General features: G+C 34.5%; 21 protein-coding genes and 1 long non-coding RNA gene across 77 annotated transcripts; 10 read left to right on the forward strand and 12 right to left on the reverse strand.

Annotated features, from left to right (window-relative positions):
- Positions 1 to 7248: 7248 nt before the first annotated feature.
- LOC122622915 (plexin-A2) lies at positions 7249 to 21547 on the reverse strand. Of its 2 annotated transcripts, XM_043801656.1 has the most exons (10): positions 21404 to 21546; positions 17102 to 18563; positions 13690 to 14935; positions 11296 to 13629; positions 9335 to 9530; positions 8875 to 9261; positions 8676 to 8806; positions 8481 to 8626; positions 8214 to 8422; positions 7249 to 7438 (listed from the first exon to the last, which is right to left on the reverse strand). In XM_043801656.1, the coding sequence occupies exons 2-9, from the start codon at positions 18329 to 18331 to the stop codon at positions 8255 to 8257; spliced, it is 5838 nt and encodes a 1945-aa protein (XP_043657591.1). In that variant the 5' UTR covers positions 18332 to 18563; positions 21404 to 21546; the 3' UTR covers positions 7249 to 7438; positions 8214 to 8254. The 2 variants fall into 2 exon arrangements, with proteins under 2 accessions (XP_043657591.1, XP_043657592.1); XM_043801657.1 differs by lacking the exon at positions 7249 to 7438 and having other exon boundaries at positions 7445 to 8422; positions 8875 to 9210; positions 21404 to 21547.
- A 1585-nt stretch (positions 21548 to 23132) lies between these two features.
- LOC122622891 (mpv17-like protein) lies at positions 23133 to 23928 on the reverse strand. Its single transcript, XM_043801539.1, has one exon. It carries the CDS (start codon positions 23722 to 23724, stop codon positions 23218 to 23220), a length of 507 nt encoding a protein of 168 aa, XP_043657474.1. The 5' UTR covers positions 23725 to 23928; the 3' UTR covers positions 23133 to 23217.
- A 1837-nt stretch (positions 23929 to 25765) lies between these two features.
- LOC122622870 lies at positions 25766 to 26918 on the reverse strand. 2 transcript variants are annotated; one of them, XM_043801493.1, is made up of 2 exons: positions 26573 to 26918; positions 25766 to 26296 (listed from the first exon to the last, which is right to left on the reverse strand). In XM_043801493.1, exons 1-2 carry the CDS (start codon positions 26825 to 26827, stop codon positions 25952 to 25954), a joined length of 600 nt encoding a protein of 199 aa, XP_043657428.1. In that variant the 5' UTR covers positions 26828 to 26918; the 3' UTR covers positions 25766 to 25951. The 2 variants fall into 2 exon arrangements, with proteins under 2 accessions (XP_043657428.1, XP_043657427.1); XM_043801492.1 differs by having other exon boundaries at positions 25766 to 26917.
- A 464-nt stretch (positions 26919 to 27382) lies between these two features.
- LOC122622837 (ATP synthase subunit beta, mitochondrial) lies at positions 27383 to 29873 on the forward strand. The gene is made up of 3 exons (XM_043801399.1): positions 27383 to 27527; positions 28222 to 28533; positions 28584 to 29873. The coding sequence occupies exons 1-3, from the start codon at positions 27464 to 27466 to the stop codon at positions 29723 to 29725; spliced, it is 1518 nt and encodes a 505-aa protein (XP_043657334.1). The 5' UTR covers positions 27383 to 27463; the 3' UTR covers positions 29726 to 29873.
- A 3031-nt stretch (positions 29874 to 32904) lies between these two features.
- Positions 32905 to 47747, reverse strand: LOC122622910 (calcium/calmodulin-dependent protein kinase type II alpha chain). 12 transcript variants are annotated; one of them, XM_043801608.1, is made up of 17 exons: positions 47550 to 47709; positions 45832 to 45847; positions 45207 to 45372; positions 45050 to 45144; positions 43941 to 44000; positions 43211 to 43265; positions 42593 to 42918; positions 42401 to 42495; positions 42219 to 42341; positions 42031 to 42157; positions 41342 to 41434; positions 38986 to 39042; positions 36629 to 36694; positions 35086 to 35164; positions 34377 to 34471; positions 34206 to 34320; positions 32905 to 33488 (listed from the first exon to the last, which is right to left on the reverse strand). In XM_043801608.1, exons 3-17 carry the CDS (start codon positions 45269 to 45271, stop codon positions 33344 to 33346), a joined length of 1596 nt encoding a protein of 531 aa, XP_043657543.1. In that variant the 5' UTR covers positions 45272 to 45372; positions 45832 to 45847; positions 47550 to 47709; the 3' UTR covers positions 32905 to 33343. The 12 variants fall into 12 exon arrangements, with proteins under 12 accessions (XP_043657543.1, XP_043657544.1, XP_043657542.1 ...); XM_043801609.1 differs by lacking the exons at positions 45832 to 45847; positions 47550 to 47709 and adding an exon at positions 47732 to 47747; XM_043801607.1 differs by lacking the exon at positions 45832 to 45847.
- A 4876-nt stretch (positions 47748 to 52623) lies between these two features.
- On the reverse strand, positions 52624 to 58545 carry LOC122622893 (LIM domain-containing protein C4F6.12). 4 transcript variants are annotated; one of them, XM_043801549.1, is made up of 8 exons: positions 58433 to 58545; positions 58034 to 58256; positions 55339 to 55753; positions 55018 to 55280; positions 53491 to 53782; positions 53091 to 53439; positions 52915 to 53035; positions 52624 to 52855 (listed from the first exon to the last, which is right to left on the reverse strand). In XM_043801549.1, the coding sequence occupies exons 2-8, from the start codon at positions 58229 to 58231 to the stop codon at positions 52724 to 52726; spliced, it is 1770 nt and encodes a 589-aa protein (XP_043657484.1). In that variant the 5' UTR covers positions 58232 to 58256; positions 58433 to 58545; the 3' UTR covers positions 52624 to 52723. The 4 variants fall into 4 exon arrangements, with proteins under 4 accessions (XP_043657484.1, XP_043657485.1, XP_043657486.1 ...); XM_043801550.1 differs by having other exon boundaries at positions 58417 to 58537; XM_043801551.1 differs by having other exon boundaries at positions 58467 to 58483.
- Positions 58546 to 64504: 5959 nt separating this feature from the next.
- LOC122622894 lies at positions 64505 to 66067 on the reverse strand. 2 transcript variants are annotated; one of them, XR_006326356.1, is made up of 2 exons: positions 65836 to 66067; positions 64505 to 64712 (listed from the first exon to the last, which is right to left on the reverse strand). It is a non-coding gene; the product is annotated as an uncharacterized LOC122622894 (long non-coding RNA). The 2 variants fall into 2 exon arrangements; XR_006326357.1 differs by having other exon boundaries at positions 65824 to 66067.
- Positions 66068 to 67560: 1493 nt separating this feature from the next.
- LOC122622866 (apolipophorins) lies at positions 67561 to 79405 on the forward strand. The gene is made up of 8 exons (XM_043801483.1): positions 67561 to 67695; positions 67777 to 67876; positions 69058 to 69087; positions 69150 to 76318; positions 76373 to 76593; positions 76651 to 78769; positions 78828 to 78948; positions 79005 to 79405. Exons 2-8 carry the CDS (start codon positions 67801 to 67803, stop codon positions 79325 to 79327), a joined length of 10059 nt encoding a protein of 3352 aa, XP_043657418.1. The 5' UTR covers positions 67561 to 67695; positions 67777 to 67800; the 3' UTR covers positions 79328 to 79405.
- Positions 79406 to 79543: 138 nt separating this feature from the next.
- Positions 79544 to 87893, reverse strand: LOC122622867 (inhibin beta chain). 3 transcript variants are annotated; one of them, XM_043801485.1, is made up of 6 exons: positions 87700 to 87893; positions 83810 to 84982; positions 81978 to 82946; positions 81081 to 81337; positions 80392 to 81025; positions 79544 to 80335 (listed from the first exon to the last, which is right to left on the reverse strand). In XM_043801485.1, exons 2-5 carry the CDS (start codon positions 84840 to 84842, stop codon positions 80393 to 80395), a joined length of 2892 nt encoding a protein of 963 aa, XP_043657420.1. In that variant the 5' UTR covers positions 84843 to 84982; positions 87700 to 87893; the 3' UTR covers positions 79544 to 80335; position 80392. The 3 variants fall into 3 exon arrangements, with proteins under 3 accessions (XP_043657420.1, XP_043657419.1, XP_043657421.1); XM_043801484.1 differs by having other exon boundaries at positions 87577 to 87893; XM_043801486.1 differs by lacking the exon at positions 87700 to 87893 and adding an exon at positions 85846 to 85952.
- Positions 87894 to 91697: 3804 nt separating this feature from the next.
- LOC122622868 (paired box protein Pax-5) lies at positions 91698 to 113995 on the forward strand. Of its 3 annotated transcripts, XM_043801489.1 has the most exons (13): positions 91698 to 91717; positions 94466 to 94841; positions 96661 to 96801; positions 96875 to 96913; positions 103762 to 103927; positions 105262 to 105459; positions 107915 to 108360; positions 109243 to 109331; positions 110840 to 111086; positions 111223 to 111321; positions 111867 to 112355; positions 112843 to 112950; positions 113127 to 113995. In XM_043801489.1, exons 2-13 carry the CDS (start codon positions 94493 to 94495, stop codon positions 113288 to 113290), a joined length of 2535 nt encoding a protein of 844 aa, XP_043657424.1. In that variant the 5' UTR covers positions 91698 to 91717; positions 94466 to 94492; the 3' UTR covers positions 113291 to 113995. The 3 variants fall into 3 exon arrangements, with proteins under 3 accessions (XP_043657424.1, XP_043657422.1, XP_043657423.1); XM_043801487.1 differs by lacking the exons at positions 91698 to 91717; positions 94466 to 94841; positions 96661 to 96801; positions 96875 to 96913 and adding an exon at positions 100162 to 100233; XM_043801488.1 differs by lacking the exons at positions 91698 to 91717; positions 94466 to 94841; positions 96661 to 96801; positions 96875 to 96913; positions 111867 to 112355 and adding an exon at positions 100162 to 100233.
- Positions 113996 to 118297: 4302 nt separating this feature from the next.
- On the reverse strand, positions 118298 to 127349 carry LOC122622835 (calsyntenin-1). 2 transcript variants are annotated; one of them, XM_043801395.1, is made up of 12 exons: positions 127229 to 127349; positions 125104 to 125267; positions 124508 to 124650; positions 123955 to 124455; positions 123785 to 123892; positions 121396 to 122445; positions 121282 to 121336; positions 119863 to 120417; positions 119713 to 119796; positions 119520 to 119650; positions 119095 to 119218; positions 118298 to 119036 (listed from the first exon to the last, which is right to left on the reverse strand). In XM_043801395.1, exons 2-12 carry the CDS (start codon positions 125216 to 125218, stop codon positions 118969 to 118971), a joined length of 2934 nt encoding a protein of 977 aa, XP_043657330.1. In that variant the 5' UTR covers positions 125219 to 125267; positions 127229 to 127349; the 3' UTR covers positions 118298 to 118968. The 2 variants fall into 2 exon arrangements, with proteins under 2 accessions (XP_043657330.1, XP_043657331.1); XM_043801396.1 differs by having other exon boundaries at positions 127298 to 127340.
- An 838-nt stretch (positions 127350 to 128187) lies between these two features.
- On the forward strand, positions 128188 to 129147 carry LOC122622863 (ADP-ribosylation factor 2). Its single transcript, XM_043801475.1, has 4 exons — positions 128188 to 128349; positions 128464 to 128726; positions 128793 to 128918; positions 128977 to 129147. Exons 1-4 carry the CDS (start codon positions 128283 to 128285, stop codon positions 129061 to 129063), a joined length of 543 nt encoding a protein of 180 aa, XP_043657410.1. The 5' UTR covers positions 128188 to 128282; the 3' UTR covers positions 129064 to 129147.
- Positions 129148 to 131088: 1941 nt separating this feature from the next.
- On the forward strand, positions 131089 to 144637 carry LOC122622843 (glutamate receptor ionotropic, kainate 2). 6 transcript variants are annotated; one of them, XM_043801409.1, is made up of 16 exons: positions 131089 to 131203; positions 131257 to 131389; positions 131451 to 131723; positions 131799 to 131864; positions 133383 to 133549; positions 134729 to 134782; positions 134858 to 135022; positions 135411 to 135569; positions 137529 to 137732; positions 138510 to 138713; positions 138801 to 138905; positions 139023 to 139280; positions 139418 to 139912; positions 141442 to 141639; positions 143846 to 144236; positions 144289 to 144637. In XM_043801409.1, the coding sequence occupies exons 1-16, from the start codon at positions 131201 to 131203 to the stop codon at positions 144564 to 144566; spliced, it is 3153 nt and encodes a 1050-aa protein (XP_043657344.1). In that variant the 5' UTR covers positions 131089 to 131200; the 3' UTR covers positions 144567 to 144637. The 6 variants fall into 6 exon arrangements, with proteins under 6 accessions (XP_043657344.1, XP_043657343.1, XP_043657347.1 ...); XM_043801408.1 differs by having other exon boundaries at positions 131451 to 131864; XM_043801412.1 differs by lacking the exon at positions 139418 to 139912 and having other exon boundaries at positions 131451 to 131864.
- Positions 144638 to 147172: 2535 nt separating this feature from the next.
- On the reverse strand, positions 147173 to 157229 carry LOC122622862. Of its 7 annotated transcripts, XM_043801472.1 has the most exons (8): positions 157140 to 157229; positions 156254 to 156397; positions 154436 to 154564; positions 153433 to 153674; positions 153260 to 153364; positions 150294 to 150704; positions 149827 to 150235; positions 147173 to 149449 (listed from the first exon to the last, which is right to left on the reverse strand). In XM_043801472.1, exons 3-8 carry the CDS (start codon positions 154454 to 154456, stop codon positions 149177 to 149179), a joined length of 1461 nt encoding a protein of 486 aa, XP_043657407.1. In that variant the 5' UTR covers positions 154457 to 154564; positions 156254 to 156397; positions 157140 to 157229; the 3' UTR covers positions 147173 to 149176. The 7 variants fall into 7 exon arrangements, with proteins under 7 accessions (XP_043657407.1, XP_043657404.1, XP_043657402.1 ...); XM_043801469.1 differs by lacking the exon at positions 156254 to 156397 and having other exon boundaries at positions 153260 to 153376; positions 157140 to 157218; XM_043801467.1 differs by lacking the exon at positions 156254 to 156397 and having other exon boundaries at positions 153260 to 153376; positions 157166 to 157208.
- Positions 157230 to 158844: 1615 nt separating this feature from the next.
- Positions 158845 to 181134, forward strand: LOC122622922 (kinesin-like protein KIF17). Of its 5 annotated transcripts, none has more exons than XM_043801683.1 (6): positions 158845 to 158962; positions 160012 to 160236; positions 161212 to 161820; positions 161890 to 162677; positions 163129 to 163330; positions 180959 to 181134. In XM_043801683.1, exons 1-6 carry the CDS (start codon positions 158891 to 158893, stop codon positions 180965 to 180967), a joined length of 1905 nt encoding a protein of 634 aa, XP_043657618.1. In that variant the 5' UTR covers positions 158845 to 158890; the 3' UTR covers positions 180968 to 181134. The 5 variants fall into 5 exon arrangements, with proteins under 5 accessions (XP_043657618.1, XP_043657617.1, XP_043657621.1 ...); XM_043801682.1 differs by lacking the exon at positions 180959 to 181134 and adding an exon at positions 165581 to 166622; XM_043801685.1 differs by lacking the exons at positions 158845 to 158962; positions 161212 to 161820; positions 180959 to 181134 and adding an exon at positions 165581 to 166624 and having other exon boundaries at positions 160163 to 160236; positions 161945 to 162677.
- LOC122622923 (polycomb protein PHO) lies at positions 167022 to 172233 on the reverse strand. 4 transcript variants are annotated; one of them, XM_043801689.1, is made up of 9 exons: positions 171983 to 172231; positions 171651 to 171895; positions 169713 to 169866; positions 169552 to 169658; positions 169080 to 169494; positions 168898 to 169028; positions 168540 to 168828; positions 167506 to 167625; positions 167022 to 167451 (listed from the first exon to the last, which is right to left on the reverse strand). In XM_043801689.1, exons 2-9 carry the CDS (start codon positions 171775 to 171777, stop codon positions 167304 to 167306), a joined length of 1491 nt encoding a protein of 496 aa, XP_043657624.1. In that variant the 5' UTR covers positions 171778 to 171895; positions 171983 to 172231; the 3' UTR covers positions 167022 to 167303. The 4 variants fall into 4 exon arrangements, with proteins under 4 accessions (XP_043657624.1, XP_043657623.1, XP_043657622.1 ...); XM_043801688.1 differs by having other exon boundaries at positions 168898 to 169494; positions 169552 to 169655; XM_043801687.1 differs by having other exon boundaries at positions 168898 to 169494; positions 171983 to 172230.
- LOC122622920 lies at positions 179202 to 188251 on the forward strand. Of its 7 annotated transcripts, none has more exons than XM_043801678.1 (10): positions 179202 to 179228; positions 182391 to 182483; positions 182606 to 182751; positions 183247 to 183407; positions 184271 to 184915; positions 185115 to 185242; positions 185301 to 185786; positions 187755 to 187897; positions 187956 to 188037; positions 188129 to 188251. In XM_043801678.1, exons 1-10 carry the CDS (start codon positions 179217 to 179219, stop codon positions 188189 to 188191), a joined length of 1959 nt encoding a protein of 652 aa, XP_043657613.1. In that variant the 5' UTR covers positions 179202 to 179216; the 3' UTR covers positions 188192 to 188251. The 7 variants fall into 7 exon arrangements, 6 of the variants coding, with proteins under 6 accessions (XP_043657613.1, XP_043657614.1, XP_043657612.1 ...); XM_043801679.1 differs by having other exon boundaries at positions 182391 to 182441; XR_006326363.1 differs by lacking the exons at positions 179202 to 179228; positions 188129 to 188251 and adding exons at positions 181003 to 181134; positions 185986 to 186038 and having other exon boundaries at positions 187956 to 188035.
- On the reverse strand, positions 188182 to 193130 carry LOC122622924 (phosphatidylinositol 5-phosphate 4-kinase type-2 beta). 2 transcript variants are annotated; one of them, XM_043801692.1, is made up of 10 exons: positions 192982 to 193130; positions 192599 to 192756; positions 192444 to 192541; positions 192117 to 192366; positions 191932 to 192062; positions 191700 to 191868; positions 189826 to 189977; positions 189678 to 189772; positions 188439 to 188503; positions 188182 to 188386 (listed from the first exon to the last, which is right to left on the reverse strand). In XM_043801692.1, the coding sequence occupies exons 2-10, from the start codon at positions 192734 to 192736 to the stop codon at positions 188270 to 188272; spliced, it is 1215 nt and encodes a 404-aa protein (XP_043657627.1). In that variant the 5' UTR covers positions 192737 to 192756; positions 192982 to 193130; the 3' UTR covers positions 188182 to 188269. The 2 variants fall into 2 exon arrangements, with proteins under 2 accessions (XP_043657627.1, XP_043657628.1); XM_043801693.1 differs by having other exon boundaries at positions 193031 to 193048.
- A 1720-nt stretch (positions 193131 to 194850) lies between these two features.
- On the forward strand, positions 194851 to 203521 carry LOC122622836 (microphthalmia-associated transcription factor). Of its 2 annotated transcripts, none has more exons than XM_043801398.1 (9): positions 194851 to 195184; positions 199146 to 199482; positions 199535 to 199654; positions 199718 to 200146; positions 201316 to 201336; positions 201557 to 201716; positions 201774 to 202015; positions 202074 to 202238; positions 202296 to 203521. In XM_043801398.1, exons 1-9 carry the CDS (start codon positions 195009 to 195011, stop codon positions 202860 to 202862), a joined length of 2217 nt encoding a protein of 738 aa, XP_043657333.1. In that variant the 5' UTR covers positions 194851 to 195008; the 3' UTR covers positions 202863 to 203521. The 2 variants fall into 2 exon arrangements, with proteins under 2 accessions (XP_043657333.1, XP_043657332.1); XM_043801397.1 differs by lacking the exon at positions 194851 to 195184 and adding an exon at positions 198539 to 199047.
- Positions 203522 to 205166: 1645 nt separating this feature from the next.
- On the reverse strand, positions 205167 to 211121 carry LOC122622928 (putative dual specificity tyrosine-phosphorylation-regulated kinase 3 homolog). 2 transcript variants are annotated; one of them, XM_043801716.1, is made up of 6 exons: positions 210680 to 211121; positions 210047 to 210621; positions 209123 to 209985; positions 207022 to 207622; positions 206623 to 206970; positions 205167 to 206563 (listed from the first exon to the last, which is right to left on the reverse strand). In XM_043801716.1, the coding sequence occupies exons 2-6, from the start codon at positions 210459 to 210461 to the stop codon at positions 206277 to 206279; spliced, it is 2514 nt and encodes an 837-aa protein (XP_043657651.1). In that variant the 5' UTR covers positions 210462 to 210621; positions 210680 to 211121; the 3' UTR covers positions 205167 to 206276. The 2 variants fall into 2 exon arrangements, with proteins under 2 accessions (XP_043657651.1, XP_043657652.1); XM_043801717.1 differs by having other exon boundaries at positions 209123 to 209982; positions 210680 to 211117.
- Positions 211122 to 212868: 1747 nt separating this feature from the next.
- On the forward strand, positions 212869 to 241037 carry LOC122622927 (calcium-dependent secretion activator). 7 transcript variants are annotated; one of them, XM_043801708.1, is made up of 25 exons: positions 212869 to 213156; positions 214445 to 214826; positions 216243 to 216363; positions 217111 to 217278; positions 220089 to 220264; positions 220331 to 220562; positions 220619 to 220869; positions 220950 to 220964; positions 222423 to 222653; positions 222702 to 222846; positions 222902 to 223008; positions 223077 to 223252; positions 223315 to 223521; positions 224689 to 224825; positions 226386 to 226573; positions 226630 to 226919; positions 228286 to 228398; positions 230690 to 230896; positions 232867 to 233023; positions 234292 to 234433; positions 234747 to 234914; positions 237108 to 237417; positions 237480 to 237860; positions 240590 to 240726; positions 240784 to 241037. In XM_043801708.1, the coding sequence occupies exons 2-25, from the start codon at positions 214486 to 214488 to the stop codon at positions 240986 to 240988; spliced, it is 4605 nt and encodes a 1534-aa protein (XP_043657643.1). In that variant the 5' UTR covers positions 212869 to 213156; positions 214445 to 214485; the 3' UTR covers positions 240989 to 241037. The 7 variants fall into 7 exon arrangements, with proteins under 7 accessions (XP_043657643.1, XP_043657644.1, XP_043657645.1 ...); XM_043801709.1 differs by having other exon boundaries at positions 212869 to 213112; XM_043801710.1 differs by lacking the exons at positions 212869 to 213156; positions 234747 to 234914.
- An 8022-nt stretch (positions 241038 to 249059) lies between these two features.
- On the forward strand, positions 249060 to 253153 carry LOC122622887 (apolipophorins-like). Its single transcript, XM_043801530.1, has 3 exons — positions 249060 to 249080; positions 249313 to 252576; positions 252653 to 253153. Exons 1-3 carry the CDS (start codon positions 249060 to 249062, stop codon positions 253151 to 253153), a joined length of 3786 nt encoding a protein of 1261 aa, XP_043657465.1.
- Positions 253154 to 272456: the final 19303 nt, after the last annotated feature.

Consider the following 272456-nt stretch of genomic DNA (forward strand, 5'->3'; position numbering starts at 1 on the left):
ACACCCAATCGGGATAATAGATTTTAAGTCAGTTGTACTTTTAAGTTGTAACTAACCTTAAATACAAGAATATTTGGTATTACAGTGCAATGACTTTTAAGTTAAAACTATTTGTTTTCCATATTATATCCGTAATATATTTAGGTCAAAACACCCCTTTACTGACTTGTTTACACATTAAGTCATCTATACTGATTTTATCACCTTTGAGCTTTGTGTCTTTTTTTCAGCAGACACCACCGTTACTCAATTTAGGGAAGTGCGTTAAAGACCAAGATGACGAAAAGCGACGTGTTCCCTTTTCAGTTCGATTTAGGAGCGTTCACATTAAATTTTTTAAGGTTTTTAATAAACTTCTATTCAACTTTCACTACCTCTTTAGTATTACGAAGAAAAGCAAAATTACATATACACTAACGAAAGCTGTTAACTGCTCAAAGACTTAATATTTGTATTTTACTTTAACGTAATTTTAATCAAATCTCTCATACTCATTTTCTTTACGAGTAACGGACATAAAAATGATTTGTACTGCCCTTTCGTCATTGCACGTTTTTACATGTTACAAACATATATTTTTTAGTTGATTGAAATATACAGGATGATGCTAATTTAAGGTTTTAATGTATAGTTTAGAGGGAAGAAATTTTCTTTGTCGCCTTATAAACAATTGGACAAATACGAGAACATAAAATATTTATCTACATTGTACATATATATTATAAGATGTACATACATGAAAAAAAAAAATCATTGATTCATTTCCTTTGAAAACCTCCTTATATAGACTACATTTTAGGTTAATAAATAAATATTACTATGCGTTTACTGGTCGATATCGTCTAAAAACTCTATATTTTAAAATAATATTTAATTTATTAATAAATGTTGTGTACATGATTATTTTAAATTTAAGTTAAGAAAAACCTAGTTATTAATTAAAAACTTATAACAACGTAAGATTGAAATGAATTGCAACGAACTTGACTCCAATGAAGGAACTGAGCCAACATCTCATCCAGATAAGCACCTCCCCAAAAAGCCTTCAGGTTTATATAATTAATAATAAAAAGTCGTATATATATAATGTATGGTTCAAATTTATAAATAAAATAAATAATTGTAATATTTCAGAATATACAGAATATTCAGAATCTGTTGTTCTTAAAAGGGACTTAATAAAATCGAACATAAACGTGAATATCTTTTTTAACTCATACATTTATCATGGCGAATTAAAAAGAGAGTGCAACGTACATATATCAATACAAATTGGGATCATTAGAACTTTTAGCTAGGACTTTTTTACGAATCCCCCGTTTTAAAAACAACAAGCAAGTAATGGGATAGCCCCTAAACTTTCATAGCTCAACCTATCGGCGGTCACATTCATTGATGATAGCTTTTTAAAAAATATTTCGATTTTGAACAGCTCGTGTTTATGGATATTGACAAACAACCACTTACAATATTAGGAATTTGGCAAGTTATGCGACTCGACTGCCGAGTTCCAACCTTCTGGCTCTTGTAGTCCCTAAGTCTAATTGCCCTTACATGACTGGACATTGCTCTATTACAAGTCAATGAATACTTATTTTGATTAAGAGTATTGATATTTACTTTATGGGGTCGATAAATATATTTCACCTGTTACATGCTATTCCAAGAAATTCCAGAAAATCTACAATTTAAGGCTATTTATTATTAAAACCCAATTAGTTGATATAAAATAATAATTGCACAAGGGAAATCTAAACAGGGCTGTAAACCACTTTAAGCCAAATTTTGAAAAGCACTAAATATTTAAGTCACCCGCACTAAGCATTATAAATATGTGATCAATAAATATAAAACTTGCTGCCTGTTGTCCTATCGTAACACGTTCTAGCTCGTTTGATAGTACAATTAAATTACTGGATCAGATGTAGGTGTATACATTTTTATTATAATGAAGTATTTCCAGTAATGCTACACTAAACCGAACCAATGACCAAATTACAAGGGGTGCTCCGTAAACACCTTTGGTTTTAAATTCAGACAAAGCAAACTCCACTAAATATAACTTTTTCAAAGTGGTTTCACAAACCATTGATATTAGCTAAATGGTTACCGGATGACCTCACACAACTACGTGATTGGGAAATAATTTTAATTTGACTCAATAATATGGTACCATCGAATGCTTGCATTTTTGCGGCTAATTGAAGCAGCCTGAAACATATTAGGTGTTTGTGCGGAGCATCGCTTAGGGATTTTGACCGGTTTTTGAGGCTGATGAGATTTCATGTTGCCACGCCCAATGTAACGCCCACAAACTGTCACGCCCACATTTTTGGAAAATGTTTTTATATTTTTTAATTTTTGGTTAGCGTTTTAAATATTTATTGATTTGCCAAAAAACCTTCTCCACGCCCCTTTAAAGGCCTACAAACCTCCCAAAACTGTCGAGCCCAAAGTACTGGCTTTTGTATTATATTTTTATATGTCAGAAAAATGGTAAACTTTCTCGTTCGAACTCGACTATAAAGTTATCCTGTGCTTGTGCTTTAATATAATTTCAAAAACCATATAATTCTGCATTGTAGTCGGTAGAATCTGGAAGCATGATATATATGTAATATATATTTTATTGAATTAGGACGAAGGCGGGAGCGCATTTAACTGAATTTCGTACCGCCTGCGTCCTAATTTCACTTTAGTCATTTCTGACTAAATAATGCGAAATATTCAAAAATACAAAACTTTGACCACCGTTCAAAAACGGCCGTAAGTTTCATTTCATATGATTTTTCTTCTTATATTGAGAAAATATCGCTCTCAATAATAAATAAATATTCTAAGTTATCATTGTTTTTTAAAATTTCCTAAATATTGCGAAATATGTGAGCATTGCGAAACAAAACTTTGGAAAAGGTAATTTGGAATTAAAATGACATATTTTGACCACCGTTTAAAAACTGCCGTAACTTTCATTTCATATGATTTTGCTTCTTATATTGAGAAAATCAAATGTCGCTTAGCTCAAATGTAGCTTCAGCTGCCTTGCTGTTGCTTTTAACTGTAGAGGTAAGTCGACACTGCGTCAAGCGAATTTCGGAAGCCGTTGGCTGTTACAGCAGCATAAGTCGGGACACTCGACTTTTTGCTTCTATTGATTTTGGTCACTGGCATTCGATCAGCATTGTAAGTCAAAGGTTTAAAAAGCGTCCAAATCTTGGAGTAGCCGTCGCAATTTGTGTTTAATTACCAATAAATCAAAATAATTATTATTTATAGGGTACTTCTTGTACTTATATTATATTATCATTTATATTATAAATGATCACTAAGAGTAAGTTCAGTACGTTCATTCATTAACTAAAATTATAACTAAAAACAATGAAAATTTATTTATGTATCATTTATAAAACTCTATTTACTGTTAGTATGTTTAAAATCAAATTAATTTTGTTCCAATAAATTTTAATTTTTTTTATTATTTTTGTAAACATTTGAAAAAGAAAAGAACCAAATATAGAAGTACTAGACGGAGACTTATAAGTAATATTCAAAAAATTCTTTTAATTCATTGGTAGTCAAACACAAATCGCGACGGTATGCTCTAAGCCCAGCTCTGTCGCTCTCTCTTGTACTCGAGCTTGCACTTTTAGTTAAGCATTCGGCTGTTCGCTCTGCAATAAAGGGTCTATTTGTATAAATGGTAAACATGTTTTTAAAAATAGCTAATAAAAAGGCTTATTAGCTAACACTTTCTATAGTTATTTAAATAAATGTTTTACGTTTGTAAGCAAGAAATGGGCCTGAGTTCTTAGAAGACAGATTAACACAGTTTACAGTTGTATATTTGTTCAAATATATTACAGACACGTATACATACACAGATTAAAATACCATAATTATAATTATAAATGTTACTTAGATTATACGTGTTGTAAGACTGGTTAACATTTCGTTTCCATAATTAGTCTGACAACTTATATATACTTGTTGGAGATACATACACATTATAGTAGACTCGGATTTTTTGTATATTTATTGTATATTCTTATTTAAACCCTTGCAAAAATGTGGAAATTTATTTTATAACTAACAAGATCATTATCTCATCCTGAGAGTACCGAATATCAATACCATTCCAAAAAATATAAATTGGAAAGACGAATAACAAAATCAAAAATATCAAAACCTTTTTTAGATGTGAGCATAACCGTTTTTTATGGCTTAGACTTAAGTGGTCTAGGTGATAATGTTTTCGCTATATCGGTAGAACATGGCAGGATAAATAATAAACAATGAAACAAAAAAAAGGTCTTACAAAAAATGTTGGAACGTAAAAAGTTTGGCAATTTTCTAAAAGAAACTTGTGCTGCGTAGCTGTCATTGAAATTTCCTACTGACTGACAAAAAGAATAAGAAGCAAAGGTACTTTATAGTGCCGAAAACGCTTCCTTTCTGTTGCAAACCATTTAACAAATCTAGTAAACAGTTTTAACCTATATATAACGGGTGTAAAAATATTGAAGCGTCTGCAAAAGCCAATCAGTTATATTTAAACTAAAACAGACATCAAATTTAGAATTTTAAACCGTTGTGTACACCCAACCACGAATAATTGCTAGTTTTCATGATTGCTCTCCATATATTTTTTTAAAGGTGCTTATTTTAACTTTTTTCTTTAAAGTGTAATTCAAAAAACTAATGTAAAAATAGTTTTTAGTTTTATTACTATGCTTTCGTTTATTCAACACAAAAGAAGTAACGAGTATAAAAAACTCATATAAATCTCATATAAATATGACAAATTAAACGGATAATGAAAGTAAACTATTTATTATAGTATGCACGAATGTTTATACAATACAAACAAATAATGAAACCAAGTTTTGTAAAATCTCGTGAGAGCCCGAACTATACCTCTATGTTACGCTGCAATATAAAAGATCTTAGGTTATGATTCTATTTAAAGAATATTCGTCACTGTTATTATTAAAAATTTCGGACTCTTCTATATTTGCAAGGGTATGTAATCCTCGGCTTTCCGAAGTTCAGTTTTTTTACTTAATTGGGATATCAATTTGGTGGGAATTTTGTTTTGTGCATATCAGAATATTTAATTTGTGTTTGGAACTTGCGGTTGGTAGCAATTTATTTTGGTACATATTAATGTTTTTTCATTATAGCTCCGAATCATCGGTCATCATTCGATCTGCACAATTCCATAAATATTTACAATCCATTCATTATCAATTATTCATTTTTACATACATACACAGATACATGAAAAATATATTATAAAACATTACGTACTACAATAATATTTTCTTATTATCATAAGTAAGTTTGCGTTGTAGCAATAATTTGACCAGATAAAGTACTGAATATAAAAATTAAATTTTTAACTTTTAATCAATTTTTATATATGATCAAAAACCGTTTGAACATTGTTTTGTTGAAATGCCATCGAATTTTTTATGTTATTTTTATTATTTTAAACACAAGTACAATTATTAAAACATTTTGTGTAACATAAGTCATTAAATAATAAATTAAACTTAATATTACAGCATAAAATAATAATACACATTTATCCAAATTTTGAATGACAAACAAATAGTTATACTTAAATAAAGTTAATCAATTTGAATAATTTATATGTAAACGGTAATTTAAGTTGAATTTTTTATTTTATAAGGATTACCGTAAAATGTTTAAATAATATTTGGATACGTTTACAGTTAGGTGGTGGTTACGTGATGGCATTATTTTATATAATTTACTTTCACATTTTGATGGACTGCCGTTGAGCACAAAATTAGTTTTCAATACTAAATCGTTACATAATTATTAGCGTTTCGTTATATTTACTGGACAAAAAATATATCTGTAAAAATTTAATTCGATATTGATTTCATACTATTTTTATTCTAGAAATATAATTTTTCATTGTATCCTTTATATTTCTTCGGGGGCAGTGTTCACAGAATATAAATATAATGGGGCCAGATTTTAACTCACTCCATATAGGTATTGATATCAATGGTAAGGGTATTTCAAATACGTTTAAATTATATTTTACTTTTTTAATGCGAAAATGTTTTTTACAAAGGTTTTTTTGATCGAAACCTGACGATGTGTTTGAGTACAGTCCACTTGTTATACTATATGCGGCCGGTACCATTTAAAAAAATCTTAACTTAATCGGAGTACACGCAACAAAACGGCAGCCACAGCAGAGTACATGAGTGCACGGAGCAAGCTCTTTTATAAAAGATGTAATAGCTTTCCATAATGATAATTGTAAAGTTGATGAACATCCTAGCCCCAAATCCACAAAAGCAATTGTCCTGGAAATTTTTAACATATTTACTAGACCTAATTTAACACTTTGACGAAATGTTTTTTTCAATTTGCATAATCTTTAAAAATGTAATAAATAAATAAAATAAATGTTTTTTGTCTCAAAATCCAATATTTTACTTTGTAGTGCCAAAAAAAAAACATTAATAAAAAATCGAAAAAGGGCATCGTGATTGTCAGGAAAATGCTAGCAGCCCCTACTAAACAATGTTTATTCAAATAACCATATCAGCCAATACCCTTCACCGCAATACACTTGTTTTTGTGTTGCAACAATCATCTACCACGCCCCTTTGTGTATACATTAAAAAAAAGTTTTTTAATGTTTTTTAATCATATATAACTTCCAAAAAAATAAAAAACAAACACTGACGATTTTCAAAATTTCAAAGAAGCATTTTTTTGCCTTTTAAACCAAAAAACACCTGCCACCCACAAAAATTCTTCCTTTTAAACATTCTTAATTTTAGTTTCGAGGCATTTATACTGCTTGCCCAGGAATAAGTAAACTATAAAAACAAATGACATAAATCAGAGTTATTATTTTGTAAAAATATCACAACGCATAAATAATTGGAAGCATTTGACAAACCCGATGTTCAAGAAACTTACTATTTTTGGGTTTACTTCTAGTTAAATTTCCGTATATTTTGATCTTATTTTAAAGATGACCGATTTTGTGTAAAATTAATCTAGCACATATAATAATTTGTTTGACATAATTTAAGCTTTGACATAAATTTCCTGTAAAAAATAAAATTGTTAAAATTTAACAAAATTTGATATCTCTATATCGTAGTATTAAGAATGCGATTTAATATCATCAGCTTCAGATAAGAAAAGAACACGGCAATATTTTTTATCTTCAATATGAATAAGAAACGATATAAATATAAGCCAATTATTTTATTTTTAGTTTAAATAAAAGTCAGTCGATTTTTTAGTTAGATTACTTGTCTTCCATATTAGATCTTACATGAGTTTACTTATATTAAATACATACATACATACATACAGTAACATACTATTAAGCAATTAATGAGCAAATACGACATTTACAAATGATTTTTATAAATTGCATCTGAAAAAAAGAATATATTAGAAATGGTTCAGTATTTGCATTGTTCAGGAAACCTTCGCAATTACATAGAATTAGAATGATGTTCGCTCTACTTTTGATTGTTTCAAATAATTATAAATAAAACAAAAAAATATATAATGGGTGATAGCGCTCTAGAGTTAATCGAAGCGACAACGGTGAAGACTCAGTTAAGACAATTTTGTTCTTCTGCCATTCGTACAAAAAGAAAATAGGAAAAACGCATTGTAAAGCCTAATAGTTGTAACAGATGCACAGCTTTCTACGACTAACGGGTAAGAAAATCAATATTTAAATTGAAAAATAATGTCAAAACAGACAGCATTTCGGGGTCGCAACTATACATAAATCCTTAAAACTGAAGAGTGATTGTTATATATATTATTTTATAAATGTATTCGGAAATAAAATATTTTGCGCAAATGAATGTTTTATATATATTAAAGTATTGCCCTATAAATTTTATATCATATGTATCGTTTTTTAAGGTTTTTTAAACTGATGATCAATACAATTTTGTTGTTTAATTTAAGGAATATTAAAATCCCTTTTTAATTTTGAAGATATACCGAAAAAAGTATGTAGTTACTTTAATAAGATATGTGTATAATTATGTATAAAAAAGGAATGCAAACACGAATTTACCGTATGATGTTGACATTCAGAATAAATAAATAAATTACTTGTGTTGTATATGAAGACAGTCCTGCTTAATAAATAGTGACTCTAAGAACTAGAAGCTTGAAAATAAGCTCACTTTTTGTATTTTGTTGTCATCTTGGTAGGATAGCGCAGTTTTTATTCTGCCGACATTATGTTGTGAACTTGCTCCAATTTAAAGGCCAATCGCTGCTTTTGCGAAAATTCATCTTCTTCTAGGGTAACGGTTAGCTGTTCATTGTACTTCACAGCATATGTGTATAGCTCATGTAAAGCACAATTTGTATTAAATTCTGTTGTGTGCAACTGAAAAAAAAAACTTGAATTCGTACACGGTCGTTTATCTCATGTTGTTTAAACTAACCCTTGACTCTTCTGCAAGCATGGCGTTCATGTCCTGATCTGAAATGGGGGACATATCCCGAATGTCTCTATAATAGCGATCTACCCATTTTCGATACTCTGGTATATCTTTTGCATAAAGAAGTTTCGAACTTGGTGAGTCTTTACCTAAAAAAAAGGTTGTATAATTTGTTAAACCGAAGAGTATAATCCTTACCCAATCGATGATCAGAAGTTGAACAAGAGTCCATAAATGTTTGAGCTACTACTGACAGACAGGAGTCCACTATGTTTGACTTATGGATGTCAAAAACAAAATTAGGATTTTTAATTAAGTTCACCCAAAACCTACAAATACAAAAATATGCTTCTTAATATAAAATCTATCTAGATAAATATCTACTATAAATACTAACCGCAATGGTAAGCTGTTACTTTTCCAAGTGTGCACAACTTCTGGATCAGTTATTCCATGCAACTGAGCTTGATCGTCAAGAAAATCAAACATGTACTTTATAGCTAATGGCAGTGCCGATCCACGATGAGCGGTGCTAAATATTGTTTCAAAGAGATCATCTACAAATTTCTGAAGTGTTCCTTTAGTAGCCAATAGCCTGGTTAAGTAAATCTCTGACACCAATTTGTTAACCCGTTCCCCTTCTTTTTGCATATCACTATCATGGTGTTTCACTAGATGCCAGTATCTCAGACCATTTTCATGCATATCATTGTTAAGAGGACTTCCGGCGCGGCTAAATGTCGGAGAGGAGGAGGTGTATTTCGATATATTAAGAGTTTCATACCTAAGATTGACAATAAAATATTTTAATTTTATATTAAAAATATGTATATTGATTCCAATGAAAACTATCTTACTTGTGCGATTTTTCATTTTTGTCCGACAAAATACTAAAGTTATAAATCGAACTTTGCTTTGGTACTAAGCTCAGCCCAGCTCCATCTGGAACATTATAATGCTGCAAAGTGTTTAGTTTTTTCCATTCGCTCTCTGTTTTTGATGTTACGTCCTCATCGTACAGAATTACTCGCCCAGTAGCTCCTGTTCTCCATTCTAAAACAAAAATATTATGAAAAAGTCACCTAAAAACCCCTATGAATATAAAAACAATACCCCGTGTCCGGGGACTTATGAGGTTTGTAATGAACCGAGCTACCCTATAAAAAACAGTTGGGAGACCCGACCTTCAAATACGTAGTGTGTCTTAAAAACACTTTTATATAAAAACAAGAAAGAACGCTATAGTCAGGTTCCCCGACTATCTGATACCCGTTACTCAGCTATTGAAAGAGCGAAGAGAAATTACAACACAGACTGTTTTTGGCGGTTTGTGGGCGTTACCGTGGGCGTGGCAAAAAGTTTTTCTGCAGATCGATAGAAAACATTTTTCAAAAGTACGGGCGTGGCAGTTTTGGGCAGTTTGTGGGCGTTAGAGTGGGCGTGGCAACATGAATCAACAAACTTGCGCTGCGTCTGTCTCTGCTGTATGCTTACTGTATGTCATACGGACAGACAGACGGCCGGACAGACGGACATGGCCAGATCGACTCGGCTATTGATACTGATCAAGAATATATATACTTCATATGGTCGGAAACGCTTCCTTCTGCCTGTTACATACTTTTCAACGAATCTAGTATACCCTTTTACTCTACGAGTAACGGGTATAAAAATGAACTTTACGTAAAAAATCTAAACATTTTAAAGTGACGCCGCGTAAATTCTTGCAACTCGTTTTGGAAATGATAAAACATTGAATTTTAATTTTATTTAAACACCAATAGGTTGGAACCTCGTAAGGGAAGTTTTTGTATAAAAGTATTAGTATTCAAAATCAGTACACTTAATTGCATAATTTTGAATCCTTGCCTTGGTTGAAATTAAAGCCCTGCTGTAAGCACGGTAAGAAAAATTGTATGGGTAAAAAATAATAGTTACTATAATATTTATATAGACAAGGGCAATACTTAAAAGCTAGATACATTTTTTTAAAGCACGGATCATCCTAATTTTGAAAACTATTACAAAGAAAAAACAAGAGAGAACGCTATAGTCGAGTTCCCCGACTATCTGATACCCGTTACTCAGCTAGTGGAAGTGCGAAGGCGAGTCTTCAACACTGACAGTTTTTTTCGGTTTGAGGGCGTTAGAGTGGGCGTGGCAAAAAGTTTTTTTGGCAAATCGATAGAAATTTACAAGTCTAATACAAAAATGAAAAAATATCAAAACATTTTTCAAAAGTGTGGGCGTGTCAGTTTTATGCGGCGTGGCAACATGAATCAACAAACTTGCGCTGCGTCTGTCTCTGGAGTCCGTATGTTTAATCTCAACTTTCTAGCTTTTGTAGTTCCTGAGATCTCGACGTTCATACGGACGGACAGACGGACATGGCCAGATCGACTCGGCTACTGATCCTGATCAAGAATATATATACTTTATATGGTCGGAAACGCTTCCTTCTGCCTGTTACATACTTTTCAACGAATCTAGTATACCCTTTTACTCTACGAGTAACGGGTATAATTATAAGAATGTTTTAAAAAATTATTTTCTATATTACAATGCTCACATCTAGATCACCGCCTTCAGAAAATGCATTCACTGCTTACAAGGTTATTTTGTATACAATTTAATTTTTATCCGTTTGTGTTGGCTTGCTCAAGAAGTGATACAAATATGATATGAGCATAAATTAGTATGACCTTATTATAACTTATTACCAAGTCTTGACGTTCAGTCGGGCGGACAGACAGTTGGGTAGACAAATCACATTTACACGATTTTTCGATAAAATACTTTTAACATTAACTTTACTTACCTAAATCTAAGTCATCCTTGCGAGGTCTTTGGCTTGATGGAATGTTTCTATAAATTGTTTCCAAACATTTTTCTTTTACTTGTCCAATTGTATCGCAATCCAATACCTTAACCGATACGTTTTCGGTGTGAGAAGGTAACATGTCCAAGTTGTTGCAAAATATTGGCTGCTGTATAATACTTGCGTAAACGTTCATTGGTCGGAAATCAATAGACTGTCGAATAAGTTTTTCTTCACTTAGGGAGTATCTTGCCTCATGTGTGCAAGCATCTACAGGACCCTTGTCTACTTGTCCCTTTACAGCTCGGAAAAGCATATATAAAGGCTCGCCAGCACATTCCTTTAAAAACTTGTAAAGAAGGAAAGTAAACCAAGCACTTAACATTTTTTCTGCCACACTTTCAGTTCGTCGTAGTAAGAGCTTTGGATGACTCTTTCCTTCTATACATTTTTCAATCAAGTCTCCCAATAAAGTTTTTAATATATCTGTACAATATTCTAATTTGGATTGCAGAGTTACCATTATTAAGGAGGCCACATTAACTCGTTCTCGCATTGAGAAATATCGGTTTGACTCTAAGGTTCGAATAAAAAGTAGCAGAAAGGTTTTATTCATGATAAGTTGTCCAAAAATGCGCAAGCCCTTTTCTTTCCGAAGAAGTTCAGGACGTTCCCATTGCAGTACAATGTGATCTTCATGATTGGGAAAAAGAATCTTCATTGCATATGACCGATAATCTAAAAATGGAATACCTCCAGATGTAAGATCGCCTGTAAGATCGGTCATCTCGGTTTGAAGTTCGGCAAACGCCTCTTTACATTCAGCTGCGACGCGTAACTCCAGTATGTCCATCTGCTCTTGCATGTTTCGAAGAACTCTGTTTGATTCCGAACTTTTCTTTTTATATGCAACAAGCAAAGCGACAAAAATTAGCAGTAAGATTACAATTGTGGCTATTACAGCGAAAATTACATTTTCTCCCCAATCCAAAATGATGTTAGACGATTCGTAGCTAAGTATACCTATACGATACTCTAGCGAAGCTCCAATGCGAACAATAACTTCAGGACCATTGATGCTTTTTGTTGCGGTTGCTTCAGAAGGGGGCCTACATGTTAGCTGTTGTCTTGAAAGCGATGTAATATTGCAAAATCCATTTCCTATTTTTACTTCTACATCACTTTCTTTGCAAGCGCGATCCAAATTTCGACCATTAATGGTTAGGTATTCACTCTTAAAGTACTTAACTCTTTCTTCGAATATGAAGTACTCCGGATTTGGATAAAGCTCAAAATGGTTGTTATGAATCTTAGATAAATTTTGAACACGCAATACATTGTCCATTAGGAACCCATATTCAAGAAGAATTGGCCTTTCCGCTTCAATAATATTGCTGTCCACATCAACAACTGGAGATGCACATTCCATTTCCGTATCTGATTGGACCCGACATGGGCTTACATACATCTCTCCATTGTACACCACATAAATGTTAGGAGTTTGTATACTTTGAAATTGGGTACCAGTTACAGAAATTCGAATGCCGCCTGCTGGTATTCCCTTTGGTACTTTTATTTGCCCACTTGGTCCAGAACTAACGTGTTCAATTGTAGGATCCAAAACATATTTAAAATTGTAATCATTAAACTCACGGGGCCCATTATCAAAAGACATTTTGAGTCTTCCTTCAATGATACCAGGGGAAGGAGATGTGCGACATATTGCTTGAGATGAATCTGTGCTCAGTATTTTACAAGATAAGTGATCGTTTATGGATGCCTGTATGCGAGAGCCGGCATTTAAGTGCTTTCCAGTTATATGTATTTCAGTTCCACCTGAAGTTGGACCAAACTTTGGATTAAAATCCAAAATTTTCGGGTCAACGAACTCGTAGTCCTCTTTAGACTCACCACGATAGTCCCCTATTTGTACAACTATTTTGCCATTTCTATACATCTGTTCCCCAGGACTATCCACAGTACATACTATTTGCTTTGTGTCAATATAAAATTGAGGAAATGGCATACAATTTATACCAGCAATTCGAACTCCTGAATAAATATCATTATAGTTTTTGCCTAAATTAATTCCTCGTATTGTTATATTTGTTCCTCCTTCCCAGGGACCTGTTTTTGGTTCGAATGTATGAATTTCAGGGTTTGGGCAAATTTCGCTTCGATTTAGCCAATCTGTTTTCCCCTCTTTGTTTTTGTTACATTGTTCTTCAACTTCGCATGTATTAGTAGACGAACACCATCCGCAATTATACTTTTCAGCTAGGGCCAAACATATTCCACAGCTGTCGGCCATTTCTCGACATCGATATATTACAACTACAAAACATTACATTTAAAAAGTGAAATTTTAAAAATCTTATTTTAAATACAACTTACCATGTATATTATGAGGATTGTCAAGTGGCTTGGATCCACCCCATATAACAGCAAAAGTTGCTGTCAAATTTGGCGATCTAGAAGTGTACTGAAATTCCATGCTATCGCAGTAAATGGTGTCACCTAACAACTGAGCGTTTAAACTCGTTACACGTCCCTCAATATTAAATTGACATACGAATCTCGTTTGAACTATAAATTGGCCAATAATATGAACTTTTACTTTAATAGATTTGCTTGTACCACCAGCGACAAGTACTTCACTTCCATCTCCGGTAGCGTTGATCGTTGGACAAAATCCAGGACCTGATCTGTAACTAGGACCTATACGGCTAACGCCTGTTACTAAAATATCGTTGCGACAATTTTCAGCTGTGTCGTGTGTGCATCTGTGAGCTTCAACACACCAATCACATGGAAACTCCGAGGACACACAACGTGTACATGAAGAGTGTGTACTGCAATCAAAGAAAGTAAAGTCCGTGGACACTAAGTCTGGTCCATTTCTAGTCCGCACAGATAGTTTGGCAGTAAAGTGATGTTTTCCCTGTTCAATTTGTGGTAGCATATCCGTTCGCGGTGTCGTGCAGTTTACCCCATTTCGTTTTTTTGTTGCATTAGTGAAAAGGGCTTTATCCTCTGTAGTAAAAGCACAAATTAAATTCTCTTTTAGCTGAGGCAAATGATCTATGATGAGCTCTAAGGTTCGAGCTGTAGTACGTTGTAGCTGGTGTGGCACAACACTTGTTATTATTGTGCACTTTCCTGTTTTATAGCTGACCCAATACAGAGGATCATTAGCGTCGTCCTGACAATTGGAACGTGGGCTACATTTGTTTTCCAAGGAGCACCAGCCACAATATGGATCTCTAGCACCCAAGCAATCTCCACATGTCTTGTAATCAGAGCAATCAAATACTTTAACCTTTGATACTTTTGTTTTGGACATGACATACATATAAAGGTTTTGGTTGTCAAACTGCATATCCCGATTAATTTCGGACCCTAAGTCCACAGAAAAACTGGCATACTCGTTGGCAACAGATGAAGACTCGATTACAACTTTCTTGAGGAATCCATCGCTGGTCCCTGCGAAGACAACGGTATAACCGCTTGTACTCGTAGCAGCAACTGAAGTTAGCTTGGTGTTAAACATGGCCACCGGTACTGAAGTAATCGGATTTTCTCCTCCTAAAGGTGAGTTGACATCTAGTCCACAAAAGTCCTCTCCAATGGTTTGTAGTTTCTGAAATCAATTGGTCAGCATCCAAAAAATAACCATGAGGCAAATGATATATTATTTTTCTTGCTAACAACAAACTATTCTTGGGAAATGAGATTGCGAATAGCATAATAACTAAAGGAAAGAGGAAAGTCATAATTAATAGGCTCGTTTTACTTTTTAAAGATGTTTTGTTAAAATATATATTCATGGCACATTATTAGCGAGAATTAAATACTTTAATTTGACCTTATTCTTATTTGGATGTAATTAGGCCACAAGAAGGTCTCTAAACCAGAGAAATCACTATAGTCGAGTTCCTCTGTGGGAGTGCGAACGAGAAATTTCCAATTTGTTTTTACATATCGTTAGAAATATAAAATTAAATATAAATATAAATAATTATAAATATAAATATAAAGCGGAACACAATTTTTGAAACAAAAGTACTCGGATAAGATTTGGTTAAAGTATTTGGAGGGCAGTTTTCAAGCGTCCAAAAAATACTAAATACCGAACAAGAAATATATAATTAAACCCGTTACTCGTAGAGTAATAGGGTATAACGATTCGTTGAACAGTATGTAAAGGTAGAAGGAAGCGTTTCTTATAAAGAATATATATTTATAAATAAGGATCAATAGAGAAGTCGATCTGGCCACGTCTGTCCGTCCCTATATCAGTCCGCATAAACGTTGAGATCCCGGAAACTATAAAAGCTAGTAAGAATGTTACCGCAAAAAACTGCCACACCTGTACTTTTTTCCTTTTTTTCCTAATCTTGTAAATAAATACCAAAGTCCTTTTGCATGCATATGGAATACGTTTTATTATTTCTCAATTTTTTATTTTTCCTGTCAGTTTTTATCGACTCCATTAACATATTTTGTTAATAGTCTAGGTGGCTTTCTGATTTTCTTTGTAATTTCCATAATTGAGTTGTGATATATTTTTGTTAGTCTATCGATTTGCCAAAACACTTTTTACCACTCCCACCCTAAGTCTTGTATATTTCTCTCGATATGCCAAAAATCTTTTTTGCCACGCCCATAAACCTCCAAAAACGGTCAGTGTTGAAATTTCTCCTTCACACTTCCACCAGCTAAGTAACGGGTATCAGATAGTCGGGGAAACGACTACAGCATTCTCTCTAGTTTTTTATTATACAAGTTATACTTGTACAGTAAAAGCATAAGCTAGGTGTTTGTTGAAAAGTATGAAACCGGTAGCATGACAATTCTACAGACGTGGACGACGCGCAAGTTTGTTTCAATAGATTTCCTCGCACTTTAACGCTCACAAAACCACAATTTGTTTTAATTTTATAATTTGGCGTAGAAATTTTTTGAAATAAACTTGCGCAGTGTAGATGCCACTAGAATCGGTATGCCTAATCTAAAATATCTGGCTTTTATAGTTCTCAAGATCTCGTCGGGGACACAACTTTTCAATACCAATTATTAATTATTATTAACACTAAACAACAGTAGTAACTTGCTTCGATTGTCAGATCAAATTTTACAACAATTTCCTTTAATTATAGATTTTGTCATAAAACATGCAATGCCTTTCTTACTATTAATCTTAAAATATTTTTGCCATATCGATGGGTATTAAAAAGAACAATATAATTCAATACCACAAAAACAAAAAATTTTAAAATTATAGGTGGTTTGTGTGCGACAGAGTATTGAAAAAGTATTAAAGCTCTGCATGCTTGCTGTATAGTTACCGAGACCTCGACGTTATTATATACGGACGATCGACTAGTAATTTGTTTTGGTTTAAAAATATGTATCATCATTTATGGCCTGTAACTAGGTCCATTTTTTGTATGAACGCCGAGATCTCAGGAGCTAGAAAGTTTGAGATTGAGCGTGCAGATTCCAGACGCAGCAAGTTTGTTTACTCATGTTGCCACACTCATTCTAACGCCCACAAACCGCATAAAAGTGTCAAGCACACACTTTTAGAAAATATGATATTTTTATTTTTTTGGTTAGTCTTGTAAATATCTATCGACTTGCGTATTGCCACGCTCTTTCTAACGACCACAATCTCGATCGCCTTTCACTAGTTGAGTATTGGGTATCTGATGGTCGGGGAACTCGACCATAGTGCTTTCTCATGTTTTAGCTGGATTTAAGTTTAAAGCATCATAGATGACGTAGACAATAAAACTATACTTACCGTAAGCACACATGGCATGCTGGGAGATATAAAGTCCAGGCCTCTCATCCCATTCCCGTTAAAACAGGATTTTATGTTTTGCATAAATTTACGACGAATAGATTTTAATGAGTAAATGCAAAGTGCAGAATTGTTCGTTGGTGTGTTCCCATCTCCTTTTGAAAAAACAGCAAAGAGGACATCATCCTGAATAGATATACCTAGGCTTTGAGCCAGGTCTGAGCTAGGTTTTCCTAAATATCCAGCCTGAACCAAGTTGAATTTAGTACCGCCTTGAACATCACTTATACATTCGACTGGTATTTCAGTATAAGAATAATAGTTTGAGTCTTCCTGACATATTCGTACGAGTTTCGTTATGTACTCTTTAGGAGAAGAGTGGTGACTGTGCTTTAATTGTGTTGTCAGAAAGTAAGAAAATCGCTCAGAACTGAATCCATAAACATAGTTTACAAAATATGTTTCACGTGCGTATGAATTTATAAAAGTTCTCGTTCCAGTTGTAACTGCCGAAGAAGCAATCTGAAACATTTTCGTCTTTTCAAGGGAGCGCGATGCAACTGCTGGTATTTCACTTCGGTACGGTGAATTATTTGTGTAAGTAACTCCGACGTACATCACATTTGTCACCGGGTGTTGGGGAGGTCCCGGCGCTATAAATGCTACGGTTGAGGAGTTGGCATCATTTGCCACAACAGCATCAGGAACTTCATGCTCAATTATGCTGACATTTTGAAGATTACGAACTGTGCATGTACCCTGGAATAGTGATCCGCATGCAATAAGTCTAGAAGTTGCACGATCAATGAGCAAGACCTTATTATAATTGTCCGTTGGACTGCGAACGGCATTTAATGGACAATCAAGGATGCTACACTCAACGGAATCATTTTGAGGCCCCGTTTTTACAGTTTCGGAAAGCTCCAAATCAGGCGACAATTGATACAACCTGTTAACACCACCAACAAAGACTCGTCCAGTAATGGTGTCCACTAACAGGTGATTCAATGTAGTGTCAAACGTAGCTACGTTTGTAATGGTAGAATTTAGATTCTTATCATTTTTTATCGGCGCATTTGCATTAGTAAAATTGATGGGCTCATTTTGCACAGTCGTTTTGTCAGACCATATATTTGCTGCCAGGGTTTGACAACCTGCCCTTGATGGCAGCCAGTGTTCATATTTATCTTTAAGAATTGCTATTAACAACACACTAAGAACAAAATTCATCTCCACAATCGCTCCTTCAACTGGGCGATCAAATCCACCTTATTATTGAAATGGTTAGTTGTAGTCGCTTGTATATCCCTTATTTATTTCCAAATTTAGGTAAATATTAAAATTTTCTTTGAATTGCTGTCATTCCTGCAATTTCTATTATCCGTTCCACTCAAGGTTATTTTACTTGGAGTAGGTAAAAAATTGTTTATAGTTTATTTACTTTTATGACCATCATGTAAACCTGCAAATCGAAGACCATACAAAACTGAATTAATATAATATAATATATATATTATATTATTATTTATTATATTTTATATTATATTATATTATATATATAATTATATATTATATTATATTATATTATATTATATTATATTATATATATAATAATATATTTTATTATATTATATTATTTTTATATTATATTATATTATTTTATATATATAATTATATATTATATTATATATATAATTATATATTATATTATATATATAATTATATATTATATTATATATATAATTATATATTATATTATATATATAATTATATATTATATTATATATAGTTATATATAATTATATATAAAAATTATATTATGTATGTTATATAATTATACATAATAAAATATATAAAAGTGGAATATCAAGTGGAATTTCCTTTAAGGCATATGGAGGCATTCCGTCGTTTAACATTTTGACGTTTTAATAACGATTCGTGCTGGTTGTGATTTAATATACTGTCTCACCTTCATAATACGAAAATCTCACCCAAATCATAACTGATCAACCACCAATTTAAGTGTTTTCTTGAAAACTTTAAGATTTGACTGCATGTTTTTTATGGGTAGCGCCACTTTTATTTGGCTTCTTGAAATTAGGTTATTATCTTAAAGTTTTTTTTTATGATAAGGCAGGCCTGAAGGGATGAATCCTTCTATGTCCTCCTAAGCAGTGACCTAACGTAATAATAAATATGTACTTTTGTAGGAATATGTACTGGCTCATATTTAAATTATAGTAGAAGAACACCCAATCATACTTGCAATTTGGTGCCAAAATGTTATATTTGTGGTTGTTCTATAAAGGAGTGTTTTAAATAACGCTTCTAGTTGTTGTTGTTAAAAAAAAAAATAATGTATTATTGTAGATATAAACGGAGTTTCACCCTATGTACACCACGTTGTAGTTAATTCCATTATTGTTCATATGAATGTAAATCTTAAAAGGCACTTTTGCACACTTTCTTCGTAATTAACCTTTTTGGGTCAGAAATCTAGAGTTCTCAAATAGGGAATTGATTAACATTTCGAGTTCTTCTGCGCCGTTTTTGGGCAAAACTTTTTTTGAAAGTCAGAAGTTTAATATAATATTAAGTGTACGCCTTCGTAATAGATTATTCTTTATTCCAATTCTGCAAAAGGTAGTTTTTTTGGTGTGCTTTGCAATAATTGTTTGTGATTTTCAAGAGCAAAACAAAACAAGTGTTGTACCCGTAATTCAGTTAAAATGTAAGTAAATGTAACAAAAGCAATTTTTTTAAAATGACTTAATTGCATTTGTATTAACTGCATTTTGTATTATTTTTATTGTGGTTAACTGTTGTAAAAAATAATTTAAAATACAAACACTTTTGCCACATCAGTTGTTTTTGCATTGATTAAAACAGGACTCTTATTGAAAACGAAATTTAGTTAATTAAAAATAAAGGGCGGTGCCATGCACTCAATTTTTCAGATTCGCATAGATATGGTTCAGTGTAGACCAATGCAAAAAGCATAAACTACCTATATTTCTCCTTTCTGGAATTATAATGTGCACAAAACATGGGATGTGGTGCCACGCCTAAAACTTTTGGTATTATAAAAAAAAATCGAGTGTTATTAATTTTAGCTATAAAATGGTATCATTCAGCCTATGTAGTCAGATCTATATATGTGAAGAATATAAAAGTTCTAGGAACTTTAAAAACACAGAAGAGTAATGTAAAATACCACAAACCTTGTTTAAAAAAGATGAAATTTGATAATTTTACATTTTTAGGGAGCCTACCTATGAATAGTTACCAAAACAAAAAAAAATTTATTAAGTAAGTGATGACTGGAGCAACTAATGAGAAACTTTTTGATTGACTGGCAATACAAATATTTTAATTGCAACTGTATGTACATATTAAACATGCATCCTTGGAGCCATACGTAAAGAAATTTCTTATGATATTTACGTATGTATTCATGTTTTCAATAATAAATTTCCTCTAAAAATCACATTAATTGTAGATCTTTGACCTTTTAACTTCCAAACGTTACATTATTTTTCCCATTTGTCAGTTTGCGTGCTGATCTTACCAGGAGTCATTAAAGACCTTTTTGAGGTGAGGAATTTTTGAAGTTTTTTTTAGACTTAGTGCAAGCTTGGGGACTAATTGTTCATTTCATTGTACATGCATATTGTCATAATTACTTACATAGGTGGCCAGCGCCCGATTTTAAATATAATAAACCTTTAATATGTTAATGCACTCATAACAAATTAATTTGGGCAAATATTAATGGAAGACTGTATTAGGTATTTTTCGGTAGTACATAGACGTTCTTTGGAATTTGCGTTTTTTAGGATACACTGGTGCGAATACATCAATACATACATATGTATACATATATGTATACAAACATTCTTATTTTGCTGCAATCTTTGACAATGCATACGTATTTAGTTTCCTATATGTGTACCACGCCCCTTATAATTTATTTTGAACAAAAGCCAAACATAGACATTTTTTAATAATAGTAGTCTTTATGCAAATATGAAATACACATATGTACATTGGTAAATGTAACACATTTTTAATGAATTGCTAATTTTTATTTGGTACATACATACAACATTATATATAAGCTATAGAAAATTTGTATTTTCTTTATAATCCTAGAGCAGTGAAATATACAACACCAATGAAATGTTAAATGTTTTTTTTACACTTTACTATATATATTAAGTAAAAGAGCAGACAAATTTGTATGTATATCTGAAATATTGGGTGGCGATAGCTTTTTAGTGAACACTCAGTAGCCCGGCTTACTATTTGTTTTCCAATTTATCACTCATAAAATATTATTTCTTTACATCGTAAGTCACTGGACATAATTTCTTTCTATTTTTGAATTACACTACACTTTAATTTACTCATTATTGTATGTAAATGTTATCGATACTATAAAGCAGATGCGAGATTGAAACAACTAGAAGTGAGTCTGAAGGCCCGTTCTTACCAACAACAATCGATACCTTGGTATGGCGCGATAGTTTTTTTGTGTCTTGTTTAATTAAGCCACGTACAAATTTTTCTCAGTAAAGTGGTTTCTCTAACCAAAACTATCTTGACTATTGAATGACCATTCTTATCAAATTAAAAGTATTCGAATCTTTATTCAAATAAGAACATCATATTCACAATCGTTTTCTATATATACTAAACGAAACTTGTGTAAGTGTAAAGAGTCTATAATGATTTGTTTCCGCTGAAAACACGACTTAGCATATTCGTGAAAAACTAATTCACGTTAAGAATTTTAGACCGATAGCTAATTAATGCATAGCCATCGCAGTGCTCAAAATGCATATATAGTTTGACCAATATTGTTCGCTGATTGTGAATTAAATAATAAATATCGGCAAATTTTGTGTGATCAAATTTTGTAATCAAATCACATCTATTATATGTAATCACATCTATCATTTATCAATTTATTATGAAACCACATTAATCGATCACTTAAGTTGATCTGACGATTGCTTCCCTATTTCAGCGTCTAAAAACTACCATAAGTTTCATTTCCTATGATTTTGCTTACGTTGTCCAGAATTTTTGACTTACAATGCTGATCGAAAACAACAGTGACTACAATCAAAAGTTTGGCTAAGCCAAAATATTAAAATATGAGATGCGTACGCCATACAATTGCTTGCACAAAATTATTTCGTGCAGGCTTTAGGGATGATTATATTCTTCCTTTTGAAGCACTTTTAAAAATTAATTTTTATTCACGTAATTCGTAGAATAAGAAGGTAGTCTGGGAATTGATTCGGAATATTCGGAACATTCGGAAATATATAAAGGTTAGAGAGCATGCAGACGTTTGTTATTTAACTCAAACGCCCACAAGCCGATTAAAACTGTCACAGGAAAAAGATTTACCCGTTTCTCACCTAGTGCGATTGCGAAGTAGCAATTTTAAAATTGGTTTTGGCATATCGCTAGAGATAAGCAACATTTTTTGGCATATTAATAAAAATTGGTAATACATTAATTTACAAAAAAAAAACATATTTCAAAATCTTGGGTGGGACAGCATGTTGCTATTGTGGATTGATACAGTGGGCGTGGCCAAATATTTTTGGCAAATCGATTAAACCGACAAGACATATATTAAAATAATAAAAAAAAAATTTCGAAAAAGCGAGGTCCTGCCAATTTCAATTGGTCAATTTTTTGTTTGACATTAGGAACAAGCATGACATAATAAATATTTTGAAAAACAACCCAGCAAAACAGAGGCAAATATGAGTCAGTGCTAATCTGTTTGAAGTGCCTTTTAAAAGGTCTGGCAAATTCAAGTGTGAATCTTTCGTAAATGGAAACGGGAACACGGTTTATTAGAAATATATATTATGTATATTTTTATATATAAATCCTAGTATGGCAAATATTTTTTGTTTTATCCTTTTTGTAAAGCACGTTTTTTAACACCAGCCAAGTCTTTCCGCCGAAAAATCCTTAAGAAACAATATATCTATTCTGAAATCAGGTGTCGAGCTAATAATCATGTGATAATAATATATTTAATTGGATACATCGGCACGGGATTACTAATGCGGATAAGGACACTTAGTGCCCTAGCTATTAAGAATCAGGGAGAGGTAGCAGTTCCATACGAGGGCGATGAACTGGGCGTAGAGCACCTGGTAAGGCAGCGGCACAAACCTGAAGTTAAACATCTGTGCGGCCGGCCAAAGCATGTAGTTGCGGACCAATATAGAGGGGTAGCTGTCAAGAATGCGCTGCCGGATTCGGTCGATGGGCTCCCCGTTGGCCAGTGGCACCAGGAAGGACATGGCCATGGTAAAAGGGGGCGCAAAGAGGGTCTGGTCAACCAGCATCTTGGTAACGCCGCGCCGCATTGGTGAATAAGTTTCGGGAACCCGGGACTCCAAAAAAAGGTACCACCGCCGCAAAGCTGGGCCAACGAAGACCAGTCCAAGGATGCCAAATCGAAGTGTTCGCCCCGCATCCAATTCGTCAAACGGTTTTTTATCGAAAAGCAACTGGGCTATAGCATCGCCCAGACCCATTACCGCCGCCACATTGAGGCCATCCTTCAGGTACGCTTTTAGTCTTATCATCTTTATCAGAGATCAGTTTCTTTCAAAGCCCGTTCCGAATTGTTTTATATCGAACATTTAATACACTTTACTGAAAAAGCGACTTGCTGTTGCGAGCATTGTTCGTGTAATTTTAAAGGGTTGTCTATTAAAAGCAAAGACGTCGTTTACAGTCAGCAGCTGCCATAAAAATTGGCAACTCTGAATAATTGTTGCGTGCCGAATAAGAAATCTCTAAAATGAATCTTTATAAAGTCGAATTTAAAATGGTTTTCAACTAGGGATGTCGTAATATTAAAAAAATATTGTATCGATGATATTTTTTTTATCAAAACAAAATGATGATAATATTTAAAATATCACAAAAAAATATCGACTTATTTGATATTTTTGATATTTTTTATTTTCAAATAAAATTTATTTTTCTACAATAAATAAAAGTGTCTTATTAACTTTATTTGTATAACTCATAGAGTAAAAGGGTATACTAGATTCGTTGAAAAGTATGTAACAGGCGAAAGGAAGTGTTTCCGACCATATAAAATATATATATTCTTAATCAGGATCAATAGCCGAGTCGATATGGCCATGTCAGTCTGTCCGTCCGTATGAACGTCGAGATCTCAGGAACTACAAAAGCTAGAAAGTTGAGATTAAGCATACAGACTCCAGAAACATAGACGCAACAAGAGTTTATCGATTAGTGTTGCCACGCCCACCATAACGCCCACTATAGCGTTCTCTCTTGTTTTTATTTAAGTTCATGGATTTTATATTTATAATGCAGATAATAATACGTTGTGTTTATATAAGTTTCATATTATAATGCTACCAGTACTTAGAATTAAGTGATTTTAGGAAGACTCGTTGTGTTATATGTGTGTCTGTCATTCGGCTTTTAAGGTGCAAAGACAACTTTGAAGAGTTTCCAGTTGTATTAATAATTCGGTCGCAGAGTTTTCACTTTGCAGTCCCGTTTTTTTATCATTGTAATTGAATTTTATGTTCATTTTACCACGTTCACTTTTACTCGGTATCACTTTGGAAATCAAAGTGAACAAAGGAAAAATATAAAAAAATATCAAAAAAAAAATATCGCAATATCGATATTAAAAAAATATATATATATACAAGAGAGAACGCTATAGTCGAGTTCCCCGACTATCTGATACCCGTTACTCAGCTATTCGAAGTGCGAAGGAGTCTTGGCGGTTTTGTGGGCGTTAGAGTGGGCGTGGCAAAAAGTTTTTTGGAAAATCGATAGAAATTTACAAGACTAATACAAAAATGAAAATATATCAAAACATTTTTTATAAGTGTGGGCGTGGCACCTTTGGGCGGTTTGTGGGCGTTAGAGAGGGCGTGGCAAAAAGTTTTTTTGCAAATCGTTTGAAATTTATAAGACTTATATAAAAATGAAAAAATATCGAAACATTTTTCAAAAGTGTGGACGTGGCCGTTTTGGGCCGTTTGTGGGCGTTAGAGTGGGCGTGGCAAAATGAATCGACAAACTTGCGCTGCGTCTATGCCCCTGGAGTCTGTATGCTTAATCTCAACTTTCTAGCTTTTGTAGTTCCTGAGATCTTGACGTTCATACGGACGGACAGACGGATATGGCCAAATCGACTCGGCTACTGATCCTGATCAAGAATATATATACTTTATATGGTCGGAAACGCTTCCTTCTTCCTGTTACATACTTTTCAACGAATCTAGTATACCCTTTTACTCTACGAGTAACGGGTATAATAACGATATAAATATCATTTTTAGGAAAAAATATCGATTAATTGATATTTTGATATATTATCAACAGCCCTATTTTCAACGTTTAATCATATACATATTTACTAAATATTATTTAGTAACTAAATTTTTTAAAGAGGCAGGTAATCTACCTCTGCTGAACACTAACATCAGTAGTTAGGCGTAGGAAATTAGTTACTTTAGGTTTTTTCCTTGGGGGTTTTTCAAAGTGATACTATAGAACTGTTAAAATAATTTTAGGACACAATAAATCGGTTTCATTGACCCCAAAAGCTTTTTTAGCCTTGACAAAGCGTATTTTTAGTATTTTTTAATTTACTGTATATTTGCTTCCTTTATTCGTTACCTTCACCACCCTTTCTCCGCTACTGATTTATTTTGACGACTTTTTATGCAATTATTACAAAAAAAAACAAATTTGGTTAAAAATGTACGTTTGACACGTTTTTTCATATTCCACTATATTAAACTCAATTCTGCTTTAATGATTTGATTTATGCTTCTTTTTTTTCTTGTTGGCGATAGCATTTTCCTCCAGTATTTCCCCTTTCTCGTGACCGTCTGAATTATATTTTTTTCGCCTTTTGGCGGGACTAGCATCGCCTGCCGGGGTCAGTACTTTTTCTTCGATTTCCTTTTCGGCAAAAAGGTCTGGGATAATGGTTGCCTTCATGAACTGTGGCGTGCGCCCGGTAAGCACCGACTGCCGCACATCGTTCTCTTTTTGTTCTAGCGTTTGAGTGGTGTTAAGCAGCTTGCTACGGATATTGTAGTAGTTAGCAGTGCGCCACATCTTGGCAGTGACTTCCAGGATTTTTTCGTCCGCCTGACAAAGAGACATTGAAATCATCTTCGGTAATTGGATGCTATGTTTGTAGCTGCGCCCGAATAAGGGATGGCGAACTCGTAATAGGTACTTGGGTGGCGTTACGTCAGCGGGAATGAGCTCATCCTTCTGACCTGTTACCGGTTGCTTATTATATAGGCGCTTGCTGACTACTACATAGCCGGCAAGGGGTATTCTCCGGAGTGCATAGATACCCTTGGAGCTCATATAGCCCACTGCCTCGCTCTGCAGCGTCGAGTTTTTGACAGCACGCACCTGGAGATCGCCTATGCTCTTCCTCCCAGGCAGCTTTATGCGCTTGCCGGCTATCAGAAGTGGATCTGTACCCTTGGGACACTGCATCAGCCAAGCGTCGTCGGTGTGACCATCAAAGTCGTAAAAAGCATCGCCGCAGCACTCGCGAGCAGCCACGTCCGAGGTCATCTCCTCGTACTGTTCCTCCTCCAGAAATTGGCGCCGAGGTTCTTTCGCCTGGCGTCGAAAAAGATTTTCCTCCATTTTTTTTTTCATGGGGCGTTCGGAAATCCAAATATTTTTAAAAAATTACCAAAAGCACACGTGCAGTAGAGGTGGAATAAAGAAATAAGAAATATCGATGCATCGATAATTTTAAAATGTATTAAGGAGGCTTACATTGGATTTTCGTTTGTATTAGCACCCCCTAACATAGATAAACCATTGGGTTCTAGTGATGGGTAAAAGGGGATGGATATAGCTGTTTTCCCGCTAAACTAGAGGGTTTTACCAAAAATGGTAAATCTAAAGTTTCCTATATCAACCAGTTTATTAGAATTTTTTTTATTTTTTTAAATATATTTCTGCTGCAAACAAAGAAACCGACAAAATGTTTATTATGAAAAATATTCCACAATCTTGTTTTATTATTATCTTTTAAAGAAAGCATCGGATATTGACAAATGAGGTGCCTATAAATGGTAGCAACAATTTTTTGTTTAATAGTTGCCATTGTACTCTCTCTTTTTCTGGTAAGAACAAAATAGGTCTAGATTATAGTCTGAATACACAAAAATACTAAAACTGCAATAGTATTTTGCAAAGGAAAATACTCAATAGTAGTATCTTTTTCGATTAGCTCATCACTAGGTCTTCTGCTCGCTCCCACACTTCTCAGTTAGTCCGAGAAAAATGTTCGCGTTACGTGCTGCCTCTAAAGCCGATAAGAATTTGCTGCCGTTCTTGGGGCAATTGTGTAAGTAGCAGAAATACTACAAATCTTTGATTAAGAAAAATTGTATTAAATGGAAAGGTTCAGCACAAGAAGAGTATATGCTTTAAATTAAAGAGCAGTTGTCGAACATAACCTATCATTCAATAAAATGTTACGAGCGAGAAAAAATATTACATAACGATAATTTGAATTGATTTAAGGTTACTTTTGTGTTATAACATATATTTGGCTGAATAAGTTGACCAAAACCGTCCTTATATTAAACGACTTTTGAAAACAAATTAAATCGTGCGCTTGTGTGTATGGCTTTTTAAGCTAAGAACAAGTTTCGAACTATATTGTAAGCGACTCTTCATTTTCTTCTTCTTCTTAAAAAAAATTATATGTTACCGATTATTAGCTTTACGAGTTGCGTATTAAAAAAAAAACCCAGCATAGGCATGCAAAAATATATTAAAAATGTTCCGATCCCATAAAGTATATTTGTTGATCCCGATCAACGGCCCATCATATATTATTTATTAATTAAACAAATCGAGCCTAGCATACAATGTTAGACTTAATAATATATTTATTACCAAGCCCTGGCTGCAGTGGCCATGTGGCCAGCCTGATTTAGATTATTTTTCTTTGGAATTGTTTTTCTATTTTTTGGACGCGTATTCTTTGACTAAGTACGATTTTAAACAGATTAAGCAACTGCTCCGTTTTTTAGCTCGTAGCCATGCTGCCAAGGCTGCAAAGGCTGCGGCTGCCGCAAATGGAAAGATAGTGGCCGTAATTGGCGCTGTCGTCGACGTCCAGTTCGATGATAACTTACCGCCCATCTTGAACGCCTTGGAAGTGGACAACCGTTCTCCTCGGCTAGTGCTTGAGGTGGCTCAGCACTTGGGAGAAAATACCGTACGCACTATAGCCATGGATGGTACCGAGGGCTTGGTTCGTGGACAGAAAGTTCTCGATACTGGGTATCCAATCCGTATTCCAGTTGGTGCCGAAACCCTGGGTCGCATTATCAATGTTATTGGTAAGTAAATTAAGTTAAAACATAAAGAGCTTAAGAAATTCTCTGTTCAGGTGAACCCATCGATGAGCGTGGACCAATTGATACTGACAAGACTGCAGCTATTCACGCCGAGGCTCCTGAATTCGTTCAGATGTCTGTTGAGCAAGAGATTCTTGTGACTGGAATCAAAGTCGTCGATCTCCTGGCTCCCTACGCCAAAGGCGGTAAAATTGGTTTGTTCGGAGGTGCCGGTGTGGGCAAAACTGTGTTGATTATGGAGCTTATTAACAACGTGGCTAAAGCTCATGGTGGATACTCGGTTTTCGCGGGAGTTGGTGAACGCACTCGCGAGGGAAACGATTTGTACAATGAGATGATTGAGGGTGGTGTTATATCACTAAAGGACAAGACCTCCAAGGTGGCTTTAGTTTATGGCCAAATGAACGAGCCGCCAGGTGCTCGTGCCCGTGTCGCTCTAACTGGACTGACCGTTGCAGAGTACTTCCGTGATCAAGAAGGACAGGATGTGTTGCTGTTTATCGACAACATTTTCCGATTCACTCAAGCTGGCTCAGAGGTGTCCGCTTTGTTGGGTCGTATTCCATCCGCCGTCGGTTATCAGCCAACCTTGGCTACTGACATGGGATCTATGCAGGAGCGTATTACCACCACTAAAAAGGGATCCATTACTTCTGTTCAAGCCATCTATGTGCCCGCTGATGATTTGACCGATCCTGCTCCTGCTACTACTTTCGCTCATTTGGATGCCACCACTGTATTGTCGCGTGCGATTGCCGAACTGGGTATTTACCCTGCTGTGGATCCACTGGATTCGACTTCTCGAATCATGGACCCGAACATCATTGGACAAGAACACTACAACGTTGCCCGTGGTGTGCAGAAAATCTTGCAAGACTATAAATCCCTTCAGGATATCATAGCTATTCTCGGAATGGATGAACTGTCTGAGGAAGATAAGCTCACAGTCGCTCGCGCTCGCAAGATTCAGCGTTTCTTGTCGCAGCCATTCCAAGTTGCTGAAGTCTTTACCGGGCATGCTGGTAAACTAGTGCCCCTGGAGCAAACCATTAAAGGCTTCTCAGCGATTTTAGCTGGGGACTACGACCATCTACCTGAAGTTGCTTTCTACATGGTCGGCCCAATCGAGGAAGTTGTGGAAAAGGCTGACCGCCTGGCAAAGGAAGCTGCCTAAAAAGGTGTGTTGGACAAATCTTCAAAGTCGTAATACCAACTTATAACCCATTTAGCATTGAATGTTATGCCTTGAATTTAATAAACTTTGTAACATCAAATTAAATTCAATACACGCGAAGAACTCAATAAAACCTATTTAAACATTATGATCAACTCGATTAAAATAAAAACAGGAGGGCCAGCTATGGTCAAGTTCCCCGACTATTTGATACCCGTTACTCAGCTAGGGGAAGTGCGACGGAGAAATTTCCACACTGACAGTTTTTGACGGTTTGTGGGCGTGGCAAAAAGATTTGGCAAATCAAGGGAAATTTACGAGACTTTTGAAAAAATATCAAAACCCTTTTCAAAAGTGTGGGCGTGGCAACATGAATTGGCAAATTTGCGCTGTTCCTGAGATCTCGATGTTCATACGGTCAGACAGACGGACGGACAAGACCAGATCGACTCGGCTATTGATCCTGATCAAGAATATATATGCTTTATATGGTCGGAAACGCTTCCTTCTGCCTGTTACATACTTTTCAACGAATCTAGTAAACACTTTTACTCTACAACTAACGGGTATAACAAGAGAATGTTATAGCCGGGTTTCCCGACTATTAGATACCTGTTTTTCAGCTAGTGTTGGTGCGAAGCACAAATTCGACTGAGGCTGTCGGAAAATTAAACTAACGAAATATTGTTTATACAATAAGAGAGATCGCTATAGTTGATTTAATCAACTATCAGATACCCGTTACCTTGCCAGTGGGAGTGCTAGCTAGACATAGGAATAAAATCGGCATGGAAAATACAGCAAATATCACATTTTAATATATTGTAGGCGTGACAATGTTTTTTGTATAACGAATTTAGTATACCCATTAACTATTCACGTAACGGGTCTAAATATTTAACCTGTAAAATGTTGACGGAAATGTCGGATATTAGTATTACTTTAAAAAGATATTTTAATGTCTATTCGCCTGAATTCCTACCCTTCTTAGGATCTATTGGTGAAACTGGAAACATCACGCTGAGTTTCGCCACTGCAGTCTTCTTTTGTGTGTATACTTATATAGTGGTTACACCATAACACTAATTATGTTGCTGAGATGTTTTGTTTGCTTCAGATTGTCTTCCCGAACTTTCATTGGGAATGCCGAACATTCAGTCTGAGTCTCCGAAACTAAAATCAACATAAATACATATAAAAGCCTTAAACTAGTTTCCTATAGAATTTAAAACCGCACGCGATCAGTGTAAATGATTATTATCATTTTATTTATTTATTTGTATTTAATAAATCATATATATGGAATAATTTTTGTAGTATTTGGAATTATTAAGTTGTATTATGGACTTTGCTTTGTGGGCTTAAAATTGTATTATGCTTTGATTTCCCTTAAAATATAAAGGATATCCACTAACCAAAATAAGTTGTTTAGGCAATTTGCATTCTCTGCCGAATTAATTTAATTATTTAAATATACGTCGAGAAACAAAAATTCTATTCGGTTATTATTATAAAGGTTTTTACCTTAGGAGCGAAAGCTCTTCGATCAATATATTAAATCCAAAGCTTGTTCGTATAATTTTATCGTATAATTATTATGAAAATTGATTTTTGAAGACATTAAGGTCCTAAAATTTGAATTTAAGCAACTGCACTTACTTTTTGATAATGCGAGTATATTGACCAATAGTATTGGGCTAAAAAAAAGAATCATAAATACTTTCAAAGCATTGGTAAGGGAATTGCTGAGTAATTATTAATAGCTGTAGAATGCAACTAAAGTACAACTTTATTTAAATCGTAATTCCAACATTCCCTTTTCCTATAATCTTTTTTACTTTTAAGTAAAGATATATTTGACAAATTTTTTAAAGGTGTTTAAGTCCAACTTTTTCTTTTAACATATACTATCAGGTAAAATTTATAATCATTTTACGATGATAAAGTCTCATACATAGAATTTACTTTCGCAGTTATGCTCATAACAAAAAAATATTCATTAGTAAGAAGGCTTAATCTAATACACGTTTAGAGAATAAGAAAAATTAGAAAACACATCATATAAGACTAGTCGTATCTTTCATGTTAGAAAAAATAAGTTTTGTCTTGTTTATCTTATTGAATGTCATAAACGAGCAAATACATTAGGTTTAAACACAATATAAAGCGAAAACTTAAGAACCTTTGTATGTATCCTCAATGTTGCGACACGTTTCGGTATTTTCCCGCGTCGCAAGAATTCTTTTTACTGTAGCACAACCTAAAATATCTTTACAAATTCTATGCATTTAAACTTATCTCTGTGCCAAGTACACATTTTTTAATTGTTATCAACATTTATTGGAAAAGACCGAGTTATGGTGATACTAACATTATTGATTGTTATGCCTATTAACTTAAAAATGGTCCGATTGGGTGTACTTTTGGTATATGGATATTAACAAATAAAAATATAAAAAAAAGAAAATTAAAATAATAAAAATTAAATGTAAGGATTTGTAGGCATTGCTTTCAAATAAAGTAGCGATGTTTTTATTTTCGAGTTCCCATTCTGCTATAGCATACTTGATAAAAAAAGCTCTAATGGCATGTTTTTTTATAAAGCTGAGCAAACTATTCCTAGAACAAAAGGGAAATTTATCTAATAATCTATAAATAGAAAACAGATTAATTTTTAAAACTTAAACATCTTTTTAAACACAAATTATAATAAATGGTGTTTCTATATAAAGAAAATTGTATATAAAAGGTTTGGCCAACATTAAAAAACAAGTATGGTGAATTAAGAAAGTGTTCTTAAGCTAAGTTTTGAAATTTTTTAAGATGCGGACCAAATGCCGAAGTAGATGTACATACATAGAAGTAATTTAAAGTAGTCGCATAATTTCAATTATTTGGATTTTGTTTTATATTTCTTAGCTAATTTTATTCATCCGTTTAAACGTACTTAATTTTTCCAAATTGTATGTGTTTTATTGTTATAACCTAATTCTTTACAGTTTTATAGATTGATAGTGCTAACTTCAGTAATTTTAAACGCCTGTACTCACGTTTTAATAAACTTTATATGTGTGTATTTATCTTAAGAACGAGAATAAGCGGACTGCGCAAACAAAAAATTTTCGTATCCTAGTAGATGATACAAGTTTTCTAAATTGTTTGCAATTATTTTGAGACGATTAATTAAAGTATTTGGAATTTATTTTACTTGCTCCAATAGATACAAAGTTTTCAATTTTATTTCAACATTAATAATAGTTAAATAATAAACTTGATTCTGCAATTGAGAACGTTTATGCTTACACTTGGTACCACGACACGTACATCAAATATTTTATGTACCAATGTTTCTGTTTTTAATTTGTGTTTGCTTTTTAAATTTCTCAAGTAAATGTGGTTCTATGTGATATCTAAAATGTGATATATGCTTTTAGTGGTATCTTTTATTTTAACATAGAATAATAGGGGCCACACTAGACTCTTCAAAAGGTAAATAAAATATTAAAATTTGCACTAGCATCTTTATTTGCAATAAACCATTGCTTTCTCTAAAAATAAATATAGCACTTTCCTTGACATGTGCATAATGACAGTTTATATTCCATTGATTAATGCCCACTATTTTTGGGGTATGAAATCGAATGTAGTTGCTCCGCTTATTTTGGCAGATGCACTTCGATGAAAGTGAACATTCTGCCATTTATTATCTCGTTTGTGCCAGACTCGCGTCTCCTCGGACTGATGAGTGTGTGCATGTCCTTGCCTGCGTAATAAACAAATTTGTATGGATTTATTATTTTATAAATATATTATATACTATATATATTATTATTATTATTATATTATTATTATTATATTATTATATTATTATATTATTATATTATTATATTATTATATTATTATATTATTATATTATTATATTATTATATTATTATATTATTATATTATTATATTATTATATTATTATATTATTATATTATTATATTATTATATTATTATATTATTATATTATTATATTATTATATTATTATATTATTATATTATTATATTATTATATTATTATATTATTATATTATTATATTATTATATTATTATATTATTATATTATTATATTATTATATTATTATATTATTATATTATTATATTATTATATTATTATATTATTATATTATTATATTATTATATTATTATATTATTATATTATTATATTATTATATTATTATATTATTATATTATTATATTATTATATTATTATATTATTATATTATTATATTATTATATTATTATATTATTATATTATTATATTATTATATTATTATATTATTATATTATTATATTATTATATTATTATATTATTATATTATTATATTATTATATTATTATATTATTATATTATTATATTATTATATTATTATATTTTTTTTTTTATATTATTATATTATTATTATATAATATTTTTATATAGATATTATTTACTTACTTATCAATGTACTGTGTAAGTCTGACATAGGCAATGCAAGCGGCTTCTTCACCAAGTAAGTGCACATGAGGATTTAAAATGGTTGTGTTTATAGCTTTGCAGTTTTTACCAAGAACTGGAATGAGATTTTTATATCCAAGTATTTTGCGAAGAATACCTTATCGAACTTACCATTTTCAAAATAAAATTTGTGAAAATCAATTCCTTCTACAAGGTTACCCAATGCTTCCGGCTCAAAGGCAGTTAGATGCGGATCACATATTTTGCTAAGTTAAGGAAGAAATATAGATTACTTTATAATTTACTAGAGTTTTAAGTTCCGATACTATTAATAGTTCAAGTTTTATTTGGTAGAAATATTTAATTGGATACAAAATAACAAGAAGAGTCTTTATTATATAACAAATATTCATATTTGTAACCCCTAATCGTATTGTTAAAGTATAAATATAGTTTCCAAAAGTATGTAACAGGTAGAACAAAGGGTTTTCAGAATTACTAGCTGGGTCGATCATGTCAGACTTTTGACATATTTATAATCACTTAAGAAGGGCCCAAATCTCTTTAACTTTGTCTTAAACTTTAGACCGAAATATACATATCTACCCTCTGCAAGGATATAAAAAATCTTGTATGTTATTAAAAATTCCATTTCCATTTTATGAATATAATCAATTCGAATGGCGCAGTTTGAGTTTCGCTACAAATTATATCCAAAATAAATTTAGCTTACTTTATAGACTGGTTTTTCAAACAGAATTTTGGTGACGTTTGTAACGTAACTTAATTTTTTATTGTAATTATCAATATAATTTACACTATAATTATCGATTCTTGAGTTCTTATTTTAACACTCTTTTATTATTCAGTTTCGACTTACGTGTATCCATCAAAGTCGCCACTGTTAATTGCCTCAATCAACTGCTCAGTTATCTTTATTATTTCTTGTCGTCTAGCTGCTTTGTTGGTAAAAAAAAATAATTGTTAGTTTTATTTATTTTTTAAAAAGTTGTAAGTTTATCAAAATGTCAGTATTAAAAATGTTTAATAGTATACGCTGTAAATAGTATTTTTAATTAAAAAAAAATTACGTATTTTTATAGTATTTTCCGTTTGTTTCAAAGGGTACCCGTTACTCGTAGAGTAAAGGGATATACTAGATTCGTTGAAAAGTATAAAACAGGTAGAAGCAAGCTTTTCCAACCCTATAAAGTATACATATATTCTTGATCAGGATAACTAGCTAGTCGAACGGTCTGTTCGTATTAACGCCTTGATCTAAGGAACCATAACAGCTAGAAAGGTAAGATAAGCATGCAGATTTCAAAAACAAGCTTATGTAGCAAGCGTATGTTAATATTATCACTCAAATGCCCACAAACCGCCCAAAACTGACACGCACACACATTTACCCATTTTTATTGATACGCAAACAATTTTTCGCCACTCCCAATCTAACGCTGAAAAACCACCCAAGCCGGTCAATACAAACGAACAACTTATAAACAATTAACTTATTCCGTACGATTCATAAAAAGGCATATAAATATTTTAATGATGCGAACCGAATTAGTATCTTTTGCATATTGTATTTATTCAGTTAAATAAAAAAAATGTCCTCACTGAAGTTGATATCAGGACTTTATATATGAACCAAAAAAAGGTGTACACAAAATTTAAATACATTTTTATATGTTTATTCGACATGCCTACTATAACGCCCACAAAACAAGAAAAACTAGCAAGCACAATTTTAAAAAATTTGTTGTAAATGTTTTCATTTATGTTTTCAATAACTCTCCGATAAGGAACTTGACTAACGCTTAATTTCTATCGATTAACAAATATACTTTGGCGCACTACCTCCCTTTAGCTAAGTAACTATCTGGTACTCAAGGAAGCCGACTACAGCAATCTATGATGTTGCTTCTGCTTTTTTTAGTTAACGCTATTAAGGGGAAACAAACAATGTAAAATTAGTTAGGCCAGCAAAAAAACAGCAGTCGGCACACACATAAACCATTCTGTCCAATTACTCAACTATTTGATCACATTGAATGCAATTATATATATACTCGTATTAATGAAAATATAAGGGGGAACTAAACAAACGATTTTTTCACAGATAACGTTATATTTGTGGTATTAATTTCTCATCTTAAATATAAAGGTCTTGCGTATGGTTAAAATATGGTTCGCATGCATTATAAAAGCAATCGATTATAAATTATCCTTTACAAATATATAGTTTTGTGCTTTCTGAATGAAAACCAGCTGTAGAAATACTTTTTTTCCCCTTAGCAGAGGACAGTACAATATTTTAATTTATTTAACTTGACACTACACCAACAACCGTTATAAAATGCGACTTTAAGCGTAAAAGCCTTTGACTTTGAAACTCATATTTTGGTATACATACATACCTGAAGAGCACTGCGAGTTTCCTGTATTTTGCTGACAAGTTTTTGCAGGACACAGTATCCTTATATCTAAAACGCACATTTTTTATTTGTATAAAAATCAATGTTTTATACAAATTATAAATGTTTTAAATACAAATTATTAAATAAAAATACATTTTGTGATGCAATAAGAATGTTTAAGTGGTTAAGAATATGTGATAAATCAAAGTCTACGAACTGTAATAGTGTTTTTGCGAATAGGCATTTAATTTAATCTGTAATTTTTGAATAAGTGTATTTATTGGATAATTGGATTTTGATTGAAAAAATTCTAACCTTGTCAAGAAACCCTTTGGATATACAAGCTTTAGTCTAATTTCCTGGATAAACACATTCTTCACCAAAAAAGACCCGAATTAGCATTTAATATGCAATGGACTAGATGTAAAAAAGCATTTAATTCGCTTTAATTTTTAATATTTTAGAAAGGCTCAAATTAATAGTCATGCCCTCAAGCACCCTTAAAGTAAAGATCTAGCTTGTAAGTAGCCAAACATTGTTCTCTTTTTTTTAGAATATATACTTAAAAGTATAAGCCATATAATAAGTCAACTACTTGTTATACCCTTGCAGAGGTACAGAAGATTGCAATGCAGTAATGTAGACATTTTCCGACCATATAAAATATATATATTCTTTATCAGCAATAATCAGCAGAGTCGATATAATGTCCGTCACAGCTGACTTGGGAACCTTAGGAAAATATAAATGTGTAAATTCTGTAGATATACATACATATGAGTGATAAATAAAATGATACTTTAAACAATATTTATATTAACAGCTATTTGACAAAAAAATTTTCGGTTTTAAATTGATTGAATCGGATTACTATATCATGTAACTGCTTTGGTTAAGGTCACAAAATTACTTGCAAATATTAGAAAAGAAATAATTATTCGTCGTTTTCGATCATAAATTGGTAACTCGGAATTTAATTTGTTTTCCTAAATATATAATTACTGCAAGGGTATATAAGCTTCGACTTGCCGAAGCTAGCTTCCATTCTTGTATTTATGCCATTATTATTTGGAACGAAAAAAAGGTTTATTGCTTTTCATTTTTAAATGTACCTAATGTACCGTGCTGGCCTATTAAAAAAATATTGCAGAAGATATGTATGCACAATTTGATTTTTTTTTAATTTATTAATTTGTATACCAGTTAATTCGTAGATATGTTGAATAGCATTTAATAGGCAGAAGGAAGCGCTTCCGACCATATATGTATGTAAAGTTTAAAAATCCTTGATCAGGATCAATAGCCGAGGCGATCTGGCCATGTCAGTCCGTTTGAACGCCACATCTCATGAACTATAAAAACTAGAAAATTGAGATTAAGCTTACAGATTCTAGAGACATGGACGCAGCGCAAGTTTGTTCCTGGTTTCTGATGTTACCACGCCCACTCTAACGCCCACAAACCGAGCAAAACTGCCAACTTTTGGAAAATGTTTTAATATTTGTATTTTTATTTTTAGTAATTTTGGCCACGCTCTTTCTAACGCCCACAAACCGCTGTTTTTCGTATTTTTATTTTAATAACTTGTGAAATTTTTTCTTTGCAATCCCAATATCTGAGTAACGGATATCTGATAGTTGAGAACCTCGACTATTGCGTTTTCTCTATTTTCAATTAATTTTGCGACCTTTTCTATGGCAGCTATTTATATATAGTCTTCCGCTTTTGATCATATATGTATATACATATATATACGCTTCCTTCTACCTTTATTCTACGAGTAATTAGAAAAGAGAGCATAGTTTTTATGTTTTTGAACAGCGTAACCAAGCCAACTATACTTCATATTTAATAACAAAGACAGTTGGCAGTTGATAGTTATTTTCGTCATCTTAAAAATCAAAAATCCCTTTTAATCGAAGCTATAAAGTTGTAATTTTATTGTAGTAGTAACGATAAAATTAAGTGAATAATATCATATATTGTTGCATTGAAGTCTCAATCCAAATGCAGAAGATTTAAAGCTGAAATAAAAACCAATATAAGACGTGGATAGATACCAACCTCTTAAATATAAACTAGTCTGATTAAAAATAACAAAAAGCGCATAAATTGCGAAATTAATGTCACGCAGGCAGGAATGCATGATACGACTATGCAATGTTTCTACACTAACATATTCATTGGTTAATTATTTTCAGGTAGTATTTTGAACCCAGCGTTTTATACTAACAAAAATACTAAATTACGGATCTCATAAATAATAATTGGATGTTGGCAAAATGAATGTTTCAATTACAAATATGCAAAGAAAAAATTGTTTTACCAAATAATCCAAAATTCATGTTTACATTTACCTTCAGGCTCTTTTGATACGACTGTGGTACTGCGATCAACGGTTCCTTTTTTATCTTCTAGGAAAAAAAATGTACAAAAATTTCATTTTTTGAAAATGCAATCGTTTCAATGTTTCCTTTACGTAGTAATAATGAGTTGTTTTTTATGTGATTTAGTTTAAAACACTCGGTCTGTTATATAGTATATGCAATGAAGTTTAGCTGTTACTTATACCTCAGTAAAGTCTTAAAATTAATTGAAAACACGCATTCGAAAGCCCAAACAGTTGTTAACGGTTTAGATATGTAAATTTAATGACCAAGAATCCAGTTGCGTTGAATGCGTTTTTGGTGTGAAATATGCCGAAAATAGGATGGCTAAACTTTATTACAATCAATCAATTACTTACATATGTTATTGATTTATTGTGTTTTCTAAAAGCCTGTCAACAAAAATGTGAAATGTATCAAAACTGGTATATCGCCAATTGTTTGGTTAATGTGAGTACTAGTTGATTTTATAACTCTATTTTTATAGTACCGAATACAACACGTTCAAAGCACATACATATGTAGCTTGAAGTGGTTTAATAAGTCGGTATTTTTATGAAACTTCGTTGAGTTTTAATATTTTACACTTCACCTAGGTGTTATTACAATCGATTATTCTTTATCTGTAAACTATTTGTAAATATAATTAATTAATTTCTAATTTTATACAAACGATGTCATGGAAAGGCCATTTGGAAACGGTGCGTCTTAGAAGTTTTCACCTTAAGTAGAGGGTTTATCAAAAAGACTTAGAAGAGAACTTTTTTAGCTTCAGCTGTTTTATTAAAAAAATGGCTGTTGAAGTAGGCTCCAAGCCTAACACACTCTGAGATCTCTTTCCACCCATGTGACTTATACTATAGATACCAATAGGCGAGACGATCAAGCTTGAATATTTGTAGCATGAGCATAATATTTTAGAAGAGCAAAAGAAGTGTTCTTTTCATTATACAAATACAAAGCTATATAAAAAACGAGAAAGAAAACTTAATTCGGCAAGCAGAAGCTTATATACCCTTGCAGTAAAAGGATTTTGATCAAATTAAAACCGAAATTACATATAATAAAAAAAAACGTGTGTGAACCGAATTATAATTTATTATGATCAAATACAACAAAGGAAAGCTTCAATGAATTACTTGATTACGATGCATATACTTATAAGGAAGAAATACCTAAAATAAAGATTGAAAGATATAGGACCTCAAAAATGAAACAAAAATTATATTTCTATTTTTAAACGCCAACGAAAATCCAAAAATTTTGCCAATTGCAACTTTTTATTTTTCGAATGCGTATTTACAATCATTTAAATAAAATATATAAAATTTTCCATCAGTGTTTTTTGTCCATTCCCATGACACAGCTATATTATATAGTGTCCAGATACGGCCAGTTTTTACTTATATACTAACTGCAATAGAAAATCATTTCATGCAGATAGCTTTACAACATTTTGAGAGTCTAGTTTTCAGTAGAAACGAACGGACGGACATGGTAATATCGACGCGGCTGTTGATACTGATCAAGAATATATAAACTTTTTATAGAGTAATTTACTGCGTTGCAAATTTTTGCAAACCCTCTGTAAGGGTATAATTAATATCGTGAATAAATTATGTTATTTAAATTCGAGAAAGCTAGATTAATCTTTATGTATATAACAGGATAAAGACTTTACAAATACGACAATATAAATGTGCTTCAGGAAATTAAAAAAAATATTATTTTTATCGTATATTTTTCAGATTGTATTATAATTAAAAGGTGCAAACATTTTTATTGACTTTATTATTCAAGTATAAGCAATGGCGTGCAGAAAATACATTATTAATGACACTTTTAAAAATCGATATAATTATTTTAACAATACGCTTAAGTGTTGAGTAAAGTACAATCAATTAATTAAAACTGGCCATTTTTACCAAATTTTTAGAGAAACTATCGGCTTCTATTAATATTAAGCTAATTTAAGGTAAATAAATGTTGAATAAAGCTTCAATATAAAGAGATTTTTTAAATATATTTTTATATAATACATGCAGCCTAAAGGTTTCATTAAAAGGTAAAGAGTATTAATTGTGTAATTATATGAAATCTGACCACATAACGTCTTCTTTTAAGAAAGTAAACTAGCACACACAAATTTAATTAACAAACGTAAATAAAAATTTTCCGAACGTTAACTGCTCTATTACACTTTAATTAAATACCCAGTTCTGCCTTGGTCTAAAGCTCTAGTGGTTGATAGTGATTTCTGAACTACGTTTTCTTTACCTACTTGGTTACCATAAATAAAAATTGAATACAAATGTTATGTACTTACCTTTTATATCATCGTCTTCAAGAGTAGTGCTAGATGAATCGGTTGACTCTTTGACTTGTGATCCGTCACCTTTTTTAGTTATCATACTTCTGCCTGTAAATTAAATATACAGTTACATTTTTAGTCACAATCCTTTCAAAGATTTATTATGTAATTAAATGTATGTGCAATGAAATGAAGAAGTAGATTTCCTTAACCCAAATTTTCTAAATTTACGTAAACCTAAACCTGGAACGAGACCCCCACTTACCGAATGTATTTTAAAAAATAGTTTTTAATACCGCGCGTGTTTACCTTGCCGGAGTATTTTAGTCAAACTTTTCCTTTATCTTTTATTCGATTTTCAAAGTTGAGTAAGGTAAATTCATATTTTCGGTTTAATATGATCAATATCGGTATATAATATAATACTTCTCATTATAGTTATACAATTACTGCATGGGAATTTACGATTCGTCTTGGCGAAGCTAGCTTTCTTTTTTGTTATCAATTAATGTTCCGACTATTTATATACCGAAATTCAAACCCTCTGAAAGGGTAGAAAATACATGTTTAAGAACTATTTTTTACAAGTTGAATAACGGGTATATGATAATCGATAATATCGACTATACCGTTCTCTGTTGTCTTGTTTGTATTACTTTGGGATAACCATAGTCATGTCATCAAAATTAATTTAAATTACATACTCGAAAAATTTCTGGTAGCCAACATGGTTGTAAGTATGGCTCCCTTTAGTTTGCGCCGCGCATTAAATTTCTTGAGACAGTCTACTGTTTCTTGGCGATGCACAACGGAAGCCACACGTTCTCGTTGCTGTAACAATAAATTTGCATTATTTGTATGTATAATTAAACGTTAATTTGTCTGTACTTACACAAATCCACGGATGTTTTAAAGCCTCAGCTGCGGTTATTCGCTTATTTGGATTAACCGTTAGCATTTGATTGATAAGATTTTTAGCTTCTGGAGTAACCGTATCCCATTCGGGAGACGGATACTAAAATTAAACCATATTTAAAGATATTAAATAGACATAAATTATTCTAGTTTCCTTACATCATACGCTCCTGCTTTTATCTGCGAGTACAGTCGATGCTGATCTTCATCCCAAAACGGTGGATAACCGACAAGAAGTATGTAAAGAATAACCCCTGAACAAAAAATATAAAATAGTTTTAGAATTGTTTAATACGACTGCCGTTTGTTATGCAAGTGCATGCAAGTGTTATAAGAATTATAATTGCTTACCACATGCCCATATGTCTACCGATTTGCCATAAGGCTCCTTTTTCAATACCTCAGGCGAAAGATATCCTGGAGTGCCGGCAAATCCAAACCAAGCCTGATGATCGCCTTGAACTTCAATGGCTAGACCAAAGTCAGCGAGTTTCACTGCTGCACCCTTTGCCTTACTAGCTAATAGTAAATTCTCTGGTTTCAGATCTCGATGCACCACACCATTTTGGTGGCAGTGATTGACTGATTCCAATATTTGTTGAATACAATGTGATGCATCAGCTTCTGAATAAAATTCGCGTGCAACGATATCTTCAAAAAGTTCACCACCGGTTACACTGCAAATGTATGTAGGCATAGTCAAATTTTGCAGTAGAAGCTCTTACTTTAGATTTAGGGTATATTTAAGTAGCGACAGCGGAAGTCATCTCTTTATTATTAATAAAGAAATTATATTTCGCTTACAAAATTTGATTCATATTCATATCCCAGTATGAACGATCGGAGGGAAAAGGATGAAGTACGAATCTCAATAAACAATAGTCAAGTCATTGCAACATTTACAAGTATTTGTTAGAAACTCATATTTTGGGAATGGGCAATGGAAATATTTTGCAGGTTAATGCTTACAGATCAAAAACAAGGTAGTGATAGTTCTCCTCCTGTATGCTGTCATGTAGCCGCACTGAAATTGTACATAGTACAAATTTATTAGTTTTATACATTTTTATTTAAAGTTTTGATTTACTGGTGATTAAAGGCCTATGAGGGTAACAAAATAAATGTATTTTAAATTTGATACATTTTAAAGATATTATATACTTTGTCGGTGACTCTGCAGGAAGTGCTGCTTCTAGTTTCGAACTGTCCGTGTAAGTAAATTTATTGTTAGGATTGGTGAGATCTTCCTTTCAAAGACTATTGTATGGGTTTGGTTTTTGTTATGTTTTACAAGAGCGGTGGTAATTTACATGTATATCGGAAGCGGCTTTAATTACTTAAAGAACATAATTGGTTTTAGGGATCAGGGGATGAAGTGTTGCTTGCAGATGTAGATTACTCTATCAACTATAGTTTCAGACGTCTTTTCCTTATTTGTGTTGTGACCGTTAGTGCAGTCTGTATCAGTATCACAATGCGAGTTTATATAGCCGTTTGAGTCTACACCGTTTAAAAATTACACATGATGCAAACTAACAGGTAAAAGCAATCGTATCCGACCAAAAATGAGAAAACATAGTTTAATTATGTTCCAACATTGGTGTCTTCTTATGAGTAGATCATATATTTTAAGAAAAATCGTACTGTATTTGAAGAATAATATTAAGCAAATTATATTAATATGGGACACGTTGCATACCTATGTTGGGATGGTGTAACTTTCTACAGATCCTTGCTTCACGTTCCAGTTTTTGAAAGTCTATAAGCATATCAAATCATAAATATATGTAAATCAGTACAGGTTAATATATTCTCATTGGGAAACGTACATTTCTAGTAAAATTCAAATTCATCAAATTAATCACATATATAAAACTGAAACGGAATCCCAATATTAAATAGCAAATTTGTAGCTCCTCTGGAAAAATTGAAAATTTATTGAAATATTTGATCGTTCAATACCAAAAAGTATAACGTCGTTTACTATATTTAACACGGACATTCGAAGACGTTCATTAGTGTAGCATAATTGATACGGACGACTAAGAAAATATACGAAAAAAAAGCATTGGACACCTTTAAATGCCTTATTAGTAAAAATAAAGAAATCTTTTTGGTAAAGTAAATTTGACAGGACTTCTTTTTTTTTGAAAGCTCACTGTGTACTATGGACTTTGCCCAATATGCACTATTCAACCGACTCACGTCCACACCATTGTGACGAAACGAAACGTTTTGTTTATTTTATTTCTAATTTTAACGGTATTGAAGATTCCTTAAATGTATGTAATAGGCACTGCGAACTGATAGATAATCTATCTACAAATGTACGCGCTAAAACTCTATTATTAGAATTGGATTTAAAGTTAACTAAAAGCTTTTTGGTAAACCATTTTTCTTACTCATCACTAATTCTGCTTGCTACATCACTCGATTTCTCATGCATGCTAATATTACATCGTGGCGTTAGACTTTAGGACTCTCTCTTATATAATTTGAAGTAGGATCACATGATAATGGACTATTATCAACTACTTAAATCTTATTGTTAGTTTGCTTTAAAGATTTTATGTCTACCTATTTTATTACACATTCCCTTTTTTAAATTTTTGTACAATAGTTGTATGACAATAAATAAAGTATAACTTTATCTTTAACGATTGCAGTGTGAGAGTAGAATCCTGTAATGTTTTATACAGACTGTTCAATAAATTGTTTCATTACACATTATTGAAAATAATTTAGTGTCTGTTCAAAAACTTTGGCATAGCATATGGGATTTTCAGCATAAAACACAGAAAGCCTTACCTCTGGCTGTTAATTTTTTTGTATTTATAATTTTTGCAGCAAATTCGAATCCAGTCGACTTTTGGACACATCTTTTCACAATTGAGAATGCTCCTCTAAAAATATTTAAAGACGGGTTATTAAAATACATTTATTGGCCTTGTTGTGTTAAACTTACTTTCCCAACTCTTCTTTGATGTCGTAATTGTCAGAAAAACGCGTACAGGCTGCTGGTGCAGCCATCGCGATGGCACACTTAAGAAAATCTATTGCGACTTAAAATCTGTAACTTTTCTCCAGATTTGACTTTTCAGGAGTTTCACTTCTTATTTTCTAAATAATTTCTATACATAAGAAAAAGTTTTAGTTTTAGACATACAAAGGTACATGCATACAAACGTAATTCAAATGTACTTAAATATGAACTTTTTAAATATTATTAAGTTCTAATAGTAAACAACAAACTGCTACAAGTGTTTCAGACAGCGCTGGTTCTATGGATTGCAAAGAGGTACGGACATAGAGCTCGTAAAGCACAACACGCCAATGTAATTCAAAAGTATTTAGATCAAGGATTAGGTATCTCCCTTTATTGAAACTCATATCGGTAAAATCAAAAGCATGCCGCGCGATCCCATGCGGTAGTTCCTTGCGATCGATTTCAGACTATAGTTTTCAGTGCAGTCGAAGCAGTACATAGTTATTTTAAATGGTTTGTAACAAGGATTTTGTTATTTTATACTGCAGGGGATTTTTTTTAGTGTTAGTAATTCATGTGATTACTCTTAAGGCACGCTGCTTACAATTGGATAACTCCACCTCCATTTGGAGAGTTTGATGGTGGCGGTATGTTCATGTGACAATACATACGAAAAAACACAAAACGTCTAATTATTATCGCAAGAAACATACATGTGCTGGTTTCGCAAATGCCTGATTATTGATATCTTTACTTGATGTGATAGCTTTGTTGTTGCCTAGAGATGGCACGGCATACGATAGATCAAAAATGTAATGAATACTCGGTTATTTAAAATAAGGGGTCCAATCATTACCAGGACTACATTTAACTTTTGCCCATGTACATCAGTGTGTTATACCAAAATAACGAAGATATCTACATACATATGTATCCTTAGCTCCGCGTTAGTTTAAACGGGCCTTACATCGACATCCATATCACCATATTCGCCTTAAGAAAAATACCTAACTATTTCAGAATTGTAATTATGATAGTCAGCTTATCAATACATCAAACAAGCATTAAGACATTAATATTAACGTTCCTGGTAAATATATCACACATGTATATCATACATATGTTTTTTGTACATGTTTTTTGTTTTACTATTTTTTTTCTATTGGTATACGAAAAACACACCCACTCTGACGCTTACAAAAATTTATATTTTTTAATTTTTTTTAAATTATTTTTTTTTAATTTTTTTGATTTCCAAAAATATATCTGATTGTCGAGCGTTCTCTCTTGTTTTCTGCCTACTCATGAAATGTTGTTCCCTACCGTATTTCCGGTAGAAACGGTCCTGTTGGTATGACCCAAGCAATGTTAAAATAATATACAAATAATATTATGTTGTCAAGGCAAATGTAACAAAAAGTTTAGAATTTGTAATCAAATCATTATTGTCCTGTTTTTAAATAATTTTCATTTGTCATATATAGTATTTACCATTTAAAGACATAATTCAATCAATTAAAAAAAAGCGACAGGTGTTTTTGGATAATGTTGAAAAAAGAGAAAATCCTGATTATGAGAATGTATCTGGGGCGCAGTTATAGGCTTGTACGTACATATGTATGTATATGTATAAGTATGTATCCTTTGCAGGTTTCTTGCAACGGAGCTTTTTTTGATAGAGCTTAATGGTAAAAAGCCCCACCCCTTTAAGCAAGGATATTTCAGGGTCTTGGAAATGACTTGTTGCAAATAATCCACTTTTATTTAGTCATATGTACGAGAAATAGAAATACTATTTGCATGAAACATTAAAAGAAGTATTACTAAAACCATTATTCGCTCTGGGAAGGACCATTTCTAGTAAGTGAAACACTTGCAAAAAACATAAAATAAAACAAAAATCCTAACTTGTAAGTATGTGCCATATTTTCCTATGCAAATCAAAATAATTTTTTTATGTATATAGTGCAACAATAATTATCTACTGCGTAACTGGACAAATGCAAATAATTGTGTACAGATATTTAATACAAATATGTCCTTTTAAGCTATATGGGAGGCGTGTGAATAATTAAATTGTGCGTTATACGCACAAAAAAGTATTTAATATTTGTTGGTATATACACAGTAACAGACCATATATAGATGAAATATATGTAAATTGGTGTATATTTTTGAATCTGTGTTGACCCAAAATTGTATCAGGAGAGTAATACACTGATATAGATATGTATACTTATATAAATATGTATACATATATTATATATATACTTATATATATGTGTCCACATTTGTATATACATTTTTTTATCAATTTAGTACCTATAATTGATGTGTACTTTTGAAGTGCGACAAATATCAATATTTTTTGTACGTCTCTGCAACCGAGAAGATCTGATAAATTTTTGTTCAGAAATTCTTATAAAACTATTTAAGTAGGTGTATATGTATATGTATATGTTTTTTTAGCGAGCTGGGAGAACACGAGAAACACAGCTAGATACCGAAATTTTTAGAACTTCTGTTTGCTTGAAAATCAAATTCAATACTGACTAACAAGATTTTGCGGCCGCGTTTGATTCGATGAAACTTCCAGAGAGAAAAGCTTTTTTTCGTATTTTCTCAAAATGTCGTTTCAGGAGCGCCTGCGCACTAATGTATGTACATAGGTACGTATCCATGTCTTAAACTACCACCGCATTTGACCATTATTAGGTGGGTGGTGCAAGATACTTGCTAACCGTCTTTAAAATGTATTTCTAAAACAATGTATTTCTTATTATCTTAATTTTTCTTTCAGGCCGTTATTCCCTAACCCTGTCCATTACAATGAGGCAACGCTAGGCTAAAACCAATGTTTCACCATATTTTAACATGCGCTAAAATTTAAGCACAAAAACACAGAAATAAAATAAATTAAATTTATTTAATTTATATTTTAATAATAATTTATATTTTTATACCCGTTACTCGTAGAGTAAAAGGGTATACTAGATTCGTTGAAAAGTATGTAACAGGCAGAAGGAAGCGTTTCCGACCATATAAAGTATATATATTCGTGATCAGGATCAGTAGCCGAGTCGATGTGGCCATGTCCGTCTGTCCGTCCGTCTGTCCGTCCGTATGAACGTCGAGATCTCAGGAAATACAAAAGCTAGAAAGTTGAGATTAAGCATACAGACTCCAGGGACAGCGCAAGTTTGTCGATTCATGTTGCCACGCCCACTCTAACGCCCACAAACCGCCCAAAACTGCCACGTCCACACTTTTGAAAAATGTTTCGATATTTTTATCATTTTTGTATTAGTCTGGTAAATTTCTAACGATTTGCCAAAAAACTTTTTGCCACGCCCTCTCTAACTCCCACAAACCGCCCAAAGCTGCCACGCCCACACTTTTGAAAAATGTTTTGATATTTTTTCATTTTTATATTAGTCTTGTAAATTTCTATCGATTTGCTAAAAAGTTTTTGCCACGCCCACTCTAACGCCCACAAAACCGCCAAAAACTGTATGTGCTGAAGAAGAGTCTTCGCACTTGGAATAGCTGACGGGTATCAGATAGTCGGGGAACTCGACTATAGCGTTCTTTCTTGTTTATTTTAATGAAGTTCTTCAATTTAGAAATTAAGTAGACTCTAAAACTTCTGATATCAAAGAAATAAGCGCGCGGTGGAGTTGGATACAACTCCAAACCATTGCGATGATGAGCACGTGCCATCTTGATTCGGATCACTATCCGATTCTATCTCGTCCGCGTGTGCGTCCATCTATCTGTAAGAACGCCTCGATCTGAGAAACTATTTATAAAAAACTAGAAAGTTAAGATTAAGCATTCATGTTCGAGAGACATAGACGCAGTGCAGAGCGTGGCTAACTAGCTCCTAAAAAGCGACAAACTGCCACGTCCACACTTTTAAAAAGAGTTTGGATATTTTTTTGTATATAAATAATTGTAATATAAATAAAAAGCGACCAAAACTGCCACGTCCACACTTTTAAACAGAGTTTGGATATTTTTTTGTATATAAATAATTGTAATATAAATAATTATTTTCCATTTCTACCAAAAACATCTATCTTGTTATTTTTTAACGGAAAACCACGTACAACCGCATTAAAAGATTAATTTGAATGCAATACACAATACACAATAAAGCGATACAGGACCTTTTTAATAAAATCCTGTATGAAACTGAGCAGAATTGCCCAAAGCAATCTAAATCACTATATTCAATGTGGATTATGAGATATGTACCTGTTAACCGGCTAGTAGGAGTGCGGGGAAGGTAGAAGTAAGCAAATTTGTTATTTTCATTGGGTCGGATCATACCACTATATCAAATAGTTGTCATGGGATTAATCGAAAAAAAGATGTATATGCACTTGGTTTTAAATAAAAAAGGACGAGAAAATTATATAGAAACTGCCGGAAAAGTAAAACTCATTACTTCGTTGTTTTAAATAATATGTAATTGTTGGTGTACAGCAACAAAATAGTTTCGTTTTTAGTTTTGATTGAAATCGTAAAATATTTAAAAATATTTCGATGTCTTTGGTCATAAATTGTTGCAGTACACATACGTTTTCTTTTCAAATATATATTTACGGCAGGGGATTAAGATTCGGTTTACCGCAGCTAGCGCTACCATTCTTGTCGTTGTTCGAATGTTAGTTACATATGGTTTCCAAGAAACCAAAACAAAGCCCACTTCGTTGCCAATTGCCAAATTTTCAGTAAAACTTTTTTATCCATTATGCATTTTATATTTAAAAGCGTGAAATCTTTTGAATTTTTTTTTTGTAAACCATCCCTAGATAATTGCACGTGTTTTGAAAGATGAGATTTCGAACTGTATTCCTGTTTTTATTTATGATATATTTCTGTTTTAAGTTATGTTAAATTTAAGTAAAAAAGTATAAAACACTTGTGGTAAAGTTCTGAAGCACATTGCAGTTTCTATCCACCGATTTTTCACCGATGTATCACCAAATAGTCAAAATTACGAGCGCTTAATCACCGCATAATTTGCATGAAAACATTTTATTATTGTCTTGTCCTAGGAAATAATTACTTTAAAAAATATCACATAAACACTGCTAAGGCGCATTTCAACAGGTATTTACCTGTCGCCATATTCTTCGCTTTTTCAACGCTATTTTGAGAACAAATTTCCATGAACTTTTCATCAAATCTTAAGGAATTTTTTCTTGTCCTAATACAATAATACAATTTTTTTTGTTATTTAATTTGACTTTGACTAAATTATGCATAGGATTTAAAAGTACGTCTTGTACGTCTTCTTGTCTTACGGAGTATGGGCCTGCCTTTTCAACGAACCTTAAAATAATAAAATTATGCTTATGAAATGGATCCATTACCGGGAATAATTATTAAATTAAATTCGAATATGAATAAAAATTTAATTTTTAAGAATTTACTTACCATTTTCTTAGAAAATAGTATTCAATAAATCGCGTCTGCTTCTCAAAAAATCTAATCGCAAGTAACTCCGCGAAATAGGCCGCGTGCCTTTAAAAAGAATTCGTTAATTTATTTCGTTCTCTTATTGTTATTTTCCTTTTGCTCGTCCCCGTCCCTCTTACCCACACAATTTTTCTTTGCATGTTACAAATTTGATGTTTCTTTCGATGCTATGCGCTCGCCGACTGAGAACGTCGGCCTCGCACTCGGCATAAATGAAACAATAATGATTTTGTTAATTCATCATTTGATTAAGTGCATTAACATCGCTTTTTCATCTCATTAAATTGCCGGGTTTCTGGATTTTTCTGGACGTTTCTTTAGTATGGTTACATACAGTTTGGTTTTCGAACCTCAATTCATATAACAACGGCATCTAAAATATTCCAGTACATACCCAACGCAATATTCAATTTCCACGCGTAAGTGAAATAAAAATATTAGGTCCTTCAAGAATATAATATAATATAAATGGCAACCGGCATTGCAAATCCTTGGTCAAATGAATATCCCAATATTTGCCCTCATTTGGTGTTCAGTGTTCCTGATGCCAGTACATCTCTCTTACATTTTATGAAATTATTTATACAAAATGAGTCAAAACGCTTTAGGGGGAAATTATATATACAATTAATTTGGCAACACAAATAATACATTCAAGTTAAATTAAAAATAATTTTTTAAAGTGCGGCGTTACAGTGACATATACATAGATCGAAATTTTAAGGAAAAAAATAAAATTTTAAAACATCAAAAATATGTTCAAAAGTGTCAGCGTGACATATTTGGGCGCTTTTATAGTTCCCTACATCTTGACGTTCATAGAAGGAATTGGCTAATGATCCTGACAAGAAATATATTACAGCGAACAAAGCGCACCATATATACACGAAAAATTTAAATGTTCTTTAGTTGTCCGTGCAGTACTAACGAGTAATACACCAATTTAAAGGTAACGCATTGTTTGTTCTGCCACGCCCACACGCCGGGGAACTCGACTATAGCGTTCTCTCTTGTTTTCCTTTAAAAAACACCTCTTAACGAGGTAAAAACAAGATAGTCTTTGATTTTAATGCTATTTTTCGAATACATAAGGTAAAAGGTAGTGGACTAAGGTGGATACTTTGTGGGACCCATAACACGCTGAAAATCTTAAAGTAGGACGTAATCGTTTAAATGCCAAAATATTTTATTTGACTTAGGTGCACCTTAAGAGTTAGGATACTAATAATGAGTTCGAGGTCTCTGGAACTATTAAAGCTAGAAAGTTAAGCATGCGATTCTAACACCCAATTCAAAAAAACTAATCCTTTTTGAACACTTATTTTTGTATGAGGTTACCCTAACACTATTTTAGGGGCATGAAACCATTAAAAATATACAAGAAGTAAAAAAACGAAAACTCCTTTTATTTATTTTAGCGATTGTATGTTTTTTTTTGTTTTAGACAAAACTCGTTTGGCAATCATAGAAAGTATTTTTAGCACAAACCTCTAGCCCCCAAAGTGTACGGTTATTTGGGTATATATATATATATATAAAAAAACTCCTTTTATTTATTTTAGCGATTGTATGTTTTTTTTTTTTTAGACAAAACTCGTTTGGCAATCATAGAAAGTGTTCGGTTATAATCGAACAACTCTACAGCAAATTGTAATTTATTTGTGTATATATATATATATATATATATATGTATATATATACATATGTATATATATATATATGTATATATATATATATATACATATACATATATATATATATACATATACATATATATATATATAGTAGTCGCGCTCCTGTGCCCTTTTCACTAAGTGGACTGTCGACCACAGTAATTAGAACATTTAACGATAAAAATAAAACTGTCTTTTCTATTATTTTCCATTAATTTGCCGAAGGGTATGGCAGCTATAATATATAGTCCTTCGATTATTATTGAATAAACAAATTATATATTGTCACAAAACTGGTTCAGTTATTTTCAGAAATATATAAAATGAGCACTCAATTTAATGTTCTGAAGTCATGCGCTTCGTTAAAGCCTGAACTCGTTGTGCATTGCAGCTTTTACATAGAACGTGATCATCCAGGGGATAACATCCGCGGCCCTCAGCTTCAGATGACAGTAAAAGCCCGCAGTCCTATTACAACAAAAAAAAAAAGGATATTTTTTTGATAATCAAATCTATTTTTTGTTTACCTCACACTTATAACATTCTAGGTGAAAACTGTGATCTAGGGCCACTACCCTGATCGTTTCTTCTTGTCCTGGAAATGGCATAATTGGTTGCTTGCAGACACAACAACGAGGTGCAAATTTTCTATGAATACAAATAAATTAGTCAATCGACTATGCTGATAAGTTACGTAACTTACTTATGAAAATCTGTTATGCAATAGTTTTGATTAGTAGCATCAACTGTAAATAATAGCCCATCTAAGCTTTTTCCGCATACGACACATGTAAAACATTGCGGATGATATGGTTTTCCAGTAGCTCTAAGAATTCTCTCTAAAATAGGTTTCATGCAAACAGAGCATTTTTCCAGTGTTTGTAAATAATCATATTCGCAATAAGGTTTGCCGTCTAGTGCATAGAATGGTTTTCCCTGTAAGTTAATTTGGCAATCCGTACATGTGAAGCAAGATATATGGTATATTTGATCCATTGCTGTACATCCACTACTTTCTCCAAGTACACGTGAATTGCATTTGACACACCTACCTGTATGAAAATACACATTTTAATGGAATTTATTTTATTCAGTTAACTTACCGTAGTTTTCTAATTCTTGAACTGGATCCGTGGGTATTGAAATGTAGTTTTTTAGACCTTCCCTATCATTTCTATGAACAGTGCTCCCTTTATAAAATTTATTTTTAGCATTACCATGTATGTATAGTGTTTTGTTCGCTTCGATCGAATTTAAAACATTTAATTCATTGGAAATGCTTGGAATATTATCATTGACGTATGAATTATACATATTACAACTTTCACGAGGAAACATATCTGCAGAGGGTCGCGGGTTTATAGGTTCATATATTGAATCATATGTTGAAGAGTTCTGTAAATAACAAAAAATATTATGCATTATTTAAATTAATATTATTAAACAATACAAACAAATATATGGATATTATAATCGTTACTTGTGGAGCAAAAGGGGATAATAGATTCTATGAAAAGTATGTAACAGGATGTGTTTTCGAAAGTATAACATATATATTTTTTTGTTAAGAACATCAGCCGAGTCGATCTGCCCTGCCCTTGCCAGCCTGCACGTTTGACCGCTGCAACCTCGGACGCAATTATATTATTTTTTTTTTTCATTATATTTATCTTGCAATTTATCTAATCTACGAGTCCGCCGCCAGAATATGCATGGTGAACCTAAACTTTTATAATTCTCGAGATCGCAAAAAAAGCGAAAAAGTTTTCCTTTTGGTCTACCAGTTTTTAGAAAATTTATATTTTAGAGGTCGAACGGATATCTTCTTGTGAAAAATCTTAGTTTGGAGTTTCAAAATATACATGGTTCTTATCCGACCATTAGATCCATCAGATTTTAAATTGTACGGATCTATGTAGTCTCCTTGCGCACCTTACTCTCGGTGCGTGATGCTCGTTATTCAAGCAGTGAGTGCCGTCAATAGTTTTAGCCTTCTATTATAGGATATACAATTTATTAAATTCAGAATTATGTTTTTTTTTTATAAAAATCGGAAGACTGTCTTATAACGGTGATATAATCTAAAAATCTATAAAACAAATGGGTTGGAATTCATTACTGAGGACGGCGTAGTTCCTAGTGATGAAGGCCGCCAGAAGAGTGTGCTAAGGTGACTACTATATATACACAAAGAAAAGGACAACATTTTTTTTCCAAATAACTGTTCAATACAAGTCATATATCAACTGTTGCATGTAAAAGGTACGATCGTCACTTGTTTTTTACTTTGTTAAGAGGCGATTGTTTCATAATAACACTGAGTTGCAAAATTAGATTTTTATTTAAATACATTGATAGGCCCAAAAAATGTGGTTGATCCTGATGCACGTCAATGCAGGTGTTCAAAAACAAATTTTGTTTGTGCCATCTATTGTTCTTGTTTGTAGCACTAGTTTTACCACTATCCTATCTTGTGCTTTTGAACTGAAGCCATTCGAAAAGAAATCAGAAGTACGTTAATCGATCGAATTTTTGCGGTATTTAGTTTGTTATGCGGAACCGCCTCATACATATAACTAGACACCTAGGCAGAAACATGCTGTAAAATAAAACATTTAAGATATTTATACCTTGCTAATGGCATCATGCTGCAACGCATATTGGTTTGCATATATTTGCAAAGAAGAATTCGATGTCTGGACATTTTGCAAATAATCAATTGGTTTGTTAAATTCCGAAGTGGCGCGCCGAAGCTCGCTGTATGAAGAACTCACAGCGCTCTCTGGACTAGGAGGTGGCGGTAAGTCATCTATTTCGTTGTTTGAAATAAAGTTAGTGCAGACGGATATCATCTTTTGCGTTGAGCTATGAGACGACCCCTTTGCTTTCACATCTAAATTATATTAAAATAAATATTATACATTTTTTATATAAGCTTTACATACACATACCGGCTTCATGAACATTTGCATATGTACTTGCAGTTATCTGAGTTTCCTCTGTTAATAGTTCTGATCTTTTTTCACTTTTGTGTACAGAATCTAAATTACAATATATTAAGCTTTTGCTCAAAGTCTTTGAAAGTGGCTCTGAAAAGCTGTTGAGAGATTGTGTTGGTTTAGCTGGTACTCCCAAAAGACCCTTTTTTTCCATTTGAAGTTTGTGGTAAGCCAGGGCTTCTAATTGCTGTTCCAGTATTGCTGGATTATCCAAAGTTGATTTTCTGTTTATTTCAGTATCAGCAATTCCAAATTCAGAGGTGACCTTTCTAAAAGGCATATGCACACTTATTGTTTTCTCGACTCCGATCAGTGGTTGTGAATAAAGTGGTTCCCGCGAACACGAAACCTGTCGGCTTGATGGAACCTGTAATAAATAAACATTTAATTTACACAGTTCATAAGAAAGAACCTCCTATTTTCAAAGAAGAAAAGATGGAATAGTCAAGTAGAAAGAGTCCTAGTCCTAGTAGAAAGAACAATTTTAACATTTTCAGGAATATTGGGGAAAATAATAATATAATAAACAAAAAAATTTTAATTTTATTTAAAGTGTGGGCGTGGCAGTTTTTGGGCTTTATAGTGGGCGTGGCAAAAAATTGTATGATAAAAGTGTATATATAAAATTGTGCCAGTTTTATGAGACTTGTGGGAATGGCAACATTGTTCATTAATCTCTGGTGTCTGCATGCCAAATATCTTTTTAGTTTTTAAAGTTCCTGAGATCTCGACAAGAGGTATTAGGATTTTCCTGATCCGAATACGCCATACCTTTATGTTTTATAATTTTTTGTATAATACAAGGTCGAAAATGAGGCGAAAAATAAATAGCACCAATATCTATTTTTTCAAATATTCAATACTTGTCGGAGGTTTGTTTTGGTAAAAACACATGGTTATAAAGCTTTAAATTTGTATTCCTATTTCCAACATTATTTTAGAAACGTACCTTAAAAAAATATTAAAATAGGACATGGAGCACATGGCATTGCACTTCAGATTAACGTAACATGATCAAAAAACTAATTTTTGAAGAATAATCATACAGAAATATTGGTCGAATCCTTCAATGTTCGAATAAAATGATACGAAATGCAATCACCTACAACGAGAAGCCCGAAACACGTAAAAGAAAACAATCACTGGGCAGCCATCACTTCAAAAGGCCATTGCGCGAGAGCAAGAAGGATCCATTTAAAGCTGCTACCGAACTGAAAAAGGATCTCAAAATATCCGCAACAGTGCAAACAGTTCACACATGTCTAAGAAAACATGGTTTAAAAAGCTGTAGACCAAAGAAAGTCCCAGCTCATTAAATTCGCCAAGGAACATTTAAATTGGCCATGCGAAAAACAGGAACAGGAGGAAAATTGTATGGTCAGATGAGAGCAAGGTTGTTATTTTTGGTGGCAATGGACCTCGATCGTATGTAAGGAGCCCTAAGAACGCCAAATTACACAGTAGAAAGAATTGACGGTGATGCTACATTGCCGAACACGATATGCCGCTATAATGCGTCTTCTAACAAGACTATGACCCCAAGTACACCAGTAGGAAAGCCAAGGATTGGTTGCAAAATAAATGTGTTCCCATTTTGGAGTAGCCTGCACAGTCCCCAGGCCGTAATCCCATGGAAAATCCCTGGTCGGATATGAGAAAAGCAGTTGTAGCTTCAAAGCAAACTAACAACGAATACCTTCCGGCTGCCATTAAGGAGTCCTGGAGCAAAATATCCCTAAAACAGTGCCAGGTCATGGTTGATACCATGCCAAAACTTTGCGCACCTGTTATTGGTAATAATGGACACACTACCAAATATTATATTAGTGGGATGGGTGTAGTTTTAATACGCAAAAATTTGTTATTAGTGAATTTTTAACAATCGAGTTTAAAATTTAAAATTTATGCATTTCATCATTGTGCTATTATATTTTTCGCCTAATTTTGTCGGTTTTAAGATAAGAATAAATTGAACAAGTGTAGTTATTTTTTTTTTATAATAAGTGAATTGTTTAACCTTTCTAAACAGGTATTTCAGCTACTTTTAAACCCTAAATTGTAGGTAGGGCACTTTTATTGGTGCAAGTGGTGCTATTTTATTTTTCGCAGCTGTGCATACGGACGGACGAATTAACGATCCTAGGATATATAAAAGATTAGGTATGTCGATTCCAAAGACAGATGCACATAACTACTACGCCCGCAGTTTTGAACAATTTTTATTTTATTATTTGTTTTTTCAAATTGTTTTAATACTCTACAATTTTGGAAACGCCTACTCTAGCGCCCAAAAGCTGCCCATAACTCCCACGCCCACACTTCTAAAATTTGTGGTTTTCCCAAAAAGAATGTTGAAATTTTTCGATCGCACTCCCACTAGCTGAGTAACAGGTATCTGATAGTCAAGGAACTCGACTATAGCATTCTCTCCTATTTGATTTCTGTCATGGAAAGGGTAGGCTTATATGGTCGTTCATAGTCCACCAAATTTTTAATAAAAATTTGTACATATGTACATAGATATGCTATTTTACAGGAACAGAAAAATAAAAATACCCTCAAAAACGGTACAATAACGGGCTTTTAAAGTTGAAGACTCAAGGATCAGGAATACCATAATGTAAATTGGGTATACTAAGGTAGGTACCTGAGGCATTTCATTATATTTTATCGGCAGCTTAGGAGGTATATCCGATCTCCTGTATATAGATTCATTTTGCTTTTGACTTATCTTGCCGATCAACTCTGCCACTTTTCCATGTCCAATACATACAGGCGGTGAGTTTTTTAATATTTCGTCTTTTGAAAGCGACATCTCTCTAATTTGCTGGGCCACTGACTCCATCAAATTTTAAAAAAATTAAATTTTCCTAAAACAAAAAGAAAAAACATGGGTTTAAGTTAAACCTAAAACATTGAAATAGTCGTTCAATTTTAAGTAAATATGTTGATTATTTAGTACTAATGAAACTACACAAACATCATACAGGTGTTCGTTTAAAAATTGGTTTGTATTGAACGTGCACTCACGTATTTATCAACGTACGTTTATAAGCAATTATTTTTGTAATATTATTGACCTTTTTATACTAGGTGGCGATAAAACTATCGCTTATCGAATTTATAAAGGGCAGCAATGTGACCTTCACTTATGACGCCCCGGCCTGTATTGAAATTTACTAAATTTGTAATACTCACTTCGCACAGTCGCTATATCTCTAAAGCAAACGAGGGCTTAGACACACTCACGCGAGATATCGAAAATAAAGGAGAAAAGTGTTTAGTTTGCGTTACTGCGTTTCTTATTTACAACCAACAGAATGATTGGGTTGAAGAATTATCAGAAATTAACAACGAAATAACCAATAAGAAAGAAAAAATATATCAAAATGTATCTAAGGAATAGCTGCTTAATGAAAATAACATGCGTTTTGGCAAAACGCAAGACGCAGCCCAAGTGTAAACAGGCCGCAACTTCTACAAAAGCACATGACCTACGAAAAGTTCAATTATTTTAAATATTAAATTTGCTAATGAAAACCAGAACTCCATGATTTATAATTTAGATTAGTTCTCAGGTCGAAAAACAAGTTCCTTTAATGAATTTCATTGGAGTCTATTGTGTTTATTGTGACCCTATTGTTGAGAGTTCACCCATATAGTATGTGGGACGACTATATTGTTTATCGGGTCTCTTATGAATGTACAAAAACAAGACTGTCAATTTAAACATTGTGTCATTGTAAATTTTTCATATTCGCTTATCGCTAAAAGTTGACAATAAATTTGTCTAAGTTCAGAAGCTACACCTTTGACGTCTTGTGTAGTTTTGCAATTACAGAAATATTATTCCAATGCCCCAGTGGGCATGACCGCTTTTCGCAATTTGCGGGCGTTAGAGTATGCGAAATTGGAATTGACCATCATTAAAATGAAGTGGTTATACCGCGGGATGGGTATTGCACCACATTCAAAATTTTTTCTAATACTTAAGTTTGCATGGCTAAAATCTTTGTGATGTATCGATACACATAAGAATTTCTCAAAACAATGGGCGTGGCCGCTTTACGCGGTTTGCGGGCGTTAGAGTGTGCGTCGTCAAAATGTTTTTGGTACAAAAATTTTGGCAAAATGCTAAAATAAAAAAAAATTTTAAAGCGTGGGCGTGCTCAAAAGAAGGCGTTAGTGTGGAAGTGGCAAGTACCGGAAGCCAACTTGCGTTGCGTCTGTCTCTGCAATCTAAATGCTTAATCTCAACTATTCAAAAGTATGGAAGTCTCTGTTTGGGCGTTATATGAGTCGTTTCAATCTGTTGAAAAAAAAATGCAAAATTGCGACCGATATATGCTTGATACCAAAATTCTCTAACGTATTCAAAAGAAAATTTTTTCGTGGAATAATGAAAGTAAGAAGCGTGTCATTTCCGACCTCCAGTTTGGCTTAGGCATCATCATGGGCAAGAGTTGTTCAGCACATCTTGAATGCCTTTAAGCTAGGGTGGTTGATAATATATCAAAATAGGAATATATCGAATTTTTTCCTGAATATGATATATTTACATATATCATGATATTTTTTTTTTACCAATTATCGATATTAAGAAAATTTTTTTTTTGATATTTTCCTTCGTTCACTCTGATTTCCAAAGCGATACCGAGTAAAAGTGCACGGTTTAAAATTAACAAAAAATCCAATTACACTGATATAAAAAACGGGATCGCAAAGTGCAAACTCTGCGACCGAAACAAGTGGAAACTTTTCAAACTTGTCTTCGCAGCTTAAGAATGAGCATTATGATGTTTTCGCAAAATGTGTAGTCTGTGACGCACGAAGCCGAATGACAGACAAACATATAACACACCGAGCCTTTCTAAAATCACCTAATTCTAAGTACTGGTAACATTAATATATGAAATTTATATAAACATAACGTATTTTCATCTGAATTAGAAATAGAATATCCATGAATTTAAATAAGAAATATGAAATTAATAAGAAACTTTTATATTTTTATTGTGGGGAAAAGTTCCGCCACTACACCTTGAGAGTCGCCGAGAACGGCTGTCCTTCTTAGAAAAAGTATCAGACGATTTTTACACATATAACGCACTATTTTAAGATGTACGAAAACATTTAATTATTTTATTAAATTTCTGCACCTTAAGTATACACCTTGAGAATCGCCGAGAACGGCGCTCTTTCTTAAATTAAGTATCAGACGACTTATACACATATAACGCACTATTTTAAGATGTACGAAAACACTTAATTATTTTATAAAATTTCAGCACCTTAAGTATACACCCTGACAATCGCCGAGAACGGCGCACTTTCTTAGATAAAATATCAGACGACTTACACATATAAAGAACTATTTTAAGATGGCGAAATTATTTTATTACCCTTTTCATTATATTCATAATGGAATGCCCGCCGACATATCCCGCAAGTTTTGCTATAAACACAAAGCCAGATATTTCTATTGTTCAAGCGCGGCTTTGTGTGCGGCCCACGGCCGAAACGATTCCCCAATGGGAAATAGCATTGAAAAAGCTGATGGCGAAAGGAAATTTAAGGCATGCACACGCACACACACACACACACACACAGGAGCACACGACTGGGGGAGTGCACTAGCACCCAGTTGGTTCTCATTGAGGATTTCATTGAGTTAATCAAGCATTGGGACAGCATCTGCGGATTATTCTCGCCACTTAAGAAGCGCAGAGGAGAGCCCTGCCCCTAATGGGGAAATTAAATGAGCTGAATATATTAGCCAAGCCTAATCATCTGCTTTGAATATAAGGATAATGGCTTATCACACACTCTCCATCACTTAAGTACACTCATTGAGAATCGCCAAGAGCGAGCCTGTAAAGCCACATAAATCTAATAATTCATTATAATGATGGAAACATTTGAATTGTATTTTATTGTATTCATTGAATTTATTGATTTATTTATTGTATTTATTGAATTCATTTTATTGTATTCCGTCATACTTAGACCTTGAGAAACAAAAAAATCAAAAATATCGATATTTTTTTGTGATGTTATAAATATTATCATTTTGTTTTGATAAAAAAATATCATCGATAAATTTTTTTAATATTACGACATAAAACATAAAGGTCCTTTAAATACAGTGCTGTTTATCTTGATGGTAAGGACGCTTTTGACCGTGGCATGATAGATTACTTTATAAGTTGAAATCCCTACTCCGGACCGGTCCTCAGGGAAGTGTCATGCGTCCCGAGTTATACCCTGTTCACTTTAGATCTGCCGTGTTTTAATGAACTGGGGACACTTCTGTAAACCTCCACTGACGACATTGCCTTCCTCGCGAACTCATCCTGTCGAATCGAAGCGTCAAGAACCTAGAATTTCTGGAGTCGTACAGAAAGTGGCCAAACAGATGGAACATTTCTATAGATGGAGTAAAGTCCCAACACTGCAACTTCACATTGAGAACCCTTGAGACGGAACCTTCCTAAGGTTAAGCTTGACAACGTCACTATCCCAGTAAAAAAAAACATTTGCGACCATATAAGGTATACATCACAGTTCGTAAAGGAATTTAGAGTCTATAGAGGCTGCGCAACATTTCCTAGAAACAACTCATTAGTAAGAGACATCTAATTCTAAGAAACTAACGAATCCCAAGTGAGAAAAACGTATTAAGTCTGGTTTTTATTGTAGGTACAGTGACTTCACCAAATAATCGGACACGTATGTACTTTTAAAGGGGTCTTAAAACTTAACAAAACAGGATACATCAATAAACCCGTTATTCGTAGAGTAAAAGGGTATACTAGATTCGTTGAAAAGTATGTAACACGCAGAAGGAAGCGTTTCCGACCATAAAGTATATATATTCTTGATCAGGATCAATAGCGGAGTCTATCTGGCCATGTCTGTCCGTCTTTCCGCCTGTCTGTCCGTCCGTATGAACGTCCAGATTTAAGGAACTAGATATTTTGATATATTTTTATTTTATATTAGTATTTTAAATATCTTTCGATTTGCCAAATAACTTTTTACACGCCCACTGTAGCGCCCACAAACCGACAAAAACTGTCAGTGTTTGAAGTCTCTCCTTCGCACTTTTACTACATGAGTAACGGGTATCAGATAGTCGGGGAACTCGACTATAGCGTTCCATTTTGTTTATTTTTTTTGGTTTTATTTTTCGTCCGTAATAAATTTGATTCCCACGGAAGAATTGCTTGAAAAAGTCCTTTTACTTTTTAAAGGCGGTTATTTAACAGTAAATGAGGTCTACATGAATCCAAAAGGGAATTTGCTTGTATGACGTAAAATACGATGGCTTCAGCTTAGGATGGAAAAAGAAGGAAGCGTTTTGGAGCTTATAAAAACTATTCAGTTTAAATTTAAAATCGAAACAACTTGATTATTTATTAACGTAAGAAAAAAATTAATGGCACGTTGTGCGACTTGCTGGGCATTTCCTTCCCTGAGATTAAGCATAACCATGTGCATTAGTCTTTTAATAAGTTATGTATATGAGGATGAATTCTGGTCAAGGTATTGATGTATGCTTAAATGAAAACTTCATATGATTATATGCTAATTCTTAAACACGAAAATTAGCAGAGTTGGTGTCCGTCCTCCTTTCCGTATATATACTTAAACATTAAGTGCACATATTTTTAGATCGATTGTATATATATATAAATATTAATAGAATTTAACAATGAAATATGATTTCATACAAGATTTTACAGGATAAGCCAAAATACATAACTATTATGAACTAAACTGTAATAATGGACATAGTAATGTAAAACAAGAGAGAACGCTATAGTCGAGTTCCCCCACTATCTGATACCCGTTACTCAGCTAGTGGAAGTGCGAAGGAGAGACTTCAAACACTGACAGTTTTTGGCGGTTTGTGGGCGCTAGTGCGGTCGTGTAAAAAGTTATTTGGCAAATCGAAAGATATTTATAAGACTAACAAAAATGTGAAAAAATATCAAAACATTTTTCAGAAGTTTTGGGCGTGGAAGTGGAAGTTTTGGGCGGTTTATGGGCGTTAAGGTGGGCGATTCGGCTAATCAATAGAAGCTTACAAGACTAATGAAAAAATATCTAAACCTTTTTAAAAGTGTGGGTGTGGCAGTTTTGGGCGGTTTTTTTACGTTAAAGTGGGCGTGGCAACACGGGCCGACAAACTTTCAACATTCTAGCTTTTATAGTTCCTGAAATTTCGACGTTCACACGGACAGATGGGAAGACGGACATAGCCAGATCGACTCGGCTACTGAAACTGAGAGCTCTAGAGCCAGCAGCTCTCCTGTACGCATACAGCGACAGCTGACCACTGTGTTGGTGCACACGTATGCTCATGCATTGTGAAAACTACAAAATATGCCCTTCATTTTATTAGAATAATTGTCATTAGGGATGTCGTGATATTTATCAAAACAAAATGATGATAATATTTAAAATATCACAACAAAATATCGACATATTTGATAATTTTTTTTTCAAATACAATTTTTTTTACCACAATAAATAAAATAATACACAAATAAAATACCCGTTACTTGTAGAGTAAAGGGGTATACTAGATTCGTTGAAAAATATGTAACAGGCAGAAGGAAGTGTTTCCGACCATAGAAAGTATATATATTCTTAATCAGGATCAATAGCCGAGTCGATATGGCCGTGTCCGTATGAAGTCGAGATCTCAGGAACTACAAAAGCAATAAAATATGTCGCAATATCGATATTTGTTCAAAAAAAATATCACGATATAAATATATCATTTTCAGGAAAAATATCGATATATTGATATTTTGATATATTAACAACCCTAATTGTCATTAGAGTGAATACTCTTGCGGCGTCTGAAAAATATAAAAACACAATGATTTTGCGGTGCTTATGTCCACACTTAGTGCTTCAAGAAATCAATTTTGCAATGAACAGTTTCCTTTTTTTTTGTTTATAAATATTAAGTATGAAATATTTATTTTTTAAATGTAATTTTTTTTGTGACATTCTTTGTTTTAATTGTTACTTTGTGACTTTTGTTATAAAGTCAAATTACTAGTATGAAAATGACCCATATTCAGTATTTAAAATGCAAATAAGATTCAGTTAAATTATTTGGTTATATTTATACCCGTTACTCGTAGAGTAAAAGGGTATACTAGATTCGTTGAAAAGTATGTAACAGGCAGAAGGAAGCATCTCCAAACATATAACGTATATAGTTATATTCTTGATCAGGATCAGTAGCCGAATCGATCTGGCCATGTCCGTCTGGCCGTCTGTCCGTATGAACGTCGAGATCTCAGGAACTACAAAAGCGTGAAAGTTGAGATTAAGCATACAGACTCCAGGGACATAGACGCAGCGCAAGTTTGTCGATTCATTTTGCCACGCCCACTCTAACGCCCACGAACCACCTAAAACTGCCACGCCCACACTTTTGGAAAAAGTTTTGATATTTTTTCAGTTTTGTATTAGACTTGTAAATTTCTATCGATTTGCCAAAAAACATTTTGCCACGCCCACTATAACAAAACTGTCAGTGTTAAAGACTCTCCTTCGCACTTCCACTAGCTGAGTAACGGGTATCAGTTAGTCGGGGAACTCGACTATAGCGTTCTCTCTTGTTTATTTTGATGTTTTTGAAAATATTGGGTGGGAAAAAAAGCGCGCCAAGTTTTTGTTTTACTTTTTAATTTCTCTTAATCCGTTTGTTTATAGTCAGCTACACGCAGATGATCCTATATTTTTTGAAATTTTCGCTATATAACCGAAAACATATTCAATTGAAGTATGTAGTTTTGTAGTAGCTGCTGTTGCATTTTATTTTTTTTTTGCCGCCTGAATACTATGGTCCAAACCCCTCGAACACAGTTTTGCCACCAAAAATGTTCTGCCGTTTTTTTTTTGTGTTGGACGCCCGTTTTGTGGCCTGAAATGAAAAAATGTTTTCTTTTTTGTGGCGATACTTTTGATTTGTTGTATTTATGAAAAAATTCTCATGATCGACTAACTTTATTGTATATAACTTTTCTATATATAACTATGTATAACTTTATATATAGTGTTGTTTTCCGAATTTTTGTAATTATTTTATTAGGCTTGTAAAACTTGTATTGATTTTTTAAAAAACTTCTTGCCATGCCCACCCTAACACACACAAACCCCAAAAACTGCTATGCCCACACTTTTAAAAATGTTTTAAATTTTTTTCGTTTTGTTATATTTTTACGTTTTTTACGCCAAAAAAGCGCCCAAAGCTATCACGACCACACGTTTAAAGCATTTTTTTCTTTTATTTCTCCTGCCAAGTTCTCTCGGTATACCAAAAACATTTCGGCCACGCCCCTTATTCCGCCCAAAACCGTCACGGGGAAATCTATCATGAATTTACCAAAACTTTAAGGGGATTTTATTTACCATATATAATACCTATAATTCAAGAACGTAGAGCATAATTTCGAAACGGATGTTTTTTTTTAGAAACTGTGGGCGCTGTAAATCTAGCTTTTTAGCCGTTTTTCTGCTAAACTAAATGGTTTTCCGAAAAGTTACGAATTAAATGGTTTTTATCACACAATCGTTACTGATTTTACATTCTTCGCTTCTAAACAGTAGTCTTCTTCTTTCGCACCACACTCATAGTCACATCGTCGACTTCCGTTTACGGTGATTTACTAACCTGGAACAATACAGAAGTAACATTCTTTCGAACTGTAATTTTTTCTGTCCGATCACGCAGTGTGTCATTTTGCGTGCTTATCGAGCAGCGTTTTGCTTTCCAGCAACTTTTAATTAAAGATTAAAGTTTCTTATCAGTCGTTAACTGCAATTCATGAACGAACTTTCATATAAACATCTTTTATATGTTCGAAATCAATTGAATATGTACATCTGTATGTATGTAAATATGTGTATGCACATTATAAAAACTTTATTCTTTGCCCATATGTGCAAAAGTACAAACATATGTTCATGCACATTTTCTTGTGTATCGTAATGTTCACTCAACATTTAATTTCTCATTATCTAACTATAATACATTATTTCTTTAATATAACAATTATTGTCCAACATAGTTTGATTTTGTGCATAAATACCAGCTCGCTACTTTTATAATTACAATAAAGCTTTGCAACTCTCCAGATTTTCTGACCGCCGTTAACAGCATAATTTGGAATTTGTTTTTCACTTTATTAATCCATCACTTTTTAGTCTAGGCAAACGATGTTTGTTCATACGTATAAGATTATTTAAACGTTGTCGTCTCCCAATCTTTTAGGCAAATTGCTAGAGAATTGATATTTTTTATTTTGTTATTTATAAAATTCAGGAAATTTATTGTTTAAAAAAGGAGAAACTACTTTATTTGAAAGTGAACTGTGAAAGTGTAAAATTAAATGATTTAAAATTGGGATAATAGGGCTGGTAGGAAAACCAGGAGATTCTGGTTACCCACAATAAAAATGTTTAGAAGCAGGCGTTTTCGACCCTGTAAATTATATATATTCTTGATCAGAATTACTTGCCAAATCCATATGGCTATGCCCGTCTGTCTGTCCGTATAAACGCTATCTTGGGAACAATAAAAGCTATAAAGTTGCGATTAAGCAGTGTGCGCACACTTTTGAAAAATGTTTTGTTTTAAATTTTATTTTTCAAAAAAAGTTCTTGCCACGCCCTCTAACGTTAACTCTAACGCCAATTAACTGTCACGCACACCCTTTTGAAATTTTTTTATTTTACTATTTTTCTGGCCAATTTATAAAGGTATGTCAAAAAATGTATCTGACTGTTAACGAACTGGAGTATAACGTTTTCTTTTTTGTTAAATTTATCAGAATTTGTTTTTCTTTTTTCGGCATGTACATACATATGTACGTATATGTATTAGCTGAAAATAATTGAGAGAAGGTAAAGGTACTAAGCTAGGGTCGGCTATGTCGAAGTCCGATTATAATGCGATAATATTAGGTACTCGGCTTTGGCCTGCGCACCCTTCGCTGGTGATAAAGAATCGTTCTGGCATGCACGTCTCTCACAATGTGTCCTCATCTTTACTTATGCCGCTGTATTTGTATTTATTTACAAGACATACGCTTAAATACTACGTAGCACAATTGCTGATGTGTGGGTTCTTGATTTATACGAGGTATTTAAAGTGAGTGTTTTCACATAATCCGGCTTAATTCGTAGACAGTGCTCATTGTATTCGAATCTGTTTAATTCGCGGACGGCCTGTGTGTTTTCCGATCTAAGAAGTATATACAAAATTAAATAGGACCAGTGCTGGTAAGGGTAAAAATACAAATTTTTACACATTTTATATAAAACTACAAATGTGACACGAATTGTGGCGTTCGCTATTTCCAGGCTATCCACAAGGGGCCAAGCGTAATGGCTAGGATGAAATATATTATCGCTTTGTTTGGAATCCTATCATCTGTGTTTTTAACAATTGCTGTAAATGCTGGTAAGTGCTATAACTTAAACCATAAATGATTAAAATCTCGATTTTTATCAAATAAAATTTGTTTTATAATCTAAAAAAAATATAAAGTGCGGTTAGTGTTTAAAAAATTGTTAAATTACAAAAATGATGATAATGATGATAAAAACATACATTTGGCTTATAAAATTTATTTAAAAAGTTATGTATGTATGTTACTGAGCTTTACAAAATTACACTTTTTTATGGTACATTAATGGGACCCTATAATTAAAATTGATTAGAATGCTGAAATTCCGTATTTGCCTCCAAAAAATCTATGATTTAGGGATTCGAAATATACAAATAAGAACTCAAAAAATAACAAATAGTGCGTTTGTCATTTTGACCGTCAGTAACGGCCAATGGACCCTTTCTTGATCCTGATCATAAATCAGATATACATATGTACATATATGTAGAAAATTATATGTATATATATTTTCAATTCCATGGGTATAAGCCGTTTTTATTGTACAATACAAAATAACATTATATACAAAAACATTATGGCCACGCCGTCACGCCCACACTTTTGAAACATTTTAAAAATTTGTTTCATCTTTTTTCTTAGTTTTCCCTATTTCTATCGATATACCAGAAAAATTAGTAAATTTCTCGTTCGCACCTCCACTAGTTTAGTAACGGCTATCTGATAATCGGGGAACTCGATTATAGCATTCTCTATTCTTTTTTTTTACAACATCAAGAATTACAAGAAAGGTAATTTCAAGGGCTGGTATTTTTTTATAGTTAGACAAAATTCGAATTGAAAAGCTAGATAGCATTCGAAAATGCCGACAAAATTTGACATATAGCACAAGTCTCCCGCACCCGGTGTATTTGCCTGGAAAATTAATCTATTTATAGCGGTTTTCAGGCTTAACTATCGTGTTTTTCCAAATGTGGTCGTATTAAAGTTTCTCACATTGAATTGTTTAAAAATTCATCAAAATCTTCTTTTGAAAATATATTTTGATCGAAACAGATTTAAGCAAATAAGATATCAATCGACGCGTATTTTTAACAATATTTTTCTCTGTTATTTCTGTAATGTTAACTCCCACCAGACCCAATTACTTTAATTATCCATCACGCTTCATACAATTATTTATTGCTGAGATGGTCCTTTATTTATTATACAAAAAAATTTTTTTTATTTTTAGAAATCACTTGCAATCTAGGATGTCCGAAATGTAAGTAACACCAAAAAGTATATATATTTATATTCTATTTTGTATTTTATTTTATTTTCTAGCTGACAATGGACTTTTAAAGTACATACCCGGCAACTCCTATGACTATTCCTTCGACAGTATTTTAACTATTGGACTGAATAGCGACGTTCTTAGTGACTCCGATGATACCAGTCTTAAAGTATCCGGATCTGCAAAAATTTTTGCGAAAGGAAACTGTGGGTATACATTACAGTTAAGTTCCGTTAAGGTATCTAATACAAAAGAGTCTGTGGAGAAAAAAATATTGAATAGCATTCAGAAGCCAGTTCAGTTCACACTGGTCAGTGGAATTTTGGAGCCACAAATTTGCTCAGACTCCAACGACTTGGACTACTCATTGAATATTAAGCGTGCAGTTGCGTCATTGCTCCAATCAGGAACAGAAGCGGAACATGAAGTTGACGTATTCGGAATGTGCCCTACACATACATCAATATCGAAAGTGGGTAACGCAAATATAATTACGAAGGCGCGGAACTTAAACAGCTGTTCGCATCGCGAGCAGATAAACAGTGGTTTGGTGTCCGGCAAAGTCAACGAGAAAGCTGGCATTACATCTAGCCTGCTGCTGCAGGCCAACTATATTAAGGAGTCAAAGATTGTAAACAACCTAATTGAAAATGTTCAGCTGACAGAAACATACAAGTTTATTGGAAATACTAAAGGAAACTCTGATATCAGTGCAACAGTAATCACGACATTGAAACTGAAAAATCCTAGCGGTACCAAGGCCAACTCACCGGCAACTGGTTCTACTGTCAGAAGCGTAATATTCCAGAGACCAGAAACCTATACGTCCAAAAATATTAACGCCCTTAAAACGATTCTAGCTGATCTTGTAGATTCTACTGGCGAGTATGTAAAAAAAGAAAGCGCAAAAAAGTTTGTTGAGTTTATAAGGTTGCTACGTCAATCTGATAGTGAGACTTTATTAGAACTGGCTGCATATCCACATCCCAACAAAGTCTTAGCACGCAAGGTATATTTGGATGGATTATTTCGTACCAGCACAGCAGAATCAGCTAGAGTTATATTAAAACAGCTTTCCAAATTTGATGAGAAGGAGAAATTACTTGCAATATTGTCCTTAAACTTAGTCAAAAGTGTTGACAAAGAGACCCTCAATCAAGCGGCTGCTCAGCTCTTACCAAACGCCCCTAAAGAGCTATATATAGCTGTGGGTAGTTTAGTTGCTAAATATTGTTTAGGAAATAATTGTCAAGGACCGGAAGTTGATGCCATATCTAAAAAGTTTTCTGATGGCCTTAAACACTGTAAGCCAAATACTAAGCGAGAAGAAGAGCGCATTGTGTACATTTTAAAGGGAATAGGAAATGCAAAGAGCTTAAGTGGCAATACGGTTGCTGCTCTAAGTGAGTGCGCTTCCACAGGGCGCTCTAACCGCATACGTGTCGCAGCTGTGCACGCGTTTTCATCAGTTAAATGCGATGGAACCTTGCAATCTAAATCCTTGGAACTTCTTAAGAATCGTAACGAAGATTCAGAGTTACGCATTGAAGCTTATTTGTCCGTTATCTCATGCCCTAACGCTGAGGTTGCTAATCAAATTTCGGAAATAGTGAATTCCGAAACTGTTAACCAGGTTGGAGGCTTTATTTTATCTAATTTAAAAGCAATTCGAGACTCTACCGACGTCAACCGTGAGCAGCAAAAGTATCATTTAGGTAACATTAGGGTGACAAAAAAATTTCCCATTGACTACAGACGATACAGTTTCAACAATGAGGTTTCCTATAAACTTGAATCCCTTGGTATTGGCGCCAGCTATGATTATCAATTAATATATTCGCAACATGGATTCTTGCCGCGATCATCTCGTATTAATGTAACAACGGAACTTTTCGGCACCAACTACAATGTATTTGAGGCAAGCGTACGACAAGAAAATGTTGAAGAGGTATTGGAATACTATTTGGGACCGAAAGGATTGGTGAACAAAGATTTTGACGAAATTGTTAAACTCATTGAAGTTGGAAATAATGGTGGTGCTGCTGCTGGTGGCCGAGCCCGTCGTTCAATTGTTGACGACGTTGGTAAAATTTCGAAAAAGTATAAGACGTATGGCAGCAAAAATGTGCAAGATCTTAATTTAGATGTGTCCTTAAAACTGTTTGGTTCGGAATTGGCGTTCTTGAGCCTTGGCGACAACATACCAAGTTCTCTGGATGACATTATCAACTACTTCTCAACTTCTTTCGAAAAAGCAAAACGGGAACTATCTTCGTTTGAAAAGCAACTTTCCAGTCACCATTTATTCCTTGATACCGACCTTGCATATCCAACTAGCATTGGAGTACCGTTGGAACTTGTAGCCCAAGGCTTTGCAGCTACCAAAATTGATCTTGCCGTTAGCCTTGATATTAATGCTATTCTAGAACAAAACTGGCAAAAGGCTAAGTACAGACTAAAGTTTGTTCCGAGTGTCGATATTAATGCTAACCTTCAGATAGGCTTTAATGCACAAGTACTCTCCACTGGACTTCGTGTGGTATCATCAGCGCATTCAGCGACTGGTAGCGATATTATTGTAGCTGTTATTAAGGATGGAGAAGGCTTTAACGTTGACCTCGAGCTACCACGCGAAAAACTTGAGCTTATTAATTTTAACGTTGATACCGAACTATATGTAGCCGAACAAGACAAACAAAAGGCTATTGCCCTTAAGGGTAACAAAAAAAATAAGAATTCTCAGCCTAGTGAGATTTGCTTCAATCAATTGGAACTTGTTGGATTAAATATTTGTATTGAGAGTTCAACAAGCTTAGGTGAAGTTCAAGCTGGAAACGGTAATGTTCCAGAAAGAGGACTTTCTGTTTCGGAGAAATTTCACTTATCCAAACCATTTAGTTTCGCCGTTTACTTAACGACTGAACGCAAATTTTCGTTCAAAGGAATTCACACACAGGAAGCTTTTTCCCAAAAATGGAAATTAGATTATTCCACTCCTGGATCCAAAGTTTCTCATGATACAACAGTTGTCTATGAGCTCGGAAATAAGCCTAGGGTATATAGTAGATTATCCTTTGATAACTCACAATGCCACTTTGCAGTGGAAGCTGGAATAAACAACGACAAAAGTGAATTGGTTGTATATGGTCAATATGAACAAGATAAGGACATAAAAAAAAGTAAAATTGGCTTTAGCAAAAGCGGAAATGAATACAAACCTTTAATTGAAATCCAAGACAATAATGGAATCTCAAACAGCATAAATGGGTACCGCGCTGACGGAAAAATAGTTGTTAAAAAAAACAGTAATAACATTGAAAGATATTATTTCGAAAACTTTCAAGTGTCAAATGCTAATAACGCCCGCGTAGTACTAAACGGATGGTCGGAAGTTGGATCTAATTCATTAACTTCTGAGCTTCGAATTACATCAGATCAGCGAACATTCTTAATAAAAAAAAATGTCAAATTGGAAAATGGCCTGTATGAGGCAGGTTTCTACATAAATGATGAACGTTCTCCTGAAAATATTTACGGAAGTTCAATACATTTGACAATAGCTGATCAGTCTTATGCCATTAAACTGAACGGTAAAGCAGCAGATTGGTCCATTGGCACCGATGGCGGTTTGGATTTCCAAAAACATGGTGATTCCGATTCTGTGCGTGCAGGCTCACTTGTGCAAAATTTTGAAATTCAATATAAAAACAAGCAGGTTGGAGCATTAAAGATTAAGTCAAATTTTGATATTAATAAATTGGATCTGGATGTGGAAATTTCACGAGAACAAAAAATTGGCTCCATAATCGTTAAATTCGAAAGCAATCAGCGACACGCGCAGGATTATTCCCTGGAGGCTAAAGCAAATATTAACAAGCAGTCTATAGATGTTATATCTAAGCGTGATTTTAATGGAAACGTCTATGTTATTGATAACTCTATAGTAACAAGTTGGGGAACTTTACTGTCTGCAAAGGGAGAAATAGGACAACGTTACTCGGCCCAAGACATTAATATTAATATTCAAGGCAATGTTCAAATAAGCGGCAAGGACAAAGCTACCCAATGGATACTTAAAGTAATCGGCACACCTGACAAAACCAACAGCGAGTTTAGGATTAGTCGAGACACCGCAGAGCTTGTTAAGCTAACCAGTGAGTCGCAGCATCCGCAAGACAAAATATCCTTGGCTAAGCTTAATCTTATTGTCAAAAATCAGTTAACTGCCAAAGGCGAGTTTCGCGTAGCTAAAAATGGCAAGGGGGAATTGACAGCCAGTATTGAGACTTTGAAGACTGAACCGAAGCACAAAATAGAAATGGAATCTAAATTCCACATACAGGCTCCCAAGTACGATATTGATGCTTCGTTAACGCTGGACGGAAACAAGAAATTGCACTTAAAGTCTGAAAACAATATAGAAAAGTTAAAGTTCTCTACTAAAAACATTGGTGAGGCAAACGACAAAAAAGTTGCTTTCGAGGCTAATGGAAGTTTAAAAGGCGAATTGCGAGGAATAGGGGAAATACAAGGTACCTTTATATTTAATGCTCCTGATGGTCGAGTCATCGCTGGCAGTATAAATCGAAAGTTCTCCATAAATGCAAAAACTGGCTTATCCCAAGGCAACATGGACGCACAACTTAGTGATACACCATCTGGCAGTAATAAAAAACGCTCAATTACACTAAAGGGAAAGCTTGATCGGCTTAACACAAAAACTAAAGAATTTTCTGCAAGCAGTAATTTAGTATACACTGCATTTAATGGTGAAAAGTCGGAGATAAGCTTTCAAATTAAGCAGCAACCAACCGGTGAAGCTAAAAACACAGATTTTAACTTTAAGGCCTATGGAAATCCACTATCCCAACCTTTTGAGATCGCACTTGTCTTAGGAAATTACAGTACAGAGCATGCCGTGGTTAGTATCACAAGTAAGTACGGCGAGATTTTTACAGTAAGTGCAAATGGAAACTACAACAATAAGCAAGCAGTTGAATATGAGCTCCAGGCTAATATTGAAATTCCTAAATCCAGCTTGAAGTCTTTAGAAATAAACAGTCATGGAAAGGTCTTAAAATCTTCAATCGGGAATGACGACGGTGCCTACAATATTGAATTCGTCCTCGATTCTAAAACCGGTCTAGGGCAATATGCTCGTGTCAACACAGTTTGGAACGGCACGCCAAATGATGGGACCTATGATTTTGAAGCTCAAACTAACGATATGGAGTCTCCAATGAAGTTCAATGGTAGATATCATCGGAAACAAACTGGTGATATAAAAGATGGTGATCTTACCGGTAAGCAAATGTATGTACTTAACGCACAGTACGGAAAGCAATACGTAAAAATGGATGCTTCATTAAGTTATGGAGCCGAGAAAGTAGACATAGCATATGTTTTAGACTCTAGCTTTGTTTCTGTAAAAGACATCAAAGTTAATATTCGCACCCTTAAATCTATCGATGATTCGACATATGTAGTCAGTGCACAAGTCAAACAGGCAGACAAATCATATGGATTAGACACAACATTTTATCATTCGGCCCACAAAAAAGGTGTTGATATTCGCTTTGATCTGTTAAAAGAAAAGCCTATTATCATAAAGAGCATTGCTGAACTCTTAGGAGACCGAAAAGGAAAGGTGACCTTTGAAATTCTAAACTTGGCCGATTTGGACATTAAAATAAATAGTGAAGCTTCATACGTTAGTATTGATGACTTTTACATAATTGGCAGCTGGAGCTCAAAGAAATTAAAGCTCGATGGTTACGAACTTGAGGGACGAGCTCAAAGTAAGAACATTAAATTACAACTCAAGAATGTAAATGGCGTAATATTCTCAGGCTCAGCATCTTATGCTCTTAAAAAGGAACTAAACAAAACCATTATTGATGGCCAAGGCCAAGTGCATTATCAAGGAAAATTGCACAATGGCAATTTTAAGCTGACCCGACAACATTTTGATTTTGGTACGGATAAGGAAGTTGGCTTTTCGTACACTTTTATGGGTAATTTGGGAACCAAAAACGGCCTAGGCACTTTAAAAATCACGAACAAAGAATTCAACACCAAGTTTTCCGTTTGTGAAGAAAAGAGACAGTGCACAAATATAATAGTACAATCAATTGTGAGCATTGATGAACAAAAAATAGACGCTGTGGAACATACCACCCTTATTATTGTTGACCTGAGAGAACTTGGATATCCATACGAGTTTGAATTGAAGTCCCAGAATACGCGCCAAGGTTTTAAGTATCAGTACCATTTAGATAGCTTTATAATAACAGGAAATAATTTCAAGTACCAATTTACGGCCAATATTCAACCCACGTCGTCCACAATTAAATTAACACTTCCGAAGCGTCAAATATTGTTTGAAACAACTCAGAAAATACCAACAGACGGAAGCCTCTTTGGCCACTACGAGCAAACAGCTTCATTCTTTATTGATAAATTGCAAAGGCCTGACGACGTTGCTCGCTTTACAGCTTTTGTAGATGTAACGGGCACCGAACGCGTTGCTCTTAACGCCAACGGCCAACTTAAATTTGAACATCCAACTATTCGTCCATTAAGTATTTCTGGACGATTGGATGGGGACGTGAATCAACAAATCGCAAACGCTGAAATAATATTTGATATTTTTAAACTGCCGGAACAAAAAGTGGTCGGAAACAGTGAATTGCGCAACTCCCGTTCCCAAAATGGTTTCAATATTGCATCTACTACAACTGTTAAGTCAGCTGGGCTTCAGTTTCAGTACCAAATAAATAGTAACGCTGCAGTGAATATCGAAGCCCATGAGTACAATGTTGGCCTGGAAGTAAATAACGGTGAATTCGATGTTAAGGCGATTTCGTTTTTGAATAAGGAAAAACTAGAAATCTCTTTAAGTGAATCAAATAAACATATCATTCATATAGTCGGAGAATTCTATAAGCAAAAACGTTATGCAAAGTTCAATACAAAAGTCCAAATTCTTGATAAAAATCCAATTGAAATTACATCAGAGGTTCAACCTAATTCAGCTAAAATTGTACTGAAGCGTCAAGATGATATAGATGGCAATGTGGAACTTAAACTGGGGAAGGAATTTAAAATTGATGTTTCTGGAAGTGGTAAACAATTATTTAATGGCCGAGTGGCATTAGATGCAACAAACTTTTTACAAACAAATTACGTTATAAACGAAGATCATCTAAATGTTTTCTGGGTAAGATATTTCAAATTAAATTAATTTCTATTTGTAATTTTATATTTTTTACAGCATAATTTTGAATCGGAAGTAAACAAAGATAGTGGATATATTTCTAAAAACATTAAAGAACGCTTGGAAAAATCTCTTCAAGATTCGGATAAAATTGTTAAATTGGCAAAAGAAGCTTGTCCAGATTTTTCCAAAATGAAGGGAAAATTGCTAGATTATAAAAACGATATTGTTACAGAGCTTAAGGCTGATCAATCAATTGCACCGATTATTGATGGCATGTAAGTATATGATTTAATATAACATTTTCGTTAATAAAAATGTTTTCTCTTTTCTAGACGCATTCTATTTGAAAAAATAGGAGGTATTGTTAATGATATAAGCAAGGCAATATCAGAAACATTTGAAAAGGCTCAAAGATCCGTTAGTGATATTTATGATAAACTGCAAGTTCTTTGGAAGGATTCCCTTCTAAAAGCCTGGGAAGATTTCATTATAACTCTGCGTAAACTAATTGGTACGCTCCATACAGAGTTTGTCAAGCTTTGTACAAAGACATTTAAAGATATTCTTTCTGCGCTTGAGAAATATGGACCAGCTCTGAAGAATTATGGAAAAGCTGTTGCTGAAACTGTAAAACCTATTAACGACGCTGTTCAGGAAATAATCAATATCGTGGTCAAAACTGCTGAAGGTGCGGCCGATGAGTTTAAGCAGTATGTCGCAAGCTTTCCGTCATTTGAAAGTATTCGTAATGAGTTTAATGACAAAGTTAAAATTCTGAATCTTTTTGAAAAGGCAACAGAGTTTATAAATAGTCTATTTGATCAGTTAAACATTTTACCACAAACTCCAGAGACTTCAGAGTTTTTACAAAAACTCCACGATTACTTAGTCGCTAAACTGGAGCAACAACATATTGATGATGAAAAGAAGATCGAAGAACTTGGGAAGCTATTAATAAAGGCCGTTCGTTCCATTTTGGTCTCGATTAGAAACACTTCTCCAGGGTCATCGGATCGTGTGATTGATTTGCAATCTTGGATTGGTTCTCTAACGCATTCTTTTGACTCATTGGCTGTACTTCCAAGCCTACTTTCATTCCGTTTTAGTATCTTAAACTTTATATTAAATGAGAATTGGGATGTCGTTTTCAACAAAAAATTATTATACTCATGGATATTCTTTAATGACTTTGAACTACGAGGCCATGTCGTTGATGGAAAGCATATATTCACTTTCGACGGCCTAAATTTCGCTTATCCTGGAAACTGCAAATATATTCTCGCGCAGGACAGTGTTGACAATAACTTCACAATAATTGGCCAGCTTACAAATGGAAAACTTAAGAGCATTACGCTTATAGATCGGGAGGGTAGCTATTTCGAAGTAGCCGACAACCTTGCCCTAAAGATAAATGGAAACCTAGTTGAATACCCACATGAGTTGTCTGGTCTTCACGCATGGCGCCGATTTTACACTGTTCACCTATATTCTGAATACGGAGTAAGCATAGTATGTACTACAGACCTGAAGGTTTGCCACTTCAACGTAAACGGATTTTACACAAGCAAAACTAGGGGGCTTCTCGGCAACGGCAACGCTGAACCATACGATGACTTCTTGCGAATTGATGGTATCGTAGCAGATAATTCGGCAGCCCTAGGCAACGACTATGGAATAGGAAAATGCACAGCAATTGATTTTAACAATGACCAGTTTAAAGCCTCCCAAAGAGAGGAAATATGTAGTGAACTGTTCGGTATTGAATCAACTTTGGCATTCAATTTTATTACCTTGGATTCGAGACCATACCGCAAGGCGTGTGATATTGCCCTTGCAAAAGTGGCTGAAAAGGATAAGGAGGCAACTGCGTGCACGTTTGCTTTAGCTTACGGTTCGGCAGTTAAGCAGATTCATAAGTGGGTGCTATTACCACCGCGTTGCATTAAGTGCGCTGGACCTGCTGGACAAAACGGCTTTGGAGATGAGTTTACTGTTAAGTTACCAAACAACAAGGCTGACGTTGTATTTGTTGTTGATATCAATGTAACACCCGTAGTGCTGTCGAATCTAATCGCGCCGGCTATCAATGATATTCGTGATTCATTAAGAAGCCGTGGATTTTCAGATGTGCAGGTCGGAGTGGTTGTTTTCGAGGAATCTAAACGGTATCCCGCTCTACTCACAAGTGATAGTGGTAAAATTAACTATAAGGGAAACGTTGCTGATGTCAAGCTGGCTGGAGTAAAGAGCTTCTGCGACAATTGCGTCGAGCAAATTATAACTGAAAAAAGAATTTTAGATATTTATAATTCTTTAAAGGAACTGGTAAAAGGAATTGCACCCCAAGCAGATGAAAAGGCCTTCCAGTTGGCTTTAGATTATCCCTTCCGCGCAGGTGCCGCAAAAAGCATTATTGGTGTGCGAAGTGATGCCTTAGAATATAAAAATTGGGTAAGCCAAGTATTTCTAGTTTCGAAATATTAAAACAAACAATATTTTTTATTTTTAGTGGAAATTTGTTAGAGCTGAGTTAACTGGATCCATCACTAAGTTCGATGGTGCACTTCTTCATCTTATTGCACCTGTAAAGGGGCTCTCATTAGAAGGAGGGTTAAGCGAAAAACTAATTGGTACGAAGTTTTATTTATACTTACATATAAGTCTGTGATAACTTGTATTATTATAGGCTTCAACTCTCGATTGGTGGCTACTGTAGATGGGAAAGATAGCAAAAAAAGAACTAAATTGCAATTTGATAATGACATGGGCATTGACTTTGTCCTCAATAACGGAGGCTGGGTGTTTGCCACACAAAACTTTGAAAAGTTAAAAACTTCGGACCAAAAGAAAATGTTGAACCAGATTACATCATCGGTGGCAGATACTCTTTTTAAGACCGAAATCGTCAGTGAGTGTCGCTGTCTTCCGATACATGGATTGCACGGCCAACATAGGTGCGTTATTAAGTCATCATCATTTGTTGCGACCAAAAAGCCAAAAGCTGCCTAAATAGAGCTTTTATGATTTATTGAATCCCTTCATCTGTCAGAAAGCAACAACTTGAAAATTAATAAAAATTTAATATCACTAAAGTTTTTTATTATACAAAAGGTCATAAAAACGCCAATTTAAAAATCAAACAAACTTAAAAAAATTATCGATGCAAGACAAGGTTTGTATAAAACTTGCCTTGATTAGGACTCATTTGAATTTAAATGCTTCATGCCACCAATATAGCGTATACAATTTTCAAGATCTCGACGCTCCAACGGATGGAGATGGCTAGACTAACTGGTTTAGTGATCCTGACCAAGTAGATACACAATACCTTACAGCATATTTCGTGTATAGGTATGCAACGTTACGGGTCACGAAAAGCAATCGCTGTTCGGCTTGACATAATTAAAATAAAAAAATGTGTTTCCCCAGGACTTTAAATCAATGATATTATTCTGGGATATGCGAGCATCCCAGCCCAGCGATGTTTACATTGTTTAATACCCGGAAAACAAAAATTCATTTAATTTCATATAGTAATCCTTATATTAATACTTTATTAAACTGTAATATTCAATGAGTATTACTAATCTGTGATATTAGCTTTTCAAGTTAGTGAAATTAATGTTTGGACAATATCGAAAGGCGCGGAGCTTTGCTAATATAATAGGCTATTAAAACATTTTGGTTTGTACTTATGTTTTATTTATTTAATGAAGTTATTATTAAAAATAGCGAATTTTATTAGTACAAAGATATTTTTGTGTTATTTGAAAAATTCTTAATATTTATAAATATTTCATTTACGTAATTTAGGCACTTCCTCAATTGTGGTATGTTCGTAAATATACAAATATTGTCATCAGCATATCTAAATATAATATATAATTGAGTCTACACTATGTATAGTATCAACTAAAAATTTCAAGACTTCGTTTGGACTTTAAAGCTAATTTAGGACACTTATGCCTATGTCTACCGGACGGAAAATATAAAATTGAAAGGCAGATACCGAGCAAGCTGTGAAAGAAATTTTGTAAAAGTATTATTTAAAGTTAGTTTGTGGTATTACTTACGCTAAGGGCAACCACACTCATCAACAACCATTTTTGGCAAGTCTCGCTTAATAATACCATCATCACCATAATATATTAAGGACATACTAGAGAATTTTATTGGGGCGCAACACGGACGCATTCCATTTAGAAGACCCATTTTCCGATACTCCTCTATAAAATGAGCATGAAATGTTTGAAAAGTGTCTGGCGTCCTAAACGATCCCGTGCAATCGCCTCTGCAATAGTTCGCGAAATATCCCCTGGGTGCAATAATCCAGTCATCCCAACCCAGTGCTTTGAAAGAAACATAAAATGATTCTTTACAGCACTGCCCATTTAAAGCTCCGCCACAATCTATGGCTCGTCGCCTAACGCGCCTTGTTCTAGATGATTCTGTATGAAGTACCAGAAATGGTCTATTTGGATTCGTACTCAAGTAGTCGGATGAGTTTCCTCTCAGTTTTGAAGTTTGAAAAAGGTGCAACGAGTAGCGACCACCGCATCCAGTGCAATCAATCAGTAGTCGCAGTTTTTCGTGACTGGTATGGCTGTACCACTCACGAATTGTATCTGTTAAATCGAATTTTTGCCATCCTAAATTTTTTGTGTCAACTTCAAAAGAAGCGCGGAAGATAATAGCCTTTTCTATTCCCTAAAAATAAAATTCTTTAAAAATGTGTTAACTTAAAGCATATATTTAATATTACCATCTCCGTAATATTGATTGATGTTGATAACTGAAACACCCATATTTTTATTCTGTGGTGTGGTTTTTTTGCTCCCCATTGTTTTTTAGTATTTAGCCACTGTTCTTCTGGCAAACTTTTTGCTCGTTCTATCCAAAAACTATGCGGCTTGTCTATCCGTATGTGAATCTGCGCACTTCTTATGGATAATTTTTGAGTGGGAACACGTCTGTTTTGAGCCGAAAACTCAAGAATTCGATATTGGCGATATTGGGTTCCTTCAAATAAAATGTATAAAGTCATGCATTATAAGATGATAGACAGTCCTATGAGCGAATTACAAATTATAGATTGGCTTGTTTTTTATTTATTTTAAAAAATGACAAATGATTTTATAATCAAATATAAGTGTACATATATAATTAAAAATCAAAGATGTATATTATATGTATATGAAGTGTGGGTATGGCAGTTTTGGGCGGTTTGTGGGCGATAGAGTGGGCGTGACCAAAATGTTTGAGCCACTTCTGAAAAATGTTTCAAATTTCTGACATTATACTTAAACCGATATGCTAAAAACCGTTTTGGACCACAAACCTCGAAAAGCTCCAACTAGCTTCAAAAAGGTTTAATTTGTTTAATTTTCGACCATATAAAGTATATATATGAACGCCTCGATCCCAGGAACTTTAATAGCGAGAAAGATGAGATTAGGGAGCAGCGCATGTTTGGTTCTTGATGTTGCCACTCTAACGCCCATAACCTGTTACGCCCGAACTTTAAAAAGTTTTGATTTTTTTCTCTGTTTTTTTTTTTGTAGTTTTTTATATTTCAAAATAATTTTGAAATTTCCCCACTGGCTGATTTGAGGAACTTGACGATAGTGTTCAATCTTGCATTGACTGAAAATCTACTTACCCTCTTCTGCAAATGTAATTATTTCTTGAGTATTACCAAAAAAGTCTTCATGGTCAATATTTTCCTGGTCATGAGCAATCGATTCGTGATTTCCCTTCTGATTTTCATCTTCAATGCTGTGGATCGGTGACTGATGTCCAATGCTAGAGCTACCTTCATGGTACCCGTTTTTATTATGATTCTGAATACTGTAATCGTTAAAATATTCATAAGCATTGGGCCTGATCTCACCATTTATGCCAGTATGGGTACTATTTTCACTACTATGATTTATATCTAAAAGATATGTAGATTTTTTTAAGGCATTCTCATTCATTTGTTTGCTGTTGATGCCATTAACTTTTCTGAGCGCTCCACTTTTAAGCTTCTTGGTACTACTGTTATGGTGGCTTTTAAGTTGTTCTGTAGGCTTAGATGCAATACGAGAGTTAATTTTTAATTGACGTTTTTCTGTCCATCCTTTAAAGAATAAGTGTTTTTTATCGATTTTTTTAATATGCCTTCTATCTAAAGAACGATTTCTCAAAACTCTCCCATATAAATTATCATTACTTATATTGAATGTAAAATCGAACTGGGATCTATATTGATGATGACTAGGATCCCGTTTGCTGCTAAGATAAGTCCTTCCAACTCGGCCACTAAAAATATGTGTTCCTGATGAGGCTAACGCCCGTGGCTTGAGAGTCTTCTGATCTAAATCCTTACCACTGCTCTCAAATGCATTGTTTGGTATCATTCGTCCGCCATCGGCACGATATATTGTTTCCCAAATAAATTGCTTAGGTAAAGGATGAGATACATTGGGCCTGTGGCTGAGACCGAGCTTTGTCAAAATTTGCCGTTTTATTGACTCCAAACGAACTTCATCGCTCGGTGCAATGTTGTTATGGGGTTGATTAGTTTTTTTGTTGAAATTATTGTTGTTATGGTATTTGTTGTAGATGTTGTAGTCTGTGTGTGGATTATCTGTGTAAATGTGATAATTGTAAAGTGTTATGTAAGATTCGTTACATTTATTATTACTCTTTTTTGTATGGAGTGTATTTGTGTTTTTAGTATAGTTACATTACTTGACATCACCCGAGTTATTTTCTTTTTTAAAAATCCATTTTTGCCTTAAACTAGGCCATACTTTAAATAGATTTTAAGATATTGGTTTATTTTTAAATGCATAAAATTTATAATTTAAAAAATTTTAATAAAGAAACCGTTTCTAGTTTTTGAAATCGAGCGATATTCACCTCAACCATTTTCGGAATATCTTTAAGTTTGACAAATAATGTGAAGTTTATACAATCTATATTCTACATTTGTACGTCGTAGAAATTTCCTTCTGCCTCTTGTATAAAAAGTATATTTAGTAACCGTGTAACAAGGTCATTTTTTCCCATCCTTGAGCTTAACAAATTGAAATATTAAGATAACTCAGCTAGACTAAATTAGTTATAGTTGTTTGCTATTTTGTATACCCTTTTAATTGATATATAAATATCTCAAGCTTACTGCGACGAGGTCCTTGTATATTTTTTTTACTAGTGGTACAACATTTGTCAGTTTAAAATGATCATTTAATAATTTGAAAATGATTTTTTATTTAAAAATAACACATAAATCTTAGAAATTAAATTTACTTTACAAAGGTTACTGCATTGCAATATTTTGGTACGGTACGAAAGCTATTTACTTACGTTGTCTTACGTTCTGTGTTGTTTTCTGTTACACTTGTCCTCCAATTTATTTAATTTTAAATACCCCAAACTCAATAAAATTTTTCTTTTTCAATAAGAATATTCAAAGCGGTAAGTAAAGAATTTTTCTAAAAAACTGACCTTTATCGGTGTAAATGTTGGGCTTTCCGCTGTCATGGCATAAGGTGCAGCCCTTATGTGTCTCCAAATTCGAAGCATAGTAATTACTACTGCTAATTCCATTGCAATTTATTAGTTTGACTTCAAACCAGACGAGTCCAATGAGAAGCCAAATAAGATTGGCTCTATTGCGTTTAATCTTTGAACAGTTACGCACTGAACCTTGAATCGATGGCCAAGGTGCTTCAATTTCTCTTAAAGGGGACACCAGAAAGCTTCTCTCTGACTGACCAAATGATTTACCTCTGTGTACTAAGTCATAATTAGTTCCGTAATTTGTCTCCAAAGAGAGGCATTTGCCATCGTTAAAGTTAAGCCTTTGCTCAAAGCCGCTCACATTACTTTGCATTAGATGATCAGTTCGAAGGTATTTTTGTTGTTTCCGCTGCATTTGATGATGCTTAGTATAAATATGCCTGCGCCGTCTGTGTCTGCGGCGACGTCGCCTCCTTCGTTGTCGTTTACGATTGCGACTTCTGCAAAGCACTCTACATAGAATATTGGATTTTACCTGTTGGTCGTTATTTATGTCGTACGATGTATATCCATAAAACAACTTAAGTTTTGTCTCCGAAGTGCTGCTGGGAGTTCCGTTAGGTGTGGTAGGAACCGAGACGTGCACTGTTCTGCTGCTGGCTTGGCTTCTATCTGCAACTCCAGACTGGCCAGGCACCGAAAATATATCTAGGAGAATGCAGCTTGTCAGGAGTGTCGCTAGCGCAGTTACCCAACGAGCCAGCACTAAAATAACCGCCACAAGCTTTGATACGCTTAAGACTTCGGGGTCACAAACTTTTTTACGCATTACAGGCTGTGGAAATGACTTCCGGGAGCCCAGGCTGTTGCAACAGTTTAAGCTATAGCAGCAGCAGCACTTTACAACCACAACGCAGCATCCCTGGCGACAGCAGATGCATTGGCAATTAAAGAAGCACCTGTTGCCTTTCATTGGCGCCTCCGATTGCGAATAATTAGAATCAAAGGCAAATCGCATATTTGATATTTGGCAAGCCGTTAGTACTGGCAGTGTCCCTTAAGAAATTGGTACAAGTAATGGCAATTTTACTATCCTGGTAAACATTTTCCGATCCATTGCAAATCCTTTTCGTTGGAGCTGTGTTTCATTTCATCTGCCTGTTCAAAAATCAAATTTTTGAAATGCTTAGAATATCAAAGAACATTTAGTTATATTTCGATTAAATAAGTGGTAAGTCAGTTTTAAGTCCACAAAAATAATAAGTTTATAGACACTTAACAAGAGAGAACGCCATTGCACAGTGGTTGCGCCCATAGGCCAAAAATAAAAAAAAAACGTTTTCCAAATATTCCATTGCACAGTGGTTGCGCCCATAGGCCAAAAATCAAAAAAAAAAATTTTCCAAATATTTACAAAAAGTAACCAGATTGTCTTTGAAATGTCCAAATATGTGTATCCCAAGACCGTTTTGTCTTAACTCTAACGGGACATTCTAAAAATAGAGTGCAAAGTGAGAACAACTGTTCATTTTTGCAGCACAGCGGAGTTTTGATTGCTTTTCGTCGCAACAAAAGTGAATTTCAAAGTGGTCAAACGTGCGATTGATAGGTCCAATTTTAATTATTTCAAATGAATTTTAAAGTTTCAGGTATTTACTTTAAGAAATTCTAATTGTGAAATTGAATTGAATTGATTTATCATATTTGGTGAAGTTTTGATGAATTATACCTTTTTTGTGTATTATGTGAACGTCATTTTCCTAGTTTAGGTAAACTTTTAGATATATTGCCCCCCGATCCCCCCTTAATGAGTGCTACCACTGGATTTGTCAATGTTTTAAGGAAATAAAAATCGTAAGTCTAGCTGCAAATATTTGCAATCTTCAAGGTTAAGTTTTCGCCGTATTTTGCTGATTGTCCTATGTTTTTGTGATGTTTCTTTTGTAATCATTATTTGTGTTTGTCAATTATGTTTGTGTCAACAATTTTGCGTATTATATTTTTCCCCATTCTTTTCTTACCGTTTTCTACAGACGCTTTTTGTAACTGCACTTTTTCCTGTGTCTTTTTGAGCATTAAATGTTAAGTGAACTAATTTTTCAAAAGTTATGGGAACCTTATAGCTCGATGAAATTAATTTTAAAATATTGGTCTATGTTTATAGATAATGTTTTAAAAAATGTCAGCTGCAGAACTTTGCAGACGGCTGAGTTATCTTAAACAAAAGAATGCTGCCGCCCTGTTTTTGTCTTAATATTCTTCATAATATTTTTTCATATTAACAAAATTTAAGCATACTTTTAGGTTTTTTTTTTTTTGGATTTTGCTTTTTGGTGGGCGTAAATACACTTAACTTACAGTACAAATTTCACAACGTTATGTCTGCTAGAAGTATTTTTGGCCGCTCTCCCCATATAAGCCAGACCACTGTGCATTGTTAAGATGTTTTTGAAATATGGACAGAAATTGGCAAAAAAAAATAAACTGAGATATTGGGCGTAAAAGGGTTTTGCGGTTCGTCGAAGTAAGAGTGGCGCGGCGAAAACGGTTTTGGCCTATCGGGTATAATTACTGTCCGTATGAACGTCGAGATTTCAGGAACTATAGAAGCTAGAGAGTTAAGATTAAGCATACAGTTTCCAGAGACATAGATGCAGGGCAAGTTTGTTAATTTATGTTGCCACGCCCACACTTTTAAAAAATGTTGGGATATTTTTTCATTTTTTAATTAGTTTTGTATATTTCTCTCCACGCCCATTCTAACACCCACAAGCCGCCAAAGACTGTCAGTGTTAAAATTTCTCCTTCGCACTTCCACTACCTGAGTAACGGGTATCAGATAGTCGGGGAACTCGACTATAGCGTTCTCTCTGGTTATACCCGTTACTCGTAGAGTAAAAGGGTATACTAGATTCGTTGAAAAGTATGTAACAGGGAGAAGGAAGCGTTTCCGACCATATAAAGTATATATATTCTTGATCAGGATCAATAGCCGAGTCGATCTGGCCATGTCCGTCTGTCCGTCCGTATAAACGTCGAGATCTCAGGAACTACAAAAGCTATAAAGTTAAGATTGAGCATATAGACTCCAGAGACATAGACGCAGAGCAAGTTTGTTGATTAATTTTGCCAGGCCCACTATAACGCCCACAAACCGCCCAAAACTGCCACGCCCACACTTTTAAAAAATGTTTTAATTTTTTTCCATTTTTGTATTAGTCTTGTAAATGTCTATCGATTTGCCCAAAAACTTTTTGCCACGCCCACAAACCGCCAAAAACTTTCAGTGTGGAAATTCTCCTTCGCACTTCCACCAGCTAAGTAACGGGTATCAGATAGTCGGGGATCTCGGCTATAGCGTTCTCTCTTGTTTTATTTTCTACTGTTTTTATGGCTTAATATTTTATATAGGCATATAAATATTCTAAAAAAAATAGTGTATACTTGATAATTAAAACTACGAAGTTATATTTTTGGTTTTTATTTTTTAATTGAGACTAGTTTGAGTAGAAAGTGACGGCTGGACTCAACTCTTAATACCGATAAAGAATGTACATATGTACATATATTCCTAATGTGGTCGTAAATGTCTCCTTTACTGCGGATGGCTCAGCTAGTACTACGCCTGATAGACCCCACAACAAACCAAGCCCCTACAGAAACAAACAGACAGCCTCATCTGCCCCATTTAATGAACGCAAGGCGACACTGAGACAGTGTCCAGACAAAACGACGCCTGAATGGTTACTTACAAGTGTGGTAGTAGAAAGGGATGAAGCCGAATTAAAAGCATGTGTTTTACAGCTAAAGTACATATGTACATATAGGATGGTTATGTGCCCAGGTTGATCTGTGTGTGTTACAAAGTGTATCACCTATTTCTTTTTAGAAGGACTAGTTTTCAACTTAGTGAAAATACTATTTTATTATGATGGATTTATTTAGGAGAAATATTTAAAAACACTTTCTGTAAGAAATATCACATTTTCACGTTATATAAATGTATTCTGCTTTTTCTTTCACCAAGGAAACAATTTATTATATCTCCGTCGGTTGTTAAATGACATTGCATACTTTGTGAGACAGTACTACAATGACACTTAAAGCTTTTAAAAAGCTTTATTGAAGATAACATTTTAGCGTAGCCACCTTTCCTGAGCACTGGAAGACCATAAATGCACCATAAAAAAATATCGATGCTATCGATATTTGCGTTTGTTCACGATGAAAAAACCGGCAGATTCAAATGGCTGGTCACACAGCACATTTCCTATAAGCCGAACCGTTTTATTTAAAAATCGTAAATGATAATTTGTGTATTTAGTTACAGGTAGAAGAAATCGTTTTCGACCCAATATTCTTAATCACCAGTCGGCCTTGCCATGTCCACCAAAAAAAAAACATTTTTTATAGCATATATATTTGCAATTACTGTCAGACATTTCTGAAAAACCATTCATCTGTTTACTGTACATCTAATTAAGATAGATACCTTTCGAATTTTAATGAAAAAAAGTAAATATGATTTAAATTCTGAAAAACCATTCATCTGTTTACTGTACATCTAATTAAGATAGATACCTTTCGAATTTTAATGAAATAAAGTAAATATGATTTAAATTCTGAAAAACCATTCATCTGTTTCCTGTACATCTAATTAAGATAGATACCTTTCGAATTTTAATGAAATAAAGTAAATATGATTTAAATTCTGAAAACCAGTATTTTTTTAAGTTATTTTAAAGGAAGTATCATATTATTCTGCCAATTTGTAATCTCTCTAATTGAAGAGAGGAAAAGGACAACAGGTAATTTTTGTATATTCCTTACTTGTAGAAAAATGGGGTACACGATACCCGCGTCGAAGAATACCAAACAGACATAAATATCCGCAATACCCACAATTATTTTGTACTTCTCTGGAGGCGATTACATCACATTAGAAATAGTAATACTAATATTTAGTTTTCTGTACTCTATACTATTCGTCCAATTTGCTGTAGGTTACTTGCATCATATACATAGATATGTATACGTTTGTGTAACAAAAGAGATAAATGACGTATTTAAAAAAAGCTTGCGGCTTGTAGGAGTTACTAGAATCTTCACGAATAACTTAAACATTCTAAAACCTATAGCTTCCGTGGTTCTTACGTTCATACATACGAACAAACGGACTGACTAACATAAATTAATCGACTATGCTAGTGATCCGGGCTGACATGGTTTTAATTGGAAGAGTATTAAAACTTTAGCTCTCCGTTAAATTAATTCCTGGTTTTCAGTGCTATCGACTGATATGTATGTACATATTTTGTCTCGATCAGGAATAGTAGCGTCTTCTGTCTGTCCGTATGAACTTTCGGATCCTACAGTGATCAATATATTTCTCCCGGAAAGGGTATAGCAAAAAACACAGATAGTAGTATAAATATGCAGTATATAACTTAATAGATACAGCAAAGGCATTTCCAGTACCTAGAGCTAACAGCCAAAAACGACCAAAAGAAACGGCGGAAAAGCTGTCTCGGTTGGCTTGCAGACCGTGAAAAGCCACGAGCCACGATTGAAATACCGAATTTCATACCAAAAACATATGAATACCGATTGTTTATATCAAAAGCTATCAGGCGAATTCTACAAAAAAGTGTTGTGTATACTTATATGCACATAACCATGCGCTCACACACATATGTACATAGAAATGGTTACTCCCAGTTTCTTATGCGCAATGACCAAGCAACTAAAGGAAAAACTTCTAAAAAAAAAAGTGGAGAATATTTTTTAGAGAACTTAGATTGGTCAAAAACGTTTTAATTTGTCTGTTCTCTCTAAAAAATATATGGTAATATAATAATATCTGAGATCATTGAACTTTTGCTAGTTACTTATAGCCAGTTTTGATACTAACGCACTTATTAACCACATAAAATGTACATATATAAGAGAAAAGGAAAATTAACAAAGGCGCGATCGGAGGGTAGGTTTTTTTCCGGTCCGGTCTAACAGGTGTTCCACAAATAAAGCGCGGGCCAAAGTCAGGAAATTTCCTTCGATGGCAAAAGAAGGCAAGGGATGACGGTAAATGAACACCTGAATATTCTGTTGAATACTCTACATAATTCTGTAAGCATTACTTTCTAAATAGATTTGTTGCATAGGAAAAGGCGTTTTGCTGTACTTATGGTTAACGGTAAATAGGGTTGGTATCAAAGACAAATAGCGAACACCTTAGTATCCTATTTTTAAGTTACGCGGCTGCTAATTCTGATAGAGTATTTTTATATACTAATAGTTTTCCTAAATAAAAAAGTTCGTATTTGTTGTAGTTTTTCAAGTGTTATTTTTCTTATACTAGCACCAGCCAGCTCTGGATTTTGAAACGGTTGAGTAATCTCTCTTCTCCCTTTCGTGTAGTTTTCAACGGTAGTCGAAGATTTCATGGCACGCGCCGTCTTCGCTTTAATAGTTTGAGTACCAGCAGCCTGCTTTAAATCGTCGTTCAGGGATACCAATTTAACTTTTTCTGGGGTTTACTAGTTTAACAAATAAGTGGATTTCGTTTGTATACGTGCAAGTATAAAAACTATATATATATGTATATATCTTAAGGTACATAAGGTACCGACTGTACTCCTTTCATCTATATTATATGAGTTATCTACAAACGCACATCACGTTTTTTTGATATATGTATGTACAAGTATTTGGTCGCTTGTCAACCTGTAGAATGCAGGTCACTCAATGTTATAATACAACGCGATCTAGTCAGTATAAAGGGGGTTGCTTATTTATATAAACTGACTACGCTTCCGTTCAACACAATATAGTTACTTGAAATACATAGTCTTGTATGCACTTTTCGAGATCCGGTTGTCAAATGCCAAAAGACAGCAAATATCTGACTGAAAATCGGAAATGAGCAACCAAAACAATAAATATAGCCCTTTAATGAAAAACAATTTAATGGATATTGGTCAGCTAAGCCTTACAAAACCTTGAAGTTGGATAGGGTTAGGGTTATGAGATTGTGGTCTGTAGACATAAGAGCTAACAGACCGAATTGGTTAGTGGTCATGATCACGAATATATCAAACGCTACGAAACGCTTTTTTCTTCCTGTTACATACCTTACAACGAATTTAGAATACCCATTTGCTGTACGAGTAACGGGTATAAACACTCCAACACTCTGATCATGAAGACCGAACTGGGGAAAACAAGATTAACCTCTCATCCCTTCTTTTTCAGTGACTAATTTGTTCTCTTTCTTTCTCTCTATCACTCATTCTGTTAGAAGCCGCGATCGTATTTCAAACCCAGCTTTTGCGTCCGACCAACACGCTATGTCTCCCTATTAGTCGACAGCCAGTTGAGTGCAAATGGAGCCGACCAACCGTAAAGCCGACTTGGGCCAAGTTTTGAGAGCGACTCAAATACATAAGCCATTATGAACACACTCGAAAAAGTGGTCGCTTGAGTTTGAGCGATGTAAACGGCTTCCGTCGTCCATTGCCATTCAACAATTTAGTTTCGCTCGAGATCTCTTGGCGTACGCTTCAAGATCCACCTGAAAATCGTGTTACTTCGTGGATTTATAGCCAACAGGTGGTACGCGCTGTCTTGTTATCTCTCAAGTACCGTATTGGTTTAGATCCGTAGAGTCAGTGATATTAAGAGTGTATAACGAAAACTGACTGTGATTTGAAACAGTGACGTTTAATAACTGACAATTTTATGTTTATCAATCTCTAAAATACAAAAATATTCAGTGAGTAAACTAAATGACTTTTAGTTTTAAATATTATGAAGGTGAAAATAAATTCTTAAATCATCCAAGTTATTTAACATTAAACACGAGAGACGATTGAGTTCGGCTTTTAATAAAAGAGGGTAAGCCGAATTTAAACAACTTATATTTACCCACGCTCCTGACCTTGGAATTCTTGTTTTCTCTGTTTTCATAGACTGTCTTAACTAAGTATTCTGACTCTCCATACCTATTATTCGACTGGAGTGTGTGAAAATACGATTGTTTTTCCCACTTTTAATTTTGTTGAATTGAATGTAGTATGGGTTATTACCCAGTATTCTGCCTGAATATCAGTTTGTGTTGAAAAGAACAAAGTAAATAAGCCCCAATGACCTCGTAGCAGGACAGATGTGCTCGACCGTGACTTTTAACTGTATATTTTAAAACCCCAATGTTTAAATAATTGAAAAATACTCTATTAATAAAATGTTTTTGTTCTATTGTTTATATTTTATGTAAGTGCAACTAAAATTAAAAAAATTCAGAGGGCATACTTTTTATTTATTCATTACCGTATCATACTTCCGTAATATATTTATAAAAGACAACTGATGTCTACCAAAGAAAATTTATATTATATATATTATTAATTTAATTTATATTATATATGTTCCAAAAATGCTGAATTTCGAGTTTTGACACTTAATGATCAATTTTCAATTTATTTTTTGACTTTTTAAAAGGCTACTTTATGATATTGTCCTCATATATTGACCAAAGCTTCAAGCAGCTAGTTAAAATTGTGAGACGAGATGGTCTAGAAACCGACGGACTGACATGGCTATATCGACTTGGCTGGTGATTCTTTATATAAACCTAAAGTATCCTTTACTACGTTGCAAACTAAAAAGGACCGATGATGGTAGTTAAATATGTCAAACTAAGTCAAATCCTCCGTTATGACACAGTGTTTCATTCCGATTTTACGCAGTCACTCACTGCTAACCTGTAATAACTATGATAATAAATTTATTCATAATAATAAGGCATATTTAACTAGTGGTAGTGTATTATATCGTATACTACTATTCTTGATCAGCATCACTAGCCTAGTCGGTCTAGCCATGTCCGTCTGTCTTTCCGTCCGTATAAACCGCGAGAACTATAAAAGCGGTGCTAGCTTGTTTCAGAACTTTGCCCACACACACTTTAAATGTTTTCTGATGTTTAATTTATTAAATTCTATCGATGTGCCGAGAACTTTTTTGGCACTGTTACGGCAAAAAAACGTTTAAATGTTCTTACCGAGAGAATGGATCTAGTTTTTTTAATCATTTATTTCACCTCCGCTGTGCTCCTAGCTGTTAAATGGGTATCTGATAGTCGACTATATCGTTCTCTCTTATTGGGCTATTATTGAAACTATAAATGTAAAAATAAAGCAGATGGTCTAAACGAACACATTTATTCTCATACCCATGTACGTAGCTCGTTCATTTTGCTATATTGACCCTTAGGGGAGTGATGGTCCCAAAAAGGTCAATTAACAACAGGTGAATGAGTGCTAGCAAACACGTTTGCGCGGGTTCAGCCTTTATTTGGCGGGTATAATGTGCACCTTGCTCGAAAAAACAAAGGCAGCAGAGACGTACAGTTACATGAGCGGAAAATGCAATAGTCTTCTGTGTGCCATTAAAGACACAAATGAAAAATGAGTTTTACGGTTAAATTAACTTAAAATTTCATTAATGTGTTAAATTAATTTTTTTTTATTTAATTAAGATAACAAAAGTTCAAGCTATGTAAATAGTCGGAAAATAATTGAAAAGAATAGAATTGTTTATATTTTACTTACTTTTTGCCAATCTATGACAACCAAATTCCTAGTAACGGGTATCTGATAGCGAGAAAATGGACTATAAAATTTATTGTTAGTCATAAAATGTATAAATCGGTATTAACTAGATTTCTGACAACATATAAATTTGGTTCATAGTTCTCTTGCTACTCGTGGAGTAAAAGGGTATTCTAGATTCGTTGAAAAGTATCTAACGGGCAGAAGGAAGCGTTTCCGACCATATAAAGTACGAGTATTCATATGTATGTATGTATATATATTTTTAACCTGGCCATGTCCGTCTGTCCGTCCGTCTGTCCGTCCGTCTGTCTGTATAAACGTCGAGATCTTAGGAATTATAAAAGCTAGAAAGTTGAGATTAAGCATGCAGACTCCAGACGCATGTTCACCCATGTTGCCACGCCCACCCTAACGTCCACAAACCGCCCAAAACTGCCACGCCCATACTTTTGAAAAATGTTTTGATATTTTTTCAAATATTTGTTAGTCTTGTAAATTTCTCTCTTTTTGCCACGCCCACAAACCGCCAAAAACGGTCAGTGTTGAAATTTCTCCTTCGCACTTCCACTAGCTGAGTAAGGGGTATCAGATAGTCGGGGAACTCGACTATAGTGTTCTCTGGGTTTTTTTTTTTACAAATTGCTCCTATTAGAAACATGCCAAACATATGTATGTACTTTGTTTGCTTGCTTCAATTTATTCCAGTCGTTATTCCAGAGTAAAAGGATTCGTTGAAAAGTATCCAAGAGGTAGAAAAAGCGTTTTTAAACATATGAAATAAATATTCATAGCTGCAAATTCTAAAGATGCAGTTCTAGGGTACGTCAATCCTAGAAAATGACTTCGGCCACACAATGCCCACAAGCTGCGCAAAAAAAATATTTTGATTGTTTGTCATTTTATTATCTGTCTTGTTGTTTGCGGACTTATCCATTTTTTTCGTAACTGCATAGGTTAAGTACTTTGGATAAGCTAGTTTCTGTGCTCGTTCCTTTCATAATTAAATAACACACAATTTTCTGTATTTTAGGAACTGAAACTCTCTGTTGAATCCTTGATGCTTATAATGGATGTACAGACATCTTCACATCATAACAACGGGATCGGGACACTATCACATGAGGTCCAACATCGTATTTTACAGCCGCACATTCTACACTCAAGTCAAGAAGAAAGCCCTAATACAAGTACAGCCCAGCTAGAGCACGATGCCCAAAATCTGCAACAACATCACCTTTCTCATCATCAGCCACATGTCGTTTCTCCGACTTTGCACAATTTACAGAACTCCCACACTCGTGATAGTCTGACCACTACTATCAATACTAATCAAAATCGGCATTTTCATCAACACCTTTCCGGATGTAACATGTATACCTCACCCCAAATGGAAGATAAGTCAAAAGGTAAACAAAATACTTTAGAAGAAAACATTTGCGACCAGTATATAAATTCTTTACCAGTAGACAAAACACAGGCGATATAGCAATGTCTGTCTGACCTATCCGTCTGTCCGTTCTTACGCAAACTAGTCTTAGTTTTAAAACTATCTGAATGAAACTTTTTTGTCGAATCCGACCAGATCAGACCACTATTTAATATAGCTGCCAAAGAAAAAATCCGAAAAATTTTACCTTCTTTTTTTTTATTAAAGAGTATCCTAATTCGGTATACAACAGTTTTTTGATAACAAATCATTTGGGTTGTAATTTAACTAGCATCATAAGTCGGAAAATGTCTGTAAAATTAATTGAAATATTTTGCTAGTTTCTGACGACTATTTTGTCAAAGGAAAGCACGAACAAATAATTAAAAATATTAAAAGGAAAGCTATAGTTCCGTTTTTGATCAAAGTGGTTTCTACACCATTATCGGCGTGTCGAAGCTAGCTTCCTTTCATGTTTAGATTTTAATTTTCAAGCGACAGCATACATTTTGAGTTTTGTATTGTAAACTTTTTAAATTAAAATTCTTATAAATAAACGAAAACAAACTTTTAAAGATAATTACAAAAATATTTAGATTGATATATTCTAGTTTACATTAACGATTATACTTAAACAAAAGATTACATTTTCATGTCATTAATATTTGTAGTGGATAAGTGATGACCGGCAAAAGGAAAGGATGGTAATTCAAGTTGCAACCGTCCAAAACTAAAGAACAATAGCGATTGCTGGGGAAAGAGAAGGGGAAAAACGCGATTGAAAACCTTTTATATCCCCTTCCAAGATTTTGCTAGTGGCACCAGTAAACGTAGAAATCGACTCTTCTTGAATTCATATTCCAGTTGTATGAAAGCTTCAGGGACCAGAAATTAAAAGGTGTTTACTTCAAGTCACGGAATTTTTGGTAAGGGGAAATTTCACATGTTTCCATTGGAATGTTTCACGATTTTCCTCCTCGAATTCTTTAACAACAAATAATATACATACATATATTGTCGTTTTGTACACTATAAAAATCAGTAGAAATTTGTTCCTTCCGAAAATGATTTTGCAATTGACTTTAAAAGTACCATTTAGTCAATAAATATTTTCTTGTTCACATACATAGTATTATCATTCTTTTTAAGTATATATTTCGTACCACAGTTTTGAATTTGAAAAAATAGTTCGGGTCGTTTTCAGCCAAAATGGTAAAAAAAACCCTAGATTTTAATTCCATTTTATTTTTTCACAAAACTTGTAGGAAGCAAAGATAGCATTTGATAATGTATTTTTAACGACAGGATGATATGATATGATATACAATCCTTTTACTTCATAAAAGGCCGATGTTAACTTTTTTAAGATTTTTTGCGTTTCCGTATTTAATATTTTTTGCGTATAAAAAATATGCATACCCGTTACTCGTAGACTAAAAGGTTATACTAGATTTGTAGAAAAGTATCTAACTGGTAGAGAGAAGCGTTTTCGACCATATAAAGTATATGTATATAGCATGCAAAATTTAGAGACATAGGCAGAATATTTGCTTCGAAATGTTGCCACGCCCATTTAGACGCTCAGAAACCGTCCAAAACTGCCACACCCGCGTTTTAAAATTTTGTTGTATTTGGTTTGCCAGATCCATCGATATGCTAAAAATACGTTGAAATTTCTCGTTCGCACTCCGGCTAGCTGAGTTGAGTAACGAAGAACTCGACTATAGCGTTCTATCTGGTTTTTAAGTCTTTTTTAGCAAAACAACAATACATTAATGTTTTTAAATTCTAAAATCTAGCGAACAAGCTTGATGAATATTCAAACAGGATACTGATCAACGTATCGGATACGAATTCGACGCCATCTGGTAACAATTTCATGTCACAGGCCCAAGGCGTGGAGTGGATAACAGCCATGAACGATATTCAAAACGGGGCAGGTACCACACTTATATCCGTGCTTATATTTATACCTATATTTAAATGGAAAATATTATTAATATATCTTTTCAGAAGACTCACACAGTTCGCAGGGCAGTATTTCTGGTGATGGTAAGATAACTTTATAGTTTTCCATAAATATACTTAGACAACCATGTGACCGAATAGCACAAATACCCATATCTCACGAATCATTCATACTGATTTTTGCATCAGCAAAGATTTCTCACAAAGCTAAGTGACCACCACCGGATCAATTTTCTGCGGCTTAGTTGGAATTGTCTCAAGTAACTGCGTGCCTAATTGAAAAAAAATACTTTGACCGCAAAGTTGTTTCCTGGCTATGACACAGTTTCTTTTGTTTCTTGTATTTATTTGGTATGGGTAATGGAAATGGTCATTGGAGACTGGACCCTGTTCCCGTCTTCTCACTTAGTTGATGATCGTACAACATCAAGATCTGATTCACATTCAAATTAAAGCACAAATGGTGTATGATTACAACGCCCCTTATTATCAGGATATATACAAGAAATATGATAGTAACTCAGCACCGACTCCGTAACCACAAATGTATGGGAACACAGATTAATCCGTGAGTACAACTTAAATCGACTGAAGGCAGAAACCACAAATCAAGTTGTTTTCCGGTAGCTTAGGTACCAACTTCCGGTGCTAAAGGATTTTTTAATTTAGATGAACCATTTTCATTCCACTAATAGTCCACTACTAAATATAAGTAGTTCGAATAAACTAAGTATTATCATTTATATCTTGATAAATATATATATGGTATGTACATTCTACTGTTTTGTAATATTAAGACAAATAACTTTTCGAAAGCAAAGCATTTGACTAGATCCTTCGAAAGTATAAACAAAAGTGTAAAACTTCAGGTGTTCAAAGACTATGACAATATAAAACAAGAGAGAACGCTATAGTCGATTACCTCAACTATCAAATCCCATTACTCAGCTAGTGGGAGTGCGAACGAGAAATTTCAATATAGAATATTGATAGAAATCAATAAATACATAATAATATGAAATAAATGCCAATAGAGATTGGCAAGACAAATAATAAAACGGAAAAATCGATAAAATAATCAAAAAATTACAAATTGCGGGCGTGGCAGTTTTGAGCGGTTTGTGGGAGTTTGAGTGGGCGTGGCATAAAGTTTTTTAGCAAAGGGAACTGAATGCTTAATCTAACGTTCTCGCTTTTTTGGTTTCTGAGATCTCGACGTTCATACAGACGGACATGGCCAGATCGACTTGGCTAGTGATCAAGAATAGATATACTTTTAATGGTCGGAAATGTTTTCTTCAACCTGTTATACTTACACTATTCCCCGACTACCTAATACCCGTTAGAAGTTTCAACACGGACACTTTTTGGCGGTTTGTTTGCGTTAGAGTGGGCGTGCCAAAAAGATTTTCTGCAAATTAATAGAAATTTACAAGAGTAACAAAACAAAAAAAAAATATCAAAATATTTTTTAAAAGTGTGGGCGTGGCAGTTTGCGGCGGTTTGTGTTAGCGTAGGCGTGGCAACATGGGTCAACAAGCGTGCGCTGAGTCAATGTCTCTCGAGTCTGCATGTCCAATCTCAACTTTCTAGCGGAAACTTCTAGAGGAAAGCCGAACAAGAAATTTCCAAAATCGGTAGAATATCGGTAGAAATTGGGAAAAAAAAAGTAAAAAAAAGTGGCAAAACTATAGAAATTTTCAAGAATAACAAAAAATAGCAAAACATTTTCCAAAAGTTAATATATTTGGTGAGCATTTAAGAATTAAGCTAATTTTATAATTTCAATTAAAAATATTTTTAATGTCTGGAGAAAAATAGCAACAATATTTTGAGGCAGATAACGCTATCAGTAACAGTTATTTTGCGGTAAAGAGAAAATTTTAAAGGTAATACTGCCTACTATAATACTAATACCAATACTATTTATGCTTATCCTGTAGACCATGAGTACACAAGTTTAGGTAGATAGGTAAATAGCAACGAGATTTTTATCCAGATAGTCGAGAAAAATTAAGTTACATTAATACGTTATCTCCTTGAAGTACATTATCATTAAAATGGCCCCGAATACTTTCTTGAAACATATTAGTCCCTATTTATGATTTTACAAAGATGAAATTATTTATAAAATTTAAATGGGTTGGTATCGGAGTGTTGCAAAGAAACGGCTGCGTGTTATTCAAGAGTGAGAAAGAGATGTCGAAATACACAGGGGCTACATGTTAATGGAGTGGGCAGGGAGGTGTGCTGTGATTGGCGCCGTTGCACACGATGCCAGACCTTCTTTGTGGCTATTGGTTGATTTCGTGGCCGCTGGCTTGCTCGTTCCAGTCCCAAATGTGTTTGTGCTCCTGTTAATGTCAGTCAAAGGCGGAGGGATAGCACAATTAAATAAATATTTTTAAAATACTTTGTTTAGTTTTTCCTTGACTTTTGGCATACTCTCTATAAATTAATTGTTGTCAGACTGTGCCAAATTGTGCCATACTGGCACAAGGCGCAAAACCTAAAATTGCCTAAAAATAAACCTTTTTCCATCCACACAAATGTTGCCATGCTCAGAGCGATTTTATTGGCCACTACAGGAACAGCCACCCAGTATCATCGTTTGGCGATGCTACGCCTTAACCGTCCCTGGCTCAGAACCGTCTTCATTGGCTGGCTGCAGTAAGATGAAAACGCCAGACCGAAGTCAACGGCAACCGATACGGGTGGGCGGAGCGGTCGCGTTGTAAGTGTAAAGAGAACGACGTATTACCAAGGACATGCATACGCCCACACCTTTGCACGTGAAGTAGAGATAGGGACAATCAAAAATTGTAGAAGTAGATAAGAATAAGGAAATCGTGCGCAGAATCTCTGCGGCTGGCAGCAAACAGTCCGGAAAAAATGGTTAGCAATATTTTACGGTACACAAAACGAAAGAGAAAACACGCTGTTAAATAAAAGAAAAAATAATGTCAATGGCTGGCCAAAAGAAGACCATATCTATTGAATAAGCCCCAGCAACGAGAGTGCTCGGTCCACTTTACTTATGCAAAGAAGTAGACAAACGAAAATCAAACTTCATCTTCAAAAGCCTGTCGATGGACAGTGCTTTTCCAGAACGTCAATCAGAACATCGTTGCTGCAATCGGAGCACTTCTAGCTGTTCCGGCATCGATTACAAGTTCGGTTTACCGTTACGGTTTGCGGTTGCGGTGCGATACGTGTGTCACGCTTGCAGATAAATCGCACCCTTCAACAAACTTTTAATAAAATGGTGCTCAAAGTGAATACAATAATGTGATTGTGTCTTAATATTTGGTTTGAAAAAGAAAATACAATACTACTTTTCTATTCTGCGATGGACCTATCTACAGCTTATCGCTACAACCAGAACATGATGGAATATTATACATGTAATACAAATATTTTAAACGCAATTGCGTCTTGCAATCTGAAAGTACAGAATATAACTTTGTGAACTTTGAAACTGTTGGGGCCAATGGCGCATAGTGCACCAACTTTGTGCCGAATTCGATGATAATTTAGTTATTTTTTGTTGCTACTAATCGACACAAAATTGGAAAAAATGAACGCCTGCCACAGCTGTTTTTGTTTGATATGCTACTGTATGAGTATACTAGATTAAAGTATCGTCTACATAGCGTATGATTGTTTCAAGCTATGGCCACGCCCACCATTCATTTAATGTTAAATTTGAATTTTATTTTCTTGCCAACATATTTATGTATAGTGTGTCTTAATATTTATATAAATTATATTTATATAATATATATAAATATATATATATTTATTCCAAATCGAATAAAATCTGATTATTATGTAGGAATTGTTATAAATATTTTTATTTATTTATTTAACTACATTGTTTTTATTATTTAATACCTTGATTTCTTACATTTTTTGCATTCTTGTGACATTAAGAACAACAATGCCCATATTACGGACTTATTAAACAGCAGATATCACGCTGAGTAATTCACCATGGGTATAGGTCAAATCTTCAGCTGTTAATTTTTTTTTTATTTAAAATGGTTCTGTTTAAAAGATAAAACAAGAGAGAACGCTATAGTCGAGTTCCCCGACTATCTGATACCCGTTACTCAGCTATTGAAAGTTTGTAAGCGTTAGAGTGGGCGTGGCAAAAAGTTTTTTTGCAAATCGATAGAAATTTACAAGACTAATACAAAAATGAAAAAAATATCAAAACATTTTTCAAAAGTGTGGGCGTGGCAGTTTTGGGCGGTTCTTAACTAATTTCAATTACAGAAAGAATTTTAGAAAGATTCGTTGGGTTAAAGGAAAAAAGGTTTAGAAAATACTACTAAAATACTACTACTAATACTACCTTCAAATCTACCGGCATACCTGTTCTTATACCCGTTACTCGTAGAGTAAAGGGGGATACTAGATTCGTTGAAAAGTATGTAACAGGCAGAAGGAAGCGTTTCCAACCATATAAAGTATATATATTCTTGCCACGCCCACACTTTTGAAAAATGTTTTGATATTTTTTCATTTTTGTATTAGTCTTGTAAATTTCTATCGATTTGCTTTTTGCCACGCCCACTCTAACGCCCACAAACGCCAAAAACTGTCAGTGTTAAAGACTCTCCTTCGCACTTCCACTAGCTGAGTAACGGGTATCAGATAGTCGGGGAACTCTCTTGTTTTTTTTCAGAACGTACCCACGCTTACTTGTGCACACTTTTAAATAATGTGTTCTTTTTTTTCATTCTTCTACTTGTCTTTTCATTTTTTATTGATATCCCAAAAAAGTATCTTCCCCGTTCATTGTGAAACCCCCAATCCGCTCAAGACTACAATGCGATTTTTAATTGGTTTTGACAATTTCTATCGGTATATCAAAAACATTTGGCACCCAATCACACCCACAAACTATCAAAAACTGTAACATCTACACTTTTGTTTTTATTTTTTTTTCTTCAATTTATTATTTTATTTCTATCAATAGGACCAAAATTGTTAAAACTTTTTGTTTGTACTCCCACTAGCTGAGTTAAATGTATCTGATAGTCGATAAACTCAAATATTTAGCTCAATAAACTCATTAAAATCAGGAATAATTAGGCACTGGAAATTCGAATTAGTGAATTAATTAAGAATCCTACAGTCATGTTTTTTAAATTAAGTGTGACAAGCGTTCTTCATTCACTTGCAGTATGTTTGTCATTAATACTTTTGCATTCATTATATATGAGACGTGCGGCATCCTTTGTTTTACATTGGTTGCGAATCGGTTGTATTTTACGAACTAACGAAGATGTATATAAACAGATAAAAACAAGAGTGAATGGTATAGTCGAGTTCCCCCAAAAAACAAATACCTGTTACTCAGCAAATTTCAACATTTTCTCGAATATCGGTAAAAATTGGGAATTCAAATAATAAAATAAAAAAATGTTTTTTTTATTTTAAAGTGTGGTCTTGGCAGTTAGAAGGCGTGACAAAAAGTGTTTAAAAATCGACAAAAAGTTACAAGACCAATAAATAAATTAAAAAATATCAAAACATTTTCCAAAAGTGCGGGCGTGATGGTTTTTGGCGGTTTGTGGGCGTAGGAGTGGACGTGGAAACATTTGGAAACAAACTTGCACTGCGTATATATCTCTGGAATCCTCATTCTTAACCTCAACCTTCTAGATTTTATAGATCCTGAGATCTAGGCGTTCATACGGACGGACATGGTTAAACCGACTTGGCTATTGTTCCTGTATACAAATACAAATCTAATACATATTTATCTTTATAATATAGTGGTCCGATCCAGCACCTCCTAATTATATACTACCTGCAACAGAGATAACTCTACAACTGAGAGACTCGTTTGCGTAGAAACGGACGGATGGCTATATCGACACGAACAATAATATATGTGTCCTTTACAGCGTTCAAACTTCTGTCATTCGAAAGACTATACAAACGAAGTGTTCGGATTGTCGCAAAATTGGATACGGACAGGTGGAGATATGCAAGCATCAAAGCGCGTGGTATAACCAGATAAAATCGAATTTTTTATAGAGTGCTTTTAATAGTTATACCCCTTACTCGGAGAGTAAAAGGGTATATTAGATTCGTTGATAAGTATGTAACAGGTAGAAGGAAGCGTTTTAGACCATACAAAGTATATATATTCTATATATCTATTCCTAAGGATTCTCTCCGTATGAACGTCGAGATCTCAGGAACTATAAAAGATAGAAAGTTGAGAATAATCATGCAGACTCCAGAGACATAGAAGCTGCGCAAGTTTGTTGGCCCATGTTTCCACGCCCACAAACCGCCCAAAACTGCCACGCCGGTATATTTTTTTATTAGTCTTGTAAATTTCTATCGGTATGCCGAAAATTTGTTTGGCACGCCGACTCTTACGCACACAACCCACCCAAAGCTGACACGCAAATGTCTTGAAAATATTTCCTTTTATTATTAGTCTTGAACATTTGTATCGGCACCTAACCCTTTGATACCTTTTTGATATATTTTCAGTTTTTTATTAACCTTGTAAATTTCAAACGATTTGCCAAGCAACTTTTAGCCACGCCCACCCTAATGCCCACAATTTTAAATTTTTTTTCCATTTTATTCTTTCTTTTCCCTATTTCTATCAATCTGCCAGAAAAATGTAAAAATTTCTTCTTCGCGCTTCCACTAGCTGAGTAACGGTATCTGATAGCCGGGGAAGTCGACTATAGCGTTCTCTCTTCTTTTAACTGGATCAGAGGTTACATATCTTGAGCCGATTAAAATATATTTTATTTGAAACTGAATTAATTTCGCAGCGTTACAAACTTCTCAACAAATTTCTTAATATTTTCAGCATATCAAATTTTGTTTTGCAATATTTAATGGCAAATGAATATCAAACTTTACCATAGCTCCATTTAATTTCTCTTAATTAGGTCATGGAGGCGTTAATCAACTTGGTGGCGTATTCGTTAATGGTCGCCCACTTCCCGATGTCGTTCGTCAGCGTATTGTGGAGCTGGCCCACAATGGTGTCCGCCCATGTGACATATCACGTCAATTACGCGTTAGTCATGGTTGTGTGTCTAAAATCCTTTCAAGGTAATACAACACTTATATAAAACGATTTTAAAAAGTATGTACTGCATTACAGGTTTTGTTATTAACCTGTTATGTAATACTCACAAAAACGCTTAAATTTGTTTATTTCCCATTAAAAAGGAAGGTAATAGGAAGGATTTCCCACCATATGAAGTATATATGTATGTATGTATATATGTATGTATATATGTATGTATATATGTATGTATTATTGATATTGGTCTGGTCGTCTATGTGTCTGTCCGTATGTCAGAATGAATTTTGTTGTTTTTTCTTTTAATGTAATTTTTATACCCGTTACTCGTAGACTAAAGGGTATACTAGATTCGTTGAAAAGTGTGTAACAGGCAGAAAGGAAGCGTTTCCGACCATATAAAGTATATATATTCTTGATCAGGATCAATAGCCGAGTCGATCTGGCCATGTCCGTCCGTCTGTCCGTCCGCATGAACATCGAGATCTCAGGAACTACAAAAGCTAGAAAGTTGAGATTAAGCCTACAGACTCCCGAGACATCCCGCAGCGCAAGTTTGTTTATTCATTTTGCCACGCCCACTCTACGCCCACAAACCGCTCAAAACTGCCACGCCCACACTTTTGAAAAATGATTTAAATTTTTTTTATTTTTGCATTGGATTTGTAAATCTTTATCGATTTGTACTTTTCTATCGATTTGCCAAAAAACTTTTTGTCACGCCCACTCTAACGCCCACAAACCACCAAAAACTGTGGAAACAGATAGTCGGGGAACGCGGCTATAGCGTTCTCTCTTGTTTAATTCGCATGCGTGTTTATGCGTAAGAAACATAGCATTTAAAGTTATCTGCAAACCTATCCTATAATGCATACATGATATAGTCGACTGATTTTAATCGAATTAAAACCGAAATTATATATTGTCAAATACCTGTTGTATACACAATTGGATCGCTACATGATCGAAAACGTCAAAGCTAGAATTTCTATTCCATTAATTTGCTAGTTATTTTAAGACTGTTCCTACTGCAGTTATGATATAGTCGTTTGATGCTTTCCAAATTAAGCCCGAAATTTTATATTGTCGAAAAACTAGCCTATTTTCCATTAGAGAACAACTAACATAAGCAAAACTGGTCCGAGTTACTACATGCAATGGAAAAAAGTCTTTTCATGCATTAAACTTTAAAACTAAAAGACTAATTTTCGCGGTTTGGCTGTTAATACTGATAAAATATAAATACACTTTATATGGCCGCACATGTCTGCTTCAATACCTAGCCAGCTTTGGCCAAGGTATAATAGAAATTTTAATGTTGTTATTTTGGTTCCTAAGCTATCCAATCCTTTACTTTCAGATATTATGAGACTGGTAGTTTTAAAGCTGGTGTTATTGGCGGCTCCAAGCCGAAAGTGGCCACTCCTCCTGTTGTAGATGCAATAGCAAACTATAAACGCGAAAATCCCACAATGTTCGCTTGGGAAATACGAGATCGACTTTTGGCTGAAGCTATATGTTCCCAGGATAATGTTCCCAGTGTTTCTTCTATAAACCGGTAAGAAAATATTAGAAAAGACCTTTAGTCCCAATGAAACCCAAAACAGATTACAACGTATATGCGCACATCCGTTATGGGGATGGGATCTAAAGTTTGTTTGCTGTCATGCTGTTAACATCCGTATCCGTTTCCTTAAAAACTAAGCTTGAAAAGAACCCAACTACATGCAGTACTGAGTCTTTATATTCTACCAAAGCGTTCATCTAATAAAAATATCTAAGTAGTTTTTAGCGTTCATAATTGTGGCACAATGCTTGACACACGACCACAACACAAGCCACTTTCCCTTCTGACATCCGGTGTGGCTTTATTGCCAACAACATCATCGTAGAATCTTGGCCGTGCCACGTGGCAGTTCCGAAATCGACACAGCCCCACACTGCTATAATTTACGCGCATCTATTTTGACCATAATTTATGTTGGTGGCATTCAACGATGCCACCGAGAAGCATCTGCAAAAACAGCTGAATATAGTTCTTTAATTTGAAAGTAAATTAACATTTTACAAACGTCAGAGCACCAGGGTTCAACAAAATATGATACAAGAACAACGAAATTGTTTTATTCATTTCATTTTTAATATGATTCCATTCACAGTAATTATAATATTCATATGCTAGCAATGACATCTATAAATTTCATACAAATATTTAAGTTTAAGACAAATTTTTGAAACTTGAATCTAAATTTAACCAAATGATTACAATTCATTATCTGTTGATCGAGTATTTCAAATGGCAAGTCGCACTTGTTTTTATTTTTGCAGGCTAAACAATTTAATTGGAATTATAATTTTTAACCGTGCCCGACACGTGCAGCCATAATCAATTCGATTCGTATTACCACTAGTACCCCGCAAAAAGTAACAAACATCTAGGCTGGCATGTGGCCGTTGGTAATGCAAAAGTCGCGACGGACAAGGGTAATTCATGGCATAATCAAGGAAAAAGAAAAAAATTCATAATGCGACAATGTGTGATGTGATGGCACTTGAGCGATTATTAGGGTGGCGGTGATTCAATCGAATAACAATTGTGCGTACGGCATCGGCAGGACTCCCCCTTATACGGATTCCCAGGAGACTGTCACTTAATAAAGTGACTTTCATAGCACTCAACCAATTTTAGTTTTCAGCCCTCCACTCAAATACATTGAAATGTGCATGTAGCGGGATGTACTTTTCTCGCATCCCAAACATATGTCTCAATTGTGTGCACTGTCCATATATCCAATTGCTCATCCCGTTTCAAGCTAGTACTCAAAAACATAGAAAACCTAAAACTGTTGTCTTCAGGACACGAACTGGGCAGAATTAACTTCTGCCCTTACAACCCTCTGTAGCATATGGTTACCTTAATTTGAAAAAAAAATGTACTTAAATCAATGCAATCCCGGAAGTCCAATGATTCTTAATAGGTGCACTAGGTAGCCGCGATTTGTAAATTTTAAAGTTTATAGCAAGAGTGTAAAGGAAACACCGACTCCGACACGTTTAGCATCCCTGCAGTTTGCATACCTTTTCTATGCCGCTTAGACGGACAGCCAGAAGGATAGAAGGACATGGCTGTATGGATTTTGCTAGCAATGCTGGCCAAAAATATATATGTATATATATCTCGTCCGAAACCTTTCCTTTTATTTGTTTTAGCATTTGTTATTAGTTATTTGTTGCAGTGTTTATAGTATATTGCTTATATTATAGTATCGTATTATTTTGAAATAAATTAAAATTTTTAAAGCATTACCATTTTTTGTAGTTATAATGCCCAAAAATTACACAACTCTGTAGAGACACCAAGAAGTACTTCATAATTTAAGATAAAATCGTAGTTAATAATTAATAAAGTGCTCGTGGCCAATCTGGAGAACTTTCCTACTTGAACTCGACTATAGCGGTCTTTTATGTTTTAAATTTTCTATGCAAACCGAACTGTTCATTGCAGCTTGATTCGGTGAGAAATATGTTACAAGAGAAGGATCACTTGCTCATTCGTTCTGGTCATGTCCGTCTATCCGTATAAACGCTGGCTATAAAACCCAGAAAGTTTATATTGATCAAGCATATTCTAAGGACGAACACGCAGTGCATCTTTGGTTCAGAAGATAAGCACGCCAATAACTACCGCACTTTTACTCAATCTTTTGTGTTGCAAATTTTTATCGACATTCTGGATACCATTCTGGTCCAAACTATTTGGCTCATATAGTTTAATTAAAATTTGTTGCACCAGACTATTTCATAGGCTTACCAAATTCTATTTCTACGCTAATAAAATGTTGAACTTTGTCCTTAGCACTGTTTCAGATAGGAGGAAAGCAACTATTGCATTCTCCCTTGTTTTTCAGTAGGCGTAAGCACAAATTGCTAGTGCTTTATTACTTGTAGAGTGGATTGAGTTTACCAACTAATTCTTTATTTATGTCACTTAAAATCGTGTCACTCAATTTCAGAATTGTAAGGAATAAAGCCGCCGAGAAAGCCAAACACGTACATCATCACCAGCAGCACCATGTTCCACAGAGTCTCGGTGGGGGACATATTGCAACGGAAAGTCTTGACAGCAGCACTGGAACGAATGGGGAACCGCAGCCACCAACTAGTAATAGCAGTGCTAATTCCGCAAACACAAACGTTTCGGCCACGGCGAGTGTACACGCATCTATTCCGACGTCAGGCACTGATTCTGTCCAAGTTTCAGTCGGTCAAATCATTGGCAATAGCAATGAAAGCAGGCATATAAACTCAGCGACTGAACAACGAACGACTGGATATAGCATAAATGGAATTTTAGGAATACAACATGGTCACCACTCTCACAACAACAATAACAACAGTAGCGTAAACAATAACAATAACACGGAATCAAGTTGTAAACGCAAAAGAATTGAAGCTCATGGTAAGTTTTTTTATAATTAATATGCCTTAAAACTATTTTAAAAACAATTACTTGATATGTGAACTGCGAAATTCTAAGTGTGGTAAAAATATGGAACAAGAAACCAAGAATTGCCTTGTGGTGTCGTTACTTTAGATATTTTGCACTGCTTGGCGGACAAACCAAAAAGATTTAATCTTATTTGATTGTGAGGGTTGCTTATAATAATTCCAAGCTGTTCAAAATATCTGGCTCTTCTTAAAAAATGTTATTCCAATTCCTTTGGGAATAAACTGCTGTTCACTTGTGGCAAATTTGTTCAAATAAAACAGATCGTGGCTGAAGTTGTAATATTAAATGCATTAAGGGTTAAAGCCAAATAAACAACTCAAAACCACTTCGGATAATTTTTTAATTTCCTTGTGTTTTTTGGTAATAATTAAGAAAAACACTATTGTGAGTAAGCTGGAAAAAACAATTAAAACGATTTAGTAAGTGCCTCATTTCTCAGGTACTAATTAAAAACTAAGTATTAATTAATTTCATAGTAAATCGTTGAAAAGCCATGTAATTTTTTTAGGAAAGAGAGTTTGATTAAAAAATAGACTGACCGCCAAAAAATTTCATTATATAAATTATCGGAAATAAGGTGCTGCCATTTTGAGCGGTATGAAACGACATCTGGACTATTACCCATTACATTATTCTCCGCAAGGGTAAACAAGCTAAATATATGAAATATCGTTATAAGGGTGCTTGATGTATTTATTTGCATTACCGTCAATGAAAAAGTGTCTATTAACTTACAAACGCACTTAGGCGGCACGTGCATATAAAAAAAAAAGACTTTTTTCTTCACTAAATAAATAAATAAATAAACTTATCTGATTAACCAATTTTTAGATGAGAACCGTGACGCAAATATACATTCCGATGATGATGGAAAACGGCAGCGTATGTCAACGTACACTGGCGATCAACTTTATCCAAATGTGAGTGTTTAAATACATGAAACATATACATATTTACACACGTTGATATTATTTATTACGTAAAACAAGAGAGAATGCTATAGTAGAGCAGGTAAAAATGCGAAGAAATTTCAACATTAAAATTTTTTGTGGTTTGTGGGCGTTAGAATGGGCATGGCAAAAAGTTGTTCTGCAAATCTATAGAAATTTACAAGACTAACAAACATGAATCAACAAACTCGCGCTGCTTCTATGCCACTGGAAGCTGTATGCTTAATCTCAACTCTCTAGCTTCTTTAGTTCCTAAGATCTCGACGTTCACACGGACGGACATGGCCAGATCGACTCGGCTATTGATCCGGATCAATAATATAAATATATATACATATATATATATTATAATTATATGGAAACGCTTCCTTCTGCCTGTTACATACTTTTTAACAAATCTAGTATAAAATAATTCATTTATATATTTTTAGACCAAAGTTCTTTGCTTACGATGACTTCAGTCATTCTTTAAGGCATTCTCTCCACAAAAAAGTGTTGACAATTTCTTTTTGGGAATTCGTTTCCATTCCGCTGAAACACGATCCCAAAGCCTTCTTTTCACAATTGACAAAAGATTTTCAATCAGATTGAGACCGGGCCTTTGGGTTGGAAACTTTGTTAACTGAAACTGTTGTTTTTCTCTACAATTTTTGCTGGGTGTTTCGTAACTCCATCAACCGTTTCTTGCTTAGATTCAATTGGAAGATTGGTTTGAAGAATTGGGAGAATTTTTACCCATAATTTCTTCTACTAGATGAATACCCATGTAAAGCATACTTAAATAATAATTTTTTCCAATTTTCTTCCACCGCCATTCTTAACAGTTTCCTTTTCATAATGTCACTGAGTTCCATCTCCAGGTCTACGTCAACAGTATTGTCTTCGATCGGATTTTAAACGGTTAAATTTAGATTCATCAGACCAGACAACACGTTTAAAATAATCAATGGTCCAATTTTTGTTATTCTTTGCGAATTTTAAACGATCTATTACGTTCTTATCGGTTTATTTTATTTACGCTTGAAATATGCCCGATGGCCTGAAACACTCGCAGCAGTCAAGCTCACAACATTATTTTTGATTTTTTCATTTTTGTTTGTTTGTTTTTAGCAAATCAACAAATTCTTTAAATTTTGTAAATAAATTACATAAACGACTTGGTTCGTTATAGCTAATTATACCCGTTACTCGTAGAGTAATAGGGTATACTAGATTCGTTGAAAAGTATGTAACAGGCAGAAGGAAGCGTTTCCGACCATATAAAGTATATATATTCTTGATCAGAATCAATGGCCGAGGGAACTCGACTATGGCGTTCGTTCTTGTTTTACTATCAAAAATAAAGTAATTAATCTTTTTCGCATGCCGTTTTGATGCAGCAACATTATCGAAAACAACGAAGCAACGAGCTTCTAAGATTATAATACAGGGAACAAATATAGGAAACAAATAAAACTAAGTCCTTTATTGCATTTCAGATTTGGTCAGGAAAATGGTGTATAAAGGATGAGCACAAGCTCCTTGCCGAGCTAGGCAATTTGACAACAGGCACCGGAAATTGTGCTGCAGCCTACTATGAAGCATCGAACGGATTTTCAACAAACCCAATATCAGGATCTAATCCCACAGTATCTGGCAGCGAAACTTCTATGTTGTACGATAGTATTACAACGATTTCGCAAACTCAAAGTTCACTTTATACACCAGCAATCGGACCTTCAATTGGTAAGTTATGCTGTCCTTAGTTTTTAAAATAATTTTCGTTCTTTTATTGTATAATTATTTGGTAAATTTTTATTAATATAATTTCCAATTTATTTTTTCCTATATTTATTTTCCTTTGTAAACGTAACCCATGAAGGAGCCAGTTCGCTTACCCCGTTAGTTCCTATTAGTATGCATGAAATGAAGTTTAGCACAAATTCAATACAGGAACAAACAGTCCCTCCTTTTTACACAGGTAAGGAACGACAAATTTGGTGAATTTAGGCTAGTCCTGCTAATTTTAAAGCTTAGAAGCGCATAACCCCGTTTTACAATCCGTGAAAAAAAAAAACATTTCTTAGTAGTTTTAAAACTACTACTATTCTATATTTAGTCGAATCTCTGACTAGGATACCTATTACACCTAATTGGGAGGTTATTTAAGTTCAATCCGCATAACAGCAATAGCATGCGGCATTTTAAAAACTTATCGATCGGTAAATTTGCATAACACAACTAGGGGAATTTTAAAAATCTTTATTAAAAGATACAAACTTGCAAATACGTCTTCTAGTGATTAACATCGAATTTTTTTTGTTGAGATCGAAAACTTTTCAAGCTTTTTCTTCATAAGAATATTAAAAACTTCCAAAACAAATAACTTTAGACTTCTTTATAATAAAAAAGAAAATATTTTGCACTATACGAGGAAACCAAAGAAACATAAAATAGCACTACATTTTTACGATACAAAAGTATTCCAAGATTAGATATCTTTTAATTCCATTGCATATATATTAGCTCTAGCATTTGACGGAAACTACACATCTATGACCAGTGTGGAAACTTGTTCATCCTTAGTCGGGCAAGAACACATTGTTGTGACAGAAAGCTCGGATCCGACAATTCTTTGCCCGATTAGTACTAGGATTGCGCCAGACAATACGGAAAATAATAGTACCCGTGTTAAGGAGTCCCTGACTAATAGTGATGGAGGCAGAGAAGATAATAATACGGAATCTGAAAAGTCCAACTCTAATTCGCAATCCAGTGATCATATTGCTTTGCCACATCTACATCTAGGAGAAGAGCAATTGAGAGGAAATAGGCGATCACACATAAACACAAGTACACATCCATCTTCTCTAATACTTCTGCATCCGAGCGGAGGAACATCGTCACTAAATATAAACCCGTCTGACAATCGATTAGACGTTGAACCCAATCTAAGTAACGTTGGCCTTTATTCAACACCTACAGTGCTGCCAAGTTTTAATCAGTACTCCGCAGGCAAGTTGATAATATATGCGCACAACGCATCTTGGATGGATATCCCATGACTTTCTGAAATTAGCACCTTTCTTTTATTGCACAAAACTGGTGTTGGGATATTTAAGATTAAATCTAACTGAAATCTAAAACAATAATAGCCGAAAAAAAGACAAAAAAGATAGTCGAGTTTCTCGACTATCAAATACAAGTTACCTAGCTGATGGCAGTGCGAAGTAGACATTTTGAAATCTTACATACATAAGCTCATATCTCTCTGACATCATATTTACCAGTTATTGTATTTGAATACAATATATGTATCGTTAATTAATTAACCATTTTATCGATAGGTCTTAGTTCATTTAAATAATATTATGTTAATATACTTTATAAGCTAAAAGTATAAACAGAAGTTTAATGTTCGTTTCTTATTGGTTTAACATAATTTTTCTATTATTTTATTTATTATAAGACTCCATAAACAAAAGTTGTTATTAATTTTCAGGATGCAGCTCAGTTGGGCCCGGCTCAGATTACGCCTACAATCCTGCATATACACAATATGGCGGAGCTTACGGATCCTATGGTTATGGCACTAGCAGTGGCTTGATAAGTAATTAATTTTCTTTTTTGCTTCTTAGAGAATTGGTCGTGCTGATGATGGGTATTGACATAGAAGCCCAAGAAGGCTGTTCTTTTAAATTGGTCATATTTCCTTTTACTTGAATATGAGTTTTTTGATCCTTGCGTGTTAATAAAGTTTACACCAAAATTATATAATTATTCCAGATTCGTCTTACTACTACGAGAGCGGTCAAACTCAGTTACCATTAACACAAGATCTGCGTTCACCCTTAGCTGCAACGCGCGCTAACTCTCTAGCATCAGCTGCATCACCTGGAAGCGGAAGTGCGTGCACAAAATCCGAATCATCGGACATTTTTCTTGCTTAATTAAGCTTAAAATAAATAGATAGTTATTCAGTTTAAAGTACTCACATCACAAATACTTCATTTAATTTACATAAATAAAACATAACATTTACAAAATAATTGATTTTTGAAATGTTTAGTTTTTGTTAAATTATTTCTTAGTGTTTCTGTTTGCTGTAAATACTCACCAAATTATACAAAATCTTAGTAACAACACAGTTTAATTAAAATGCACGATTGAATGAGATTAATCTCTAATTTATCTCAAAGAAGGCATTTATAAGAATTTTAATTAGAATAATTTGTAAACTTTATAACCTGAATTTTTCCTTTCTGCCCAATAAGAACGGGACTAGAGACTTTTTAAGCATATACAGCTAAAAAAAACATCACTATATTAAAAAAAAATTCCAATCGGAAAACTAAAAAATTATTGTTTATTTATTATACAAACTTGCATTTATTGATAAATTTAGGTTACAATTTAAGAAGGTATATTAATAGGATTGAAGAATATAAAATATTACAAAAATAGTAAACTACTGACTACTCACTTACATATGAAACCAAAATGCCCATTAAGGCAAAATTAACCAAAAACGTTAGAACGAAAGTTTAAAAAACTTCCGAAATATTTTTAAACTAAATATTGTTTAAGCATATAAGAATTAATGTAAAAATGTAAATATTTAAATGACTATTATAAAATAAAAGCGTAAATTTAAAGTCTTTGCACAATTATAACTCGGTGCGCATCTAATTCCAATAACTATAAGGTTATTGACTATAATATAAAATTTATTTCGCGTGAACTAATCTACGATCTGCAATAATATTTTTTACATTATTTGCATTATTATTATTTAAAAATTTTGATCTACTTAACGAAGATCAAGGTAAAATACTTTGATTGCTGAACTAAAAAAATTAGTTACTTAGGCTAAAAGAAATTTTGTGCAAACCTAATAACACACTGCTTTATTAAAAGCATTTCTATAGTTTTAAAATAACAATTAACACTGAAAACGTTTAGATATATTTTACTTGAAATTTTTTGTTTGTTTAGAAAAAAATCGGCTACCACACACAAGGTTCTCTTGGGCTTTTTAATATACACGTCTAAAATCAAAAACTTGGAACATTGTTTCATGAAAGAATGGCCCATTAGTTGAAAATTATATAAATGCTTTCAAATTAGTGTTTATATTCCGTATTAAAATACTCTAGTAGACTTTGAACGCAATTTTTAATTTAAATTCGATTCGTTGTTCAATATATTTAGACTTAGGCTAGTTTTAACAACAAGTTATAATAGGAAAGCACAAACCAAATTTAAATGTATTTAGACATAAACATTTATGAATCTTAATAAATTGACAAGTTAAGCAAATTATATAAACATTTCGTATTTCAATTGACGCGACCAGGGCAGCGCTGGTAAAATCAACATAAAAACAAGAGAGAACGATATAGTCGAGTTCCCCGACTATCTGATACTCGTTACCCACGTAGGGGGAGAGAAAAGGATAGACTACAACACTGACAGTTTTTGGCGGTTTTTGGGCGTTAGAGTAGCGTGACAAAAAAGTTTTTTAGCAAATCGATAGAAAATTTACAAGACTAAGGAAAAATTATCAAAACCTTTTTCAAAAGTGTGGCGTGACAGCTTTCTATTTCAATTTTTATCGATATGCCAAAAGGATTGTTTAACTTTCTCGTTCGTACTCCCACTAGCTGAGTAACGGGTATGTGATAGTCGAGGACGATTATTACTGGAGCGCTCTTTCTTGTTTTTTTTTAAAATTGTGTTTTTTTCTAGGCTTTTATTAATAACGGTTCAGAATGTTGGCGTAAAAATAAATAAAAGTAAACAGTGACATCGCTCAATCTGGGTTCGAAAATTAGTTTCAAATATAGCAACATCGAATGTCTAGTGTGGAACACCGCTAAGGGCTTGTCCGGTTAGAAACTGAAGCGATCTACGGATAGGGAATGTTATGTAGTGTAGCGTGATTTTATGGATCACCTTAAATGTTATTTGACATTGGCGGTCATGGTCGGATGACCATTGATATTATAACAACTGCTGTATTGAGAAGCTGCTAGCTCTTCAACTTCAAATTTTCTTTTAAAAAATTGCTGCATTTTGTTTATATTTGTAAGATAAGATTGTAAGATTTTAAAATTGCTGCATTTTGTTTATATTTGTAAGATTATAATTAAATAATATTTATTGATTTAACGTTATGGCAAATTTGGTGTCATTAGACCACGCCAAAATTTTTACGTTTTATTATTAGAAGTTTATTATTTACTTATTGCAGGTCCATTTTCGTGCTTATAGTGTATTTATACAGTCAATGCAAAACCGTGATTTGACTCAAAAGTTTATATCAGAACTGTTTTATGTTGTTTTAACTCGTCCAGAGGTGTATTTGTTTGATATCAGAAGTTTTTGTCAAGATTTTTCATTATTCCACTCTTATCTTAACATTACCTGAATACTATAACCAAAAGAAGTTCGCACAAGCTTAGTAATTATAAAAAATTGATAAGTATATATAAGAAAAACAAGAGAGACCGCTATAGTCGAGTTCCCCGACTATCTGATACCCGTTACTCAGCTAGTGGAAGTGCGAAGGAGACTCTTCAACACGGACAGTTTTTGACGGTTAAGTGGGCGTGGCAAAAAGTTTTTTGGCAAATCAAGAGAATTTACAAGAGTAACAAAAATGTGAAAAAATATCAAAACATTTTTCAAAAGTATGGGCGTGGCAGTTTTAGACGGTTTGTGGGCGTCTCTATGTCTCTAAGAATCTGTATGCGTAATCTCAGCTTTCTAACTTCTATAGTTCCTGAGATCTCGACGTTCATAGGGACAGACGGACATGGCCAGATCGACTCGGCTATTGATCCTTATCAAGAATATATGTACTTTATTTGGTCGGAAACGCTTCTGCCTATTACATACTTTTCAACGAATGTAGTATACCCTTTTACTCTACGAGTAACGGGTATAATTACTTTATAACTGCGTATTAAATGCTGTCTTAAAATTATCGGCTAGTTATCAATTTTAGCTTCGTTTCTTTTTCGATTTTCAAACGAAAGTATATCGGTATTAAAACTGTAGAAGAAAGTCGTAAAGAAAAGAGAAAGAGAGACAATATGCTTTCTAAAGTCTACCGGCGAGCTGTCGATTTTAGCTTAATTTCCCTTTCGATGAATATATTATTTTGTTGCTCCTAAAGTTAAAAACAAATATAGTGTGAAGGCTGGAAACTTTAACTTATTAAATTAAATTTAATCTTAGCAGAATAGGCGTTTTTTGTTATTTGCAGAGTATTTTCTATAAGTTAAATTATTGATAAATTATCTTCAAGTACAAAAAAAAAGTATTGATGAATTATCTTCAGGTATGGTACGAAAATCTTATGTAAAATGTTGTAAAAAATAATGTATCATATATGTTACATGTTTTTTTGTTTGTTATGTTTTTTTTTCTAGGCGTATTGATTGGTACTGAAGGCACATTACTTACGGATCAGACACCTGCCACCAGTTTTGGCGTCAATTCAATCTAAATGCCGACATTTTGATCACATCAACTTAACTTACTTGGCAAAAATGTGATCGTCTCCGAACTTGTGATCTCCTCGAATTTATCATATCGTTTTTGTATACGGTGCAAATGATAGTGAGTGTACTCCAAGTATTCAAAAAATTTGAATCAAAAACCTAGGAAAAATCCCTAAAGTCTAATCCAATAATATATTAATTTAAATTTCGATTACTTTGTAGAAACATTTTTATAAGGAATTTAGCTAAAGTTGCAGAATTTCCAAGTCTTTTGGAAACCATATTTGTAACAATTTATATCAATTTACATACTATGATTAAAACAACAAAAGCAAGAAAGGAAGCTATCTTCAACAATCCTGTGCTTATATAACCTGCAGTATATATTACAAAAACAGGAGAGAACGCTATAGTCGAGTTCCCCGAGACTCTTGAACACTAACAGTTTTTGGCGGTTTGGGGGCGTGGCAAAAAGTTCTTTTGGCAAATCGATAAAAAATTCACAAGACTAATAAAAAAATTAAAAAATATCAACAACTTTTTCAAATGGGTGGGCGTGGCAGCATTGGCCGGTTTTTGGGCGTTAGAGTGGGCGTGGCACAAAGTTTTTTTTGGCAAATCGATAGAACTTTACAATACTAAGAAAAAATGAAAAAATATCAAAACATTTTTCAAAAGTGTGGGCGTGGCAGTTTTGGCGGGCTCGTGGGCGTTACAGTGGGCGTGGCAACAAACTTGTTCTGCGTCTATGTCCCTGGAGTCTGCATGCTCAATCTCAAATTTCTAGCTTTTCCAGTTTCTGAGATCTCGACGTTCATACAGACGCACAGACAGACGGACATGGCCAGATCGACTCGGCTATTAATCATGATCAAGAATATATATATTTACATATATAGTCGGAAACGCTTCCCTCTAGCATACCCTTTTATTCTACGAGTAACGGGTATAACTACCGACTAAGAGCTCTTTATAAAAATCAAACAACAAAACTATGATTTATCTCCTAGTATATAATATCAATATTTCGACTGTTGCTATGGTAGCGTTTTGCTAACGAAATTACATATCGTTAGAAAACTGATTAACCTGAATTAGAAAACTTAATGATCAAAACTATCGAAGTTATGATTTGTTTTCCATTAATTTCATCAGAAAGGGACGGACGGACAGGATATATTAACTCGGATGATGATACTGCTCAAGAACATAAATACTTTTTATGGTCGCAAATGTCTCCTTCAGTGCGTTAAAAACTTTTGACTGATATCAACATACCCTCCGCAATTTTTATTAAGAGTAAAACTGGAATTTTCCCTTGCGAAAATTGTTTTTTTTTGCTTCCTTTGTTAAGACCATTCCCGCGTCTCCATTCAAAACAGAATAGGCCAGATATATTCCAAAATAGAGTAACATTAAATAAACCAATTAAAAATGCGATTTTAATGGTACATTTTCAAATTCATAAATTTATGGTCGATTGAAAAATAAAATTATTATACCTTCGATATGTTCCTTAATCTAAGTTGTATACTTGAAAAATAATAAATCAATAACAAGTTCAGCTTTATTAAATAACTCCCAATTTTGGCTATTACGATTCTTTTCAAAATTTGTTATATTAAAATGTTTGGCTTAAATTATTGGGACGGAGAATCCTCCTTCTATGCATTAGCGAAAGAATGCAGTTGAAATTTAGACATGCGCATTTTACATTTTTAGGTCAGAGCTGGACAAACTATAAATTAAATTGATCTTACGTGTATATATTTTTATGCCTATAGCTTTTATTATTTATGGATCTAGCGGCGCTGGTTACATAATAATTGTACTATTTCTTAGCTATATTTTTGTTCGCGATATTATTTTACGTACATGCATATGGTGTGTTACGCACTTCCACTGACTTAGTTTTTACAATTAAACAATTGCAACAAAAATGTTTTATTGCAAAACAAACTATAAATGCGCGTCTTTACAATTAAATGTGCATGAATATATGCAGACTGTTTATACCTCATTTATTACCTTCTGCATATTGGTTGATTTAGTGGTTTATATTTTATAAGCACATTTACATATTTTAGTTCCAGTGTTGAGAAAAATATTCATTACGTAATTTACTGTTGGAAAATATTGGAGTTATCCCATTCGAGTTGATTAATGTGGGTGAATCCGTCCTTTAAAGCTAGTGCCAAAGATATCTCTTAAACATTTTAATTATATTTAATGAGTATTTACTATACCTTCATCCTCCTCAGATTCAGAATTCTCTGATTCAGAACTCGCGTCAGATGTAACATCTGTTTGTATGGGATTTATAGTTATGGTCAAAGCTGAGTCATCCCAAACTAAACCATCATCGGAAATCTAAGAAAACAAAAATTCATTAGTAAGAAAGATGATCCTTTTAAAATTAACATATTACCAAAATAAACTGGCCGAACTATATAGATAATGATACTTATCAAGAATTTTTAAGCTTAATATATCTCAACTAGTTTGTGCTGAAACGGGGAGACAGACATGGCTATATCGGATCGGATCAGTTGAGATTCTGATCAAGAATATATATACTTTATATGGACTTAAGTGGATCTCGCGATTCAAACTTCTAAGCGAAAATATTCGAATTGCACGGGTATAATCATATGGTTGTAAATATACTTACTTTTGGACATGGTTGATGGCGTTCAATATATTTCTGGCTGTTTTTTAAACGTGCAATCGAGACTCCACAAAGTAATACCGCCAAAAAAACACTTACAAGAATTATAAGCATTGTAACGTGTGACCCTTCAGCTAAAAAAAGGATTTAAGTTTCTACAGATGTTTATACAAATTTCTTTGGCATTTCCATTTACCTGTGTGTACAAAAGAATGAATGTGAGATTTTGGTTCTTGCACATTGTTTGTATGCAGAAGGGAATATGAGTATACCTTAGAATCTGAAGAAAATAGATAAATTTTAAATATATAATACATATTTTTATATGTAAGTATTAGGAACCCACCAGTTGACTGATTATCATTGCTATTTATCGAACCACTGTTCAGGTGAAATGTTGTTTCAGTATTAATGTTGCTAATCGAATTTACTTTAGATAAAGATGGAGAAGGAAGTACATTTGTTGACTTAAACAATGTCTGTTTAGGATGCAATACAGTAAGTGTGAGTGTATATTCCCCACTTTTAAATTGGGAACTTTGTTGGGCACAAGAAAGCTTAAAAACACGGTTAAGATAATAAGCAGGTTTCTTATTACTATACACAAGGGACCGTAACACATTTATATAATTGCTAATGGTATCCTTTCCAATCATTTCGACACCATCCTTATTAATATTGGTCTTAATATCCATGCTAGAAGACAATGACTCGTCTCCATCTATTTGAATGTCCTCATGATCGGGATTCAAAGAAGGAAATACAACAACAGTGCAGGAGTCAAGATGATTTTTCTCTTCTAATTTTCCATTATTTTTAGATAGCGAGTCAATGCAAGTCTTTTCCAAAATGTGTACTCCCAATTTAATTTCTTGATATGATACCAGCTTGTTTGAAGTTCCTAAAATCAAATAACGGGAAAGAACATATTAAAATAAATTAAACAATTGGATATGTAACTTCTTTTGATATTCATAATTATTTATATTAGATATTTTCACACCAATTAGTTTTAGTGTAACAGCAAAAGATTTGGGATATGCTTATGCACATACGGAAGTTAACGTCGACCACGCCAACTGTAACGGCAACCCACCACAAAAACCTACCAAAATTATTTTCAATTATTAGTATTTTTTTAAAATTTCATTTTATACCCGTTATGTAATGTAATGTAAGGAAGCGTTTTCGACCATATTAAGTATCAATAGCCGAGTCAATCTGGTCATGTCCATCTGTCTGTCCGTTTTAACGTCAAAATACTCCTTGCCACGCCCACCCTAACGTCCAAACTGTTTTGCGAAAACGAACCGTGATTCCAACCACTTTTAAAATCTTGGATTTCTTTTATTTAATGACTAATTTATTGTTTGAAACACGTATTTCATATTTATTTGATAGAAGCATAAATTACTTCGGCTTCGGCTGCACGACCGATACTTTCAACAACACTTTTGACACGATCTCTCTCAAAAATGTAATTAGGAAAATGTAATGATTCCTAGCGTCAATGACTTTCTATATCAACCAAATACGACACTATTTTATTACTGCGATATCGGACTACATTCATGGAAAGTGATTCATGTAGAAAAAAAGGGGCCAGACTCTATAAAGTACATATGTATGGTTTAAAATATTAGACAGAACTGTATAGTAGCACTAAAGCTACATGTTCGTTACTTGTAAAGTAAAAATTTATATTATAATTGTTTAATACAACAGAAATCTATCTTAAAATCTATTGTAATTGTGATTTACGTACCAGATATTGCTATTTTGGGGGAATTCGATTGCGGAGTTAGATAGGAGGTTTCCAGCTGTAAGATTGATTTGAATTTATGTTATCTTTTAATGACAAATTTAGTTTTTTATTTACCGACGTTGAGCCGACATCAATATCAATGCCGAGTGAAGCTATCGGTTCGTTAACCATAATATATGTCTCAATTGGTGGCAAGCGAAGGGAACTTTCATTATTACAAGTCAGCGTTGTACGCACTTCTATGTTTCGGCGTCCTACCGTGGGCTTTTGTTTAATGTTAATATACTGAATTTTTCGCATCAATTGTTCAATATCATGTTTGTTTTTCGCCGCAATGTAAATTTCGTTCATTTCAATATTTTCTTTAATCTGGGTGTTTGCATAATCCGATTTTTCATCATTACTTTGCAACGGCTTTGGAGGTAATAAATGTTCAGCACAGGTGGTTCCACATTTAATGTCCTCTGCGGTCAAAACACTGTTGATGGAGACTTTTACCTCAGAAATATCTCCATTGAAGCCATGTTTCAGTCTATTTTCCAAGCTTTGGTAGCAGGCACCAATAGCTAAGGAAGTATTTACTCCGTGGGCTGCGTGTAAGGGCCAGTCGTCAATTACTTCTGGGTTGCTATGACGATCTTCAATAGAATTTTCGAAACGTACGCCGTCAATAAATAAATCAACTTTGGACGGATCTTCAACATTAAGAACATAGTGATGCCATTCATTGTCACAGACCTCCGGTATTTTCCAACGCCATTCAGCAGGACTAAAGATATTTAAATCACCTTCGTTAAAATTTTTTCTTAATAAAAAAATAAGCCGACAATTGCGAACGAATAGTGCCATATGATGACGGTTCATTTTGTGGTCGTCCGCACTGCAGACAATATGCTCCTTAACATGTTTATTATTTACACCCTGACTATTGTGTCGAAACAAGGTAAGAATGCTGAAAGGTTGTGATGAAAAATCGTAATGGTCAATAACAGTGGCAGGAACTACTACTCCAGTAGACCCATCAAAGTGAAATATGGGTTCTACACCTTCGTCATAGCTTAACTCTTTAGTCCATTCTGCGCCATGTGGTAAAAGGTCTTTCACTTTTTGGCTTGCAGTGCAATTCGATATGTCCCGATCGCACCCAAATGAGATGTGCTTTGTCTGAAAATATAAATAACAAGAACAAATTATAATCATTGGACCCAATATAATATTTGGCTGATTGCAATGCACAGATTCCGAATACGGTCACAAAAATAATCCCTGAAGCAAGCACTTAAGATAACAGGACGATAAAGTTTGTATCCTGCCAGAATGTGCAAAATAAATGTTTACGTTAAATTCGGTGAAAAGCGTTTAAAATATTAAACGTAGAAAGTATATATATTCGTGATCAGGATCAGTACCCGGTCGATCTGTCTGTCTGTTCATATGAACACTGTGAGCTCGGGAACATGTAGATTCGAGTAACGCTTATATTGTGCACGTTTAATTCTGATGGTTGCCACGCCCACTTCAACGCCCAACCTTCCCAAAACTGCCATGCCCACACTTTTGAAAAATCCAAAAATATTAAAAAACAAGAGAGAACGCTATAGTCGAGTTCCCCGACTATCTGATACCCGTTACTCAGCTATTCGAAGTGCGAAGGGGAGCCTTTAGCACATACAGTTTTGGGCGGTTTTGTGGGCTTTAGAGTGGGCGTGGCAAAAAGTTTTTGGCAAATCGATAGAAATTTACAAGACTAATACAAAAATGAAAAAATATCGAAACATTTGTCAAAAGTGTGGACGTGGCAGTTTTGGGCGGTTTGTGGGCGTTAAAGAGGGCGTGGCAAAAAGATTTTTGGCAAATCGTTAGATATTTACAAGACTAATACAAAAATGAAAAAATATCAAAACATTTGTCAAAAGTGTGGACGTGGCAGTTTTGGGCGGTTTGTGGGCGTTAGAGTGGGCGTGGCAACATGAATCGACAAACTTGCGCTGTGTCTATGTCCCTGAAGTCTGTATGCTTAATCTCAACTTTCTAGCTTTTGTAGTTCCTGAGATCTCGACGTTCATACGGACAGACGGACAGACAGACGGACAGACGGACATAGCCAGATCGACTCGGCTACTGATCCTGATCAAGAATATATATACTTTATATGGTCGGAAACGCTTCCTTCTGCCTGTTAAATACTTTTCAACGAATCTAGTATACCCTTTTACTCTACGAGTAACGGGTATAATAATGTATAGAATTTATTGTATCTTGAGTTGAAGGTGCAAAAAAATATATGAAAACCGAAATTCGCTTTATATTTTTGATGTTTAATTTGACAAAATCTTATTTTTTCGAACTTTTTTCTTATAAGCAAATATTAAAGAAAAATTTAAATAATTTTAATTTATAATATTATATATCTACAAGTCAAATTTCTAGTTACAAAGAGTTTGAACGTCAATTACTTGTAATCGGACCAATCGTTATTTGAAATTAATATTGATAGGCTTACCTTAAGAGCTATAGAAGAATGAATCGTAAGGTCTTCATTTTTGCAAGAAATGTCACATAAATCAAGACGAGCATTAGGAAACAATTGAAGACTTTCAGTGCTCCCAGACTGAAAACACAAATAACAATAATTCAAATTTAGTTGCATTCAATTTGGCTATGTATACATACCGTGTAGTCAATTCGTTCTGGCATGCCTAAATACTTTGTTTCACAAACGCGTCGAACTTTAATACTGACCATAATAGCTGCAGATTCCTTCATTGCACAATCATAGGCAACAACAGATAGAATATGGTTATGAGAAGCCTTGTGAGAAAGTGGTTCAGTGTTTTTAATTGAACCTTCGTTATCTATTGAGAATGGCTCATCATTGTTCAGAATCTCATATTTGCAAACATCACCAAAGAGTGGAGTGCAGTCTTTATCGGAAGCTTCGACTCTTAAGATCTCGTTATAAAGTCTTCCCTCGTCTACTTCAGTTACATAAGACGGTTCTAAGAATGTTGGTGCGTACTCATTTACATCGATAACACTAATATGAACATTGGCTGAATTCGAGGGTGTTCCATCACAGTAAACCGCAACGATTTCGAAATGATAACTTTTGCGATTCTCGCAATTCAACATTCGACGTGCTTTTAAAATACCTAGGTCATTAACCAATTCAATCTAAAATATAAAGTGCAAGTTATTACGTTAATAAAAAGTAAGTAAAACTTACCTCAAACGGAATTTCATGATACGGCTTTTTGAGAATATGAAAGTTACAAATTTTCTCTTCGTTCACTTTAATAAGAGGAGTTATTTCTACAAGTGTTTCGTTTTCTCGAATTAAACCGTGATATGACTTTTCTAATATGATTTCTGAAAAATAACAAGTAATTGTATACATTCCTTTTACAACTTGATTTTTAATAAAGCTCTCATTATACAGTTCTAAGGATGTTATAAATAAAATAATAATATGTATATGTGTTAGTTTCAAATATTTTACTAAGTTATTAATATACTGATATCTGATACTCGAGTTCTTCACTACAACTTTTACCTAACTCGTAGAGTAAAAGGGAATACTAGATTCGTTGAAAAGTCAATGGCCGCTTTTTGTTTGGCCAACTTCTATCGGAATACAAAAAAACATTTTATGCTCTCCCACGCATAAAACTGTTTCATTTTTTTTTTTATATGTAAAAAAAAAATTGAAATTTCTTTTTCGCAGAAACTTAACTGTAGCCTTCTATTTTGTTTTATTTACAAGTGCGGGAAGGGAATTAAATTCAAAATGTTATTGTAATAAAGTAAAGCTGTATACAATACCTTTTTGTATTAAATATTCATCATCATTTTCGTTGGACGTTACGACTCCAGCGACCAGGAGTTCGCCCAACATTACTACAATGCAGACTAAACCAAAGCATTTGTGAAACGTCATGGCTCTGAACGAAGTTCTTTGAATACCAAGACCTAATATATTTATTTTGCTGAAAAAGAAAATGGATTTCAAATTAAAATGAAAACAGACTTAAACGAAAATACCGTAAATATCCCCATTTTTTTGAGTTTCTTAACTTCTTTTATTATTTTAATTTAAAAGCAATAAACATTTAAAAGCAATGACAGCTATTAATGATCGACAGTTATTAATAAATCCTAATAAATCTGTCTTCCCTTCTCCAGGACATAAATAATAATAATATATACGTTTATATATAAACAATACGTTACCCATTTATACCAACATAAAATCAACACAAAATTGGCGCTTATATCATTAGAGCCGACTGGGTCGGCTACCATCACTCCTATCCAATCTATAACAGTATGTTTTAAGTAACGGTTCGCCTAGACCGAGTGTGGTTAACATGTCAATACCCGGCGCAACGGAACATGCAAAAAAATTTTGCCTGTTTAAGCATGGTTTTCTGTTTCGGGATATACGGAAGAGTTTTTAAAAGTGCTAGTGATTATTTTAATTAACTATATGTTATTGCTTAAGAAAAGTTGTTCCCAATATATTTTTATATATCGCTTTACACAGGCCAAACAAGCATAGTCGTTTAATAAATGACGAATTCTCGAAACAAAAATTAATTCATATTATAATGATGAGGGTCGCCAAAAGTAAAATGACTCAATGGCCTCGACAAATTATTTCGTTGCTTAATAGTAAATTTTTTACCCTTGTCATCGTTATGTACATATTTTTTTATTTTAGGTGCTGATGGATTGCGTGAAATATCTTTTGGCAACAAAAAAAAAACCTTCCAAAATTCAAGTTAACAATACACAATATAATTCAAATATGTGTATTTTTGGTCAAATTGGATCATATTTTATACTGAATTTGTTTTTAATTCAGTATATTTAAAAATTTGTGATTAAATATTAATACAATTTATTTAATATACTTTAAAAAGTTATACAGCGATAAAAATTAAAATTTACTACGCCAACAATTTAGGAAAAATTATTCTACTTCATTTTCATTTTATTGTTATGGTTATGGCATTACTTATACAATGGTTATGCCAGCAACAACTAAAATGTCTTTCAAACACTTCAAGCTGACGAGTAACTTCTGGGTCTGCCTAACTATCGAACACTTCTGACCAAAAGGCAAAGCATACCAGTCTACTAAGACGTTTTCTATTTCAATTAAATTAAAAAAATGGTCTATTAGCATGGGCAAAATACACTTTAAAAGAAAACCCAAATAGAGGCTATTTATAATGCATTTAGCGAAACAAATTTTTCCAACTGTTTGAAGTTTTCCACTTCCCATACTAATATGACCGTTTCATTCAGCCACTTGTTCGTCCATTCATCAACTAAAATAAAGTATATGCGGCAATATATTTTTTTAGTTTTTAAACTCACTACAACAGTAGGCATTTGGCAAATGCAACAACAAACACGGAGACCTTTGTATGGGAACAAATGTATGGGAATAAATTACTTCAGTCCCCCAACAAATGAATTTTAAGATCCCTGCAGCGCAACTTTAAAAAATTCCATTTTTTTATTGTTCAGAAGGTAATTTTTTTAGTTAAGCTGATCTTTGTTAAAGCACCAAAATACATTTTATTCAAGACAGTGTACAACTTTTTATAAACTCTAGTTCCCGTGATTACAAAAATGTATTGGCATATATATGTACTTGCATATGCATGAAAAAATCTATTTGTGTATGTGGTTGTATCTAAGAGATACACATTCTGTAACGGATTAGAACAGATTTCGAATGTCCAACTGGACAAATATGGAACCTTTTCGCAGGAAGGCACACATGACCTTAATACTCTTATTATAACTTTTACATACACAAGAAATATACATAGATTTAAATTTACTTCATTATAAAATGATACACATTAATTAACTGTGCACTTTAACGAAAGTCCAGAAAAATTTAATTATTTTATTTGTTTACTAAGTTTCTTACTTCTGTCAGCAAAATGATTACTTATGATTTTGAGAAACCAGTTGTAAGTTTAAATACAGTAGTCAATACCGTGGGAATGTTTATCCGACATTTTTAGATTCCTGTGTAGTACAGATTAATACTTGAAATGCGATAAAAAGAAACACCATATAAGGCCCTGTGCAGACTATGTGCAGACCATATTTAGTTAAGGTAATGAGTTAGGGAATGCTTAAACTGTTTTAACTTACATATGATTAGCATAGCTTCTGGTGCGCTGGGACTGTTTATGGGTGCGTTATTTTTTATCTATAGGTATTCAAATTTCTGGATATTCCACAACACCTTAACCGTACTTTTTATTTTTTTTTATTGGAGGCAACATATATGGCTTATTTAGAAAAATATTAAAAATTTAAAGTTTTTAGTCAATACCACCCTAAATAAATGGTCTGTCATATACTTTGCCTAATTTCAGCAAATCTTAGTTAGACAATAACATGAAATAGCTATTATATAGGCAATAAAACTTAGTGTAAATGACGCCGTAGTAGCAATGATGTTAGCATCCGGAAAACACTTTTATGGAATTACGGCTTATGGAACTAAAAGCACAATGAAAAAGCCCAGTGTAAGCACCCCTTTGCTTAAATAAATCTAATTTTTTGGTAAAAGGATTCCGGCATTATATTAAAGTCCCACAGAGCACATTCGTATGAGCCTTTGAGGATATCCTGCTAAGACACAGTACGTCTAAAACTTTTTGTGTCCCTTTTCTAAATATATTTTTAATTTTTCACTTACAAAAAACTTGTTTAAACTTTTTGCAAAAATCTAATGCCGCATACAAAGTCAGAACATACTAAATGTCGGTGCAGTTTTGTGTTTCTTTTCAGTGGTTTCAACTGGCCATGCTCAAAATATACTGTTTGCAGTATTTATATTTTATTGGCATTTTTATCATCGTTCTAATTTTCTTGAATGTGCAGCATTACTAATCGAATGACTAGTTTACACGTCAATTTACTGGAGACCAATTCTGCCCTACACGAAATAAAATATTATCTTATTAAACATGGGACTAACCATATCTAGTCTATTGACACGTTTGTTTGGAAAGAAACAAATGCGTATTCTTATGGGTATGTTGTTAATGTTTAGCATTTCCGACATGTAAATATTAACCTTTAGTTCAGTATAAATTTTTAAGTACTTGCAATCAACGTGCACATAACATAAAATATTTTTACACACAGTTGGCTTAGATGCTGCGGGAAAAACGACTATTCTCTACAAATTAAAACTGGGTGAAATTGTAACCACCATACCAACTATAGGCTTCAATGTTGAAACTGTGGAATATAAAAATATATGTTTCACCGTTTGGGATGTTGGTGGCCAAGACAAAATTCGTCCGTTGTGGAGGCACTATTTCCAAAATACACAGGGTCTAATATTTGTAGTGGATTCCAACGATCGTGATCGTATAACTGAAGCTGAAAGAGAACTACAGAACATGGTACCTATTTTATTTAAGGAAATTTATGTTCATACGTGTCAATCAATCCCATAATTTATCCCACAGCTCCAGGAGGATGAGCTTAGGGATGCAGTACTTTTAATTTTTGCTAACAAACAGGACCTACCAAATGCAATGACAGCTGCCGAGCTTACGGACAAGTTGCGGCTTAACCAATTAAGGAATCGCCACGTATGTATAAGTGAGAATTGTCTTCCGCAGATATTTACTTATGTATAAATATTTTTAGTGGTTTATTCAATCTACATGTGCTACCCAAGGTCACGGATTATATGAAGGACTTGATTGGCTATCTGCGGAACTGGCTAAGAAATAAAAATATTACTAATATTGTAAGATAGGAATTAGTATTCCTATGCTGAAAAGTAGACTCTAAATAAACTTGTATTTGTATATAAAATCGATGGAATTGTATTCAATAGTGCATTAAAACTGCTTAAAAAAACTTTCCCCGATGGACCTACAGAAAAGTAAATAATTTCTGGATGTGCATCAAATACTATTACTGGATTAAATAAACAATTTATTTTATACAGACTAAACTTAATAATTAAAAATTTTTCCTGTTGTATTCTTAAAACTATTAATTCAAAATTTAAAAACGCCTAGTTTCATGAAAATTTTTGATGTGTTATGTGTATTGCAACAGTCGGTGTTTTAAGTTATCGTCGCTTCTAGTTCAAAAGCATATTCAAAGCAAAAAGCGGTTCGTCAATCAAAGTGATCCTGTTTTGAAAGAGTATATTCATATCGCTTGCTTACTACGTTATGATTAGAGAAATATCTTGGACTGACATTAAATTTTTTTGAATTTTGAGACGTTTTTTGAGTTCTTAGAATTGAATATAGCAATTGTCACCGACAATAAAAAATTTCTATCGATATGCCAGAAAAATGTTGAAATTACTCGTTGGCAGTTGCACTGCCCAAGTAACTCTGAACTCGACTATAGTGTTCTCTCCTGTTTTATATAACTAATATAAATAAGTAGTATGGCCTTTTAGTCTTCGATTAACGGGTATAAAAAAGAAGAAACAATGTGGCATTGGACTCTTACTTTTGTAGATCGTTCTACATTGTCTCATAATCGTAATACAATAGCTGCAGTTTCTATCTTACCAATGTTTACTTTTTACTTGTTTTTTGAAATTTACTTATCACGTGAATTTAAATATAAATGGTTATTAAAGGGTGGATAATTTAATAGAGGTTAATTACTAAGTAAGCTCTTACAGCTTTTAAAGACTATACTACAGCTTATCCTTTTCATTCTTAAGTCATTGGTTTTGGCGATCTATTTCTGATTCGCTATAATGTACCCTAAATAGTAAATTTCCTTGCGTAAGAACTTAGTCTTAACTTATTTATTTCTTTTGAAATAAAATAACAAACATGTTATATATTAATTCCACCTTCAAATGGGACCATCCAAATTTGGTATTCAGCATAGGTTACGTACGTACGTATAGCCAATCAACTAATCTATTATACCCTTTTACTCTACGAATAACGGGAATAGAAATCATACAAAAACTGATATCTATACTTTAAGGTGTCGTTTTTGCTTAACAATAGGCGTCTGCCTTCGTCCGTTCTTGGGTGGTATATACTTCCAATATTTGGACCCCCACTGTGCATGTCAACAGACTTGAACGGCTTCAGTAAAAATGTATGAAGTTTGCACTCCAGCTCCTGCCATTTTTTGATCCACGTCCTTTTATATCGCAGCCAGTATTGTCTCGTCCATACCTGCTCATTGGAGGATGGGCGTTCGAGAGCTGGGCTGCTTCTTGTTAATGATATATTGGACGGAAACATTAAAAGTGTTTATCTTTTGGGGTTATTTAATATAAATATTCCAGCAAAAAGTCTTCGCACCTTGGTCCTGAATGTCAGGACCACTTATGCGCGGAATGAACCCATCTATAGGGCCTTGCGATTATTTAACTCTCTTCCTGCAAGCATTCGCTTTAGTTAGGGAGCTAATACCCTTAATTTAAAAAAGATTTTGTATTAATTAATTATTTTTTATGTAGGATAAAAGCGTATTGTATATTTTTTAAATAGCTAGACAAGGTTCTATATTTCCATAAGTAAATAAACCGTTAACGCTAAAAAAAATGCGTTGAGTGATAAGTTTTGCTCAAAACGGCATTATATAATTGTTTTCGCATTATTATTACATTTTGAAGTACTCTCGCATTTTCGGTCAACACAAAGGAATTACAAAAAAACTACATGCACAAAGAGTACCTTTTTGTTGGCTTCTTAAAGCTTAAAGCTCAGAACTTTGGGGTGTGTTTTCGTGGGTTGTCTTATTAGTGGTGCTTTTTGCTTTACATTCAAATTATATTCGATTCTCGGTGTTAAAGAAATGTCTTTATTTCTGTAGGCTTATAAATTATAACTATGAGTTTCGGAATGTAATTAGGCAGAATTATCCACATAGAATAATGGTAAACATGATTATATTCGTACCTTTAATAAATAACATTTGTATGCTTATTAGGTACGAAAAAAACGGGAAACCATAATAAAGAAAAATTTACAAGGCCGAAGTTACCTTAAAGAAATATGTTTTTCGTATATAATATTTTCCATACTCGTAATTGCAAATGCCTTGCCCCCAGTAATACGCGTGGGTAAGTTTTAAGTGAATTATTCATTTATTTCGACAATTATACGGTCTTGATGTATCACCAGGTGCCATATTTACCGACGATAAACGTGAAAGCAGTATTGAATCGGCATTTAAATACGCAATATACCGTATAAATAAGGAAAAGACTCTTCTTCCCAATACCCAATTGGTATACGATATTGAGTATGTGCCCCGAGATGACTCGTTTCGCACTACTAAAAAGGTTTGCAGCCAGTTGGAGGCAGGTGTTCAAGCCATTTTTGGCCCAACTGATGCTCTTCTAGCTAGTCATGTACAATCCATATGCGAAGCTTATGATATACCCCATATTGAAGGTCGAATTGATCTTGAATATAATTCTAAAGAATTTTCTATTAATTTATACCCGTCGCATACGCTCTTAACTCTAGCATATAGAGATATAATGGTCTACTTGAACTGGACAAAGGTGGCAATAATTTATGAAGAAGATTATGGTAAGTATATTTTATATATTTATTCTGTCAGGTTTATTCATATGACATATATGATATTCTTGACATTGGATTATATCGATCATCATTTATTTAAACCGGGTCGGTAATAATATTTGATAGAACTGATATGTTAACAAAAATATATTTGACATATGTATATATTGATTGAAAGGAACTCGAAATATTTTAAAACCATCGATTTTATACATTTCTGATATTGTCAAATAGTAACATTAACTTAATAGCAACATAACTCTACTGCAAAAAATCTAGCCTTTTATTAAAGCCTTCGAAGGAAGTAGCTAAAATATAAAGTTTTTGTCCAAAGAAAATTAGGCATCTACCAAATGTATTGTACACAAATTGCATAAATTTTCCATAATTTCTTTATAAAAAATGCTAACTTTTGATTCATAATGGAGTTTAAATAATACTGAACTCGTCGAGAAAATACCCATTACTTAGCCAATCAATTTTAAAACAAAAAATAACGCTATAGTCGGAACTGCTATATACATACATACATTCTTTATCAGGATCACTAGCCGAGGCGTTCTAGACATGTCCATCAGTATCAGTATAAACGTCGAGATCTCGGGAACTATAAAATCTGGAAGGCTTATTTTAAAAGAAGAAGACGCAGCGCTCGTTATTTTTAAGCGTTGCCACGCCCACACTTGTGCAAAATGTTTCATTTTTTTTTATTTTATCATTTTACATGCCACTTTCTATCGTTATGTCTTAAATAAATTGTACCAACCCATGCCCACACTTTTGTAGAAAATTATTATACCCGTTACTCGTAGAGTAAAAGGGTATACTAGATTCGTTGAAAAGTATGTAACAGGCAGAAGGATGCGGTTCCGACCATATAAAGTATATATGTATATTCTTTTTCAGGATCAATATCAAGGTCGATCCGGCCATGTCCGTCTGTCCGTACGAACGTCGAAATCTCAGGAAGTACAAAAGCTGGAAAGCTTGAGATTAAGTATACAGACTCCAGAGACATAGACGCAGCGCAAGCTGTTGTTGCCCACTCTAACGCCCACAAACCGCTCAAAGCTGCTACGTCCACACTTCTAAAAAATGTCTTGATATTTTTTTTCACTTTATTGTTAGTCTTTTATATTTTTCTCGATTTGCTAAAAAATTTTTTGTCACGCCCACAAACCGCCAAAAACGGTCAGTGTTGAAATTTCTCCTTCGCACTTTCACTATATGAGTATCGGGTATCAGATATTTGAGGAACTCGTCTATAGCGTTCTCTCTTGTTATTTATTTTCATATTATTCTTCTTTTTTACTTACTGCTGACTTTGTTGTTTAGAGATATATTTTAGTTGATTTAAAACATTTTAGTTATAAAATGTTAGTGGCTTTACCCATCTTTCGCATTAGCCAGCAGAATTTGTATATCATTTTATCAACTCCCCAACTGCACTTATCATATTTGGACTACATTTTCTCAAAACAGAAAACTATTTATCGCAAAATACTATTATATTCTTATTTGTAGGTCTATTTAATTTGATGCACTCATCTACTGAGGCGAAAGCGGAAATGTATATAAGGCAAGCAAGTCCGGATTCCTATCGTCAAGTTCTACGAGCGATACGTCAAAAGGAAATTTACAAAATTATAGTGGATACAAATCCATCTCACATAAAAACATTTTTTAGATCCGTAAGAACAGTTTTTTATGCTAATTCTAGAAGGCATTATATGTTTAATTTATTATTGCTTTTAAAAACCTTACTTAACCTTACTTACTCGTTTTAAACTTTACAAGTACAGTTAAAGGCGTTTCGAGATTAGTTGAAAAGAATGTAACAAGTAGAATCACTACTGAAACTGTGACGGTCACACTTTAACACTGTGAGAAAAATCGTGGTATTTATATTATACGGATAGCCCCTTAGTAATGCGAGTTCGGGAAGTTAGATACATATGTATATGTATAGTGGGATACTAATTTAACCAACACAAACAAAATATTTTTCGGTTGTAAAATATACCCGATTTATTAATACATTTCGGAATGGCTCCCTACTATTTGTCTGTAAAATAGGCAGATCAATTAGAGATTAATGTACTGTGCTACATGAAAAAGATACTCTGAATGCTCCCACGAAAATGTTCCCTAAAGCAAGGATTCGGAAAAATCCTAATTTTCTCCATTTTTAACGCCAAAAGTACGTAAACATATAGTGATTAGATTTTTAACCTGTTAAAGTTTTCAATTATTATTGCTTTTAAAAGTCTTACTTAACCTTACTTACTCGTTTTAAACTTTACAAGTACAGTTAAAGGCGTTTCGAGATTAGTTGAAAAGAATGCAACAAGTAGAATCACTACTGAAACTGTGACGGTCACACTTTAACACTGTGAGAAAAATCGTGGTATTTATATTATACGGATAGCCCCTTAGTAATGCGAGTTCGGGAAGTTAGATACATATGTATATGTATAGTGGGATACTAATATAACCAACACAAACAAAATATTATTTGGTTGTAAAATATACCCGATTTATTAATACATTTTGGAATGGCTCCCTACTATTTGTCTGTAAAATAGGCAGATCAATTAGAGATTAATGTACTGTGCTACATGAAAAAGATAGTCTGAATGCTCCCACGAAAATGTTCCCTAAAGCAAGGATTCGGAAAAATCCTAATTTTCCCCATTTTTAACGCCAAAAGTACGTAATCATATAGTGATTAGTTTTTTAACCTGTTAAAGTTTTCAAATGCATATTTTAAATACTTTTTACAATTTTTGAAAAGGATATACCAGCAAAAAATGAAGTATTCATAACTGACAAACAATATATTTTATCACCTAAACAATTCCTATTTCTAGATTTTACAACTACAAATGAATGACCATCGTTACCATTATATGTTTACAACATTCGTAAGTAGAACAGTAAATTAAATGTTGGACCCATAAAAGCCTTTTAATTGTAACATGGTTAATAATTTTGTACAGGACTTGGAGACATATGATCTGGAAGATTTCAGATATAACAGCGTAAATATAACTGCATTTCGGCTTGTGGATGTCGATAGTAAAAGATATCTTGAAGTAATAAATCAAATGCAGAAATTACAAAACAATGGATTGGAAATTATAAATGGAATTCCTTATATACAGGTAAAAAAGGGGTGCATGACAAAGCCAAGTATCAAAACACTCACTGTCATGACGCCCACACACGAACATTTGTGTAATTACGCTTGAAACTTATACCTATTAAAAATTTATTATAATTGGGTGCAAAACATAACGCTTACGATCGAATTTGAAAAAAGAGAGAATTATTTAGTCGACTTCCCTGACTATCAGATACCCGTTCCTGATAACATGACATTGGCGTTATAACGCAGTGCAATAGTGTCATGAGGCCCCCGGGCGTTAAAAAATATTTGAACCGAACATTATGACCCGTTTAAAAGTAACAGCGCCCGTGGGTGTTATGACACGCGCGCAAAAAACCTACTACTCCAACCATATAACTTGTTTGAATTTTCATTATTTTTAGACAGAGTCCGCTTTAATGTTTGATTCGGTGTACGCGTTTGCGACTGGATTACACTTTCTAAATTTAGATAATCGTCAAAATCTTTATATCAAAAACCTCTCCTGCACCTCCGACCAAGCCTGGAATGATGGAATTTCATTATATAACCAAATAAATGCAGTACGTATATGAAGCTTTTAAATTTATTACTCATTAACAAATATGATTTAATACTGGTTAATAAATGAGTGAATCCCTTAAGCACATTAAAATAAAGATGCCTTAACGCAAAGGGTTGTTTACGTTTTTTAGGTTTATGTTTAGTGAAGTACACGTTAATGGATTGATGACGCTGTAAAAATTTCTAGATAAACAAAACTCGTTTTACCTATCGTAGGAAAAAACAAGAGAGAACGCTATAGTCGAGTTCCCCGACTATTTGATACCCGTTACTCAGCTAGTGGAAGTTCGAAGAAAGAATTTTAACACTGACAGTTGTTGGCGGTTTATGGGCGTTAGAGTGGGCGTGGCAAAAAGTTTTTTGGCAAATCGATAGAAATTTACAAGACTAATACAATAATTAAAAAATATCAAAACATTTTTTAAAAATGTGGGCGTGGCAGCTTTGGGCGGTTTGTAGGCGTTAGAGTGAGCGTGGCAAAAAGTTTTTTGGCAAATCGATAGAAATTTACAAGACTAATACAAAAATGAAAAAATATCAAAACATTTTTTAAAAATGTGGGAGTGGCAGCTTTGGGCGGTTTGTGGGCGTTAAAGTGGGCGTGGCAAAAAGTTTTTTTGCAAATCGATAGAAATTTACAAGACTAATACAAAAATGAAAAAATATCCAAACATTTTTTAAAAATGTGGGAGTGGCAGCTTTGGGCGGTTTGTGGGCGTTAAAGTGGGCGTGGCAAAAAGTTTTTTTGCAAATCGATAGAAATTTACAAGACTAATACAAAAATGAAAAAATATCAAAACATTTTTTAAAAATGTGGGAGTGGCAGCTTTGGGCGGTTTGTGGGCGTTAAAGTGGGCGTGGCAAAAAGTTTTTTTGCAAATCGATAGAAATTTACAAGACTAATACAAAAATGAAAAAATATCAAAACATTTTTAAAAAATGTGGGCGTGGCAGCTTTGGGCGGTTTGTGGGCGTTAGAGTGTGCCTTGCAACATGAATAGACAAACTTGCGCTGCTTCTATGTCTCTGGAGTCTGTATGCTTAATCTGACTTTCTAGCTTTTGTAGTTCCTGAGATCTCGACGTTCATACGGACGGACGGGCAGACGGACATGGCCAGATCGTCTCGGCTATTGATCCTGATCAAGAATATATATACTTTATATGGTCGAAAACGCTTCCTTCTGCCTGTTACATACTTTTTAACGAATCTAGTATACACTTTTACTCTACGAGTAACGGGTATAATCACATCTAGGTCTATGTACCCTTTTATAAGTCTTGCAGTTATGACACACTTTTTTGTGTAATTATGCCTACGGGCGCTTTAATATTTTTCTGGGCGCGTGATATCAGCCACTTCTTTCATACCTCGCTAAGAGGGGTTTTTTTTAGTGTTGATACATATGTATATACCTCAGTACCAAAACAGAAACCGTTCTTATTTGACTTAGCTAAATAACTATTTTTTCAAAAGGTTATATTAAGCAAGCAATTAAGATGATACTAGATTTGTTTAAAATTATGTCCAATTAGAAGGAAGCTTTTCCGACCTCATAAAGAATGTATTTTCATAATATGTATCTATCCGTATAGAGTCCTCATTCGTAAGAAATAACGCCGACGATGTCGCATTGTTTATTTAGAGATTTTATTTACATGTTACCACTTTTCTTAGTTACTACAAAAATACGTGCTATCACCTGTGTAGTTCTATACTCTTCGAAATTCTGGCGGCAAGTGAGTGCGTGTGCATGCGTGTCTGCATGCTTAATCTCAGCTTTATAGCTTGTATAGTTACTGAGCTCTCGACGTTCATACGGACAGACAGATAGCCGTCTTCTCGAGTACTTCCGTCATAGAACATACGACATTCTAATTTTTAAAGTGGACATAAGTAAAGAAAAAGTTTTTATTTTTTGAATTGTTTATTAAAACTAATATGTATATATGCTTTAGGCTATTACAGACGGTTTGACTGGCAATGTCAATTTTGTGGAAGGTCGGCGAAGCATATTTAAACTTGATATTCTTAAACTAAAGCAAGAAAAAATCCAAAAAGTTGGATATTGGCAGCCCGACGGAGGTGTAAACATTTCGGATCCAACGGCTTTCTACGATTCAAATATCGCAAATATAACATTGGTTGTTATGACTAGAGAGGTAAGCTTTAACAACGACAACTTTTATTGATACTTAATTAATTCATATCATAAGAAAATGTAGTGATTGAATCTGACTTTTCGGCACGTTTGGCCCATGAATGTCACGCTCATTTTTTTACAATTGTTGTGATTTCTTTGCATTAGTAGACTTCCGATTTCCTATTAATATGCCAACATCATTTTTTGTAACATCCACTCTAACACCCGCAAATTACAAAACTTTGTGAAGTGGTAGAGACTATATACATATGTATATGTTTTAAATAATTTGTATGTTTAAATTTTCGTATTAAAACGTGAATTGATTTAGTTAATAATCTCTAAAATAAAACAAGAGAGTAAGCTATTAGACTATCCGTTATTCAGCTAGTGGAAGTGCGTACAAGAAATTATGACATTTTTCTGAAAAATTGATAAAAAATTTGAAAAAAAGGATTAATGAAAAAAAAAAATAAAAAAAAATTTAAAAAGCGTGGGCGTTGCAGTTTTGGAGTTATATCTAGGTATCCATATTTATATTTGTATTTATTTATATGCCAAGAAAATGTTAAAATCTGTGGTTCGCACTCCCCTCAGCTGAGTAACGAGTATCTGATAGTACAGAAACTGGACTACATCGATCTCTATTGTTTTTTCATGTACATGTATATATAGTTCCGTCGCACTCTCTCCTGCTGTACTGCTGCTTTCCGTGCTAACCTTTTCAGAAAGTATATAAAGCTTAATATGTAAGACAGTTTTATCAATTGCCGTAGTAATTGTTAAACATTTTTAGGAGCGCCCGTATGTTATGGTTAAAGAAGACCAAAATCTTACTGGAAATATAAGGTTTGAAGGATTTTGTATTGATCTTTTGAAAGCGATCGCGACACAAGTTGGGTTTCAATATAAAATTGAATTGGTTCCCGATAATATGTACGGTGTTTACATACCAGAGACTAATTCATGGAATGGAATAGTGCAGGAATTAATGGAAAGGGCAAGTATAAACTTAAATTATAATTATTAGACAATTGACATTATTTACCTTTTAAAAATATTTAATAATTTGATGAATTCTTCTTAGCGTGCTGATCTTGCTGTAGCCTCAATGACAATTAATTACGCTAGGGAAAGTGTTATTGACTTTACGAAACCATTTATGAATTTGGGCATTGGCATATTATTCAAGGTAAGCCTAAAAAAATGAGTATGCTTTGTTTTACTTTTGTATGTGTAGTTACGTAAATTTTAAAATTGTAGTATCAAAAATATAAATTCCCTCCATATATGTGGACAAATTTAATAGGTGCCGACAAGTCAACCCACACGACTGTTCTCCTTTATGAACCCTTTGGCAATCGAGATATGGCTTTATGTGCTAGCTGCATACATATTAGTATCTTTCGCGCTCTTTGTAATGGCTCGATTTTCTCCATATGAGTGGAAAAACCCCCATCCATGCTACAAGGAAACGGATATAGTGGAAAATCAGTTTACCATATCAAACAGTTTTTGGTTTATAACAGGAACATTCTTACGCCAAGGATCTGGACTTAATCCGAAGGTATACATAAATACGTCATATGTGTAAAAGTCCCTTTATTATAAGATTAAATAATTATAAAGTAACTTTTATAATTCCGTTTAAATTGATTGCGATTTAAAATATAAATAATATAATTATTATTTGCTATATTTCAGATTTCAGACCGAGCTCAAACAAAATTTTTCTCATTCATTGCTCCATTCGCTGTTGAAATTTGGTTTTATATTGTTTTTGGATACATTTTTGTATCAATCTCCATTTGGATTGTCGCTCGATTATCACCGATCGAATGGGTTAATTCAAAGCCGCCATGTTCAATGGCTTGTGACCATATTTTGCGCGAAATTCAAAAAGAAAATTGGTTTGAGGAACAACTGGAGTTAACAAACAAACAAAAAATGTCAGAAAACGATGAAGTTTATTTAAGTACAGACTGCAAAATACAAAATTCCAACAATTATGTTGAATATGATGATACTACTTGTGATCACGGTACTGTACCTTTACCACTACCTAATGATGTTAATGAAGAATCCTCGGATGATAATACAGTGGATTTAGTTCGAATCCAAAACAATTTTACTTTAAAAAATAGTTTTTGGTTTGCCATTGGCGCCCTTATGCAACAAGGTTCTAACTTATATCCTAGGGTACGACCATTCACTTACATCTAAAAATCACTCCATAAAGAGTAACCACAATTAAAAAACAAACAGAAAAGTTTATACCAGGGGTGTCTAAATTTTTTACACAAAATGCATTTGATCTATTATGTAAATCAATTTGAACACCTTTGTAAAACATTACAAATCAAAAAAAAAAACTATTCTTACTTTAAAGACAAAAATTACATTTTGGTTGCTATGCACAGTGTAATAATTTTATTTGGATTATATTAGTTAAAAGTTATTTAACATGTACGAGAGAGTGTTTCCAAGTTGATCTAGCCATGTGCGTTTGTTCGGCTGCTGAGATCTGTCGAGGAGTAGTAAATTTGACCATTAACATGCAGTATATATGTACACAGGACTAGTTTATTGTCGAGTTTTGACTTTGCCTACTGCAACGCCCACAAAAAGCATACAATGGCCAATGATGTCATTGTTATTAAAAAAATTCGTACATATGTATGTATCTATAAAAATGTACATTTTAAAATTTATAAGTTCAACAACGGGAAATTGGTTGACGGCGGCCACTTTTTTATTCGTTTTTCAAACATTCCCATAAGACACGTGTGCTAACGCATTGTGCTAAATATATGGTGGTGCAAGAGAACATTTTGTAGGAAGAAAATAAGCAGAAATCTTTACAAATGAGAGACTAGATTACGGATACTGTGGTTGACGTGAGATTGGAAATGGTTCTTTCTGGTTTAGTTCAAACTTTTGAACTATAATACCTTCTGAAAGGGTATTCCACTTTAATAACCCTTTTAATATACTTTTTCGAAATAGGCCTATAAACATTAATCATAGGACCCGAAGAAGAATTTTTGGGCGTTAAAGACAGTGTGACACGTCTATATAAATTGCAAAGGCAAATGATTAAATAAAATAAAAGAGAGTACGCTATACTCCAGTTCCTCGACTATAAGACACCCGTTACTCAGCTGCGAGAGAGAGAGTTTAAAATTGTTTGGCATATTGATAGAAATTGGGCGTGGTTGTTTTGCAACTGTTTTTATGCATTTAGATAGAAATTGCTAAACACATATGATAAAATGAAAAAATGCAATGCCATTTAAAAAGGAACTTTCATAGTTCCTGAGATCCAGGCGTACATACGGACAGACGGGGGAACTGACGGATGTCCCGATCGACTTGGATAATGATCCTGATCCAGAATACATCACATCAAGAAAATGAAAACATTTTTCAAAAGTGAAACATATCATATATACTTTCTAGGGTTTGAAACTCTTCCTTCTACATGTTACATACTTTTTAACAAATATTCGATACCCTTTTTCTATACTAGTAATGCGTATAAAGAAGTCAATATGAATATATAATTTGCCTAGTTAAATGGGGTTGAAATATCAGATATATACATATGTATACCAGTTGCTCGTACAGTAAAAGGGTAAACTAGTCGCGACACTCAAATATACCGTTCGCTCCTGTACCTATCTAAAATTACACACTCTTTCAATCCGAGTACTTTTTGGTCTTTTTAGGCAACCTCGACGCGTATTGTTGGTGGATGCTGGTTCTTTTTTTGCCTAATCATTATATCTTCATACACTGCCAACCTAGCTGCATTTTTAACTGTTGAACGGATGATTTCACCCATAGAAAGCGCTTCTGATTTGGCAGAGCAAACAGAAATATCATATGGAACTTTGGAAGGTGGATCTACAATGACATTTTTTAGGGTAAATACTTCGAGCAAAGGACTAATCATTTTAATGTTTATTGCATAACATCATAATATCTTAAGCCACGTATTTTTATACTTACTACACAAGTAGCGCATAATGTAAAATTGTGAAATTGGTAGAAAAATGGCGTATAGGGTATTTTTTTGCCACGCCCACCATAACGCCCACAAACAACCCAAAGCTGCCACGCCCACTCTTTTGAAAAATGTTTTGATATTTTTTCACATTTTTGTTAGTCATGTATATATCTATCGATTTGCCAAAAAACTTTGCCACGCCCACTCTAACGCCCACAAACCGCCAAGAACGGTCAGTATGGAAATTTCTCTTTCGCACTTGCAGTAGCTGAGTAACAGGTATCAGATAGTCGGGGAAATCGTGTTTTCTTCTGGGGACCACATAGTGCCAGGTATATTAAAATCACCTAGAACTACCAATTGGACCCTATCGGATAGTCTATTTAAGACGGATTGGAAAGCGGACAAATGATTTAGATATTCTGGGAATTCAGAAGACGGCGGAATGTAAGAACACGGAATATAACAGAGCTATCGGCTCAGCTTTACGCATATGAATTCGACGTTACGGGATTCGGCAAAAATTACCTTCTCTGACGTGAGGGTTCCCCTAACCGCAATTAGGACTCCATCTCTCCGTCTGGAGGGACGATCATGCGTGCCATATATACGCAATATGTATGTATATACCTGGGAGAACTTCACAGTATCTCAGGCTTTAACAAAGGTTTGTAAGCACAATAATATCGGATGCAAAGGAAAGGCATTTATATTGCTTGCCACGCAAGCCCCTTGCACTTTGATAGGAGATCGTAAGACTAAATCAGTTTTTTGAAGAAAAAGAAGAGGAAGAAGTAGAAAAAGAGAGTGGTGCAGTGGTCTGGCCACGTGAGGGAAGTTTAAATCCCAAGGGCCCATTTTTCTTATTTTTAATCTTAGTTTCGAACTCTTTTACCACCACTTCTTGCCACCACTGCAGACTCAGTATTCCTTTGTGGTGGTAAACTTATCCGAGACAGGTGCAATCACTGGTCGAGAAACCACCACTTCTTGCCACCACTGCAGATTGTATTTCTGAAGGGCCAAATTGTGCCGGTATTCCGGACTCAGTATTCCTTTGTGGTGGTAAACTTATCCGAGACAGGTGCAATCACTGGTCGAGAAACCAGTGCGGAGAAATCGGAATCTGTAGCAATCCCAAGCTGAACCCCCTCCACAACGGATTGATCGGATTGCTCCGAATCTTTTTTAGCGCCCGATCTTAGCATTTGAGGATTTCCTGCGATTTCCTTGGAGATTCTTCTAATAGCTTAAGGCTATTAAACTGCGAAACTATCGCAGTTCACTAGGAAGACTCTGTTTATTGTTTCAGTGTTCTAAATTCAATATGTTTTGTTTGCGTTTAGTAACCCAGTATGGGTTACTACTACCGCCCAAAACTACCACGCCCACAATTTTAAAAAGTTTTCATTTTTCGTTTTATTATTTGCCATATTCTATCAGTATGCCAAACATTATATTGCACAAACTGCCATGCCATTGCCCAAACTACCATATTAAAAATCGGGTGTATACCAAAATAGTACACATTATCATGATAAACAATTGTTTCGATGTGAACTCAGACTTATGTGTAGAAACAAGACTTTTTTTTTGTAAGCTTACCCTCTGCATGAATATACAAAGCGAAACCTATCCCTTATTAATACGAATTAAACGTTATCGGCATATCAAACTTGATCAATAGGTACTGGGTACCAAAAAGTTTCCAATTATCATTTGCAAAGAATATGTATATTTTCAAGTCAGTCAAATACATTTTGTGAATATACTTTTAACCGCCTAGCTGTCATAGTAACGAATAAAAAAAATTAACAAGAGAGAGTGCTATAGTCGAGTTCCCTGACTATCTGATACCTGTTACTCAGCTAGTGGAAGTGCGAAATTTCGTGGGCGTTAGAGTGGGCATGGCAAACAGATTTTTGGCAAATAGTGAGAATTTTACAAGACTAACAAGAATGTGAAAAAATATCAAAACATTTTAGAAAAGTGTGGGCGTGGCAGTTTTGGGCGATTTGTGGACGTTATGTTGGGCGTGGCAACATTTTATTTAAATCATACGATATTAAAGTCATTTTTATATATGTTAAATACATTAAATATCAATTTTATTTCCATTTAAGGATTCCAAAATTGGTATTTATCAAAAAATGTGGCGTTATATGGAAAACCGAAAAACAGCTGTATTTGTTAAAACTTATGAAGACGGAATTAAACGGGTAATGGAAGGAAGCTATGCTTTTTTGATGGAATCTACAATGCTGGACTATGCTGTTCAACGTGATTGTAATTTAACCCAAATAGGAGGTCTGCTTGACTCTAAAGGTTATGGTATTGCCACGCCCAAGGGCTCTCCTTGGAGAGATAAAATTTCACTCGCTATTTTAGAGCTACAAGAAAAGGGCATAATTCAAATATTATATGACAAATGGTGGAAAAATACAGGTGACGTTTGCAACAGAGATGATAAGAGCAAGGAGTCCAAAGCTAATGCACTTGGAGTAGAAAATATTGGTATAATAATATTTTATTTTATATATAAAAAGTGTTCAATAGCGTATTCCAGGTGGCGTATTTGTTGTTCTCCTTTGTGGACTTGCGCTTGCAGTTGTTGTGGCCATCTTTGAGTTTTGTTGGAACTCCAGAAAAAATTTAAACACAGAAAATCAATCTCTGTGTTCAGAAATGGCAGAGGAACTTCGTTTTGCAATGCACTGCCATGGATCAAAATCAAAACACAGGCCGCGAAAACGGAATTGCCTTAAATGTTCTTCTGGACCAACATACGTTCCGAGTAATATAAGCACATCAAATGTGGGCGTTCACTATAATTATTTTAATTAAATTTGATCGTGCTAATGCACATTAATTCAATCAAATAGAAAAATATAGTTTTTTCTACAATTTGAAATGAAATTATACCATAAAACTAATATGTAATTTAAAATATATTTAATTTTTCATTTGAAAGAAAGCTAGTTTCGGCATGATAATATGGAAGGTTAAGATTAGGCGTACCATTGTACTATAAAAACAAGAGAGAACGCTATAGTCGAGTTCGCCGACTATAATTTAATTAATAAGAGCGAACGCTATAGTCGAGTTTCCCGACTATCTGATACCCAATACTCAGCTATTGGAAGTGCGCAGGAGAGTCTTCAACACTGACAGTTTTTGGCGGTTTGTGGGCGTTAGAATGGGCGCGGCAAAAAGTTTTTTGGCAAATCGATAGAAATTTACACGGCTAATACAAAAATGAAAAAATATCAAAACATTTTTTAAAAGTGTGTGTTGTGGGCGTTAGAGTAGGCGTGGAAAAATGAATCGATATACTTGCGCTGCGTCTATGTATCTGGAGTCTGTATGCTTAGTCTCGACTTTCTAGCTTTTGTTATTCCTGAGATCTCAGCGTTCATACGGACGGACAGACGGACATGGCCAGATCGACTCGGCTTTATATACTTTATATGGTCGGAAACGCTTCCTTCTGCCTGTTACATACTTTTCAACGAATCTTTTACTCTACGAGTAACGGGTATAAAATTCGAAACGAATTCGAAAACCGGAGCATCAATTTTTCGATTTACCGGAGCAGGCCTGATTGATTTTCAACCTCTAAATGCTGTCACAATCTCAGGCACCTACCACATTCCAGACATAAACTCCACACTGGTCAGCCCTGGCAATAACAAATACTTTACCACTCTTGACTTTCCGTCAAATTTACATGGCGATGGCGATACGCCCAAAACCGCTTTCTCAACCTTGAATGAGAAGTATGCATTTCTTCGACTTTCACTTCAATTAACCTAATACGGCAAGGCGAACCTTCAGAAATCAAACTTCTTGTCCACTCACGTGAAAATCTTGGGCTATGTTATTACGTCAGAAGGTTGACCAAAAATGGTGGAGGCCATTAAAATAAAGCCCCATACTTATATTAAAGAATTCAAATGTTTTTCGGTATGACCTCATACAACCGAAAGTTCGTCCAAGACTAGGTTTAGGTTGCCAAACCCTTGACCAATCTTACCAAAGGGTAATTCGCTAGAGCAAAAGCGAAAACCTACCGAACTCGACGAACCAGCCTTACGCGCTTTCAACGACTTAAAAACCCCCAACCAATACCATTGCCGATTACCCGTGCGAAATTCTGCCATAGATATTTTCACCCTAGAACAAAGGTGTACCAAAGCTGCATCGACCGATTCTCGAAATTTGCAAAAACGTTTTCCTTATCTAGAATCGAGAAAAACTAGTAGAAGGTAAGCACTATTTTACAGTTCCAAGGACGTTGGTGTCGCACATAAAATGGGCTCATTTTCCCGTTTGATTGGAATTATGTGCGGATGTTAAGGATAGAATTATATTACACTCCAACTTAGATTTTCTGTTTATTTATGTTTATATTTTATGTTTATATATATATTTTCTCGCTTATATATTAAATTATTTTCCTTTTTTTGTTTTTTTTTTTGGCTCTTTAAAATAAACAAATATTAATAGTTTATTCAAAAAGAAAAAAAATTAGAGGTTTCCTTATTGTCAAATCAAAATATCATCAGGAAAATCGACATTGTTTCTCTGAGCTATACTTGAACTGGTAATTCAGGATGGGTTTAATCCTGATAAGGAGTCCTCCTCCAAGGTCGCCCACGGGGCAAGGTAGCAGAAGTGTCGGAACCAATGGGGCATTGACATATTTCAGGATTACGTACAAGCACAAACTGAGGACGTTTGCGTTTATTGTGATTGCAATTCTTTGTTAAATTTCTATAACAATGTCGAAAAATATACAAAATATTAAAACAAAATTTAAAACATTATTAATCATTGTTGGCTTTCTGTTTGTGGGCGTTACAGAGTGTGTCCAAAATTTTATAAATAGATAAAAATAAAGTGCGCGAGGCCAAAATGTTTTTGGCGTATCGTTAGAAATCGGCAAACCAATCGTAAGGACTTGGATTCGAACAATATGGCACCGCTAGGTTCTTGAAACTTAATAAAACAATGTGAACGAAATCAGCTATCTGTGCGGAGAACTGCTAAATGGTTTTGCTCTATAATGGTTTTAACATTGTTAAATTGTGGAAATACGGAGCCCTAGTATACCACTAAAGCCTATAATAACTTCGTATCTTAGTACAGAAAGAATTTGATAGCTCTGTTATATTAAAGGATAGTTATTTCTTTCAACCAGACTTAGACCAAGGACCGATATAATAATTAGTAAACAAACTAAATTAGTTAAATCAATCAACAATTTTATTTTTTTCCTAGCGCGCATGGAAATAGATGAGCAGCGTAGTAAGCGTACTAAAGACTCTTTCATAACAAAAAAAAGTTTCCAGAAAAACATGATACAACTTGAATTACAATATAATGTATGTATAATTTTTATTATATTGTTACATTTTATAATGTACATCATATTTTACAATAAACGTGTTTCCTAAATTAATTATTTCTTTATATTTTGCTTTTAATATCAAAAACCCCAACCATGCGTAGACAACTTTAGGACTTTTTGATGATATTTAATTTTGGACTTATACTTGTCAATTTTTCTTTTACTGATAAAAAGCATCCTATTGTCTGATTTCCTTATATGGTTTATTTCAATATTCTAATTTATTGTCAAGGAACTTAAAATTAAATATTCTATGTATTTTATAATAGCACTACAAGCACGTACATGTTTAGTTTAATACAGCATGCGTTTACCAGCTCCATTTAATCAATATTTAGCGACGATAGTTTTTATGGCATACAGAATTCATGATGCTTAGTTTACAAAATATATAAACATTAAAATACTAACCAAAAAGTACATTTTTTAAATGTAATTTCCTAATTCAGGGGGTCAAACTGTATCAGAAAATCAGAACCTTTTTAGTTTGGTATAATTTTTGAAACATCTAGAAGGAATTTCAAATTTCTGAATAAAAAAAAAACCTTAAAAATAAAATAACCGTTCTGTTTACCATTCTATTAACCATACTGTTAACCATGATGTTTTAAAATGATTCATATGAATCAAAATGTGTTAGCCTTAATAACGAATATTATGTAGGTTGTGCTTGTGAACGCAGGCATTCCTTCAAATACAATGAGTGGATACTGGATGAAAAAGTTGGATATGAAAAGCAGATGATTTCGAAATAGCTCTGATACGTGCTTTGATCTAAACACTGTCTCACCAATAAATTACATGTTTAGTTATTAATAGGTTGTATAATAGTTCTAAACTAAAACTAAAATCAATATTTTAAAACTGTTGATTAAATAATTCAATGAGCATCATAGTAGATAAGTTATCTGTTTTCTACATTATTATTAACGATTGTTGGCACGAGCTTAAAAATTGAGTATAATAATTATTATTATATTATATATTATATTAATTATATATATGTATATAACGACAGGTATGGATGTACATTTATGTTTTGCGGACAATGCCGTAATAATGATTTCTTGGTTACAATAGTGTAATGCTGCACTTCAATACAGATCGTTAGTTTATCAATACGTTTTAAGTTCGAGAACAGGAATTCAAATGGCATCTGGATTGAGCTTCAGGTCGGTACTATATTAATTTTTTCTATATGTATTTGAAAAGTAAAACCTACTTATAGATCGTGATATGTTTATAGTTAATGAATAGTAAACTCTTGTTTTACATAATTTTAAAGTAGGTACTTCCGTGCAGGTGTTTTTTTTTCATTTGTTTAATGTGTTTTTCAAAATTTTGAGTAGATATTGAGTGACTAGTCCGATAATATGCTATTTGCATTTGATTGTTATTGATTGGAAGCATTTTGTTTTGTGAATTCCAAACGTAACATTACTTGATTCGTCAACATGCTTGATCTCGAAAAATATATTAATGGCTTATGACTACAGTTTATACACTGTTGACCGTCAGTTGCCCTTTTATCGAATCATCGTCATGTTCGCCGTAGTTGTTTATATAACCACCTCCTATTATTTAAAAAAAAAAATTATTTTGATTTTTTAAATAATGGTGAGTTTTCCCATTTAGATGTAACACGAAATAGTCGACCAAAATTAAATTCGCTCAATGTTTATTTCAAATTAGGGAGGCACAAACTAACTACTTGACAATACTTTCCGATATGTGAAGAGTATTTTTTATATCTGTATACTTGTAGCATATTATATTTATTAAATACTCCAGAAATTGTTTTGATTTCATTTCAACTAGACTTTTAATACCATGTCAGAACCAATTTGAAGGTATTTAAATTCCATGTAAATTAGTAATTTTCAAAAATATTAAAAATTTATATAATGTCTTTTAGGGATTTACATTAACAATTGCCTGTATTTACAATTCAGATTACATTATTTTAAGGTGTAATTTTAATGTTTAATAATGAGACTGATTTATTTCACAAACATTTAGCGACTAGGGAGGTACCACAGACTCTTTAATAATTATCGTACTCATAGAATCCAAGATCAAATCTATCAGCTGCTCGTTTTTGTTCACTTAACAGTTTTAATTGATCGTTGTTTTTTAAAGATGTCAAATAGCTATCATCTTTCGGATTATTTTGATGTTCAAATATATCCAGTTTGTTGCCTAACAAGTTTTCTTTAGGTAAAAAGTTACTGCTTTCTATTTCTGGTGTAGACATGTTGGAAGTCCATGTCGGTGGTAATCCTCTCAAAAAGCGATGAAAATTACCATTTATTTGCGGCTTTAATGTAAAAAAGGTAACATGATTAGATTTTATTTCGGCATGCTAGTCTATGGGATAAATGTATAAGGATGGCTCAGTGCTTACAGATTTCGTAAACATGTGAATTGGATTTTGTTTAGTTTTATTTACTTTTGTTTGTTGGCGTATACTCAGCCCACTTGCCTCTTACCAACGGTCATGGCAGAATCGACTCGGCATGAGATCCTGATATTAAGTATATATAAATCTACGACATACATATATCTATTCTATTGTCTATTATTTTGTCCCATTTGCTTTAGAAGTAACGGGAAGTCGAGAAACTCCACTAAAGCAATTTAGCTTTCGTAGATTTCTTTTTTATTAAACATAAAATCATAACTCTAACGGCTTACCTCTTTTAGAAGTGATCGATTTCTCTCTCTGAAGTGTGATTTTCGTATTGGGTATGTTCTTGGGATTCCAACAACGGAAGGATCACTTTCGGTGGAATCATCTGATAAAAACTGAGTGGCTGGAATTTTCAGGCGGGCAGCTCTATTACTTCCAGAAAACAAGCTTGTAAGTTCCTTATTAGCTTGAACCTCTTTATTATTGTAAGAAGGGGAATTTCCAATGCGACGTGAAGTTGCTCTGAATCCAGATCTATGGCTATTTTTATTACTTTGAAAATTTTGCTCATTTAGAATTGACTTCCGATTGACGTCACTATCTTGGTATCTATTTTCTTCAGGACTTCGATTTTCATCCATTAATGGAGAATCAGATAAGCTACCAGCTTGATGTTGATAATCTGAAAGTAAGCTGTTTGTTTGGAATGTGTTAATGCAAAATATCTATTTATTATTATTAGTGTACATACTTTTTTCCGTTTGCAATTTCTTTAAGGGCAGCAGAACGCGCTGCCATTTCCTCATCTCGACGTTGCTCTATTAATTCTTTTGCTCTTTCAGTCCAAATTAGCTCTTTAAGCTTCTGAAAGCTGCCTTGTATAGCAACTGAATTTTTACTTTCTTTTGGATTATTTCCGTTAATATTTGGGATTCCCATATACCGATTTTTGCTAGACCTACGAATTGAGGAAGAAGTTCCTGTTTGTGGTCGCGTTTCAGCGCCATAATAACGAGAGTGACTTAAACCAGAAGCGCTTGATCCAAATTCACCCAATCTTTGATGATTCTCAAAAGGAATGCGCTGTGGTGCAGTTGGCTCTCTATTGAGAACACGGCCAAAAACAGGCGACCTGGCTCTCTCCCTTGCGCTCATCCTTAATCTAAAACGAATTTAATAAAATAATAGAACCTTTATATAAAAAAATTAATGTAATTAAATATTCGTGCTCAAAATATTATAATTGGGCATCATTGCTCGGACTTTTTTGTGAAATCTGTAAGTTATCAAAAAATAGTAAAAACGGGGCATGGTAACGAACGCTACTTACTTTCAGCAGCCCAATACTACACTTAGACAGCACATAGGACGCCGAAGATAAATTCTTTGGCTGCGATTCATCCCCCACAACCTGCCACACACAAACCCATATTCATAACTAATAAAAAAAAACAGCGAAAAATTCTGCAAACTTACTGAAGAATACCACCTTGCATAATCAAGCTGCAACAATTCACAAAATTATCATCGGTAGAGGTCTTATTTCTTATTTCTTATTTCAATACTCCTAACACATTTAAAAAAAAAAACTCACAGACTCGACCAGTTGAGAAATGACAAAATAAAGAAATGAAACGAGCCAAAAAAATACGTTAAAACACATACATGCATTTTCAGTCCATTCACAAATAATACAAGAGAAATCGATCTGTAGGAGAACGCTTCCTTCTGCCTGTTACATAAGTACTGAAACAAAAATCCCTGATAAGCTCCAAAAACTACCCGATAATACAAATTTTGCAAATCCTGTCGTGTTAATCACTGCGAATTCGCGCACCACCTGCTGAGTCGAACCATGCGCGACACTCAAGCAGACGTGGCGCTTATAAGCGAGCCATACAATAATTTCCCTGGATGAAATACATTCTGGACGAGACAAAAAGAACCATGATCCTGTCGAATGGGTTAGTCCTTCCAGGAAACCTGCACAGCGGCTCTTTCTTCGTTCGGAGGGTGGTTGGTGACTTGTGCTTTTACAGTTGCTACCTACCACCGCGCCTTTCATTCCAAGAATTTTTAGCAATCTTAGATGAACTGGCAAACGACGCAAAGGGAAACCAGAACGTAGTCATAGCTAGGGACTTTACCGCCTGTATAGAAGAATGAGGTTTAGTCCATACGAACGCAAGAGGGCGAATCCTCCAAGAAGCCTTTGCGTAGCTGGAATTCGCTCTTCTAAATTCGGGATCGGAGCCTACTTTTAGTACAGCTGGTCGCTCCCCTCCTGCAGCGGCTCGGTATTCCATTAAGCCCAGTTGTCTTGCAGCAATATGTACACGGCTAGTGATCACGATAATCTGCGATATCATCAGTAGATGACCAACCACAGTCTCACTACCGCATAGAGGCATTAACGCAGCGGACAGCGCGAAGAGTGTCACTCGAGTAGTCCCCATCGCTATAGGGAGCTAGGCTACTGGTGAACAGAGGAAACACGGAGTTACACAGAAATGGCCTACGGTCAAGACGGCGACAGCAATGGGAGCAAGGCCTCCCCAATAACGAGCTCTTAAGACAAGAATACGCGGAAAATAAAAGACTAATTAAGGTGTCAAAGACAATATGATTCCAGGAACTGTGTAAACGCGGAAAATAAAAGACTCATTAAGGTGTGTGATTCATCTGAGCAGGACCAATAGGGTTCAGCCTACAAGATGGTCGTTAAAAAATTAACCAAGCCAAGCCCCTGAAAGCCGGTCTCATAACCAAGATGTCGGCGAAAGTGGAAAATTGCTTTCCATTAGAGCCTTTAGCTACGCAGCTGGTGCACGCGGTTCCAGTAGCCACATCGCCGATAATTTTGCTGCAAGGTCGCCAGGGACATGGCGGCGAAAAAGCATTAGTCAGTGCGTCATGAAAGGTATTTTTTCAAAGCGTTAAAAAATACCGAAGCTGGTATTGTTTTCCAAACCAAGCAAGTCACCCGAGCATCCATCGACCTACAGACCGATATGATTGATTGATCACATGGGCAAGACTTTTAAGCGCTACATCAACCAAAGACTGCACGAAGGCATCTCCGCTGCGGGGGACCTCTTGCCAATGCTGTTTGGCTTTAGAAAAGCGAGATATACCTTGGATGCAACCGCAATGGCAAAGGAGATCGCCTCGAAGGCAATAGAAGCGGCCAGATGGCAAGAAGGTAGCAAGGAATACCACTATAGAGGAGAGGCTCTCGTCGGTTGTAATGGACATCCACCACTCTGTAATAGAAGATAACTCTGCCAAAATCTATCATACACTTAAGAAAACATTTTACATATGTATTTCGTCTAGTTATTATACCCGTTAGTCGTAGAGTAAAAGAGGATACTAGATTCTATCGGTATGCGAAAAAGGCCTTTACCACTCTAACGCCTACAAATCGCCCATGTATTTTGAAAAAGAGTTAAAAATGTTGTTTTGGGAATAAGTTTTGATCGGAGCATTGGATCTCATTTTATTCTGTCAGATGCTATTGCACTTCTCGACTTTCAAATAATAAATAGAATGTATTTTAAGGGTCCACACTCCAAACTATCGGAATGTTTTGCTTTAGTGCTGGTTGGTTCCATTTAAAAAATGAGCTATTATGATAAATTATGCAAGAAATTATCAGATATATGGGCTTTGCTTTAATTTAAAAATAACAGATGTATAAGGAAGAAAAACACTTACGATCCCAGGATTCGAGAGTTCAACAAAAGAGGTTCCCAAACATTATAAGTAAAGGGATCCCTATATGTTGGTATTTCATTAGTTATTTCTGCAGCTCGGGATTGCCTTTTTGAAAAACTATGTACATGAAAAAATGGTTATTTTTGGAAAGATAATAAAAAAAACAAACTTACATCCACATGGCGCGAAGCTGTTCGCATGTTGGTTCCTGTGAATTAAGTGAAAAGGTTTTTGGTACAAACACTTCACCAACTGTTCTCACGCCACCGGAATTTACGATATGTGATGATTCTTCAGTTTTGACTCCGTTGCTATTACTTAAATTTCTTTCCCGACTGCGTGATCCATGATAATTTGCGTTTCCAAGCCTTATAGTGGCCAAAATTACCAATAAGTCAAATTGTATATATTTGATCTGCAATTATATAATATTATATAACAAATGTTGAGTGAATCTTTTTTTCGTCCACACTGCTGAACTAATATTGTTTATCTTTAAATTATTATATTCTTTTCATCCTTTTCACTTTTACAAAATCTTTCATTATCAGATAAATGAAAAGATTCACTCCTTATACCATTGCTAAGGGTATATTGATTTCAGTCAGAAGCTTGATAGCCAGTGACATTTGTAACCATATAACGTATATACATATGTTTTTCATCAGGTTCAAAAGCCGAGTCCATAGCCCATGTCCGTCTGTCTTTCTGTCAGCCCGACTGTTCCTTTGGCATAAAAACAATAGAATTGCTATAGTCGAGTTCCCCGACTACCCGTTTCTCGGCTAGTAAAAGTGCGAACGAGAAATATCAACATATTCTGGAATATCGGTAGAAATTGAGAAATAAAAAAATAAAATGAAAAATAATACCAAAGTCTGAGCGTGTCAGATTTCGGCAGTTTGTGGGCGTGGCAAAAAGTTTTTTGGCAAAGCGAGAGAAGTATAGTTAGTTGAAAGAGTAATTATTTTGCAAGGGGCTTTCTCTCTGTTTTTTTTTAATCCTAAGAATTATTTTTCTAAATATACTTGTGTATATATTTATTTGGCTACAAATGTCCTCTACACTGTGTTTCTGACCCTGCAATATAATCTCTGCAGGGGAAAAACCTGGTGTATTCGAAATAAAATATGTATTTATGTTGTTTATTATTTGCTTATATATATTTATACGTACCAATATGCGACCGCAATGCATTTTGGTGTTGCTATATTAGAATTCCGGAACCATATATTATAGTCTAATTTTAATGCATCCGAGTGATATGTATTAAGATGTGGGATCGTTTCTGCTAGTTTGAAGAGACTTTTGAAAAGAAATAATGTATTTTTTTATTATATTTTTTATTTAATTGAAAGTCATGCAGAAGGAAAAATCTTAAATAAACTAAAATAATTAATTTCATCTTTTTTTTAATTATCTGCAAAACCTACGTGACTTACAAATACATTTTAAGATCCCTTTATCTCGTAGGGAAAAAGGCTATACTAAATTCGTTGAAAAATATGAAAGGTAGAAAGAAGAATTTCCGGCACTATAAAGTATACATATATACTCTCGATCAGGATCATTAGTCGATCTGGCCATGACAGTCTGTCTGTATGAAGGCCTCGATTTCAATACCTATAATAGCTAGAAAGTTGTGATGTATGCAGATTCCAGAGACATAGACGCAGCGCATGTTTGTTTCCGAATGTTGGCACGGCCACTTTGAAGATCTTGAAGATTTTGATCTGCAGATCAATAGAAATTAGCAATACTAATAAAAAAATTTTAAAATATCTATACATTTTTTAAAAGTGTGGGCGTGGCAGCTTTGGCCGGCTTGTGGGCATTAGAGTGGGCGTGGCAAAATTTTTTTAGCAAATCGATAGAAATTTGCAATACTAATAAAACAAGAAAAAATATCAAAACATTTTTTAAAAGTGTGGACGTGGCAGTATTAAGCAGTTTGTGGGACGGACGGACAGACGGACATGTCCAGATCGACTCGGCTATTGAACCTGATCAAGAATATATGTATATACTTTTTATGATCAGAACGCTTCTTTCTGCCTGGCCTTTCTGCCTGACTTTTCAACGAATCTAGTATACGCTTTTACTGTACGAGTAATGGGTATAATAAATAGAAATTTGATTCAGCCGTCTAACTAAAGCTTGCTCAGCGTAACCGGAAACACTTCTTTGTATTTACTTTTTAACGATTCTAGTATACCCTTTTATTCTTTTATTTCGGAGTATTATAAGGAAAAGATATGTTTTTTGGCATTGCATCGCGTTTACAAATCATAATTTGGCTACCAGAGGTAACTATCGAATCATATGTATGTCTATGGTTTTTGAGCCCTAATCGGTATGCTTTTCTATTTGATAAACTAAAAACTAACTGCCGCAAGAAAATAAAAAACCTACATATTCTTACCGGGTGGAAATGTATAAAATCTTATTTGGAATGAATAAATAAAGCATATTTTTTTTTTGTTACTTTTATATTAAAAACATTTATAGATTGACGTAGAAAGTTATAGTTTTTAATTAAATGTAAATAAAGACTGAAAAAACTATTATGGCACATCCTGTTCAATACCATCATTTACTACCAATTTGAAGTCTTAAACTAAAAGTCTTTTAACATAATACCCACTTAATATGTCTGGTGCATTTTGGAAGATAAATGAAATACTTGTAATCCGCTTGACTAAATCTAACTTAAATATCCAATCGAACTATATATTTCCACGCATTTAATCCCTAATAACAGTTGAAATTTTTTAAAAAGGGTTTCTACCTAATAATCAAGATTATAGGTTTATTGGTAGACTTAATAATTATGTCAATCATTTATTTACATAAAATAGCAACGCAACATTTTGGAAACAAATGTTATTTATGTGCATTTTTAAGTGCATGGTGCTCTGTAAAAACTTATTTAATGGTGCAACTAGCTTTAAAAATGTGCAAATGCTCGTGTTTTCGCATAAATGTTTAATTTACTTTTTCCAGCATTTTTGATCATTTCCAATTGGGCAATTATGCATTTTTAGAAAGATGTATTTCTTCGTCCCAGAACAAAAAAAACGAATGCACTTTAGATGCCTGCATGTTTTATAGAATATCCACAAGTCAAGTGTCATCCTGCTGAAAAATAGCGTATTTCGAAAATAACTTAGATAGATACAAAATTCAGGTAATTCATTAATCTTTAAAGCTCGGATTTCTGATCACAATTTATTTTACCTTTTACAAATACCTCTATGAATATTAAAATATTAATCATTCATTATTAAACAGTATATGGAGTAAATCTTTGCAATAATTTTGTACACTTTGGTATTATTAAAAACTATAGATAACTGCATACAACCCAAAAGCTCGAAATATTGTTTAAAGATTCATAGATTAAAAACGAATTATTGAAGATATTGTAGATTCCGATTTGTTACAACATTCAAATAATTATACATATATTTTACCTTTATATCAAATTTTTGTAGTTTATAAAGTTTTTTTTTGTGTTTTGAGAAGTTGTAGAAAACTGTATAAGTATTTTATGAATGAATCGTATATGCTTTCGTACCTATATACACAGTTTTCTTTAAAAAATACATATATATAAATTTAAGTCATGCGCATGAAGATATTCACTACGGCGCTAAAGCTCTTCAAAGAACTTACATATTATTATTTGAGAAACTCGACTGTTTAAAAATGTATTTCAAACAAAAAATATCAAAAATAAATATTAATTATATAATTTGTTACTTTAAATAAAATAAATTAACAAAAAGTTTATTTAATAGTTAGCGTTTTGGAATATATATTCACAAATTAAAAAAAATATAAATCTTAAATAATTGACTGTAATGCCTTGCAAACGCACTTTGCTTAATAAATTATACTGTGCACCTGTAATAAATACTTTTTTCTATGATGTCTACAACACTCCGCGGCAATGTGACTTAGTGAGAGTTGGCTTATATCAAATGCGATTTGCATCCTAAAATCACGCGTGCGCGGGTTTTGTAGACTCTTTTTAGTTTTTAGTGGCCGGAATAGAAGCTTCAAGACTTACAAAAAGCTTAAAGCTTTACGAAATTATTTTATTGCAACAACATAGGAAGCAGGCGAGCTTCCTATCGATTCTGAAAAAAGCCCACAATGTTTTTTTACAATTAACTCGAGTTATGACGTTTCGTAAGCTTTTCTTTGCTTACAAACCAAAAGGCGGCAAATTTTTAAAAATTTAGGCCCAGTTCTTAGCAGCATTACTTACGAATAACCAAAACTCATTTAGCGATAGCTCAAGAAATATAAAAATATTTATGTTTATATAAATATATAAAATTATATATTTCTTGGACGGTATTTAGTATCCAAAGACTTTGACTAACATTTTCCCACCAACTATTTTGTACTGCTACTGCTACTGGGCGAGCTATAATAAGAAACATCTATTTTGGAAAATGCGTTAGGTATTTAGGTATGTGATACAAAATACAAAATTCTGTTATTTACCGTTTGCGAAGTAATCGCCCATAAGGTGTCACACACTAAACTTACATCTCACTGCCAACCAAAAGGCGGCAAATTTTTAAAAATTTAGGCCCAGTTCTTAGCAGCATTACTTACGAATAACCAAAACTCATTTAGCGATAGCTCAAGAAATATAAAAATATTTATGTTTATATAAATATATAAAATTATATATTTCTTGGACGGTATTTAGTATCCAAAGACTTTGACTAACATTTTCCCACCAACTATTTTGTACTGCTACTGGGCGAGCTATAATCACAAACATCTATTTTGGAAAATGCGTTAGGTATTTAGGTATGTGATACAAAATACAAAATTCTGTTATTTACCGTTTGCGAAGTAATCGCCCATAAGGTGTCACACACTAAACATTCATCTCACTGCCAAACAATATAAAACAAGAAAATATAAAAGAAAGCAGAGAACGTACCCAACGTGTCGCACGGAACCATAAAATACATTTTTCAATTCATTTCAAATTAGTATAAGAATTATATAACTAATTTGGGAAAACAAAAAGTTTATTTTTGTTTTAGTAATTATTATTATTATTATATTTAGATATGCCCTCTTAAATTGTAAAAAAAAATTGCGAAGTGTGTTAGTTAGTTTGGTTACTCTTATTTAGCGGCTTAAAGAGAATGTTACCGACCCTAAATCATTTTTTAATAAGGATCTTTTACCTGAAACGATGCCAAGGGGTATCTAAAATTTGGCTAAAGCTTTGCTCATTTTTCTATATTGGTCTTTTTGTAAATTTTTCTTTAAAAATATGTATTTTTACCATTAATAAAATAATTTTCTTTAAATGCTTTAGTAAATGCATATGATACAAAATTTGGCTTTTAAATTATTATTTTAATTTATTATTCCATTTAAATTAAACAAGTTATTAAAGATACGTATGAGTCACAAAAGGCTTTCATTGAGTCCCCACCAAAAGCATGGTATGAAAACGATTTGAATTCGGAGCTTTACGTGAATGTATTTAAAAGTAGCTTTCATTTCATATATCGCTTTTCTTTTGAAAACAATTATAAATATTTTTAGTTGAGTTTGTTAGACTATTAGACATATTTCAACCAACGAAGGAAAATGAGTGAAAATATTAAAGTTGTTGTTCGATGTCGTCCAATGAACCAAAGCGAAAAAGAACAAAACTGCCAAGTATGTGTTTTTCATTATTATATCGATTTCACAAATCGAGCCTTTCATTGAAACTTTGTTTGTCGAGCCGCAACTTTTTACTATTAATGTTTTAAATATTTTAATTCGTTAAAAGAATTACCTGTTAGGTAAAGGAACAAAATTGGCTGTAATTCCAAACTACACCAAATATTTGGGGAATATCAAATACAATGATTTACATTTTGATTAATTAATTAATTAATACTACAAACCTTAATTTTTCTATAACAGCGTTATATAACCGTTTCTATAAATATGGAAGACAAAGTAGCTGTTAATATTTTAAAAATTTTAATTCGTCAAATGTGTGTAACAGGTAAAAGAAAATACATATATTATGAGTTCTATAAATTATATATGTATATTCTTTGTCAGGATGACTAGCCACGTTGATCTAGCGATGTCCGCGTGTTCGTATAAGCCTCCAAGCCTTAGAGGCTGAGACTTAGCAGGCAGATTAATAATGTTGCCCTTAAAAACACCGTAGATATATATATTCTTATTAAGTTCTAGCTTCCCGGCAAGCTTTGTACTGCCTAAAACGATTAATACACAACCTTTAAAATGATTTTTGAAACGAATCGATATTTACTAAAAACCTTGTTTGTATAATGCTGCTTAAAATAAATTTTAAACAAAGAATAATTATACCCGTTACTCGTAGAGTAAAAGCCTACACTTTTAAAAAATGATTTGCTATTTTTTCATTTTCTTATTAGTTATTAGTTCTTAGTATTATAAATTTCTATCGATCTGCAGAACAACTTTTTGCCACGACCACCCTAACGCCCACAAACCGCCAAAAACTGTCAGTGTTAAAGACTCTCCTGCGCACATCCAATAGCTGAGTAACGGGTATCAGATAGTCGGGGAAATCGACTATAGCGTTCTCTCTGGTTTTTAATTCTAAAGTGCGATAAAAACCCTGATTATTTTAATATACAACTTTATAATATATAACATCGTTTTTCAATTAGTTGAATTTCGTTTCAAAGCAAAACGACCAATTATAAACTTTTTTATTTCAGAACATTGTTGAAATAAATGATTTTGCAGTTTCCGTGACTAATCCATCAGCTCGAATTTCTCAAAAAAAAAAATTCATTTTTGATAGTGCTTATAATATGAAAACCAGTACGGAAGTGATTTACGACGAAATGTGTTATTCATTAGTAGAGAGTACTATCGAAGGATATAATGGAACCATTTTTGCTTACGGCCAGACAGGTTGTGGAAAAACGCACACAATGCAGGTACAGTGTCAAAATATAGAAAATAGACGGTAAACGGTACACACTTTGTGATAGTATATTTATACCCGTGAACGTTTGAGTAAAGGTTAAGAGTAAGAGCTTCCGATCCTATAATATACACATTTTTTAAAAGGATCACCAGACGAGAGGTTTTTATGCAGATCCTTTTAAAACCATGTTTGTTTTTAAACGTTGCCAACAATTAAAGTGTAAAACGATAAAGTTATTTAAGCAAACTGGAATAGAGCATGTATTAAATAATGCTTATCGTTTAGAAAGTGCGAAAACATTTTTTAAACTGATATTCATTGTACATTTTCGGATATTACTTTAAAAACATCTAATAATTGATTAGTTATATTGATTGAAAACGGATTTTAATAAACAAAACTCTATGCACTTATTCGTTACTGATTGCTGTATTTAATAATTAGCCATCAAATTTTATGAAAATATTGTAATATGAAAAGATCCTCACAACACACACACGCATAATAAGTTTAAGTTCATCGAACAACAAAAAAACAATTTTATTAAAAACAAACAGATTATTTATACATACAAATTATAAAGTATGCTTTTTCCCGACATATTAGGTCGGTAAACTCGACTATAGCGTTCTCTCTTGTTCCATTTACATCGTTTGCAACGAAGAATTTGTTTGCAATGCATCCACGCGCATCGCGGTTTAATGTCCAATTGTCTAAAGTTTCAAAAAATAAATTTTAAACTAACAGAGACAATGGAATTTTATTTATTACTAATATATGTTGGTATGTATAGATACCGAAAACTATTCGCTTGAGACAATATTCAAATATACACATACATATATATTTATATGATCCAATAAACCTAGCATTGATGTTAAAGGAGCGTAATTAAAGAGTTTTAAAAATTTTGAGTACAGCATTCCTAATAGTATCTCAGCAACTTTTTTAATTTCCTGTATATTCTCTTCTTCTTTTGATAAAGGGCGATGAAAATTTTAGCAACAACAGTGGAATAATTCCGAAATGTTTTGATCACATATTTGAAACGATATCAATGGCAACAAATGTCAGATATTTGGCATTAGTAACGTATTTGGAAATTTACAACGAATGTATTCGAGACTTACTTAATAAACATGAAAATACGAGTTTGATAAATCATTCCCTTAAAGAAATACCAGGTATTGGTGTTTCAGTTCCAACGCTTACTACACAACCTGTCGTCAATGCAAACCAATGTTACGATTGGCTACATTTTGGAAATAAAAATCGTGTTACTGCATCTACATTAATGAATAAGCATAGCTCACGATCCCACACTATATTTACTATCACTTTGGAACAATCTCCATTTTTTAATAGTATGGTATCGGAGGATACATTTGGAGAAATACGTAGAGGAAAACTTAGTTTAGTGGACCTAGCAGGATCCGAGAGGCAGCATAAGACTGGTGCGCAAGGAGACCGACTTAAGGAAGCGTCTAAAATAAACTTATCACTTTCTGCATTAGGGAATGTTATTTCATCTTTGGTTGATGGTAAAGCAAAGCATGTACCGTTTAGAGACTCAAAACTCACACGCCTGCTCCAGGTAATTGGAAACACAAAACAAATATATATCTGTGCCTATTTATATACTGTTGAAGTTATTTTTAACTAGGATTCCTTGGGAGGGAATACAAAAACTCTTATGATATCTTGTATATCACCAACAGACATAAATTATGATGAAACCATATCTACCCTTCGGTATGCAAGTAGAGCAAAGAATATTTCAAATAAACCTACAATTAATGAAGACCCAAAGGATGCAAGACTTCGTCAGTACCAAAATGAAATACTATATTTGAAAAGAATGCTTCAAGATAGTCAACAAATAAAGGAATCACCACTGAAAATTCTACAATCTACAAATTTGAATTCAACAAAAAATGTTCAAATAATGGAATCAGGTCAAGATTGTAGCGTATTTTTTAAAACAAATTACTCAACATCAGCAAAACCAAACTTCCCCTCTATTCAATCAAAAGAAGAGATACAACTGCAAGCACGAAGTCGCATCGATCTAATAAAACGCACATTAATTGGCGGTGAACGTTTAGATGATTTGAAGCTTAAGGAACAGCACAAGGCCCGTAAATATGCAGCCCAACGCCACTTAAGTGCAATAGCTATTGCCTTAAGTAGAGTCAAATGTGAAGATCGCGACCTATTGCAGGGGCATTATGCCACTATTACACAAGAAATTAATATAAAAAATGACTATATTAGAAAATGCAAAGAAAAAATTAAACTGCTTGAAATGGAAGTTTCCGATTTAAATTCAGAGTTCCAGCTTGATAGAGAGGATTATTTGGAGGAAATTCGCAATCTTGGACGTCAAGTAAAGTTTCACCAACAACTTCTTTATAAATTTCCTTCAAATATCCGAAAATTTGACCGGAATTGGTAAGACCTAACTTTAGATTAAATAAATGGAATCCTACAGAGAGAGAGAGAGAGAGCGATATGAATGAACCTGATAATCAAAACAACCTTAAAATTAATTATTGTGGAACTTTGAAATATGCTCAAGAACCATCAAGAACTCGAATATCAGATACCCGTTACTCCGCTAGTGTGAGAACTAGAAAGAACTTTTAAAATTTTATTAGCATATGCATTGAAACTGGCAAAAAAAAAAGTATTAAAAACAAAAAAAAAATAACTTAAAAAAAATTTAAGATTGTGGGCAAGAAAGCTTTTTGCGTTTGTGAAACTGCAGATAAATCTTAATACTTCCAAGGGTCAAAAGCGTGTAAAAAACTGACAATAATGTCAAGTTTACTATCTATAATTTTGCAATGCATGATATTGGTAGTATTGTTTTTAAAAACGCCATATTTTATTTTTAATCCAGGACTCCAGATACTATTTGGCAAAATTCTTCATGGAATGATGATCTTAAAATGTGGAGAATCCCAAAGTCCGATTCAATAAAACTACCTCCGGCTACACAAAAAACAGGAATTCACTTTATTCATACTTCAATGACCGATAGTAATAAATGTATTCATGTAAATCAGCATGACAACCAAAATGAAATTGTAGTTGGAGAAAAAGTAAGTATTTCCAATTTGCTATTTATATATTTAAATTGTTTTTTATTGATAATTGTGTGAGGGGTTTTAAAAAAAACATTTTATATTTTATTTGTTTAACTTATTGTATTAGATTCGTGAAAAAGAAAAGAAAGTTTCCGACTATATAAAAACATCTGGTCATGTCCGACAGTCTGTCAGACTGCCTGTATGAACATTTATATCTCGAGAACCTCAAAAGCTTGAAAATTTAGAAAAGGCATGCATTTTAATGTAACGAATAGTCCTTAGTCACGGAACAGAACTACAACGTTCTCCCTTGTTTTTGATTATACATTTGGCAGCTATATGATATACCGGTCTGTTCCGACTTATTCTACCTGCAAGAAGGTAGAAAAAAGACATTTGGGAAAGTTTAATGCAGATGGAAGAAACAGATTTCTCAGTAAAGTCTTCTGCGGTGGCGAAATCGAATTGTTGAGGAAATTAAGAAACTCTGTCCTTTTTGATAAAACCGAAAACCCTATAACGGTGCCATAAACTGAATTAAACAATTATATGCGTAGACATGTACAAAAATGGGTCATATTTAACTTGAAAACTAAGGCAATCATTGTGGAAAACGTCGTTCATATAGTTTACGATGAACACTGAAATTAAAAACAAGAGAGAACGCTATAGTCGAGTTCCCCGACTATCTGATACCCGTTACTCAGCTAGTGGAAGTGCGCAGGGGAGTCTTCAACACTGACAGTTTTTGGCGGTTTGTGGACGTTAGGGTGGGCGTGGCAAAACGTTCTTATGCAGATCGATAAAAAGTGTACATTACTAACAATAAAATAAAAAACAAGAGAGAACGCTATAGTCGAGTTCCCCGACTATCTGATACCTGTTACTCAGCTAGTGGAAGTGCGAAGGAGACTCTTCATCACTGACAGTTTTTGACGGTTTTTGGGCGCTAGAGTGGGCGTGGCAAATCGATAAAAATTTACAAGACTAATAAAAAAATGAAAAAATATGAAAACATTTTTCCAAATTGTGGGCGTGGCAGTTTTGGCCGGTTTGTGGGCGTTAGGGTAGGCGTGGCAACAAGTTTTTCTGCAGATCGATAGAAATTTACAATACTAATAAGAAAATGAAAAAATATCAAAACATTTTTCAAAAGTGTAGGCGTGGCAGTTTTGGTCGGTTTGTGGGCGTTAGAGTGGGCGTGGCAACATGAATCGACAAACTTGCGCTGCGTCTATGTCTCTGGAGGCTGTATGCTTACTCTCAACTTTCTAGCTTCTATAGTTCCTGAGATCTCGACGTTCATACGGACGGACAGACAGACGGACAGACGGACGGACATGGCCAGATCGACTCGGCTATTGATCCTGGTCAAGAATATATATACTTTATATGGTCGGAAACGCTTCCTTCTGCCGGTTACATACTTTTCAACGAATCTAGTATACCCTTTTACTCTACGAGTAACGGGTATAAATATCAAAACTTGTTACAAAAGCAGCTTTGGGCGATTTGTGAGCGTTAGAGTGGGCGTGGCAGCATGGGTAAACTGCGTCTATGTCTCTGGAGTCTGTATGCTTAATATCAACTTTCTAGCTTTGGTAGTTCCTAAGATCTCGACGTTCATACGGACAGACCGACATGGCCAGATCGACTCGATCCTAATCAAGAATATATATACTTTATATGGACGGGAACGCTGCCTGTTACATACTTTTCAACGAATCTAGTGTACCCTTTTACTATACGAATAACTGGTATAATTGGCTTACAATGTTCCGATATATAGGTTATTTTGGCAATCAATTTCTTAACAAAGTTAAAAGACAAAGCACAATTCTGTCGGCAAGCAACATTACATACTCCACAATAAAAATAAGTTCCTTCTAACCACCTTAGATACACCCTTCTAATAACAACTTATACCGACCACAAATGTATTTATACGGAGCTGACGAAAACATTTGCAAATGACTGGTTCGCTGTTTGTTATACGCTCTTTCAACGAACATCGAATACAACGAGTGTAAGATTATATTTCCATAAGCTTATAATTTTTCTACTACTCCTATGTCGTTTGAATTTGATCAAAATAAAGAGTTTCAGACCCTGGGTATATATTAATAATTAGTATCATTAGACCAGTCAATATGGCAACGTCTGCAAGCACAAATTAAAACCTCTTGCCTTAAAAAAGTTAATAATAAACATTTATTTATAAGATATTAATGACTAATAATATACCTTATTGTTTTCTTAAAGGAAATCTCAAACATGTCTAAGGAAAAATACAACACAAATGTACAAAAAAATTATTTTCGTACAAGCCGTCACAAAAATATAAATTTTGGAGACATCGGAAACTCATAACATCTGTTGAAGTAAATAATACAACGGGCAGTGAATAGAAGTCGCATCTATTTAATTAGAGGCATTAATTATGTTATAATTTTGTCGCAATAAAAGAACCCACCAATTCTGTAACACAATGGATGAGCGGCAGCTCAACTAAATAGATTTGAAAAACCTATCTTGCATTTTTCCCTCTCACATTGTGTCAATTGAATTTTTTCTGTTCTTCTATTTAATTATACCCGTTAGGCGTAGAGTAAAGGGGAATCAACATTCGTTGAAAAGCATGTAACAAGTAGAAGACTTTCCGACCATTAAATATACATAAATCCATTCTTGATCAGGACCAATTTCCTAGTCGATTTGGACAAGTACGTCTGCCGTATGATCGCCTCGGTCTTAAAAACTATAAAAAACTAGTAATTTGAGATTAAGCATGCAGATTCCAGAGACAATGACGCAGCGCAAGTTGGTTGACCCATGTCGCCACGTCCACTCTAACGCCCACAAACCACCCAAAACTTCCACGCCCACACTTTTAATAAATGATTGGATATTTTTTCATTTTGTTTTATTCTTGTAAATTTCTATCGGAAGCTGTATTTTTGCAACTGTATTTCGTTATGTGATCGGATACGCTTCCTTCTGCCTGTTACATACTTTTCAACGAATCTAATATACCCTTTTACTCTACGAGTAACGGGTATAAATATCAAAACATTTTTCAAAAGTGTGGGCGTGGCAGTTTTGCCGGTTTGAGGGCTTTAGGGCATGCATGCCAAATCGATAAAAACTTACAAGACTACGAGTAACGGGTATAAAAAAAGTCAAACTTATTAAGCGACACTGTAAGTAGCCATCTTTTATATCTATAACATTTCCCAATTCAATTTATTATTTGCCTAATAGATTTTATCATGTCACTTATGAAAAGTTATAGAAATAAAAAAAACTCGATAATATGTTAAACCAAAGTTCAAATTGAAACATTATTTTAGTATGCTGAGAGCTTTACACTTCTATCACTTATTCGATCCAATTGTATTTTTCTAATATTGAACTAGATTTTTCTATATATTTCGAATGGTTTTAGACAGGACGATCACTGTAGATTCTTGAAAATGTAATAGTCGCCTTCGCCAACTTTCCTAGTCACTATCATGGGTTATTTAATTTATCATTCAACATCACTTAAATGAACAAGTCACTTCAATAAGTACAAAACCTGGGGTAGATTTAACTACTAGTGCTGTTCACGTACTTTTATTCACTATTGAATTTGCATAATCCTAAAAATAGATTTAAGAACTATAATTAAACCTTTGTGGCAAAGAGCATACAAATCGGCATATAATTGTTGCTTTTAAAGAACAGTTAGGACAAAATTATATTTATTTCTATGTACTACTTTACAATTCGATTATAAATATAATTTACATTCCATTAATCTGTTTTTAAATCTCTATCATATTGGACGAAATCATATATAATGATTAACTCTTTTTATTAAATTTAAAATCAATTGTTATTTTCATTTGGGCTTTATAAAAGGGAAGTTTAAAGAATATTAATATTATTGCAATCATTCCAAATTTGATCGAGATGGACTTGGAAATTTGATCGACATACACATTCAGTCTGCATATACCACAAACGGTACATGGTTTTCTGTAACACTATCGTTTAGCTCAATCTTAACATTATTTGTAGAGTTATCTTCACTCTGGCTGTTTGGCTCAGCGTTTGAACAACCACTTTTCCCGGAAATGCTGGTATTTCTCCTAAAAAAAACAAATTAAAAACAAAATGTAGTCTAATATGGTATTAAAACTTACTTTGCTTTCGCATGAGTTAATATGTGAGATTTTAAATTCGTGGATTGGGCAAATTTTTTATTACAGGCATCAAACGGACAAACAAAAGGCCGATCTCCAGTATGTATTCTTACGTGTGTTCTGCAATTAAAACAATTAATAGTACGAGGTCATTGGGAAAAATATATATGGCGCCTAAAAGCTTTTAGAGCTTTCCTGGTAGTCACAAATTAATCAATTAATCACTGAGACAGTCTTTCCATAACCGCAAACTTTAAACGCAATTTTACCGAAACCATGTTTCATTCGATGAAAAGTATATAACAGGCAGAAGGCATCGTTTCCGACCATAAAACATGTATCCATTCTTGATCAGGACTAATAGCCGAGTCGAATTGGACAAGTACGTATGTTCGTATGATCGCCGCGATCTTAAAAACTATAATAGCTAGTAAGCCAATTTGCCACGTCCACTCTAACGCCCACAAACCGTCACTGGAAATTTCTCCCTCGCGCTTCAACTAGGTGAATAACGGGTATCAAATAGTCAGGGTACTCGACTATAGCGTCCTCTCTAGTTCACATTTAAGTGATAACATTATAAATAATAACAAAAAAAACTACTGAACGTGTATTCCTTATCTAGCATTCAATTTAAATAGCATAAACAATTGTTTTATATAGACTAAAGATTTTAAAAACAAAACATTTTTAGAAAATCACGAATTTTGATTGTCGGAATCTGTTTGACAAGGCTAAATTTCGAATTTCAAAACAATTTTAGTTTATCGATGAAAAAAAATTCTCTCGAGTAAGAAAATTTTTGGTTTGTTGACTTTTAGACTAAAATTGTGACCAGCATCACTTACACAAAATATGATGTCAGCGGCGATATGACTTAAAAGACCCTTGTAAAATTAATCTTAAAACTTAATTAAACATTAATTCACAATTAAACATTAATTCAATCATACATCAGTATATGAAATTAATGATATATTACCCCGTATTTGGGTTTTATTTTTTAATCTACCCTCATTCTTACTGTACTGTACCTTAAGTTAAAATCCAGAGAAAATCGTTTTCCACATCCTTCGAATGTACACTGGAATGGTTTCTCACCGGTGTGAACCAACTGATGTCTTTTAAGCTTAGAGCTTTCTACGAAAGCTTTACCACATTCTGCACAAACATGGACTCGAGGACCGTGAGTGTGCAAATGTTTCCGCATCGCAGATGAATCTCTGAAGTGCTTATGACAGCCCTTATGAGGGCAAGCTATTTTTTTATCATTTGCATAGGCCACCGTAACTTCGGAAAGATTTAAACTTATTTCAGCACATCCTGTCGAGCATTTAATTATAAAGTAAAACAAAAATTAATGGTTTATTTTGTAAATTATGTTATTTTTACCTGTATTGTCATGGTGGGCGGCTTGTGATGTTGTTGATAAGCAATCATTTACTTGTCCCTCCTGCAAGCCAAGATCAAATGGCACTGAGTTGGTCAAGGTATGCAGATCACCGCTATTGTCCGTATGATTACTAAAAATTGTTTGATTATTAATTGTCATCGCGGCAGTTTCATTAACCAACTGAATACTTGAAGAATCAGAAATCAAGATTGGGTCTTCGAAACTTAAGGCTGACTTAGATAAAATCCTTTCGGTAATATTATTTTCTTGAATCAAACTTCCTCTCTCCTTTGTTAAATGATCCATGATCTGAACTGAGCTTATAGGTGAATGCATTTCAAGTGCCTGTGAATTAGTAAATTTCGACTCCATTTTCTGGTATTCTTCATTTTTTTGAGACGTGAAGCGATCCAAATCAATATCCTCCTCTTCTTTTAATAAATCCGAATCACCGATTTGTTCTGAACCGGAGTATTCATCGTCGGATATCCCGGATGCCCACATTGTAACACTAAACTCTCCCTCCATGGTTTTAATTTGAACAAGCTTTTGTTCCCACCGTCTTGACTTGCCAGTTGAATTTAGTATTGTTGTACCTAAGGTTAGGAAAGATGAATTTTTATCGGCGGCACCAGACTTTTCTGTATTAATACCATTGTTTGAGAAACTATTTGCTACATCTTTTTCTTGATTTTCGCCATATCCAATATTTTTGAAACAGTTGATATTCATTTCATAGCCAATATTCGTATTCATTCTTCTAAAATACATAAAAAATTTGAATCATTTGTTTAATCTAAACTATTTTACTTACAATTTCGATGAAAAGTTTTTATCAGCCGCTTTTAATTGTACCTTTCCATGAATGTTGTAATTAATTGCGTTATCTTTTGATTCTGAATGAATAATTTGGTCAAATGCATTTTTTCTGTGCAAATCGTTGTGGTTGCCTAATAAAGAGAAAGTAACTACTTTTAAATAATCTAATATTTAGTTTAATACAAGAGAGAGTGCTATAGTCGAATAAAAATATAAAAAAATATCAAAACATTTTTCAAAGATGTGAGATCTTGACGTTCATACGAAGGGACAGATTGACGGGCGGACATGGCCAGATCGACTCGGCTATTGATCCTGATCAAGAATATATGTATATTGTACTTTATATGGTCGCAAACGCTTTCTTTTGTCTGTTACATACTTTTCAACAAATCACCCAAACCCAAACCACTTACTCAAGACTGTTAAGCATAGTGGACCTAATATGCTGGTATAGGTTTGTTTTTCCTATTATTCATTGTAGGAATACCATTGCAATGGTTTGAGTCCCAAACATATGATTAATGGTGCTATGGGCCAAAACGTAAATGTAAATATACTTAAAAATGTTTTGCTGTCTTATACTTAATTGAATGTCCTTAAAATGGGCATTCCAACTGGATACCGATCCAAAAAACACACGAGCAAAGCGGTTAAGAATTGGTTCACCCATAATAAAATAGACCAGCACAATCTCCCGATCTAAAACCGATCAAAAACCTGTGGGGCGGCGACATTAGACATTATGTGTTGAAGAACTCCCCGAGCTCTAAAGCTCAGTTTTGGCAAGTTGTGCAGGAGGCTTGGGCGCATATTCCCCCCAAATGTTGCCAGGACTTGGTGGACTCCATGCCCGCAGATGTAAGAAACTGATAAGCAACAAAGGCTATGCAACAAAGTATTAGACCCCAATCAAAATATTAGTAAGAAAAATAAAGGTATTTCTAAGTCAGGTTGAATTTGGTTGCTATTAAAAGTCATAGCTTAATCATAGTTTAATCATAGATTAAACTCGCAGGTCATAAGCACTACTGTTTCAATGAACACAGCTGTAAATTGACCGAAAAGTATTTTAATTGCGCTTTAGAACTGCATTGTAACTGAATTAAAACAAAAATTAGGCTAAAAGGGAGGACAAAAAACCCTCTCAAGTAAAAAAATTATTGGTTTGTTGTCTTTAGACTAAAATTGTGGCCAGAATCACTTACACAAGTTATGATGTCAGCGGCGATATGACTTACAGGACCCATGTAAAATTGGTTGAAATACAATTTTCACTTATTAAAATAATTGCCTTCATATCCCTACTAAACGACTGCAAAAGACATTTTTTTCAGTTTACCAAGAGCGCACTTGTGGCAACACCATCATTGAACTGGAACGTCTACGGACACTCAACTAACGCTTAGATGGGTACCCTGCATGATGATATTTAGTTTTTTTGATGCGCAAGCTCTCGTTAACCATTAGGGTTTGGCGCCAAAAGCCAAAACAAAATCAAAGAAAACAGTGCCCGAGACTCTATGTCTGTTTATACGGAGACAGTTAAACGGAAATGGGCAGAAGAATTCGACTAGTGATCCTGATCAAAAAAAATATATTTACTTTCTAGGGTCAGGCACGCTTTTCATACGTTTTACCTACTTTCCAACGAGTCTAATTTAAAATTTTACTCTACAAGTAACGGGTACAACACGTTAGTATTTGTATGAGTTATGCTTTATGAAACAGTGTGTTGCTGTTACAGAATGTATATGTGTACATCTATATACATATCTATAAATATATATATGTTTTATACATATGTATATATATATATATATATATATATATATATATAAACATATATATATGTTTTATACATATGTATATATATAGAAATGCAAATACATATATATGTATATGTATCCATGCTTGAAAAAGCCAAACTTACCATTGCTTATACCGTGGTCATTTAATTTCTGATTGCATCCTGCGTTGCCCATATCTTCATCGTACTGTTCACTTTCAAGAAGAATTCCAAAACGTTCATATGCCATATTTACAATACTATAATCCATTAATATATGAATTTATAGGTAGTATTAAAGCATTTCATATGCAAACATAAATGCAGGCACATGTGTTAGGTAAGATTTATATGTTTCCTGAGCGTTGCATTCCCTGAGGATATTATATCTGAAAGGACAGCATTTTTGCAGCCATTAGTGCATATTTAGGTAAAAAAAAGACAATAATGTAATATCATGATTGATTGATACTTACACACTTCCACAGAAATAATAGTTGTCATTTTGAAGTAGAGAACATAATATACAGCATTAAAGATGCCGAACGGTTCTCGAAGAAAATACAGTGAATATGTAACAAAAATATGGTTGAAATAGTACGAAACTGTTAAACGCCCTATAAATTTATTGATTATCTAAATTTTTCACAAAAAACAAAATAAAACAAAATAATGCAAATAATTTTTTAAAACCCTATACCAAATGACTCAAAATAGTGAAAAAGTATTCTGGTTGTTTGGCATGGGTATTCGATGACCAAATGTTTGGATTGGAGCGATATACTAAACCATAGTATTTTTTGGAATGCAGTAATATAACTTGATTCCACGTCGACTGGCTTCTACAATATAAAAAGAGCAAATTTGTTGCCAGCACGACTCCGACATACATATCTTAAAATAAATAAGCAATACGTCGAGTTCAATGAAAACCAACATTTTGTTTATTGATATGAATGTAAATTTTCCTTTACATATTTCAGATTGAATAGGAGAAGAAAACCCTTGCATTAAGCCAATCGATTTATTAAGAACCATCCAAAAATGTTTTCTTATTTCGTTTATTAATAATAGGGTTAAGAAAAGTTTTTTATCATGCAAATTCTTTCAGATTTTGTTAAATATACTGCTTGTGTCATTTATTAATCGGTGTACATTGTGTATTTCGAAAATATGGAATTGGAATTAGTAGCATCATTTTAGAAACCGTGCAATCGTGCTATAACCAACATTAACAAACCAACGGTAACAAAGTAAACTGAGATCCATAAGATAATTAAAATTGTGACAGTTTAATTTGACATGTTCAATTGCAAAAAAACATAAACTTTGAAAGGCAATTTTTTCATAAATTCCACATATGTATATCGTATCGTATATGTATCGAAAAACATAGTTTCGACTTATCCCCGAAGACACACGATCGTTAAAATATGAGCAATCGTTTTTTTTTTTATTATTTTATAGTTAACAAATCGAGAACAATACACCTAAATGCATTATAGTATAACATGCTATAAATGCGTTTAGTAAGCTTTTTTTGTTGAAAATATTTTATCCCTTGTTTTGCGGAAAAGAATAATTAGAATAATTATTTTTTCAACTCGTTATTTAACGAATTTAAAACATCTGTAACAACTGTATTTACCAAATAAACATCAATGATTTCCCTTGAATATAAATTTATTTATTTATTATTTTGGAGATTTGGAGGAAATGAATAGATTTTTTATAATTTGATTTTATTCGTAATATATAAAAGTCTTCATGCATGCTAATGGAGTCTTATTTATTATGATGATGCATAAGTTATTTTATGTTGAGTATCCGCTAGTGCTTGTGCATGCACGCATTACATATAGTTATTATTAAAGTTATAGTGCATGCACTGTCAAAGAATGGTCATATAACTATTTAATTTTTTTTAGGAATGTCGGATACACTGTAAAAGAGGTAGCTGTAAACAGAAAAATGGATGTTTTTATTGCGTGGGATCAGACTTCGATGTTTCACTACAATTTATGAAAAGCATCATATCTTGTGCTCTGCTTTATCAACGAAAAAGCGCGCTGAAGACAACCCAAAGCCATAGACCTAAGGCTGTACTTCGGTGAAAATTAGTTGTCTAGTGCATGAGCTATAATAATGTTATATTATATGGATTTGGTTACAATTATGCAGAAGGCATGTGTTCATGTTTCTTTGTACGATTTGCAATTGAGGTCTAGTATTCTGGCCACAAATCTTTATATAAAATAGCGGAGCAACATTTTTGGTGGCAAAATGTGGCTCTCAGTCTTAAAACATTAGTATTCAGGTGTCCAAAAAAAACTAAATACCATCCAAGAAATATATCATTTTATATATTTCTTAAGCTATCACGCACGCTGCTCTCGATAGACCACCGCGATCATCGATGGTGGCTTCGAAAGCCCATAAGTGGATATATCGATAGACTATCAATAGTTTTCAAAATGTAATCCCCACCTAATGGGAGGCTGCCGATCACTGTTCCAGACCATGTTTCGTTTAGATTCTCAGAAGAATAATAATTATACCCGTTACTCGTAGAGTAAAAGGGTATACTAGATTCGTTGAAAAGTATGTAACAGGCAGAAGGAAGCGTTTCCGACCATATAAAGTATATATATTCTTGACCAGGATCAATAGCCATGCCAATAGCCAGCCAATCTGGCCATGTCCGTCTGTCCGTCCGTCTGTCCGTCTGTCTGTCCGTCCGTATGAACGTCGAGATCTCAGGAACTATAGAAGCTAGAAAGTTGAGAGTAAGCATACAGCCTCCAGAGACATAGACGCAGCGCAAGTTTGTCGATTCATGTTGCCACGCCCACTCTAAAATTCGTTTTGGACCAAATCTTACGATTTCGTTTTTAGCTGCTCTGGTTTTCGGAAAATTTTTATACCCGTTACTCGTAGAGTAAAAGGGTATACTAGATTCGTTGAAAAGTATGTAACAGGCAGAAGGAAGCGTTTCCGACCATATAAAGTATATCAGTAGCAGAGTCGATCTGGCTATGTCCGTCTGTCCGTCCGTCCGTCTGTCCGTATGAACGTCGAGATCTCAGGAAATACAAAAGCTAGAAAGTTGAGATTAAACATACAAGCTCCAGAGACATAGACGCAGCGCAAGTTTGTTGATTCATGTTGCCACGCCCACTCTAACGCCCACAAACCGCATAAAACTGCCACGCCCACACTTTAGAAAAATGTTTTAATATTTTTTAATTTTTGTATTAAACTTGTAAATTTCTATCGATTTGCCAAAAAACTTTTTGCCACGCCCACTCTAACGCCCTCAAACCGAAAAAAACTGTCAGTGTTGAAGACTCGCCTTCGCACTTCCACTAGCTGAGTAACGGGTATCAGATAGTCGGGGAACTCGACTATAGCGTTCTCTCTTGTTTTTTATCGTTTTGCTACCGGAATGTTTCGTTTCTCATCGCTTCTTGCTGCTCAAACACCTGTTTCATTTTATTTGTCAAAATCAAACAACGTGAAAAAATACCTTTTATATTTGCAATTGCTTGTTTTGAAGCCAGGAGAAAGCAGAAATCGGAGAGCTTGAGAAAATCTAGAGGTGCCACCTTTTTCACAGTTTTAATTGCCATGTTCGTAATTACTTTTTACTGCACTTTGACCATTTAAGTAATTAAATTAAATTGCATTATTTACAAACACTATTTTTAGCCCTCCTTTTAATTAATTAATACATTCTTTTATATTTTATAAGTATTTTTACCTGCCTGTTTCGTTTCACCAACAGTATGGCAACCTTCGCGATAGCTTTTGTCGACGTTCTTATCGACCCCTTGTGATGAGGAATAAACATCAATAGACCACTGAGTAAACTATTTATATCCGTTACTCGTAGAGTATTGATGCGGATCAATAGCCGAGTCGACCCTTTGGTGATGAGGAATAAAGATCCATAGACCACTGAGTAAACTATTTATACCCGTTACTCGTAGAGCATTGATCAGTATCAATAGCCGAGTCGACCTGGCCATGTCCGTCTGTCCGCCTGTCCGTCCGATTCATGTTGCCACGCCCACTCTAACGCCCACAAACCGACCAAAACTGCAATACCCACACTTTTGAAAAATGTTTTGATATTTTTTCATTTTTATATTAGTCTTGTAAATTTCTCTCGATTTGGTTACGCCCACTCTAACGCCCACAAATCGCCCAAAGATGCCACGCCCACACTTTTGTAAAATGTTTTGATATTTTTTCATATTTTTTTTAGTAATGTGAAGTTAGTCGGCTAGACAAAAGTGCCCGTTTTACAAATCGAAAAATTCTTACGAAGTCGAAAACCGGAGCACCAATTTTCCGATTTCAATTCACAATCGTAAAGATCTTAAGAATTTGATTACCGGAGCATGCCTCATATTGTCCCATATCTGAACCACCATCGGATGTTATTTTAACCAAAGGCTTCACTGGTTCTTTTAATCTTTTATTTTTTTTTCAATTGACGAAGAGCTTATCATATTATAATCAAATAATACTTAAAGAGTATCTAGCTTTCTTTATTGAATTTCTTAAACTTAAACGCAGCAGGTTGCGTTGGTTAGCGTATTTAGTATTAGAGTATTTTCTTCTTTATTTTTGTATATTCCATCCACGTCGCACTAGCTAAGAACCGAGTATCTGATAGTCAAGGAACTTACTATATCATTCTTTCTTGCTTTAGTTCTGTTTCATGAATATCTGTATTAGAAATAGATTGTCTTGCAGTTTTATTTCTTTTTATATATGTAGATCTGAATTTCAAATGTTTATTTTACTTGCTAAAAAAGCTTTTAAATATTTTCTGAAGAAAGCTTTTACTCATTAAAAAATAAACTCAATTAGTATTCAGGTGTCCAAAAAAAACTAAATACCATCCAAGAAATATATCATTTTATATATTTCTTAAGCTATCACGCACGCTGCTCTCGATAGACCACCGCGATCATCGATGGTGGCTTCGAAAGCCCATAAGTGGATATATCGATAGACTATCAATAGTTTTCAAAATGTAATCCCCACCTAATGGGAGGCTGCCGATCACTGTTTCGTTTAGATTCTCAGAAGAATAATAATTATACCCGTTACTCGTAGAGTAAAAGGGTATACTAGATTCGTTGAAAAGTATGTAACAGGCAGAAGGAAGCGTTTCCGACCATATAAAGTATATATATTCTTGACCAGGATCAATAGCCATGCCAATAGCCAGCCAATCTGGCCATGTCCGTCTGTCCGTCCGTCTGTCCGTCTGTCTGTCCGTCCGTATGAACGTCGAGATCTCAGGAACTATAGAAGCTAGAAAGTTGAGAGTAAGCATACAGCCTCCAGAGACATAGACGCAGCGCAAGTTTGTCGATTCATGTTGCCACGCCCACTCTAACGCCCACAAACCGGCCAAAACTGCCACGCCCACACTTTTGAAAAATGTTTTCATATTTTTTCATTTTTTTATTAGTCTTGTAAATTTTTATCGATTTGCCAAAAAACTTTTAGCCACGCCCACTCTAGCGCCCAAAAACCGTCAAAATTTGGAAATCTTTCAGGTAAACGCATCTGTAGTTCCCTGAAAGAAAAAAGATCAAATGAAAAGAATTTACATGACTTATGTATAAAAATTATTGATATATACAAACCCAAATTTAAAAGTAGCTACGAAATTTCTAAGGCATCAGAAAGTACTGACGATTTTGACAATTAATATGCATTTGAAGAATTCAAATTTAGTTTTCGGCCTTGGTTATCGAAACGGATCCAAACCTATCATGCGACAGACAAACATATGACTCCTGGCCTAATGGTGCGATCTCCTTCCAGATCGCAATTTTTTTCGAATTCGTTTTGGACCAAATCTTACGATTTCGTTTTTAGCTGCTCTGGTTTTCGGAAAATTTTTATACCCGTTACTCGTAGAGTAAAAGGGTATACTAGATTCGTTGAAAAGTATGTAACAGGCAGAAGGAAGCGTTTCCGACCATATAAAGTATATCAGTAGCAGAGTCGATCTGCCTATGTCCGTCTGTCCGTCCGTCCGTCTGTCCGTATGAACGTCGAGATCTCAGGAAATACAAAAGCTAGAAAGTTGAGATTAAACATACAAGCTCCAGAGACATAGACGCAGCGCAAGTTTGTTGATTCATGTTGCCACGCCCACTCTAACGCCCACAAACCGCATAAAACTGCCACGCCCACACTTTAGAAAAATGTTTTAATATTTTTTAATTTTTGTATTAAACTTGTAAATTTCTATCGATTTGCCAAAAAAGAGAAGCAGAAATTGGAGAGCTTGAGAAAATCTATAGGTGCCACCTTTTTCACAGTTTTAATTGCCATGTTCGTAATTACTTTTTACTGCACTTTGACCATTTAAGTAATTAAATTAAATTGCATTATTTACAAACACTATTTTTAGCCCTCCTTTTAATTAATTAATACATTCTTTTATATTTTATAAGTATTTTTACCTGCCTGTTTCGTTTCACCAACAGTATGGCAACCTTCGCGATAGCTTTTGTCGACGTACTTAACGACCCCTTGTGATGAGGAATAAACATCAATAGACCACTGAGTAAACTATTTATATCCGTTACTCGTAGAGTATTGATGCGGATCAATAGCCGAGTCGACCCTTTGGTGATGAGGAATAAAGATCAATAGACCACTGAGTAAACTATTTATACCCGTTACTCGTAGAGCATTGATCAGTATCAATAGCCGAGTCGACCTGGCCATGTCCGTCTGTCCGCCTGTCCGTCCGATTCATGTTGCCACGCCCACTCTAACGCCCACAAACCGACCAAAACTGCAATACCCACACTTTTGAAAAATGTTTTGATATTTTTTCATTTTTATATTAGTCTTGTAAATTTCTCTCGATTTGGTTACGCCCACTCTAACGCCCACAAATCGCCCAAAGATGCCACGCCCACACTTTTGTAAAATGTTTTGATATTTTTTCATATTTTTTTTAGTAATGTGAAGTTAGTCGGCTAGACAAAAGTGCCCGTTTTACAAATCGAAAAATTCTTACGAAGTCGAAAACCGGAGCACCAATTTTCCGATTTCAATTCACAATCGTAAAGATCTTAAGAATTTGATTACCGGAGCATGCCTCATATTGTCCCATATCTGAACCACCATCGGATGTTATTTTAACCAAAGGCTTCACTGGTTCTTTTAATCTTTTATTTTTTTTTCAATTGACGAAGAGCTTATCATATTATAATCAAATAATACTTAAAGAGTATCTAGCTTTCTTTATTGAATTTCTTAAACTTAAACGCAGCAGGTTGCGTTGGTTAGCGTATTTAGTATTAGAGTATTTTCTTCTTTATTTTTGTATATTCCATCCACGTCGCACTAGCTAAGAACCGAGTATCTGATAGTCAAGGAACTTACTATATCATTCTTTCTTGCTTTAGTTCTGTTTCATGAATATCTGTATTAGAAATAGATTGTCTTGCAGTTTTATTTCTTTTTATATATGTATATCTGAATTTCAAATGTTTATTTTACTTGCTAAAAAAGCTTTTAAATATTTTCTGAAGAAAGCTTTTACTCATTAAAAAATAAACTCAATTTTGAACATTGTATCTACATGCACACAATCTGACAGCTCTAAGAATCTTGTCGAGTATACATAAAAACAGTCGGGCTTCAACTTCCGAACGTTAATAGTTAATGATAAAACAGGTCTGATTTTAGAAACCTTTAGTTTAAGCATAAGTAGAATTGGTTAATATACATATTATACATATAATGTACATATTATCAATTTGTGAAACAATCATCGATGACATACTTGGATGCAAACTCTTATATATTTTGTGGATCATTTAAAAATACGTATAAAGTTATACATTTTATGCATACATAACTGCACAAAACGATGCCGAAGACTCGTTGAGTGTGTATTCATATATACACTAAAAAGCATGAACTCGTAGAAAAGCTTTTAAATTATATAAATATCCTAGGTAGATTTCTGCCATAGGTATCATAAATAAAGTTTCTATTTTTCCCAAAAGTTGATATTCACTAAGAGCTACGTGTTCTTCTAAATAATACAAATTTGAATAAAAAGGTAGGAGTTTAGTTTTTCGAGCAATCGCGAACAGTTTTTGATAGTATCCTAGTAAGGTGGATTGTATATTTTTCGGATAGGTTTGTAAGATATTTAATCTAAACAAATAAAATCGCATATTTTCTATTAGTTTTTAATGTGTTGTATTTACCCATATTTCACGTGAAAACATTTGAATATGCCTTCAATGACATAAAGCAAAAATTTCTAGCCCCAAGTGATTTCATAGGAATATGGTTTCTTTAATCTGTGCTTCTGCTAAACTACTGGTTCTTCAAGAGTGGTAGACAAAAATTATGTTATATCATTTTATAAAATTGGTACAAATCGTGTTTTTTATCGCAGCAATTTCATCGAATGAGCTATCAAGCCGTACTTTTAATAAGAGTTTTTTATTTGTAGCTCTTACCAGCCCTAATTGCTTAAATCTATACTTTAAAACGTCCAACGTTTTTTCTCGGCTACCATGTATTATTATAAGTTTTGGTATGCAATGCCTGTAGTTTTTGCACTCCTTTAGATTGATGTATACTCAGATATATGTACAATATTATACCCGTTACTCGTAGAGTAAAAGGGTATACTAGATTCGTTGAAAAGTATGTAACAGGCAGAAGGAAGTGTTTCCGACTATAGAAAGTATATATATTCTTGATCAGGATCAGTAGCCGAGTCGATCCGTCTGTCCGTCCGTCTGGCCGTCTGTCCGTCTATCTGTATGAACGTCAAGATCTCAGGAACTACAAAAGCTAGAAAGTTGAGATTAAGCATACAGACTCCAGGGACATAGACGCAGCGCAAGTTTGTCGATTCATGTTGCCACGCCCACTCTAACGCCCACAAACCGCCCAAAACTGCCACGTCCACACTTTTGAAAAATGTTTCGATATTTTTTCATTTTTGTATTAGTCTTGTAAATTTCTAACGATTTGCCAAAAAACTTTTTGCCACGCCCTCTCTAACGCCCACAAACCGCCCAAAGCTGCCACGCCCACACTTTTGAAAAATGTTTTGATATTTTTTCATTTTTGTATTAGTCTTGTAAATTTCTATCGATTTGCCTAAAAACTTTTTGCCACGCCCACTCTAGCGCCCATAAACCGCCAAAAACTGTGAGTGCTGAAGACTCTTTCGCACTTTTACTAGCTAAGTAACGGGTATCAGATAGTCGGGGAACTCGACTATAGCGTTCTTTCTTGTTAATAGTGTATTTTTAAATATTTATAAATTTCAAATTCTATTTTACTATAAATCTATTTTTATAGGCAACCCTAGGACGGTTTTTTCATACCTACCGTGGCAGTCAAATAAAATAATTTAAATTACTATTTTATTTCAGAAAAGCTAACTTACTTAAGGCAGGAATTTTAATTTTACCAAGAAGCCAACCAAAGTAACATGGACACTCAGAATCCAAACAGTTCAAAAATTTCTTCCGGAAATGGATTACCCTCAAAAAAATACAAATCAAAAAGGTCAAAAACAAACGAACATGATAATCAAAATATAAATATGGTAAGATTTGTGGATTTCACATGTGAAAGTGGTGCTATTAATAGCACTGTGTTACAAAATGACACTTTTAGTAAATAACATTAAGGAAACTCTAGTAACAGTTATGTAGCACAAGTTCGTTTCAGAAGATTACCACGCCACCAAACGGGAGGAAGGGGACCGCCGACGATAGTTAAAACAAGAGAACGCTATAGTCCAGTTCTCCGACTATCTGATACCCGTTACTCAGCTAGTGGAAGTGCGAAGAGAAATTAAAACACTGACCGTTTTTGGCGGCTTGTGGGCGTGGCAAAAAGTTTTTTTGGTAAATCGATAGAAATTTACAAGTCTAATACAAAACTGAAAAAATATCAAAACATTTTTCAAAAGTGTGGGCGTGGCAGTTTTTGGGCGGGTTGTGGGCGTTAGAGTGGGCGTGGCAAAAAGTTTTTTGGCAAATCGATAGAAATTTACAAATCTTATACAAAAATGCAAAAATATCAAAATATCAGGAGCAATAGCCGAGTCGATCTGGCCATGTCCGTCTGCCTGTCCGTCTGTCTGTCAGGAACTGACAGTCAGGAACTATAAAAGCTAGAAAATGAAGAATAGGCATACAGACTCCAGGGACATAGACGCAGCGAAAGTTTGTCGATTCATGTTGCCACGCCTACTGTAACGCCCACAAACCGCCCAAAACTGCCATGCCCATACTTTTCACAAATATTTTGAAATTTTTTCACATTTTTGTTCGTCTTGTAAATTTAACTCTATATACCAAAAATCTTTTTACCACGCCCACTCTAACGCCCACAAAGCGCCAAAAACGGTCAGTGTTGTAATTTCTCTTCGCACTTTTACTAGCTGAGTAACGGGTATCAGAAAGTCGGGGAACCCGACTAAAGCGTTCTCTCTTGTTTTATTATATAATTCGCTAATTTTAAACAATCGCAAATTACAAAACCCACCTCCATTACCGTAAATTTTTTAATAAAACAATATTTAAAGGCGTGCTATGGACTGTGACCACAGGAAGTCGTGAGCAATAAAGGAACTCCGTTAAGGGCGCTAGTGTAAAAGTAGGAGTATTGCCAGTTTCATATTACCATCTTACTCGCGCTCTCCGTACCCGAGTATATTGTATCTTGGGTATATTGTAAAGTAGAACCCTCACTCATTGTAAAAATAATCATTATTGTATCATACAAATATCTCCGTACTATGCATAAATCCTTACCAATTTATATGGTTTTAATTACAATTTTTATATTTTCTAGAAAAAAAGTTTTTCAAAATTCGATGATCTGCAAAAACGTAATGTTATTCATGTACGTTCACAAGATTCTAAAAAAGCACAATCACTTTTTCGAGTAAGCTAAGTATCATGAAGATAACGCATTACATTTACAAAATAACGAAAGGTCGTAAATTTTTTATATATTCTATTTTTATTAATTTCTGCTTTAATATTTAATTGAATTCATTTTACCAGTCTACAATTACTGAGAAGCTAGAAATCTGTCACCAATGCAAGAAACCCGTATACAAAATGGAAGAGGTCATTCTTAGGTTGAAGACAGAAACGACTATTTTTCATAAGACGTGCTTACGTTGCAACGACTGCGGCAAACACCTTAAGTGAGTACCGAAAATAATTTGTATTAATAAATATTAAGCACACATTGTTGTGCCAATAAAAAACAAATACAGTCTTAACTTAGTAACGATAGGTAGTTATTCCCGATGAGTTACCGATTGAAGCACGCTGAAGTATACTTTTGCGACCCTTTACAGTATTTATATATAATATTTAAAATCGATATAGTTTGTATGTCCATATAAACGCCGAGATTAATAAGTTCTGGTCCTATTTTTATCGATCCTATGGGTTCTAAATTAGCAATAGATACAAAACTGAGAGATTAGTTTGAGAAGATATGGAAGAACAACGACCACATGCCATCGACATCGCATATTTTAAACCAAAATAACTATGAAATGAGCACCTATAATTTTTTTTTGTCACGCTGAGAAAGAATACTTTTTTTCCAATATGATTTGCAAGTTCTATAAGCAATCTAACACTTTTAAATGGTTTTCTGATTTACCTTTTTTTATTGTAATAACCCTCAGATTTGATAGCTATAATGTTCATGATGGAAGTCTATATTGCTCTATGCACTTTAAATTAATCTTCGCCCCGAAAGTAGTTTACGAAGAATTTACGCCACGAAAACCAGAACTCATAATAAGAGAGAATCAACCAATTATATTACCGCCGGATGTTGCTAGAGGTAAGATTAATTCTTAAACAGAGTTTTCCTTAGATACTGGCTATTTTTATACCCGTTACTCGTACAGTAAAAGGGTATACTAGATTCGTTGAAAAGTATGTAACAGGCAGAAGGAAGCGTTTCCGACCATATAACGTATATATGTATGTATATTCTTGATCAGGATAAATTTTTCCGTCCGTATGCACGTCGAGATCTCAGGAACTATAAAAGATACAGATTAGGCATGCACAGTCCACAAACATAGACGCAGTGAAGTTCAATCTATGTTACCACGCCCACAATCCGGCCAAATAAATTTTTCCGTCCCTATGCACGTCGAGATCTCAGGAACTATAAAAGCTAGAGATTAGGCATGCCAGAGTCCACAAACATAGACGCAGCGAAGTTTAATCCATGTTACCACGCCCACAATCCGGCCAAAACTGCCACGCCCACACTTTTGGAAAATGTTTTGATTTTTTTCTTGTCTTGTAAATTTCTATCGATTTGTCAGAGTAGGTCTTTAAATTTCTAGCGGTATGCCAAACATTTTTTAACAACGCCCCTTTAAACGCCCATACCCGAGCACACACTTTTCACATTTTTTAACATTTTACTACTTTTTAGCCAATTTCTTTCGATATGTCAAAAAAATATCAGGTCTCTGATAGCCGAGGAACTCGACCATATCGTTCTTTCTTGTTTTGAAATTAGCTTTCTTGGCAATTTTTGTCGATCCTCCAAAAGCCCACAGGCTGAGTAACGGGTATCTGATAGTCCGGGTATCTTAAAATCTATGGTACTTTCTTCTTTTGGTGAATTTGCAGAAATAATAAATAAACAAGCAGAATGAAAATATAATCAAATATTACCTATTTTAGCATCCGATAAACCGAGTCTTGGTCTCGACGAGCTTCAACAACTAAATCTTCGCTCAAAATTTAAAGTTTTCGAAAATGGCTTTAAGGAACATAATAATTTAGTAGAACATCAAGATACTGCTTTTGCGCATAAGAAGTCAATACAGTCTACACTTACTAAGCTTCATAAGCTAGGGATACCTTATTCAGAACTACAAAAATTAGATGATAATAACAACAGTGACAATAATAATGAAACAACTGATGACGAAAGCGACGTGAATCTTATGTGCTCAAAAAAGGACTTGAAAAGAGAAACCCCCGTAGGCTTGGGGGAAGCAATGAATGATATAAGATCTAAGTTTGAGCAAGGTGACTTAATGGCAAAGGAAGGGCGCCGCGAGGAAAGAAAACAAGAAATACAAAATATACGCTCTCGATTGTTTCTGGGTAAACAAGCAAAAATAAAAGAAATGTATAAATTAGCTGTTGCTGAATCAGAACTGGCCGTTACATCTGTTGGTAAAACCGCAGATATTCTTGTCATTAAGCCCACTCAGGAAATAAAGAACCGATTTGAAAATGGTGAAGTTTTTAAAGATAGTAAAATTCCATCGAGCGAAGTAAGTTTTAGTATTCATGCGGATGCGGATGTATTCGAGTCTGGTAAGGGTATAAAACATCAAGCTTCGTAAAACAGCACAGTTAATTGACAGTTAGGCGTAAGCAAGTGCACATTTTGTGTTTTTTATTTTTATATTGGATCTTGTGTGCTTTTTTACGAACCCCGTTTTAAGTAAAGTATATCTTAAAATTAATAATAGCTTTGCCTAACATACGTATGCCCTTTTTTTTATACATTTAGGAATAAGCAAAGCATCAAGAAATATCTTTATGGAGCTAGATGCAAATATAATTTCGGGTTTGAGCAGTGATGCGCAATATACCCTTCCCGATAAGAAAAATCGGGTACGTAATCAAAAAGGGCAGGAGGTGAGTCCATGATAAAAAAGTAAGATCGTTTTTTTATTTATTTACCTAAAAAATACAGAATACCGATGTTGACGTTATCAAATCCGACTCAAAACCAGAAGAAGTTAAGGTCGCCACTGAAGAGTTGTCCCAAAAATTTAAATTCTTCGAAACGTATTCTCCAGCCGAAAATAAGAAAAAAATATTTCGCATGACACCACCACGTGAGGGCGTTGAAAAGTTGCCAACTCCTGACTCAGATCCGAATCGTACAATTAACACAAATTTATACAATGATAACATTTTGCAGACAACAAAAACAATGTCCACTATTTTGAATAAGTTTCGCGAGATGGAAGAACAAAAAATGAGTGATAAACACAAGGAAAACACACCAAAGCCATTGAAGTGTTTTACTCCACCACCTGAAATTTCACGCCATTTTATTACATCAGATACTGAGGATGAAAGCGAAAGTGACTATGAACAGAATAGTGAAGGCGACGAAAAGGGGTCTGAAATTGGTCCTTCTAACTTTTGTAACAACGATAATGCGCTTCACGAGGTAAGACTTTTTGAAACTTCAATTAGTGAAGTGCTTATAGTCGAGGTACTCGTCACTCAATTTGTCCCCATTTGAAAATGCAACATCAGCTGATACCTTATATACTGTAATACAATACCTCTTCTCATTAATCTTATTCACACTAGCGATAACCAAAGATTTTTAACTGAATTTTAAACGTGTAAAGTATTTATTATAGATATTCAACAGTTTCGACAGTTTTAAAGCTTTCCCAGAAGTCAGTCAATATATGTAAGTCAGACCGAGCCGGAACGGACAATCATATAGTTCCTCGACTATCAGATACCCGTTAATCTGCTAGTGCGAAGAGATTGATTAAAATGTTCCAAATGTGTGGATTTGTGAAATAGAACATTTTGTTCTCTTTCAGAGTGTATGGTGATATAAGTCAGACGTTTGCAACACTTTAAAAAAGACATGTGCAAACATAAATTATATATTCTTGGTCGTTTTTTGATTGTAAAGAATTCTTGTGCGGAATACATAAAGCAAAAGAATATTACTGCAAGGGAATATAAACTTAGAAATAGAACATTTTGTTCTCTTTCAGAGTGTATGGTGATATAAGTCAGACGTTTGCAACACTTTAAAAAAGACATGTGCAAACATAAATTATATATTCTTGGTCGTTTTTTGATTGTAAAGAATTCTTGTGCGGAATACATAAAGCAAAAGAATATTACTGCAAGGGAATATAAACTAAGGCATGCCGAGGCTAGCTTTCTTTCTTGTTCAAAAAGAAGTTTAATTTTTTCGGGATTGGCTAAGAATCGGAAGCAACGTTCAGTACAGCTATACAAAAATATGTATGACAATGTTTTTCAGTCACCTTCAGTTTGGCTGAGAACCACAAGCAAAGATATACCACTCATAAAACCGGTTAATCGCCACATGAATAATAGTACGATGGAAATGGTGATGAGTACTTCCTACCTAAAATAGAATATATCTAAGAGACGACGCAAAAAGAGCTTTAAAAGATTTGCAAAAAGTATTTAACAGGTTAGACTAAATACATTTTTGATCAGAATCACTAGTCACGTCAATCTAGTACCGTCCTTTTGAGTGTTTTGAAAAATTGACAGTAAATTTGCCTGCCTTCGATATGGATGAAGTATTTGTAATCAATAATACATATTTTGATAAGCTTGACTATCAGATACCCGTTACTGAGCTAATGGGCGTGCAAACGGGAAAGTTCCACATTCGTTAGGCAATCGATAAAAATCGGCAAAAAAAAATCCAATTGGGCGTGACAGTATCGGGCGGTTTGTGGACATGTCCAAAATTGTTTGGCATATCGAATGAAAGTGCCAAGACAAATAATAAAATGAACAAAAATTCAATACATTTTCCAAAAGTGTGGGCGTAACAATTCGTAGGCGTTGAAATAGCCTTGGCCACATTAGAAAACATGATTATGTCTCTGGAAATCAGCATTCTTAGTCTCAAAATTTTAGCTTTTAGATCGTTCATACGGACATGGCCAGATCGAATCGGCTATTAATTCTGATCAATAATACATTCATATTTTATAGGGTCGGAAACGCTTCCTCCTACCTGTTAAATACTTTTTAACGAATCTACTTACCCTTTTCATACACGAGTAACGAGTAATTGTGCTTTGACCACATGCTGTGAAATTTTCAATTATTTATTTATACCATGAGCACTAAGATTCTAGTGACTACTAAGCGCAATTTTGTATTAACACGTTGCCACGGCCATTAGAAAGTTAAGCTCTGTGTGGCACTCACATACTTACGATTTTAAATCGAAACCTGAAACTTTAACTAAAAGTCACGCCCAAAATTTGTTTGTAAAAGTTTTAAGGTAAGCTTTGGAAAAAGTTTCTTCAAAGTTAAAGTTTATGTATTTTTTTATTGTTATCTTCTATGTTTTATTGCTTTAAGTTACTAGACGTTACTACAAATATTATTATTTTAGGCGCAAAATGTTGCACGTGCTAAGCAATTGAGAGCGAAATTTGAAAAATGGCAGGATAACGAAATAGAACGAGAAATAAACGAAGGTCGCGTCGACATATATTCACAGCTTATTTCAAACGAATCTATTGAAAGTGCTAAAACGTGAGATTGAACTTATGAACCTTGACTAGTTTGCAAGATAATGAACTTTTCATTTCAGAATACGGGAACGCTTTGAAAATATGAAAAATTCGAACACGAAACAAGAGAACACATCAACAACTCAAATAAAACGCTTTGTTGTAAGTTTAGTACATTAAATATCCTTACCCATCTTACCACTTTATTCTAGTAACATCGTGATGGTCTACTAATTACGAATTATCACCAAAGGCATATTTTAAGCAATATATATGCATTCGTCCGAAAGATGATAACCTGGAAGCTTCGAAATAATATCTTATATTTTATATGTCTTATATAAATACAGTTTAGACATTTTCAATGTGGCAAATACATAATGCGTATAATACTTTATTCTATAGCTTTATCCATAAAGTCCAAGAAACGTTTGGCATATTGTTCAGGGTCACAGGTTGATATACCATCAACATTACTGCCATATTTAACGGTTTTGGCTGCTTTAGCTGCCTAAAATATATCGTTTAGATTGAAAGAATTTAATAAAATTTGTTCTAAATACCTGTTTTTTTACTCCATATTGTGTAAGAACGTCAATAATTGCAATAAAGTAAATTTCGCGTTTTTCTGCAAAACAGTTCAATATATATTTTAAGCAATGAACTACATGTAAAAATTATAAATTATCTAATTTCAATACTGATTATCCGATAAGTGACGAAACGCTATGGATAATCAAGTATGATTATCTGGACTAATAAACCGGTCATACCTTTTTTTTTGGATTACAAAGTATGCAAATGCGTTTATAAAAGCGGTTATAATAAAAAACTTTTAACTTTTTTTTATCTAAAAGAAACGTCAATAAATTTTCAAATATTAAGCCATATTAATTGCCTTGATGGGACGGAAGAATGACATACAGTAGACCAACAAATTTGGAACCATCTGGTTTAATAATTATTTCAAACGAAACGAGAGAGAATGCTATAGTCGAGTTCTCCGAATATACTTAGATGGTGGAAGTGCGAACGAGAAATTTGACCACTTTCTGAAATATCGCTAAAAATCGGTGGTAAAAAAAATAATAAAATAAAAACATATTCAAAATTTTCGAAAAGGTTGGGTGTGGCAGTTTTGGGAGGTTTGTGGGCTCTAGAGTGGGCGTGGCAAAAAGTTGTTGTCGATAGAAATTTACAAGACTAATTAAAAAATTTAAAATTTTTAATATTGTGCGGTTTGTGGGCGTCAGAGGTAGTGGCAAAAGTTGGAAATTAAATAAAAATGTTTTGTAAAGACCAAAAACATCTCAAAGAAGCTTAGTTCAATAAAATCGAGTTTTTTAATATTGTGCGGTTTGTGGGCGTCAGAGGTAGTGGCAAAAGTTGGTAATTAAATAAAAGTGTTTTGTAAAGACCAAAAACATCTCAAAGAAGCTTAGTTCAATAAAATCGAGTTTTTGGAATTTGAAAGCTGGAAATCAGCCTTAGAGTGGGCGTGGCAACATGAATCGACAAATGCGTCTATGTCTTTGGAGTGTGCATGCTTAAACTTACTAGCTTTTATAGTTCCTGAGATCTCGACGTTTATACGAACAGACAGACTGACGGACAGACGTACATGGCCAGATCGACTCGGCTATTGATCCTGATCAAGAATATATATACTCGAACTTTATATGGTCGGAAACGCTTTCTTCTGCCTGTTACATACTTTTCAACGAATCTAGTATACCCTTTACTCTACGAGTAACGGGTATAAAAATAAGGGCTAGTGGGCACAAACTTTTTACAAAATTTACCTTCAATACTCGGAATGTCATATATGTCAACTTCATAAACGACTTCTTTATACTGTGCACCTCTGGGAGAATCGGGAGGAGTGTTATACGTCCAGCTTTAACAAGAACTGCGTAAATTTAAAGTTAAAATATAATAGTTTTTATTTACCGTTCACCGCTATCGCATTCCTCGCTTTCGCTGTTCTCACTGCGACCAGCAGTTAGTATATTATCTCCCTGTAAAGCTTCCTCCTCTGCACGCACGCAGTCGTGCACGCCGACCAACAAAGAGTAATCCATAATGTGCAACCTGGTCAGAAGCTAAAATAAATTATATATCAAAATATATTTATACATAGAAAAGTACCTTGCAACATAATTATATGTTGTTATATGTTATATACCGGATATATTTGTTAGTATTTTGTTACAGTTTAGAGGTTTTTTAGATTAATTTTTAACATAATATATGATTTTCGATTACCACTTCGTATGTCGATTTTGTATTAATCAAATTTAACGAGATATGCTTGATTAGAGCGGTACGTGTTTATAATTTTCAAGACCTAAATAAGAATTTTCTGGGACACGCAAAACAGTGACCATGCAATAAAGGTCAATAAAAATGTGCCCTTATACTTACACTGGTCGGCATAAGTTTAATTTAATTTAAAAATGAGCAATATTATTAACAATAATTGCTGGGAAAATTATTCTTTAACTGCTGCTTTTAGTTATTTTGTATGTATATAATCTGTAACTCTTAGAGTGGAAATAGATATATAAAATGTGTAATACGCACAGCGACGTGTTTTCAGACTCTATAAATTAATGATATTCAGGATAAGTTGGACGTTGACATTGCATTCAAACGAACAGATAAAATATTTAGTGTCAAGGGTGGGAGTTTTCTTTATAACAAAACAATTTTTGTAACTATTTTTCGCATTGAAGAAATGTAATTTTTCAAAAAATTAAAAAAAAAAATGTTTTTGGTATTCCGACAGAAATTGGCAAGTCTATAAAACAAAAAAACATTTTTCAAAATGGCAGACGTGACCGGAACCATCTGATTTAATAATTATTTCAAACGAAACAAGAGAGAATGCTTTAGTCGAGTTCCCCGAATATACTTAGATGGTGGAATTGCGAACGAGAAATTTGACCACATTCTGGAATATCGGTAGAAATTGGAAAAAAAAAAAATAATAAAATAAAAACATGTTACAAATTTTCGAAAAGGTTGGGTGTGGCAGTTTTTCTCTCCCTGTTACATAATTTTCAACGAATGTGTACCCCTTTAGTCTACGGGAAACGGGTATAAAAACCAAATATTTTATCGGCGAGTGCATTTTAATTTAAAACAAAATTACGTTGGATTTACCTTATTGTAAATATTTCCTTAAATGAAGTTCATGAAATTGTTAAGACTTGAGCAAGAATTGTTACTATATAAAGGCCAGTGTCAAAGTAAATATCGAAACAAATAGTTTAAACACATAGATACGGACTGGTAATAGGTGTATAACTTCTTTGTTAGGACATTAAATCTATACCACTTATACTTTTACGAAATTAAGCATTTTAGAAAAGGTTTTTAACTGAATTGTCAGATTGCTTACACGCATGAATCTTTGTTATATACTTGTCCCATTTTTATAAAGTCTAATTCACAAAAACTATTCTATACCCTTTACTCGTAGAGACGCTATGAAGTATATATTCTTGATCTGGCTTTCTAGTAGTTGCAGACCTACAAGAATGCAAAATATGCAGATTTATGCAGATGTAAATATAAAGATGTTGGTGCGAGTTCGTTTTAATGGTTGCAACGCTTACTCCAACACCCACAAACAATAACTCTCAAGCACACACTTTTGAATAACCGTCGCACGCAAAATTCTTGCTTTAGCTTGGCTTCTTCTCCTCTCACCTAAAAGCCCTTAACATTATGGATTATATTATATATTTCATGTTTTATGTTTTGTTTAAATTCCCAATTCAAACAAGTGTTATAAAAATAAATGAAAAATATTTACTTACATCCACATCATTGCTTAGGGTATTCATAAGCTTGTTCTTAGCTTCTTTTCCAATGTCTAATTTAACTTTTTGTTTTATAAAATCATTGTCTTTGAAAGTCGGCAAAATTTTTTCGAGTTCCTTTTCTGATGCTTCCCGATCAACGGTGCTACCTTTTAAATCAAACTTTCTATCAAATAAACAAAGGTTATACTATACATATAGGCGGTGTGACTTTCAACATATTTCATACTTGTGTATTGTCAAGTGGGAGCTAAAAACATTCCTCATGACGACGAAGTAATATTGCACACTTTCTACAGTGATACGATACATTCCTAAATATTGCGGCAACAGCGTTTTTCCATGTCTTTCCACAACGTACTAAAAATTAAGATAACGGATTGATTAAAATCAATTAAATTATACTTTACTCACCGGGTGGTATTGCTTTAAAAACGCGTGCATTCGTTCAATTTCTTCCGATGTCAAACTTTTTATAATAAAAAACCTATCATAACTCTGATAAAATTGTGCTCCTGATTTTCCAGACGAATCAATTTGAATAGGTTGGGATCGAGTTAAGGACTCGCGGTAGTCCACATCATCAACTCCAAATCTTTCACGCAAATTTCGAAACACAAGAGGACAATATTCCTTGACTTTGAAATGTGACGGCATGTTTTCTCTGTAATGGTAATGATAAAAGATAAATACCGACAACATTCGAGAATATCTGAAATACTATTTTTTTTTGTTGCTTACTTATTAAATAGATGATTATCCACCTTAATTTTAGAATAAGCACGAAAATCGTCTGGCAAAAGCATTACAGGTATGTTTACGTGACTTAATTCATTAATCTGGAAATATTTCAAATTAGCTTATCTTTGTTTTTTAGGTAAATTTTCGTTACATACAGTGTGATTTATTCCCCACATGAACACACTTAAAATTGGTTCATTGGCTCTAAATAACTTAACCTTTTGATGCTTAACCCTGAAGTGCTTCTTTTTTAAAATCCGGGGCTGGGATGTCGATGAGATTTTTTTTTCCATATTTTTGCTGGCTAATATGACTAAAAACAAAAAAAAATGGATTACATTACCAGACATATTAAGCAAAATTAAAGTAAGGCTGAGGAACCATTCCAATGCTTTAACTTTTAATAATACATGTAGCATTGAAAGTATATATTATCTTAAATATAAATACACATAGAACACCAAAATTAATTAAAACAATATATTCAGTTGCACGTAAATTGTTTACTAGTTTACATTAAATAGAAGTTTGTAATTACATTTTATTGATTATTTAAAACAACACAGCGTTCATAATATATATATTACGTTTACTTTGGGGATATGCTTATTGTATTTAATTGTACAAAAGTTTAATATACTATTCTCTCGCAGACTTATGAATAGACAACTTTATAGTTTACATAAATTTATAAAATGAAAAACTTTATCGATAAATTCTAAGATGTATTTCTTATTTGTTATATCGGTGTAAGATACAGTGTTTCCACCTAATAAGTGTTATGATTTTACAAACATTAAATATATTCATATTTTCTAAGCTGTATGTATAATGCTTCTAAACATTTTTTAATATTAGAGGCAAGCTGAAACTAAAAAAACAAAAAATTAATGAAAATGTATAAAAAAAAATTTCAGAAGTGTTGTTGTTTTTAAATTTAATTTATTTCAATTAAATAGAAGTTAAATTTGGGCAAATAAATAATTTAATGAACAAAATTCGAAATATGGGCGTTTTTCGGGTGTTAGAATGGGCGAGGCCAAAATGTTTTTGGAACACCGATAGAAATTGGCAAGCCAAAAAATAAAAGGAAAGGAAACAAAACATATTTTTTTAAATGTAGGCGTGTGGGATTTTTGGGTATTTTGTGGGTGTTAGAGTGGGCGTGGGAACATGTGAAAAAAAAGTGCACTGCGTCTATGTCTTTGGAATCTGCATGCTTAATATCAACTTTATAACGTTATAGTTCCTAAGATTCGTACAGCCATACAGTCAGACGGACATGGGCAAATAGACTCCTGATCAAGAATATATAGATAATTTATAGGTTCGGAAACACTTCCATCTACATTACATTCGTTTCAAAGAATTTAGTATAACCTTTTACTCTGCGAATAAGGGGTATAAAAACGTTTTAATGCTTTTTAATTCTCTTTTCCGTGTCGATTACTCTAACAAGCATAAACATTTTGATTGAATTTCTCAGTCAATATGGCAAAGACTAAATTTGACTGACTAACCTTATGTATTAAAAATCGTAATTTTTTAAAGTTATTAGAATGTAAACGCATGCTTCAATATGAATACAAACGTTAATGTGAAGCAGAAATGTGAGTCCATCGAAGTTCTCTTTTCAATATGCTGACATATGTACTTATGTCCAGAAAATAATTGAAATAATAGAAAAATAAATTATAACTTTATTGTTTTTCAATAAAATAAACTTATTATGTATATATCTCGTTTTGTTTCGTATATATATACTTCCCTTGCATATGAGACTTCGTTTCATATTATCTACCATTACCTGCCGGTAACCATTTCCTTTCGTCTGAACCAGAAGGACGTGGAGTACATCAAAAATAAAAAAGGGTGAAAACCGATCATACAAATTCATTCTGTTAAAAAATGTCAATATTTTTTCTGTCGTATCGTTAGAAATGAAGAATTTGCTTAATCTCAAATTTATATATTTTATAGTACCTGTGATCCATGCGTTCATACAGACAGACGGATATGGTAAGATCGGCTTGACTATTGATGCTGATCAAGAATATATATACTTTATATGGTCGGAAACGCTTCCTTCTACCTGCAAAATACTTTTCAACGAATCTAGTATACACTTTTACTCTTCGAGTAACGGGTATAAAAATATTTATATTATATATTTTAAAGGGAACATTTTGTATAAAAAGTTTAAAAATTGAGAGATCAATAAATTAAGTTAAATTCCCCATTAAATATGTATATCATTCATTCATATCATAAAGGTGTATAAAAAATGTATCTTTGAATTTGAATGCGATAACTTACTAGCGTTTTTCTAAACGCTAAAAGCACGAAAAACGTGCGATCATTTACTGTCATTTTCTCACCACTATTAAAAGCTCTAGCCGTGTTATGAAATTTTAGGTATTCATTAGTAGATTCGCCTCTTTAACTGCTATGAGGCGAATTTCAGAACTGTGTATATAAGAATATAAAAATTGTCATAAGTATATTGTTAATTGGATATATAACATTTCCAAAGTCAAAATAAATTAATATTATTCAACCGCAAATATGACGGAATCTGGAATTGATTTGGGCTTTGATATGGAGTTTGATCTAAATATAAACCTGTTGAATGATAACGAAAATATGGATTTCTTACCAAATATTGCTGTAGCAGGCAGTACTGAGAATATGGAGTTCTATGAATTGAAATCTTCTTCACGCTGTTTACGGCCTACTGAAATGTAAGTAGCTTGTAATCTAATGTAAATATGTATATTGCACATTAAATTCCAGTCAGCGTTGTCAATGCCTGAAAATCATGTTAAAATGTATTTTCATGATCATGTACAGATAAATATGTATGAAATGTATATATTCAGAAATGTATATGTATGTATAAACAAATGTACATCCTTTTTCATATGAAGATATGTGTGTACTAGCATCATATTTGATGTATGATTAGCGCTATATTATAATCTTATCAAGCAAACATACAATTGTATGAATTTAAACTTGTTAAAGTATATATGTGTCTATGCAATCGTATAAAACATGTACATACGCATAAAAGACAAAAGAAACATATGTATCTACATTTACTGATTACATATTAAATTACATAAAAAAAAGTGTACATATATGTATACATTTACATATGTACACAAGGAATAACATTTTGATGTAATAAATGTAAGTATGTATGTACGCCTCATTCATATTGACTTGAAACCACCATGCTTTTTGCTCAACAGTGGATTTCTTACGGAAGTAACATTATATGAGTTCTATTGGCAGAAATCTTTTTCAACTAAAGAGAGTTGTAACTTGTATTTATATAAAATTGTACGTAATTAGGAATTCCAATTTTTGTTATTTATAATTTATAATTTATAATTTATAATTTATAATTTATAATTTATAATTTATAATTTTTTTATAATTTATAATTTATAATTTATAATTTATAATTTATTTTTAATTTATAATTTTTTTATAATTTATATTTATAATTTATTTTTTTTTTTTTTTTTTTTTTTTTTTTTTTATTTATAATTTATAATTTATTTTTAATTTATATTTATAATTTATTTTTTTTTTTTTTTTTTTTTTTTTTTTTTTTTTTTTTTTTAATTTATAATTTATAATTTATTTTATAATTTATAATTTATAATTTATAATTTATAATTTATAATTTATAATTTATATTTATAATTTATAATTTTTTTATAATTTATAATTTATAATTTTATTTTAATTTATAATTTATAATTTATAATTTATATTTATAATTTATAATTTATAATTTATAATTTATATTTATATTTATAATTTATAATTTATAATTTATAATTTATAATTTATAATTTATAATTTATAATTTATAATTTATAATTTATAATTTATAATTTATAATTTTATAATTTATAATTTATAATTTATAATTTATAATTTATAATTTATAATTTATAATTTATAATTTATAATTTATAATTTATAATTTATAATTTATAATTTATAATTTATAATTTATAATTTATAATTTATAATTTATAATTTATAATTTATAATTTATAATTTATAATTTATAATTTATAATTTATAATTTATATAATTTATAATTTATAATTTATAATTTATAATTTATAATTTATAATTTATAATTTATAATTTATATTTATAATTTATAATTTATAATTTATAATTTATAATTTATAATTTATAATTTATAATTTATAATTTATAATTTATAATTTATAATTTATAATTTATAATTTATAATTTATAATTTATAATTTATAATTTATAATTTATAATTTATAATTTATAATTTATAATTTATAATTTATAATTTATAATTTATAATTTATAATTTATAATTTATAATTTATAATTTATAATTTATAATTTATAATTTATAATTTTATAATTTATAATTTATAATTTATAATTTATAATTTTAATTTATAATTTATAATTTATAATTTATAATTTATAATTTATAATTTATAATTTATAATTTATAATTTATAATTTATAATTTATAATTTATAATTTATAATTTATAATTTATAATTTATAATTTATAATTTATAATTTATAATTTATAATTTATAATTTTATAATTTATAATTTATAATTTATAATTTATAATTTATAATTTATAATTTATAATTTATAATTTATAATTTATAATTTTATTTTAATTTATAATTTATAATTTATAATTTATAATTTATAATTTATAATTTATAATTTATAATTTATAATTTATAATTTATAATTTATAATTTATAATTTATAATTTATAATTTATAATTTATAATTTATAATTTTATAATTTATAATTTATAATTTATAATTTATAATTTATAATTTATAATTTATAATTTATAATTTATAATTTATAATTTATAATTTATAATTTTATAATTTATAATTTATAATTTAATTTATAATTTTATAATTTATAATTTTTATAATTTATAATTTATAATTTATAATTTATAATTTATAATTTATAATTTATAATTTATAATTTATAATTTATAATTTATAATTTATAATTTATTTTATAATTTATAATTTATAATTTATAATTTATAATTTATAATTTATAATTTATAATTTATAATTTATAATTTATAATTTTATAATTTATAATTTATAATTTATAATTTATAATTTATAATTTATAATTTATAATTTATAATTTATAATTTTATTTATAATTTATAATTTATAATTTATAATTTATAATTTATAATTTATAATTTATAATTTATAATTTATAATTTATAATTTATAATTTATAATTTATAATTTATAATTTATAATTTTTTTTTTTTTTTTTTTTTTTTTTTTTTTTTTTTTATAATTTATAATTTATAATTTATAATTTATAATTTATAATTTTATAATTTATAATTTATAATTTATAATTTATAATTTATAATTTATAATTTATAATTTATAATTTATAATTTATAATTTATAATTTATAATTTATAATTTATAATTTTATAATTTATAATTTATAATTTATAATTTATAATTTATAATTTATAATTTATAATTTATAATTTATAATTTATAATTTATAAATTATATGAATGTATGAATTATATATATAAATTATTAAATGAAAAGGTACATATCAATATATCTAACACCACTTCGGCAACAAACTTGTCTATACACATAAGAATTTTTGTTGTTTACTCTAATAAATACCAAATACACAGCATATGTGTGAATAAAATGACTTAAAAATTGCAAGGTGGTTTTCTATTCAAGGAGAGGAAAAATATCTTTTTAAATTTTAAGGTATAACTCTGTTGTTATATAATTTTCTAAATATTGTTTTTTTATCAAATGAAGAATTGATTTCTTGAAAACTATATATTATTTATCTATAGAGGATTTGTAAAAAATTCTGCAGAGAGCGTGATATAAGTATTTTAATTTCGTAGTACCCTAAAGTTGTGACGACATATATTAGTATTATTTTGAGGTAGCATGCGTACAAAAGGCCCTCCTTTCACATTTGCTAGCTAGACAAGATCAAGGTCTTTAAAATATCCTAAATAGTTTACCGACTGTGAAGTAAAATGTTTTCTTGCTGGACCAAAAAATATATACCCAGCTCAGTAGAAGAAAAAACGACTGAGAAAGTTTCATCTATGAACAAAAATATTTCAACAGAAGTTGAAATGGACAAAAAAGAAATGGTTGCGCCGATTATAGAAAAGCATGTTCCTGAGTTTCAAGATTTTCTGAAGCGGGTTCAGACCTTGCAAATGTCACACAACGATTTAGACAATCAAGCTAACATCTGCAGTTCCATGGATATTGAAGTCGGCGAAGAACCTCCTGCGACATCTTATGCCGATAACATAGATAAAGCATGTCCCTTATCAGTACTGCGAACATCTGATTGTAATTGTATGCCACTTGGTATGACAAATATTCGTGTAACAGTTGGTATTGATAAAGATTTAGAAATGATTCTTGAAATGGATCCGAGTATTGTAGATTTGGGGGATATTAGCATTGCCGAAACTACAGAACCGCGCATAGTGGGCTTACCTCCACTTTCGGGTGGGTAGGTATATAAAATTACCTTTTTGTTAAGGTTATACATTTATATTTTAATTTTGTAAAATGCTTGAAAATGTATTCTCTTTATTATTACCTGAACAGACCGACATTTAAAACGGCTACTCCCACTTCACGAACACAACTAAAACTGCAGCTACAACGGGAACAACATCAACAGCAACAAATGATGATACAACAACAGACACTAGACACTGCTCTGGACCCAAAAATGCACCTATTGTTTGGCAGTGGGCAGGGGCCCATGGAATCAGAATTCATTGACAGCGGTAGTACCAGTGCTTGTGGTAGCGGGTCATCCAGTTTAGAACAAATGTCACAGTTAGTGCAAATGGACAATTTAATTGACTCGTCAAGTACAGTTAAGCTTAAAGTTCCTCTACAAAGTATCGGAGTAGATGTGCCGCCACAAGTGCTGCAGGTATGTATATCCTAAAACAAAAATATACAAGTTGTACGAAAATAAATTACAGGTCAGTACAGTGCTGGAAAACCCCACCAGGTATCATGTTATCCAAAAGCAAAAGAATCAAGTAAGGCAATATCTCAGCGAATCTTTCAAGCCGTCTATGTGGGGCTGTCATACCAACGAAGTAAGGCCTTAAAATTGTTTGGTCAGAAAATAAATTAATGTTAGGATATTATTATAACTACAGATAAAATTAGCAAATAATTCTGCGTCAACGGGAAATCTTCAGAGTTCATCTTTTCAGAAAGGTATATGCGACCCTTTGGAGCGTACAGACAGATTTGTTTGCGAAAGGGCTGTGAGTGCTAAAAGAATTATGCCTTCCGATGACGCAATGCCCATTTCCCCATTCGGTGGTAGTTTCGTAAAATGTGATGACATAGATCCAAATGAGTCAACTATATTGGGACGAAATAATCAACGTTCTGGGGATCCAGAAAATGCCCATAAAACCACCCAGTTGGGATTTGCTAAAGCTAATTCAAGCCTAAGTTCTACGCGTTCTTCTTCAGGGATTGTTAATTCAATTCGAATTTCCAGCACAGCAAGTTCTTTACAGTCTAATTCAGCACCTATTTCGCCGAGCATAAGCTCGGTTGCAACGAGTGTTTCTGAGGTGAGTAATCCAATGCTCAATTGGCAAACAAATTAGTAGTCCTTAAAAAAATAATATTTGCAAGAATAAAAAGAATAAGTAATAAAAATACCCTTAAACTCCAAAGAATTAAAATGTACATAAGTATTTTTTGTAAAACAAGAACAAGGCAATAACTTCAATTTTTGGAAAAGTTGCTGTTAACTGTTATATTAAAGAATTTTTATATTAATTAACTTATTAAGAATCGTGCGTTTAACCAAAAATGAAATCAAAATCGAAGATTATATCAATTTTCATTAAAAAAAACATGCTTAACAAGAGAGATCGCTGTAGTCGGCTTTTCCGACTAGCCGTTACTCTGCTGGTGAAAGTTCGAACGAAAAATTTTCGGTATATCGATTTAAATTGGGGAAAAAACTAATATTTTTAAAAATCTAAAAATTGTTCAATGGCGTGGCCGTTCTGGAGGCTTGTCGGCGTTAGTAGGAGCGTGGCACAACATGTTTATGGTATACCGATACAAATTGGCACATAATAGAACGAAAAAAAAGGAAAAAATTATCAAAAGAGTGGGCCTGGCAGTTTTTGCCGGTTTGTGCGTGTTACGGTGGGCGGGACCAAAAAGTTTTTGGTATACCAATAGAAATTGAAAAGACAAAGCAAAACGAAAAAAAATCAAAAAAGTTTTTTGGCCAGTTTGTAGGCGTTAGAATTGACGTGGCAAAAAGTTTGTTAGAAAATCGATAGAAATTTACAAGAGTGATAAATTATTGAAAAAAATCAAAACATTTTTTTAAACGTGTGGGCAGTTTTGGGCTGTTTGTGGGTGTGACAGAGCGTGTTGCAAAATCAGACAAGAAACTTGCGCTGCGGTATATTTCTGGACTCTGATAGCTTTAATAGTTCCCGAGATCTCAAGATCCTAAGATACGGACCAACTGACGTCCGACTCGGCTAGTGATCCTAATCAAGAATATATATACTCGAAAACGCTTCCTTCTACATGTTACATAATCTTCAACAAATCTAGTACACCCGTTACTCGTGGAGTAACTCTACGAGTAACAGGTATAAAAATATGTAATGTAAATACAATTAAATATATATATTTTATTCAAATCAGTCTACTTTACTCAGATTTAATTTGTATTTTAATAATTAGTTTATTTATTTATTTAAATTTACAGCTACCATCATTCGACAGCGATGTAAGTATACACCGATTTACAAAAACTATGATGCAATTAAAATGTCTTTGTAGAACCAAATAAAATAACCATATATAACCATGTTTGTTAACGATACAGGGCGCTATTTTATCAACGATGGTTACATGTATTTAACGCTTTTATAATAGTAATAGTCATTATAATTGTTCTTATTGTTTTTTTTTAAACTTATATTATATAAACTTCATATTCCTTTCAGCCAGATGACATCTTTGATGATATATTGCAAAATGACTCTTTTAACTTTGATAAAAACTTCAGCTCTGAGCTTTCAATCAAACAGGAACCTCAAAATTTAACTGATGCTGAGATGAATGCCTTAGCGAAGGACAGACAAAAGAAAGACAACCATAATATGAGTATGTGTATATAATAATGCTTACAAAACATTTTAATACTGGTATTGTTCATTTCAGTTGAGCGAAGGCGCCGCTTTAATATAAATGATAGAATAAAAGAGCTTGGTACTCTTTTGCCAAAGGGCAGTGATGCCTTTTACGAGGTGGTTCGAGATATTCGTCCAAACAAGGGGACAATCTTGAAGTCCTCTGTTGACTACATTAAATGCTTAAAACATGAGGTGACTCGCTTAAGACAAAATGAGTTACGCCAGCGTCAAGTGGAGTTGCAAAATCGAAAGCTCATATCTCGAATAAAAGTACAATTTACTAGCTTACGTTTTATTCTGTAGTTTAAGGTAATTCTTTTTATTTAAGGAATTGGAAATGCAGGCCAAGTCCCATGGAATTTCTTTATCAGACTACAACCTAACATCAGTATCAGCGCCTGCTCAACCTAACACTTATCTTAAAAGTTGTAGTCTGTCGCCTTCTGTTTCTCGGAGTCGTCGTTCCCTTTTTGATATACCTGTTGAAAAAAAAGTAAGCCTAAGTATACAAAAAAATATGAATTACTAACTTATTGATTTACTTATAAAGATGCAAGTGATTAATGGTACCGATGTAAATTTGGGAATGAATCAGATCGATGAGTTTATGGAAGATTGCAAATATGCAGTACAAGGCGGCGACCCGATGCTGTCATCGCATAGTCAACTCCAATCCGCGCCACAATCACCGAGTTCAAAGCAATTGAATTGTCCAAGTTTTGAACCAAAGAATTTTTCGGAAGCTGATGAAAGTCCTTTTAGAGGCAAATCCAATTTAGTATCAGATGACTGTTGCGGTATAAGTTGCAGTGCTTCGCGCTTTAATCAACACCAATTGCCTGCACGTGAGGGCCATCCAAATCATTCTCACCACACGCGTATACGAGAAATTCATAGTTTTTCCGATTCGGTTCAAAACTCAGAGTTTAGTAGGCTTGAGCATTGCGATGATCCACTTCTTCCATCTTCCCATAGGTCACTTGGCACATTAGAAGAAGATAAACATAATTCAGTTGATATGTCTGCAGTCATGGTAAACGACTCCTTTTCCTCTTTGGTAGATGACAACAGCGAAACCACGATTCTTACATCTGACACGTTGGATATTGAATTGTAAATGATCAAATTTTAAAAATTCAGAATAATTTCTACAAGGCTTAAATGGACCTAAAATTTGTTTAAAGTTAAAAACTGTGAAGAGTCCCTTTGCGTACTCAGCGAACTTTAAAATAAGATGCGCTAGTATATGTGTAGCCCGTTTTTTTAATTCATTTGATCATTAAAAACGTCTTAATGCTTCCTATAACCGGTATAACCAAATTTGTTACGTAAGTTGTAGTAGGAGACTGTTGGACTATGAGTAAACAAATATGTATATATCAATAATTAATTCCAAGAAGTACATAGGCACAAATAAAATATAGAGAAGAGATAAAAGATTGTAAAGTTTTCAAGTAATCGGGGTTTTTTTTCGCAAGACTTATGATCTTCAGCTCAAAAATATTTTATTGAAAAACCCGAAATGTTGTGAAAGTTTTTAAGCGATCTATCATAGAAATAATACTTAATTTAAAGTTGCGTTTGTAAAATCTTTATCGTCAGGTATAGTTTCGGAGCGTCTTCCTTTTCTATTAAGGAGTTGTGATAATTGTTTGTATTAACATGGACAAATGTTTTATGTATAAAATAAGTTAAAGATTCCTAAACTATTGAATATAATCATTTTGTTTGGCTCAATATGTATTACCGGAATGTTAATAAAATTACTAGTGCCTATGCAAATTTTTTTAAACTTTCGGCTTGTGGGCGTTAGTGTGGTCGTGGTAAAAAGTTTAAAAAGTTGATACCCGTTATTAGCAAGTGAAAGTGCAAAGGCGAAATTTTAACACTGACAGTTTTTGGCTGTTTGTGGGCGTTCTCTCTAAGAAAAATGTGAAAAAATATGAAAACATTGTTCAAAAGTGTGGGCGGGGCAGTGCTGGGCGATTTGTGGGCGTGGCAAACAAATGTTTTGGCAAATCGATAGAAATTTACAAGGCTAATAAGAAATGAAAAAATATCAAAACATTTTTTAACACTGTGGGCGTGGCCGTTTTGGTCGGTTTGGGGGTCTAGAGTGGGCGTGGCAACATGAACAAACTTGCGCTGCGTCTAGGTCACTGCAGTCTGCATGCTGAATCTCAACTTTCTAGCTTTTATAGTTCCTGAGATCTCGGCCTTCATACGGAAGGACAGAAAGACGGACATGGCCAGATCGACTCGGCCATTGATCCTAATCAAGAATATATATACATTATATGGTCGTAAACGCTTCCTTATGCCTTTTACACACGAATCTATTATACCCTATTACTCTACGAGTACGGGGAATAAGATCCCGACGTTCATACGGACGGTCAAACGGACATGGTCAGATCGACTCGGCTATTGACCCTGATCAAGAATATATACACGCAGCACCAATGTAAACATACCCTTTGTCATTAGAAATTAGTTTGCTGATATTATAAGCGCTTGTCGAAGTTTTAACTTACCTTTCATAAATGCAATAATTCTTCTGAATAAAACATAAAAAATGTAAGCTTTTATCTTATAAACAGACCTAATAAAACTGATTTACCTGATCGAAAATTTTAAATTTCTTACCATGTCAAAAAAAAAATTATAAATAAAAATTATACAAAAATTATGAAAAAAATTATAAATAAACATAACATTTCTAAAAAAGTTTGGTCGTAACAGTTTTTTGTGGCTTGTGAGAGTGGCCAATTTTTGTTTTTTGTTATATCAAAATAAATTACGAAAACAATCGCAACGTTTTGAAAAAATATTGCGCAGTGTAGGCGTCACTTCTAAAGGTCCCGAGATCTCGACGTTCATACGGAAGGACAAAACGGACATGGCTAAATCAACTCTTCTAGTGATTCTGATCAAGAATATTTATACTTTAAAGAATCCGAAAAGCTGTAACATACTTTACAACGAATCTTGTATATACCTTTCTCTACATGTAACGGGTATAAAAATCCCATCGTCCAATGAGAGAATGAATAACCGAGCTGCTGATAAACATATAATTTTGACCTGTGGCCAAACCCCAAAGCAAACACAACCCACCACCGTTATTGAGTCCACCACAAGGCATTTATAGAACTGATTGTGTCAGATTGCTTTTCAAAATTTCATTAATAAAATAACATTCTTTTTCATATGAATTTTAGATTTTTATCTATTATTCGAAGTATAAGTTTATACAACGCTTTTAAGGTAACAGAAATTTTTAAAAATGCGTATAAATGGTTTAATCAAAATATGAGATATTACATATATGCAAAATGAAAAATATTCATTTCCATAAAAGAAATTTTATTACAATTTCATTGTTAGCAGTTCATCAAAGATAAATAATGCAATAAAGGTATACAATCTTGTATTGGGGTATTTATTCAAAAAAGTTCCCAAAAATAAAAAAAAATTTCTAACATGTTTAGTAAGCCTTATCCGAATATATTATTCGGGTATAGTGTTGTTATACCCCTGCAGAAGAGAATAATATATTATTAATCAGCCTGCAACGCAGTGAAAGTTTCCTTATAAAGTATACACATATATATTTCTGTTTGACCGACTATTCGTTTCTACGCAAACTTTTTAATAGGTATTCTTTCTGCAGCAGGATCTTGTTTTTCATAATGTTTTCCACCCAGGCGAATTCCACCGATTTGAAAATTCGGAGTTAAATTTTATTAAAACCGTGCCACTTTTTATAATTAAATGGTCGTACCTGTAAGGGCATTTATATAACTAGCCCAACAAAATTTCTACCTAGGCAAAAAACACTGTTTTGAAAATTCTAAATTATTAAATAAATAATATAAAACTTGGCAAAGAACAATGTTTTATAAATTCTGAATTATTACATAAAATATATAAAAATTGGATGACATTATTATTTTACATCTATTTCAGTTTCATTCTTTTTTTAAATTTTAGAAATACGATTCAAATTGTATACAAATTGGAAAACTATAAAATAGATAAAGCTGCAATAACAACAATCCGAAAAACATAGAAAACTCAGAATTAAACATTTTACATCTTTTTCGGTTTCATTCTTTTAAAAATTTTAGAAATACTATTCAAATTTTATAAAAATTGGACGACTTTAACAAAGATAAAACTGCAATAGCAACAATTCGAAAACATAGAAAACTCAGATTTAAACATCTAAAACCGTGTTATTTTTTATAATTAAAACATGGTATTAAATGCAAAGCTATATAATCTTCGTCTAGCCAAACAAAGCTTTCTTTTTATTTTCTTGTTATAATTAAAATGGATAAAATTTTAATTTAACTTTGTGAGATCTTTTCTGTCCATGTTCGGTTTCATGTCAATACAATAGCAATGCAAATCAGGGCCAAGACTTATTTAGTTTATCACTTGTATGGCAGTGCATTGTCAAATAATTTGATAACATAAAGTTGACCTTCTAATCTTAAATGGCTTATTGCATATTGTCATAAATTAGCTACATATCCTTTGATTGTACTTTTAATTTATTCGAATTAAGCGAACCATTTGATTTTCCAATAATGTCGATAGATTTATCCAATGTGTAATTGCTAGCTATATTAACCAAAGACTCTTGTGCAACATCTACGGTCATAGAACCTGAGTTAAACGCGTAGCCATTATTTTTCGATAGTAAGTTTTGTGTTGTTGACGCCGAGTATTCTCCCAAAGCATCTAAGTTTGGGGCTTGTTCCAAATGTGTCAATGAGTTGGCCGAGCTGTTTAACGAGCCTGAGAATAACCCTAAAATATATTTAAAAGTTGACAAGAGTTTAATATATAGAAAAAGATGATAAAATTACTGTTATTTTCATTGTTATTCATATACGGAAAATATCTCGATGGCCCGACATCCACAGCGCTAAGACAACTCATTCCCCCGGAGTCAGCAGAATGCATTGGTGGTATACGCGGTGATACAACTGTAGTTTGCCTAAAACTTTCTACTAGAATATCAGTGTTCATCATAGGTTCTATTGTTGCGGTTGATGATTCTGGAACGGACTTTATAAGTTTAAAGTCAGTTTCTGGAACACCATCATGGTGAATACGAAGACTGGAATGACTGTTGTCCCTTTTAATCGTTAAAGATATAGATGTGGCAGGCGTTGATGATGCCGTTATTTCGGCTGCCGAGTTCTTATTTTGTCCTGTAAACAACATTCATTTAAAAACCTCATAACTGTATATATCGAATTTACCTGTAACTGGGGTTTCGTTCCTACTAACACTTAAACCACTCACCCCACCACAGCCACTTGAGCTACTTGGCGGTCTCGGTAAGCGACGGCGAAGCCATGGATGTTTTAGAGCCTCAGAAGGTGTTAATCGCTTGTCTGCATCCCATTCAAGGCAACCACGTATAAAATTAAGAAAGAGGGGATCTTTGCATCCATCCAGTGCTTTAGATAGACTTTTTGAGCATGGCGGGCCCCTTTGTTTGCCACGACGTGACTGTCCGCCAATTAGGACCACCATTCCATCAGACATGGTACGAACCGTACAATATCGAGGATACCCCTTTGGACTGAAAAACGATTTTGACCTCTTCGAGCTGGCTAGTATATTTTTATTGGGCATTCCTAATACTTCAATAATGCAAGCCAACTGATCACTTTCGTTTTCACCAGGAAACAATGCATGCCCTGAAAGCAGCTCTGCTAAAATACAACCCAACGACCACATGTCGATAGCTCTGCCATATTTTGCCCCCAAAATTACCTCTGGCGCGCGATAAAAACGTGACTGGATATATGTGTATATACGCTGGTTCTCGAAGCATGACGACCCAAAGTCAATTACCTATAAGTAGAAAGAAGATATAAAATTAAAATTTGTACTACTAATTTACACCTTTAAAGACCTTTGCGCAATTTTACTTCTTTCTTTAGACGGAAGCATGTCTTAATTTGGTAAACAACAATTTTTGATACGACATAATTATACCCGTTACTCGTAGAATAGGGTATAATAGATTCATTGAAAAGTATGTAACAGGCAGGAGGAAGCGTTTCCGACCATATAAAGTATATACGTATATTCTTGATCAGGATTAAGTTGATCTGGCCATGCCCGTCTTTTCGTCCCTCTGTCTCTCCGTATGAACGTCAAGATCTCAGGAACTATAAAAGCTAGACAGTTTAGATTCAGCATGGAGACTCCAGAGATATAGACATAGACGCAGCGCAATTTTGTTGACCCATGTTGCCACGGGCCTATTGTCCACAAACCGCCAAAAACTGCCAAGCCCAAAAAATGTTGATATTTTGTTTAAATTTTTGTAAGTCTTGTAAATTAATCTCGATTTGCCAAACATCTTTATTTCCGCGCCCACTCTAACGCCAAAAACTGTTAGTGTTGAAATTTCTCCTTCGCACTTCCACTAGCTGGGTAACGGGTATCAGATAGTCGCGGAAGTCTGCTATAGCGTTCTGTCTTGTTTCATTTATTTTTTGTCTTGTAAATTGTAAAAACTTTTTACCACGGAAATTCCCACAAATTTTGGCTGCTTCCAACACAAATGACGTAAGTTACAAAGCATGAGTAGCCAAAAATTACTTCTTGGCCGTGTGATACAATGATGCCAACTAAGGTCTTAGAGGCCAAAAAAGTGCTATAATGCTTGTCTCGGGTTTGCAGACGAGATGAAATCTTTCACGCAAAAAACGCGTGATGGAAATTGACCCCAAACAAATTAATTTTTCAAAAGTTTGTGGTTTGACGGCGTTATAATTGGCGTGGCAAAAACTTTTGTATTAAATCGATAGAAATTTATAAGACTGATTACATAATAACAAAAAATAAAACATTTTTCTAACGTGTGGGCGTGGCAGTTTTGGTCGGTTTGTGAGTGTTAGAACGGGCGTGGCAAGGAACTTCCGCTGCGTCTATGTCTCTGGACTCTGCATGCCTAATTTCTAGCTTTTATAGGGGATCTCGACGTTCATACGGACGAACAGACATGGTCAGAGCGACTCGGCCAGTGATTCTGATGACGAATATATATTTTATGGTGTTGGAAACGGCTTCTACTACCTGTTACCCCCGTAACCCCTTGATTGCGGTTTGTGGACGTTAGACTGAAAGTGGTCAATGTTATGGCTCTCCATAGTTAGCGAGCTCGCGACCTTTACACGGACGGCCATGGCTATATCGGAACGTTTCATTTCTTCTACCTCTTCATTTTTCGAGTAACTGACATATAATTGATTTCCTTCATGTTAAAAGCCTGTATACTTATAAGTTGGGCTCTTTTAATGCAACATTGTATAAATAAAATAATCACATAGAGCATAGACTCACCTTTATACCAGAACGTCCTTGTTGCTTCAGTAGCACATTTTCTGGTTTCATATCGCAATGAATGATGTCATTTTTATAGAGTGCATCCAAACATTGTAGCAAAGAGTGTGCAAACTTTCGCACCAGCTGCAAACTGAAGCCCTTAAATCCATTTTTTTTAATTAATTCGTAAAGATTAATGCTGAGCAGCTCAAATGTTATGCAGGTATGATTGCGAAAAGTAAAGTAATCAAACATGTGAATGATGTTCATAGTGTTATATTTATCGTGACGGCGTAAATGATGAAGAATTCGAATTTCCTCTTGGGCCTGACGGTGAAACCGCTTTTCATTGCGCACTATTTTTAAGGCAACATGCTCGTGAGTTTTATGATCATACGCTTTAATAACCTGTCCAAAGCTACCTTTTCCGATTATCTTTAGCATTTCATACCGATATGCCACATGATCATGCGGTACATGAATGTAAGCGCCTTGTTCATTGTCGTACTCAGAATTATTTGGGCCATAGACCCCTGGACGCTTCTTCGCGTTAGCGCCAATAAAATATATCTGCGGATAAGTTAGTATTTCTGTTCGTTCGTAGGGTGTTAATTTATTCATATATAAAATCATGACTTGTTGTGGGGAAACGACCAGTACCTTTGGTTTCTCGTGTAATTCGCATTTTTGTTGGCCAGACATAATAATTTGCTCGTGAAATAAAAATGTGTGGTTTTCCATTGCTGAAGATTCTTTGACTAAAACTAGAGGTTCACATTCGGGTTCAGATTTTGATTTGGACTTTTCTGAAATCGTACCCAAATACAAGCCAGGAACATCTGTTTTCTTTGAAGTTGATGTTACACTAGGCAACGATACTGCTATAATTTTAAATACAATTAAAAGGATTCAAATGATTATTAATGACAAAAATTTGGTTACCTTGCATAGACTCCGAAATTTCGCAGCATTCGAACATGGGTAAAATTTGAACATCTCCAGGGTAATTGGCAATATTATTTGATGGCTGCGAGGGCAAGTCTTTACTATCATTAAGCATTGCCGATGGTTCAAAGCTACTGCTGAAAAATTGCAATCCACTGCCCCGGTATGAATTACGGTTCGATTTTTCAAGATTAGTTTGAGCAATACCAGTATGTGTAGAATTTTGGTTAATCATCGGAATTTTTATCTGAGGTAGTGATGTAGGAGGTGAAAGTGCTTTTGAGATTTTTTTGTTTTCCAGAGGAGTTGTGTTTATATTATTTTCAGCTGTATATACGCTATTTTTGTTTATCGCGGCTGTTCCAGAAAATTCCATAAGATTTTTTTTTTTTTCTTCTTGAGAACCGACCATAGTGCGACCCCACTTTGGTTGTTGTTATTAAAGTCGATTTTATTTCGATTGCTTTAAATTAGTTTAGTTTATTAAATTTCATGTTATTTACTCTCCCAGGATACACAATTATTTAATAAAATAAGAAACAAAGTTTTGCCTTATTACGATAATGCCGCAACTGGAATAAGAAGCATTAGGTTTAATTTCGATTTTGTGCCTCTAGCATCTATACATACTATTTTATGTCGACCATGCACTGTCTTTTTATAAAAATATCCTATTATTGTGTCCAAATAAAACGAATTTCCGAACACGAAATAGCATCAAAGTTTTATATATTTAGGCTCTTATAAATTTGAAAACTTTTATTATTTATAGAAGTTTGTATGTATTAACATATGCACATACATTACGAACAGTTGGAATGCACAACCAAAACAAATAGTAACATAAATTGAGTTTATTAGTTTCGGCACTCGTGCTTAAAAATTGTATTAATTTTCTATACCATATTGTATAACAAATGTAATATAATAATACCTAAACGGCAATACTTTAGGGATATTGTCAACACTGAATTTAGTTAAAGTACATGTATATATATGTATGTACATGTACATATATTACACATTGCCGAAAGCTTTATCAAAACAGATTGATCAAAAATGAACTGAGTTCTCAATTTTTTGATAATTTGATAACAAATTTATAATTTACAAATTAGTAAAATTAGAAATTGGTTCATTGTACAATTATATTTGAATACACAATTTTCAGAGCAAACCGAACAAAGAGAAGAACAATGTGACCGTGTCAAAACCGTTATAACATGCCACCCGGATGACACGTACTCACAATAGCGTTTTAAGATTGATTTATAACTTAAATCAACAAAGCACCATTTAAAATAACTGGTGGAAACCATTTTGTTTTTAAGAACTTATTTTGCAACTCAAACATAAAAACCGCTATACATACAAAATTATGTATCAACTTCTGCGACGAAAAATGGTGTATTCAAATATAATTGTACAATGATTAGATTTCTAATTTTACTAATTTGTAAAATATAAATTTGCACTTTATATATACACTTACGCAATTATCAATAACCAATCCGTTTTCCATCGCGAGGAAAGTGACTTTACTACGTGTTATGTATCATTTGCAAAGCTTTTGAATTGCAAGTTAAAAAAAAAGCCAAATAAAAAAACACGAGTGGTATTATACCAAATTAGAGACTGAAAAAATGCCTTTTTTCCGTCGCTTTGTAAGGAAATTAAGACAGTTCTTTTTACATCCATATAATATTTATTTAAATTTGTACCTGAGGTACAAAAAAATATTTTTTTCAAAATTGAAAATTGTAATTTAACCAATTTTCAAGGATCTTGTAGGATTTATCGCCGTTGACATCGTAAATTTTGTAAGTCATGCTGGACACATTTTTAATTTTGAATCAACAAACTAAACATTTTTTTTACTTAAGGAGGGTTTTTCGTTGTCGATGAACTAAAATCTTTTCGAAATTCGAAAATTAACCCTGTCAAATAGGCTCCGAAAAACAAAGTTAGGAATTTCCACAACAACTTTCGTTGTAATTGCTGTCAAAACGAAATACTTTTGTTATCACTTTCACAATTGTGAAGAACGAAATTCATTGACAACATCTTTGGAAAGAAGTCGCGGCGAAAGTTTTTGTGGCGTTACTACGTTCAATAGCTGAGTAATGGGTTTTTGATAGTCGTGAAGCTGGACAATAGCGTTCTTTCTTGTTTATATTTGTATTGCCAGTTTCTATCGATATGCCAAAAACATTCACTTTCTCCGAAGAAAATAATCTAGTTTGACTAAAACATTCAATATAATGTTATCTAGAAAATCTTTTTAATTTAAAATCTCGTTCAACGAACAAAATTTAACGTGTATATTTTTATATTAAGGCATAATTTATTTAAGTTAGGGTCTCAGAAATTTAGCGTTGAAGACCAGAGTCTTAACGGTAGTAACAGGGCCACAAACATTGATGTTATCGATAGTTCCATCGATTTTTAATGGGTTCCAATAGCTGAGTAATGGGTTTTTGATAGTCGTAAAGCTGGACAATAGCGTTCTTTCTTGTTTATATTTGTATTGCCAGTTTCTATCGATATGCCAAAAACATTCACTTTCTCCGAACAAAATAATCTAGTTTGACTAAAACATTCATTATAATGTTATCTAGAAAATCTTTTTAATTTAAAATCTCGTTCAACGAACAACATTTAACGTGTATATTTTTATATTAAGGCATAATTTATTTAAGTTAGGGTCTCAGAAATTTATCGTTGAAGACCAGAGTCTTAACGGTAGTAACAGGGCCACAAACATTGATGTTATCGATAGTTCCATCGATTTTTATTTCTGCTTCTGGCTTTACTATTCGTTAAACGAAGACCACTTTTTCCTACGTGATTAAAAGTGAACTGTTTGAATAGAAGTAATTGATTTGTGAAATAAACCTAATGTCGTCTTGGAAATACATAAAAAATATATTGTCATTGATGATAATATGAATTTCGTTTTCTCACGTACTCAGTAAATTAATGCAATGTTTAGTTATCGTGTAACTGAAAACCCTATAAAAAGTGGATAAGCTTTATTGATAACGGGTTTCTCAATTGTGTATTGTAAGATCAATACATTGTCGACAAGTATAAAACCAATATTTAAGGTATTTTAAGCTATTAACATCCATATAGTTATTGAGCGATTTTTCCACCCTTAAGGGGTGGTGGTAAATAAATAAATTGTTATATATACATACATATTTCAGACGGTGGGGTGTTACAAATATTTACCTTTATTTTAACATAATCAAAATAAGATTTCATCTACTGCAGAGGTCCTTGTTTACAGGACGGTAAATGATTTTTGGATAAAAAAAACAGCACCCATTGTTACTCCGTTAAGTTATTTACATTGTTACATTCTCCTTTTTTTGCAAATTACCCAACAACTGGCGTAACTTAAATGTAAATAAGCTATTTATAAATAACAATTTAAATAAATGGTTCTTAGGTTTTTAATAAAAATGAATAAGAGAAACAAGCTTAAGTTTTCGTTGCTTCAATCAATGTAATCAATAGTAATATTATAACTAATAGAGAAAAGAGTGGTATAGTCGTGCTTCTTGATTTTCAGATACGATATGGGATTTTCAAAAAAGAAAGGAAATCTTTTCTTGGTGGCACATAGGCGCCACCTATTGCTAAATACTGTCTGACGTCATAAACTCTCTTCTCATCGTTTCGGGTCATAAAATAGTTAAACTAACCTTTAAAAAAGGTAAAAATAGTTTTAAAAAAATATGAATGGTAGCTAAAAAAAACCCAATGACATTGCAGTGACATGTTTATGAATATACTAAAGTAGATATGTGGATTTATCATAAAAATTGGAGTACAAAAACAATAATAAAATTAATAAAAATGTTTTAAATGTGTGGGCGATACAGTTGTGGGCGTGGCAAAAAGTTTTTTGACAAATCGATAGAAAATCACAATACTTATAAAAAATATGAAAACATTTAGAAAAAGTGTGGGCGTGGCATTAGGCTTTTAGTATTAGGCTTTTTGTGGGAATGGAAAAATTTGGAAGTCATTTTACGCTGCGGGTAGGTCTCTGAAATCTGCGTGCCTAGTCTCTACTTTCAAGCTTTAATAGTTGAGATCGACTCGGTTATTGATCCTGATCCCTGATCAAAAATATATATACTTTATTTAGTCGGAAACGCGATCTTCTCCTTAAAAAGTATGTTGCTATAGTAGCACCAGGAAATATGTTTTAAATTTTTCGAATGTTTCTTTGGAGCTATATGATCTACAATTTTTGTTTGCGGTTTGTGGGCTTTAACAAATTTGCGCTGCTCCTATGTCTCTGGAATCTGCATTCTCTACTCTATGAATAACCGGTATACAAATTATGTCTTATAATATGATCTTTAATTCTTTTATTTGTAGGACTAAAAACCAAATAATCGTGTTCCAGTTATTCATTTACCATGATTGATCCCAGTTCAAGTGAGGAGGAAGGAGATGATGACCCTGTTGCCAACGTTTCATCAAAAGGCCGTCTTACAAATGCGCCCAAAGGAACAAGTGCCGTTTGTATAATTGGAGGATCATCAGGATCCGTTGTAGGATCAAATATTTCCACATCTGGCTCTAATAGTGATTTGATTGGAAATCTAAGACAATCCAATATTAGTTCTATTGGTAACCGCAATGATGCTGGAAACATTAGTGTAGCAGGACCAGGAGCCACCTCTAACAAAAATGAGCAAATATATGGAAGCCGAGTTGATACCGGAAATCTTGAGGTACCCAGCAATGGTATCCCCAGGTTCGTATAATGTGCATACAAAGCAATTTTTTTAAACATATTGCAAAAACAATTTCACTTGCACTATGTTTTTTTTTATTTAAAGCTTGGGGGTGTATTTTAAAATTTATTTCATGAATATGAAATATTCCGTAATTTTCTTGGTCCTGGTCAGTGATAGACACATTTTTTGATGCTCTTAAAACTGCATAGTAATAATACTTCTTCATTAAAATTTTAAAATGAAAACGTTTGTCCTTTTGTTTACTTGTACGTGTGTCTGTCAAAACATATCAAAACATTTTTCTAAAGGGTGGGCGTGGCAAATCGATAGAAATTTACAAGACTAATACAAAAATAAAAAAATATCAAAACATTTTTCAAAAGTGTGGGCGTGGCAGTTTTGGGCGGTTTGTGGGCGTTAGAGTGGGCGTGGCAACATAAATCAACAAACTTGCGCTGCGTCTATGTTTTTGGAGTTTGTATTCTTAATGTCAACTTTCTAGCTTATGTAGTTCCTCAGATCTCGAATATCATACGGACGGACAGACAGACGGACATGGTCATATCGACTCGGCTATTGATCCTGATCAAAAATATATATACTTTATATGGTCGGAAACGCTTCCTTCTACCTGTTACATACTTTTCAACGAATCTAGTATACCCTCTTATTCTATGAGTAACGGGTATAGTTAGAATAGATATAATAGGATAAAGTATATTATAGTCAGAACATAATACTCTGTAGAGGTCATGCAAACTCAAAGTTAAATCTACAATGATTTAGCCGATTAACCAAGACGGGACTATAAATTTCACCACGTAGAAGCTTACAAATAAAGAATGTTTCGCATCGTTCTACGTTTAGCTAGTTTTTTTTAACCGATTCAATGCGGTTCGAGTGAGCAACGTATTGTAGACTCCAAAAACGTGATCCATACTCACGGACGGTCAAGTGAAAAAAATAAGGTTTTGGTAATTAAGGATCAAATTCTGTTGACCACCTTTTTATAAAACCAAGCACAACCCTGGCCTTATTGCCAATAGGCGAAATCTGAAAATTTTGGCCACACTTAGTGTGCCTAAAAACCAAGCAAAAATTGTTTTGCCAACAATTTTGAACAACGTATTGATTTTTTTTTACGATTTTACAATTTTTTTTGGCGATTTCTACCGATATGCCAAAAAAGAACTTTCTATTTTAAATATCTTCCTAGCTTAGTAACGGGTATCTGATAGTCAAGGAAATCGAATATAGCCTTGTTGTTTAGCATACTCAGCTTCGTGTCTTCTCCTGGTTCTTCTTTACAGTTTGTCTATTGACGTCTATCCCTTTTGACTAAAATTAAAATCTTTTTACACAAAATATTTAAAATACACAGTATAATGTCAGTATAACACAATAAAGCAACAACAAATTTTTTAATCTAACAGTGGAATTTCGCAAGAAACTTTAAATCAAAGTGTTGGATCTTCAAGGGCCAACTCATTGCCAAGGCCATTGTCACCGACGCCTTCTTTAACCAGCGAAAAACCTGAAATTGGAGAGCCGCACGTGAGTAGAAACAGATATCTTGGTATACCGTTAAAGGGTGAAACAAGTTTTAAAGGTCTTGTTTTATTTAAATTAAGTTAGAATTTAAGTTATTATTATTGTTTAAAATTGTTGAATTTTTTCAGGTCGACATCAGAATTAAAAATGATGTGTAATTTTAAGAAAGATATGTTTATATAGTACATATTTATACCCGTCACTTGTACAGTAAAAGGATATTCCAGATCCGTTGAAAAGTATTGAAGGAAGATAAAGGAAGAGTTTCTGACTCTATAAAGTAGGGGTAAAATCAATACTGTTAAGATGGACGTCACAGACGTCATCACAAATCGTCAACGTAGGGTGGACGTCAACAGGGGCTCAAATCCATCTTAGTATCTTTTCTTTTAATTTTTTTCCGAAAATCTATTGTTTCCGTTTTTTTTGCGATTAGAAATTTATTAAAATTTGTATGTCTGCTGCGTGTGTTATGGCTTTCGGTTCTTTTAATCCCTGGTATATATCGGTAGCTGGCCGGCATAAGAGCGACACCTCAAAAAAAGAGCAGGCAAAATATAGTAAGTAAAAGTATGAAATGTGACAGCGGTTACTAAGTGATCGAAAATTAGATTAAATAATTTGGCAGCATCGAAAGATAGCTAGTTTTCGAAGACATGTGAAATGTGGAGCCCAGCTAAAGGGTTTTGCCTGAAATTATTTAAGGATTTAAAATTTATAAACCTAAACTAAATTCTCTTTTTTTTTCAGGATAAACATGAACGTGAAGAAGAGGAACGAAAACGACGAATTCAACTTTATGTATTTATTTCACGATGCATTTCATACCCTTTTAATGCTAAACAGCCCACAGATATGACTAAGCGGCAAACCAAAATAAATAAACAGCAGTTGGAAATTATAACTCAGCGATTTCAAGTAAGATGACAGAGTATTATAGTTACCCGTTACTCGTAGAGTAAAAGGACATATTAGATTCGTTAAAAGTAGTACCAGTTAGAAGGAAGTTATTGCTACCATATAAAGTACACATATTCTTGATCCGAGATTTATATTTGCCGAGACGATCTGGCCATGTTCGTCCGTCCGTATGAACATCGAGCCGCCCAAAACTGTCACGCTCAAACCTTTGTAATTTTTTTAAAATTTTTTCCCTTTTTAATTTTTTTTCCAACTTCTATTGATATTCCAGAAAATTTTGGTCTTTAAGTCTTTAACAAGAGAGAACGCTATAGTCGAGTACCCCGACTATCTGATACCCGTTACTCAGCTAGTGGAAGTTTTTGCCGGTTTGTGGGCGTGGCAAAAAGATTTTTAGCAAATCGAGAAAAAATGTACAAGAGTAACAAAAATGTAAAAAAATATCGACAAATTTTTCAAAAGTGTGTGCGTGGCAGTTATAATTCTATATTCACGGTAACATCATACATATGTACAAGAAAACACATAAATACATATACATACATATATACAATATATATATATATATATATATATATATATATATATATATATATGTATATCCGTTTTTTCGTTCCTGACTTGTACTTAGTGCTTAGAGTAATTGTGCTTGTGTTTTTAGTGCTTAGAGTAATTGATTGCAGCAGAATCAATTAAATCACTTATGAAAAGCCAAGCCAGATTCAAGAGCAATTTCACGCGTGCACTGGCATGGGTTGAGCAAGTGGAGGTTTTTAGTGCCTAGAATAATTGATTGTAAGAGGATCAATTAAAATCACTTATAAAAAGCCAAGCCAGAGAGAGGAAAAGAAATTTCACGCATTCACTGGCATGGGTTGAGCAAGTGGAGGCAACTACATGGGCAGAAATTCCTACACGTATAGAGCTGCTCCACGGCGTTTGCAAAGAATTAATGGATCAATTAAAATCACCTACGAAAAACCAAGCCCGATTCAAATCACGCGTTCACTGGCATGGGTTGAGCAATTGGAGGCAGCTACACAGGCAGAAACTACTACACGTATAGAGCTGCTTCATGGAGTTCAACCAGTTCGGCGATTTTATACCTCTTCACGATGATGTCTTTCTTTTGTTGATCTCTTCTATATGAAGCAAAATATATAAACGCGATACTCATCGAAAAAGTTAAGGCCTTACAGCCAAGTACATTTACAGCATTGCGGCTTTATTCAAATAGGCTTTAATCAAACAAGGACGAATCTAAGAGCACAATTTATAACAAGCAGGATACACAAAAGTTTCATCCCCTAAAATCCTGCTTGAGGATTGACGTAGATGACGCTTTTTCGGGATCAAAAAGTGAGGATAAGATACTTTTAAAGCGATTAGAGTTGGTTAAATTGATCCCATCTTATTCAAACGGGCGGGAAAAAGGTAAAGGTTCTTTGTCTGCACTTTAATCCCGGAAACGACTTGTACCTAAATGTCGGCCAATCTGTACACCCTGATTGCAAAAATTGATCTTGGACTTTTGGCTCCAATTGTAATACAATTTAAAATTCTTTACCATATACTTTGACTATTGAATTTGATTTGGACTGACAACATACGTCATACATGTTCAACGATGCAGACCTCATCTAAACACCAAGGCAAGCCTGGCGTCATGTAAACTTCAAATCAATTCCTGACTGTGCGTCCAGGGGTCTTAGTGAAATGAACTTTTATGGCTACGAGACAAGAATATATACTCGGTAAAGTTAAATGTCTCTCGATTCGGCTTAAATCTTTCAGACAAACGCATTCAAGAAGAAGTCAAGTCCATTTTGTTGGGTGCAATGGCAGATGTAACTCTAATCCATCCACTTGATCAACTAATTATTCGAGTTTCTTTTTGGGATAAACTAACCTAAGCTCGCTAAAAGGTCTCCAATCTTCTTGGCTGCATTGCGGTGCTTCATCCCTTTATGTTGCAAGTATTGAAAAATATACTTTGACAACGACACAAATTTTGTTGGAGCAAATTCATCCCTATACGAGTTGCAGGACAAGAAAAAGAACATGGTCATCCACTCTGGCGGATGATAGAATCCAAAGGACTTTTATTTCTCCGAAAGCTCCAAACTGGAAATCACTGAACATCGCTTAGGTTTTGAAAACCTACCTAGGAAAGTACAACCTGGTATGAGCAGTCCAACTGAACACAAATACAGGAGATGTGATCAGATCAAACTACAAAAGTTGCCTTATTGCCTTATTCAGAACAGTGGTTCCGGGCGTGAAGGGATGTTCCTCAACTGTTGAAGCTTTAAAACACTATTCCATTCTATGTACAAGAAAACACATTGTATATATATATGAATATATCATTTCTTGGATTTAAAACAATATCTCAATATCTTATAATCGATGAAATCGATTTAAGCGATATCTTTCGACATGCCAAAAATATTTTGGGCACGCCAATTAATAAATACGCACGCCAATAAATACCCACGGTATCTAGTTTATAGTATTTATAGTGTTTTGACAGTTTCTACCGACACGCCATAAAATTTTGAAATTTCTACTTTCACTAGAATAACGCGTATCTCGAGAAACTCGACTATAGCGTTTTCACTTGTTAATGACACTAAACGATAAAATATTCCCAATTTTGCTGAAAAATTAGCTATAAATAACGTGAAGACGGGGATGCTGCCGACCATTCTATCTTAATGCTATTTGGTGCAATTTTTCAGTCTTTCTTTTCACTTAAAAATAAAATTCTTGCTTATCTCTTGAAATATAAAAATACTTTGTTTTAGGCGTTTCTTAAAGGTGAAACTCAAATAATGGCAGATGAAGCATTTCAAAATGCTGTACAGAGTTACCATGACGTTTTTCTTAAATCGGAGCGAGTTTTAAAAATGGTTCAGTCTGGGGCATCATCACAGCACGATTTTCGAGAAGTTTTTCGCAATAATATAGAAAAACGTGTCAGGTATTACAAGCAATTACTATAAAAAGATTTGTTGATACTTCATTAAACATAACTATTTTATTTAAGATCATTACCTGAAATTGATGGTCTAAGTAAGGAAACTGTACTAACTTCTTGGATGGCAAAATTCGACATTATATTAAAGGGAACTGGAGAAGAAGATTCTAAACGACCATCCCGGATGCAGCAATCACTAAATAGCGAGTTAATACTTTCTAAAGAGCAATTGTATGATATGTTTCAACAAATATTGTTAGTTAAAAAATTCGAGCATCAAATATTATTTAATGCCCTGATGGTAAGCTTATATTTTAATGATATTATTTATTTGACGGGTAAATATGAGTATTTTAGTTAGATTCTGCCGATGAACAAGCAGCAGCTATACGACGGGAATTGGACGGAAGAATGCAACGAGTAGGAGAAATGGAAAAAAATCGCAAGCTTATGCCTAAATTTGTTCTTAAAGAAATGGAGTCTCTTTACGTTGAAGAACTTAAATCGTCAATAAATCTTCTGATGGCAAATCTTGAATCTCTTCCAGTGTCAAAAGGAAATATGGATAGCAAATATGGACTCCAGAAATTAAAACGTTATAATCACAGGTTAATAAAACAAATTTATAAATATATAAATATTTGAAAAACCTGGTTTTTACACTTTTTTTTCTTGTTTTTACTTACAGTACACCGTCATTTTTGTAAGTTATAACAAATCACTGCATTGTGTGATTAAATAATAAAGTTATTTATATTTATTGGTATATAATACTCAAAGGGAAGGATACAGGGTTAATTAATTAATTATTGTCGATAATGGTAATTATTATTATATCACGTCACTCGTAGAGTGAAATGGTATTCTAGATTAGTTGAACAATATGTAATAGATAGAATAGTTAGGGCGTTTCCTACCCTATGAATAAACATTTTTGATCAGGATCTCTAGCCGAGTCGATCTGGCCATGTCCGTCTGTGTATAAACGGTTTTCATGTTTGTTTGAAAATGCCCACACCTACCAAACTTTTACAACTTTTGGCCACTCCCAAAAATGGCTGAAAACGCCCACACTTTTAAGTTGTGTTATGGGATTATTTGGCAAGTCAAGTTGTATCGATATCCCAAATCCTACACTCTAACACGCAAAAGCCGCCCTAAACTGCCACGCACACACTTTTTATTTTTGTCTCATTTTACAGCAAATTTTTACTGCAATACTCACGAAAACCTTATATTATAGTTAAGCAACAAGAATGGCCGGGAGAACAATAAATATTTTTATAAACCGTGGCAAATGAGCAAATTTGTATATAGCGTATTTATAACGTCAAGGGCAAAGAAGAAAATAAAAACCTAACAAAATAATTTGTTCAATCTTCTTCAAGAAATGTCTACGTTTCTAAAATCTGCTTGCATATTCTCAACTTCTTAGCTTTTAAAGTTCCTGTAATCACAGCGGTAATACGAAAAGACGGCCAGACGAACGGAGAGACGTATATAGCCAGACCATTGACTCTGGATCACTAGCCAGATCAATAATATATATATTTTAAAAGGTCGAAAACTCTTTTTTCTGCCTGTTTCAACCCATTTTCAACAAATAAAACCTTACTCAACGAGTAACGGGTATAGTTGTTATAGGATCTTAAGAAAAGTTTTGTAGCAGACAAACCAAACGACTAAAAGTATACCAAATTAAGTGTCAATCAATGAGTATTTATAAACAACACCAATTAAAAGACCGCATTCAGGAGCCTTGGAGTTCGAGCTCCAAAATAACCAATAACCAATAACCAAGTTTTGTAGCAGACAAACCAAACGACTAAAAGTATACCAAATTAAGTGTCAATCAATGAGTATTTATAAACAACACCAATTAAAAGCTTCTTTTTTCTTTTGCCACATTTTCTTCTGAAGCCTTTTTTTAGCAGTCTTGGGACGCAATCGCTTTAGTTTATGGGCTACCTCCCTTAAGGTAGCTATTATCAAGAGGGCTTTTGTTTCGAATTTATTTTAATAAGACAGATAGCTGTGTTATTATGGAAAATAAATTACATTAACGAATAAGAAATAGTTTGTATATATATTTTGGTAATATTTAACTACATTTATATTTAAAAGAAATGATTTCCATACTTTTTTGTTTCCTAAAACAAAGAAAATTGATACTGCGATCTCACGGATCTTTATCTAAGTTGGAGGGTGATTCAGAGGATGGTTCCACACTATTGACAAAGTTAGATGTTGTACTAACTTTTCAACTGGAAGTAATTGTTATGGAAGTTAAAGGGCTTAAATCATTAGCTCCCAATCGCATTGTTTACTGTACAATGGAAGTTGAAAGCGGGGAAAAGCTTCAAACGGATCAAGCCGAAGCATCAAAACCAATGTAAGAGTCTAGAAAAAAAATTGCAGTATACATAATTATTTTTAATAGGTGGGATACACAGGGCGATTTTACAACCACACACCCACTGCCTGTTGTCAAGGTAAAACTGTACACAGAAAACCCCGGAATGCTGGCATTGGAGGATAAGGAACTAGGAAAGGTGACCCTTAAACCTACTCCACTTTCTTCAAAGGTAAACTTGACTTATGTATAAAAAATATAATATAAAGCATTTTGCTTCTGTTAAGTCACCTGAGTGGCATCGAATGATTGTACCGAAAAATCTACCCGATCAAGATATACGTATTAAGATAGCTTGCCGACTTGATAAGCCATTAAATATGAAACATTGTGGGTACGTATACTTTTCTTTTTTGTCTCAAAACATTTTTGTTTTTAAGCCGTTCAAATACGTATATGTAGGTATCTGTACGCCATCGGGAAATCAGTATGGAAAAAATGGAAAAGGCGTTATTTCGTCTTAGTTCAAGTATCCCAATACACTTTTGCAATGTGCAGTTATAAAGAGAAAAAATCAGAACCGTCTGAAATGATGCAGCTTGATGGATATACTGTTGATTACATCGAAGCCGCCAGTGGTATACTTATCAAATTATTATTGGTGATAATGATTGATGTTGAAACTAAAATTTATATATAGCAAATCTAATGTTTGGAATCGACTTAAATGGAGGCCGCTTTTTCTTCAACGCTGTTCGTGAGGGCGATAGCATTTCGTTTGCTTGCGATGATGAAAACGAATGCAGTCTTTGGGTCATGGCTATGTACAGGGCGACTGGACAGTCCCACAAACCAACTCCACCAATAACACAAGATAAGAACTCAGCTATGTCAAAAATTCAAGGTGGTACGTAATTTAAATTGCATTTATCTCTTAATTTGGGCTTCTGGTAAGACCGACTTAAAATGTCAGGTTATTTCGGAACTTATAATTCTCTATCGCGCATTTTCTATTGATGTGTAACAATTTGACAATTATGACAAATTTAGTCAAAAACAAGTGGAAATAATAATAAAAAAGTTTTTTGGAAATTCGATAGAAATTTACAATGCTTGCCTATTCGCATCTTTCAAGCCTTTATTGTTCCTAAGATCTCGACATTCCTACGGACGAAAAGAAATACAAGCGGACATGGCCTGATCAACTTTCTAGCCTTAATAGTTCCTCAGATCTTCAAGTTCATACGGACGGACATGGTCTGATCAAGAATAATATTCTTTACATTTTTGGAAACGCGTCCGTCTGTTACATTCTTTTCAACGAATCTACTATACCCTTATACTCTAAGAGTAACTACGAGTACGCATTAACCAGGTAGTGGTTGTTCGAACGAGAAATTTTAACATTTTTGGCATATTAATAGAAATTGGCAATAAGAATAATAACATGAAAATAATACCGATATAAATCGAGAAGACGAACAATGAAATGGAAAAAGATTTTTTTTTAATTTTAAAAAGTATAAGCGTGGCAGTTTTTGCAAGAAAGTGGGTTAGACTGAGAAGCTTTCTTCTACCTGTAACATACTATTCATGCTATTCAAAACAATATTTTAAAAATTGTACAACTAACATTTTTAACTGAGCTATTTTCCATAATTTAAGGGGTGCTATGACCCTCAATTAAAAGATCGATACAATTGGTATTCAGTTTGTGGTTGTGTAATAAAATTGCATTATATTGTGCATTAGTTATTAACTTTAGACATATGTATAATATATATTGACAGTAAAAAATTGGCCCAGTATTGGCTAGTATTACTAGTTTTCATGTCAGATTGTGATGTGTTGAAACAATTTTGTGCACAATTTAATTTAACACTTGTTTTGTGTTTTATTTCCAATGTTTAATTATATATGTACATATTCTAAGTTGAATATGATGATAATCACATCTTTATCAGTAGATTAATACATATGCAGATAGACCAATTCAGATAGGCTTGTTAATCGACTATTTGGGTTTTCTTGCCTTTTCAGAAGGGATTTAATATACATTATCAATTTTTTTTAGACGCAGACAAAGCTCGGAAACATGGGATGGAGGACTTTATAAGCACCGATCCTTGTACTTTTGATCATGCTACACTTTTCAAAACATTACAGAACCTTACACTGGAGTATAGGCTTAACGACCCATATGCTTCTTTGGTAAGTTGTTATAATTATGTAAACTAAAATTAAATTGTGTATAATTTTTTTTAATTTAAATTTTGAGTACTATTTCTGCAACTCGCCCTACGTTGCTTCTCTGAAAATTTACCAAAACTGTTTTCAAAGATCTCTTAAAGCTTAAAAAATTATCATTTTTTTAAACATTTAAATTTCAAACAAATAGAAAGACAGAATTTCGAATGCAGCTATGTAGATTTTTAAAGTAACACTTTCTTTTGTATTTTTGAAATTTGTAAAGTAAACTATGCTTACGTCAATGGAAAGGTTAACTATCCACTTACTAATGTCAATGGTGATTTGTATAGTATGGACCTTCCTCAAATTAATATTGTTATATAAAGTATATATATTCTTGATCCGAATCAATAGCCGAGTCGATCTGGCCATGTCCGTCTGTCCGTCCGTCCGTATGAACGTCGAGATCTCAGGAACTATAAAAGCTAGAAAGTTGAGATTCAGCATGCAGACCCCAGAGACATAGAAGCAGCGCAGGTTTGTCGATTCATGTTGCCACGCCCACTCTAACGCCCAACCGCCCAAAGCTGCCACACCCACACTTTTGAAAAATGCTTTGATATTTTTTCATTTTTGTATTAGTCTTGTAAAGTTCTATCGATTTGCCAAAACTTTTTGCCACGTTCACTTTAACGCCCACAAACCGCCAAAAACTGTCAGTGTTGAAGACTCTCCTGCTCACTTCCACCAGCTCAGTGACGGGTATCAAATAGTCGATGAATTCGACTATAGCGTTATGTCTTGTTTTTAAATACTTTACTCAATTAACATTTTTTATTTTCATAAGTTGAAAAGTGTGGGCGTGGCAGTCCGTCTGGATACCGGAAACGCTTCCTTCCTATCTGTTTCATACTTTTCAATGTATCTAGTTTACCCTTATAATCTACAAGTAACGGGTATAATAAGGGGTTACAGATTCTTTAGCACCGATCATCTGGGAAAGTACACGGGAACAGATATCGCATTAAACACCACTTTCAGCAAAGGTGTGCAACAAATATTATCCAAGCTACATCACAGTGAATGGGAGTTAATGGGGATCGTCACCAGGAGATTGTGCAAAACTGACCTTTATATATACACGATGAAATTTAAGTCTATCCGTAGAGTAATACAGTATACTCGGTTCGTTCAAGAATATGTAAAAAGTAGAAGGAAACGTTTCCGACCATATGAAATATACGAGTATATTCTTGGTCTAGATCACTAGTCTTGTCAATCCAGCAATTCGCCCCAATGAAATTGAAATCTCGGAAACTATAAAAGCTTAAAGTTTTATATTAAGTATGCTAACTTTAGTGCCGCGTACTCTGCCCAAGTTTGTTATTAGTGTTTCCCATTTCTATCGATATGCCAAAAATATGCCTACTCCCAAAGACGCGTCGCGGTCACAATTTTTAAAACTGTTATGATTTTGTAATATTCTAATTGTTTTGAAAAATGCCCTTGCCCACCCACCTGCTGAGTAAAGGGTCTCTGATAGTCTAATGCGTTCTCTCTTCTTTGTATTATATCTTTTAGGGGTGGTTCAGTCCTGGTCAAGTTTTCGTGTTGGACGAATATTGCGCTCGTTATGGTGTCCGAGGATGCTACAGACACTTATGCTACCTTTCGGATTTACTGGATCGTGCGGAAAAACAACACATGATAGACCCAACTCTAATTCACTATTCATTCGCCTTCTGCGCGAGCCATGTACATGGAAACAGGTAAAACTCATTAATGTTTTAAGTTTTAATAAAATAACTTTGAAACATATTTACAGACCTGATGGAGTTGGAAGTATAACACATGAGGAAAAGGAGAAATTTTCTGAAATCAAAGAACGCCTACGTCAGTTACTAGAATTTCAAATAACAAATTTCAGATACTGTTTTCCATTTGGTCGTCCAGAAGGTGCACTCAAAGCAACATTATCCCTTTTAGAGAGAGTTTTAATGAAAGACATTGTTACCCCCGTTCCACCTGAAGAAGTTCGTCAAATGATTAAAAAAAGTTTAGAGACAGCAGCGCTTGTAAATTATACGCGTCTTTCCAGTAAGGCTAAAATTGAAGGTAGGAAAATAATATTTTTATTGTGACCAAAAGAATACGCGATTAAACAATATCGCAAACAACAATATAAATATAAATATTTATTAAAAAATATGACACTGCAAATATATATGTGCAAATATAAATGTTTATTAATTACAAAAATAAATATAATTTTCCGCCAGTTAAAGTAAAACATGAGAAAACGCTATAGTCGAGTTCCCCGACTATCTGATACTCTTTACTCAGCTATTGGAAGTGCGAAGAAGAGACTTCAACACTAATAGTGTGGGCGTAGCAGTTTTGGGCGTTAGAGTGCGTTAGAACATGGGTCCACAAACTTGCGCTGCGTCTATATCTCTAGAATCTGTATGCTTAATCTCAAACTGCTAGCTTTTATAGTTCCTGAGATATCGACGTTCATAGGGACGGACAGACAGACGAACGGATTATATTTTCCCAATTTCTATTGATATGCCATCGATAAATATTAAAATTTCCTAATGTATAATAGAATACGATGCAGAAATGTATCTAATATTTATACCGGATACTTGAGTCTTAAAATTTCCTCGCCTACTTTACAAACCGAAACTGTCAAACTCACGAATATTATTGAATTATTTATTTTATACCCTTGAAAGTAGAGATTTGTTTTCGACCCTATAAAGTATATATATTCTTGATCACGATAATTAGCCGAGTCGACCATGTCCGTACGTCTGTCTGTTTGTTCGTATAAGCGTCGGGGAAAAATAGGATAAACAATTACAAAACCCAGTACAGACGAAGAACAGACTTCTTAACAATATTTATTTAGCACCAGCACCAAAAATTGTTTGAGTTGCTGTCACTTAAGAGTAGTAAATAAATAAAGATTTTGAGGTATACAATATTTAATGTTTTGAGAGTTGTGAGCAATAAATGTATACTGTATAACTTGTCGGCAATTTTAGAAACTGTCAAGGTTTTAGTTTTTATTATATAGCCATATTACTCGTAAAGTAAAAGGCAAGAATTTTATATACTGTATGTGCTCCAAGCCTTCTGTCTTCAGCTTCGCTGGTAATTTTTAGTATTTGCTTAAGCTGGTTTCGTGTACCTTTTGTATTAATTTAGTGGTTTTCTCCAGTTTTTCGCCTGAAAAAAGAAAAATATGTTAGAAGGGATCTAGGCAAAAAATTTTGAAAAAAACATGCACCAGAAGTGATTTTATCATTGTATGCATATCGATCAGTATACCTAAAGATCGGTAAATTATAGCACAGCTTATAGTAACATATAATTTAAAACAGATTTATAGCTTAGATGACATATTTCATATATAACAAATTAAAGCTAATGATGTAACTCTTTTAGAACTAAACCATTTTTATCTTATACACAGAGGACTTGCGAGGAGAAGTTATTGTTCCTGCTCCAAAAAAACTAGAGGACTTAATACACTTAGCAGAACTTTGTGTTGATTTGTTGCAACAAAATGAGGAACATTATGGAGAAGTAAGTTTTACATTTTTGTAATAAAATAGTTCGGTTTCATATGTTTTTCCATACCATTACTATTCATCGCATAATACATAATACATAACTATTTTAACAATTGTAATTTTTTTAATGTTTAAATACCAAACTAATTTGTGCTTTTACCGTGTCCAGTTGTTGTTAATTATAATTTTATATAAATGTCGTACCCTAATCAAATATATAATATACATGTCGACTTTGATGTGGTGAATTTGTTATTTTAGTTATCTACATATGTAAAATGGCGATTTTTTTTATATTATGTGACTAGAGAATGAATGATTTATATGCACTATAACATTTTCGCTCCATTTACATTTAAATACAACCATTTCTAACCAGCATACTGGATCGTATTAAATTTATTTGATGTGATTATCCAATTTGTATCTTATTAAAATAACCATTTGCTTTAATCTTTTAATTTATGTTTACTTCTCTATGTTTTAGTTCGTGTTATCATAAGTAATGACTTTACACACTTGGAAGAATAAATAGTAACTGCGAAAAGTGTCTTCGGAAATTTGCTTAAGTTTTGCTTAAGTCTATAAAAAATAAGTTTAATGATCTTATAAAAATAGATAAAAAGGAAAATTAAGTAAGGAAGCTGGCTTCGGCAAGCCCATGCGAACAATTTATTATCAACAACAAGAACACTATGATTATGATATATTACAAATAAATTTACGATTGTTCCTATGGCAGCTATTTAATATAGTCGTCCGATTCATATTAAATATAAGCCGAAATTAAATAGAATCAAAAAACTGGTGCACCGAGTTTCTCGTACATCGCATATCCGTTACTCAGCTGGTGGAAATGCTACGAACAACTTTCAACAGTTCGTTAGTATAGGGAAACAAAATAAACAGGGAACGCCAAAGTCGAGTTCCCCGACTATCAGATACTCGTTACTCAGCTATTGGAAGTGGAAATGAAAAACGTATACAAAATTTGTCCCCAATCGATGGAAATTTGCAAGACTTATGTGCTAAAAAGTTTTTGGCATATCAATAAAAATATACAAGACTGACAAAAAATGAGTCAAGGCAGAACGCAATCGTCGAGTTCCCCGACTATCTGATACCCGTAACTCACCTAGTGGAAGAGACTTCAACACTTAAAGCACTGATATTTGGCGGTTTGTGGGCGTTAGAGTGGACGTGGCAAAAAGGTTTTTGACAAATCGAAAGACAATTTACAAGACCAATTAAATATGAAAACATTTTTCAAAAGTGAGGGCGTAGCAGTTTTGGGCAGTATGCGGGCATTAGGGTGGGCGTAGCAAACAGTTGTATGGCAAATCGATTGAAATTTACAAGACTAACAAAAAAATTAAAAAATATCAAAACATTTTTTAAAAGTGTGGCTATGGTTTTGTTCGGTTTGTGGTCGTGGCAACATGGGGTCAACTGGCGCTGCGTCTATGTCTCTGGAGTCGGCACGCTTAATATCAACTTTCTAGTTTTTATATTTCCTGAGATCTCGACGTTCATACGGACATACAGACGGAAGGACAGACAGACGGACATGGCCAGATCGACTCGGCTATTGATCCTGATCAAGAATATATATACTTTATATGGTCGGTTATTGGTTTGAATTTGTTTTTTCTTCTCATTTTGCTATTCATTTTTGGCAATTTCTACCAATGTTCCGAAAAAATTTGTAAATTTATTTTCTTCATAGCTTTCCTACTGATAAAAGTGATTGTTTTTGTATCCTTCAAAAGGTTTACTACTTCAGGATTACTATCGGAGTCGATATAGACCTGTCCGTTCGTATTATTATCGTTTCCGACACTATAAAACATAAAGAGATGGGAGTGCCAGGTTGTTTTACAGTCTGGACATGCCCACCTAAACGTTAACAAACTTAAAAAAGACCTGTATATTTAAAAATGTATAGTGGAAGTACCCTATATAGCGTTACTACCTGATTACTCTCTTGCCTTTGCAAGTACGTCTTGACATTTTATCCGAGATCTTGACAATAAATCAGATTGAAACAATACATATACAAAACATGTACCCTTAACTTCACGAGTGTGTAGTTTAGATGTAAGAAATGTAATGGAAGACGGTGTTTTGTTTCTACCTATCATTAATTCTGGAAGAAACCCCTAACAAGATGCGAGACAAATTGTTTCAATTTATTAGGTGCGAGATTAGTGTGGATGCGAAGCTATTTCTGACTATTTTACTTAAAACTAAATAAAGATCTGTATGTACTTACATCTATTTAACACCTATGCTCGATTTATTTAGCTGCGCAAACATGATAAAATGGATAAAAAGAAAGTACGTAAGGAAGATGATGATGTATCAGGAGGCCACAATGAAAGCGAAGTTGATTTAATCGACAGTACTGGACTCATTAGCACATCTGAACTGGCTACTGCCGCATCAACTGATGGATCGTCATTTCGTTACTGTATGCCGACTCATGCAGTGTATACCCCGCCTGTCCCAACGGCATGTATCGTTGATAACTATGGGTTTAAAAAATTAGACATCAGAAATAATCAGAAAATAATAGGGCCATTCTGCTTTAATTATTAATTTTGCAAATTCCGTATATACATTAAAAAATACAAAAATATTCAAACATATAACATCGTTTACAAAATTCATGGAAATACGGAAAAAGTAGATAGCAAACATATGGTACAAAAAATGTGTATTTTAAGGAACTACAATTTAAAAGGAAATTAATTCTTTCCGAACAATTTGGTATGCATAGTAACTAAGGAATATGCATTCTTGATCATCGTGATTGGATAAGTCAATATAAGCGGTTCGGTGGCCGACTTCAATCCAATGCTTAAAAGTATTATATCAGTTACTCGTACAGTAAAAGTATGTACTACATCTGTTCAGAAGTGTTAAAGATGCTGAGGGTGTATATATATTTATACAAATTTAAATTTTTTATAAATATTCTTGATCAAGATTACCAGGCGAATCGATATGCTGAAGGCGTATATATTCTTAGTCACAATCGCTAGGCGAGTCTATCTATCTACCCATGTCTGTCCGTCTGCGTGTCCGTATGAACGTCTAGATTTGGGAACTTTAAGAGCCACATATTAATTATTTAGTATCCGGATTAAAAACTTGGACACACTCACTATAATGCTACTGATATAAAGTACATGCAATTACATTACTAATAGAATTTTTGGAACTCCCAGCTTGCTTTTACAGAATATCTGACTGAATTAATTCATATGCTAATATATAAATTTAATAGCCCTAACCTTACATTACATATTCGTTGACGTATTAGGTATATTTTTTAAACCTATCTAATTGGTAATGTGAAATCTAGAGAGAAAGCTATACTCAAATTCCTCGACTATCAGATCCGTTACTTAGCCAGTTGGAGTGCTAGAAAGATATTTTAAAAATTTTGTTGGTATAGCGATTGAAATATATAACAAAATTGAGAAAATTGTGGACCTTTTAGCTTTTTGCGGCTTGTGGGCGAACGAACGGGCATGGCAAAGGTTCTGAAACAAACATGTGCAGCGTAGGTTTCTTGGTCAAAAGCGTTCATACGGACGGATTGACTAGCCAGATCGACTGGTCTAGTGGTCGTTAACTGAGAATATATATATATTATAAGGTTAGAAACGCTCCCCTCTAGCAATTGCATACTTTTCAACGATTCTATTGTACCCATTTACTTTATGAGTAACGGGTATAAAAATATATTTGTAGAAGTTATAATAAGGACTGTGAAACGGGTTAACAAAAATGAGTTGGAAAGATTATGGGTGCATGCATGACTCTGAATTTTAAAATGTTATAGGCCATTGAAAGAAAATGGGTTGAAACTTGTTTAGTTTCAATAAAACCACTCTTCACGGAAATCAAACATTTTAATTATTAATTTTCCTCTATTAATCCGAGTTTTAACCTTTTAAATCCTAAAACTTATGTTTAAATGTTTGTATAATAAGTATATATTATTGTTTATATACACAATATGTATATATATATTATTGAAATGGGAACTTAAAATGTTTAAATGTTTAAATGTTTTTGTTTCTTGTTATATTGAAGACATGTATTTTAACTAGCATCTGAACAACACTAGAGTAAAGCCTAATAAGAGCTATTTACATTCAGGGAATACAGAATAATTTGAACGTATCTTAAAATCTTTCTTCTCATTTTCCTTTTTGATGTTAATAATTTTTTTAATGGTGATCAAGAGCATACTTACCTTCCTCCACAGATCTAAACAAATACTATACACTTTTGTTGACCTTGCAAAATATGTTTTATGTGTGGAAATATTTATATATATTGCCTAATGCCAAAATGTTTTTAAACATATTTTATTTTGAAATTTGCCTGTAATTTTCTTATAGATAATATATACACACAATTGCTCTATTTTTATATATCAATATTAATTAAACATTTATTTTCTTTAGGCTTTTGCATGGTTTAGCGACTTACTGGTGGAACACGCAGAGATATTTTGGTCTCTCTTTGCAGTTGACATGGATAGAGTCTTATCTGAACAAGCTCCTGATACATGGGATTCTTTTCCATTGTTTCAAATATTAAATGATTACTTGAGAACTGATGGTAAGTTAAACTTTTTAAATATGTACATATATGAACTTATTTCTTTTGTAAGTACCGACGCCAAATTTGTTTCAAAACATTACATACAAGGGCCATTTCTGTCTGTCTGTCCGCTATAGTCGAGTTCCCCGACTATCTAATACCCGTTACTCAGCTAGTGGAAGTGCAAAGGAGAGTCTTCAACACTGACAGTTTTTGGCGGCTTGTGGCCGATAGAGTAGGCGTGGCGAAAAGTTTTTTGGCAAATCAACACAAATTTACAAAACTAATACAAAAATGAAAAAATATCAAATCATTTTTCAAAAGTGTGGGCGTGGCAAACCTGCGCTGCGTCTATGTCTCTGGAGTCTGTATGCTTAATCTCAACTTGCTAGCTTTTGTAGTTCCTGAGATCTCAGCGTTCATACGGACGGACAGACGGGCATGGCCACATCGACTCAGCTATTGATCCTTATCAAAAATATATTTTATATGGTCGGAAACGCTTCCTTCTGCCTGTTACATACTTTTCAACGAATCTAGTATACCCTTTTATTCTACGAGTAACGGGTATAACTATATAGAAAGTTGAGATTAGGCATGCAGATTCCAGAGACATAGACGCAGAACATGTTTGTTTACTGATGTTGCCACGCCTCTGTAATGCCCACAAATTAGCGATTTGTTAAATTTTGGTTCATTTTAGTATTTTCTGCTGGAAATTATTCCTGGCACTTCCAGTAGCTGAGTAACGGGTATCTGATAGTCGGGGAACTCGACTTTGAGTGTGTGATATTATTTTAAATAAACAAAATTGTTATAGCATGAGCAAGAAGCTTATACATATATTTTAAAATTTGAATAAATTTCCAACAATTACCAATTGCTGTATGTATTAATCAAAAGCTGATATTGCTTTCAGGTAAAATTCCCTATGTAATAACAATACTGAATGGATTTTATAATTTTAAAATGATAAAAATAATTAAATTTATATGCCTTCGTAGAGGCTAATAGATGTTCGAAATTTGATCGTTGTTATTATATTTTCGGGAGAGTTTTTCGGACAAGCTTATCTTGGTTATGTTGGATTTGGTTAGCCTATGATTGCACTGTGGTGTGTCGGTTTAGTGTGTCCGATTCGATGTTTCATAAAGTTAATGGTGCCTATTCTCGAGATCGTTGACAAATGCTTTTTACAGTTAATGTAAGGGGATGTCTTGTAAAATTTAATTATTTTTTTGTTATATGTTTGTTCAAAAACTTATTTTTTTACATCATTTCTTCAGACAACTTACGAAATGGACGCTTTCATCAGCACCTTCGAGACACTTTTGCACCGTTAGTTGTGCGGTATGTGGATCTGATGGAATCTTCAATAGCTCAGTCAATTCATAAGGGATTTGAAAAAGAACGATGGGAAAGCAAAGGGTAAGTATAACGTAATCTAATTTTTTTAATTTAATGGAAACAACAAATTTCTATAAATAATATATGCACATATTGCAAACAAAAACTATAGCAGAATTCCTACAAAATTGGCTAGTACCATAACAAAAATTGTCTTAAGTGAATTTATTGTTTGAATCGTAATAATACATAGTGCACATTCAAAGATTTTAATATAAAGTCTGACTGGCAAGGTTACACATACGTACATATATTAACAAAGGTCAATTTTTTTATTCTACACTTAAACTTAGTGTTTATGTTGTATTTATATTTTTATTCTATAAAACTTTAGGATTAACGCTGCTTTGAACCCTGCAGCATTAAACAATGCTGCCCAGGCGCTCAATACAGCAGCTCTCAACCCATCAATGCTACTCAGCGGCAAAAAAGATCAAGTAAATTTTTATGTACCGAAGCTACCAAAGCAATCAAATTCAACAGCGGCCAACGACGAAATGAGGTTTTTAAATAAAAAAAAAGTCATCATATATATAGAAGTAGATTTTAAAGTTGTCTGCATTTGGTTTTGCATTTTGCTTTCTGCCAAATTTTATGCATTGCCGATTTTACAACTTGATAGCATTTCAATGCATTTTACAAAATATTATATATAAGCCAAAATAACATTCTAGAAAAATCGTAGTATAAAATTAAGTTAAATATTACAACAAATATTAAATTTCATATTTCATGCTTATGGCTTGTTAAGTTACGTTAAAGAACACATATTGCCAGTTTGTGTAATAAAATACTTCTCCGTTTCCCAATATGTTAAACAAACTAAGAGTTTATAAATGCGAGGAAATACATTTTTAGCGCAGCGCAATAAGCCCGTCGTTCTCAAAATTAAGCCCAAGACATAGGAAGGGTAGGGCTGATAGGGTAATTTGGAAAGTTTAAATAGATAATGCTTAATATATTGCGACGCCTTTAAAATAATTATGGTCATAAGTTTGTAATGCAGTAATGAAGGGATTCCGATCCCATTAAAGCAATCATTACAGGCCAAATAAATTGTATAAGTGGTTAAGTATGGCAAATTAAGTCAATATGCTGAAATTCTGTATGACAATGGACTACTCCATCTGCTTAAATGAACGTCTGGAGATCTATAACTCTAAAGTGGGGACCAAAAGCATAAGTTCAACCGAACTCTGCAGAGTCTGGAGACGTAGACGCAAGTTTTATAGCTTTGCCACGCCTAAACTAACGCCCACAAAGCCCCAAAATGATCCTAAATTATCCCACTATCTCGCCCACACGTTTGAAAATGTTCTTGATTTTGTTTTACTTTCTTATTTGTTTTGGAAATTGCTATCGATATGACAAAAGCATTGTTGCCACGCACACATCCGGACGAACCTATCTCGCCCCAACCTTTAAATAATTTGTTGATTTTTTTCGTTTTATTATATGCCTTGTCAATTTCATTCAATATGCCAACCATATTTAGTGTCCGCTATCTTAACGCCCACAATCTACCCAAAACGACCCACACTTTTAAAATTATATGTTTTTATACCCGTTACTTTTAGAGTAAAAAGGTATACTATATTTCTTCTATAGCGTCAACACTTGTGTTGGGTATCTTGGGGTATCTAATAGTCAGGGTATTTAACTATAGCTTTCTCTTTGGTTTGTCCTAGATGTTGACTTACCCTTTTTTGGGTTTGCGGGCATTGTTGATTGTTTTAAAGCTAACTTGCACAGCGTAGGCTTCACTTGGTCTGTATTCCATCTTCATACGGGCAGAGCGACAAGCAGATGGGTATGGGCAAGATCCACTATAGGTCTGAAAACGCGTTTTCTACATATGTAGAAACTACATTAAAAAATCATAACAAAGGGATTTAATTTTGAATCACGATTTTAGAATCTAGTCACAGAATTGGTCCGCAAAGAAAGAATCCCGAAAAATTTTACCCGAGTTCATCTTTATAAAATCTTGGGAATGTGTAGCATTTAACCTTTTCTTATTTACTAAAATTCTAAATTATTTCGAAATATGCGTTTGAAAGCTTTAATGTCACACAGTTTAATTGTCACAGCTTAAAAAACGCACTGCTAAAAATACAAATGAATTTTGTTCCTCGGCATCCTTGCTGCAAAGATCATTTTCGTTTCCAGACTCGAACCTGTACATCGAAATTACAAAATGTAGTGTGTGTCCTAACAGCGTAATATTTTCTGTAAAGCCGCCTCTTCTACGCGGTACAGGCAGAATGTGGTAGAAAGCTCGTACAGTACTATTAAATTAAATATTGTACAAATTGTAAAGTTTCTTAAATTTGAAGCCAACTGAACACTTGGGAAAAACTATAGAGTAATGGTAGTAATTTTAGCATGACTATTCAAGTACTAACGTTTTAATTGCCAGCGTGAACACTAGATCTATATCATATAAGTTAAAAGTTTGTTTATTTTCTTAATAATAAATACTAATAAATTAAATGAGCAATTGAAAATGTTTTGGCCATAGAAACAAAAGTAGCTTATGTGGTGTTACAAGGTGTGTCTAAATTAATGGATCTAATCATTTTTGTAAGAATGCTTCATTTAAAGCCCATTATTTTATGTTGGCATACACATCGTAAAGTCCTTTTAAACGTTAATAAGTCTTACCTATTCCAAATATTGCATTTTCTATGCTTAGAAACGGGTGTGCCACTTCTGAAGATTTGTTTTGGAAACTAGACGCTCTACAATCTTTCATAAGAGACCTACACTGGCCAGACGCAGAGTTTCGACAACATTTAGAACAGCGCCTAAAAATGATGGCAGTCGATATGATAGAGCAATGTATTCAGCGAACTGATTCGTCCTTTCAGTCATGGCTAAAAAAAAACATTGCTTTCATATCAACTGATTATATATTACCTTCTGAAATGTGCGCCATGGTCAATGTGATATTAGACGCTAAAAATCAAAGCTTTAAATTGACTACTATTGACGGCATTGATTTGGTAAGTCATAATTTTATTTAAGAAACATTATTCATACATTTTTTGAATTGTTTCCTATTTAGTACAAATTTCATGCGAAAATTGATGACCAAATCGACAAAGCGAATGTAGCTATGACACAAGGTCTAAGCGGTAAACTTATGTCTGTGCTAGAGTCGACTTTGTCAAAGCTAGCGCGATACGATGAAGGCAGCTTGATTGGCTCGATTCTCAGTTTTACAAATGTTTCAAGCTCAGGAAAGGATCTGGGACAAGGATACGTAAATTTCTTCAGAAATAATATGGATCAAGTACGAGGAAAGATTGGCGACGATTTGTGGACATTAAATTTTTTTGAGCAGTGGTATTCACAGCAGATCAATATGCTGTGTAATTGGCTGTCGGAACGTTTGGACCACGCGCTTCACTATGCTCAAGTTGCATCAATTTCTCATATAATCAAGGTAATATAGTAACATAACGAATTCAGATATTTTAGTTTATTGTAGATTAAAAGGGTAAATTCTTATAGTCTAAAAATGTATTTGTTAATATATATCAACATAAATACTGAAATGGAAAATGTAACACTACGTGTAACATAAGGATTATTCTCACAAATTTTAGAATAAACAAGAAAGAACGCTGTAGTCGAGTTTGTCTACTATCTGATAACTGTTACTCAGCTAGTGGAAGTGCGAAAGAAATACTTCAACACTGGCAGTTTTTGCCTGTTTGTGGGCACCTTGTTTGGCGCCTACAAACCGCCAAAAACTGTCAGTGTTGAAGACTCTCCTTCGCACTTCCGCTAGCTGAGTAACGGGTATCAGATAGTCGGGGAACTCGACTATAGCGTTCCCTCTTGTTTTAATATTTAATCATTTATTTAGCTCCTATGTTACGATGTACTCTTCGTTTATCTCTTACAAACATCGTTGGTTCAATAAACCCTTGACAACCGTAAGAAATTAAAAGTCCGGACTTCTTATTAAAAATACCGGTTTTCAGTCTGTCTATTCTAAATATTTTAGTTAATTTTTACAGTATTGATAACACTAAGCGTAAAATCACTTCTTACACTTATCCCGATATTTTTTGAAAATACGATGTTAACATCGGAGCAGGCAATAGCCGAAGTATTTGGTCTCATTCTGAACAGCATAATTCGTACGCTGTACTAAACGGAATTTAATATTTGGTCTCACTCTATACGAAAGCTTCCCGCTTTAATATCTCAGCGTGTCCAGCCTGTAAAAAAAACTGGTAAAAGTGATCTTAAGTACGAGGTTTATGTTAAATTATGTCTGCTGTATAATTATGTCATTGTAAATTACAATTCCACCTAGACAGCTTTCAAAAATGTAGCCGTGCCAACTTAATGAACATTAATGAAGCCTTTATATATGACTTTATTCGTCGTAAAGTGGATAGTTCCGGTTTGAATGGTCGGCTAAACTTTTCTGTGTCAAGTGGATTAACTAGAAATTACGTTCCCCTAATTCTAAATCACTGTAGATCTAATTGAGAGTTGCACGCCCCTACATAGTATTATGTTCTGACTATAAAAGACTTTATCCTATTATCTTAAACTCTGACTTTCTGCCGGCTGCTAAAGAAATATATACTAACTTTTTTATCACAAAATTAGATCTTATTTATTTTAATATATTTTTCTCATTTCTACTGTTTTTCAATATCGCCTCTATCTTGTCGCGAATAGTGCCTTAATCACTAAGGCGAATATAGAAATAAGCGTTTTGGACTAGATAGAGTATATATATTCTTGATTGGGATCACTAGCCGAGTCGATCTGGTCATGTCCGTCCTTCAGTCTGTATGAACGCCTTTGTAAAAGTAGCTATTGTAAAAGTCTCCTTTTGTGCGTTGTAAACTTTTGCAAAAGGGGTTTTTGTTCTTTTGCTGGTTTTAACCTTACGAACCTTGGGTCGGGCTTTCTATAAGTTGTTGTTATATAAACAAAACCATAGCAGCTCTGTTTTCCAACCATAATAAGTATATATATTCTTGATCAGGATCACTAGCCAAGTCCATCTTGCATTGTACATCTGTCCATCCGTCTGCCCTTATTAACGCCTCGATCTCAGGAACATTATAAGCTAGGAAAACTAAGCATTTATGCCAGAGACATGCACGCAGCGCAAGCTTGTTTCCAAATGTTGCCACGCCCACTCTAACGCTCTCAAAATGATCAAAACAGCCACGCCCACTCTTTTTAAAATTGTTTTGTTACTTTTTAACTTTTTCTTAGTCTTGTAAATATTCATCGATTGGTCGAAAAACTTTTTGCCATGCCCACCATTTTAAATAGTGTGTTAATTTGCCAAAAACATTTTGGCCACGCCAATTCCAGAGCTCACAAGGCGCACCAAACTCCGACGACCAAACTTTAAAAAATGCAATCGATATTCAACAAAAAAATGAGCTTTATTGTTCACAATCCCACTAGTTAAATAACGGGTATTTGATAGTCGAGGAAAACAAAACCAGAAAACAATCATTTGTTTGACCTTATTGTCTGTATTTATAATTTCTATCGATATTTCATAAACATGTTGGTTGCTGTAACGCCAAAAACTGTTATTGCTTTTAAATTTATCAGCTAAGTAACTGGCATCTGGTAGTCGAAGCACTCGACCAAACCATTATTGCATTAAGTTTAATTACACCAACTTCTATTGGCAACATTTATTTCAGTTTTAAACAGATCAAAATCGGACGAATATATTAAGTAACTGCTACAGAAACATTATAAAAATAATTTAAAAATCTCTGGAACTATAAAAGCTAGAGATTCAGCATGCAAACTCTAGAGACATAGACGCAGTGCAAGTTTGTTGACCCTTGTTCCCACGTTCACTCTATTGCCCACAAAACCGTCCAAACCTGCCACGCCCACACTTTTTTGTTTTAATATTTTTGTTAGTCTTCTAAATTTTTATCGATTTGCAAAAATTGTTTGCGACGCCCACAAACCGCCAAAAATTGTCAGTGTTGAAGTCTCTTCTTAGCTAGCTGAGAAACGGTTATTAGATAGTCGGGGAACTCGACAAAAGCGTTCTCTCATGTTTAATATTATAATACTTTTTGCAACAGTATACAAAATATATAGAAATGTCTCTTATTAAGTCCGTTGAAATAAGTTAATATTAATCTTCTAATTCTATAAATTTAGAAAATTTATTCAGACTTTGAACTACAAGGTGTATTGGAGGACAAGTTAAATTCAAAAGCATATCAAACGGTCGCGCAGCGAATGGCAACTGAGGAAGCAACATGTGCATTGACAATGCCTGACGCTAGCGAAGATGAGTAAGTATTATTGTGCGTTAAAATACGCATTTTTGAAAACGGTTTCCATTTTAACAGACCCTGTGACGATATTCGAGAAGGGGAGGAAGAAGACAATGGCGATGAATCTACCTCTAATATACCAAGGGGCTTGCCAAAACCAAAAGTAGCTGCCGCCCAAGCTGCTGCTGTTACCAACGTGGTTGCCGGACGGGTGGGAAATTTACTGGGAAAAGGCATTGGCGGGCTTAGTTCAAAGTTAGGAAGTGGAAGTTGGTTTTAATCATTACCAGTATTTTATAATCATAAGAAAAATATACACATTTCTTTCATTTCTTTCTTTATTCAACTATTATTGCTTTATATTTTTTTAATTTAATATGCCAATGATGACATGCGATTACACCTCCCTTAAAGGTATTTTATTCCCTTATCAGTAAGTTATCAACAGCGGAAATAATAATAACAACCTAGGCACATTAATATGGCGAGCTTATACAGCTATATGCCCCTTGCTTCTTGGTATTTAATAAACAAATATAACCCAATGTTTTTTTTAACATGTAACTATTTATTACTAACTTAATCTAACTAAACATATAAATAAACATAAAATATTATATTTATTATTTAATTTTAGAAGGATATATCTATATATACTTCAACGGTGAAAACATTATCTAAAGACACATATAAATATAATATAATATTTATTTCATTTTTGAAGGATACATATATATACTTCTAAACTAAAATCATATGCTTCAAACACTAATAAGGAGTTTGTTTTGTTCTTTCATATTACAAATTGTTAAATTTCTTATTTAGTATCCTCATATTATTATAAGAGTAACACTTAATTTATATTCAAAAATTAAATTACCTTTTATCTGTTAATAGATTAACAAATAAAATAACGCGTTTTATTTTAAAAATAATAATATTATTATATTAAATCAGCTTTTTAAATTCATTCAGCGGACGGTTTTGATAGGTCTATCACAAATAAATTGGCCACCACTTATGACTCTAGTCCGAAGGAAAAAGCAAAAGATAGTTCCTCGACTCTCACAAAAAAGTAATGGTACGGTAACAGTACTTAGATAGTGGGAGTGCGAACAAGAAATTTAAACTTTTTTTCAGCAGCAGTCTGAATGCTTAATCTTTAGCTTTTGTAGTTCCTGAGATCTCGACGGACAGACGGACATGGCCATATCGACTCGGCTATTTATGCTTTATAAGGTCGGAAACGCTTTGTTCTGTTTGTTAGATACTTTCAAGGAATCTAGTATACCCTTTTACTTTACAAGTATCGGGTATAAAAATGTAAAAACGAAAACAAATATTTAAAAGTGTGTGCGTAGTAATTTAGGACAGCTTGTGGCCATTAGACAACCATACAGTCGACAAATTAGACAGACGATCCAACAACGACAAGTAGAGCCAGCCGTCCAGAAAAGCCAACTGCACTATTGCCAAAAGCTAGTCGATTATTCTGGTCATACAATGGCAAAGCAAATCCGGTCGGACTATGGCAAGAAATCAAGTTATGGATCTAACTTTATCTAATAAAACTTTTTTAAATTTCGACATGCAAGTATACATATATAGGAGGCGACAGTGCCTAAACCTAAAGACTAGGAAGAATTAACAGCTGCTGGTGTCCTCGTTGGGCCGACTCGGAGGGCGTGGTTGGCCCGACAGATCGTTGGATGTTGATGTTGCTTCCGCTGCTGTATTGCTTCTGTTTCTGGGGGCATTAGGAATGCCGATGTTGCTGTTGATAGGCCGACCGAAGAAATTAAAACAGAGGAGAATTTTAAGCTGCGACTAAAAGGCGGAGTCAGACTAGACTGATCCGCGTCCACAATTTATTTGCCTCTTATTACATTAATTGTAGTACACAGATACAAGTATTCGATTTTTATAGTAGACATTGCGTATGATTTGAGTTTCAGCTCTAATGTTGTTAGTTTGGTTTTTTGTAGTATAAAGAATATAGCATATAAAATAATCTAATTTAATAAAATCAAAAATAATACTTTAAAATTTAATATTATGCAATTAAATAAAATCAAATAAAAAAATCAAGTATATTATATTCAAATATGGTACAAACAAATAAAGTGTACCATATTATATAATCAAATATAGTATAAACAAATATTATTTAGTATAATCAAATATAATATAATATAACCAAATATAATATAATATCGATTCGAGTACCGCTAATGTAATTGACAAAAGAATTTCTAGTGTTCGATGGAAATGCCAAACCACGGCCTCTTCAGTAATTGCAAGTTTTTCACCTCGACCCGGGCCACTAGTGCGGCCGTGTTAACCGTCTGCTTACTTACTTTAGTTTGCTATTTCCCATCCGTTTGTCAACTATTTTATTTTTTTTGGGTCGTTCTTAATATCTTATTTCAAGACTTTCGTCAGCATGTCTACAAAATTGTGTGTTACAGGAGGAAAGTTTACATGGCTTGGACTTGGAGATTTTAACTGCCGCATGAGAATGCAGCAAAGGTCCAAAATGCGAATACACGCAAATTCTGACATTTCGGCCACCGAAAGACATGCTCAAACTGACCACATTGACGCGGAGGCATTGTGCGAAAGGGGCGTTTTTTAAGGATATAAATAACATTCAGTTTTAGAGTTTTGTCCTTCATCCTTCAATTTTGAGAACAAAAATGGCCGCAAAAGAAAGGACTGGCCTTTTTTTCCTATAAGGCCGCATGGAAAATGGCGGCCAGCAAAACAAAAAGACAAAGGTAAAATCAAACACCGTGATTTCTGGCAAAAGAACCGTGCGGTTACGAGCAAAAAAAAAAGCATGTGCGATAATACATAAACACGTGATATCAATATTACTTTGTGACGCGGCCGCGCACAATAATAAATAATAAATAATTCATAATAAATAATACATAATAAATAATACATAATAAATAATACATAATAAATAATACATAATAAATAATACATAATAAATAATACATAATAAATAATACATAATAAATAATACATAATAAATAATACCGAATACATGATACATAATAAATAAGGCATAATACATAATAATAGATAAAACCAAAACATAATAAATGATCATCATAAACAAGGTCAAATTCAAACAAGGCGCGCACGCGCGCCCAAATAACTAGAGGGGCACACTAACCCCGAAACCCGTCCACACTAAGTCGGGCAATTCGGACATACGGGCACACTAAGCCAAGGGCTATATAAAGCGGGCGGCTGGCCTCAGAATGGGTCGTCGGTGGTCGGAGTCGACCGAGGTGGAAGTCACCAGCGAGCGGGAAAGCAGCAGGATCAGGACCAGGATCGACGAGTGGTAACTATTGGAGAGTAAGATCAACCCCCCTACGTATATACCCCGCCTTAGCTGACTTCAGGGTCCGGCTTACGTATCTACGCTGACTTCAGGGTCCTACTTATGTCTATACGTTGACTTCAGGGTCCTAATTACGTATCTACGCTGACTTAAGGGTCCGGCTTACGTCTCTACGCTGACTTCAGGGTCCGTATAATTCTCTATGCTGACTTAAGGGTCCTACATATAATTCTCTACACTGACTTCAGGGTCCGTATAATTCTCTACGCTGACTTCAGGGTCCGTATAATTCTCTATGCTGACTTAAGGGTCCTACATATAATTCTCTACGCTGACTTAAGGGTCCTACATATAATTCTCTACGCTGACTTCAGGGTCCGTATAATTCTCTACGCTGACTTCAGGGTCCGTATAATTGTCTATGCTGACTTAAGGGTCCTACATATAATTCTCTACGCTGACTTAAGGGTCCTACATATAATTCTCTACGCTGACTTCAGGGTCCGTATAATTCTCTACGCTGACTTCAGGGTCCGTATACTTCTCTATACTGACTTAAGGGTCCTACATATAATTCTCTACGCTGACCTCAGGGTCCTACATATAATTCTCTACGCTGACTTCAGGGTCCTACGTATACTTCTCTACGCTGTCTTCAGGGTCCGTATAATTCTCTACGCTGACTTCAGGGTCCTACGTATAATTCTCTACGCTGACTTTAGGGTCCAACAACATAGGCTTACGTTGATTCAAGGGTACTCGACGAAATTCGGAGCGGCCGCGTATGGAAGACCGCGTCCACGGACGAAGACGCGAGGTACGAAGAGCCTCGCTGTGCAAGCCGGAACCCAGGCCGATGGAGCCCGTACAGTTTTATATAATTATTGTAACCAAGAAAAGAAATGAATAAACTCTGCGTCTATATTTAAGCCTAGTTAAGGTTAACTCTGCGCATTATCACTGGGACTCGGTTCGGGGATTCCTCTCTAGCACCACTGTCCGGAAAGAAAGAAATTTCCTGGACGACCATGGCCAGCCCTGACTACCCGAGGCACGGCTGAACGTCACAACTTACTATTTTGCGCACCTGTTGCATTGGCCACACTAACCAAGGATCGACGGTCGCAGTTGTAGTGCGCAAGTCCGGAAGGGTCACTTTTGACCGTATGGACCCCATATTAGAGTGGCCACTTGGGAAAAAGAATAGAAACAAAAAAACAGGAAAGAAAGAGGTGGCGAGCGAAAGAAGAAGATATAATAAAAATCAAATCAGAAGAAATCAAAGAAAAAAAAGAAAAAATGTGCCTATTAGTTCCTCTGTAGTTTTAAATAAGTTGTGCACATTGGCAACACTGTGTTTTTAAATGAGATTTGTACACTGGCATCACTGTGCTATTCACCAAATGCGTATTCTGACAACACTGTGCTATGAAATGATTTGTGTATTCTGACATCACTCCACTTTTAAATGAGATGTTTTATTGGCACCACTTGTGTAATCTGTGACCGCAAATGGGTGTTGCCTAAGAGTAAGAACGGCCGAGCTATTACTCTCACCCTCAGTTGCGCAACTCAAAACGGTCCCAAAAAAAAATAAATACATATAGTTATAAGCTACGCAAAACGGTCCCCGAAAAAAGGAATGCTTTAATAAGCTGCCTTCTAATTGTCAAACTGAAATGGCGGCTGCCTAACAGTGAGTAGGAGTGGCCTAGCTATTGCTCTCACACACAGTTCAAAAATGGCGACGGGCACATGAGATCCAATTATCTTGAAATTACCTTTTATATTGCGACCGAAAATGGCCGCCTGAGAAGGAGTAGGAGTGAGATAGCTATTGCCTCATCTTAGTTCCGTAAAGCAAAACGGTACCCGTTTATAAGCTGTCTCCTAATTGTGTGACTGAAATGGCTACTGCCTAATAGTGAGTAAGAGTGGTACAGCTATTGCTCACACCCTCAGTTTTGCAATGCCAAACGGTACCCGAAAAAAAGAATGCATATGTTAATGAGCTGTCTGCTAAATGTGTGACCGAAATGGCTGCTGCCTAATAGTGAGTAGGAGTGGCCTAGCTATTACTGTCACATACAGTTCAAAAATGGCGACGGGCAAATGAGATGCATATACATTTAAATTGCCTTTTTCATTGCGACCGAAAATGGCCGCCTGAAAAGGAGTAGGAGTGGCCAAACGTTTTGTTCATATTACCGCAAACCAAAATTGCTGCGGAAGAGGGAGTTAAATATATATTTAAATGGCGTCTTTTATTATTGCAACTGAATATAATCTTGAAAGCGATTGTAGCAGTTGCTTGTATTATGTACCCCCGTCTTTATTATTGACACAATAGAAGCCTTATAATTATTTAAATGCTTTTTTTTATAACGTGTTGAGCCGCCATTTTTTTTTTTTTCATTTTCAGCGGCTATTGCCACTGGCTTTTTATGGTTTTTTGATTTTTACTTTAAAAATACGCAAATACAATTTATGGGTTTTTACATGTTTTGGAATAATAATAAATAAATAAATTATATATATAAATAGTAAAATATATGTGTTTATCGGAATCGATTTGTCTGGTCTCACTTTGCCTATCGGAACCAGATTTTGAATTGCCGCGCAGTTTGGTCTCATTGGGTAATCGATAGTGGCGCCAATTTTAAGCGTGTGTATATCGGGCTGGTATTTATAATTGGTGTTGTCCTAGTATTAATCGGTATTGTCATGGTATGGTCTCATTCATGTGTTTATCGGAGTCGGTTGTCTAATCTTACTTCGATTATCGCAACTAGCTTGGTGGAAGAAGAAATCACGGGTTACAATTTGCAATTTTTCCATTCTTTATGCCTGTTGTTGGCTTATTGAAGTGGCCATCCAGCGAACCTGCGCGCCGGCGTCAATTCTGCACCTCATCCCGTCTGCGATCCCCACCACGCAAAAGGACAGCGCGAGAGTCAGCAGGCGTCATTAAACATTCGGCCGCATTTCCGACAGTCAGCCAGGCCAGCCTTGGAGAAAACACACACAACTGCTTTACCAACACACCACACTGCCGTCCCTATACTCAACAGCTTTAACAACACTGGCGCCACTACACTCTACTGCGTAGGAAAGAAAGAAAAGGAAAGGAGACGACATATCGGGAAACCGAATTGCTACACAAGAAATGAGGCTTTTTATAACGTCTTGCCGCATTGTATAAACTCATTTTCTTATTAATGCGGTCTTTTTTAAAAGTGTTTTATCTTGCAAAGTTGAACGGAAATTATTTAACCCCTTGCTTATTATCCTAAACAAAATTTATTTAAATTGCCGTTAAACACACTTATTTAAATTAACATTTACTTAGTGGAGCCTTTGCGTGCCTCTATTTAATATGTTTATAGTGACGCCACTGCTAGCTTTTGTTAATATATTTTGTATGCAGTTGTGTACAGTAGCACCACTGTGTAGGTATACTTCGCCTATTTTCTAGCAACATTTTTATCTAATATTTATAAACTGTCGACACGGCGCATATACATTTGACATGTGTTGTGTAGAATTGTTTACTACATGTAAAATATACATACTGGCGCCACTGTGCATGTAAACTTGGCATGCTTTATATCTACATTCTTTATGTAATATGTATACATTGGTGGTACGGATTATATATATTTGACATGTATTGTGTAGAATTGTATACTTTACATGTACTATATACATAGTGGCGCCACGGAATATATAAACTTGACATATTTTACCGGCCTCACTTTAAATGTAAAATGTAAATACTAGCGCCACTGTGCCTTTGTGTTTGACGTTTGTATATACTTATACTTGTATAAGCCGTTGTATAAGGTGCGCCACTGTACTTTTTACACCAATTGTGTGTAGTGGCTCCACCTAACTTTTACATAAGCTGTATAGTGGCATCACTGCAGTTTAAATTAATTGTGTATACTGGCAACCCTGCACTTCTAAATAAGATGCTTCTATTGGCACCACTTGTATAAGCTGTTCTGTATAGTAGCGCCAGTGCGGATAGCGGTATTAAACAACACACAACTGCTTTACCAACACACCACACTGCCGCCACTATACTCAACAGCTTTAACAACACTGGCGCCACTACACTCTACTGCGTAGGAAAGAAAGAAAAGGAAAGGAGACGACATATCGGGAAACCGAATTGCTACACAAGAAATGAGGCTTTTTATAACGTCTTGCCGCATTGTATAAACTCATTTTCTTATTAATGCGGTCTTTTTTAAAAGTGTTTTATCTTGCAAAGTTGAACGGAAATTATTTATTCCCTTGCTTATTATCCTAAACAAAATTTATTTAAATTGCCGTTAAACACACTTATTTAAATTAACATTTACTTAGTGGAGCCTTTGCGTGCCTCTATTTAATATGTTTATAGTGACGCCACTGCTAGCTTTTGTTAATATATTTTTTATGCAGTTGTGTACAGTAGCACCACTGTGTAGGTATACTTCGCCTATTTTCTAGCAACATTTTTATCTAATATTTATAAACTGTCGACACGGCGCATATACATTTGACATGTGTTGTGTAGAATTGTTTACTACATGTAAAATATACATACTGGCGCCACTGTGCATGTAAACTTGGCATGCTTTATATCTACATTCTTTATGTAATATGTATACATTGGTGGTACGGATTATATATATTTGACATGTATTGTGTAGAATTGTATACTTTACATGTACTATATACATAGTGGCGCCACGGAATATATAAACTTGACATATTTTACCGGCCTCACTTTAAATGTAAAATGTAAATACTAGCGCCACTGTGCCTTTGTGTTTGACGTTTGTATATACTTATACTTGTATAAGCCGTTGTATAAGGTGCGCCACTGTACTTTTTACACCAATTGTGTGTAGTGGCTCCACCTAACTTTTACATAAGCTGTATAGTGGCATCACTGCAGTTTAAATTAATTGTGTATACTGGCAACCCTGCACTTCTAAATAAGATGCTTCTATTGGCACCACTTGTATAAGCTGTTCTGTATAGTAGCGCCAGTGCGGATAGCGGTATTAAACAACACACAACTGCTTTACCAACACACCACACTGCCGCCACTATACTCAACAGCTTTAACAACACTGGCGCCACTACACTCTACTGCGTAGGAAAGAAAGAAAAGGAAAGGAGACGACATATCGGGAAACCGAATTGCTACACAAGAAATGAGGCTTTTTATACGTAAAAAAAAATACATCTAGCCTGCTGCTGCTGCAAACTATATTAAGGAGTCAAAGATTGTAAACAACCTAATTGAAAATGTTCAGCTGACAGAAACATACAAGTTTATTGGAAATACTAAAGGAAACTCTGATATCAGTGCAACAGTAATCACGACATTGAAACTGAAAAATCCTAGCGGTACCAAGGCCAACTCACCGGCAACTGGTTCTACTGTCAGAAGCGTAATATTCCAGAGACCAGAAACCTATACGTCCAAAAATATTAACGCCCTTAAAACGATTCTAGCTGATCTTGTAGATTCTACTGGCGAGTATGTAAAAAAAGAAAGCGCAAAAAAGTTTGTTGAGTTTATAAGGTTGCTACGTCAATCTGATAGTGAGACTTTATTAGAACTGGCTGCATATCCACATCCCAACAAAGTCTTAGCACGCAAGGTATATTTGGATGGATTATTTCGTACCAGCACAGCAGAATCAGCTAGAGTTATATTAAAACAGCTTTCCAAATTTGATGAGAAGGAGAAATTACTTGCAATATTGTCCTTAAACTTAGTCAAAAGTGTTGACAAAGAGACCCTCAATCAAGCGGCTGCTCAGCTCTTACCAAACGCCCCTAAAGAGCTATATATAGCTGTGGGTAGTTTAGTTGCTAAATATTGTTTAGGAAATAATTGTCAAGGACCGGAAGTTGATGCCATATCTAAAAAGTTTTCTGATGGCCTTAAACACTGTAAGCCAAATACTAAGCGAGAAGAAGAGCGCATTGTGTACATTTTAAAGGGAATAGGAAATGCAAAGAGCTTAAGTGGCAATACGGTTGCTGCTCTAAGTGAGTGCGCTTCCACAGGGCGCTCTAACCGCATACGTGTCGCAGCTGTGCACGCGTTTTCATCAGTTAAATGCGATGGAACCTTGCAATCTAAATCCTTGGAACTTCTTAAGAATCGTAACGAAGATTCAGAGTTACGCATTGAAGCTTATTTGTCCGTTATCTCATGCCCTAACGCTGAGGTTGCTAATCAAATTTCGGAAATAGTGAATTCCGAAACTGTTAACCAGGTTGGAGGCTTTATTTTATCTAATTTAAAAGCAATTCGAGACTCTACCGACGTCAACCGTGAGCAGCAAAAGTATCATTTAGGTAACATTAGGGTGACAAAAAAATTTCCCATTGACTACAGACGATACAGTTTCAACAATGAGGTTTCCTATAAACTTGAATCCCTTGGTATTGGCGCCAGCTATGATTATCAATTAATATATTCGCAACATGGATTCTTGCCGCGATCATCTCGTATTAATGTAACAACGGAACTTTTCGGCACCAACTACAATGTATTTGAGGCAAGCGTACGACAAGAAAATGTTGAAGAGGTATTGGAATACTATTTGGGACCGAAAGGATTGGTGAACAAAGATTTTGACGAAATTGTTAAACTCATTGAAGTTGGAAATAATGGTGGTGCTGCTGCTGGTGGCCGAGCCCGTCGTTCAATTGTTGACGACGTTGGTAAAATTTCGAAAAAGTATAAGACGTATGGCAGCAAAAATGTGCAAGATCTCAATTTAGATGTGTCCTTAAAACTGTTTGGTTCGGAATTGGCGTTCTTGAGCCTTGGCGACAACATACCAAGTTCTCTGGATGACATTATCAACTACTTCTCAACTTCTTTCGAAAAAGCAAAACGGGAACTATCTTCGTTTGAAAAGCAACTTTCCAGTCACCATTTATTCCTTGATACCGACCTTGCATATCCAACTAGCATTGGAGTACCGTTGGAACTTGTAGCCCAAGGCTTTGCAGCTACCAAAATTGATCTTGCCGTTAGCCTTGATATTAATGCTATTCTAGAACAAAACTGGCAAAAGGCTAAGTACAGACTAAAGTTTGTTCCGAGTGTCGATATTAATGCTAACCTTCAGATAGGCTTTAATGCACAAGTACTCTCCACTGGACTTCGTGTGGTATCATCAGCGCATTCAGCGACTGGTAGCGATATTATTGTAGCTGTTATTAAGGATGGAGAAGGCTTTAACGTTGACCTCGAGCTACCACGCGAAAAACTTGAGCTTATTAATTTTAACGTTGATACCGAACTATATGTAGCCGAACAAGACAAACAAAAGGCTATTGCCCTTAAGGGTAACAAAAAAAATAAGAATTCTCAGCCTAGTGAGATTTGCTTCAATCAATTGGAACTTGTTGGATTAAATATTTGTATTGAGAGTTCAACAAGCTTAGGTGAAGTTCAAGCTGGAAACGGTAATGTTCCAGAAAGAGGACTTTCTGTTTCGGAGAAATTTCACTTATCCAAACCATTTAGTTTCGCCGTTTACTTAACGACTGAACGCAAATTTTCGTTCAAAGGAATTCACACACAGGAAGCTTTTTCCCAAAAATGGAAATTAGATTATTCCACTCCTGGATCCAAAGTTTCTCATGATACAACAGTTGTCTATGAGCTCGGAAATAAGCCTAGGGTATATAGTAGATTATCCTTTGATAACTCACAATGCCACTTTGCAGTGGAAGCTGGAATAAACAACGACAAAAGTGAATTGGTTGTATATGGTCAATATGAACAAGATAAGGACATAAAAAAAAGTAAAATTGGCTTTAGCAAAAGCGGAAATGAATACAAACCTTTAATTGAAATCCAAGACAATAATGGAATCTCAAACAGCATAAATGGGTACCGCGCTGACGGAAAAATAGTTGTTAAAAAAAACAGTAATAACATTGAAAGATATTATTTCGAAAACTTTCAAGTGTCAAATGCTAATAACGCCCGCGTAGTACTAAACGGATGGTCGGAAGTTGGATCTAATTCATTAACTTCTGAGCTTCGAATTACATCAGATCAGCGAACATTCTTAATAAAAAAAAATGTCAAATTGGAAAATGGCCTGTATGAGGCAGGTTTCTACATAAATGATGAACGTTCTCCTGAAAATATTTACGGAAGTTCAATACATTTGACAATAGCTGATCAGTCTTATGCCATTAAACTGAACGGTAAAGCAGCAGATTGGTCCATTGGCACCGATGGCGGTTTGGATTTCCAAAAACATGGTGATTCCGATTCTGTGCGTGCAGGCTCACTTGTGCAAAATTTTGAAATTCAATATAAAAACAAGCAGGTTGGAGCATTAAAGATTAAGTCAAATTTTGATATTAATAAATTGGATCTGGATGTGGAAATTTCACGTGAACAAAAAATTGGCTCCATAATCGTTAAATTCGAAAGCAATCAGCGACACGCGCAGGATTATTCCCTGGAGGCTAAAGCAAATATTAACAAGCAGTCTATAGATGTTATATCTATAACAGCGACACGCGCAGGATTATTCCCTGGAGGCTAAAGCAAATATTAACAAGCAGTCTATAGATGTTATATCTAAGCGTGATTTTAATGGAAACGTCTATGTTATTGATAACTCTATAGTAACAAGTTGGGGAACTTTACTGTCTGCAAAGGGAGAAATAGGACAACGTTACTCGGCCCAAGACATTAATATTAATATTCAAGGCAATGTTCAAATAAGCGGCAAGGACAAAGCTACCCAATGGATACTTAAAGTAATCGGCACACCTGACAAAACCAACAGCGAGTTTAGGATTAGTCGAGACACCGCAGAGCTTGTTAAGCTAACCAGTGAGTCGCAGCATCCGCAAGACAAAATATCCTTGGCTAAGCTTAATCTTATTGTCAAAAATCAGTTAACTGCCAAAGGCGAGTTTCGCGTAGCTAAAAATGGCAAGGGGGAATTGACAGCCAGTATTGAGACTTTGAAGACTGAACCGAAGCACAAAATAGAAATGGAATCTAAATTTTTTTTTTTTTTTTTTTTTTTTTAAATATTTACAGTGGCTATTGCCCCTGTCATTTTATTGTCCTTTGATTTTTTTTTACATAAAAAACATGTAGGTACAATTCATGGCTATTGACATTTTTTGGAAACTTAAGTAACATAAAAAATAACATGCATGAAAAACTACATAAATAGTACAACATAAGGTAATAAACGTGGGCTCCCCGTTCGCAATTGCGCGTCCCGCCGTGCTCGCTTCTTTTTTTTTTCTTTTCCCGGATTTAAAATTACGCTCCCTCCGACGCGTCCGGCCTCTGTTACTTTTTGGCTATTACTGGTTTATGGTTTTCCAATACTAAACGGGGTAGTATCGGATAATCGATAGTGGCGGTAATTTTAAAAGTGTGTATATCGGTTGGTATTAAATAGTCTGTCTATGGTATTATCGTATAATCGATAGTGGCGATAATTTTAAGCGTGTGTATATCGGTTGGTATTTTTAATTAGTGTTGTCCTAGTATTAATCGTTCTTGTAGAGATGCGGTCCCATTCATTCATGCATTTTAACGGCGTCGGTTGTACGGTCTCTCTTTGCTCAGCTTGGTGTGAATGCACGTGCATCCGCTTTTAGCTTTTTACCTACTTGCTGCTGGAAACCTGGAACTGGACCGCAATACTTAAGTGCGCACTTGTGTAAGTATTCAACACATCCCTTCTGCGAATTCAAGTGCGCGCGTGGACAGCGCAAGTGTAAGCCAGCAGCAAAAAGCATTTGGCCGCATTTCCGTCTGGCAGCAGGGGTGCTGCGGCGTAGTAGCAGGTGGCCAGGAGTATATTAATAAGGTGCCGCACGTGTTGAGTAGATCATTAATGGCTCGCTTATTCTTTTCTTTGCAGGAAAACTTGCAGCCGCCACTCCTCGAACCAGCCGTCCTCCATCTGCGCAAGGATGACGTAATTTGTCAGCGAGCCGCCCCTTGTTGGACCATCCACCAGATCTGCGCAGAACATCCACCGGCAGATCCGCGCGCCGGCGCAGCACTGGAATAGGCCGCCGCTCCTTGCTCCTGCCGCCCACATCCGACGCACGGAAAATGCGACTGCCTGCGTGCCTCCCTCTGTGATAGACATCGAGCAGATCTGCGAGCAGCAGCCGCCACAACATCCGCGCGCAGCCGTAAAGAGGAGAAAACAGCAGCCGCTCCTGGGTCCCGCCGTCCTCCATCGGCGTATCCGCGCGCTGGCATAGGATGGAAGAACAGCGGCCATTCTTCGGTCCCGTTGGCCCCCACATGCGCAAGGACAACACGATTTCCAGCGAGGACGCCTTTTATGCCATCTGTACTGGCTTTGGTGGAAGGATGTGTCGGGTCCTCAGCGCCTATAGAATGCCAGTTGGCCAGGAATGAATTTTAAATAGTGTCGCGTGTGTTGTGTGGATACTAATCCTTTTCTTTATCTCTTCCCTACAGGGAGGCTTGTCGCCGAGTCGCTGCAACGATATACCAGCGAGCAGATCTGCGCGCAGGCTTTGGCTGGAGAGTTGCTGTCAGTCGTCGGCGATCGTTACCAGGACACATCAGGTTAGCCAATCTGCGCGCAGGCGTCAGTTGCAGCGGCTGCGGTTCTAGTTCCAGTGGACCTAATATTGCGCAAGGATAAGGCGATATCCAGTGAGCCGCCTTTTGTCAAGTCATCGAGTAGATCTGCGCGTAGAATATACCATAGTATCTGCGCGCAGGCGTGAATAAGGAGATCATCTGCTGCTTCTCGGACCTGTTGACCCCCACATGCCCAAGGATGACACGATTTCCAGCGGAGAGCTTTTTGACGTCTGGACTGGATTTTGGTAGAAGGGTATGTCGAGTCCCAAGCGCCTGTAGGGTGCCCATTGGCCAGGAGTGAATTTTGTATAGTGTCGCGTGTGTTGTGTAGTTGCTAATCCTTTTCTTTATCTAATCCCTACAGGGAGCCTTGTCGCCGAGTCGCTGCAAGGATACACCAGCGAGCAGATCTGCGCGCATGCATTGGCTAGGAAAATTGCAGTCATTCGTCGGCGCTCGTTGTCAGGACAAGAACAGGTAGCCAATCTGCGCGCAGGCGTCAATTGCAGCGGCTGTGGATTCAATTCCAGTGGACTTCATATTGAGCAAGGACAGCGCTCGTATCAGCAAGCATTGCAGGACTAGGAGACTTCATCAGGCTGTTCTACGTAAAGTATTTTAAGTAAATTTTACCATTGTTTGTAAGATTATTTTAGTACCCTTTAGTTGAGCCTTTAGCCTTTATATTTTTTTTTTTCAATTTCTATTTTTTTTCTCTTTAGTTGTTAGTTTTTGCCGACCTTTTTACCATGTTTTTTTTTTTTTTTTTTTTTTTTTTTTGTTATTGCTTAGCCTTCTTGTTTTTAAATTGATTTAGTTATTGTTATAGTTATTATGTTATGTCCCCTTCGTAATCGGGTAGGATTATTCGTTGGATGCTTATGGGTTGCCCTCTGAATTTTTGTATTATTTCTTGCCTAGTTAGGTCCCCATTTCTATATCTTTTATTGTACATATTTATCTCCAACTCGCACCATCTGTCAGGAGGCCATTTTTCGTTCTCTCTCTCTCTTTTTTCCATTTCTTCCTGATTCCTAATTCTTATATCCTCCATCTCTTCCTCTTCCAGTCTTAGAAGGGTGGGAAGATCCTCTAGGTGCCTTGTCCTTATGCTGTCTCTTTCTTTGCGTGTTTTTAGAGTTTTACATTCGTAGAGTTCGGGGATTTTAGGGAGTTTGGGTGAAGTTAGTCCAGTCGGTCCTTGGGGGATGTGTTCCTGTGTCAATTTTAATAGCCGCTGTCTGCTTCTCTCCAGTCTTTTAGGGATATAGTGTCTGGTAGCGATTCTTCGGACTGCTTTGTTGGGGTGTGTTTTTATGGTTTCGTAGAACCTGTGGGTAGCCTGCTTGTAGAAATCTTCTACCGTTTTGACTCCGTACTCGTCCCTTATAAACTGGTTCCTTGTAAATCTCCCTGCCCTGCAAATTTTTCTCATTTTAAGACTTTCCTCGACTTGAATCCTTTTTATTTGGGCGTCCGTGACAAGGGGACCCCAGGCTGAGATTGCATACTGCCATATTGGCGATAGAATTGTCTTAAAGATTAGCATCTTGGTGTTGACCGGGAGTTTGCTTCTTTCGCTCAATATCCAAGTCAGTTTTTTGTAGGCTGCAGCGAATTTTCCCACTAGCTTGGTGACGTGGGAGCTAAGGGTGAGCTTATTGTCAAGAATTACTCCAAGGTAGGACTGTTTGTTTTGGTTTTTTATTTTGTTGTCCCTAATTTGTATCGTTTTTAGGTTTGTCGGCAGGTCTTTTTTTAGAGTGTATATAACGTGTCCTGTTTTGGCAGCATTAACCTTAATGCCCCACTTGTCTGCCCAGTCAGAAAAGGTTTTTAGGTAATTTTGGTTATTACGTATGGCTGCAGTTGGCAGTTGGTCAGTGCTGAGGACTACTGTATCATCTGCATACGTTGACAGCAGCATTTCTCCTGTTGGTGAGACGCTGTGTGTTCTAGGGATAGGCATGTCTGAAGAGAAAATTGAGTACAGTATGGGGCCCAGGTTGCTTCCCTGAGGCACACCAGCACCTATTTGTCCTGTTCTGGATGGCTCTCCTGTTTGGTCCTTGACTTCAAATGTTCTGTTTGTCAGATAGCTCTCCAGAATGGTGTAGAGATTGAAAGGCAGGATCTTAGCTAATTTTAGTAGTAGCCCCTCGTGCCACACCCTGTCAAACGCCTCTGTGATGTCCAGGAATACCGCAGAGCAATATTCTTTCCTTTCGTATGCCTCAAGGATGAATTGCGTGACCCTTGCTATCTGTTGTTCGGCACCATGTTCTTTTCTAAATCCAAATTGGTGTAGTGGGATAGCTTTTTTGAATGAGTCGATCCTGACCAATCTCTTGAGAAGAAGCCTTTCAAATATTTTTGAAAAACCCGATAAAAGGCTGATCGGTCTATATGACTTCGGGTCATTTGCGCTTTTTCCCGGTTTTAGGATCATTTTGACTGTAGCATGTTTCCAAATGTCCGGGTAGTGTCCTATTCTTAGTATGGAATTGTAGATCAGTATCAGGTAAAGTGTCGCTTTCGTAGGTAGGTTTTTAATAAGTTTGTTAGTAATTAGGTCTTTTCCCGGGGCTTTGTTATTGTTTAGGTTTTTTAATTCCTCTCTTAATTCTTTTAGCGTGACTGGTTGGTTGTGGGGGTTTTTGTTTGTATTTTCTCGGTCAGTTGTCATAGATTCTTTTATTGTTTTAAGTTCAGTATTTATTTTGCTAATGTGGTAGTCGGGTATGATCGTATTAGGCTTGAATCTTCCTTCCAAGTGAGAAACAAAAGCTTCTGTTGTTTCTTGGGTTGTTTTAGTCCATTTGTACCCTTGTTTGGTCTCTAGTTTAAGTGGATAATTTGGTTGTGTTTTCTTTTTTCCTTCGTCCAGCAATCTCCACAGTTGTCTCATCCTGTCTGGGTTTTTTGTATCGATTCCTTCGACTTGTTTGTTTATAGTCTTCTCTCTCAAGGTTTTTATAGCTTTTTTTAGTCTGTTTTCAGCTGCTTTCAGTTTCGCTTTGTCCTCATTTGTCCTGGTAGCTTTAAAAATCATCTTTAGTGTCCTTTTTTCTTCCAATAATCTACTGGTGTTTTCGTCTAGTGTGAGAGTATTACTATGTCCGTTTGTTCGCCCGTGCCTGCTTCTGGGGTTGTCAGGTAGTCTGGGGGGGGAGTTGCTTCAGTAGCCGAGTCCGTGATGTTTTTGATAAAGATGTTTATGGCGTCGTTTATATCTTGAGCTACTCTTATCTCAGTATTTAGAAGGACCTTTCTGTCAAGAGCGTTCTTAAAGAGTTCGATGTTTGTAGTTTTCTTAAGGATGCTGTTGTTTTGCTTGTGCAAGAAGAAGGTGTTTCTGTCAAGGTTGATTTCCAATAAAATAGGAAGGTGGTCTGAGGAGAGATCCGAGCTCGAGGAGATTTTCTTTTCGTACATTCCAAGGCCTTTGCATATAGAAAAGTCTATTGCTGATGGGTTTTTCCTAGAGTCGAAAGGGAAATGAGTCGCACAGCCAGTAGCGATGATCTCGGCCATGGTATCAGCTTTGACAGCATCGTATAGTGCAGCGCCACGCTGGCAGCCGCGAAAGCAGCCCCACTGTCTATGTTTAGCATTCCAGTCGCCACATAGGACGAATTTGGCTCGACCTTCTAGGGTTTTCTCAGCATAGTTGAGTATGTCCCTGAAGTGGCTGGACGACCATTTATGTTGGGGCGGACAGTATACAGACGCTATTACTATCATTTCACTGCGTCTGTTGTTTTCCGGTAGCAAGACTATTGGGGCACTCTGTATACATTCCTGCTCGATCGGTTCTAAGGCCATGTGGCGGAGACTACTGTTTACTATCGTGGCGACTCCTCCTCTCTTGCTAGAGGCAGGATTTTGGGCTAAGTATGTGAAATATCCTGGCAGCTCTAGTTTGGTAGAATTGTTGTCTAGTCTAGTTTCGGTGACTATGATTATGTGGGCATCAATATTTAGAATGAACAGCTTAAGCTCATCTATTTTATTGTTGATCCCACCAGCATTCCAGAAAGCGATTTTAAGGATGTCCCTGTTGCACTCCCGAGTCATAGGAAACGTCACTTTCTGATGTTACTAGAAAGAGCATTTAAACGAAGATTGGATCTCGGAAAGGATTTTTTGGAGACTTTGGACAGTCTTTTCCTTGGCTTAGTAGGCGGGTGACGATTTCAAGAAGGTTGTTGAGCTTCTTTTCCATCCCTTCAATGCGATTTAAAAGGTATTGCTCCCCACTCACCTCCTTAGATTCGTCATTAGGAATATTTTGTGCTAATGGTGGTGGGCGGAAATGAGTGAGATGGGTGTTGGCCGGGTTTAGGGCGCTATTTGGGTTTTTTCTGCTTTCTTCTAGAGAGGCCAAGACCTTTTTACTAGTTGTCGGCGGGCTTGTCTCATTCCTCGGTTTTGTGTCCAATGTCCTGATTCTGTTTAAGCGTTTATTTATAGATAGATTCCTTTGCGATATCTTCTTTCCTTGGATTCTTTTGGCAGGTAGTCTTGTGTTGTTTACTAATGTGCGAGGGAGGGGGTGTGTGTAGGGCTGCTTATTGTGGGGCGTCTGAATGTGGGTGGGTTTTGGGTAGGGATGTTTATTGCGGGGGGTCTGAAGGTGGGTGGGTTGTGAGTGAAGGGATTGAATTTTGTTGATAGATAGTCTTTGCTTTGCTTCTTGGAAAACAGGACATCCTTTATAGCTGCTAACGTGGCTTCCATTGCAGTTTGCACAAGTAGCCGGAAGGTTTTTGGGTTTGGTGCATGAGACCGTGGCGTGCAGCTGGCCACATTTCATGCATTTAAACGGGTTCCTGCAATAATTTTTTGTGTGTCCAAAGCATTGGCAGCGATGGCATTGTGTAGGATCCTTCGATACCCGTTTCCTTTCAACCTTGACCGTTTGTCCTCCAAGGGATTTTATTAGCAGGACCTTAAGATGGCTGCCGTCAGCCTTGGGTACAACCTCAACCTCATGGATGCGCATAGGATTTCTCGTGTCCCTAAACTGCATTGCCCTGATAAATTTTGTAGCTATACCGATGTCTTGAAGTTGGCTTTCTATCCATTTGGTCGGGGTTGACTGGTGGAGGTTCCTAATTACAATTTGGAAGCCTTTTGCACTCTTTGGCTGGTGAGAGTGTAGGGGAATGTTTGCTTCAAGGAGGACATTCTGAATTGCATTGTAGGCGTCCATCGTTTTAGCCTGGATTCTAATATTGTTGCCAAGTTCAGACTTGGTAGTAAAGCTATTTACCCCGGCTTTATAGTTTAGTTTTTCTATTAGCGGGATAATCTGCTGTATATTGGACAGGAAGATTGATGGTGGTTTTCTGCTAGCTGGAACAGTTTTCCAGGGCGGTAGGTCGGGATCGGCTGCTGCGTTTGAGGGACTTATTGCTGGAGCTGTGTCCATTTCAGCTGACTTCTGCAGGGATTCTCTTCTCGAGTCTTGCCGAATCTTAATAGCTGCTTTGCTTTTGAATAAAGGTGTATCAGAGAGTAGGTTTGTGACCCCCAGATCATCATCAGAGAAGTCGTGGCGTATTCTAACCTTTTTGTTAGAGGTTTGGAGTAGGCCTTCATCAAGACAGTCCCCACGGCGCTTCCCAGGGGTTTTAGGAGAAATCAGTGTTTTATTTAGATTTTTTCTAGCTGCAGTCGGAGGGCGTCCGAGGGCGGCAGAGTCATGTTTTGCTTGAGGGGGATTTTGCATTGGAGTTGGTGAGCGTTTTGCATTTTCTCTAATCAGCTCTGCAAAAGTTTTGACAGGAAAGATATTCTGAGTAGCTGTGGGTTTGTCTGTGTAAGTGACAGCACTGATTGCTGGGCTTGGGTTTGTGTCTTGGGCGGCATGCAATGCGTTTATGGCGGGCTTTATTGGTTTTGTCTGGCGTGAGTATGTGTGGGAGGGAGAAGCTGCTTTTGCGGTTTTTAATGCTTTGGTTGCATTGGTGTCGTTATATTGTGTGGGTATGTTTATATGTGTTTTGGCGGGAATAAAGTTTTGTGATGCTGTGTGTTTGGTGAGTGTCTTGGCTGCTATGCTTGTTATTTGCTTCTGGGAGAGGGGGGAGGGGCTTAAAGCGGGCTGTGTTGGCTTGGTTTCACTTAGGTGTGAGTGTGGGGAGAGAATTAATTTAGCGGTTTTTGATGCTGTGGCTGCACTAGTGTCGTTATGTTGTGTGGGTGAGTTAATGTGTGTTTTGGCGGAAAAGAGATTTTGTGATGCTGTGTTTTTGTGTTTGTCTGTATGGGTGTGTGTCCCGGCTGATTCGCTTGTGATTTGCTTTTGTGTGAGGGGTGAAATGTTTTTGGCGGGCTGTGTTGGCTTGGTTTCACTTTGGTGTGAGTGTGAAGAGAAGTTTATTTTAGCGGTTTTTGATGCTTTGGTTGCATTAGTGTCATTATATTGTAAGAAAGTGCTAGGGCTTTTATATATGGAAGAGGGGGGCGGCGGGGTTTTGGCGGGCTTTGGCGGCTTGGCTTGGTTTAAATGTGTTAGTGTGTGTGTGGGGGACGCTGTTTTTTTTTCAGTAGGCTTTGGCTTTAACGGCTTGGTTTGATGTAGATGTGTTTGTGTGGGAGAAATTATTTTGGTAGTTTTCAATGCTTTAATTGCATTGGTGTCATTATCTTGTAAGAAAGTGCTAGGGCTTTTATATAGGGAAATGGGGTTAGGGCTATCGGCAGGCTTTTTTTCTATGGCTTCAGGGTTTTTAGTGCAAATAACGCTTGTATCAACAAATAAGGGGTCTGGTAAAATCACATTTTTATTTTTAAGTAGTACACAGTTTTCGAAATTATACAATTTCTCGTCAGCATTTTTTTCGTAGTGGCTTCGTCTTACTATGGTGGTTTCATTTGTTGTTGGTGTTGTATCCAACGACGAGACATCCATCATAAACGCTGATTGTGGGCTGCTCTTGTCTTCCGAAGAAATTGAAAAGATAGATAGGCAGCTGTCGCTTGAGTCCATTTTTTTGTCGAGTTTAGAATTGTAATTGTGAGTTTTTTTTTTTGATTGTAATTGCGCGTCCCGCCGTGCTCGCTTCTTTTTTTTTTCCGATTCAAAATTGCGCTCCCTCCGACGCGTCCGGCCTCTGTTACTTTTTGGCTATTACTGGTTTATGGTTTTCCAATACTAAACGGGGTAGTATCGGATAATCGATAGTGGCGGTAATTTTAAAAGTGTGTATATCGGTTGGTATTAAATAGTCTGTCTATGGTATTATCGTATAATCGATAGTGGCGATAATTTTAAGCGTGTGTATATCGGTTGGTATTTTTAATTAGTGTTGTCCTAGTATTAATCGTTCTTGTAGAGATGCGGTCCCATTCATTCATGCATTTTAACGGCGTCGGTTGTACGGTCTCTCTTTGCTCAGCTTGGTGTGAATGCACGTGCATCCGCTTTTAGCTTTTTACCTACTTGCTGCTGGAAACCTGGAACTGGACCGCAATACTTAAGTGCGCACTTGTGTAAGTATTCAACACATCCCTTCTGCGAATTCAAGTGCGCGCGTGGACAGCGCAAGTGTAAGCCAGCAGCAAAAAGCATTTGGCCGCATTTCCGTCTGGCAGCAGGGGTGCTGCGGCGTAGTAGCAGGTGGCCAGGAGTATATTAATAAGGTGCCGCACGTGTTGAGTAGATCATTAATGGCTCGCTTATTCTTTTCTTTGCAGGAAAACTTTTTTTTTTTTTTTTTTTTTTTTTTTTTTTTATTACAGTGGCTATTGCCCCTGTCATTTTATTGTCCTTTGGTTTTTTTTACATAAAAAACATGTAGGTACAATTCATGGCTATTGACATTTTTTGGGAACTTAAGTAGTATAAAACATAAAAAATAACATGCATGAAAAACTACATAAATAGTACAACATAAGGTAATAAACGTGGGCTCCCCGTTCGCAATTGCGCGTCCCGCCGTGCTCGCTTCTTTTTTTTTTTTCCGATTCAAAATTGCGCTCCCTCCGACGCGTCCGGCCTCTGTTACTTTTTGGCTATTACTGGTTTATTTTCCACACTTTTTTTTTTTTTTTTTTACAGTGGCTATTGCCCCTGTCATTTTATTGTCCTTTGGTTTTTTTTACATAAAAAACATGTAGGTACAATTCATGGCTATTGAAATTTTTTGGGAACTTAAGTAGTATAAAACATAAAAAATAACATGCATGAAAAACTACATAAATAGTACAACATAAGGTAATAAACGTGGGCTCCCCGTTCGCAATTGCGCGTCCCGCCGTGCTCGCTTCTTTTTTTTTTTTCCGATTCAAAATTGCGCTCCCTCCGACGCGTCCGGCCTCTGTTACTTTTTGGCTATTACTGGTTTATTTTCCACACTGTAGCGGGTATGTCGTTTTCCAATACTAAAACAGGTCTAGTATCGGATGATCGATATTGGCGGTAATTTTAAACGTGTGAATATCGGTTGGTATTTTAAATAGTCTGTCTATGGTTTTCCAATACTAAACGGGGTAGTATCGGATAATCGATAGTGGCGGTAATTTTAAAAGTGTGTATATCGGTTGGTATTAAATAGTCTGTCTATGGTATTATCGTATAATCGATAGTGGCGATAATTTTAAGCGTGTGTATATCGGTTGGTATTTTTAATTAGTGTTGTCCTAGTATTAATCGTTCTTGTAGAGATGCGGTCCCATTCATTCATGCATTTTAACGGCGTCGGTTGTACGGTCTCTCTTTGCTCAGCTTGGTGTGAATGCACGTGCATCCGCTTTTAGCTTTTTACCTACTTGCTGCTGGAAACCTGGAACTGGACCGCAATACTTAAGTGCGCACTTGTGTAAGTATTCAACACATCCCTTCTGCGAATTCAAGTGCGCGCGTGGACAGCGCAAGTGTAAGCCAGCAGCAAAAAGCAATTGGCCGCATTTCCGTCTGGCAGCAGGGGTGCTGCGGCGTAGTAGCAGGTGGCCAGGAGTATATTAATAAGGTGCCGCACGTGTTGAGTAGATCATTAATGGCTCGCTTATTCTTTTCTTTGCAGGAAAACTTGCAGCCGCCACTCCTCGAACCAGCCGTCCTCCATCTGCGCAAGGATGACGTAATTTGCCAGCGGGCCGCCCCTTGTTGGACCATCCACCAGATCTGCGCAGAACATCCACCGGCAGATCCGCGCGCCGGCGCAGCACTGGAATAGGCCGCCGCTCCTTGCTCCTGCCGCCCACATCCGACGCACGGAAAATGCGACTGCCTGCGTGCCTCCCTCTGTGATAGACATCGAGCAGATCTGCGAGCAGCAGCCGCCACAACATCCGCGCGCAGCCGTAAAGAGGAGAAAACAGCAGCCGCTCCTGGGTCCCGCCGTCCTCCATCGGCGTATCCGCGCGCTGGCATAGGATGGAAGAACAGCGGCCATTCTTCGGTCCCGTTGGCCCCCACATGCGCAAGGACAACACGATTTCCAGCGAGGACGCCTTTTATGCCATCTGTACTGGCTTTGGTGGATTTTTTTTTTTTTTTTATTACAGTGGCTATTGCCCCTGTCATTTTATTGTCCTTTGGTTTTTTTTACATAAAAAACATGTAGGTACAATTCATGGCTATTGACATTTTTTGGGAACTTAAGTAGTATAAAACATAAAAAATAACATGCATGAAAAACTACATAAATAGTACAACATAAGGTAATAAACGTGGGCTCCCCGTTCGCAATTGCGCGTCCCGCCGTGCTCGCTTCTTTTTTTTTTTTCCGATTCAAAATTGCGCTCCCTCCGACGCGTCCGGCCTCTGTTACTTTTTGGCTATTACTGGTTTATTTTCCACACTGTAGCGGGTATGTCGTTTTCCAATACTAAAACAGGTCTAGTATCGGATGATCGATATTGGCGGTAATTTTAAACGTGTGAATATCGGTTGGTATTTTAAATAGTCTGTCTATGGTTTTCCAATACTAAACGGGGTAGTATCGGATAATCGATAGTGGCGGTAATTTTAAAAGTGTGTATATCGGTTGGTATTAAATAGTCTGTCTATGGTATTATCGTATAATCGATAGTGGCGATAATTTTAAGCGTGTGTATATCGGTTGGTATTTTTAATTAGTGTTGTCCTAGTATTAATCGTTCTTGTAGAGATGCGGTCCCATTCATTCATGCATTTTAACGGCGTCGGTTGTACGGTCTCTCTTTGCTCAGCTTGGTGTGAATGCACGTGCATCCGCTTTTAGCTTTTTACCTACTTGCTGCTGGAAACCTGGAACTGGACCGCAATACTTAAGTGCGCACTTGTGTAAGTATTCAACACATCCCTTCTGCGAATTCAAGTGCGCGCGTGGACAGCGCAAGTGTAAGCCAGCAGCAAAAAGCAATTGGCCGCATTTCCGTCTGGCAGCAGGGGTGCTGCGGCGTAGTAGCAGGTGGCCAGGAGTATATTAATAAGGTGCCGCACGTGTTGAGTAGATCATTAATGGCTCGCTTATTCTTTTCTTTGCAGGAAAACTTGCAGCCGCCACTCCTCGAACCAGCCGTCCTCCATCTGCGCAAGGATGACGTAATTTGCCAGCGGGCCGCCCCTTGTTGGACCATCCACCAGATCTGCGCAGAACATCCACCGGCAGATCCGCGCGCCGGCGCAGCACTGGAATAGGCCGCCGCTCCTTGCTCCTGCCGCCCACATCCGACGCACGGAAAATGCGACTGCCTGCGTGCCTCCCTCTGTGATAGACATCGAGCAGATCTGCGAGCAGCAGCCGCCACAACATCCGCGCGCAGCCGTAAAGAGGAGAAAACAGCAGCCGCTCCTGGGTCCCGCCGTCCTCCATCGGCGTATCCGCGCGCTGGCATAGGATGGAAGAACAGCGGCCATTCTTCGGTCCCGTTGGCCCCCACATGCGCAAGGACAACACGATTTCCAGCGAGGACGCCTTTTATGCCATCTGTACTGGCTTTGGTGGAAGGATGTGTCGGGTCCTCAGCGCCTATAGAATGCCAGTTGGCCAGGAATGAATTTTAAATAGTGTCGCGTGTGTTGTGTGGATACTAATCCTTTTCTTTATCTCTTCCCTACAGGGAGGCTTGTCGCCGAGTCGCTGCAACGATATACCAGCGAGCAGATCTGCGCGCAGGCTTTGGCTGGAGAGTTGCTGTCAGTCGTCGGCGATCGTTACCAGGACACATCAGGTTAGCCAATCTGCGCGCAGGCGTCAGTTGCAGCGGCTGCGGTTCTAGTTCCAGTGGACCTAATATTGCGCAAGGATAAGGCGATATCCAGTGAGCCGCCTTTTGTCAAGTCATCGAGTAGATCTGCGCGTAGAATATACCATAGTATCTGCGCGCAGGCGTGAATAAGGAGATCATCTGCTGCTTCTCGGACCTGTTGGCCCCCACATGCCCAAGGATGACACGATTTCCAGCGGAGAGCTTTTTGACGTCTGGACTGGATTTTGGTAGAAGGGTATGTCGAGTCCCAAGCGCCTGTAGGGTGCCCATTGGCCAGGAGTGAATTTTGTATAGTGTCGCGTGTGTTGTGTAGTTGCTAATCCTTTTCTTTATCTAATCCCTACAGGGAGCCTTGTCGCCGAGTCGCTGCAAGGATACACCAGCGAGCAGATCTGCGCGCAGGCATTGGCTAGGAAAATTGCAGTCATTCGTCGGCGCTCGTTGTCAGGACAAGAACAGGTAGCCAATCTGCGCGCAGGCGTCAATTGCAGCGGCTGTGGATTCAATTCCAGTGGACTTCATATTGAGCAAGGACAGCGCTCGTATCAGCAAGCATTGCAGGACTAGGAGACTTCATCAGGCTGTTCTACGTAAAGTATTTTAAGTAAATTTTACCATTGTTTGTAAGATTATTTTAGTACCCTTTAGTTGAGCCTTTAGCCTTTATATTTTTTTTTTTCAATTTCTATTTTTTTTTCTCTTTAGTTGTTAGTTTTTGCCGACCTTTTTACCGTGTTTTTTTTTTTTTTTTTTTTTTTTTGTTTTTTGTTATTGCTTAGCCTTCTTGTTTTTAAATTGATTTAGTTATTGTTATAGTTATTATGTTATGTCCCCTTCGTAATCGGGTAGGATTATTCGTTGGATGCTTATGGGTTGCCCTCTGAATTTTTGTATTATTTCTTGCCTAGTTAGGTCCCCATTTCTATATCTTTTATTGTACATATTTATCTCCAACTCGCACCATCTGTCAGGAGGCCATTTTTGGTTTTCCCTTTCTCTTTTTTCCCTTTCTTCCTGTTTTTTTATTCTTTTGAGCTCTTCCTCCTCTTCCTCTAGTCTCAGCAAGGTGGGGAGTTCAGTTAGATGCATTTGTCTTATTTTCTCTCTCTCGCTACGCTTTTTTACGGTTCTGCAGTCATCTATATCAGGGATTTTTAAGAGTTTAGGTGAGAGGGTAAGTCCAGTCTGCTTTTGCGTGATATGATCATTTGTCATTTTAAAGTACCTCTGCCTGCTTCTTTCTAGTCTGTTCGGGATATAGTGCCTAGAGAGAATCCTGCGAACAGCTATATTTGGGTGCGATTTTATAGTTTCTGAGAACCTGTGCATAGCCTGTTGATAGAATTCTTCTACTGTTTTGACGCCAAAAAGGTCCCTTATAGTTTGGTTTCTCGTATATCTTCCCGCTCTACATATGTCTCTTATTTTTCTGTTTTCCTCAACCTGGACCCTCCTTATCTGTGCATCTGTCACAAGGGGACCCCAAGCTGCTATGGCATACTGCCATATTGGTGATAAAACTGATTTAAGGATCAGTATCTTAGTTTTAGTAGGGAGTTTACTTCTTCCGTTTAGGATCCATGTCAATTTTCTGTAGGCTGTAGAGTATTTACCCAATAGCTTTGTGACGTGAGAGCTAAGGGTTAGCTTGCTATCAAGGGTTACGCCAAGGTATGATTGCTTGCTTTCCTTCTTTATTGTTTGACCCTTGATCTTCACATTCATTGAGTTTGTAGGTAAGTCGTTTTTTAATGTAAAAATGACATGTCCGGTTTTAGCAGCGTTTACTGAGATACCCCATTTGTCCGCCCAGTCCGAAAATGTCTTGAGGTAGTTTTCGTTGTTTCTTGTGGCGGCGGTTGCTAGTGTGTCTGAGCTGAGGACTATAGTGTCGTCTGCGTATGTTGAGAGCATAATTCTTTGTGTTGGTGAAGGGCGGTAGATATATGGGAGGGGCATGTCAGAGGAGAAGATAGAGTAAAGTAGTGGTCCGAGATTGCTTCCTTGAGGCACTCCTGCGCCTATTTGTCCTGTTCTCGAGGTCTCTCCTGCTTGGTCTTTAACTTCGAACGTTCTATTTGTAAGGTAGCTCTCCAGTATGATGTATAGGTTGTAAGGTAGGATCTTAGCTAATTTAAGTAAAAGGCCTTCGTGCCATACCCTATCAAAGGCCTCAGAGATGTCAAGGAAAACCGCTGAGCAGTATTCCTTCCGCTCGAAGGCCTCGAGGATGAACTGGGTGACCCTGGCTATTTGCTGCTCAGTTCCGTGCTCTTTTCTGAAGCCAAATTGGTGCAGTGGTATGGCTTTTTTGAATAGATCTACCCTGAAAAGTCTTTTTAGGAGTAGTCTTTCAAACATTTTAGAGAGTCCCGAGAGTAGACTAATCGGCCTGTATGACTTCGGCTCGTTTGAGCTTTTCCCTGGCTTCAGGATCATTTTTACCTGTGCATGTTTCCAGGCTTCAGGGTAGTATCCTAATCTAAGTATGGAGTTATAGATTAGGATAAGGTACAGGGTAGCTTTAGTCGGTAGGGTTTTTATGAGCTGGTTTGTTATAAGGTCTTTACCAGGTGCTTTGCTATTCTTTAAGTTTTTTATTTCATCATTTAATTCGTTTAGCGTAATGGGTTGGTTATGGGGGTTTTTGTTTAGATTATGTCGTTCTGTTAGCATGCTTTCCTTAATTATTCTTAGTCCGGTGTTAACCTTATCTATGTGGTAATCAGGTACAATTTTATTTGGCTTGAATCTTCCTTCCAAGTGGGAGACAAACGCTTCTGTTGTCTCCTTAATTGTTTTAGTCCATTTAGGGCCTTTTTTGGTTTCTAATTTGAGGGGAAAGTTGGGTTGATTCATTTTTTTCCCTTCATCTAGCAGCCTCCAAATTTTCCTCATTCTGTCCGGGTTATTTGTGTCAATTCCTTCAATTTGCTCATTGATTCTCTTTTCTCTTAAGATTTTAATTGCTTTTTTAAGTCGATTTTCAGCTGCTTTTAGTTTAGTTTTGTCCTCGTTCGTTCTAGTAGCTTTAAAAATTCTACTTTGTATACGTTTTTCTTCCAGCAATCTGCTTGTGTTTTCGTCTAGTGTGAGCGTATGACTATTTCTGTTAGCTTGCCCATATCTTCTTCTGTGGTTATCAGGAATTCTTGGGGAGGGAGTTGATTCAGCAGCCGAGTCCTTGATGTTTTTAATAAATATGTTTATGGCGTCATTTATGTCTTCTGCTACCCTTATCTCAGTGTTTAGAAGTATCTTCCTTTCTAGAACGTTCTTAAAGAGCTCAATGTTCGTTGTTTTCTTGAGGATATTGTTGTTTTGTTTTTGCAGGGAGATGGTTTTTATATCTAGGTTTATCTCAAGTAAGATGGGAAGATGGTCTGAGGATAGGTGTGCACTTGAGGAGATTCTTTTTTCATACCTGCCAAGCCGTTTACATATCGAGAAGTCTATTGCTGACGGGCTTTTCCTTGTATCGTGCGGGAAATGTGTAGCGCTGCCAGTCGCGACGATTTCAGCCATGGAGTCTGCTTGAATTGCATCGTAGAGTGCGGCGCCACGTTGGCAGGCGCGTATACAACCCCATTGTCTATGTTTTGCGTTCCAGTCGCCACATAGAATGAGCTTAGTCTGCCCTCCCATAGTTTTCTCAGCAAAATTGAGAACGTCAGTAAAATGGTGGGGCGACCAGCTTAGCGAAGGCGGACAGTAGACAGATGCTATTACAATCATTTCGCTGCGTCTGTTGTTTTCAGGCAGTAATACTATTGGGGCACTTTGTATGCATTCCTGCTCGATCGGTTCTAAGGCCATGTGGCGGAGACTACTGTTTACTATCGTGGCGACTCCTCCTCTCTTGCTAGAAACAGGATTTTGGGCTAAGTATGTGAAATATCCTGGCAGCTCTAGTTTGGTAGAATTGTTGTCTAGTCTAGTTTCGGTGACTATGATTATGTGGGCATCAATATTTAGAATGAACAGCTTAAGCTCATCTATTTTATTGTTGATCCCACCAGCATTCCAGAAAGCGATTTTAAGGATGTCCCTGTTGCACTCCCGAGTCATAGGAAACGTCACTTTCTGATGTTACTAGAAAGAGCATTTAAACGAAGATTGGATCTCGGAAAGGATTTTTTGGAGACTTTGGACAGTCTTTTCCTTGGCTTAGTAGGCGGGTGACGATTTCAAGAAGGTTGTTGAGCTTCTTTTCCATCCCTTCAATGCGATTTAAAAGGTATTGCTCCCCACTCACCTCCTTAGATCCGTCATTAGGAATATTTTGTGCTAATGGTGGTGGGCGGAAATGAGTGAGATGGGTGTTGGCCGGGTTTAGGGCGCTATTTGGGTTTTTTCTGCTTTCTTCTAGAGAGGCCAAGACCTTTTTACTAGTTGTCGGCGGGCTTGTCTCATTCCTCGGTTTTGTGTCCAATGTCCTGATTCTGTTTAAGCGTTTATTTATAGATAGATTCCTTTGCGATATCTTCTTTCCTTGGATTCTTTTGGCAGGTAGTTTTGTGTTGTTTACTAATGTGCGAGGGAGGGGGTGTGTGTAGGGCTGCTTATTGTGGGGCGTCTGAATGTGGGTGGGTTTTGGGTAGGGATGTTTATTGCGGGGGGTCTGAAGGTGGGTGGGTTGTGAGTGAAGGGATTGAATTTTGTTGATAGATAGTCTTTGCTTTGCTTCTTGGAAAACAGGACATCCTTTATAGCTGCTAACGTGGCTTCCATTGCAGTTTGCACAAGTAGCCGGAAGGTTTTTGGGTTTGGTGCATGAGACCGTGGCGTGCAGCTGGCCACATTTCATGCATTTAAACGGGTTCCTGCAATAATTTTTTGTGTGTCCAAAGCATTGGCAGCGATGGCATTGTGTAGGATCCTTCGATACCCGTTTCCTTTCAACCTTGACCGTTTGTCCTCCAAGGGATTTTATTAGCAGGACCTTAAGATGGCTGCCGTCAGCCTTGGGTACAACCTCAACCTCATGGATGCGCATAGGATTTCTCGTGTCCCTAAACTGCATTGCCCTGATAAATTTTGTAGCTATACCGATGTCTTGAAGTTGGCTTTCTATCCATTTGGTCGGGGTTGACTGGTGGAGGTTCCTAATTACAATTTGGAAGCCCTTTGCACTCTTTGGCTGGTGAGAGTGTAGGGGAATGTTTGCTTCAAGGAGGACATTCTGAATTGCATTGTAGGCGTCCATCGTTTTAGCCTGGATTCTAATATTGTTGCCAAGTTCAGACTTGGTAGTAAAGCTATTTACCCCGGCTTTATAGTTTAGTTTTTCTATTAGCGGGATAATCTGCTGTATATTGGACAGGAAGATTGATGGTGGTTTTCTGCTAGCTGGAACAGTTTTCCAGGGCGGTAGGTCGGGATCGGCTGCTGCGTTTGAGGGACTTATTGCTGGAGCTGTGTCCATTTCAGCTGACTTCTGCAGGGATTCTCTTCTCGAGTCTTGCCGAATCTTAATAGCTGCTTTGCTTTTGAATAAAGGTGTATCAGAGAGTAGGTTTGTGACCCCCAGATCATCATCAGAGAAGTCGTGGCGTATTCTAACCTTTTTGTTAGAGGTTTGGAGTAGGCCTTCATCAAGACAGTCCCCACGGCGCTTCCCAGGGGTTTTAGGAGAAATCAGTGTTTTATTTAGATTTTTTCTAGCTGCAGTCGGAGGGCGTCCGAGGGCGGCAGAGTCATGTTTTGCTTGAGGGGGATTTTGCATTGGAGTTGGTGAGCGTTTTGCATTTTCTCTAATCAGCTCTGCAAAAGTTTTGACAGGAAAGATATTCTGAGTAGCTGTGGGTTTGTCTGTGTAAGTGACAGCACTGATTGCTGGGCTTGGGTTTGTGTCTTGGGCGGCATGCAATGCGTTTATGGCGGGCTTTATTGGTTTTGTCTGGCGTGAGTATGTGTGGGAGGGAGAAGCTGCTTTTGCGGTTTTTAATGCTTTGGTTGCATTGGTGTCGTTATATTGTGTGGGTATGTTTATATGTGTTTTGGCGGGAATAAAGTTTTGTGATGCTGTGTGTTTGTTTGTGTGGGTGAGTGTCTTGGCTGCTATGCTTGTTATTTGCTTCTGGGAGAGGGGGGAGGGGCTTAAAGCGGGCTGTGTTGGCTTGGTTTCACTTAGGTGTGAGTGTGGGGAGAGAATTAATTTAGCGGTTTTTGATGCTGTGGCTGCACTAGTGTCGTTATGTTGTGTGGGTGAGTTAATGTGTGTTTTGGCGGAAAAGAGATTTTGTGATGCTGTGTTTTTGTGTTTGTCTGTATGGGTGTGTGTCCCGGCTGATTCGCTTGTGATTTGCTTTTGTGTGAGGGGTGAAATGTTTTTGGCGGGCTGTGTTGGCTTGGTTTCACTTTGGTGTGAGTGTGAAGAGAAGTTTATTTTAGCGGTTTTTGATGCTTTGGTTGCATTAGTGTCATTATATTGTAAGAAAGTGCTAGGGCTTTTATATATGGAAGAGGGGGCGGCGGGGTTTTGGCGGGCTTTGGCGGCTTGGCTTGGTTTAAATGTGTTAGTGTGTGTGTGGGGACGCT

Source organism: Drosophila teissieri, chromosome 4 (genome assembly GCF_016746235.2).
Source record: "Drosophila teissieri strain GT53w chromosome 4, Prin_Dtei_1.1, whole genome shotgun sequence".
NCBI classification, from domain to species: Eukaryota; Metazoa; Arthropoda; class Insecta; order Diptera; family Drosophilidae; genus Drosophila; species Drosophila teissieri.

Excerpts from the sequence above, each read along its gene's own strand:
- LOC122622915 (XM_043801656.1), bottom strand. The coding sequence starts at position 18,331 with ATGAATTTTGTTCTTAGTGTGTTGTTAATAGCAATTCTTAAAGATAAA. Across the intron at positions 14,936-17,101 it reads GCATGCCATGTGTGCTTACG|AAACTACAAACCATTGGAGA; the intron begins GTAAGTATAGTT and ends AATTGATTTCAG. Across the intron at positions 8,807-8,874 it reads AGTAACAGCTTACCATTGCG|GTTTTGGGTGAACTTAATTA; the intron begins GTTAGTATTTAT and ends TTGTATTTGTAG.
- LOC122622891 (XM_043801539.1), bottom strand. The coding sequence starts at position 23,724 with ATGATAAGACTAAAAGCGTACCTGAAGGATGGCCTCAATGTGGCGGCG.
- LOC122622870 (XM_043801492.1), bottom strand. The coding sequence starts at position 26,827 with ATGAAAAAAAAAATGGAGGAAAATCTTTTTCGACGCCAGGCGAAAGAA.
- LOC122622837 (XM_043801399.1), top strand. The coding sequence starts at position 27,464 with ATGTTCGCGTTACGTGCTGCCTCTAAAGCCGATAAGAATTTGCTGCCG. Across the intron at positions 27,528-28,221 it reads GCCGTTCTTGGGGCAATTGT|CTCGTAGCCATGCTGCCAAG; the intron begins GTAAGTAGCAGA and ends TCCGTTTTTTAG. Across the intron at positions 28,534-28,583 it reads TCGCATTATCAATGTTATTG|GTGAACCCATCGATGAGCGT; the intron begins GTAAGTAAATTA and ends TTCTCTGTTCAG.
- LOC122622910 (XM_043801609.1), bottom strand. The coding sequence starts at position 45,271 with ATGGCTGCACCAGCAGCCTGTACGCGTTTTTCTGACAATTACGACATC. Across the intron at positions 42,496-42,592 it reads GGTAGACATATGGGCATGTG|GGGTTATTCTTTACATACTT; the intron begins GTAAGCAATTAT and ends TTTTTTGTTCAG. Across the intron at positions 42,158-42,218 it reads TAAAACATCCGTGGATTTGT|CAACGAGAACGTGTGGCTTC; the intron begins GTAAGTACAGAC and ends TTATTGTTACAG.
- LOC122622893 (XM_043801549.1), bottom strand. The coding sequence starts at position 58,231 with ATGGAGTCAGTGGCCCAGCAAATTAGAGAGATGTCGCTTTCAAAAGAC. Across the intron at positions 53,783-55,017 it reads AGCATGATGCCATTAGCAAG|AACTCTTCAACATATGATTC; the intron begins GTATAAATATCT and ends TGTTATTTACAG. Across the intron at positions 53,036-53,090 it reads TGCATAACAGATTTTCATAA|AAAATTTGCACCTCGTTGTT; the intron begins GTAAGTTACGTA and ends TTGTATTCATAG.
- LOC122622866 (XM_043801483.1), top strand. The coding sequence starts at position 67,801 with ATGGCTAGGATGAAATATATTATCGCTTTGTTTGGAATCCTATCATCT. Across the intron at positions 67,877-69,057 it reads AACAATTGCTGTAAATGCTG|AAATCACTTGCAATCTAGGA; the intron begins GTAAGTGCTATA and ends TTTTATTTTTAG. Across the intron at positions 78,949-79,004 it reads GTTAAGCGAAAAACTAATTG|GCTTCAACTCTCGATTGGTG; the intron begins GTACGAAGTTTT and ends GTATTATTATAG.
- LOC122622867 (XM_043801485.1), bottom strand. The coding sequence starts at position 84,842 with ATGCGATTTGCCTTTGATTCTAATTATTCGCAATCGGAGGCGCCAATG. Across the intron at positions 81,338-81,977 it reads AATTACATTTGCAGAAGAGG|GAACCCAATATCGCCAATAT; the intron begins GTAAGTAGATTT and ends TTTTATTTGAAG. Across the intron at positions 81,026-81,080 it reads CAATCAATATTACGGAGATG|GGAATAGAAAAGGCTATTAT; the intron begins GTAATATTAAAT and ends TTTTATTTTTAG.
- LOC122622868 (XM_043801489.1), top strand. The coding sequence starts at position 94,493 with ATGCTTATAATGGATGTACAGACATCTTCACATCATAACAACGGGATC. Across the intron at positions 103,928-105,261 it reads GTGTCTAAAATCCTTTCAAG|ATATTATGAGACTGGTAGTT; the intron begins GTAATACAACAC and ends CTTTACTTTCAG. Across the intron at positions 111,322-111,866 it reads AGTCCCTCCTTTTTACACAG|CTCTAGCATTTGACGGAAAC; the intron begins GTAAGGAACGAC and ends CATATATATTAG.
- LOC122622835 (XM_043801395.1), bottom strand. The coding sequence starts at position 125,218 with ATGACGTTTCACAAATGCTTTGGTTTAGTCTGCATTGTAGTAATGTTG. Across the intron at positions 123,893-123,954 it reads CAGAACGAATTGACTACACG|TCTGGGAGCACTGAAAGTCT; the intron begins GTATGTATACAT and ends TTGTGTTTTCAG. Across the intron at positions 121,337-121,395 it reads TTGATGTCGGCTCAACGTCG|CTGGAAACCTCCTATCTAAC; the intron begins GTAAATAAAAAA and ends TCAATCTTACAG.
- LOC122622863 (XM_043801475.1), top strand. The coding sequence starts at position 128,283 with ATGGGACTAACCATATCTAGTCTATTGACACGTTTGTTTGGAAAGAAA. Across the intron at positions 128,350-128,463 it reads ACAAATGCGTATTCTTATGG|TTGGCTTAGATGCTGCGGGA; the intron begins GTATGTTGTTAA and ends TTTTACACACAG. Across the intron at positions 128,727-128,792 it reads AAAGAGAACTACAGAACATG|CTCCAGGAGGATGAGCTTAG; the intron begins GTACCTATTTTA and ends TTTATCCCACAG.
- LOC122622843 (XM_043801408.1), top strand. Across the intron at positions 134,783-134,857 it reads ATTATATGTTTACAACATTC|GACTTGGAGACATATGATCT; the intron begins GTAAGTAGAACA and ends AATTTTGTACAG. Across the intron at positions 138,714-138,800 it reads TGCAGGAATTAATGGAAAGG|CGTGCTGATCTTGCTGTAGC; the intron begins GCAAGTATAAAC and ends AATTCTTCTTAG.
- LOC122622862 (XM_043801469.1), bottom strand. The coding sequence starts at position 154,456 with ATGCATTGCGGTCGCATATTG. Across the intron at positions 150,236-150,293 it reads GAAATTGCAAACGGAAAAAA|CTTACTTTCAGATTATCAAC; the intron begins GTATGTACACTA and ends CCAAACAAACAG. Across the intron at positions 149,450-149,826 it reads ATCGATCACTTCTAAAAGAG|CCGCAAATAAATGGTAATTT; the intron begins GTAAGCCGTTAG and ends TTTACATTAAAG.
- LOC122622922 (XM_043801682.1), top strand. The coding sequence starts at position 158,891 with ATGAGTGAAAATATTAAAGTTGTTGTTCGATGTCGTCCAATGAACCAA. Across the intron at positions 160,237-161,211 it reads GAAAAACGCACACAATGCAG|GGCGATGAAAATTTTAGCAA; the intron begins GTACAGTGTCAA and ends CTTTTGATAAAG. Across the intron at positions 162,678-163,128 it reads CGAAAATTTGACCGGAATTG|GACTCCAGATACTATTTGGC; the intron begins GTAAGACCTAAC and ends TTTTTAATCCAG.
- LOC122622923 (XM_043801687.1), bottom strand. The coding sequence starts at position 171,777 with ATGGATTATAGTATTGTAAATATGGCATATGAACGTTTTGGAATTCTT. Across the intron at positions 169,867-171,650 it reads TGACCACGGTATAAGCAATG|TTACTTTCTCTTTATTAGGC; the intron begins GTAAGTTTGGCT and ends ATTTAAAAGTAG. Across the intron at positions 167,452-167,505 it reads TTAACTCATGCGAAAGCAAA|GAGAAATACCAGCATTTCCG; the intron begins GTAAGTTTTAAT and ends TGTTTTTTTTAG.
- LOC122622920 (XM_043801675.1), top strand. The coding sequence starts at position 181,018 with ATGGACACTCAGAATCCAAACAGTTCAAAAATTTCTTCCGGAAATGGA. Across the intron at positions 182,484-182,605 it reads AAGCACAATCACTTTTTCGA|TCTACAATTACTGAGAAGCT; the intron begins GTAAGCTAAGTA and ends TCATTTTACCAG. Across the intron at positions 188,038-188,128 it reads CTCAAATAAAACGCTTTGTT|GCATATTTTAAGCAATATAT; the intron begins GTAAGTTTAGTA and ends TTATCACCAAAG.
- LOC122622924 (XM_043801692.1), bottom strand. The coding sequence starts at position 192,736 with ATGGAAAAAAAAATCTCATCGACATCCCAGCCCCGGATTTTAAAAAAG. Across the intron at positions 192,063-192,116 it reads TTTTAAAGCAATACCACCCG|TACGTTGTGGAAAGACATGG; the intron begins GTGAGTAAAGTA and ends CTTAATTTTTAG. Across the intron at positions 191,869-191,931 it reads TCCCACTTGACAATACACAA|AAAGTTTGATTTAAAAGGTA; the intron begins GTATGAAATATG and ends TTTATTTGATAG.
- LOC122622836 (XM_043801397.1), top strand. The coding sequence starts at position 198,554 with ATGTTTTCTTGCTGGACCAAAAAATATATACCCAGCTCAGTAGAAGAA. Across the intron at positions 199,655-199,717 it reads GGGGCTGTCATACCAACGAA|ATAAAATTAGCAAATAATTC; the intron begins GTAAGGCCTTAA and ends TTATAACTACAG. Across the intron at positions 201,717-201,773 it reads GAAAGACAACCATAATATGA|TTGAGCGAAGGCGCCGCTTT; the intron begins GTATGTGTATAT and ends TGTTCATTTCAG.
- LOC122622928 (XM_043801716.1), bottom strand. The coding sequence starts at position 210,461 with ATGGTCGGTTCTCAAGAAGAAAAAAAAAAAAATCTTATGGAATTTTCT. Across the intron at positions 207,623-209,122 it reads AAGGACGTTCTGGTATAAAG|GTAATTGACTTTGGGTCGTC; the intron begins GTGAGTCTATGC and ends TTCTACTTATAG. Across the intron at positions 206,564-206,622 it reads GAATAACAATGAAAATAACA|GGTTATTCTCAGGCTCGTTA; the intron begins GTAATTTTATCA and ends AATATATTTTAG.
- LOC122622927 (XM_043801708.1), top strand. The coding sequence starts at position 214,486 with ATGATTGATCCCAGTTCAAGTGAGGAGGAAGGAGATGATGACCCTGTT. Across the intron at positions 220,265-220,330 it reads AATATAGAAAAACGTGTCAG|ATCATTACCTGAAATTGATG; the intron begins GTATTACAAGCA and ends ATTTTATTTAAG. Across the intron at positions 223,522-224,688 it reads TATGTCAAAAATTCAAGGTG|ACGCAGACAAAGCTCGGAAA; the intron begins GTACGTAATTTA and ends AATTTTTTTTAG.
- LOC122622887 (XM_043801530.1), top strand. The coding sequence starts at position 249,060 with ATGCTTCTATTGGCACCACTT. Across the intron at positions 249,081-249,312 it reads TGCTTCTATTGGCACCACTT|CCTGCTGCTGCTGCAAACTA; the intron begins GTATAAGCTGTT and ends AAATACATCTAG. Across the intron at positions 252,577-252,652 it reads CGCAGGATTATTCCCTGGAG|GCTAAAGCAAATATTAACAA; the intron begins GCTAAAGCAAAT and ends TATTCCCTGGAG.